This window comes from Pogoniulus pusillus, chromosome 19 (assembly GCF_015220805.1).
Source record: "Pogoniulus pusillus isolate bPogPus1 chromosome 19, bPogPus1.pri, whole genome shotgun sequence".
Taxonomy (NCBI): domain Eukaryota; kingdom Metazoa; phylum Chordata; class Aves; order Piciformes; family Lybiidae; genus Pogoniulus; species Pogoniulus pusillus.
The window spans coordinates 15,666,199-15,951,460 of record NC_087282.1 but is presented as its reverse complement, the minus strand read 5'-3'; the positions used below and the strand labels follow the sequence as shown (position 1 = coordinate 15,951,460).

The 285,262-nt window shown below is 40.4% G+C and overlaps 2 long non-coding RNA genes across 2 annotated transcripts; both read right to left on the bottom strand.

Annotated features, from left to right (window-relative positions):
- Positions 1-47,529: 47,529 nt before the first annotated feature.
- Positions 47,530-200,354, bottom strand: LOC135183702 (uncharacterized). Its single transcript, XR_010305667.1, has 3 exons — positions 199,370-200,354; positions 85,121-85,280; positions 47,530-47,878 (listed from the first exon to the last, which is right to left on the bottom strand). It is a non-coding gene; the product is annotated as an uncharacterized LOC135183702 (long non-coding RNA).
- A 45,222-nt stretch (positions 200,355-245,576) lies between these two features.
- On the bottom strand, positions 245,577-260,371 carry LOC135183701 (uncharacterized). The gene is made up of 3 exons (XR_010305666.1): positions 260,118-260,371; positions 259,565-259,759; positions 245,577-245,686 (listed from the first exon to the last, which is right to left on the bottom strand). It is a non-coding gene; the product is annotated as an uncharacterized LOC135183701 (long non-coding RNA).
- Positions 260,372-285,262: the final 24,891 nt, after the last annotated feature.

The following is a 285,262-nucleotide window of genomic DNA, read 5'->3' as shown; positions in this document are numbered from 1 at the left end:
CTCAAATTCTACACAGAAAGCTTAGGGAACAAAGTGGCTGTACCACTCAGGTACAATCTATGATGACAATCTCTGTTGTATTAAAGGGAAGACTAATAGTATTAGAAGTGGTCAACTCAAGAACTGAAGCATTAAGAAATACCAGAGGTTGGCACTTTTAGCTCAGTTCACCCCTCCTGGGACATATAACAATATATTATGATTTAAACTTGCTTAGTTTATCATTTGCTGTTCCAGAAAGGCTATTTCCCCAGTGAGATCATGAAATAAATGTGGGATCAGCAAAAGTTATCTACCAAACTAACAAATATTTTGTGGACCAAGGGGTTGATTTTTTTTTTTTGTTTATTTTTCAGAAGGCATATCCCAACATTTTTGAGAGTGCTGAAAGGCACACATTTGATAAAGATGACATTTGGTAGAGGTGACATCTCTCCTCCACAGAATGCAGGAAACCATTTCACAGATACGTACTTATTTAACACAACTCAAGTTGTAGTGTGTCATGAATCCATTCCCAATAATGGTTGAAATATTTTTTGTTAAATACTCCTAAAATGGAATTCTGCAAGTGCAACAAATATCCCTTCAAAATAATGTCAGTGTGCTTTATGTAAAGCTGTCAGACTGAAAACAGGATCTTTAAGTGAAAAGCAATAGATGCCCTTGACTGTGAACATGCTACCTAGCTCAAGTCTTTTCTTCTCTCCTTTAACAACTGTAAACACTTCCTTTATAAATTAGAAATACTGATCAGGTAATGAGCATTTTCTCCTAGGAATCAGATGGGTGAATACAGTCCCCATTTAATTTACAGAGAGCTAGATGCACATGTTTGAAGGCAATCTGTGCATGGAGGCACTGACGCCTCTGGTTGCCAACAGAGCTGCTGCCCACCACAGTGACACAGCATCATAGCATAGTCTTTGACCTGGTTCTTCTTGATTCTCAATTCAGCAGAAGCCTTGCAGAGGGGCAGACAGGCTTCAGTGCAATGTGCAGTCTTAACACAACATCACACTGGCTATGCAGGCCAATCACATGCAAGCATTTAGAGCCTGTTCCTGGTAAACTCTCCAGGGCATGGAGTTTCCAGGCAAATCCAGGATGCAAACGAGGCAGCAGCAGCACACTATGCTACCTGCTTATCCCTTTTATCAATATCCACCTGAGACTAGCGGGGCTTTGGACATAGATTAGCCAATCAGAATGGCACTTTTCCAAGCTTGAGCATATTAGGTGAAGCCAGGGCTTTCGTTTTCCCCCAGCATAGAAGGAGAGGGAGCAGGGAAAGATGCCTGGGCAAGCCAGGGCATGGATAAGCCCAATTTTGGCCTATCAGGCCTACCACGACAGTAACTTACAGCAAGCAAGCAAGCATATCCAGAAGGGTATCTGATATGCCAGATGCCAGTCAATTGAAGCACTGGTACTAAGAAGCCTAATTAGCGATTTATATTACATAGTGCCTACAACATATTTAATGCCTTGGAGCATAACTACTTGAAGTACTATTAGGAGCAGCTACAGAAATCATTATGCCTCATGTGAGCAAAAATTAAAACATCTAAATGAATTAATACCAAAATCAGAGATGGGTACTGCCCCCAGATCAGCCTGATACTTGTGTATTTAATAACAGTATAGCTGGGAGAAATATTTGCTTAAGAGGCAACGTAAAGCAGGAGAGATGCTCTCACAATTATGGGGTGACAAGGCTGTAACGCTGTGACATTTACACTTCATATAAATCAGTTCCTCTGATGGCCCTGAACTGTAAAAGCGTCACTCAGCCAAACCACTGCCCTCAAAGTACCACCGCTTCCCAGAATAATTACAAGTGTGCAACTGAACCCTCGTGTCACCACCTAAAGAGTCATTCGGTCAGAAAGCAAAAGAAGTACTTGGGAAACTTGCTGGTTTCCAAAGGAAAACCCCACAGAAGCTATGGTTTAAACATTATTCTACCCTTCAAATAGACTCCTAAAGCAGAAAACATTCACCAAGTCTCATCTGTTCTGTGCATAGTTTTCACAAACCTCACTTACCTACTCAGTTTTATCACAGTTTCCTGAGAATTTAACTTAAATTCTTAATACCCATTCAGTTATCCAGTCTCCAAAGTACTTCACGTTAATAATCAATCCTGTCTTAAAGATGGTGAAGTGTTGAGGCTACCTTCTGGGCTGGTGAAAATAAAGGACCCCGTCATCTCCCGGAGAACTGTGTTCCACAGCCTTCTGTAGCCCAGAGACCTGAATTAGTATGTCCACATTGATGAAGGGAGTTCATTAGATGGGCTCTGCTGAATCGTGATGGGGAAATTTAAGATGTTACTGGCCTTGTCTGCTTGCCTGACTCCACCTGATAAGTGGCAGCACTTTGAATTCATAGTCCCTTGTATGAGCTGTTATTCACTTCTGCCTAGCCTGCGAAGTGGGTGACATGTGCAGCTGCAAGATTACATAGGGAGCAGAGGACTGTGACTCCCTGGCTTACCCTCAGGTTTATGGGCAGAGATCATCTGTAACAACATTCTGCACTATCACACATTGTCCTGGAGCATCCCATGAAGTAAATTCTAACCAGGCAAAACCAGTTAGAGGTTTGGTAGACACCATAGTCTCATTTCTGTAATATTAATAGATAAGTCAGAACAAAATGTTTTCCATTACTCTAGCAAGTCATCCGATGTATTGTTATTTATAAGAGGAAACTTGAATGTCATAAACAAAAAGTCAGAGCAATTAATTACAAATCTTTGCAATCCTGTAGATGGTCACTGAGTACTTTCGAGGTAGAAAGAAATGTGAAACGACAGGCTGCAGAGAGTGGCCTGGCCTTGCCAGGGTACATAACCATGCATAAAGGTGGATAGAAAGCAAAAGAAAAGTTCAACAAGAGTGTATAAATGTGTAACAGCTATGCTAAAACAAAGCAGACATTTCATTAAAATCCCCACCTGTTTACCTTTTTTTAAACACAAATGAACAAATGAAATGCAATATTAAATAGAGAGACCTAGTAACAGAGGAGGCCAAGATGCCAGGCTGGTAACAAGGTATTTTACTCAGGCCAAAAAGCAGGATCTCCACTTTGCATTACCATCATCTCATTATTCTTGTTACTTATCATTTATAATCACAACCATAACTTAGGCAACATTTATAGCATTCCTAAATCAAAGGGTTCTTCACCCGTCAAAGATAGATGTTTCAAGATCTAGTAAATATGCATCCCAAAGTCAAACCAATTTCAACAGAAATCTTTCCATTTATTAAAGCAGTCCTGAATTAGACCTTTGGAAATCAAGCTCACACACACAACTGAACAGACCTTCATGTGCACTGTCTTCTACCAAGCACTCAGAGTAATTCCTATTAATTCTCCTTTAATAACAAGCTGGTGGTAGAGGTGCTGATACTAATTGCTGAGCATTGCTTTGCTAAAATCAATCTTTAGCACTGACCACAATACATGAGTTAGGCTTTTATATAAAATTCATACTTAAAATAGCTATGCATCTTTCTAATGTGTCATTTGACATTTGTTATTACTTGGCTGTGGACTGGCTTTGAATATTTTATGAAATATTTATGGCAGATGGGGATATGGGATTCATAAGAGCAAGGCACACACAATATGCTGAAGATTAGTGACAATTACCACAAGGGTAAAATCGCTATAATCAACCATCACTTTCTTATGAAAAAATTCAGACTTAATTGGTGGCAGGTGGATATTTCCACCATTTTTAAACTGCATTTTGTTGGGATCAATTTACATATTTTCCTTCTTTTTTTGTAAGATTCAGTGAAATTCTGTTTAAATGTGAACTTTGGCTAATTAGCTCCTGGTAAACAGAGAAATACTACATTCTCTTTTAAGAAGTATTTTGCCATTTTCTTTTTTATTCTAAATAATTTGTCAGAAGAAGAAAATAATAATGATGTGCACCACATCCAGCTAATGTGCAATACATTGTGAGCAGGTAAGTGGAATTTAAGGGGAAAAAAAAAAAGGTTGTTTTTTTGCCCTTGCCTGAATGTGGATTGAATTAAAAATCTTTCATTAAAAAATATTGCAAAAATTCCATAAATAAAAAACAATGTTTAAGGATTGGTCCCTTGTAATTCTCTCAGTGATTGACAAGATCCCATTTTAGAGGCAGAAACACAGAGTTAGGAGACATCAGTTGTTACTGCACTCAGTGCCTCCAAAGGCAGCTGTGCTTGAGACTTGTCTAGGTACATTCTCTGTTGGTTAGTTGTTGATATGTAAAATCACACCCTTTCCTGGATGAGCACCAGCAACCGCCCATGCAATGGCTGCAGGTTGCCCAAGTCCAGCACCTTGAACTTTTATTTAGCATGGAAGAAATAGTTAGGCAGGTATTTGGCAAAAAGATTTTTCAGACTGAAGGGAAATTCCCCCGCTTTTATTTGTGCAAGGCTGGAGACAACATACGCACTTTGAAGAGATTTTGCTTCTAGATTTATATATGCTGCTAGTGCAGAGGCAGTGAAAATAAGTCAAAATCTGCTCTCATGTGCATTGCTCCACCATCCACTGATGCTGTAATATTTAATGAAGAGCTGGAGTTTGCCCTGCATAGCAAATCGGTAGTTACAATCATGAAGTAAGACTTTCAAGGGAGAGCTGTGGCTGAAGGACCACCAAATACAAGACTTCGATCAGGGCTAAAACTATTCACTTTCAGAAAAGTTTGGCTAGGACTTCCTGAAATGGCTTACAGTTTCAGCTTGTGCCACTTCTAAGGGGACAAAATAAATAACACAGTGACAAGACAACTAGTGTATAATTGCAATAACATAATTAAAGTATCACCTAACTGAGAAGGCACACTGCTGGTTTGACCTGGAATTAGTACTCTCATGGAGGCTTACACTGTTATTTTCATTGCTGTACCCTTTTCCCTGCTGGAAGATTAGCATTTCTAAGACTACATTTATTTATAGGTATCAAATATTTATTCACTTATTGAAAAGATTCCAAGCTTTTCAATACCAAGCTTCCCTTACCCACCAAAGCAGTGTTTCTCATGCAAATGCTTGTACCTCTATGACTTTGCTCTCTTGAAATCTCGAGGGGTTAGGTGCTTTGAAGTCTAATGGAATTATGGTATAAACACTGCAACGTACTCTGCATAATAACATCCTATCTTAAGGCATTTTCTTGTCTTTTTCTAGGAGCAGACCTAAACAGCTCTCTCAAGAAAAAAAAAAAGTCTATATATATTTAAGCAGATAATAGAGTTCTTTTGGAGACTTGAGCTCTCCAAGTGTATACATACAATTTCCATTAGCATTTAAAGGAATGTGAAGCAAGAAGATATCTCTGAGCCCGTTTCTTTGGCTGTTTTGAATCTCTTGGCTGCAGAAATGTTAATGTTTTTATGTATTACCTCCATCTGCTTCAATCCTGTTAAATTTAGGTGTGCTATTTATAAATAGGAATATGTTTGAGTTAGTGTATGTTTCGCCTGTTGTTTAGGCACCATTCATTTTCTTCCAGAAAGCACAGCTGTCGTTGCTTCCATTAGCAAAGGGTATTTTTTTACTCACTTTTTGAATTATAATATTGATTTTTTTTTTTCTTTTCCCCAGCACTGCTGTTTGGTATAGTGTATTGTTAAATCACTCAACAAGTTCAAACCCTTGAAAATGGGGTTTGTAATGGAAGTGCTGGCACACCCTTAACTACATCGTCATGAGCTGTGACACTGCACTGAATGGATTGAGCCACACTGACCCCCTGCAGAATTGAAGGCCCAAGTGCCTTGAAATATATTTTCAGCAGCATGGTTATGTGGTGATACACTGCTTGGATTCAAAATAAATTCTATGAAATCCAAATGAGCTGTTGGAACGGATAACTACAGCGGAGGTGCTAGAAATGTCTCACAAATCAATCATCCCAGGTGTGAACAGAATTTTCAGGTTGGTTTCCTACATATTTTATTTTTGTGGATTTCTTTGAAGTTGAAATCTCTTTCTATTTGTAACATCATTGCCCTTGAGTCTTTCTTCTCTTCTAAATATTCACTCATTCCCCGTAATCCCTTTATTCCGTTCTATTTTCCAGCCATACCTCCCTTGATATGCTTTTCAAAAGCATATTGAACTGAGGCCCATCTGGATGCACATTTTGCTTTTAGCTTTGTCACCATTTACCTCCCACAGATGGACAGTTACCTGGAGTCTCTCTGGATCTTGCTCAACCAGCATTTAGGACGAAAACACCCTCGTGGAAGTGAAAGTTACAGTGGGTTTTCAGCTACTCTCAGGCCATGCTCACAAAAAAAGCATTCGCCTGAGCAGACAGAGCAAATTAGCTGATTGCTGCCCTGCTCAGTACAAAACCCACACTAAAATAATAACTTAATGTGCTTATTCCTTCAGAAGAACCCATTTCTGTAGGTCTCATTCTCGGAGTAATATCTGAGTATTTCTGGTGTAATTATATTTTCTTTAATAAGCACCATAGCAGAGTGCCTTTCTATGGAAGATATATAGCCAATATCATACACACTTGCTGAGACCTCTTCGTAAGTACAAAAAATGCAATCTATGAAGCCTCAGAGGCATTCTGGCTTCACTAATACTCATATATTAGAACAAATAAATGTGGAGGGTTGGATTATAGCCAATGGAAATATCGCATTGGCCTGTGGTTTCCTTTTGAACGGTTAAATATTGTACCAAAATACTTTTAGTGCTGCTATTTAGGGGGAAAGCATGATGGGAAAAACAGAAAAAAAAATATATGTTTAGTAGGCTGTGCAGAAGGTTGCGAGAGAGGTATCCCTGCTCTTCAGTGCATTCCCTTCCCCACTGCAGGGCACTCCGAAAATCTTGATGGGAGGGCATGCAGATGAAAAGTGTCTGGCCTGTGTGGTCACACGGAGGGAGGTGTGTTGCAGCCATGAGTGGATGGGGGTCAGCCCAGAGACTCTCTTGTGCAGTGCCAGACAGATGGCCCATTCTCTCCTCTGCTTTCTCCCATTGCTGTTTGAGCTGCCCTACACCCACCAATGGATCAAGACGGGCTGGGGTATCCTGACCCCAAGATACCAGGTAGAACAGTTGTGTGGCTTTTCACATAGGCTGACTAGAAAAGCCCCATCCTCGACTGCTCACCCTATGCTGGAAAGGAGAGAGTTAAAAGCACAGCTATATGCAGTTCTGTTTTGCTTTTCAAATGCTAGATTCTAAGATACTCATTAAAAGCTGAATTCAGCCAGTGTCCTTGAGACAGTTAATGAGATATGCTAATTTAAAATAAATAGGTCTGGTATGAATTCTTGATAAGAAAACATCTGCTAGGATCTGTTGCTCACTTTCAAGGGAGGTAGCTGGGTCTGAAGACAGCAAGATGAGATAAGGAATATGCAACCATCTTGACGGCAACGGTTTAAAAGAACTGATCCTTTTTCAAGTTAGCCCTGGAAGACATTTCCTCCATCTGACTTCTTTTGGATGCAGAGACTAAGAGGTAGGCCTGGGGCCAGAAAGCCAGTAAGAGAATCAAAAGAGGAGCCTAGCAGCCATCAAAGCCATCTGAGAGAAAAGAAGTACTGAGACACTACATTCTCCCCAAGCAGCTTTAAGATATCTGGCAAAAAGAATGGATTTTGCCTGAAAGTCACCACTAGGAGGAACTGAAAGTAACCATCACCTGCAATAACTGCAAAACATTGAACACTATTTCCCACCTGCACAGCACAGTGTGAGGTTGCAGCCAGTGTGTTCCTCCTCAGACCAGCCATTACTTCCTCTGACTTTGACAGGTGAAGCATAATCACTTCAAAATACAGATGGACATGTAGACTTAAGATCTACTAGGGTTGCTTTTTGTCTCAGTCACAGTAACATGCTACCACATTTATATATAGATATCCTTGTACCACCCCTTATAAATAGTAGCTTGGATCATTCCTTGTAGAAGTCACAGAGCAGTGAAAGGTGTTAGAAGAAATCATGCTATCCTTTGTAGCTAGTTAGCTGTCCTGTGAACAGAGGAGATCATCTCTTTTTAACTCCAGAGGACCACATTTTGCAGTCCACCACAGGAGCAAAGCACCTTGCTACAAACAATTCATGTCTCTGGCTACGGGTTACAATAACGCTTTTACTCTACTGTTGAGGGATTTTGAGCTTTACAGTCGTGTAATTTCACATGCTACAGAATTTTCTACAAGTTTAGAGAGATGAAATATTCGAGATTCTGGATACTGGTCTCTCTAAAATTTCAGATCCATCCATTTGAGATCTTTTTATTTACGTCTACACACCACAGTATAATTGTACAGAATACTCTCAGGCAATATCAAAAGCTATTGGGTACTTAATTCCTTGTACTTAATAAAATGAAATTAGGACTTGAATTCACTTTCATAGCACCATTCCATTCCAGATGCACAAATGCAGACAAAAGTGGCCTGAGTTCAACACTGCCTCTGCTCCTGAGGTCATTCAAGAAGAGAAGTTGCTATCTCAGAAGCATTATTTGCATTCACCAGCATGAGTTAGACTGAGGTTGTCTTCTGTGTGCTGGGATCAAAGCACGTATGGAAGATCCTATTGCATTTTGACATTTCCACACCTCTGGCTTTTGGCTTTAGGAGAGGAAAAAAGTAAACGGTCTGCATTTGCAGGTCTGATCTCATCCTTCAGAAATTCCATCTATAAAATACTGATGCCTTTGAAAATGACCTGACAGGGTGTTTAGGAAATGTGACAGTACCTGTCTATACATAGTGCCTCAGTGCTGCCTTTCTTCTGTAGTAAGAGTATGTCTGTACAGATTCACATCCCTCAATTTCAGGTTTAATAATAGTAGTCAGTTCTTAATTTCAGTTTCTCTCTCATAAAATCCAACTAATCAAGAAGCTAAAACAGATCATTTGACATAAAATATCTGTTCTTCTCCCTCCATTAATGTAACAATTACATTATATACATATATTTTCTCTAAAATATCTTGTTAAGGTACAGTAATTCCTTTTATTATATGATCACAATAACATAATTCATGGCTATTATTGTCAGATAGATCATCTTTGCTTATCCTATTTTTCTGTCATCTTCCTGAGCTGCTTTGTTCAGTACCATGTACATGTACAGTCAGCATCACGTTGAGTCACTTAGCAAGTGAATCAGATATTTTTATAGTCCAGACTTTTACGGTTGTGCTGAGAGCTTGAAGCTCAGAGTTACCTCAGCCTCAAATTCACTTTACTTTTGCCTCTAACATAGAGTTTGACCCCTGGGTTTATATGTGACCATAAGCTGAGAGTTTTCTGACAAACAGTATGCACCAATGTACACTTGGTTAGTTGTAATTATGAAAGATGATTGCCTCCTTCTCAGTTATAGCTTGCTGCTGCAGATGGCTGCTGAACTTCATGTATAAATGATCTATACCAATATAGCAAGTTCTGTTACCCTGAATATTTTGTTCAAATTGTGTAAATATTCAGTATATGGAATTTAAGTAGAAATTATCCAAAATATTCTATATTATTAACGACCAGCAAAGCTGCAATGCTAATTCAAAACTCCTACCTATGCATCATGTAAAATGGAGGTATCTGAAGATATTGCACTTGCATTTGCCTAGAAGTGAATTTGCAGCTGGGGCCAGATTTCAACTTAACAGGTAGAAGCAAAGTTGTTATTAAACCACTTGCCTTTCCTTAAACAAGTCAGAGCCATATCTCTAGCTGGTGTAAATCAGTAAAACTTCAGAAGCTTCACTGTATGCAACACTTACAGATGTACAGAGACTCTAGTCCTAAGTCATCTCAGTTTGAACTTTACTGCGTAAGGGACAACAAAAATCAACTTACATTATGATTGCTGAGTAATTCAGCAGAGAAGGGAAATCTAGACTGCACTACTCTTTATATTGCATAAATTGCTTTCTGTGTCTTTAATGAAATGGGCTAACGGTCAGTCATTAACATGTTTATATATTTAGCAACTACTCTATTTTATAATCCAAAGATTCACTTTGAGGAATATCCTTATCATAATTCCCTTTACTAATTTACTTAATTCAGTGGTTCCACTTGCACTTTCAGCTATGTCATATGAGTACCAATGAAGCACACCACAAAATCCTTGCTTTTCTGATACCTGTTCCTTGCTTGATCATCTTTAGGAACATGCTGCTCACTCTTGTAAAGACCCTTAATAGGCTGCATGCACCATACGGGGAGCCAGCTAGGGTGCTCTTCATAAAGCATGCCAGTGATAAAGGTGAAGACTAGCTGATTGGCAGCATTCAGGGAAGCTGAGTCTTTTACTGTCCTGCTCTTGTGACTTAATCTTTGGTCATGACAGTTAGTAAATATTAATACTGCCTGAAAAACTCAGCAGAGATTGGAGCTCCATTGCTGTTCAGACAAAATAAGAGATAAAACTGCTTTAGAAGGGTTTGCATCCAAGTAGGCTGCATTTGGATAGGGAAAGGGGGGAAAGAACGTGAGACACAAGCAAGTGTCTGGTGTGTGAGGAACCAGGGAAGCATGCAGAAAAATCTGTGGTCAAGTAAAGAGCTGGATCCTAATACCCTGAATCACAAGCATAACACTCCCATTTCTCTCCAGTTCCTTTCCAAACAGCAAGGGGTTTAGAAATCAGTTCAGGTTGCTCTGCAGAGTGAACGTGCTGAACTCAGAAGCCAAGCCAGATCTTTCCACTTTATTCCTAAGTTACTGATTTGGAATCGCTAAGGCTTGCAGATACCTGCATCACATAGATATTTGGACAATCCTGCTAGAGCCTGTACTGTCATAATAAACTGACATATCTGTGTACATTTTCCTTTTTGCCACAATCAGTCAATCAGAGAACTGGTGCCTTGCCACAGACAGAAATAATCCATTGACACTGCCTGACTGCAATATATTAAAATTTAAATCACCTTCTGGTCTGTGTATGAACCATATTAACTGATCCTAAACAGAGGAAAAATGGTACAACAAAATTCAGAGGATGGTAAATCACTGATGTTCTTCCATATTTCATAAAGAAAAGACTGGATAAATGTCTGAAGTTACTTGCCAAATGTTTATAAATGCTGATATTTTAAAAAGAAGATCAGTACAGTATTCCAGGTTAAGAAGACATTCCTCTGACATTTCATTTGGCATCTTTAAACCACAGCCTGGGTGGAAATCAATTTGCAGTAACTATGAACTGCTATTTAATTTGGGGGCATGCACAGCTTAATTGAGAACGTATGTTAAAAGTCGACAAGTCACATCCAGTAACTTAAGTTCCCCATGGCAAGCCCAGGATAATCCAAGGATCAATCTGTAGCACCTTTGTTTCAGTAATTAAGTGTACAGTACCAGTGAAGACTAATTTTGTTCGCATAGTGAGCTTCTGCAACAGAAAGCTGTGTGAGTCCTTACACTGAGATACAGGTGTGAATTAATTTCTGTGATGGCCCAAGAGAGATTCTGCTGATTTCTGTTACTTTGTCAGACACTGTCATGTCTGAAATACAGTGCATGCGTAAGTACATAAATATTATTCTTCTCCAATTGCCTGGGTCCTTTCCATTCTGATAATTTCAATAACTTTGTATGGAATAGGAAATCAGTTCCCAGTTGTTTTGTTTAAACATATCAGTTTAAGTAGAGAAAATTGAGAACTGTGTATTTGTGGAACTTCTATTAGTTTATCTATTTGGGATGATTTGGGGGTTTTGTACAGCAAACCACACTAAAATGGATTTTATAGCTCTCATGAAATAATAGCCATTATTTCATTGCAGAGCATCTCAACTTCATTTTTTCAAACTTGTAGCTCTTCTTTTCCCTGTTCCCACCATGGTCAAACACTTAATCCCGAATCCTAGTTCTTTCAAACAGACCATTTTGTGTAAGGCTTAAGAATTCTCCATTATGGTGTTTTCTTTTTTTCCTTTTATATCTATTGTTGGCCTGACATTTCTAAGCTGAGCCCACCTGAAAGTTCACAGTATAATGTCCCTGGCCTTTTAAGAAAGCAATGAAAACTTAGTTTGCCTGACGTTTTTGAAATGTGTTTAAAATTATCAGTGCTGGCTTTAGTCTGGGGCAGATAATGCCTTCAGGAGATTGCTAAGGCTATGGGACAATCCCCAGTAAAGCTTTCTTGTTACATTGAAGGAAAGACTATTTAGAAAAGAAGCTTCAGATTACTTGCATTTGTGTTTAGTTCTCTGGATCCTATTAAATTTGTTTTGTAAAAAAAAAAAAAAAAAAAAAAAAAACCCCAAAACCAAACAAAAAAACCCCAAGATTCATAAACAAGGTCCAAAGGCAAACTTTGCTTTTGCAATGGGCAGGATGGCAGAACATGTCAGGTGTTTTCCTGGAAGTTTTTCCAACTCAACCAACATTTTCCCCCAATCATATTCATGCTCTTCCATGTGCTCACTGTATTTTCAAAGTACTTTCTGTGAATATAGCTTAGACATTTGCTTATAATTAGCAGCTTTCTTGGTGTTCCATGGGAGTGTCTTGATGCATCTCTACCTCTCACACATGGTGTGCATCCTAGGGTTAAAGGGAAATTGCTAAAAGCTGGAAGGACATCAGCTGTGTTGGCTTCATTACTACAGGATTTCTTTTCAAAGTTAACAACCCACCAAAAGGAAAGGAAAAGATCATGGTTTGAACCCTGCCAGATGGAATATGGAGACAGCTCAGGAGAACTTGCCAAAGAAGTATTTGTATGCATGCATGTAGGTGCATAAACCCTTTATAAAGTTAAGCAATCTCTTGAAATTCCTCCACTTCGAGAAGCTTCAAAGCAAATACATTTCCTTTCATTTGCCAACACCAAGAAAAAGTTATCACCATATACATTCATATGCACACTAGTTTCATCCATCTACTTGCACATGCTGTTTTCTGAAAATCTAATGCATTTTTCTGCTTCTGAATTACAGAGAGATGATCCTACTTATGCCATATGCATTCACACCTGTAACTACCCAAAGAGGGCACAGGCCAATTTTTTTATGTCCATACACTAGCTTCAAACCTTCCACTTTTACTAATTGTTTGGTTTTGGTAGTTTGTCGGTGAGTCATATGACATTAGTTCCATTTTAATTGTGTCAATAAAACATTTTAGAATAGCAGAATATGGAACAAAAAGTATCTCATTCTCACACAGATATTAATTTCTGAATGATTAGGTAACTCATTGCACAAATATTAATGAAGAGGGGATCAAATACTCTGGGTCCTATCATGGATACACAGCAAAACCTCAGTTGGAGGTAATCTGCATAACTCCAGTAGCTTGTACAAAGCTTACACAAGCTAAGAGGATCTGAACTTTGCTTCTTGTGTCTCCGTTGTATTCTCCCTTTGTCATGGCCTTTTTACCTTGCATAAATATATGTTAATTAACTTTAATTAAGATAATTGCATTATAATCATTCTACTCACATAATGGTATTAAAAAGATTCAGTTCCTTTAGGTTTTTGCTAATGAAGCTAGCTCACAAACAGAGCAAAGTAACATTGCCAGGTCTGACATCAAAATCTCTTTTTTTGGAGCAATATTTAGAAATATGCTCATGCTCTGAATGTGCATGAAGGTCAGAATCTCAAATTATTCAAAAACTGAAATACAGCTAAGTATATGCCTAATAAAATGGTGAAATGAGAAACATAATAAATGTGCATTAGAACAGGCAATAATCAGATGAAAAAATGGTGAAGGGCTTTTTTGATTACATTTTGTCTAACACCAGTAACAGCCTTCTTTAATCTTGTTTATCATAGAATAGTTTAGGTTGGAAAAGACTTTTAAGATCATCAAGTCCGGCCATTAACAGTTATAGAGGGGTAATTAATTAATGTGAGATGGTATTTTCATATTAATATTGAGTATTAATTTTGATATTCAAAACTCTCACCACCTCCAATCACTAATTTTAATAATAATAGGTTCTTCACATGGTCATGGAAACTTTATACAGATTATAACATATTACCTAGAAATAAATAGCAAAAATAGAAACATTAATTGAACTTGATTGAACTGGAAGATAAGGTTCTTGCAGACAATATATCGCTTGTAGTCAATACAGCACTTGTCCACTAGATGGACACAAGGAGCACCATTCTGCTTATGGCAGAATGCAATGGTGAATTACAAGAGGCTTTAAGTATTTACTCACAAAACTAACTCCCATCTTGCAGGGCTAGCTACACAGAATTCTGCTTTCAGGGAATTCTGTTACTGCCTTATCAGCAATTGAGACTTCCAATTCTTCTCAGGCTTCACAAAGTGCTAGGAAAAGGAGACAGACAACATCTGGCCTTATCTTGGCTTCTCTGGATGATCTGTGTATATCCAGGACTTCCTGCCTTGGCAGGAGACTTTCATGTGTAGGCAGGATGCCTTGCAATGTGCAGTTTCAGCACGATGTCACACTGGCTATGCAGGCTGATCACATGGAAGTCCTCTAAAGACTGTATCTGGTAAACTCAAAGCAGTGTAGTTTCCAGGTTTCTTTATGGCAGAGCTAGCTTATAGCTTAGCATAGCATGGCAGCAGGCAACAGCAGCACTAACCCATGTACCTCAGCATCACATTCACATATATTTTAAATATCTCTAGGGATGATGACTTCACCACTTTCCCAGGCAGGACAACTATTCTGATGAAGAATTTTTTCCTGATTTGGTCATAGATGTATAAATAAACTGATTTTAATGGGAGGGGGGAGAGGAGAAGGAGGGATAAGAGTCCAGTTCAACAATGTTCCGGCCCAGCTGCCAATTCACAGACTGCAGGAGAAACCCCTGGTTTCTGAAAGATTTGCTTTAAACAGTCTGAGTGGTCAGGAGGCAATGCTAAGCCATCATTGGACAGTGTTCTCTAGGGCTGTTGGAAATCGGTTTGGACTTTATTACAGAGAGCCATTGTGCTTTTTCTCCAGAAAATAATTTCATAGCTATGTCATTATGCTGTAGTTGGTACCCCACCAACTGAATTAAATAGGAGAGTTTTAAAAGCTGGCTGTTCTGGATCAGGATTACCTGCTAGCAAGAAAATTCCTGGCTGTTGGGTTAGAGGAGTTTTGGAGCTGTTAAAATAAGCCTTTGCAAGAACCATTCACCTGCTAGTGACTTCCATTGCTATTTATGTCGTTAAATAGTGCAGTGATCCTGTGTTACAAAAGGGGTCCTGCACTGTACTGCAATTCTGCTCGGTGCTTACTCAGTTTATATCCCCTCTTACGCTCTCAGATATGGATTAACTAGACTCACGGATGTTTCTGCAGAACACAGCTTCAGCAAAACCAGCAGTGAATTAATCATTGCAGCAATATAATGTACCTTGGCACAACTGTACTTGAGCATTGCATTCTTGTGCTATAGCTAAGGCCTGTCAGCAATTTCATTATCAAGTTCTATTTTTAGCTATTTGTAACTTTTACAAAAATAATAAAAGCATTTACAGGGCAGGCTTAATCTGTACACATTTTTTTTCTGGTTGGGAAACAGAATGATACACATTCTATGGCCGTACAAGCAGTTTCTTCATCTGCATAGAAAATCTGCTGACCTGTGTTTTCTTATTTTTTGCTTTTATTTACCATTAGTTTCAAATGCATTCTACTAAAGCTGCAATTTTATTGCAAAAATTTCAGAATGACCCTGTAGTACGAACGTAGAATGATCTTACACATGGACTCTGTAAAGCTGCAAGCTCACAAAGTGCATTACTCACAGTGATAGAGGTGATATTAAGATGATGACTATTGGTGATTTTCCCCTAGACTTCACAGGAGAGGTACAGAACATGACAGCCTTAAGAACTATTAAGAAAAGTTTTGTTGTGCCTATAAATAAGAAGGATCTGATTCCTCTCTACAAAACTATAATGTAAATCTAGAGTAAGCCTTGGAAGACCATTGAAGATTTTAGTCTCTAAACTGATTAAGAACCACACTTCCTATTTGCTTTTTAGGCAAAATAATTAAGTGAGAATGTCATTCACTGTCATGAATTGCATCTATGGAAATCCAAAATAACTTTGTGGATCTCGGCGCACCACAGTTGACTCACCTGGTTGTAACACACAGCATAGTTTGGCCTCTCCACCTTGAAAATGTAGAAGTATTTTTCATCTGATGGTAGAAATTGTGAAACAAAAACCAACTCATGACTTGTGCACCTAAGCACAATTCATCTATATATTATTCTCTAAACAAAGGCTTGGTTTTAAAGGTGGCAATTACAGGTAATTGCATCTCTAATAGTGATATGTAGCTCAATTACAATGCCCTTCCCTGAGAACAGAAAAACATGGAATAGCTTACTTTTTATTTATTTGCTAATGTATTTGGTTTTATTTGTTTTGGGTGGGTTTTTTTTGGGGGGGAGGATTGTTGCTGTTGGGGTTTGTTTGTTTGTTTTGGAGGGAGCAGGTGCTTGGGTTTTTTTAGCTTTCTGCACCTGCTTATACTGAGTCCATAATGGCCTGTTCTAATGCAACACCGATGGGAATGCTTATTAATGCTGACTTAATTATGGAATGTCCCAAAGTTCATTATAAATGTAAGACACTAGGATAATTACATTAAATGTTAAATACTGAATTTATGCCTGATAATATCCAAATATGCAAAATCTGTTCATGATCAGAAGTTCCTCACACAAAATGTTCACATTTTTAGGCAAGTATTTGTTATCAGAGCAACCGCCAAGCCTAGGTCACCTCCTCAAATGAGTTTGGTCAGTGGCACAGCTTTAGCTGCAGCCTGCTCTCAGGTCTGTATAAAAGCCACTGTAAAAAGGAAACTTTTCAACAATAACAGCAGCATGTTAACAGTAGGAAACCTGCAGCAGCCTCAATTTGTGCTAAAGCATCTCTTCTGATTAGTTACTGGCTAGGAGCTCCAAAGTATTTTTCCAGTTTAGCAAAGCTTTTTGTATTGAACACTCTTTCTGTTATTGCTGTACAAACAAGGGTAAGTTTGTCTCACCAATTTATTTCTTAGATTTTTGCAACCATGTTTATCAGGGAAAACATGCACACCTTTGCTGTTTGGCTTTCTTACAGCTGCTCCTCTCCCTACAGCACATAACAAGATGGACTGCAGTAGGCGATGAGAGAGGTAAGATCTGGTCGGTGTCAGCAGGTTGATGCTTGAAGCAAAATTGTAATTTAGATTTCTCCACTGCCCTCACACTCCCATTATACACTGGATGCTTTGTGATCTTGTTAGAGTGCTTGTTTGCCACAGAGCCAGTGAGGCTGTGGGAAAAATCTAGGGAACTGGCTCAAAACCAAACAAGTTTTGTGTTGCATTACAAGATCCCTCTATGCCTCCTTACCAAGCTTCTATTTCAGCATCTTCCTTATGGTACCCTTTACCCCCAAGATAGCTCAAAGGATGCAAAGCAGGAAGCACACAGCTAACCATGCCAGTGAAGAGGCTTCACTGTTCAAACACAAGGCAGGCAACAGTCACCTGACTGAAGCATCAAAAGATATTACAAGAGTCAGTGATAGACATGTCAAGGGCTGCAATGGCAGGATTAAACTGTTAATATTTACTCTTGGCTATTTTCGGCAGGTTAGACTGAGGACTCCAGAGGAAGCCATCTTCCCCAACACCACCAGGGACAACTAAAGCATTTATCTAAATACTAACACAGGGTTCTGGGGGTGAGCAGTCAGGCCACGTGCACCAGCCCCAAAGAATATCTAAATTGAAACTTCGGTTCCTATCATCTCCAGTGCAGGAGCTGCCCCAGCTATGGCATCAGCAGTGGCCTGATAAGCAGCTAACAAAAAGCAGTCATGCTGGTGCTACTAGATCTGAGTTTTGTCCCAGCCTAGGACATAGAGGATCCAAAGGAGCAGCACCCTCATTTGGCTTTGGCAGGGTTCAGCAGCCTCAGTCCAGATGGCATTCATGGATTGTTTTTCCTTCTGTGGCAACAACTAAAACAGTCATATAATTTTGAAAGCATGTTAAAGGAAATTGCTAAATCCATGTGCCTAGATAGGCAAAATGTCACTTTGAGGACAGTTGCATATGGAGACAACTTCCACGTTACTGTTGAAGGAGGCTGTGTGAAAGCCACAGTTGCAGGAACTGATTACAGCCTAGTGCTGGCAAGCTGGGCTATCCTGTCACTTTGTGGAGAATGAAGATTTGTATGACTGTATTTTAACTAGGGAAAGGATGAGCAGGCACCCACTGTGTTGGCATCTCTGTACATTTTCAGGACTTTTTTCACCTCCATAACTAATGCAGACTCTAATTCAGTGTTCTCACATTTTCATCAAAGCAGTGCTTTACACTACAGAGCAACATGGAGCGGTCAGGAAAATATCCTAACAGGAAAATGGCAACTCTTTTGTCTGATGGAGAAACTTAATTTTCCATGCCTTTTACTTTATTCATGCCCAGAGATGGAATCAGTTTTAATATACCACAATTAAAAATCTATCTTCACTCTAAAACATATGAGATATATAAGCTATATCATATATACATGTGCTTATATCTACATCACTCTGTTTACTGCCATGAATTAATTCCTTTCTGAAACCATTGTTTAGTTTCTATCGCACAGTAACCCAGTGGAAATCAGTTCTGTAATTTAATTACCTGTTGCAAAGAACAGGCCCTCCTTGTAAAAATTGTTGCCTAACATTTTCACTGGGAAATTTATTTCTTCAAGTTGAGAAATAAAGCCTAAAATCTCCACAAACAATTCACAACTCATAATTCACTTCCTCGTCTTGGTGATCATTCTGTAGGCTCATGTTAGATTCTTACTGAAGTTTTCCAACTCAGAAAGCTCTTAGCCCAGTTAGTGTTTTCAACACAGGTGACATTTCATTTCTGTGGTCATTCTCATGCCCTTCTTGCCATCTTTTCTGGGTCTCCTACAGCCTTGTGGAGATAGCATAAGCAGAATTGTACATAATACACATATTCACCACTGACTGATGCAGCAGTATGACAATACACGCTGGCTTTTCTATTTGTCTCAGAAACAGCAACCAAATTATTCCAAATAGAAAAGAATTGTTGTGATTATCATAAAGTTTCTTTATTTGTTTCATTTTTCTCCTCTGTGGCTATAGGTTTGATTGTCAGATTCACCAACTGAACAAGAGGACTTGATGAGAATGTCAAAAAATCATTTTTGTCACTGCTGTGCAGTGGAAGAAAAACATTTGTGGTTTCCACAGCTTTGAGACTGGTGTGGAAAAAAAATTCCCACCAGGAAATCCCTTCAGGGACCATAAGGAAATCTTTGGCTTTGCCCAAAATTGCCTGCAGGGTTGCAGTCTGTGCTGCTTGTGCCTAGCTCAAGGGAAGATGACATGCATCAGTTTTCAGTACTGTCAATATGGCATTTTCCATCACCACAATCTATTTAAAAACCCAGAACAAATAAGCTGTAATTTTTTTTCCACAACATGGACAAAAAGTAGCTCTAAGTATTGGAGCAGACCTATTGACATGAAGAGATGCTGTTGCCTATCTACCACAGCTAATGTAACCAGCTCCCTTTATTCAGCTACTGGCCTGACACAATTCTGCTCTTGCTGTAGTTGTCTGCTGGTGGTGAAAAAAAAATAGACACACTGACACATGCATATATAGATATATTAATATTTTAAAACTCTTCTAAAAGGTCAGCATTAGCCCCTCACTGGTCATGAAGAACTCATTATCAGGTTCTCATCTCTTAGAGCATTCCACCACCTGTCTGACTTACAGTCAGAAAGAAGTCTGCTGCCTGGGTAGAGTTTTCCAGAATATTAATGATCTTCATAGTCCACACTACACTGTATTCCTAACTTCTCAAGGAGCAGGCAGACATAGACATTTCTCACTTAGCCATTTCTTTCACAACATCCAACAGTCCCCACAGGTGCAGAGGTGTCACATTCAGCAGGGCAAGCCAAGGGCAGTGCTGCTACAGCCCTGGCAGTTCAACAAAAACTGCCTGCTCCTGGGCTCGGGAGGCAGCATCAGGAGGAGGGACAGTTAATTATTTCAGACGGATGCTGCTGGAGTTGAAGAAGCAACTTTGCCCATCCAGAGAAATGAGATGGATGTGGCTGAGGCACACACTGCATGGCAGTGATGTCCCTGCATCACCAAGTTCATCTCTGTCACAAGAACTGCCATGGGGCAAATGGCTGAGCCAACAATGGAGAGCAGCCTGAAAAATGGTTTTCTTCTCACTCCACTCTATGAAGGAAATACAGGACAAATACTTTCGTTTGCAGCAAAGTGTCTTCACAGAAGACATCAAGATAAGAGCAGTAGTCTCCAAGGAGGACCCATCACAGGGACAAGATCCAGTGTTATCAGCAGTAATAAATGAAGGTAAAAAAACATAAGTTGCAATAAGTATATTCAGAATTCATGCATTAAAAGAATACAGACTGTTAATTCAGACTGACAGCATCAAGGCAGTACCATCTACTTCTCTACTTCTCTTTCTGAATGAAAAATATCAGAAATGGTACATCTGGGTTTGAATTTTAACTACAGAACTGCACAAATTTCAGATGGCTGTGTTTTAAAATCTCCAGAAAATACTCCTCATACTTGTTTGTCATGTTCGAGCCTAATGTGAGTTGAATAGGAGGAGATGCCAACTAATATATTCATTGTAACAGAGAGAGCAGGTTGAAGATAGATATTATACAATGATAATACGTGATAGAGATTATAACAAGAGAATTATAGAGAAGAGATATAGAGTGGGAAGGGGGGAATGGTATATTCAAGTCAAAGATCATTTGTTAACCCCACAGAAAATATTACTATATTCTGCTCTACCACAGAGCAGTAATAGCAACACATTGACCTAAGTTCTTTACTAGAGTTTCACAGTTCATTAATAATATCACAAAACTTGAAAAGGATTCTTTTTCCCAGTATGAGAGGAAAATTAGTTCCTTTGCTGCACTCTATCACAGTACCTCTCTGATGCATCATTTTACATTTACTTCTCCTTCGCTCTCACACCCCCGGGGCAAGCAAGTACAGGTGAGTTTGGCAGATATTCACACTACTTCATAAGAGGGAAATAATCATGATCAAATTCCTCACTCTCCCAGGTTTTTTGTTTTGTTTTTTCACATAGCTTTACTACTAATGATAATTGCACCATCTGAAAGAAGCAGATTTCCCTCACCCGCCCTCTCATTTCTAGGAACCAGAATCACACTCTCTCTTTACCCCTAGAGTTAATCCCCTGGAGATGGGAAAGGTTTTCAGTTGTGGTTTTCGACTCCATGTAAGATTTGAACAATGACTGGTGAGTTAGATTTGACAGGTGTTAAAATATCTTGGAGCAGGCCAAACATTCATATTGATTAATACACAGACAGAGGTTTTTAGAATGGATTGCCTTTCACTAAGTGTTTTAGAAGGAAATGGGGGAAATGCACTACATTATCAATTTCTTTCTAAACCATCCTCATGTACTTTATTCCATGTTCATCTAGCTTAACTACCGAGCTGTCACAAACCAGAAAAGAGTGAAGAACGTATTTATATGCTTGGTTAGAAGACTGAATCTTGCTGTTTATCGCAGCTCTTTATTCTTAACATAATTAGGCAGAAAAAACAGCTTATGTAAAGCTTAATAAATTCCTGGGACAGTCCTAATTTACTGACAAACATTTTTCTAGAAGCATAGTTTATAGAACTGTCTTTACAAAATCAAGAACCTTCAAATTTGCAATGATCCCCATCCCTGTGCCTCATCGCTACAGTTAAATAGTATTAATAAATAAAAGCCAAATAGATTCATCTTGTAATCCAAATGCCTGATTTGGTGTTTTATACCTTATTTGCGACACGGTTTTCAGTGAAATGGATCAGTATACAGAGGATGAGAGAGAAGATCTCTTCAGGATGTGAAGCTCAAATTAATTTATCACAAATGCATCAAGACTACATTCAATTCACAGTAGGGCCTGATCCTTCTGCTGGAGGATGCATCACAGCTGAAAAGATGAAGCTGAACAGTATTGGAGTAAGTGTTTTGATTCCATGTAGAATTAGTCCATAGCTTACTTTCACAGTTTGAATCATTGAATCATAGAATGGTTTAGGTCGGAAAGGACCTCAAGGATCATCCAGTTCCAAACTCCTGCCATAGATAGGGACACCTCCCACTAGAACAGGTCACTCAAAGCCTCATCCAACCTGGCCTTGAACACCTCCAGGAAGGGAGCAGCCGCAACCTCCCTGGGCAACCTGTTCCAGTGTCTCACCACCCTCACTGTCAAGAACCCTTTCCTAACATTTAGTTTGAATCTCCCCTCTGTCAATTTAAACCAATTACTCCTTGTTCTGTCATTACAAGACCCTGTAAATAGTCCCTTCCCAGCCTTCCTGTAGGTTCCCTTCAGATACCGGAAGGCCACTATAAGGTCACCTCGAAGCCTCTTCTTCTCTAGGCTGGAGAGCCCCAACTCTTGCAGCCTGTCCTCACAGCAGAGGTGCTCCAGCCCTCTGAGCATCTTTGTGGCCCTCCTCTGGACTCATTCTAATAGTGCAATGTCCTTCTTGTATTGGGGGCTCCAGAACTCTACACAGTACTCCAGGAGGGGTCTCAGGAGAGCAGAGTAAAGAGGGAGAATCCCCTCCCTTGCCCTGCTGGCCATGCTGCTTTTGATGCAGCCCAGGACACCATTGCTGTCTGGGCTGCACGAGCACACTGATGGCTCACATTGAGCTTTTCATCAACCCAGAACCCCAGGTCCTTTTCCTCAGCCCTTCCTTGTTGGTGAGGAGTAGGTTCAGCATAGCACCTTTTCTTGTGGATTCCTCTACTACTTGGAAGAGGAAGTTGTCATCAGTGCATTCCAGGAACCTCTTGGATTGCTGATGTTCTGCTGTATTGTCCTTCCAACAGATGTCAGGGTGGTTGAAGTCCCCTGTGAGGGCCAGGGCCTGTGATCATGAAGCTTCTCCTATTTGTTTATAAAGGGCCTCATCTGCTTCGCCTTTATTGGAGCTGACTTACTGATTTCATCCCTGATCTTTGGGAACTCTTTTCTCAGTCTGTACTCCAATCCTAGGGTCAGGTCCAACTGTCTGTGCTCAGGCACCTCTGTAGCTATCAACCTATCTCTACCCCTCATGTCACCACTACCACGTGATGATTTCCTGTCGGCAGCTACTACCCAAAGGGGATCTGGCTCATCTCTGCAAGACTTTGACTGTGTTATTTTGTCCCCAGCATGGTTCAGGGCAGCAGGTTGAAAGTCCTTACTAGTACCCCATTGCTCCCACACTGGTGTGTTCTCCCACATGTTGCCACATGGAAGCCCCCTCCCTCTTCACACCCCGTTTAAAGCCCTGTCAACTAGCCCTGCCATGTTCTCCGCAAAGACATTCTTCCCTCTTTGAGAAAGGTGTCTCTTGTTTGGTGTCAACAACCCTGGTGCTGTATAGATCATACCATTGTCAAAGAACCCAAATTTATGGTGGTGACACCATCCACAGAGCCATGTATTAAAAGACTGTATGTGGCTGCTTAATCCAACGTCTCTGCCATCACTTGGAATAATAGAAGGGAAGATTATTTGTACCCCTGAGTCTTGTACCACTCATCCCAAGGCCCTGAAGTCCTTTTTGATTGTTCTGAGACAAGCAGTCATTATTTCTTCTCCTCCTACATGGAATGCAGATATATAGACTAAAATCTAAGATATTTACATTTCTCTAAAGACCAAACTTCTAGAATTTCAGGGCTGTTACCATGCAATAACAACAGAACCATAGCCACCTTCTTCATCAAATGCTGCATATTCAGTTCTAAGAAAATACAGATCCTCTCCCCTTAAGTGCCAGCACTTACCTGTAATGTAATAGCCAATCTCTATCTGAATTGCTAATACAAAATGCATGTGCATTGCATGGCATACAAAAAGATGGAGAGTTATCACCAGACAAAACACCTGCTGAGGTTTTTTTCAGTTTTGGAATTCTACATGCCTGTGTCAAAGGTGTCCAGCAGCCAGCAGAAGGTCTTCTCTCAAACTCACTGAGGCCAACAAAAAGACCTGTTTAATCTGCACTGCATCTCTGATGTGGCCATCACTATCTGGTGGAAAATATCTTCCTCCCTCAAGGAGAATTGGACTTTTCCCTGCTCGGATAAGCACAGCTGAAGGTTTTCCCTTCCATTCAAAGGCAAAGCAGAAGCACCAAATTGTAACTTACTTCAGTACTGTGCATTTCTAATGCCTATTTCAACTATCTCTCAGCACACTTTATGGAACAACTCTGTCCTTAGTTTCATGACTAATAAATCCAAAACTTTTCCTATATTTCATTTTTTTCCTTTTAAATCTGATAATGAGTTCTTATTATATTTTAAGAACCTTTTCTAACTCAAATTAGAGGTTTACACTATCAAGTCATGCATAATAAGCTGAATGATTCTAAAATTTAAAGAGTACTAATTAATTTTTATCTCAGAAGCAATAAGAAGTAAAAATAGGCTTATTTGAGGAAAACAGTACCATTTCAGATGCCCTAAACTTTGTTTTTATTATGAGGACCTTTCTCTTTTCAGAGCTGATTGAAGCAATATATTGTTATGCACTTACACCACCATCTTCATTAATGTGTGGATGTATGAGAGTTACCATACAGTCCCTGCAACAAAACACTACCTGGTTTGGGTTTTTTTTCCCTAATAATGTTATGCATAAAGTTGTTAAATCATTAAATATTTGGCTACCTACTTTTTATGCCTGCACACAACTCAAGAACTTTTACGACCTAAGGGAGATATCAGTAAGGACTCCTGGCTGGACTTCTATTTTACTTGCATGTGAAGATGAGAAGAAAAATTCTGGTCCTATTTATGCTGATTTAAGACTTGAGAAATAAAAATTTTCAGTTCTATGACTCTAGGTGTACATTACCATAGTACACTCATTTTTCCTTTTTACCAGTAAAGGGGCTAATACTGGACTTCAAATGAACTCAATACCCGAGCTTCAGCTCTATTAAACAGAAAGTTATAACAAAGCCTTTAAAAAAATAGAGGATAAAAGGATAATTCAGTGAGTATTCACACCACACTAACATTTATCTTATTCACCTGTGTTTTAAAGAACAGACTTCACTTTGGAATACAAAGACTTTTCCTGTTTGTAATGTTTTTTTGTTGTTGACGTTGTTTTTATTTCCTTATATATTCAGTGCATTTAGTTTTCCAGATAAACATTAAATGAATGCACTGTTGGTTTTTTTTTCATAAATCCTTCACTTATTTTTACATTAGTCAAAGTTATGATGCTCTTAGCACAATTTGTGGTAATTTTGTTAATACTAAGCTTTACTGCATTACCCTGTAGGTCTTCTGACAAGTCTGAGGAGCCATTTGTGCAATTTCATCTAGGATTCTCAAAAATAGAATATAAAAACACTTTCAACTTTGAAATAAAAAGAAACAATATAAATTGATTACAAACAAATAAATAAGAAGTTAGCCTACTCAAGGCATAGCAAAATTATTGGTTCAGGGGTGACTTCATTGCTGTCTACAGCTACAAGAAGGGAGGTTGTAGCCTGGTGGGGGTTGATCTCTTTTGCCAGGCAACCAGCAACAGAACAAGGGGACACAGTCTCAAGTTGTGCCAGGGGAAGTATAGGCTGGATGTTAGGAGGAAGTTCTTGAAGAGGGAGTGATTTGCCATTGGAATGGGCTGCCCAGGGAGGTGGTGGACTCACTGTCCCTGGAGGTGTTCAAGAAAAGACTGGATGAGGCATTTAGTGCCATGATCTAGATGGCTGGATAGGGCTGAGTAATAGGTTGGACTGGATGATCTTGGAGGTCTCTTCCACCCTGGTTGATTCTATGATTCTATGATGTGTTCTAGGCTCTGCACAGGGCACCAAGGGCATCAAGGACCTTGCAATGCAGAGCATCACCAGCAGCAGAGACATGGGGGATGAATAATTCAAAATTGAGGACAGACAAATCTTCCAGAAGATTTGAGTTCATTAGGAGAACACTACTTGGACTACTATACAAATCAGGCTCCAACTATCTCTTCCACAGGCTGGGCTGTCTGTTCACAACATGCATCAGGGCTCCCCCAGCCATGGCTGGAAAGGTAAACCAAAGCCCATGAGAACATTTTCACTGACGTCCTGTTACAAGAAGAGATGCTCAAGTAGATTAAGTCATCCATACCTTACTGAGCTGATGGTTATTCAAATATTTTTACTACATCATACAGCTACAGAATCATTTTGATTGGAAAGGTCCTTTAAGATCATCAAGTACGACCATTAACCCAGAACTATCAGGACACCAATAAACCACGTCCCTAAGCACCACCTCTGCATGGCTTTTAGACAGAAATACTTGTATTTTAACAATGAACAATCAGATCAATGAAGTTCACTTCTAACTTTTAAAAAATGTCCTTTCTTCAAAGTGATCATCTGAGATTGTACATTGTAACACCAGCAAAACAACTGTGATCATTTTAACTTCACAAACTGAAATGCACAAACACCTGCCTTTGTGCTAATGATCTTGGCATTTGGAACTCATGGTGAATGGCTGTAGGCTATTAGACAGGCCCAGCAAAACAGTATCTGCAGTTTCCACTTGCATGTTTGTAATTCACTGAAGGTATCTCATTTTCCCAACTGGGTCCAAGTATGACAGTCATGATAAATAACTTTCCATTGCTGGTACATTTACTTCTCTGGAAAAGAAGTTGGGAAATAGGACTGGGGTTCTTACATGAATAGGAAAGAGAATGTTGTGCACCCAGGGGGTGGGAGATGGACAAGAGAGAGAGAAACAGTTTTATAAATTTACTACAAAACTTCCAGTGGGTGATGTAAAGGTGAGATTACAAACAGTAGAAGATTCAGAAAGTCCCTACAGCACTCTCTCCGTTTTAAAAGAGTACTTTTTCTTAATAGAAAAGTCTGAAAATGTTTATCTCTGGTTTATTTTCTCATGCATCTCTGTTTGTCCCCAGACAGATCTGTGTTCAGTCAGATCACAGTAAACCTTTGCCTTGGTAGATGACAACTCCTTGCTTTACAACCACACAAGTCAAGATTGCCTGATCTTAAGAAGAAGGAAAATCTTTACTTTTTTTTCCCCTATCAACAGTTTATTTCAGGACTACAATATCACTTTTTTTGGTGGTGCTGCTGTTTTTCATTCTTTCATATTTTCTCCTAGAATAATCTGCCTTTATCTCAAGACTACACTGATATCTCAGAGAAATCACTTGCACTGAAGAGTAGCTGTCCTAGGCCCTTGGCTACTCTTCACCAGTAGATGCATGATCTCATAACCAGGCATTATCAGAAAGCCAGCTTTCACTAGGCTGTCCTGATATTTCACCATTAAAAAACTCTAGACAGGTTATTACCCATAGTCAGGGCTCTCTGCTCCCTGCTCTATTTTGTTGATGTTCATTCTGTATTTCTATACATTCCCCCTGAGCATTGAACTGGAAAATAAAACTGAAGCTATTATTCCTTTCTATAAAAATAAAAATCTCACATGCTGAGCACTCATCCAGCCTTCATAACTCTCTTTTGGCTTTTCCACATTGTGTGATTGGGTGCAAGAAAACAGCTCAATTATCTATTGGACATGGGCACTAATGAGGCCCAGTGCACTCTGAGCTAATTGGAAGGAGAAGCCCAACATTTTAATGGTTGCAGTCTTAATACAGCTAGTAACCAGGGTGGCAGCAAAGTTAGTCAGTGCCACTCTTTCTATGATTCCCATTTTGCCCATTCTGGCATGTAAATTCTTCCTGGTTGTAACTTGGGGCTGACTGCCCTGATAATGAGTGTGATTTCTCTAGGTTAGATGTTTATGGAAATGTCATGCCACCATCTGCAAGATGTGGTCCCTGCAATGACCCTCCTTCTGAGCAAAATTGTTCATTCTGAGGGATCTGTAAACAGAAAGACTATAACTCAGTTATGATACTCCAAATTGTCCTGGTCACACAGAGCTCCTAGAGTAATTGTTGCCATGTCCTGTTTGATTTTTCTTGTAACTCTCAGAGCAATGCAATTAGTGGTGATACGAACATTAATTGACCCAACCACTGAATCAGAAAGGCATCCCCTGGAGAAGGACTATGAGAGTGACAACCCTGGAGGAAAAACTGACACTTCTAGTTTGTGTTTCCACAAGCAGGTAAGCAAACGGATGAAAATTGGACTGTGTCACCAAGTGTAGACATCCCATTAACAAGCCCCAGGGAAATATTTTCTAGGACCATCAGCAAGTGTGTTTTATGTGGCAAGCAAGCTGTCATTCTGGTGAATTGATGGTTTTCATGCATAGTCAGGAAGATCCCTCATTTACACACTGCCAGACTGTATCTCATTCCCAGATGTGCTTTATTAACTACAGAAACACAACTGGCAACTATTCTGCTCCAGAGAAAGATTTCTATTCCTTCACTGAGGTATAGTGCCTGTTGTTTATATGAAAAGAGAATGTTAATATCCTGTGTAGTTTCCAAAGGTTGGTAATTATGACATTTTCTAGCTTAACTTGTCAAGAAGGAGAAAGCTTGAAAAAACCCAGCCAAACCAACTTATCATTCTCTCCAGACTGCTCATATTCCATGTGCACTATGAAATAAGAACTAATGAAAAGTAATTATGTATAAATGCAAACAGATGAACAAAACTAAGTTAAAGGTGTGACAATGCCACACCATCCCTTGTCTGGGAAAGGAGACAGATCCAGGGAAAATCCTCAGGAATGATCAGGAATGGACACAACACCAAGCATGGGGGCAAAGACCATAACTATGCTCATTCACTTCACCTTCCTCTCCTGTAGCAGAGGACACATGCAAGCTCTGAAACCCAAAGCTTCTGTCACCATGGGAAACTAGGCAAAGAAAACCCCTGGGAAGAGAGGCTGGGGCTGTCAGGTATCAGCCAGAGCCAGGTATTATTTTCCACACGTACACAGACAGAGGAGTTTCTCCTCCAGACAGGGGTGGCCAAAGCAGCAGCTGCTATGGTTTAAGTACAGTGACCATAGTATAAACAATGGTCGGCTGCCAAGTCATATTTGCAATGATCTGTCAGCTTGAAGTAGTGCTCTAGGCCAAAGGTAGGACAGGGGACTCCCCAGACTGCAATTCATATGCATGTCAGTCCCCACTTATTCCCGGTCTTTTAGACCTAAACCAGAGTATTTAAAAGGAAGGATTCACTGCATGTCTTTGTAGAGGCAATGCAGGAAAAAGCAGAAGACATGCCCTTTTTCAGTGGTGTTTCAGAGCTCAGTCCATCTGACACATCTGCTCAGCTTCAGCCAACTGGACAGGGAAAGGAAAGCTTCTATTTTCACATCAGTCCTATTAAAATCCCACTTAATTATGCCAGGACTTGAGTGCAGCATGCTTATTCAATACAGGGTTGTTTTTGATCCACCTATGAGGAAGGTGAGATCGAGTTCAAAAGCACTCTCCTTAGCACTCATAGTTACTTTAAAGAACTGATGCCTTAGACCCAAAGGGTAGAGTCATTTAGCTCTTTTCCTGGCAACCAAATGCAATTATTAAATTAAATTATTGCAGTGGTGGGAATTCAGTCGTGGAGTTTATGGAATCAGAAGTGCAGTAATGCAAAGAAAGCAAAATCCAATCTTGTAAAGGCAGTTTCTCATCCCCTGTATTTCCTTTAGCTGTTATCATCACTAGGTTGCAATTCTCTCTAACTTTTTCTGCATGTCACTCTCTTGTATTAGCACCCTGGGGTATTTTCAATACCTGATTTATAAAGGCAATGATATTATAACAGTAATTTATAGTAAAACACCTAGCTATTGGTCTGAAGATGGCCATGTGTGGAACAGCAAATATTGCTGACAGGCTTTCCTCATTTACACCTTTTCCTCCCTCACGCCCCACCTATGAATGAATCTATGAGTTTTTCCCTTACATCTCCACTGCCTGATGTACTCAGTTGCATGTGAGTTTTTACACTGCTCAGGGGACAGAGAATCTAAATTGCAATGTATCAAAAGCACCTGGCTTTAGTAATACAGCATAGCAGCAAACAAACACAGCTCCACTGTTAAATTCTATTTGGACCACAAGACTGTACCAAATTGCAGTGTTGACTTCTTTTTATAGTCACAACGTTCTCTTAATAACCAACTCTTAATAATATAGAACTTCTTTAAACATATATATATATATATATGTCTGTATATATATATATATATACACACCCCTCAGATAAGAGGGTCTGAGGATCTCTATGTTTTTCTCTGAAATCTGTGCTTTAACATACCTCTCACAGCTGTCCCAGACTGCAAACTTCCAGATCTCTGCTAAGGGGACTCTACCTCACTATCCCCGTGTTTTAAGTAGTACAGCTGGGAGAGGAACATGACAGTCCGAAGGACAAGCCCTCATCAAATAAAGCAAGCTCTCTTCAAGGTCATCAGGTCTGCTAACCAAAATCTGTCTTACTGAAGACATGAAACAATAAAATACAATTTAAGAGAAGTAAAAAATGTTACTAGCATGTTACCTTCTCCCCAGCTGATTTTCTTTTATCTGGCAGTTCTCAAAATGTGAGTGTAGGAAAGTCACAGTGACTGAGACAAAGGTCAGTTCCCTGATAATCCCAATGTAATCCAATTTGGAGAAGCCCTGGGAGCAATGCTGTGCACCACAGCCGGTCATCACCCTCCAAAAGCTGCACATTAGTCAGGAATGGACAGTTCTTATTATTACCCGACCTGCCCTTGGTGACAAGGAAGAAAATGGGCTGAAAGGAGCACTAACTCGGGAACCTTCCCCTCATAGAAAACTGGAACACAGAGCAACAGGAAACCCAGGTTTGTGTTATTACCCAATGTGCCTCTTCAGAAATTAAAAGGAAAACAGAACCTTTTGATTTCTAAGGGCAAGTCTTTAATAGTAAACTGCAAATCCTTAAGAATCTCTGAATCAAGTCTCATAAACACTTCTCTGCCCAAACAGATTCCCTTGTAAAGTCACTTACAAGGCCAGGCAACAGTCACCCTCCAGCTCAGCAGAAACCTTGCAAAAATTATTAGCTCACTACACCCACATGACATCAAAACCGTTCACAGATTCCACTGGCAAAATTATTTTAGTGGTCACAACAAATGATTGCTCCTAACCCATCTCTAAAAAAAAAAGCCTCAGTCCACATAGCTGTGGCTTCCCAGGTGGCAACATCAGTCATTTCAAGCCTTCAGTCTCTGCAAAGTGCAATTAACTATCATGCTGCAAATTTCTGTGGAAGTTCAGGCCTTTTAGGTCTTGTCTGTGGTTTTGTTCAGAGCTTCTCATACAATTTTTGTTTCCAAGGCAGCCTTGTCCAGCGGCACTGGCTCCTGTGACAGACCCTGTTTGTCTTTCTGCCAGCTCTCAGTTCAACTCCCATCACCAAGCTCCTTCCTCAGGTCAGCAGCCATTTGACTTCTGCTTCCCTTTCTTTTCTCCCCTCCAAGACTGCTCTTTCAGAATTACACCCAGTTGTGCTCTTCCAACATGTGGTCAGGAATGAAGCCAGAAAACCCTCTTCTCACATTTTTTAGCTCCACTTGCAGAGTGACCCAATGGTAGGAGTTTTTTCCCATGCCACCCTCAGCATATGGCAGAGCAGACATGACCTGCCACAGTGAACAACTGTGCTTTCCTGCCCATTATGTCTCCACAAGTACATTACAGGAGGCTTTATCTGTCACTCTCTACAGATTGTTTGAAGCATTTGAACACGCTTCCACTGTCACACTGCAAATGGGGGGAGTTTTTATGATCTAATATCTCTCTTGTAATTAGGCAATTTGGAGAATTGGACATTCCTATCACCACGATCCAGAGGGATTAATAGGGGTTTAGCAGTGGGAGCTTCAAACAAAACCATTCACAGTGGGAAGCAGAGGTCTGGGGCAATCTGCTATGGCCCACATTCCAGCTCAGGATTCGGTGGGACTTCAGCAAGACCCTGATTGCTTCTAGTTTCTGCCCACTGCACTGGAGGAGACAAACAATAGTTCTTTCCCACTGCCATGTGCATAGTGCAGAGTACTTTTCATGACACTCCTGAGAGGGCACAGAGGAAGGCACAGCCCAGGCAGCAAGTGCTTTTCTCCCCCCTCATCAGTGAAAGGAAGTGGGGGCAGTTGGACTTCGGCACTTCTACCAACCAGTCACCCTCTGACTGTGGGGGAACACACAGAACAGATCCCCTTCTCTCATCAACTTTGCCATTGCCCTGTCCTTTCCATATATGGAGTACATCTACCACCTGAAACTGCCCTTTCTCTTAGATATTCACACTATCAGCTTTAGGCATCTACTTTAGCAGGCTAATTTAAGAGCCTAGGTCTGTCTCATTGGGTACAAGTTGTAATTAAATTACATTTTCTATGCTATATTAAACTCTTTCAGTAAAAAAAAAACCCTCATTGAAAAATCAAGAAACAAGTCCCTAGGGCTATCATTATCCATCTGTTTTCCTGCAACTTTAGGCAACTGCAAAGAATTTAAAAATATTTTTTATAGGATCCCTCTTTCTCTCATGCTATTCATGACAAGCACCAAATTATCTGCCTTCTTGGAGAACACAAGTGTCACAGCATACTATGTTAGCAAGCAACCAAATGTCCCCATGCAACAATAATGGGAGCATCTTACAGACATACTATGGGGAGAAGATGGTTATCGCTATAAATAGGCAGGTGAGAAAACAGTTTCCAGCTGATGTACAATTTAAAATAAACAAAATCAAAACCATTCCAGAAAGTCTAGGAGATGAAAGCAGGAAGGTTCAGTTTTCAGGTCAGTCAGTAGGAAAATAAGGGGCTTTTCTAGCATCTAGGTGGATTTTCACACAAGCACAATATCTGGGCTTCTTTAATTGAAAATTGTCTGGAATTGAGTTGGAGCAACTTACTCCATTTGCAGAGAAATGTATAAAGCACCTTATCATTGCTCAAGAAGGTGGAAGGCTGGAGAGGGAGCAAGTTAACAGGTTTTAGGAAGTTTAAGAATAGGTTAAATTATCTAAATACCCATAGTGTTTCTCTTCATCAAATACATAGGCAGCCCCATACAGACAGGCTGGCTACTCAAAGCTAGGCAGCAGCAACATTCCCTTTCAGAAGCAGCCCAAAGCTCATCAAGAGCAAAGAAACCACCACACTGAGAGTGGAGCAGGAGGTTTGTAGTAGCAAACTCAAAGGACTGAAACAACCAGAACTGGGTCAGTGACATCTGAGCAAAAAACTGCTAAGCCTGAAAATGCTTCCATTTGTTCAGTGCCAAGCACAGAGGAGTCCAGATGTTTAAATTCAATTCTTTAGACAATGAAGATGACAGCAGCTACAATCCTGCAAAGTTTCTTTCAACTTTCAACACTACACACATGGATGTTTAAAAAAAAGAAAGAAACTGTGCCTCATTTTCTATTATGCTTTACAGTTACACTCACTCACCTCCCAGCAGCAGCTGCCTCTCAGAGATGCATTATAGCAGATTTTTCATGACACTGCTCGGGGTAGTGAGTCATCATTAATCTTTGCTTTTTGGTTGCTTAGCTTTCAGCCCAAACTTAAGTCAATACAGGTCATTTGTTTCATGAATATACAAGTATATCAAAATTAAGATTTGAAGAGCATTCATTTGACATTATTATACTAAAAGTTTTACCATTTAGCTCCAAACACAAGTGGGCAGACAAGTTATAAATAGACTCTTAAATGTTCCTACCAGCTGAGGTTAATCAAAAATCGTGGCAGGTAAGCCACTACCTTTTGGCTCAGGGTGTAAAAGCTGTCTAGTTATTTGAAAGATAATGCCGTCTTCACATGTCTTCCCCATCTCTTTGCTGAACACCTCTCCAAGGGGTGTGCAGTGACATGAGAGCACACAGAACCTGTTAAACTTCCCTTGCACGACTTTCTGGGTTTAACTGAAGCCTAAAAAGGCTTATAAAAGCATTGGAGTTGCTGCCACCTATAGACAAGTGTTAAACAGAAACATGCCCTTGTTACTGGGAAAATGGAATTATACACAAACTGACATGAAGTTATCTTTATAATTCCCAGGTAAATGTATTGTTTATCCCTCCGTTCTTACTGCTAGGTGCTAATGAGACACCCTGAACGTCTCTGGCACAACCGAGAATCTGCTGAAAACATCCAGCACCTCACATACTGGTCCTTGTGTTGTCAGAGAGAGTGGGAATAAAAACTAGTTTTGTTAACACAATGGTTACACTGCTTAGCAAGAGCAACTCAAAAAGAAAATGAATTAACATGTTTCAGCTCTCACAAATAACTACATATGGATTAACCCTTGATTTAGGTTTAAAAAATGTCCAACTTGCTGTCTAAGGACGTGGCAAGACGATGTAGCATTCTTTGATGGACTCACAGTACATTTTACCTCCCAGAAAAAATAAAAATCAACTAGCCTCATATAATAAGGTAATGGTTGTGTCCTTTTTTTCCCTGGGATATTATACCTGTGTCATCTAAACAAGAGCAGAATGTAGCCATTTACAAGATGATATAAGTGCAACTCTCAATATTATTGCAATACAGTAGTAGAATAAATGTCACTGTAATTTCCACTGCTGATAGTTCTGTAATGTGAACAGTGATGAATGAGTATCTGCTTCATATAAATCATTGTAGGATTACCTGGAATCACTAAATCCAACCTCTTCTAAGATTTTTTCAACCTTTTTTTTCCTCTTCAGTATGTGTTAGGGAGTCAGAAGGTCAAAATTCTCAGTGATTGCTGATCTTGACTCCTAATGTTTTTACAGATGCTGAGTATATAAAATTCCATCCAGGTTCAGGGGACATGGGGCCACTACCATGCCTGTAAAAACAAAATCTGAAATCTCTAAAGCAGGGCACCCAAGATCCCAAACTTCACAAAACAGAGGCCATGTTAAAAAAAAAAAAAACCAAACAACCAAAAACATCCTCATTCTTCTGCCCTAGAACAGGGAATTGGCAGATAGTGTGACATATTTGCTAAGACACTAACATACAGTTAGTTCACAGCTACGAGTTAGTTTCTCAGATCTGAACAAAAGAATAGGTCTTAAAAAATAATAACAATAATTGTGAGAGATGAAAAGATGACTTTAAACACGCTGTAGACAAGATTTCTTTGTGGCAGTTTTAAAGGTTCAAGAAATCACAGTCTTCCAAGCTGTTTGAAGAACACTGAAGAGGAAAGGAAATCCTGAATTGTTTCATCTTCCAGTCCTTCTGAAATGGAGATGCACTCATCTGTGAATAGCCTCGCCTTCCTCTCATTGCTGGAAACATGCCTAGCCTGTGACTTAATTCTGGAATAGCAAGGCAAATGTAAAAAGCTTGTCTGTGCTTGTAACAATAAAGATCTTAAGTCTAAGTACAAAACTTAGAGCTGGAAAATTAACAGCTGCTCTGAGAGTAGATGGCAAGGGTTAAATACTTCTAAAATCATAAAGGGAAAGAGTAAAAGGAGTACCCCTGGATCCTGAAAGCTAGAAGTGCTCTATTGCCCCTACAGGTGAAATGTATTTTACCCTCATGTTTTTTTGCCTGTCATAAGCTGCTCCCATGAGGGTCTGAACCTTCCCAGGGCCATTTCCATCTAAGTAAAACACCGATTCTCCAAGGACCACACCACACATATGACAAATGGCCATACCTAGTGGCCCTAAAACTCACCTCCCACACCAGGGTGAGGCTCATCCAAACCCCACACCTTTGCAGTGCATTTCCATGCAAGTCTCTTTACTTTGGAAAGCCCTAGAGGTATATTAATAATTACACAGAGCATCAGTAAATGCATCATGTTGCTTAGAGAGCCTTGAATTGTTTCAGCAGCTAGAAATTTACCTTTTTTATGAACGTACATCTAGTTTCCTCTGAATTCACTCCTTCATTTTCCTGTAGACAATCATCTCCTATCCACAGTTAAGACAGAGTTAATTCTGTTATCAATACACTAACCATACACACATGTCTGAGTCACTAACAGCACCATATGCCCAGTTTGTGAGAACTAGCACCTTCACTTAACGTAATACCAGAGGCATCTTCTTTAGAAAATCTTTAGTCATTTTAGGACATCGGCACCCATCTCATCATTCATCTACTATTTTAAGCATCAGGCATGTTCTCCAGTTCCTCCTTACTTCAGTTTCACTGGTAAAACAGTTGGAATTAAGTTTTTTAGGAAGCCACAACATAAAAAATGTATTATTTGTTAGCAGAAGGCACCTGTCATGTGCAAGTGTATGCCTAAGACTTTTTTTTGCTGCAAATCAATAAAAAAATTGCTTGAAAAACTTCTTTAATGCTTATTACTTTGTGTGCAGTTTTTCTGCTGTGACATATCTAGCTAGTTTCAGCAGCCTTTGAACTACTGAAGTTTTGAACATCCATCGGCTCAAAACTGTTGATGATCTGCTTGATATAAACATTGATGTGTTCACCGTGGGAACCAAAAGGAGACTATGCAGCTGAGCTTCCTATTCATGAAGGCAATATAGCAGAAAATTTTCCAGATGTGGAGTTCAAACCCTTATACTTTTGCTCAGTCTAGTCTCCTGTTGATTTAAAAAGCAGATTCATCTTTTTAGCAAACAGAAAATGAGGCTGTAATTGTGGAATACATGCTTTAACTACCAAGCAGCTAGCACTGGCCAAGCAAAGTCAAAACAAATTAGAAAATAATTAAATGAAAAAAAATTTTTTTTACATAATAATGTTCATACTAGTTATTTTATAATAATGCACAGATATCTGCATTGGTAAAGGTGGGATTATATGCAGTTTGTAATTGTAGCTAAAAACAGTAAGTGGTTTTATTGTGGTGTGTTGGTTGGCTTATTCTCAAATAAAGCAAAGTTACAGCTAAAGTGAATTAATAAAACAGCCACCAGCACCTCTTCCTCAACTTCCATTATTAAGGCTGCACACTATGTTAAAAGTACTAAGCACCCCTGTATTTTGCTGCACAATGATACCTTTGCAGAAAAAGCAGGGGCTAAACAGCTCACACCCGGCAGGTACAGAGGTCCTATGACAGGGTTAAAGCATATTGGTTGGCAAAACCAGAGTGGTGAGGGGAGCTGCAGGTAGATGCAAAACATTTTATTAGTCCCATATGTCTGTCCTCAGAGCTGCTGTCACAAAGTAAGAGAGATGCAGCAAGAAAAATGAATGAGACTAGGGACCTGTGATTACGTGAATTCACTTGTATGATTTATCAACACAGCTACTGAAGAGGTATTTCTAGCAACTTTAGCACAAAGTGGATGCTTTACTCAAATGTCCTGTATGTAAAGGCATGTACGTGCAGGAGAATCACAGGGTTCAGCACAGGAGAGAAGCAAATGCAGTTCTGGTCCTTAGGATTGCACAGGCCTGGGGAACGCGTGGTTCATCTATGCCTTGGGGCTGTTAAGAGTGTACAAATGAAAATACAACCCAAAAACGATCTAACTTTGTTTTTAAATGCCACTTGATCTCTCTGTGATGTTTCTAACATTGTGAGTGCAACATGAGATTTTCTTTCTCATGAACAAGGTAAGACTTGCTCAAGTTGCACCTAAAATCTCACACATAGCTAATGAGACAATCGATTCATAGCTTCTAGAATAGCTCTGTAAATGTGTTGTGTTCTCCTTTTTTTTTTCTCCCAAGACATTTTCATGTTAATTCATGTCAGTGAGGAGCACCTTGAATCAGAGCCACCTACACCTATGTAATCCCTGTTTGGCAAGCCAGAGGAAATGTTTCAGTGCTAATGGGCTCCAAATTTTGTGAATTAAATAACATAGCCCTTAATTTATTTTCCTTTTTCTTAGAGTGTAATTGCATCTAATTGTACATTTTGAGCAGATATACACATAATCACATCGTTATGACATGTAATTACCTAATTGTGATGTATAATTAAGTAAATAGCAGAAGAAATTGTGCAGAACTTTAATAAATTGGTTAAAAAGAAGTTAATCTTTGCTGCAGCTGACAGAAGAAGGCATTTTCACCTCTAATGATCATAATCAATTTAACATTTTCTACCCTAATTAGTGGGCACTCTGCAGGCATGTCCAGAATACGCACATTGAAGCAAAACACTGGGTGATGACATCTGTGACTTATTGTGTGTATTTGTTATATGCAAAGACAAACATCTTTAATATAGAGTTTAATGACCAGTTGCTATGGAAAATGTAATATCAGGGGAATCCATGCAATGGCATATATTAAACAGATTCTGTTGATTACCTTAAAAAATCATTAAAATAGAGCTTTTTAAAAACAGCATGGCTCAAAGCATAATAATGCACATATGTATGTTTAGTTACTTATCATTGTTACCTCTATTTTAAGGGAGAGAAAGATCACAGGTCCCACTGCAGCTAAGTTATCCCCTCAGTAAATACTTTGCTTGCACTTTAGGCATTGATAGGGCTAAGCCCATCAAAGTCAGATGAAGGTTTGCCATCATATTGGGGAAATCTGTGAATGCAGTACCTAAAGTGCCAAAACTAATGGCTTAACTAATTCCATTAGGAGCTTCTGCTTCTGGTATCATCCCTGACACTATTTGGTGCAGTAGCACAATTGCTGGACTCAACAAAGTTTTCTCTTCAGGAATAACTACCAGTTAAGAAGTTGTTCTTCTATGGAAGAAGAGTTCACCTTGGCAATGGATCTGTTATTTGTTGTCATAGTTGAGGTTTTTTTGTTGTCCTGGGGAAAAAAATTCTTTATTACCCCATAATATATTACATTTATATATACCCTGGGAGACTGGCACACATCTCCCTCGATGCTCACATCTATGGAAAGGTTATTTCCCCTAGTACTAGCAAACATCAAAACACACAAGTCTCTTTCACACTGTATAGAACTGAATTGACAGGATACTTATGAAACAGATTAAAAACAAGCAAACAAATGACTGGTAAAATGTAAGACAGGTTCTTAGGACACCAAAAAGGCTTTTTCCATGTTTTGTTTTGTTTTTTCCTCCCTGGCATACAACACAGTTGTGACCAGTATGCTAGATTAGAGGCTGGCAACATTCTGAAGATGGTCTGCAAGACTGCAGTTACCTTAGAAAATATGCAATGACATCAAGACAAGCTGTGTAATACAGTAGTCATTTCTAAAGAGGATTTTCAACATACAGTTCATTAGTCACACAAATGCACCTTCTAGTAACTCCTTTCTATTTTGCCCTGTTAATATTAACAGTGACTTTAGGAAGAGCTGATTCATATCCAGACTCTCAGAGCTTTTTACTCCTGAAGGCAACAAAACCCCACATTGGCCAGAAAATAAATGTTTAAGCATTACTCTCAATAAACAGCATATCTCATTCAGTCAATATTTTGGGAAGAGCAACACATGTTGAACACTGAAGCAGCAATTTAGAAGATTGCTGTAAACAGAGGAGATAGACACACAACATTTGACAGCAAATACATGAGAGGACATTTGACAAATACAAAGCACTTTTCAAGTCATAAAAACAATAAAGTTACTTCTCCCTACATTAAAAAAAAGTCACTGACAAACAAAACCCACCAAAGCCCGACCAAACCCTGAAAACAGATTCTTTGTTTTCTTTAACAAGGCGAGTTTAACTTAGAGGAGAAAATCAGTATATGCCATATACATTCTGCAGCTATCTTAACACAAACTGACACCCTCAGCAGACAGTATGTAATGTAAGTTGTTGGCAAACTGTCTGAACACTGGAATAGAGAAAGAAAGAAAAGAATCTGGGGTGACAGTAAGAACATTACAACCAACCAAAACACAGGCTAAAACCCATGCTTGCTTTTGCAGTTTCCATTTATCAAAACCTGACACCTTCTCTGTCACACCAATATCCCAGGAAAATCAGAATCATGGAATTATAGAATATCAAGGGCTGGAAAGGACCTCAAAAGATCATCCAGTCCAACCTCCCTGCCAGACCAGGATCTCCTATACTAGATTACACAGGAACACATGCAGGAGGGGTTTGAATATCTCCAGAGAAGGAGACTCTGCAACCCCCCTGGGCAGCCTGTTCCAGTGTTCTGTCACCCTCACAGTATAATAATTCCTCCTCATGTTTAAATGAAACTTCCACCCATTGCCCCTTGTCCTGCCATCGGGCATCACCGAGCAGAGCCTGACTTCATCCTCCTGGCACTCACTCTTTACATATTTATAAACACTGATGAGATCACCTCTCAGTCTTCTCTTCTCCAAGCAGCAGAGCCCCAGCTCCCTCAGTCTCTCCTCATAAAAGAGATGTTCCATTCCCTTAATCATCTTTGTGGCTCTGCGCTGAACACTCTCAAGCAAATAAAAAAAAATTAGCACTTCAAACATCTTCACTCACACCATCAAGCACAACTTCTACCCACAGCAACTCTTCATCAAATGTCTTTTTCTTTTATTTTTTTCTTTAATGGTATTACCTCAAACTAGATTGTACTTGCAAAGAGAAAAAACCAAATACACATACATAACCCAGAAAACAGAAGATGGTAACATATCAATGAGGTGCCATTAGAATTGAGCTATCACTTCTAATAGACCCAGATCATTATCAATATCTTCAGAGCGATTAGAGAAAGAAATTGGCAAGTGCAGATCAGACACATATCCATTTTACCAAAAAAAAAAAAAAAATATATATATATATATGGGGGAGGGAAAATATGCATATTCTGCAAAGAGACTTTCTAGCTGGGCTTTGGGAGAGAAAAGCTTAAAGCATTTATACAGGCAATCAGACATTTTCTAGACACTGGGCTAACTGGTCTTTTGTTTAATAGAACACTTTCAAAGACTGGAATTAATCCAGATTTGTTGGTTTAATAAAGAAGAGAATCCAGTTCACTGATTTAATGCATTAGATTTACTGCTATGTTCTGGCCACGTGAAGAGCTGTAAATTGGATTTAGTGAATGCAAGCAACTCAATAAATGCCAGAAAGCAGACAAGATACCAGTAAATCCACACCAAAACATTAAAAATCTCTGCAAAGTATCTTAACCAAAAGGCAGCAACCTTGATTTTCCACATCATGTAATTTTTGTCTATTTTCCACCCTCCCAGGTGTAAATAGTATTAGATTCAAAAGTTCTACTTAACACTAGCTTTTCAGGTAGGTAGGTAAGACTACACCAGCTGAGAAGCCTGTCCATGCTTATTTGCCGCCTCAGAAGAAAATGATCCCCTTCAGCAGCTCAGAGCAGAGGGCAGACAGGAGGAACAGGGTAAAGAAGTAACACAGAACATAAAGGAAATTGCTGGAAGACAGCAAATGAGGACTGCAGAAAGAAGTGGGGATTCAAAAAGGGAAGAGAGAGGTGAATATGAAACAGGCATCTGTCATTACCCCAGCTGGTGTTTCAGCAGCTTCGCAGGCCTTTCACTTTCATCCCTCATACACCATGATCTTAACCTCGGAACCAGCACCATTTGAAAGAACTAAACTTATTATTATTGGCAGTGCTGTTATCACCACCTTTTGCCTTGTTTTTTTTTTTTTTTTTTTTTTTTTTTTTTTTTTTTTTTTGTGGCACATCTTGGTTCCAAAGGACAACAACGTGGCTCTTTCTGTGCAGCCCCATGGACACCAGCACCAGCTGCACATCCCCCACAAGGACACAAAGCCCACTTCTCCATTCCCACACCAGACCCCTCTCTATCCCTTAAATCACCTCTGTTAGCATGCATACTTTTGCGTAATGTATTTTGATTCATCCTTGCCAAGAGCTCTGTTAAAAGAATGCCTGCCCTGTGGAGAATGTCGTCCCATCTCATTCTTTCCTTCTCTTTCTCCACAAAGAATCAGACACAGTTGAGATCTATCACCACCCTATCATTAATTTAACAGAAGTGTATTTTTGATCACCCATGATACAGAATTTTACAGGAAGGTATGAAATGTGTTGCAAAAATATATGGAGTGCTGTAAAATTTCCCATCTAACGCTGTATTAAACTGGTTTAAGTATACATATTCGAAGCCCCTGCAGACAGCTTTTAAGGCAAACAACTTTAGGAGCTTGTTGTGTGATACTTTCTTTGTAAATGCAGCTTTCCCCCACATACTCAGCTTCTACTTGTGCCCCCAGAGCACAAAGACACACAGTCCACCAACAATCTCTGTCCACTCAGTCCTTTCCTTTTTTAAGGTGCACGACTTCACTGCAACAACCCCTAAAGTCACTTTTACAGTATCACAGTATCACCACGGTTGGAAGAGACCTCATAGATCATCAAGTCCAACTCTTTACCACAGAGCTCAAGGCTAGACCATGGCACCAAGTGCCACGTCCAATCCTGCCTTGAACAGCTCCAGGGACGGCGACTCCACCACCTCCCCGGGCAGCCCATTCCAGTGTCCAATGACTCTCTCAGTGAAGAAGTGGCAACTTCCTGTTCTTCTGCAATCCCTATAGATCAAAGGCATGGCAACAGGGAAACTTGCTAAAATTCAAAAAATCACCTGCATAAATTGCCATGTCCTCAGTTCTGAGGCCAATCACAAATAGTCTCACAAGTTTTCCTGGTGTGACTTCCTAAATCTACAAGGAGTTTGGCCCTCTGAGTTTTCCCATGCACATACACAAATCAAATTCACATGTATAAAACTAACCTATCAATTGCGTCCCTTAACTATATGTTTCATATGATAAAATCTCTGTTCTTATCAGTGACAGCAAATGGACATTTTTTTTTTTTTGTGAGGATTTCTAAACACAATTAATCCAGGTTTAGACAGTTACATAAACCTCTGGATTCAGGCAGAAAATCCAGACAAAAATAAACCATATTTTTCTTGCCCTGAGGTCATACAGTCCTTCAAGAGTGCTCAGGATGCTGCTCTGAATGTTCATTTTTCTTTCTCTCTTTACCTTAGGCCACCTTTTCTTGTCCCACAGTTGAAAGAACTAGCTAAGAAAGTATGTTTGGACTCTTTTATCATCTCTGAATTTCTGTGCACTGCTCTCCAAGTTTTCTTAATCCTTTCTTAAAGACCAATATTGTTTCCATAGAAGCAGCTGTGTGACTGAACACCAAGCATTTTTGCTGCCTACGAAGAACCTTTCCAGGATCCAACAGTTCATGGTATAAACTGGGATTATTGGCTCTGTAGAATCATGGAATCGTTAAGGTTTGAAAAAAATCTCTAAGATCACCAATCCAGCCAGCAACCCAACACTACCATGACCAGTAAACCATGTCCTAAAGTGCCATGTATACATGGTTTTTTAAAATACCTTCAGGGACAGTAACTCCACCATCTCTTTGGGCAATCTGTTCCAATTCCTGATCAGTTCCTTCAGCAAAGAAATTTTTCCTAATATCCAATCTAAACCTCCCCTGGTGCAACTTTTCCTTTTGCCCTTTCCCTAGTTACTTGAGTGAGGAGACCAACATCCACCTCACTCCCATCTCCTTTCAGGTAGTTGTAGAAAGCAATAAGCTCTCTCCTCAGCCTTCTCTTCTCCAAACTAATCAATCCTCATTCTCTCAGCCACTTCTCATAAGACTTGTTCTCCAGACTCTTTACTAGATTTGCTGCCTTTTGTAATGAGACTTTCCAAGTCATCAAAAGAGATTCACAAGGAGAAGCACATTTACTGCTGAATAAAACACAAATATATTTTGCAAATTACTGAAATTGTTTTTAAAAGGGTTAAATCTTCCTCCTTCACTCACATATGCCATGAAATGTGTTTACTAGCAATCCTGCTTTTTCTCTTAAGTTTCACCAAGGATGTTACTAAAGATGAAAAAAAAACATTAAAGTCTTAAGTCCTGAACCCTGAAGGTAAAGCAGACTGCTAACAAAAACCCAGTTCCAACTGAAAATGCCACTCCAGTTCCACTTTCAGTAAGGAGAGCATGCCTTTGATAACTGTTAGAAACCCAGTAATCATGGTGAAAGTTGGGGATCCAGCTTAGGCTACAAATAACTAATTTTTAAAGATGAGTAAAACAATTTCATATTGTTTACACTTGAAAAAAATACCCAGAAGTATCTCAGTTGTTCACTTTCTCTCTCTTGTTCAAGGTGTGTCAAGTGCAGTGTCGGGTGAGAACTGCAGAAGGGATCAATGCAGCCAGGCTGGTGAATAAGCACATCCACTGCTCACGTGCTCCATCACCACATTTACGAGGAAAATTTCATAACATCTGTATTCTTAAAACCTTATTAGGTATTCAGGACATGAGCTGGAATAAAATGATACTGTGCACTAATTAGGAGATCATTTACAAGTCCCAGACCTCTTTTCTCTCCAGTGACTCTTGGCAAACACAGATACCAGCCAGACTTCTTTTTCTGTGCTTCTACCCTTTATCTAACTTTGCCTTTCATGGGTTCAGCAATGTTTTGTTAATAGTGTCAAATTAGTAGAAAACCTGAGGTATAGAAATTTGACAATGATATAGCTGTCATGATGGTTCTACTTTTTTGCTTGTACCTACTCAGGCATAATTAGAATCAAATATCTACCTCTCAGCATTTCTCTTGGGTTCATCCAACTCTGAAAGCTCTGAGGCCATTAAGGCATATCAATTAGTAATGATTTTTTTTCAGCCCCCAGCAGCCACTGAAGCATACATTAAAGGTGATATCTGCAGTCAAAAATTTAATGTGCACAATTGAGAATATCTACTTTGATTAAGAGAATATTATCAGGGAAACTCATTTGCTTGAAGTTTTATATCAGGGCTATTAAAAACACTTTATTTGCTGAACAAATGTCCAATGAACACTCCCATATCTGTTAAGTAATATTAATTGCACACAGGTTTGGAAAACACAAGAATCATTAAAGGATAAATGAGGCTGTGCAATAGCCCAGAAGAGTTAATGTTATCACTTTCCACGGCACTTTTACAACCTTCTTAGTAAGACCATTTTTAACTGAGTCATCATGGCCTAAAGTTACTTTCATTTTTTTAGTATATCCATCCAATTGAGTAGATGTCACAGAGGGAGCTCATTACAAGCACCAGAATTAGAGGGCTGTCACATTCCTCGTTGCTAGGTTAAATCCATTCAGTCAGGACTGTTTGGAAAAGCAATCCTTTTCATGTTCATAGTCATTTCCAAGCCTGAGAGGTCACCTACCTCTTCTTTCAAATGCAACTCAAAAAATTAGTTACTCAAAGATCAGACTGCAAAGCAAATGTAATTAACAGTACAGACACATTTAGTATTAAGAGTGGCACTGGAGCAGAAAAAATCCTATATGCAGAAAGCAGGGATAGATATGCACTCCTTTCTAAACTGGTTTACAAATTGGGTTAGCTGCCTTAAAATCTGTACTGGTAATTCAAGATGTCTCAGTAAGTAATGGACTGAGAAAATGGTTCAGGCAATCCTGGCATCCATAAACCTTTTTCTGATAAACACAAATACAAAAAATATCTAATCTAAGATCACCACAAGTAGTAGAAAGGTTACCACAAGCTTTGAATCACACTTTGTGAGAGATAGAATTAAATATAAGAACAGAGGAAAACAGAATAAAACCACTGAGGTTGCCTCACAGTGAAGCTGGAAATTTTTTGCGTGCAATTGGAAATCTACCCTATATTTGCTGTTCAGTGGCTGTGTTCATGTTTTACTGTAGGTCTTGGCATGGCTCATCCTGGTGCATTTCTCAGCATATTAGTGGCAGTTACAACAGAAGGCTTCCTGAAAACAGGAACAGAAACCAAAGCCCTTAAAGGCTGGTGAACTTCCTTTATATTATGGCTTTGCAGGGTCTGTGAAGAGCTAATTCACTGAATTCAAAACTTCTGGACAATGTATTTTGGCTTTTCTACCTATATTTACTTAAACACGCATGGAAAATATCACAAAGTGATGAAATGCCGGGAGCAGAGCAAAATTACATGAAATTCTGGTAGTCAGCAAGCATGAGCCATGCTATGAAGACATAGATGCAATTGAATTTACCACTCCTTTGAGTGGCAGAGGCTCTGACTCCTCCTTAAATGATGTGACCTGTAATGATTTTTTTAATGCAAGCATGAGATTCGTTTCCAAGTTTTTATCCTACTGTTATGTCTGTAAAATTGTTTCCACTTGAATGTACTTGACATCAGTCATAAGTCATGAAACACTATGGAAATGCCATTCGCTTTTACCCTCAGCTGCTAAGAACCTTCTTGCAGTGTAGCTGACCTGATAACCACTTGAAACATTCACATAATGCTTTAATTATCTGTATAATCGCCCAACAAATCTGGCACCAGGTTTCTCAGCAGGAGTTTGCAGATTCCTTCTCAGATAGTTAATGCACTACTTACATGAGTCTTAAGGCTCAGTCTGCACACAAATCACATACCTGGCATGACTTTTTCAAATCAGGCTTAATTTCTTTTTTGTGTTTGTTTTCTTTTGGATATAAATAGCAGCTCTGGGGCAAATACATATAGTTTTCTATTCATGCACAAGTTTCTATACTAATGGAGATAATTTTTCTCTCCATATGGAAATCCATTTCAGCAGTTGTACTTGGTTTGGCCGAGATGGAATTAATTTTACAACACGTCAATGTTCTGGCCACTGCCGAGCAGTGCTCACACAGCATCAAGGCTGTGCTTTTCCAACATTTCCCTCCCAACAATAGGCTGAGGGATGGGTAAGACATTGGGAGGAGACACATCCAGGCCAGCTGATCCAAACCAGCCAAATGGGTATTCCATACTGTATGACATCAGTTCAGATGTAAAAGCCAAGTGAAAGATGGAAGTGTGGGGGCATTTATTGAAGCCATTTGTCCTCTGGAGCAATAGCTATGTGTATTGAAGCCTGCTTCAATACAGAGGGACATTATCTGCTGATGGGAAGTAGAGAACAGTATTTTTGTTTGCTTTTGCTTCCATGCATGGCCTTTGCTTTTGTTCTTGTCCTATTAAAGTGCTTCTACCTTGACTCACAGATCTCTTGTTTTATTTTCCCTCTCCCTTCTCCATTTAAGGGGAGTGACATCTGGCCCCCAGCCAGGGTCAAACCACCACATCAGTCAAGATATACAAGAAAGATGCCTTCGAGTATATGGCACCTCCCCACTTTCACCACTTTTCCCCTCCTGCTCAGTCACCACAGTCCTTCCTTCACTCTAAGCATGCCTGGCCAGCAGTGCCTGGCACACTTTTTGCCCCTCTTCTCCAGGAGTCACACGTTTAAACTCAAGGAATACTATGGAGTAGTGCCATAAGATGCAGAATTAAAGCACAGGTGGAAAACAGGTTTACAGCTTGAATTTTACAAGCCAGGATTTTTGGAAATTCTAAACTAAAATGAAATAAAACTTCAACAACCCCCTTTCTACTTCATTGTATTGCTTACACTTTGACATTAAAGTTTAATTCAAATCATGAGAAAAATATTTCCAAAACAGAGAAGAAATAGATTACAGTCAAAATGTCAATCTATCTGGCCTTATCTACACACATATGCATGCAAGACATATCTACCACCCAGGCGACAGTCTACACATTCACATTCCCTTTTGCAGCTATCAGCCAGGTTTGACCTTTGGTTCAGACCTGAAATCTCCCAACCTATTTGTTCTATCTTAAGAAGAGCAGCTTCTTCAAGGAAAAAGATGATAATGTATCTGCAAGGGCTGACTCTTTGTGCAGCTGGAAGGAGGAAGTGCCAGCAAAACAAATTGCTCCTGTTCAAACCCATCAATTCAAAACAAGCATCTGGAAAACTTGACAAGAATACTCAGATGACCCTTGTGTTCTGACACCTGGAAAAGAGAAAGCATTCTCCATGAGGGGAGAAGTGAGCTCAAACTTTTTGCCTAGAGAAACACATAGAACTGTTTGAAACATTTTGCTTCAAAGCGCATTAAATTAAATTTGCAGAGGAAAGTATGATTCGTGCAGGTAGCTATGCATATGCTTCAAATTTGTTCTCAACACCACCAGAAGCAGGCCATGGAGACAAGGAGGCTGCAAATTCCATTCTCTCATGAACATCTATTGCTGTTACAGAGCATTCCCTCCCTTATGAGATGATCTTTAGTCCCTCCTGAACTCATCACATCAGCTTTGTTGCCCTTCTCTGGACACATTCCAGCATCTCAACATCTCTCTTGAATTGAGGAGCCCTGAACTGGACACAGTACTCAAGGTGTGTCCTGACCAGTGCTGAGTACAGGGGAAGAATAACCTCCCTTGTCCTACTGGCCACACTGTTCCTGATACAGGCCACCTGGGCACACTGCTGCCTCATCTTTAGCCTACTATCTACCAGTACTCCCAGGTACCCTTCTTCCTGGCTGCTCTCCAGCTACTCTGTCCCCAGCCTGTAGCACTGCTTGGGGTTGTTGTGGCCAAAGTGTCGAACCCTGTACTTGGCCTTGTTAAATCTCATCCCATTGGCCTCTGCCCACCCATCCAGCCTGTCTAAGTCCCTATGCAGGGCTCTCCTACCCTCCAACAGATCAACACCTGCTCCTAGCTTGGTGTCATCTGCAAACTTACTGATGCTGGAATCAATCCCCTCATCCAGATCATCAATAAAGATGTTGACCAGGACTGGGCCCAGCACTGATCCTTGGGGATCAATGAATTCTCCCCACTTAGAGTTTCCTGACTTTTGACTCTGCAGATGAGGCATCTGTCTACCTCATTGACATATCTTAAGCTTGTTCAAAACCACTTCTAGAATCCCAGAGTCCAAATACTTTTGCTTCTGCACTGCTGCCCCACAGACTCCTCTTACTACTCTGGACCCAGACTGGTCCACAAGTCTGGTTGTTACTGTACATGAAGGATGTGTGAAACAGTCCAGTTTACACATATCCTGAACTGCTCTGCAGGAGGAAATAAAGGGAAATTGAGCAACCAGATCCATGCTCCCACTCGGCTCAGGAGTGCTGTTCTTCAGATCTCTTCCTGGGAAAATCATTCTGAACTTGTCTTCTTACTAGAAGATACTCATACAATTAATGTTTTGGTCTCAGTTTATTCTTTTAGATAAAACTTGATAATTGCCCCACATTTTCTTACTGAGGTAGGTGAAAAGACCACCCTCTAGAAAGCACAGCTCTACTTAAATATTTAAACCCTGCCACAAATCCCAAGTCCTCCTCAAGGTGGAGGTGGTCAAAAATCTTGCATTTATCTAAAAATGCCTTGGAAAAATATTTTCAAATGTTTGGTCTGGTGTGTTGCAAAATCAAAGGCATAAGCCTCACTACTTTGCAGGCATCTGTACAGCAGAAATAGCAAGGTTTCTCTAAATTACTTGTGCTTTATCAAGGAAGAAAAAAAGAAAAAGAAAGGCTTCAAATTGGTTGTGATCAAAAGTAACTGTGTTTGGAAACACTCAATAATGCATTCGGTGTTGAAAACAGCAAAGAACTGACAGTTCACATATAGCAGCAAACACTGGACCTTATTTTTTGTGTCACAAGAAAAATTAACCAAGTTATATTAGAAAATGGGTCACAACAGGATTTGTGATAAACACTATACACAATATCAGCTGCTTGTACAGAGCACACACACAGCTGACACACACAGAGTTTGCTGGCTTACGCCTTACTTCTGCTATTCTAAATTGATTTACAGCCCCATGTGAGACTCACAGAAGAGCCCTAGGCAACTCTATCCTGCTCACAGACTATTTGCAACACTATGAATTTCTCAATTTGCCCGTTTAAAAACATTTTCCCTTTTCCTTCCTTTCAATAACAGATTTCTGGAGGGAGTAGGGCGAGAGAGATGAGAAGAGAGATTTAATGGTTACATAACTTGAGACACAAACAAGTATATCACCTTCTCCTACTCCTGATCCTAGACAAACTGCTATGTGTCTGGGGGAATCATTGCTGCCCACTCACCTGCCCTAATAAATGCCGATATCTGTGACCAGCATCAGCATCCTGACCACATGAGCATGATGTCACAAACACAAGCGTGAAATGAATCACTAACTTTAATGTGACTTCAATTAGAAAAAAATATCTGCTTTTATTAAGCCAGAAGAGTTATAAAACCAGGCAATTTGTGTTTATACACATGGGAAAAGCCTCAAAAGTGAGGCAAGATTGGTATATAAAGGAGTTGTTTATTAACTCACCCCCAGCACAGCATTCTGACACATGTGGATAATTATCCATCTTCCAGTCAAGAAATTAGGTGCAGAAAACTGGCACAGGAGGCCCCAAGGTGGCGCAGGAAATTAGAAACAGAACAAGAACCAGAATTTGCTATTCTCTTCCTAATAAGCCACATTGCTCCCCTTCATCACTGCTTTTATTTTACTTCTCTAATGGGAAAATGGCTATGGAGGACTTTTTCCACCAGGCAATGAGCATCTGGAGACCAAGTACTAAATTCACAATCATTTGTTCTCCAATATGCTTTGCTGTTGTTACATAACAGAAGCTCAGAGCTGACTGTGGTCCTGTATCTGCCTGCTTCTCTTCCTTTTAGGCACTAATTTTAGACCACCTGATGAAATGGGCATGAACCTCTACTCCTCCTCAGAGCGTTGGCTGGACTGGTGAGTATTACAAATATGTATTTATTTTATTGTTTCCTCTTGACATTCTGAACATTACTCCTTCATTTCCACTTTCCACAAATAAGAGTTGATGAGATGTGACAAGGGATTAATACTGGTAGCAAATATTCATTTTGCTAAGATCATTTGCAAGACTTGGTGGCAAGCGCAACAAAAGACACTGTTCTCCACTGCTGCCCCATTCTCAGCTGCTGGCTGTCTCACACCACCCTGCAGAGATGCCACACAAGCTGCTTGAACTACCATTCTTTCAAACAAAACCAAAATACCTTTCCTTTTCCTTCTTCCTCAAAGATTGATTCATTTCTTTAGTCCATAGTCTGATTCACCACAGACACAAAATTAACAAAGTGTCACATATTACTTTTGACAGTAAAACTTCACAGCATACTATCAACTTCCATCCCAGCTCTGCAAACCCAACTTGTGCTAATTGCTTTGACAGGTTAGGCACAAAAGAGCAACTGATGAAGTCCATCTGCTGAGGACGGCATAATTTTGGAAGCAGGGACCTGCAGCATCCAGCCTGGGGCATGTCCCACCTATATCACACCATGCAGCCACTGAGTCACCTGCCCACCAAGTACTACCATTTGAATTACCTTCAGATTGCATTAGTAGCCTCTAAAACACTCTCTTGCTCTTCCATTAAAGAACCCCTTCTGTCTGTCTACAAAACAACCCTTTGATACAGAAAGAAGTAACAAATCAGATGCAACTGCCAATTTTCCCTTTGCAGTTAGTCATGTGAGAAAGACACCGATGGTTAAGATGAAAAGCCTTTTTTCTGTGAGTCATAAATTTTGAATAAAAAACTGCAATATTTCAGGACTGTGGGGTTTGGGAACAAAATTACAGTTAATCATAACATCGTGGAATAATTTATGGTGGAAGAGACCTGTGGAGGTTGTCTTGTGCAACCCCAAGGCAGGCCAACTTTTACCAGTCTGGTCAAACCTTACTCAGAGCCTTTTCACACAGCTTTCCAAAACATCTGGTCTAGTTTGCACATTTTTTTTCATTACAAATTACTTTTTCTACAGAACACATGCAATAGCAAATTGAAAAGTAGACCTATAGAGGCTACTTGAAAGGCTAAAGACTCTTATCACAATGTCTAATTTGAAAACATTATCAATATGGTAAGTTTAGGAGGTTTTATAATTTATTGTATATAATATATATTTTATATATAACATATATTATATATTTTATTATTATTCAATCAGAATAAAGCATATGCAAATATTCCAGAAGATTCATTGCTCAAGAAATATCAGAAATAATTTGGATCTGGAGAGAAAATAAGCAGACAAGAGGACAGAATCTGATACTTTTACCTTGAAGCTGAAGTTATGTTACTTCATGGGAAGTTACTTCTTCTTCATGGGAAGAATTTGCAACAGTGCATTCAAGATCTAACTTTTTCTTACTAATAAAAAAATAACTATGCATGGTAGCATTGACTTATCATCTAACTTTAGGCAAAGCTGTCTTTCAGTATCCCATGAGCTTTCCTTGATGAGGGTAAATCTTTTTCTTTCCTGATATATTTTTTTCTCATTATGACATTCATAAGGAAATAAATCACTTCTGCAAGCAATAGTCACCCTAAAGCTCTACCAGCACACTCACATGCACAGACTGGTCCATCATGGGTAGGGAAACTCTAGTAAGAGCTGCAGTTGGCCCTGGAGCCACAGACCATCTGCCAGGCTTAACCTGGACGGCGTTAAGACACTAGCATGGGTTGCTGTAGTGTAGGTCCTCACTGTAGAGGTCACACAGCAGCTGATGCCTTGCCCTAGGCACAGCCCTTCCTTGCTGCTCCACTACAGCCATTCTTGGGAAGGCAATCCAAACCTAAAACTGCTCCCCAGTCTTTCAGTAATAGTTGTTACATAGGTGAAAGTGGTTTATTTTTAACACATAGCTGCATTTGTATTACATAACAATCCCCATCTCCAATTATTTTTGTTGCAGCCACCACAAAAGCTGTTCTTGCTTTTCCTATCAATTAGACAAAGCAGGAGCTGTGTGCATCACATGCCTGTCCATACATTTCAAAGAGAGTAACTGAAGGGTAATTACGAAGTATCAGGTCACAAGGAAAGAGACTTGCCCTGGCCCAGTGCTGCACATGCACAGCACAGCCCTTTAGCAGCAGGAGGAGCTTACATGCAATAAGCCAAGGACTGCAAATCACTGAATGTCAGGGGCTGGAAGGACTCCTGGAAATCTCCTAGTCTAATCCCCCTGCTAGAGTAGGTTCACCGAGAGCATGTTGCACAGGATAACATCTAGGCAGGTTTTGAATAACTTTGGAGATGGAGACTCTGCCACTTCTCTGCAAGCCTGTTCCAGTGCTGTGGTACCCTCAAAGTCAGGAAGTTCCTCCTCACATTTAGAAGGAACTTCTTATGTTCAAGTTTGTGCCCATTACCTCTTGTCCTGCCACTGGGGACCACTGAAAAAAAGCCTGGCCCCATCCTCCTAACACCTACCCCCCTTCAGTATTTATAAGCATTGATAAGATCCTTCTATCTCCACTTCTCCAGGCTACAAATCCCCAAGTCTCTCAGCCTTTCCTCATAATATAATTGTATAAGACAATGGTAAGAGTAAGGCAATGAACAGGAATTAGTGACAGCACCCCCACATTTCTCTGCACACTCCTCCCTCCTCCAAATGACACTAGAGGAATCACGATTTTTGGAAGAGCCCAAATGCCATGAGAGTCCAAGTGGAAAAAGAACACCTTTGGGAAAAAACCTCTTCATCCTTCTGTGCCTCAGTTTCTCATTTGTAAACTTGGGATACAACTGTTTCCCTTCTCTGGTTGGTAAACGCAGACAGAATTCTTTGGGCAAGAATTGTCTCTGGCAATACCTACTTACAATGCCTACATCTGAGACCCGGTGTAGATTGTGACCTCCAAGCATTTATTGTATTTACAAAATAAAAGAAAAATTATGGGGAGGGAAGGAGGAGGGAGGAAAGCTTTTTAGAATATAAGAAAGAAGTCAAATCCAACTAATTACCAAGAGCTTCCCACTAGGCTGACAGACTCCCACCGTGGACATACTCAGTGGTTGTTCTTTATTTCTGAGCTTTACTTTAATCCCTCCTCATTTCTCTTGTTTCATTTCCAGTCAGTTCAGGATCCTAATGTTTTTTGCCAACTTATTTTTAATGGGATTGTTAGCATCCAGGAAGCCTTGTCAAATAATCATTATACAACTACTTTTCAGGGACCCCTGCGGTTGCTTCCACTTGCTGTGCATTCCCCCTCTCCTTCTCCCCCCCCCCCCCCCCCCCCCCCCATTAGCAGGGGAGGTATTCTTCTCACTGAGAAAGTGTCAAATTAAAAATCCAGATCTTTGACCCTCTCCTGTGTGTTCATCCGAAGGTGTACCTGCTCTGGCTGGCTGGTGGTCCTTTTACATTATTACTTCGTCTTTGGCAATTCACATTTATACATTAGCCAATAAAAAGGCATTTGTAAAGCTTTTCTTGAGTAATAAATTGAAGACTGTCAGGTTCAGAAGAATCATAAACCTGCTGCTCTTCCTCAGCCAAGTGGAAGAAAGGCGTTTTTTCAAACGAGGCTTTTAGCCATTTCTAATTAAGGACATCTCACCAATTGCTCACCACCCACAGATTAGCCCTTTCAATGGCTATTGCTTTTCAGAAATGCTGAACAATATGTGTGTTGCTGAATCTCAGAGCTTTGCTCGTCTCTGCTGAAGATGCTGCTTCACCTGCAGTATCTTCCTATTTTGGTATTTAATGCCATGAAGTTTACACCACAGCCATTTGCTTTTCACCTAGTTTCCCAGTATTTCCAGTTTTCTATATGAAGGAAAAAAATCAGCGTTGCTTCCTATATATTTTTTTTATGGCCAGAAATTTCAAGGGGCCCAAATCCTTTTAAACTGAGGTGTAAAAATATAGAGCTTGACCAATGCTTCAAAAGAGCTTAGGTCCCAGAAGGTGCCATTGGAGGCTGGCAAACTATGGTGGAATATGGGTTTTGAGGTATTCAGCAAGTTCGTGAGTTATTTTTCTCTCAGCAGCTGGACCCACATTTACTATCACAGGTAGCTTTGCATGAGAGAGAGATTTTGGCAAATGGGTCATATGCATTGCCATCTGGCACAGAACTTCCTCAAGTGGAACTTCTCTTTCCTATCTGGTGCATCAGAAAGGAGAGTTCCAAGGTCTCTGGCTGCTACTTACTGAAATAGTGATCCCCAATCCAGGTGTTTTACCCTTTTTGAAACCGTTGTGAGATTTGTTGTTCTGGTTTCAAAATAACACTAAGGAAAATCACCTGATTCGCAGCAGTAACATGAAATCTCTAGAAGTTTCAAGAAGAAATCCAGGAAATCAAGAATGTAGAGCCAAAGTCTACCCTTCCAGTAACTGCCCTCCCGCTAGCCCTGTCCCATTAAAGAAGGCAGTTTCCAGAGCTGTTATTTTGAACATGTTTTAACTTTTCCGAGTTTCTTATTTCAGTGGGGAAGGCATGTTAGATTCCTGACTCTGGATACCTTTTGTGAATCAACTGAAAACTGTGGCAGCATACAATTGCCTGTTTGTTTTGTTGGGGTTTGTTGTTGTTGATTGGTTAGTTTGTCAGGGTTTTTTTAATCTTCTTAGGCCTACTTAACTGGAAAACAAACAAACAAAGACAAACAAGCAAACAAAAACAGCATGAATGTGTTACTTCATGTATTTGGTGTGGTGCTTTTACAGGGACTCAGGGAGAATCTGCTTCTTCCCCGAGACAGTAAATATGTTGGCAGACACCCATTTTTGGCACTGTACTAGTTGCATTTTTCTGGCAGAGTCAAATGTTGATGAGAACAACATAACAATCTGCTTGAAGACAGTTGTCCTTTACAAAGAGGATAAATCCATCATGGAAAGGGTCAACAGCCATGTTTTAGAAAGGAAATGTGTTGGTTTTCCCTCATGGCCCAACCCAGGCAGAATTAAATTAAGTCTACATACAGCTGTTCTACCTTCAAAGCAGCTGAACCATCTTGAGACCAATTTAAGGTGGGAACCTGGCTAAGTCACAAAAACACCTTTGTGTGCCTGGTTGTTCCTAGCAGGTCACATTACTGTACATGCAAATGGAATTATTTATATTCACATCAGGTTTCAAATAATTAGAGATTTACCTTGATTTTTCAGCATTCAAAATCTGAGAAACCAAGATTCCTCCAAGCTTGCTACAGGAAGGAAGGTCTGCTTGCATTTTGTAGCCCTAGGTAGCGCACGCTGCCTTATGCCAGGGCTTCCACTGAATTATGTGCCTTATCAGTCCAGCAGAGGTGCAGATAACTATGCTCAGAGGAGAATGTGTATAGTCTACTTCAAGGACATGTTTCAAGGTGTATTTGTGGGTAATGGCAATATAAAATAATGCACAGAATTATACTCTTGACAAACTTCACCTCTTTTTGTATTGGTGAGTTGCTTGTGAACCACCCTGATTACTATGAATTTACTTTGTTCATATATAGTTCCCAATTAGTTTCAATGAATAATTTTAGCTGTAAACAATTGATAGCTATGAATGTTTGCCATTCATTACTGATGTGGTAAGACTGGTCACTAGGGGTATATGTTATTGTTTCTGCATTTTTATTGGACAACTGTTTTAAAGATGAGAATAATGAATCTTAATATTAACAGAGTGAAGAATACTGAATCCAAGTGACAATTGTCAAACAAAAAAGACAAAAACATTTCTGTTCACATTCTTGACTTGGAGATGGCAGATTCCAAGAATTTACATGTTGTAATTAGTACAGCCTTGCAAACAACAAAAAAAAATGTTGTTCATAAAAGTATTCTCAAACCACTATCTTTAAGTACTGTTTAAAAATATATAGTGCCAGACATCATACAGCAGTCTTTTAAGTGTGGCAGCTCTTGTTTTAAATGCTACTAAAACTTATGTAGAAAGCAGAATTTGGTAATAGTTCTGAGTACCTAGAAATGCACTAATGAGTCTTTGAAGAAATAGCTCTTTGTGACTGTTTATTACAACAACTTCACAAGAGGATTGCCATCTTGCATAATTTAGCAACAACGCTGTTAAACCTTGTGAAGCAAGCAAGTGAAAATACTTAAAGGATTTTTTTATACATAGTGTCTATGTTAACACTGTTAGGAATTAAAACTGTAACAAGTAAACTATCTGTTAAGGATATCCATGTTCCACGATTCAGTTGCAGAAGCCATGGTACAGATCTTGGAACTATGACTAGTTTTTATTTGATTTAGACCTTCTTGATGTAACCATGTCAGCCTGTTGAACCTGATTTTGTGTGTTCTCCTTTTACATGGAGTGTTTCTGTCAATGAGCTATGCTAAAGAATGAGCTTCATGAAGAACTCTACACTAGACATCAAGATGTAAATCAAGCACTCAAAAACTGGAAATGCCACTGATCCTACTATTTTATTCCTCACTAAAGCTTCCTGTCCAATCTGCCTGTTTTGTCAAAGAGCTTAAACCAGAAATAGGATGTGTCTGGTAACATGAAACATAGAAAGCCAATGACATTTATAATCACCCAGCACCATCAGCTCAGCTAACTTGTGCCAAAAGATGCTAGTCTGTGTGTAACAATGGGAAATGTGCACTGTAAAGAGGATGTCAGCATTGATGCTACCTTGACCAGAACATGGGTTACCAGATGAATTTTTAATCTGAGAATTACAAGCAAAATGCAGCCATAAAATACAAAATTCCAGCTAAATTTAAGAGAAGCAGTGAAGAGAACACCTAGAGGACATCTTATCAATGCTTATAAATATCTAAAGAGCAGGTGTCAGTAGAATGAGGCCAGTCTCTTTTCAGTAGTGCCAAGTGGTAGGACAAGGGCAACAGGCACAAATGGGAACCCAGGAAGTCCTTTCACTTTGAGAATGATGGAGTATATAGAACAGACTGCCCAGAAAAGTTGTGGAGACTTTCAAAACCCACATGGACATTGTGCTTCTGGACAGCCTGCTCTGAGTGACCCTGCTTTAGCATGGGGATTGGAATAGATTATCCCCAGAGGCCACTTTCATCTTCCACAATTCTGTGGCTCAGCTTCTGAGTGGCTAAACGAATGTGAAAGCAGCAACTTAAGAGTAGTCAAGATGGATGAAAATAACTATTTCAGTTAAATGATACCACCTTCACCACTCAAATTATGACCTAAAGTCAAGCTTTAAAACCAGACAACTCTGCAGTAGATAGGCTGTTCTGTTAAACAAGAACTTGAAAAAAAATGCTAATATGCTTTAAATGCAAAGAACATCAAATCATAGTAGGAGGACAACAAGAGAAGATTTTAATAGAATTTCTGAAAAAATATAGAGGGAAGAGTTGGTGAATGAAGGGCATCATTAGGAATTAGGTGTAATTCCAAACATTTTTTAATTAAACACACTACAGTCCAACAAACTGAACAAGGACCCCAGGAGTTCACTTGCTGGACATGCAGCTGGGATTTGCCCTAACACTAGGACAAGTACCACATAATAAGTCAAGAGAAGATTAGACATTTTCAGCAGATATCCATGTGGGAAACCTGACAAACAGGGCCCAGTGCCACACACTGAAGAAAATCAAAACTGAACATCTGTTCATTAACTGATTTCTGTCCATCATGTGCACTGAATAAGACTGGAGTTCAGTGTCAACATAGGAAATGCTTATTTAATTAAAATCTCATCATCAGAGGCACAGCATTGCACAAGCACCCCTGACTGTCTCTTAGGGAAAGAAAAAAAAATATATATATATAGTATAAAACCAGTAAAATCCTTTTCATATACTTATGTACACAGTTCTTATACACAAAGCCTTGTGCTGTAATAGGAGATCTGAGCTGGGAAAGAACCAAAAATGAATTTTCACAAAGTTTGAATGTTGCAACCTTCACCAGCAAAAAGCTTAATTTTACATCTTTCTATAAAACCATCCATGTCACTGATTTCATCTAAAAGGTAAGATTAGGTAATACAAGGATAAAGTAAAGCTTTGATGTTTAGACTTTAGGTCTGGTTGCCACAAGCACTGTAAATTGGTTCTTCAATAGAAAAAGGTGAATACAGACAATGGATTCATCCCTGAACAAGATGGGTAAACTCAAAGGTACCAATGTAAATGTACTTTGGCCATGTGAGGCAGATGGGCTATAGAAGAGTAGGACTTGTCATACAATAACAATCACAGATGCACCCTAATCAGCACTACACTTTAAACTTTTATCTCAAAGGCAACAAATGCATAAGCTGTGTTTGATTGCAATGAACATCCCTTGAGTTTATCACGTCCTAAAACTTGTTTCAAGGTTCTTCTGGAAAGGTTAAAATAAAATGGCATGCAGTGACTGCCTTGACATCCTTCAGGAAGGAAAAAAAATCAATAACAGGTATGATGAAGGGTCAAAAAATAAATGGATCCACTACTGGGCTAACCTGGAGGGTTTAAATCAAACTGACTATGTTTCATAAACAGTGAAGTCTCTGTCATCCCTGTATTTTACATGAACCTAGTTAATTACACTGCTGCTGAGAGCAAAGTGCTAATTACATCCTGGCAGAAAACCTAGGCATTACAGGATTGACACTGTGCATATTTCCTCTGGGCAATTTACCTTGAGGGTGCTGTAATCTAAACCTATGGCATTCCTGCCCTCCCAGTCCCTGTGTCTTTTCTTCCAGAGTGATGGGCATTCCTGATCAATTATGTGCTGTACAGACATTCCAAATGACCAGGAAGACTGAAAACTCATTGTCTGTAAGAGTGAAGAAATGGGGAACCGGGATGGATGAGGATAGAGGGTAAAAGAAGGAAAGGGAAAGTCTGCTGTCAAATGTGTGGGCAAGCTGATTTGCCTCTGATGAACTATTACTTGTCTTGCAGATGTGGCTGCTGTCAGTTCCTGGGCCATGAACACCCTTCTGAAAGCCTTAACCTTCACACTGGGCATACACACCTGTAAGATGCATGGTATACAGTTTAGATTTTAAATACACTCAGATGGCAAATTTCATTCCAGGGCTTCATCCTACCTTATATTGACATTTCATTGACAAGTTCTTTTTTACTGGTTGATGCTTGAATTACATTAGGGGGAAAAAATAAAAATAGGGTTACCCAAGGTGTTCCACACTTGCCAACACTTGTACTGAGAGGGAAAATTGCTAGGGATTGTCTTTTCCCTCATTTTCTACTGAGCAAATTCCTCTATGCTCCTGTGCACAGGGATAATTGTTTATACACTAAAGAAAAAGTTGTTTGCAGGGGCCCTAATTAATGGCAAATAGTACTGGATATCAATGAGTCCATCTTCCCAGAGCTCAGATACCAGCAGTAAGACTTCCCTGCAAGAGCACAAAGCTGACAAAAAGCCTGTTCCTTTTGCAGCTCACTGTTTTTCCAAACAAACATGTAGTCATCAGATGTAATTGTTTACCAAATTTGATACTTTCATATAGTGTCATTCTGGAGCTTGAATAAGCACAAATAAGCCAGAATTGTAGCACAGAGAGGAGAAAAGACATTGCTTACAGAATTCAAACAAACTTTCATTGTGCTTCATGTTCTTTCTGAAACACTGTGGCCTGGCTGTGCTTTCTGTACTTTATTAGCACCATCTAAGGGAAGAAAATGGGAATCACCCAAAGCAGTGTACAGTCTGTAAACAACTGTGAAGTCTTTTCACTGTATCGGAGATCTATGTCAGAATATTACAACTAAAGAGAAACAAAACCCCACATATTTTAGTTTTCAGGTGACTTAGAAAAAATACTGGTTAAACTAATGAGTTATAATGCAACTTTCCAAGTGTGGCTTTCAATTTGAGCTTAATACTCATGCAGAAATAAGAAACAGTGACTTCCTCCACTAACATTTAGTTTCACAATCATGGAAAAGGTGTGGGATGCAATGGCTTACAAAATACTGAAGCTATTTAAAACAGATTACAATTTATTTATTATAAAAAACCTCAATATGCACTTTGCTATAAGGCCAGAGTAATTGTTAACACCTATCCAAAATGAAAACTAAAGGCTTGATTTAATCATCATGACTTTGGTATTACAAGGAATCACCTAAAAAATGAACTTGGAAGTCTTGCACAGCTCAGTGCTTGGTTGTAGCTGTAGAAATTACCATCTGGCCATTCACTGGGGCATTTGTTGTCTATCCTTAGATCTCTAACCGAGATACTAAAGCTAGGGCTTATATACTTCACTAGTTGAGAGAGTGCTTCCATTTCAGAAGGGAGCATGTTGGATGATTTCTGTGAGGTACCAAAACCTTAAGAAGCCCTTGCCTGGGTCAGTGCAGTAAAGGAAACTTCCCACTGCCCTGACTGGCCCTGCTGGGGCAAGTGGATTCATGAATCTTCCTACAATCTTCCCTAATGAAATAAACTATTTCCATATTCATTGATAAAACTATCAGAATGTAACTCACGCTGGCATCTGAGCCATTTGCTAAATAAAGGGACAGCAAAACACACAGTGAATAATAGTAATCTACATGAAGGGAAAGAATAGGTTCTTCAACAAAAATAATAATAAAATTAGATACAATGACAAAAGAGGAAAGCCAGAGAAATTCAAGTCAGAAATATGGCACAGATCTAACAAAGATGACAACCAACCACTCGAGTAGAATCATAGAATCACAGAATGGTTTAGATTGGAAGAGACCTCAGAAATCATCCAGTTCCAACCCTTCGCCATAGGCAGGGACACCTCCCACTAGAACAGGTCGCTCAAGGCCTCATCCAACCTGGCCTTGAACAACCTCCAGGGAGGGAGCATCCGCAGCCTCCCTGGGCAACCTGTTCCAGTGTCTCACCACCCTCATCACCTGTACTTAATCACATTTTATGCTGGGACCTCCACCATGTTCATTTATAAAGCAGAACATGACATCATTCCAAAAGCTCTACTCTGCTTCAATTAAGAACTAATTAATCTAAGTCCTTTCTTCTATGTTATAAAGAAGATCAGGCTTAGAAATCACAATGATGAAAAATAAATCAAATTCCACTGACCTAGACTGTGAAAAATTTGCCAAATCTCTCTCTTGTTCAAATGTTTACATTTCCACATGTTAAGTACTTGTTTGGTATTTACTTCCTACAAAAGTCTGACTGAGCTACATGTAACTGTAAAAACTTTATCCATAAATAATGTTCCATTGCTTACATGACAATTTTTCCTGTTTTCCCAAAGAGAACATTCAGAAATGAATTTCCTTTTCCAGGAAAACTTGCTTCACATGTTCATTCTAAACTTTTCAGACTAGGTATCATAGCAAGCATTCTTTCCCAGTGGATTTGCCACAGCAAATAGAGAAAAACATAGCTGTGAATGTAGCTTGACTGAATTAATTTAGAAGTATAAACTTTTGTCACAGATTCTACAGAAACAGGCTCAGTGCAGTTTACAGGCTAATTCAGCATGTAAAGGAAGAGAATGCAGAAGCTTTCACAGTTAGTCACAAAACCAAGACCTGAGGAGATGTCTATCAAAGCATCACATTCAATATTTTGCTGCAAACCAAACCATTAATTTACTTGCTTTCATTTTAGCTATCCCTACAAACAGGTGTGGATTGGAAAGAGACAGCACGTAAACAAAATGAAAACAAACTCACACAAAACCAACACAAGAAAAAAGGAGCTGATTTGACATGACAATTCAAGTCACCTTCAGAAACTATTTTCACCTGCCACAGCAAGTGAGGACACAGTAATAGAGTCTGGCTTCACTCTTGCAACAATGCACACTCAGGGTTTGTTTCCAAACCTCTTTCACTCTGCATTTTTTCCTGACTTGAAAAGGAGAAGAATAATGATTATGAAGGAGAAATAGTTCAATATATTAGTAATGGTTTATTAATTTTTTAACTTTTCTAAGGCTTAAGTTCATGTCCATGCACCATATTAAACTGTGCATGGATATGAACTTAAGCCTTAGAAAAGTTAAAAGACAAAGACTTCATCCCACCTTGCTGGGAGCTTCTTGGGGTATACATGAAGAGAGCAGATAAGCTGAGACCAATTTCTAGGGGATGCCACTATCAGACACAGTTTTCCAGCACAAATGAGAATACATTAATTACTATTTCTATGCATTAAACCTATTTGATGCTCTACCTCAGACAGCACATGAAGGAATGTCTCGATACCCTTTACCTGCATTGCCCCTGTAAAGTGATCGTTACTTGGCTCAAGGTTTTCCTGAAGATAAGACAAATGTTTTTGTCACCACATTTGTTGTCTGAATAACTTTTACTGAAGTCCATTTACAGAACCAGGATTTCAGCCACCTTTGCACAGTTTAACATGCGAATCCATTATTTCATCTCCTTTGCCCAAACCAAAGTCTCTGAAAGACCACAGTGGGCCAGAGGTCTTTCAGTACACAGCTTTTGGGTTGTAAATTCACACACATAGCACAACACAATAATAATACAGAGCAAAACATGCTAATGCATGGGGCTGCCACCTTTCCTAAGTATTGGCTTGGTAACTACTGCCAATATTGTCAGAGTCCAGCACAAAGATAAGATGCAGGGCTCCTGTAGGACTGTTTGCCATTGCAGACAAGCAAATCACTCTGCTAGAATAAGTGATCAATAACCCTCTTAGGTAGCTAAATCCTACTGATTCTGTTACCTTTGCTGAAGGAAAAAGAAGCTACTATGTGATATATAGAAGCTAATACAGTGAAACTGGAAATAACATACTAGGAATTCTAAACAATACAGCCCTTTTGTGTCCATGCAGGATCTAGTTCATTACTAGAGCATATACCTGCTCAAGATGCTTCACTCTACACAGTGTATGTGATGTTCTTCAATCTACCAAAACCTACATATTGCACTTCCTTTGGGGAACAGCTTTTGTATTAATACCTACTTGCAAATTACTAAGAACATTGCTAGTGCTATAAAAATAATAAACTATAGTAATAACAGTAAGTTGTACTTGTGAATAGATCAAAGCTCCATCAACCTAAGTTTGTGCCAAAGCAGATTCCATTTCCACTGGAAAAAAAAAAGTAAGATGCTTCTCTACAGTGGGTTGCAGTGAACTTTTATAAACTATTTGATATCTATCAAAATAATGTTCAAGAGTTGCATTGACATCAAATCCTCAGGTTGCTCCAAAAGCACATTAGCTTTATTACTTTAGATTAGTTTCACAGTACATTTCAGCTAACAATTTTGCAACCCACATAGCAAACCACATTGTTTCATGTATTCCCAGATTTATAAAGCCATGTGTGATAGCTTGGGTGTTCCCCGCTCCCCCACACTTTGTAAAATCACCCAGACTAGACTCAGCCAGCTCTGGAAATTGAATGAAGCTTATATTTGCAGCTTAGCACAATACACAAGCAGATATTTACAGTATATACAGTTATATACAGAAATATACAAGGTAAAAGGTAATACAGAAATGCAACAGCCCTCCCAGAAACCTGAGTCCCCAGGAGGGGCTCCCAACCACCCTTCCACCTTCTCCCACCCCCCTCTACCTTACCCCAGACGTTGCCTTGTGCCCGAGGAAGATTGGAGGGTCAGCCACGGGGGGTTAGGAAGCAGGTGGATTAACCAGAGAGATGGCAGGTTAGAGAGACAGATGCAGCCCACAGCCCAGACAGAGAGTGCCTCCCTTATCTATGCTTAGATTCTTGCTCTTATACATCTCAGCAAGCCTATGAGAGAAGTAGACATCACCACTGTTTCCCTTTCACAGCCTGTAATCTAGTTCTTCTCACCAAAATATTCTAGCTAGCTTCAAACTAGCACACCATGCTCTCCTGTACACCAACACAGCTCAAGTGAAGTTAATGTATCTTTGCTCATTTATGCCCAAGCATAAAGATTATTGAGAAATTATGTCCACATCCAAGTCAATGACAATTTCCAAACATTTCAGAGCCAGGTTTTAGCCTCCAAGTTTTAGAATTCCTTATTACTTCTCTGCAGCATCTCCTTTTTTTATAACCAGAGGATCTGCTTCATCCAGCTAGCTTTATACATCCAATGTTCAAAAATATAGATAGATAGATAGATAGATAGATAGATAGATAGATAGATAGATAGATAGATAGATAGATACACACATACAGAAATAAAAGGGGCTACCCCAGGGTGTTTCAATAACTCTTTCCCTCTCTCACAGACTAACTCTGCTGTTGACTACACTGAGGAGACTTGAGTCAGTGAGGTAAGATGAATGTTAGAAATAGTGTATTAAGGTAAAAACTGTGTCTGAAGCACAACTCAAAACAAGTAGTTTAACTTCTGTAAGCAAAGCTGAAAACACAGTTGCACAAAAATGGAGAGTTTGGCAATGAGAAATTAGACATTAAGAGCTCCTTTATCCTTCTTGCCAGTTCCACACACAGCAGTGCTGGTAGTGGTTCATGGGGCTGAGCTGCAGAAGGGACATCCTTGCTCTCACTGGAAGAATAAGTCTCATTCAGCAGGAAGATTTATTTAGGCAAGAGCGTGATATTATAGATTTCATTACTCGAAGGAGGACATTTGTAGGGTATACACAGTGGCTAGGGTATTTGAATAAACAGTGAGAACACCACAAAAGGAATGTGCACCAGCCTATGAGTACAAATAATAGTTTACTTCTGGCATAGGAGCACCTGTATAGCCCTCAAAGCCTAGATTTTCTCTTTGATTTCTTATCTAGGTACTTTTAAAAATACTGACAAGTACCCAAGATCCTCTCTCCAGAAAGCAGAACTGTGGAAGCCTGTTTTATCACCCCAACCCTAGTGCATGCAAGTCACATACTTGTGTTTTATGCAGTTGCTGCAAGTTTCTCCATCAGACTATAGAAGTGAGTCTTAAAGTAGTGCTCAGGAGATACAGCCACACAATTTCAAATCCTATTATTTGTTGACAGGATTTATAAAAGTTCCTGCCTTGCACTGGTCTGAAATTTAGGCAAATCATTTATTTCCTCACTTCCTCAAGCATCAAACAATAGCCCTTAGCTATGCAGCCATACATGTTGTTGCCTTGTTCTACTTTAATTCTGCAACATTTAGTCATCTTTGGAAGGGACTCTGCTGTCACTTCATATTATTTTTGAAGCCACTCTATTCATTCCCTGTTCTACTCTTCCTCCTTTTCACTCCAGTGTGTGTCACAAGAATGCTGACATGAGCATGTTTCATTAAAGCAGTTGTCTCCAGAGAGGTGACACGGCTTTAGAGCAGATCATGCCTTAGATCTTTTCAGATTCTCCTAATTACAAGCCTTCACAGGACTGCACTGTCTTCTCCTGACCATTTAAAACAGATCTGTTTGGCAAGGACTCCTAGAAGTTACTTGGTTCATCCCAAAGCAGTACACGCTATGTATAAACCACTTTTAAGAGGTGTTTATTTAAGCCATTCTTAAAGTCCAGCAATAACTTCTCTAGGCAAGCATAGAACTTAACTACACTTACTATTAGAAAAGTTTTCTGAGGTGTAATCTGAGTACCACTGGCTTGCAGGCATACTTATAAACTTAGAGTTTACTGCATCTGTTCACAGCCCAGTGAGCATAAGAAGTATTTTTCTCTTTGTGAAACTTGTCTACATATTCAAGATGTTGCAAACTCTCAGTTTCTTCTTTCCTACACTGAACTACACTAGTTCTTCTAGTGTATAACATTCTGTAAGCAAGAAAACAACAACCAGGAAAACATCTTGTCACTCTCAACTAGACTCCCTGGTTGAGATCTATTACTTGGTTTAGAAAACTGCAGTAAGGCTCCCACAGCACCACAGAAGATGGAATGTCAACTCATATTTAGCTTGTGATGGAAGTCCTGTAGGCTTGATCAGCTAATTATTGCCTAATTATTCCCTGTTTAAACATTGCACGTTTGGACATTTTCATCCAAAGTGTACTTTTCCACAAGTATTTAAAAACCTGACCTTATCAATTGTCAGTTCCCAAATTTATCAAGAATTCTGATCCTTCTCTGCAAAGCCTCTGCAGTCCCTTTTAGTTAGCATAACCTACAAAATCTATAAAATAAACACAGTTGCAGCAGCCAGGACCTTGATGAAAATGTAAAAAGTGAACCAGACCAACAGCTAGATTTCACTTAATATATGTCCTTGACATGGCTTGGTTATTGACACCAGTGACTTATTTCAGTACAGTTTTCAACCAGCTATGGATACGCACTACAGTGATTTTGCATGGAAAACATTGCCTTTCTGCTTCAGGAATGGCATGTTGGGGTATGCTGCTTACCTCTTGTATCCATCTGACCACAATGCAGGACATTCATTTATCATGATGAGCAACATTGTACATATTTAAGACTGACTCTTTCTTCCTGCAGTTTGCCTAACACAAATTCAGCCCACCTGACTATCATGAACCTTCTGGAGCATATTTTCCTATCCTGAGGTCATCTCTAGATTTTTATTTCAAACAGTTTCATGTTTAGAGCACAAAATACAGAACCCACATCCTGAGACTCTACCAGGTCACAAAGCATCTTCTCCCCATCTTTTAAAAGGACTTGCAAAAGAAGTCTCACTTGACTGCTTTCAGTGGACCTATTTTAAACACAAGGCATAAGCAGCTGTCCATCCACTTCCACCTCCACTTCCACCGCAGCCAGTTGTAATTTCTGTCACAAGAATTCTAAAACATTTGACAGGAACAACTGGGTTTTGCCAGGATGGAGAGAGCAAAGTTACTTGCAAACCATAGCCTCTGGAGTTTTGCCACAGAACTAGCACACTGCAGATCACAAAGCAGAGTGCTCGGGACAACACAGGGCTTAAAACTTTTACGGACTTTGGGGTATTTCCTGGGAACATCCACCAGTGCTCTTCAGGAATATTACACAAACTTGGAAGAAAAATCACATCTGTTCCAGGAGGCTATATAGTAATATCTACGAAAAGGGAAGGAGAAATCAGTCACCTCACCCCATTTAGTGACAAAAATCATCACTAGAGAAAGTACATCAAACCCCCTACAGGGAGCCTGTCACAACATTTCTCCATCCAGCTGATTCACACAAATATTTGAGTACTCTATTTCCCCTTCCAAATAGCAAGATCCTACAAAGCAGGAGCCTAAAAAGAGCGGCACAGAGTAGACAGCAGCTTTTGTCACCTTCTAAGGAAATCCTTTTCTCTTGTATACTGTCAGTTCTGGCAGAAAAACCGCCATGCAGCATCTCAGCTTTTCCTGATTCACTGTTTAACACTGCAGTCATTGTCTCAGATATTCTCCATCTCTCCCACAGATACTGACAGGAAAGGATAAGAATCTTCCAAAAGTCATACTCTGTACATCTTGATACATCCACCTTATTCTCTTACATGGTTTAGCATCATCTTTACTCTCTGAGGCCATTCCTTTTCAGGTTTCTTGTGTTCCTCTGTCCTCAAAATGCTCTAAACAGGCTTTAACAAAGATGAAAACTGCAGTCTCTGAAACGAAATTATTTCCCTCAAAAATAATATTTCTTTAATATGCAGTCCCTCATGGTCAGCACTTGCCACTGAGGAGTCTACTTGTGCTTTGCAGCACTGGCACCCTTGGTGACAGCAGCAATTTATCCCTAGAAGTTCTTTTCTCTCCATATTCTGGAATTCTGCATTTCTATGTCATGAGAGGTCTTTCTTATTTGTGGGTCACATTGTCATTCGGTCCAGAGACTTCAAAGTCTTTTCTTGCCTCATATTTTGTTACTCCAATGCTCAGAAGATACAAATCACTGCCGCTGCATAGATGTTAATAATATTTTTTCCACAGTTTTCTTCTGCTAGTATGAGAATATAGATAGTGTTTCATTGGTTCAGAGCTCAATTCTCAGTTTCCTGAAATCTGTAGTCAAAAGCAGCCAATAGTAGATTTTAAAATATACAGAAAATGGATTCATTAAAATATCAAGACAAGTTCTTTCAAAGCATGCTTCCTACTAAACACACTTTTTTTTTTCCCCTCATTGCAGTCCTACCTCTCACTGAACTCCCACTGTGCATTACACCCACTTCTTCATAGCTGTTTCTTCCTGTCCCACTCTTGATTCTGATCTTGCTGGTGAGGAAGGAGGCAGCCTTTATTCAGTCCAGCCTGTCTCAGCAGGTGGCTTCTTTACTACAGCCATCTGTGTGCTGTACCACAGCCAGCCAATCCTTTTTTTCAGTGACGCATATGACTCTTATTGTGAACCCACATCCTTGGGAGTTAGCTGTAATTGCACACTGACTGGTGGGCATGGACCACAGGCATGGCTTTCAGGTTCCTGTTCATCTTAATCCATGTGTTCCTGGTAGACATTCATATTCACCAGTCTCACAAAAGATGGCTCCATAACCCACAAAGAATATTTCTGCATCCTCATCATCTGCAGAAGATTTTTACAGTTCAGAATGCAGAAAACTTGAGGCCACCCTGGAAGCTACACATGTAAAGTAATGGGACCCTGATAAGAGCACTGGATTACATGTTTTGGCAACTAGGGAGGACAAAATGATACAAAGACAGAGGAGAGGAGGAGGAGACAATGGAGCATATTAAATTAAGACATGTTCATCCTTCAAATTCAGCTTGCCTGAACTAATCAGGATCTTTCTCTTCATTTTTATTTATTTTGCAAAAATCCATTTCATTTGCATCTGATGCAAATTAATAAAGAATGAGTAGCTTGGGTTCCAGTACAGGAACTGCTGAATAGTTGCTTTGGTCATTAGCAGACTCCATCTTCAAATACATATGATTGAAGTCTCTGACCCTTGAAAGATCTGTCTCTATTCCTGAGATTCCTACACAGTTATTCCTGAATCATCTTCAGTGGTATTCCAAGGATGGTTAGAGAAGCATGGTAAAAAGACTCTGCACCAAGCTAAACTGCTATATTGAAGTGCACACAAATGCTGCACTGCAGATAGCCCCAATATATTTCTCTAACTACAAGCAAGGTACTCAAGAAGCAGATAAGGGCCAGGAGAAAAGATAGAGAAAAGTTCAAGGAAGTCCTCCATTCAGAAACCTGTGTGAACTGCAGCTGGGAGAGAGGACGGGAGGGGAGGCAATAGATGAGTTTACTTGCAAGAAGAACATTGATCAAATTTTGTCAAAACATGTACTTTACATGAAGCTTTCCTTCACTGCTAGGAAGAAAGCTTCATGTGCTACTGGCACAAGTTTCCCAAGCAGTTTTGCTAGGAGTAATTTTAGTCCTCTGAAGTCTGGCTGGTTTGATTCATTTCCCCACAAATGCATTGATAGGGTTTTATTCCTGACACATAATGGGCAGGTTTGTGCATTTGGGAGAGGTTTGCAATGAGGTGAGAGGCAAGACTCACCCATCTAGCTCAGTATTGGCTAACCACAGCATAAAGCACATGCTTGTACCATGTTCAGAAGGCCTTCTCCTAGCTCTAGGTCTTGGGAACTTAATTGCAAGGTCTTTCAATGACTCAGTACAAGCAGGTCAGCAGAAGAGTCTGATGAAGATAACTGAAGTTTCGAGGAATTTTTTTGCTGTTCAGTAGGGTTCAACAGACTACCATCTGTCCCTGAAGAACATTGTCAGATTCCTCTCCTGTATTTTCTCATTTGTTTTCTCAAGGTCTTTGTGACTCCTGACTTATCTAAGCAATAAGCTAATAGTCAAAACAAAATCTTTTTACACAGTTTATAGCTTTTCTACCTGATTCTCCCATAGTCTTACAGTAGAAGCAAAGTCAACAAAATAAACTTCTTTTTCTCCCTCCAACTGAGTTGCTAGATTTTTTTTTTCCTCATTAACACTGTATAATGCATCCTTGATTTGCAGCCTCACTGTGCCTGGAGAATTAGGGTTGTTTGGTTTTTGTTTTTTTTTACTACAATTATAAAGTATATTTTAAAGGTAAAACATGGGCATTTAACCTGTCAAAAACAAAGTTCAAGGCTGCTGCATCCTGTATTTCTGCCATCAAAGATAACAGTCCTGATCCTGCAGTTCTTTTACTCAAGGAAATCTCTCAAGTTTAAATGGGAATTTTGAGTAAGCAAGGATTCATGGTGAAATACAGCTTCAAATCCCTGCTATCCTGTCCAAGGGCACAATAAATTGTACTCACATCGGGAGTCTAACAAAGATAAAGGGAAAGGAATCCTCCCCTCAGTCTGGCACACCAGTGCTGCTAATGAGTTTTAAGGGTTACAGAAGCAGCCAAAGCACCTCAACATCCTCTAAGGGAGACTGTTTCAGTGGGAGCAAAACTAAAACAGAATTACACACTGTCAAAATCCCCATCTCTTACGTACACTGCTAAATATTAACTTGGTGTCAGTCACAATCTATTGTAGCTCACTCTCTCCAGAGAGGAAATCTCAATTACAATACTGAGTTGCTGACAACAAACGAAGCATCAGAGGGCACATCCAGCACAGCAGTCTTGATTCCAGTCAGTTTCAGTAGTTTTCCTCATTTGTGGGCTTTTCTTTTCTGAATACTCAGTGTCACCAAAATCTAAGCCAGATGGTATTTTTCAGGGCACAAGCTCTGTCAGCTATAATGTTATTTATCTTGGTCTAAAAGTGCAACAAACCAACATTAACTCAACTAAGGGAGCTCTTTTTCCATTCCTGGACATCTCTCTTCCATTCACATACAACCACCAGACAATCTTTTTTTCATTTTTCCTATGATCTAAGGCACATTAGGATTTGTTTAAAAGTGGTGAATTTGGCACACTCAAAACTAGACCTTACATTTCCAGCACTGATAGTCTAGGTCATTAAATGATCCAGCAGTGAAATTTTTCTGTCCAGTTTCCATTCTCTAAGTTACTCTTTATAATCCAATTACACAGTTAACAAATGTCCTGGTTTATTATAGAGTCAATTGCTGCAATTACCATATATTCACCATCTCTGGTGTCTCTACATGTATCATATCTTACTATTAACAACAGGCTATGTAATGAAAGCAGAAACTCAGAAAGGAAAACAGCAGCGTAAATTAGCTGTAAGGCAAATGGAGAGAGAAGGAAAGCAGTTATGAAAATGTCCTAAAAGTCTCTTTTATAAAGAGAACATGCAAATATTATACCATAATATACCTGCAGATAATTGCATTTAGAATTTCTCCCCCATATTGAGTTGCTGAAGAGACAAACACCCCTGGACTTCAGACTCCATGTAGTCTAGCAGAAATACCACCTACACTTTTATTTCTTGATTATTTTTTTTTAAGAGAGAGAGAGAGAAAGGAAGAGCAGGACAAACAGCAGGTAACAAGGGAATATTTGGCACGTATGCAAAATTATTCTTGGCAGATCTGCCATAAGATTGCTGAGGGAACTTAATTTCTCTATCTGGATAGGCATTTTATTAAGTATGTCTAACATATGAAACAGAACAAGTAGTGGTGATGGAGCATTGCTTTGTCCCAAGTTAAATTTTATGGTGGATAGCATTCAGAATGAGGAAACAGCTCAATTAAACCAGAAAGGAAGGGAATCACTTCAGAAGTGGCAAGAAACACACTCTCTTTCTACATGTGATGAGCCAGATAACAATGAAGAAATACCATTTTCTACATGGTCTGGGTGTGCTTCTATCACACAAAATAATAAATGCATCTGCCTCACACCACAAACTTCTTTTGCATACCTGCATGGAAAGCTGATCTTAATATTGGGATGAGAACTTTAAACACACAGCAGCACTAGAAAAGTAATACAGAAAAATTCTTTGTAGGTACCTTCAGGACACAAAACTCTTTTCAGAAGAATTATTTTTTCATTAAGTACATGTACTTAAAGATAAGAGTAAACAATTCAAACTGAAGTATCTGCCATACCATGACAGGAGGAACCTTCTCTTCACACACATGTCCTTCTTCTGCATACCCCAGAAAAGGCAGCCTCCTTTCCCTTTTAGCTGCCTGGGCAAGTGCAGCCTAAGCTGTCCCGAGTTCCTTGGGCAGGACACATCTCCTATATTGTTAGTGAGCACAGGAGAGTGTAGCAATCAGGGAGCAAAGCAAAAGCAACACCTTGCCATCCTCATTAAGAAAGCTGAAGCCCATGTGAATTCAGGCCATGACCAGAGTTCATTCACTTCAGTCCCTGGGAATGCAGACTCCCACACACAGCAAATCACACCATTCCCAAACCTATTTCAAAGTTTACTCTCATCCTAATTTAATTAATCAAAAATACATCATCTTGGTGTGCCACAAAGGTAGCCAAGGGAGGAGGCCCAAGCTGCCTTTTCTCTTTCTTTGGTTGAAGCTTAAGAAAAAGAAAGCAGCGTTTAAGAACAATCACTGTGTTTCCCTCTGCTTCCAAATATTACTTTCCACTCCTAGATCACAGCGAGTCATCTGGATGAGCACCTTATCACTAGCCAACAGGGGGAATTCAGTGTTTGCATTTATATTTGCATTTATATGGCATTTTCATACACTATATCTCAAACCACTGACAGAGCAATGAATCACAGACCTGGGGAGTGGTGACTACATGCATCACGGCAGCAGCATCACACAAGTGCTACAGCTGGAAACGCTTCGGGTGCTAATTAATCTTGGCTGCTACTAATTCACAGTGAGAAGAGCCCAGCCTGACAGACTTGGCTCTGCCTCACAGTTTGGAGGGGAGTGCAGAGACAGCATTTTAAAAATTTGCTTTGGGAATGTCTGACAGAGCATTTCACTGAGAGGACAGGACCAGCACAGAGCTCTCAAAAGGCAGCATGTGTCATAGATGCTTGACTAAAATACTGTAGCATACAGTTCAAGTAATTTTTTCTCTTATTTAGGTACACAAACCGTGCATGTCTGAACTATTTTGGAACTTGGAAGATAAGTTCACTTAGTATGAAAGCATACTAAAAAATCACTGAATATGTCCAGGAGGAAAAAGGTGTGTGTGTGTCCCAAAAAAAATAGCACCACAAAAAGCCCACTCCAAAGCTACTCAGCTTTCAAATCATACCAAAAAGTATGTAGATTTCAGTCTGCTTGGAGTCTGGCTCTGGCTATTTGCAAAATCTGGACGTGGCTTGGATAACAAGGGCATCAGACCACAGCCTGTGGTTCTTATCCTTTTTAATTTGAGATTCAGGGCTCATGGCAGTTCACATGCAAGACAAATACAAGCAGGAAGATCTGGCACGCTGTAGAGACCAACCCAGTGATCATGAAACTAATCATGTAGCCGCTTAGGATGTGCATATCAGTTTGCTTCCACAGAAACTGACACTGCCAGGGCCACTAAAACTGCCCTGCACTGCTAGTAGGGAGTAATTGCTGTATCAAGGACAGATTTAGAATTCCTGCAGGACAGCCCCTTTTATGAGACACCTTCTGTGTCCCATGCAAAAGAATGCCACATCAGGACCTTAAATAATTCATGTTTCTTATTCTTCATCAGCCTTCTCACTCTGTCCCCTTCATGCCAGCAAACTCAGTTGTACTGCCAAAGCTGCAGACTGCTCTGATTAATCGCTCTCATTATAAGCTCATTTTTTAAATTTCCCTTCATTTTAATGCAGAACTTTTCTCTGGAACCTGAACTGTAATAAGTAAAAAGCAGTAATAAGTATGAAAAGAGGGCCCAGTGGCTGGCAAGAAGTGACTGTTTGACCAAAGGGAGAAAAATGAGATGGCAGTGCCTCAGAAGAGAGAAGCTAATGATGAGTAATCACAACCAAAGTGACCTGTTCAGAGAAGCCTGCAGACATGGCTAAAGGCTGCTGCACTCACAAGAGGAACCACTAGTACCATACAACACATGAATAAACTCTGCAGGCCCTGTTCTGCCTCAGGTGCTGCTGGAGAGGTCAGAGTAAGGACAGGGACTTAACATTAGATGACAGGAGAGGCAAGTGTCTCTGAAGAATGGCACCTTTCCAGGAGGATTTTCTTTGAGATAAGTGAAAAGTAGATAAAACTCCAAGCAATTCTCAGAGGTGAATCAGAGGACTTGCTGTGGACTTACCATAAACATGGAAAAACAGTAGATATCAGTCTCTCTTCACTTGAATGCTGACAAATATGAGCTTCAGAACAGAATGAACTCAAATGTAAAGTTGAAAATTTAGGGGAACAAAACCACATTTTTTCTGAATGGGTGAATTGTTGAAGTGACTGAATAAAGCCATCCCAGACTATTATTCAAATGCACTACTAGTAAAAAGGTGCATGAATAGCGTTCTTTATGGATTGTTTTCTACAAGTTCAATACTAAAGAAAGGAGTATTTTCCTACATTAGTCTCAGATGCATAGGCTTAAACCTCTATCACTGATTTACCTGTACTGTGGCATAACTTATTTTACCTTGCCTTGCCAGATTCTGGAGTCATCCTGTTGCTATTTTGGGTGTGTTCAAGATTTCTGTCACCCAAATTAAAGGTTCTTAGGAACCATTCTTTATTATGGAAAAGAAAGGATGAAGTCTATCTACCTAGTGCTTGAATAACCTTAGCAAGATGAGAACCAGCAGAAACAAAGTATTGCTGCAAATTTCTGAATACATGGAGGCAGATCAGGGAGAAGTTTCTGATTTTCCCAAACCCACTCCTGCGCCATCACTGGCAGACACAATTCCGAGCAGCCATCATGGACTATCGGCAAAATACAGCTCCTGCACTGACAAAAATGGACTTAGAAAAAAATATAACAGATGCAAAACCACAGGTCCTGACTCTAGTTCCACTTTCCGTTGTTTTTAAAGACAAGATGTAAGTTTTATATTCTTCCTGTTCCAGCAAAAAAGCAATGACAGTTTATAACACATGCCACAAAATTATGCTAAGTTAAAATACAGGAGCACCTAATACAACATCATTTTGCAGTTAAGTACTTACTGGACTCTAACTTCAGAACTCAGGGATATTTTGCAGTACTTAAATGATACAGCATTCCTTTGATTAGTGAAATGAATAATTAGCTGAATGCTCAACAAATAGCATTGACCTTCTGTGCCACTAAATGCTTGGTTAGAAGCTATTTAGGGATGCTCAGCTAATAACCACTTCAGCTCTGTGTTCAGCCCTTGATAGGTCATATTGCCTGGCATTTCTCAGCTGCCCTGCTGAGAAATGTTTGTAAAATGCCTGGGAAATAACACAGACCCAGCTCATATGATCAAAAGAAGAGGCTGCTATTGAAAAACAAGATAACGTACCAACTCTTCTTTGTGATCATGCTCTGTGTTTCCCAGTCCTTTTTTTTTTTCCAATTAAAATTAATTCTTCAAGATTCACAGCCCAGAAATCCCACACTGCCTGACATGTTAGGCTGTGGTTCCGTTCAGAGACAGATGCAACTCCTTCAGAAAGCCCACTCTGACACAGTCAAATACATCTTGTCAAAGTCCAGCTAATCACCAACCTGCACTTAATCACATCAGCTCTTTCAGCTAACATCAGATAGAACTACATTTGGGGATTCTTGGAAAGTTCAATACAACCCAGTATTCAAATAACCCAGATCACAGCTTCTTCCTCAACTTGATGCTGTTTTCTAAAATATGTCATTACTCCTTATAAATAATGTCACCATCTGACATAATAAACTTGCTGAGAACTCACACACTTTCTACAAGTTGCCCGGGTAAAGACTGATGTAAAACTTCTATTTGCAGTCTGAGTATAATGTGAGAAACACCACAGTGTTATAAAGATAGAGCAAGCAATGCACCTGGTTTTCTGATGCTGGATTTTGGACAAGAGTACTCCAGAAATTATCTACTCGTGCATAAAATCCATAAAAGCTGCACTGTTGACAAAGTTTAAACTTAAAAAGCATCTTGATTAATTAGGTAAAATTAGTGACCTAATTATTTATTTTGTCTGATCTAAAAGTATTACTGTCAGTTGATGAAGTTGTTTTCAGAACAGAAGACAAACTGAACACGAGGTTCATCAAAGCTCAGACTACCATCACACTTCTACAAGCATCATTCAGTCCAAGCTTCCATATTGCTACATCATTCAGAGTCACCTTGACCCAAATGTCTACTATTACTTTACTGCACTGGTCTCCCTGATTTCCAGAACCACGTATGAGTGGAGGATATTTTCATTAAACATTTAAACCAAGTAACTTCATTTTCTGGTCAGTCATAGAATGGTTTATTATGGCTGTGAGATGAAGGTAAGATTGCTCAGAAAGCACCTAGAGTGAATGAGAACAATCTCTTGCTCTCCTGGTAAGTACACTACTGCTTTACCTACACAGTGTATGGCCACTTTTGAAGGAAAGGGAACCAAGAATCCCTACAGTCTCTCTACAGGAGTCTCTTGAGGTACCCAGGGGTGATGTACAGCTCAGAGAGCTGTGCAAAGGCAATCTGCTGAGTTCAGTGGACATCAGGAGTGGCAGTTGGCCTGTGTTGTGCAGGGCAAACAACTGTTTCTAACTCCAGCTGCTACCCTGCTTTCCTGTTTGTGGGGGTACTGTAAATCAGTAAGGAAATAAGCGTGGGCTTTCTGGCTTTATAGCACTTTAACTCTGCTTTCCAGTAGTCCTGCTAACCAATCATCAGGAGACATGATAGACAAGCCCTCATATGCTCTCATTAAAAACTTCATATGATTTTAACAATATTTAATGGAGAAAATACATTTTAAATATGTAGCTATTTTCAATTTATTCTCTTCTTCAAAGTTTGCATGTTTTAAATGTGATTTTCCACTTCTGGGGATTATTATTTAAACCAAGTGTTATTAAATAATATTAAGTCTGTTCTTTTGCAAAGAAAATAATTGAAGTCACACCAGGTATAAAAAGAAGAGGATGAGTGATCTGACCTTTTAATTAAATGATTAACACTAGTCAGCAGCAACGTAGTGAAATGACAAAGGAAAAGTGACCTTTTTATGTCTTCAGTAAGAATGGAAAACATCAGCATTTAAATCTTTTCAAATCCTAAGCCACAGAACCACCCACCTCAAAGATCATTCATAACAACCTTCCAAGTTCAGCAGTACCCAGACATGTACATTATAGATATGGAATGGCTACTCTGGTCAGCACATGGGAAAAATAGCTGTTCTCAAAATTGGCCAAGAGAAAAAAGGTCAAACTGTCATATTTTGCTAGTATTTATCTTAAAGCCTGCTAAATCTATTCCTCTGAAATAGATGGACTCTGCATCAATGACTCTCTGTCAAAGCCATTAAGTAGGTGACCAAAATGTTCAGATATACACCAAACTACTCAGTGAAGCAACAAATACTTAACACTGAGGTGAAAGACAGATTGTAGGGCTCTCTTGTCTAGCTTTAACTCCACAGCTAAAAAAAAATAAAGGTAGAAAATTAAAAAAGAAAAAGAAAAATAAGACAGAGAGAGATAGAAAAGGGGAGGTCAACACAAACAAAATGAAACTTGGTGTAGACAAGGAAAGTGAAATGTCCTCTTTTTTTAGAGGCTTGCCTTTCTGTATTTCAAAGTAGAGCTTTCAAATTGAATTAATTCCAGCTAGAACAAAAGGTGAAGATCTTCACATTATCTTAACCCAAGGAATTTACAGGTTCTGAGTGTTTACACCCTCTATGAAGCAGAGATAAAAGAAAATTGAAACTTACAGATTTTTTTTTCTGGCTTTGAGGGTTACTCCTTAAATAAACTATATAAACTCCAAGCACACAATGACACTCAAGTACCTGTGGTATGTAACAAATAGCTCTGAGATGTGTACTGCAAAATCTACAGTTTGTTTCTACGATTTGCTTGTAAACCAAGTAGGTGGCAAGAGTATATCACATGGTGAGCTGCAGTTTTATAGAGATACTCTGATCCAGTCATATTCTTTCTAAAGAGCAGATCTAATCTAATGTCTGGAGTTTAGTTTTACACCATTTTTTATGACTAAGTCCAAGACTATAAGTTCTGATAGTATTTCTGGACACCCACACAGTTCTGAAAGAAGTCTAAACCATACTTCTATTTTCTTTCATAATACCAGCCCTCCTAGCTGAGATCAAGGGCAGCACCAATTCAATACCAGAGATATCTTCTCCCAGAGGACTATGCTCTGTACCAAAAGAGAAGGGGACTCAATGGTTTTGAAACTACTCCATCACGTCTTATTAATATCCAAGTCATTAAAATGCATGACCTTGTGATGGAACTTCTTTAAACTCATTTTATGTTGCTGGCTTTTAGCTGTAGATGGTTTGTACTCCTGTGTTTATTTTTTATCATCAATTGTTCAATTCCTTATCACATAACAGTGATATATCTACCTTCTCAAAAATAAATACCAGTTAAAAAGCATAACTACAGTAAGCAATATGCCCATATATATTTTCATAATACCTCATGGGCTACATTTCATGGTTTGTTTGCTTATCTGTTTTTCTAACAACAGAGAAATAACTTTTGCTTCATTAGAATAATTTCAAATGTAGGAAAACATATACAGGAAAAAAAATCATTTCTTTTTATTTCTTTTAAATCATACTCTTAGAAGTCTGCAGCATATACTCAGTTGTATGTCTTCACAACAAAATTCACCTGAACACAAAAGTGAAATGAGCTGTGCAGCACTTCCATATCAAAAGAAATCAGTAGAAGCTCTTCTTAGTGAGCTCTGCTACATCTGACTTGGAGCTTAATTTTCACTGCACAAATGTACAGACACTTTACACGGGCACAGCATTTCCAACCAGCATAACACCCAATGCATTGATATTTTGCCTCTTTTTTGTTTGTTTTTTGGTTGGTTGGTTTGGTTTAGTTTTGTTATTTCCATCTAGAGACAAAAAAGGCTCAAAAAAATAAACTACATGAACAAAAATGCAGAAAGCTTAGTCTCTATAGAGGCAGACACTGAAGCATCAGACACATAACAAATCTTTTCCTGAGTGAGTTCACATTCAGACATTTTGTTTCTCAACTATTAGACCAGTTTGGAAAAAAAGGTTTTTAAGTCTACACTTCTTTCCTAAGACTAATTTCCAATCTGTTGCTTTGAGAACTGGATCAAGATGACAGCTGCTTGCCAGTGCCAACAAGTTATTGGCTTTTGTGGACTTTTTTTGACCTCTGCAACAGTAATACATGAAAAAGAAAGAAAATAAACTTACCTCTTAATTTCTAACTTATCAGGGTTTCGCTAGCTAACCATGAAGTGAAAGAAATTACATGCACTTTCCCACATTTGTTTCTCATCTTTGCAAATCCCAGTGGCTCCACAGTCTCAAATGTGAGATAATCTGTAGATCAATGAGGGCGGATGTAAAACTCTTGCTAAGCCATGTTTTCCCAGTTGGGGGTAAATTCACTTGCCTGTATGTAAAATTTCCTAATTAGAAATGTCAAGTCTCTGTTAAAAGCTTCTAGAAATTGATGCTGAGCTCTACAAAAAGTTAACTATTCAATTGCTGGGTCTTATCTGACTAGTCAGGAGAAATGAACAAGTTCATTAAAGCAGAAGCAATGACAAAGCCTTGAAAAGATGAATATGGCATAAGGCCAGGATCACGGCCATGCCATTCATGTTACTCTCTTTTTAACTGAGGAATTATCATCATTATAAAACCTGATGCCTGGAATCTGAAATTTAGAATGCCTTTAAATCAGTAGAGAGAAATTCAAGATATGATAGTCATACTCAGCTTCTTCAAAGAACAAGTAAATTGAGATTTGCATTCTAAAGCTGAAATTAAATAGGATAGAGAGAGAAAATGCTAACAAGACCCTATCAAGGTGCTCAATAAGATATTTTGTTAACTACATGTCAGAATGTGGAACTTGCCAGTACAAGTTATGTTATGAATTGATCGTGTAATTGCCATCAATATCTGACCTAATAATAATGAAATAGTCTGAAGTTTGGACAACTTTAGCTCTCTCCAGTAGACATCAAAAGCAGAAGAAATCTCAGAAACCAAAACCAACCCCCTTCTCCCATACTGCTGCTAGCCTAGTTTTTAACAGCCAAGAAATATAGCAAGAATCTTATTTCTGCTTTTTTATCTAAAGATCATTGCCAAAATTTCTCCAAACAATATAATACCAGAAGTTACCTGTGCTTTTTTGTGTATCTGAGCTTTCACATAGAGTATCAGTAATTGTTCTCCCAGCTTAGGCTGGTAACTATGAAATAAGCCATATTTCACTCCCACTTGCAGAGCTTCAGTTATTGTTATGATTAGGTGGTGAATAAGTACAGGGCTTCAGGCCTCGAGTGCTATTCTATCCTTATGAACAATCAAACAGCTATACTGTGTTCTCTGCGCAATGGCTGGAAAGCCAAACCTGTGCTCATACTTTTTCTTCCCATAAGAAGGAAAAATTATGAAGAGAAAAAAGAAGTTTAAAAGCTTTTCCCTTTTTTTCCCCCCTCTTTAGGTGAAATAACAGGCTAAAATGTCATATCTCTACCGCAGTGTGAAATGGCTTTCAAATAATGGGAAGACATGAAAGTGCATGCCACAAATGATAAGTAGAATGTTTCCCAGGAAGACAGCAGTTTCATTACAGGAAGCAAAAAATAAACACATCTGTGAAAAGCAAATAGATTTGGACTGTAAACAAGGGTCCAAAGGATTGTTCAAGGGCTCAGGATTTGACTCTTGTGCTCATATACCACAAATATCCTTTTGTTCTGTTCCATTCTACCTGTACCTAATAGCCACTTAGTGGGCTTCAAAGACAAGTAACAGAATAATTGAAAGAGGAAATAAAATGGGTTAAGTCAGCAGTGAAATTTCCATTTAGCAAAAAAGGCTACTAAAAGCTGCTTAGCCTGTCCTTAGGAGACTAAAAGTTAGATGGACTCCAGTGACAGTAATTAAGATTAAGGAAGACTTCTTTTTGCATCATTGTCAGAGTAAGCTGTAGTTACAATAGAAAAATAAAAAAGTGTAGGCAATTCTTTCTTCAGAGTGTGTAATCAGCACCTGGCATGGTCACCTGTGAGAAAGGCAAGAGGTTGCTGATGGTGCCTTCAGCAACAGTCACAAATTCACAGGAGGAGCAGGTAGTCACGAATCAGTTCTAGGGGACAGGTGATCACCACAGGAGCTGGGAGAGGAAATCCTCCCAAGAACACTGTATAATAACCTCTGAAGCACCAGGATCAGATGTCTGCCACAGCTGGATATTGATGGTGATACTGTTTATGTCATTTCTCCTGTTTAGATTACTGGATCTTCCCCTAGTCCCAAACGCTAAATAATCAGAAGAGGAAAGGCTTTGTGCTGAGAGCTAAAAAGCCAATGAGTCCAGTAAATTATAGGTTTGCCTGCAAGGAATAAATTATTTCTGAGAAGGATAGAATCGTGATTTGATCCCTTTCTTTTCTGGGAGTTGAGTGCTTGCAAATCACAGGATCACAGGATGTCAGGGGTTGGAAAGGACTCAAAGAGATCATCAAGTCCAAACTCCCTGCCAGAGCAGGACCATACAATCTAGCTCAGATCACACAGGAATGCATCCAGATAGGCCTCTCTGGAGAGCCTGTTCCAGTGTTCTGTGACTTAAGTACAGAAGTTCCCCCTCATGTTGAGGTAGAACCTCTTGTACTGCAGCTTACATCCATTGCTCCTTGTCCTATCCCTGGCAGCAAGTGAGCAGAGCCTGTCTCTCCCCTTCTGAGCCCCAGCCCTCAGATATTTATAGACATTTATTAAATCCTCTCTCAGTCTTCTGCTCTCCATATTAAAAAACCTCAGGTCCCTCAGCCTCTCCTCATAAGGCAGTGTACCAGTCCCCTAATCATCCTTGAAGCCCTCTGTTGAACCTTCTCCAGCAGATTCCTGTCCCTCTTAAACTGGGCAGCCCAAAACTGAATGCAGTACTCAAATGCTTCACTCCAGCCCAACACACAGCCAAGAGGCTCAGCAGCCTCAGCCATGCTGCCCTAGCACAGCTCCAGTGTGGCCATCTGGTGCAGCAGCGGGCAGAAAGCTTAGCAGATGTCCAGCCTTTTGGGGTTCTTAGATATCAAAATGCTCAGTGTCCGGCAGAATCAAATCAGCATATCATAGATAGTTACTTGGTGGTGGACACAATCTGTTGCTCTGACTAGTGGCTGAAAGAGCTACCAGGGCCACCCCACCATGGATGAGCTAATAGATTTGAGTATGAGACTCTTGGGTGTCTCTGCTGGCATGAAGCTGTCTGTAATAGGCATCAAAATTGTTAGTCACTGTCATGGGGAGCCTGCTGTAATTAGCTGCTGAGTGAACACATGCCCAAGCACTGACTGGATTAGATAAATAGGGAGGGGATGCAAATGAGGATAGTAAAACCAAAGCCCTAATAGGTGACAGTTAAGGATGCATCGATTTCATCCTACACATTTTTGAGGCTATTTGACAAGAAACCTAAAGTTGGCTGCTGTTTCTCAGTTTAAAATCAGTTGAAACCAATGAAAGACTTCACACCAGCATCATTAGGACAAAAAACAACACTAACTAAAAAAGCCCTTCTTCGCACTCCTTTATCTCAAAACAAATCTCTCCCTTCTCACTGGTTAAAAGTAGTCACGACCTATTGAGACAAGCCATTGTGACACACAAGAGGAAAGGCCACATTGTCGAAAACCAGCTCTGATATGCTTAAGCTAAGGAAAAATGCAATTCAGGAAACTAATTCTCATTTCTCACTGACTATGGTTTTCACAGATTTTAATTAGATATCTATCATTCTCATAATCACAACTGTAATTACAGAGAGTTATGAAATGCTGGAATTGGTTCTTTGCTATTCAAAGTTAAAAAAAAATAAAATAAAAAGACACAGAGGCAGATTTTTAGAAACTTCAAGTTCCTGTCCTGACAGAAACTATTTGCTATTTCAGACCATTGGAAGTCCTAACCCAAAGTCAGCTGTGATTGACTTTCATTTGTACCAATCAGAATTTGGGTTGACATTTTGTTATTGCAAGAATTAATCCTACACAACGAACTCTTTCCTCAACACATACACCCCCACAATTTGCCTGCAGGTACATATTGCAGTTGCTTCCCATCACTGAAATACTGTGACGTGAAATGTGTTACCCAGAATGTGTAGTAGACAGTAGAACATAACACAGACCACAATCACTTGCTAAACACCAATAAATTCACCAGAGAAGAAAAGGTGCAGGTGTGAGAGGGACTGTGTCCTCTGTGCTAAAATAACTTGTTTAGACTGGATTTTATAACAAGCAGAAGACAAACTCATTTACAGAGAGATTCCTCACAGTTTCCAGTGTACTGCATCATATGCTAAACATTTCCAGCAGCAATATGGACTCATCCTTATTTCACCTAAATCCATCCTATGGAAGCAAACCACACTAGCAGCTTCACATAAAGGCATAGAACTAATAGTATATGTAGTATCCCCATTAAATGCTTTAAATAATGGCATTAATGAATGTATCCTGCCCTCCTACTGCCACACAGATGCGAAGAACATTCTGCAAAAGAGCACAATAAGCCCTTTAAAGTGCAAAGGGAATTTTACATTATAAGGCAAAGAAACAGCTAATCATTCTGGGAGTATGGAAGTGGCACAGCTCTTTTGATTTTTATATAACTGTTGTGCTATTAAATAGAGTAACAGCCCTAAGTAAAATAATGAAGGTCCTTTCAAGGGTCCACATATTTTGCTTTTCTGCTGGGAAAAATAAAAAATTTAAAACATGTTTGACAGTAATAATTAGGAAGTGGAATTTGACCAGGGAGTCGAAAGTCCCAGGATCACTGCTCTCTGAATTTTGATTTGTTTCTAGCAAGTGGAACCTAGGAAAGATTTTTATTTGTTACCATGCTATTCCATACCAGTCATTTACTCCCAGGATCAGTGTTACGAGGCTGAGTTATGCCGTATTCTTTTTTGCCCTTTACCTACACAGCTCAGGAGTCACCAGAGGTGGTTTTCCCTCTTTCATCAAAACTGCAAAGATTCAATCCTGTGACCTGAAAACTCTAAGCAAATCTAATCTGAAAATTCAAATTTCTCCAGAACAAGGACTAAGTAACTTTGAAATATTAATTCCTCTAACAGGAAGCTTATTCCTATACCAAATATAAAAGATTAAGTGTGATTCAGCACTGCAGAAACCAAGTGCAAAGTGACTCTTCAGCCCTGAAATTCAACTGCTTTAGTGAATTTTCATCACTGTACATTATTTGTTGCACTGAGAAGCCTTAGTTATTAAGCAGCCCACTGCTGCTGCTGTGGCAACAGTAAGAGGAGGGATCACTCAAACACACAGACCCCACTGTCAGGAGATAAGATTATCTTCATATTTATGCAAATGTGACCAATTCTGAATATAATTATCCTAATAAACACAGACTAGAAAATAAGAAAATACCATAGATTATGGTGTGTGTGGCACTATTGGGAAAGTTATTATAGCTTCAGGTCAGCATTAATACTGCTTTAGGAAATAACACACTTACTTCATCCGATGCTGTGTAGGGAAAGTGAGGAGCTCCCACAGTCCAAAGACGTTTATTTGTTTCTGTTCTTCAATTCATCTGAGCTCTGGGAATACATGTTGAAGACTTGAGGTCAATACTAAATACTGTCTAGGTCAACTGTACAAGTGCAACACTGTTCCTGAAAAGAGAAAATAAACAAATGCTTTTCTTAAAGCAGCCTCTGGGCTTTTATTTTTATTCCCGTTCCTAAGGGAGCATGACTAAGCAGATATTATTTAATAAGTTTTTTAATTATTTGTCTAGCAAAGTATTACTTAGCTTACATTTCATAACTTTTTTTGACATAATGCATTAGAAAGAAAACATTATTCATATTTATTATTTAACCACAGTTCTGTAGCTCACACTTCCTCTAAACAAATGCATATTTTGGCTGCAGCTTTCTATAGTCTTACTTTTGTCTGGCACTGTGATGTGGAGCAAATAGATTGAGAGATGCAGCAATACACATAACCTTTAGCTTAGCTGTTATCACAAGGAAAACAGTTACTGTTGCTATGGTTGTTTGGTCAAACTGTCATTCCATATCAACATTGTTAGTATTTACACTTGATAAAAAGATATCTTAAAAAAAGAAGGGGGAAAGCAAAACAAAATGCTCTGTAAAAGGCAACCCAGCTCTCATCTTTTAAATATCTGCTGTGCTAATGCAAGCCTATATGTCTATCATTTAAATCATAAAAGACTTCAAATAAGGGTAAAGATAACTGCAAAATAATGAAAAATCAAACATCCACCTGTATTTTATCTGATTACAGTGATGTTTAAATTTTTACTTGTGAACCACTCATAAGATGTTTTCAAGGTCAAGAAAACACTGGGATGATTTTCAAGTACATCTAAACTGCATTAAATCTCTGTGCTATATGCTCTACAACCTAAAACCGATCCCGTATGAGACTATTATTTCTCAGCATCTTGTTAGTCCTGCTTTGCACATAACCTTGTGAACTGCTTAGCTTTCTGAATAACTACCTTCAGCCCTAAAGGTGAACCATCAGCTTTTATGATTAGACTTGGAAATTTAAATTAAACTTTGTTTCAGACACAGCTGTACACAGCAAGTGTTTGAAAGTATTCCTTCAAGGTAAGTTTTCAGACAGTTCAACAGTCTAAACAGTGAAATACGTGAGTCAAAACAAAATTAAAGCCGTCCTGCCACAAACCCATTCACCTGAGCTCAGATACAAGCACTTTTTATTCACAGATTTCATAGCAGTGGAGGCACCACCCCCACCCCCAGCAAGGGCCAAGGAGGATTACATAAGGAACAAGGCTTCCATTAAGCATAAACACAGTACAGACCACTAACACATACTGACAGGATGCTTTTTGCTGCTCTCTCCTCCATTATCCATTTTTCACAGAAGCCAAGCTCTGGTTATTCATCTCTGCTATGAGGGCAGTGAAGGCCCAGCACAGCACTGGGATCTCTCCTCCCAGAACACTCCCTCTGGAGCTTTACCAGCTGCACATGTTGTCATCACATATTGTGCTTCCTTTCATTGCACAAGGTCTCAAAAAAATGCCATCAGTCCTAAATCTCCCTTTTTGCTTGGAAACCAAAACCTCCCAGGTGCCACCAGGTGCACTCGTGTCTGCGGTGCAAAGTGCAGGGATCCCCTGTGGACATTCATCCTAGAAATATCACCCATCACTATGAAGGCTGCTGCTAAAGGTAGGCACATACTCTGTGGGTAAATAAGACAGAAAACTTCCGTGCTTAGCAGAAGCCTGCCCAGATGAGAAACTGTTGCACTCCCATCTTCAGCAGAATTTTGCTTAATGCCATCTAAACACTGCTCACAAGAGACCAAGGGTGTAATGATAGCACACAGCTCAGAGACCATATCATCATGGTCCAAGTCTCCTGAGCACTTCTCCGTACTCACAGGAAATGTACTGCTGTACTCTGTTCATCCAGCTACATATGCAGCAAGACACAAAAGCTTTCTAGAGGAGTCTATTTTCTTAAAACTTCATTTGCTCTGCTGTCTTCAGGAAATAGGATGCCTGCTTACACCCTTCCAGGTATAATGGAGCCAATATTTTATCTGTTGGTTTCATGTGAAAGGGTGAGAAAGGTTGTTTTATTCTATCTTGATGATAAGGGACACAAGTGGTGCATACAGACCACTGGTTTGTGTCTCCTGCTACAGACAAACAAGTAGTACACAAGTAAATAAAAGTGAGTTTATTTGAAAACGGTGAGAAACTTTGTTTTCTGGTGTTTTAAGACAGAGTCTTCTCCTTTTACATAAGCAAAACTAGTAGTTTGTTCCAATACCTTCCTAAAAATTCATCCCAAAATGTTGGCTTAGGAGCAGTGGGCTCCCACATCAGATGTAACAGATACTGCTTTGCCCTGCACACTCCTGCAACCCAGCACACAGGTGAAGATAGATTAATGTACAGCCCAGCAATACTGAAATACAAAAAATGAAACTATCATTAAAAAGATTGAGGTTGAAAACTACAGCCTACCAGCTTGCCAGCACACAAAGCTGCTCAAGAACTCAACATTTTGCTAGAGTCTTTTCTGGCTGTGTCCTAAGGCTTCAGATTTTATTGTGGACAACTCTCAGTCTTAATTACTACAGCACTTAAGTTGTCAGTTGCATGTTTTGGAAAGTTAAGAGAAAAGCAGATGCTGACAGTTAAAGATGTCTCTGAAGAAGTGAAGGGTAGACCATAATAGATCCTCTGGAAGCAATAACAGCACAGTGTATTAAAACATATATAGAATAATCACTTATATCAGCAGGGTAGGCAAGACTGCTGCTTGCTCTGATATTAATGTATTTTTGGAGTTACTGTTCCTGAACTCAGCATACTAATTTGCTTTTTACAGTGATTAGACCCCATTGGGAGAGGAAAGGGTGTGAGATTGACCACCTATCCAATGAGCAGTATTTCCACCAATTCATTATCAGACACTTGGCAAAAACATTCTTTCTCTCTCACACTTGCAGTGCCTCTTAAGAACTCAGGAAAATTAGATGTTAAAGATTAAATTAATCTGAAATGTGAAAGGAAGGAAGTCCAAGCAAATACCTATTTATAATGCTCTTGTGGATGTTGCATAGACATATTCATCTGGCAAAGGACAGAAACAAGCATTTTGTTCTCTCTCTCTTTGATACAAACTTGAGGCTCTACAGAAGAACAAAAAGCTACTTCAGCTCTCATGAAATCTCAAAACAATTTCCAGCAAGAAGAGAAGTGTTGCTGTAATACAACATAATAAAACCCAAGTACAATATGTTGTGCAGCTTAAACTATCCCTCTAATTCTACCTGAGCTTTCCTCCAAGCGTCTGCAGGTGTAACAAACTCCCTTAGAAGGTAAATAGGTGTATGTCTGGAGTAAATCATGAGGGGCAGAAAGGTATCTGAGCACACTAGTTTCCTTTTTGAGCTCTAAAATCAAAGCAATTACAGATCACTTGCTAAGCCAGAAGCCAGCAAAGAAGCTAAGTTGTCACTGCAGCAACAGGAGGGAAATAAATTAGAGAAGACAACAAAATAAGAAATGGAAACATAAGAACAATTATCCTTCTGGGGCATTACATATTCAAACAAGGATGAGAAATTACAAAAGCTAAGTCAGCACTAGTGTGTTAAGCTATTAAAGTTGCAACATAGCACGGAATGAGAGCAGAGATAGGCATGAATTTGAAGGGGAAAAAACGCTGAAGCACAAGGGGAATTGTAGCATCAGGAGGGATGAGGATGAGCTCAGAGCAGTCTGACAGTGCTGTACCATACATGGGTACAGTTACTTAACAATGAAATGTTATTAATAAAAAATGGTTGGAGAACAAGGAGAATGGCCATCCTTCAACTTAAGCAGGATCTTGTTCCAACTCTGTCTGAATATGTCAGTTTTTAGGGGAGTTATCTAATGTAAATAAATGATAAGCTTTTTTACAGCTCCTCCATTAACTCAGCAGAACATGAACTCGCTCTGATCCAAAGCTGTGTGACTGCAGAGCCCTCTGCCCAAGCAGGCTGCACAGCTTCAGCTTGGGTTCAGGACTGGCACAGCACAAGCTGGAGTTTATGAGCACTGCACAGCACAGACCTCCCCCAGCTCCTCTTACTCATCATTTGCTTTGTTTTGGTTTTCACTGCTCAGCCAGGCACGTGTTTCCACCACAGGCCAAGCAGCTGTGAAGCACTTTGTGGCACTGCACCTGCACCTTGTACAGCAGCCAGGTGAGTTAAACAGCAGGTGCTCACTGCCCTGGAGATCTTCAAGAGAATATTAACAAGACTTTGGTATAAAATGCAATAGCTTGTTCACTTCAACAACAGACACTTTCTAGTCTATCCCCTTAAGTGAAGAACTTTGTCAGCAAACACCAAACCCTCAGTCCTGGGGCTGCTAACTGGTGGTTGTAGCACTGTGTTTTCTATTGAGTTTCTGATCTAGTTGAGGATGTCCCTGATGACATCTGTGCAGAGGCTCTTATTTTACTGAAACTGAAGTGCCAAACTTCACTTCAGCAAAATCTAATGGCAAATGTTAGACTGCAAAGAATTGTTCAAGGTGGAAGAGCTCACATTGATTTGTGCATAACGATTAAAAGAAAAGTCCTACTTCACTTCACCTGGCAGAGCTTCAGTAGTGTCCAAGGCACAGATGCCAAATAAGCCCACATACAGGAGAGGAGTCGACCCGTCAGTTACAGTGACTTTAGGATTTAGCTACCAGAATACAGAAGGGATCATATAGAGAGGTATTTCTAAATTTAGGAAGGCACACATCTTTTGCATCTTGGTTTACCCACGATGCAGAAAAAGAAGAATAACAATGTAAATGAGAACAAAGTCCATGTAATCCAGAATTTGGCTTATAATGTCTAAAAGTGTGATTTTTGTTAGATGCTTTCTCACTAGATACAGAATGTGAAAACTGAAATTGTTAAGGCCAAAGTACAACTGAAAAACTGTTAACTAAGGTGGAATTAATCCACAGGCAGTGGTACTGGTGATTTTACATCACATGATGGTGGAACACAAACCAATGTTTTTGTAAAGGGTGTTTTTCCATTGAAACATGCTGGGTTTTGGTGCGGCTTCAAGAACATCTTATTTGGTGTAACAAGCCTAAATGAAACCTTATCCCTCAGAAAAAAATGTACCTCTTCTTTCAGCAGTAGAACCAGACCAGATCATAAAGCATAATTATCACTTTACCCTTCAGTTATCAAAGCAGAAGTCCCCCCTGAAAGAGAGAAGAATTTTGGAAGACATCAACACTCTTTTATCCAGAATAACTTTTCTGCCTAAATCTCTCATCTGGCAGAACTAGTAGGAGCTTTTTTATTTTATTATATCAGGACAGTAAGGGCCAAGAGAGACTCTGAACAAATTCTTAAGACAGCTCCTGGTCAACACGCAAAGCAGATTTCAAGGAGACCTTCATCTCAACCCTCCACAGTAGGAAGTTGAGAGATGAGGGAGACATGTGCACAGATGGAAAGTAAGCAGAAAGATTTGTATCACTCAGCCTTTCCCTGGCTTTGACCTTCCTTCACACTTGAGGGAAAGGAAAAAAAAAAAAAAAAAAAGAGAGAGAGAAAGAAAGAAAAAAAGAGAGATAACCAACAGTCAGACAGGCAGCTGGACTTACATTCCTGTAAGTAAAACCTGTGGATGGGAGATATCAAGCCTTCCCTAGACCTGGGCCTCTGTTTCTCTCCTGGTTTCTCAGATGCAGTGATGTGCAGCTGCGTCTGTCATGAGGCATTATGTTATGTCAGCAATGTAATGCAATAAGAGATACAACTGGTTCTGGCACATAAAAAACCGACAAATCACTCTGGAGAATTTGAAGAGACAGTTTTCTGGAGGAGCGCAGGTGCAGAAGCCTGGATTTAACAAAAGTTCTTTCAAATGCAGGAAGTAAACAATAATAAAGGGCATTTTATCCTAAGTAGATTTTAGAAATTAAGTTTCCTATCCAAATGTTTTGCTACAGCTGCAAGCCACAGATTCAAAAAATGACAAACAAGATCTCTTTCAAACTCCACATGAAGTGAATGGCATAGAGTGAAAGCGACTGAGAATTTCGTGCCCATTAGGATCTCACAACTTGATTTTAATCAGGAACTGAGTGCAGACTAAGAAATTGCCCAGTCTGTACATTGAATAATCTTTTGCTAGAAGTCCAACCATCTCACGTGTCTGGAGTTGTATCCTCACATTAGTATTAGCAGTTACAAGGACCTAGTCAAAGCTTCCTGGCCTGAAACTCAGGTGATGAGAACCTTCAAATGCTAGAGCAAGAGCAGCAGGCCTTAAGCTACAGCAGAGGAGAAGTTTCTTCTGCTTTCATGCATGGGATGGCCTTGAAGAGTCTCCCTTCCATTTACATACCTTCCACTGAACCTAGTGGGAGCTAATCATCAGGAGCAGGAAAATAGAGAAACGTCAATGATAAGAAGAAAAATAAGAGCAAACTCCTCTTCACATTAAAAAGGAAACAAACAAAACTAAAACAAACAAAACCCACCAACAAACCAAACCAAATAGACAACTGGCATGAAATGGTGAGTGCCACTTTTACCCAACACCTCACATCCATTTAAGGTATGATTTTTGTACCTCAGTGTAGCCTGGCTCACTGATGTTTTGCCAGTACTAGGCATAATCTTTTGAAATCAAATTACATGTGTGCAAGACAAATTATATTTTTGGCTTTACACTCAACAAAACTGCTCATTTTGCCTTTTTTTTTAAGGAAAAAAAAAGCCAAGAGAGGGAAATTATATGTCAAAACCAACTTCTCAGAGACGTAGATAACTCCAGACACAAGGGACATCTCAGCTCACAGGGCGGATACATATTATCAGATACATACATGACAGTTTTCATTCTTACAAAGTTACTATTGTCATGTAATGTTGTTTGGAAATAGCCTACCATCACAGTACACTTACAGCACACACTGGCAACCAAAAAGCTTTTTTCCAGAGATGCATGGTTCAAATCGGCTCACTGTATTTCCCCAGCATGTAAAACACCCAGCTCAGGAAACAAGGATTTAGAAATGTCAAGTAGGGCTGTGTTATCAAAGAAGATTGAAATATGTTATTTACATATAAGGCTGGAAGTCAGCTATCAGTTAAATTTGAAACTAAATTCCAGAATTGGGTTTGTTTTTTCTTCTCTTTCCCTCTATAAAGCATCTAATAGAGTATCTGAGAAACCTCTCAGCAGTGCTGTAGCCTCAGCCAGTGTTTCTAGAGCTTTCTGAATGGGAGAAATAGCATGGCTTAAAATAAGGAATCCATAGATCTAACAAGGATTTCTTTTTCCACTCACTGGCACACCAATTTAATTAAGATACCAAACCAATTAATAAGCCCTGCTAATAAAACACACTATCTATTAGCATATTAAGCTAAAGCAATTTCTCCCTGTGACTATTTATGAGAGTAGTTATTCACTTAGTAACCACTTACATAGTAACAGCACTTAAAAAATACCATTATTTGAGGACTAAGCAGGTAGGAAATTAAATCCTGTGTTTTTACATTACAACAGTTTTTAAAATATATATCCAGTGAGAATGAAAAGCCAGGGAGAAATTCCTGTAAATAAGAGTAAAAAGTAGATGTATCCCCATGTTTGCTAAAGCCACTTAAGTCAGCCATATCCACACATGTTTAACTAAACTTTCTGCCACCTTGGTGTCCATGCAGACTGTCACAGATACTGAAGATATCGGAGTCACAACAGTAACAGGCAATGTTAACACTAAGGTCACTTTTAAGCCAGTTAAGTTTTCTCATTGTAATTACAAAATCCTAGTATATTAAAAAGAGTTAATGAGCAAGTCCCATGCTTCAAGCAGGGGAACATAGGGCACCAGTGCCAGCTTCACCCGCCTGGGACATTTCCAGTAGCAACGAGCCAAGTAAAGATGGTTGCCAAGTGCATTTTGCATCCACCCATGTGACAGAATTTTGCAAATCTCCCTGAAGGAAAGTATCATTATTCAGGAAATGCTCTCTCCCAAGTGGCAAATGCAATTTCATTCATCATCTTCTGTTAATTGCTGTCTCCCACCATCTCGTTCCACTTAAGCAAGCAAAAGGAAGTTTTCTGGGATGAGGCCCACCACCATTAGGAAACAGATTCAATTAGACCATTTATTCTTCACTCTCATTTGCAGCAATTTCTGCTTTTTATTCACACTGAATCTGATCTCATGGCAGAAATATACATCATGTCCAAAGGAAGCTGCTGCAGGATGCTCCCAAATTTGTCCCAGTCATTACATGAGAGAGAGGAAGGTCTGAATAAAGATGCAGAGAAGGAAGAAGCATCAGAAACAAAACTCCAACATCATAACTGCAGTATACCTAAAGTATGCTGTTGGACTAAATGATCTTCTACACCTCTTCTAACCAGATATATTCTAGGCTCATAAAAAGCAGCAGAAAGCCTTCCAAATGATGGAAGGCTGTGCAGAGAAGGATATAGAGTCTCCTTCTATGAAGACTTTCAAACCTGCCTGGATGTGATCCCATGCAACCTCATCTAAGCAAACCTGCTTTAGTAGTGGAGTTAGACTAGATGATACCCAGAAGTCTCTTCCTACCTCTGCTATTCTGTGATTTTTGGACCATAAAAAAATGTAGGGTTTCCAGAAGTTTCTGGGCTCCTCAGTGAATTTCGTTCAACTTTTATCCAAACTAAAAATGCTGCAACATATTCAACATTCCTTGGGAATTAATGAATAAGCCAAGAGGAAACCAAAGTCCACAGATTAATGAGAGTGAGTCAGGAGTATTCAAGAGGTTTACATGAAGTCCCACCCAAACAGGCTGTGGACATCCAAGCTGTCACCTAAACTTCCAGTTATGAGGGGCTAAAAGAGGCCTGAGAAAAACACAAATTGTACATGTGACACAGGAAAATCATTTTTACAAGAAAAAAAAAAACTCATTCAAATATTTCTTACTATATTTCCATGTACAAAGAAATTAATAGCTACAGAACCACATACAAGCGGGCAGAAACATCATGGATGACATTAGCTTATCTGTGGATAAATAAATAAAAAAAAAACCTGCTGGCACCTGGCAATTAACTTGTTGATTCACCTGCAGTGGTCAATCTCATTTTTTGCTAAAGATGAAATATTCAGATAACGTACTTTCCAAAGCTGGAGGAAAAAAGAAACTCAAACAAACAAATAGCTACCCAAAAATAAAACAGACAATATCATACCCTGGAAAAGACTCACCAATGGATCTCTTAAACTAATTCACATCATCATTCAGATAGCATTTTAATCATCAAGGATGGCTTCTTCACAGTGGCTTGAGTTCCATAAATCAAAACCTGTGTTAATTAGAATAGTTTCCCAGCAATCCCTTGTACATATAGCTATGACTTCAGCTAAAATAAATTGTCAGAATAAAAGCGTACATCAAACCTGACAATGGCACAAATAAAAGACATGATTTGTGAAAAACTTAATTTTCATCACTTCTGTTGATGCTGTTTCTGTTCAATTTTTCATTAGAGACTCCACCACTGCTGATCTCCCTAAGGCAAAGCTTACATGAGTGTGATCCTGAGCTTGCAGAACCTGGTGCAATCAGAAGACTGCTGCTTTTAAATAGCTCCAGCAGAGCGTGTGTTGGACTATTTTCACAGCAAGTGACAGGATGAGAGGAAATGGCCTCAGGTTGTGCTAGGGGAGGTTTAGGTTGGAAATCAGGGAAAATGTCATCACCAAAAGGGTCATCGAGCCTTGGAACAGGCTGCTCAGAGAAGTGGCAGAGTCGCTGTTCCTGGAGGTGTTTAAAAGACATGTAGATGTGGTGCTGAAGGATGTGGTTTAGTGGTAACCTAGCATTGTTAGCTTTACAGTTGGAATCAATGGTCATAAAGGTCTTTTCCAACCTAAACAACTCCATGGTTCCATGTATTAGCAATAGCAAACTGCTGGAATCTCACTAAAATTCCACTCAACTTCAAACAAACTAATCAGGAAACTTCTGACTCTTGTTTCTCTATTTGAAGGATCATAGTGGTAAACATTGTAAAAGGGAGGGCTACCAGGTCAGCTCTGCCACATCAAAGTGACTCTGAGGCTTTCGGACCACTTTCAATACCTGTGCCAGCTCTCACATTGCCAGTGCTTCATGCCACCTTGGGCCTCTCTGCCCTAATATTTGGTGTACTTCAGCCAACAAAATGCTTCCACTGCCACCTCCTGCTCCCCATGGAATGGCACTATGGGACTGTCGTGGAACGCAGTTTCACGGCAGAGTTATGGGGAAATACGCGAGGCGTTGACTATTTTATCAGTGATTTATTGCAAAGAATGCGAATTCCCTCTTCCCGAAACTACACCACCACTGTGAATTCTTTTGATTGAGGTCGAAATAACATTTCAGAGAATGGCAAATTAAAGAGTCTATGATGTTTAAAGAGAGTTCTTTTGAGTCTCTGAGGTTTGAGTTAACAGTTCGTCAGCTACTCACAGTCTGTAGCTTGGTAGGGAGTCCCTTTCTCCCGGTGAGGGTCCAGGCATGCAGGCTTCCTGCCTCTGCGACTCGGGGTGTCCGCCCGAGGCGAGGCTAGATCGGCAAGCAGTTTGTTGTTGTTAGAAGTCCGGGAAAAAAAAAACAGAAAGGCTGGAAAAACCCAGAAGGACAAGAGGCAGACCCCGAAGGCTAGGGCAAGGGCGCAAGGGCCTCAATCCTGGCCTGTCCACCATTTTATAATGTTCCAAAATAGGACTAGCCCACAATTCGGACCACTTTTACGTTGTTCACATACATTGGTAAAAAACAGTAATCAACTTACACAATTGGATAACATTATCTAAACAATATAAAGACCACTCCTCAGGCCAGCCCACCTGCAGGTGTTGGGCAGGCCTGAGAAAGTCGTTTCTACTAACCAAAACAATACCCTTGTTGTCTGGAAAGCAAGACCAAGTGAAAGGAAAACATGGCCAGTGTTTACCTTTCACTTACCCTAGGGAGAAATCTTCCCATGGGACTGAAAGATTGTTTTGGTTTTTTCGATGCTTCTGGCTTTTAATGTGAGGCACTAGAAACTACACAATATAGCAAAACTTAGAGAGCTTTTGCTACTCTCCATGACAGGGACTCACAGCATTTACAATTCCTACAGCATCCATAAGTGCTCACAAAAAACCTACACAATTGTTTTCTGTGAAACTACCTATTTCTCTGGGACTTGAAAGTGTTAACACTGTTTCAATGAAGCTGTGCACCCACAGCTACCTTTTTTGGTTCTTCACAATGTCAAAATCCCTCTTTCTAAGGTAAATGAAATTAAAGAGCTCAGTGGTGCAAATATTAATCTTCTATACTATAAATATTTTGATACTAACCAAAATGCTGTCAGATTCCTAAAGCAGCTTAGAATACATAACCAAATCTCTAATTCCTCTCCTCATTTTTCATGATCCCTTGCAGTTTTCATGGTGCCTTTCATGCTGAACTCTGTTGTAACACTTAGAGGTCCCTAGAAATACACTAGGATTCCAGACTTATATGACTTTGGCTGTACTTGCCCTTTTAACCCCAGGGAAAATGGCAGTGGACCCATATCATACAAAAACTGTGTAAGGTTTTTTCTTTTCCCTTAGGTAAAGTACACTCATTCAACAACACATTTCCTAGCTTGCCTAAGCTCGGCCTCACATTGAGTGTAAAAACTCCAGTCTGCAAGGAATACATGTAACAGGTAAACAAGTCAAGCAAGGTCACAAAGCCCAAATGGATTATAAATAAAACCTCAGGTCAGTGCCTCAGGGGGCTGCTGAAATCAGGTTTGCTTCATATACTTAGGCCAACAGAAGATTTGTTGCAGAAGTACTTCAGCTTTTACCAAAAAATATATTTCTGTGGAGTCTCTAATCTACATTTCAGTCACCCCATCCCAGACAAACGTGTCATTGTAAAATACAATGTATCCTATAAATCATTCTCCCCTCTATTTCTCCTCTTGCCAGCATAATAACTGCCAAGATAACAGTATTTGTCTGAAGAAAGTTATCCCTGATATATACTAGAGTAAGAAAGAGGACAATCACTCCAAATTATTTACTTAGGAATTAAAAAATTAGGAATCTGGACCATTTAAATCTGGGATTTACATCTGCTATAGAGATAAATGAATGTACAGATGTGTTGAGCCTAGATAATTATTAGAAACTGATGTGACCTATGGTCCTATCAGTGTAACACAGCAGGTCCTCCTTCTGTGGGCAGAGGAGAAGCTGAGAAAGCTGTGACTGTAAGCCAGAGTAGTATAGGGTACAATTGGGTATCTCCTCCCCTAGCATTCAAAAGAACTTTTTTTGTTTTGTTTTTCCTGAAAGAGATCAGTTCTCTAATAAGACTGAGTTATACACATCTCATTTACTGGAAGAAAACATGCAAAGAGTGGTTTATGGGAAGGGAAGCATATAAGAAAGGCTAAATTGAATCTTGAATAACTGTTGGAACTAAGGATTCTTTGTTTGGTTTTGACATGTTTTTCCTCTTCTCTCTTGAAAAGCACATTACACTGGAGGAGCTGCTGATGAATTTTTGACATTATGTCTGGATTCCGTTGGGTTTATTTAAAGGTACTCTGTAACACAGTCTCCAAACTTTATTTTGTAATAGCATGATAGCTCAAATATTCCAGGAATCGTGTGCAAAATTAGCCAACTTCATGTACAGTCTGAAACATCCTCCAGTCATCAATACACAACTGCTCAACACAGGCAGCTTTGTCAGAAGAGTTGTTGAGAGTAAACCAACAGGTAGTGTCACCAACTTGTATAAATTCTGGAATTCCAGTCATCAAGGGATGACTCAAAGTCTGGCATGGAAATACTTCCAGCATTTTTGGTGGGATTTTGTAAAACAAGCCTCAGCCTCCATTTGCAGGGCTGGAAGAATTTAAAGATTGTACTGAAGCTGATCAAAGTGGGAGGGAAATTTTTCAAATGTTTTTTTTTAAATCTATCTTTTGAGAATTTTTTCAAAAAATAACAATGGAAAGATCACCCAGTTCTGCTCCATACAAACTAGGATGTAAAGGAGAGATATAGTCACTGGCCAAGGAATCATAGAATGGCAGGAGTTAGAAGGGACCGCCAGAGACCTTCAAGTCCAACCCCCCTGCCAAAGCACAATCACCTAGGTCAGGCCCCACAGGAATGCATCCAGGTAGGGTTTGAAAGTCTCTAGAGAAGGACACTCCACAACCTCCCTGGGAAGCCTGTTCCAGTGCTCCAGCACCCTATCAGTAAAGAAGTTTTTCCTTATGTTGGAACAATCAAAAACTGTATTTATTGGGATCCGCATCCACAGATCCTACTTCCCACGGTTTGCAACAAAGCAGGTTTTGGCCTTAGGTTCCAACAATTTCCAGAACTCCCAACAAATTCTTCCCTGTGTGTTTCTACTCAAGGCACAATGCAGGGACTATCAATTATGAATGTGCTGGTAAACTCTGGAAGGAAGAAAAACAGCCAAGATACTGGGAATCATTTAGAGAAAACAATGAACTCAAACAAAGCCTTTAGCAATTTGTTTCATATCGTACCTTGACAGAGTTTTTAGTTTAATAATTCTTATGGAATTATGGCTCAGGGAGATGCTGCAGAATAAGCTGTGGCATGAACAGATGAAAGCACCTACATGCCATCTCCAGGTGCATGCTCTTACCCCAACACACCATGGGGTAAACATGACATAGGTGATACATCTTTCCTAGAGCTACTATTTTAGTGCTCTTCATTTACTTTGCATTCACAACGAGCTAAAAGGCTGCACACAAACAGCTGCTCTGAGTTCTCACAAATTCACACCTACCTTCTCCTGCAGTAATGTAATCATTTGCCCACTTACCTGAAAGTAACACAGTTATATGTCAAATTTTACTAACAGGATCATGGCAGGTGTCACTTTAATTTGGAATTATGGTAGCGAGTTCTTCATCATAATTTTGTTAATCATATTTGCAAAGTGTTAGCATTGAAGAGGCTAAAAGGGACTATTTCTCAGGGAATATCTGCAGGGCTGTGTAGGCAGCATGCTATGCTTTTGTGTGTGCCGCTCCTGTGCCTTTTCCTATGCCCATGCTGTTGTTACACACAATCATAATAATAGGCTAAAACACTTTTTAAATGCAAAGTTAAAGTGGCATTAGTGAAGACACTGGGAGCTGGCATAGCAAATATTCTTTAAAATACGTTGTGGTTTTCTCCCTTCCTAAACCTGAAAGGTAAGGTTGTTGGTAAGTTTCTGAAAGGTTTTTCCCCTGCAGTAGCACAGCCCTTTAAAGAGGCTGGTAAAATGCTGTGGCCGGAAGACATGCAGGGCATACATTAACATAGTTTGATTACTTCTGTTTTCCAATGTAAATGTGGTCTGCTCAGCATCTGATACAGGTTATGACAGTAGCAGTTAGTAAACATCATTGACATTCAGTTCTCTGATCTGAAGCTTTACAATGTCTCTGATTCTGTAGATTTTTATTGGGGTAATATTCATCATGTGAACAGGAAACTACCTCAAAATACAGTAGATTCTGCTCCTTGGGAATGTGGCCATAATTTTCCCAGGGCTCAAATCTTTGACAGTGGGTGACAGGTGCCCTGGCAGTTGCAGCATAGCACTGATCATCTGTACACATGTGTGCCTATCTCCCGCTCCTTCTTCTCTTGATAGGGGAGATTCAAATTGAGCTCAGCAACACTGCCATCCCATCAACCACTTCTCTGAGAAGGATGTGGCAAGCCACAGCATATCTACTGGAAATAAAAGTGAACTGCTGGTAGCAGAAATATCCTGGGCTGGAAATCCCACTCTGCATACATACATCCAGTGCTCCTACTCTCAGCAGTTTTCTTTCCAGACAGGAAATTTTTAGCTTCATGCTACCTGTCTTCTTGAGTACTCTCATGTTAACTTCTGCCCTGTGACAAGCACACCATTCCTGGTTGCTGGTATACAGACAGGCAGCTGCAAGCCTCATCCTCACTGGCTGAGCCCTTACCACACTCCCCTGGAATGGAGCTCCCCTGTTTGAAGTCCAAAGCAGTGAGACTTCGTATTTATGATTTAGCTCTACCTTGATTCACCCAATGGCTCCTGTCTCTCTAAATAATAATTAAAAAAAAAAAAAAAAAAAAAAACCACAGAGGGAAACAGGAACTGTAGCCTAACTCTAATTTATCCTATTTTGAGAACAAGTGAGTTACTAGCAAACATTGGAACCACACTAACAGTGCCACTTTGCCTCACGCTATCTAGTGCACTGTTCATTCCTAGCTTGTGGTCTTGATGGCACATGGACATTAAAACAGTCAATACATTATCTCTTAATGTTCAACAGCTTCAACCAGAGTGTTCTAGGATTCATCAGTAGCAATCGAGCAGTTAATACATCCACATCCAATTTCTTGATGACCAGATTCTCACGCAGTGTACATTTCTCCTCACTGATAAGAAACTGCCCTTTTCATCCCCCCAGGTAATGCACAACCACTCTCTGCCAATCAATAACTCAGTGCTCTTTTGACATTCTTTTGAATCTATATAGTCAATTAAGGTATGTATGTATATCCAAAATCTATGCTTATTAAGCCTGGATTACAGAGATCTTTCCTTGCTCAGTCAGAAAAACCATGCAAAATATGAATACTCAGACAAAGAAAACTGCTCTAGTTCCTGTGTATTTATTTGGCTCGAGATCTGCCATAGAAGAAAGGAGTGTCATTACTTGAACACCAGGCCTTAAGTGATAGATTCCAAGTGCATCATTTTTGGAGCCATTAAAGGTTATCAGGCCTATATGGTTGCTAAGATACCATGAATCATGAACGAAAATATAAGATAATGGTAGGCAGACAGTGTGATGTTTATCAGAGTATGTTCTCTGCATCTTTCTTAATAGCATCATGATTAGGATCATTTTCAAGAGTTCCCATCTATTTTCCAGGTACGTGCAAGAATGCAACTGCATTAAGTTGGCAAATGTTGCTTATAATTCATATTTTGCCATGAGTAAATGAATTTGTGGAAGTCAATTGCTAGAGCAGAATTTATTAGTAAGACTGTGTGTCGGTGCACCAGGCTTCTCTCCTGGCTATTAAATAGTATCTTCAGACTTGGAATAAAATCATCCTTTATTGATTTCAAGTATATTCTGTGATAACACAGATTGTGCTTTCAAAGAGTTTTTAAATTAAATTTGTAGCTGAGGTAATTGCTGTTGCAAAATTATGCAACTGAAGCAAAGCTTTATGCTGCACCTTTCTTGATATTATAATTTAACTGCCTCTTTTCTAAATCATAAAAGTATGAGATGCCAGATTAGGGTAAAGTGTTAGGATATTGCTGAATTATTTCATGTTTTATTTGTGGAAGTAGCCTCTGAGAAGCAAAGAATGAATCTGTAGTGCAATAAGCAGTGGTCACACAATCCCCCACAGAGTCCTTTCCAGGTTCTCTCTTCCACCACTTTCAAGTGGTGAAGTCCAAGATGGGATAAGGAATACAAATCAGCCACTCTCTCTGACTTGCTGCCCCAGTAAAAAACACTTAAACAGATGTAATTCCTGCACCAGTGGACAGGAATAGCTAAACAAATGTAATAGGTGCTTCCCATCTGCTCTGCAGGAAACTGACAAGCTTGAGGACAAGACCCCCAGAACAGTCTTGCAGCTGGCTTCACTGGATTACAAAGTACTGAACAGAAATTTTCTGGCTAAAAACTGACACTTCCTCAAAAGAAATTCTTCTCAACTGAACTGATTTTACATCACAAACAATAAAGCACCATTTTGAACATATATTTTTTCTTTTTATTAAATAAATAATAAGGATGTAAAAATTCTAGATATTCTGACTTCAGAGATGGAGAAATTGGCCTGCTGTCTTGGCAAAGCACTTCAGTTGGTGTAATATCAACCAACCAAAAGCCATAGATCATGTGTAGACATAATAATCACATTTAAGTTCAGAAGAGGTCTTACTTTTGAAAGGAGTATTGAAGCTCTATTATTGGGACACACTACCACAGCACTACATCTTCAAGTGTTCCAAGACAGGCATACAACAGAAGCCAGACAAAAGCTTTCTAGGTGGATTTCACTTGTCCAAGCTTTCAAATAAAACATCTTTTCATTCTGCACTTAAGACACATTTTAATATGACTTATGAGCTACTTTTCCCATGACAAAACGAAATGCATCTTTGGTGAGAAAAGAAGCTGGAAACACACAGCAGAAGCACAAAGCGGGAGATCTAGGTGACATTATACTATGACAATGAACCTGCATCTTCTTCACAATTGAAACTGAACCCCTCACAAGAGAGGACTAGTGACATCTTCTTGGAACTATCCCCTGTGTTAGTGTGTGGTTATTGCACTAGCCTGCAGTTCTGACTTGAAGCAAGGTTTCCCTGCCCTTTACAAAAACCACAAACAATTGCCTTGTAATCTAACTCTTTCAAGAGTGCTGGACATTCAGACATTCATTTGAAAAACAGAAGATCAGTAGATGAGCCTAAGAGAGACCCACTCACAATAAAGGGGCAGTAATATTTCTATTTTCCCTGGCACCCTCAAAGATGAATACCCATTGACATCTGAGTACTGTAACTTTTTAAAAAGTAAATGAGCCTTGAAGATTATCTGTCAGCTAAAATGTATCCAAGAGCTTGCTTTGCAATGTTTCTTTTTTTAAAGAATGTTTGTTTTAACATTATTGTTGCAACCAGCCAAAGAAAAATGTAGAGCCATCATAAAAAAATATGAGTAGATACCCAGTTGTTAGAGCTGGTTTAGGAACAATCATAGGAGTGATGGACTGTGTGACCCAGGAGAGGTTCCTTCCAACCCTAATGATTCTCAAAATTGATTTTCTTTTGCAACTCACTTTCAGTTAGTGCTTTAGAAAAAAAATAAAAAGGGTTAGATCAATGCTAGCTTCAATGACATAGCCATTTCAGTTCCTGCAGCATTTTCCCACTGTGGCTATCTCTTTATTTTCGTATTTGTATGAAGACTATTCTCTGTTCCTGGCTGTAAACGAAAATAAGGGGTTGGGCTCCTACTCTGCCAACTACAGAGATGAATGTAACATTAATACAAATTAGTTAGCAGATAAAATTCTGAGTAAACCTCTCAGAGAGTGAGTGTGTAGTTATTCTGTCCACAGTTCAGAAGAAGTGATGTTCGCATTCATTATCATTCTTGCTAAACAGAGACCCTTCCAGGCAGAAGCTAGAAGAAAATTGGACAGAAATGTGACTATATCTCCAAAAAGATGTATTCTGTAAGTTTAATATTGCAGGATATCAAGCCAGTTCTGTACTAACTGCCAAATTCTAGCAGAATCCTAAAGACAAATTTCCAGAGCTTCCTCACTTTCAGTCAGCAGTCAAAAGGAGGACAGCATTGTACTCCTGCTTTCTTCCCTTTTCAGCCCACTGACATAACAGTCTGAGCCTCGATAAGAGAAGAAAAATAACCCCAAAGTATCCCCTGCCTTTCTAATGAAGGGCAACAAAGTTGATGAAAGGTCTACAGGACAAGTCTTATGAGGAGCAGCTGAGGGAACTGGAATTGTTCAGTCTGGAGAAAAGGAGGCTGAGGGAAGACCTTCTAACTCTCTACAACTACCTGAAAAGTAGTTGCAGTGAAGTGGGAGCTGCTCTCTTCTCTCAAGTATTAAGTGATAGAAAAAGAGGATATGTTGCCCTAGGGGAGGTTTGCATTGGAAAAATTATTTCCCCAAAGGGTTGTCAAGCCCTGGATCAGGTTGCCCAAGGAAGTGGTGGAGTCACCATCCGCTGTAGAGACTTTTAAGACATGTAGATGTGGTGGTGTGGGACACAGATTAGTGGTGGACTTAGTTGTGCTGGTTTAACAGTTTCACTCAATGATCTTAAAATGATCTAACCTAAACTATTCTATGATTCTAAATGCCACTGGGTTTGGTTTTTTACACTTTATACTGCCTAAGTATAACTATCCATATGGATGGCTGCATTATGGCTGGAGAGCACTAAAGAGCAACTGTGGCCTGCAGATCAGAAAAAAAAACTACTTTAATGGATGCTGGGAATAACTCTGTTCACTGAGTCAAGAAGGTTTGATAAGATGTAGAGACTAGCACAAACTGATGATGAATGCCTCTCAGATGACCACAGTGAATATAGAATAGTTTATGGGCATCATAAGAGTTCCCTTTTGAAACAGCTGCCAGTAAAATAACTGCAGAACAAGAGGCCCAGATATTTCTCAAGGAGCCAAGACAGTTAGAGGTATAAAGCCTGTTTAAATGCAGCAATTAAGACGTCAGAACACTAATGGTTTTACTGCACCACATAGTGGCCTTCTCCAAATTACTTCTCAAAGCCACATAGATTGTGCAAAGAACAGCCTCATTTTAGTCTCTTTGTTTATAAAAAAAGGAATTGCAAGGTGAAAAAGGAAAAACAGAAAGGTGTAATATCAAAATGTTCAATTAGGCTGAATGCTCAATAGTGCAACAATAATTTGCAAGATTTGTGAGTTTCTATTTTGGAGCACAGAGGATGCTTGGAAGCAGTGGGAGTTGAAGAGGGTAGAGGGATAGGAGCTACTCCAAGTGTTCTCGTGGACTGTCATGACTTCCTAACCCAACTATGGTCTCATGTGGAGGCAGGCAGTTTGCCGCTCAAGCTGCACACTATACCTTTAATGTGCTGCTTTGCTGCATAGACAGTCAAGACCTTATGTTGAAGCAGGAACCATTACAAACTGACAGAACAGATGCATCCACTTTGATGTATTCATCCCTGGGAATGCTGTCCTGCTGTTTCATTTGTCCTAGATGCTTTGTACCTCATTGGAGGCAAGACTTAAATTTGAAAATCCAAGCAGCTGGAGGCAGACCTCTCCCTGGCAAGCCCCGTGGAAATCTCCCTCACGCAGAGTTAGCCGCAGTCAGTCTCCCCCTGTATTTGTCATGTATCATATTTTTGCATTTCTCACTCTAAATGTTATCCATACCAATGAGAATGTAAAAGCAAGCAGCAGAGACAAAATCTGCCATGCCTGCACAGCAGCAAGGCCAGTTATGCCTCAACTGGTCTCTAAAGCTGTTTAGACTAAATGTTAGTACTATCTTTAGCTTTGGCTTTTCACATGTTAATACACCTCTTCAGCCCTGTCCAGAACCCTTAGCACTGATCTAACCTCTGGCAGGTAAGGGCAAGGTTGTCGTCCTTTCTGTCGCTCACACAGCCTGTGAGCAATTGCCTCATAATTTTGCTCTTCGGGGTTGTCCCCATTTCAGTGCTAATGCTGAAAATTACCACGAGAAAGTTCTCTAATACTTGCCTGGTCTAACTCACCTATCTGCACCCCATTCATAAGGCCAGCCCATGAAATTCTTCTATCTTGTACTTGCCCAACACAATTTCATTCACCTTGTGCCTATCCAATCCAATATTGCTGAACTAAGACTTGCAGTATTTTGCTTTTCATGTGACATTTTCATTCTGCTTTCCAGATTTGTTATCACCAAACATTTGAACTGGTTTAAAGTTCCTTGCTCATTGTAGGACATTTGCATAAATTTATGGCTTTATGCACTGCCCTAAATCCACGCAAAGTCTCCACCTTATGTCATTTCCCCTAGCATGCTGCCTTTTTTATCACATACATCTCCTGTATCTTTTTGGCTTTGTTGCCCTCCATTTTTTTTTTAATTTTGGAGTTTTTTCTATTAATTCCCAGAAAGTTTCCATTGATTCAGCTGATCAGGATAGGTATTACTTCCAGCTTAATTTGCCACAGTAAAGGCCTGAGCTTGACTGACAGGTCACAAGCCTTGTCTTGTGTTATATAAAGCCATTTTTCCTTGATGTATATGAAGAGTTCTCTCTCCTCTTCTCCTACTCTCCCATAACTCCTGCCACTTCTTGGATTTCCATCAACTCATTATGTGGAAATGTATGTAATGCAATTTAAAGAGATGCCCTACTCTGTTCCTGTTGCATAGGTTGTTTTCCAGACAGGCAAATGCTAGATGACACATGCATGGAAGCAGCAAGTATACATAAAGTATTGCTACTTCACATATTAATCATTTTCTTGCTCCAGAACACACTGTATTTCCAAAATTGCTCCTGATACAGAAGGCTGCTGACAGAAATTCGTGTTGTTTTGTCAGTCTCACAGCTCCTACAAACTGTTCTTCCTAAGTAGCGGACACAAACACGCTAAGAGTGCAGTCACTGAACTACCAAGTACCAATCTCTGCAGTGCACAATTCAAAGAAATTTACAGTAGATCACAGAAAAACAGACATCTCCTTAGACTTCTGCTCTGCATTTTACTTAGGAATCACCCTTCTTGTATCCTGTGGTTTCCCATCCTCCTCACCTCTGTCCAAATAAACCATTTTTTCCCTTCATATACCCTGTTAAAAGAAAATTTCACTAACAGTACACTGTCTAGACATAGTAATTAAACAAAACAAACAAAAGCTGCATACCCATCAAATCTTGTCTTTCCAAAATGTTATAAAAACATCAGGTCCTGTCCCCAGGAGATAAAGGCAGCAAAGCATCAGAAAGATCGGTATAACTAGACTGCTCTACACAGTCCCCTAAATGAATGCACACAAAACTCCAGTGAAAGACAAAGGACAGAGTTTCTTGTGAGTTGCCTAAATCTATTTGGTATGCTTGCCTAAGAAATCAGGGTCCCTGAGGCATCCAAATATGAACAGTAAATCAGAAGTACTAAATTTACTGTTCTAGTTTGGGGGTCAAAACTCAGCTTCTAGAGCAGTTTGTCTTCCAAAGAGGAAAATTTTGTCCTTCTAAGATTTTTCACTGTTCTGGACAGAGATTGACTGATGTACTGTTTGCATCTCACAGTCAAAATCAATGTTGTGAGACACAAGAGCTTTATTCCGATATTCATGCATCAGCTCTCAAATTATAGAGGAGGAGCCACAATTTGACCCCTTCACTTTCAGTATCTGGTTGATGACCATTTTACAAAATTATGTTTCCATTTTCCCTGTTTACAAGATTGCTAACCCATAAGAAACAGTTTTCAAATTATGAGATACTGAATGCACAGATTAACCTCATCACATTCACAATATGTTTTAACCACAGAGGTTTTCATGCCCTGTTTCATTTATTATTATTATTACTATTACTATTATTATTATTATTATTATTATTATTATTATTATTGTAAACTTTTAAAAAAATTAAAATATTAAATTTATCTTTCCTTACATGATAGGAGATAACAACCAGAATAACCCTGTCACTCTCGTTCCACATCTGGAATATCATACATTGTCAGTTTCATTGTGTTCAGTGCTCACATACGATTTCACTAGCAAAAGCTCACCAAGAAAGATAACAATGCTAAACATTTTGCATTCATTTCTCTTCATCATAACAGACAAGATTTCAATCTGATACAGGCACCTGAAAGCTCCAGTGCAGCTGCACAAAGCTGAGTTCCAAAGAAGCATCTTCATTAATGATACAGAAACACATAGTGTCTTACTGCCTCCACATCTGGGGCTGCTTTTGAGAGGGTCTATAATGTTCACAGTTAGGAAGCTACAAATTTGTGCACTGCATCTGGGAGCAAATGTGCAAAGCTTGCTCCTGCACCCATGGAAGTGTTATGGTACATTTCCCATTGGCTTCAGTGTCATTAGACACATGCTACTAGCAACACTGTCCATGCTCCAAAATGTCTTTTCAAATGAGTATGGTATCACAAATCTCGTAGACTGAAATGAGAATTTCTGTTCTCTTGAGTGCTCCCAAAGTCTTTAGAAATCAAGCATTTCTGAGGCTGACTCAAAGAAACTGAGGTCTACAGGCTGGAGCAGAGCAGAGCAGAGGTAGAAGCACTTAAGAACACCAGTTTTGAAGAAACTATTTTGATTTCAAGTGCAATCAACACCAACTAGGTGAAAGAATGATGAAAGGACATGGAGAATCCTTGGCCTGGACCTTTATGGAGAAGCAGTGGCAAAGCAGTGGCAAAGGCCAGAAAATGAAGAACTGTGACACAGAAATGGAGGAAGCATTGCAAATGAAGTCTGTGCTCCTCTATTCATATGAAGAGTATATGACAGGAAATTTCAAGAAGTCCCCAAAGTAAGAAGGGCAGGTAAAACTGCAAGGCCAGTATGTGGTGCTTGCAGCCAGTTCAGCCAACAGAATTAAAACAGAGGTGGTCTGTTAGCTTAATACATTTTAAAAATGAAGTACTTCCAAGCGAGTGTTCTCTCTTCTTCATACTTTGCTCAGCATAATGAAGACAAATGCGTTTGTGCCCCTGTATGTGCCCCTGTACCTAGGGCAAACAAGGTGGCTGAATCCAGTGGGGAGAAAACAAAAATCCTATTGTCAATATATTTTTTCTTTCTCAGTGCTTAATGATTACTGTTCAGGGTATTTAAGGCTCAAGTTTTGCACTGACTTCTTTAGGACTGATGACAGGCTTGAAGCTAAACACACGTTTGGATGCTTTGGCACAGCAGAGGCAACAAGCACAGCACAGCAGAAGATTAAATCTCAGCTATAGTCACTACAGCCTTCGCGTTGCTTTATTACTAATTTTTGCACATATGTCTGTGATCAGTTACAGGGCTCTGGCATATGGTGAGTGCACCTGCTAAGTTAGCCAGGGCTATTGCCTCAGACAGCAATGGACACTTACAGCAGGATCTGCCAGGGTATAAATAAGGGATTATGATGTCCCTCATGCTGTAGTGCTTTGCATTCCCCAAGCAAACACAGCAGCATGGCACTGTAATAATCTCAGATAAACAGGCTAAAACGTCTTATAAGTGAGCTACAGAATAGATTCATCAGTCTCCCACAGTGAAATAAATTTCTTATTAATTATTGAAAATTCAAATTGATAAAGTACATTCTCAGGTTATTGGTGCTCATTTGCATGATTTGGGGTGGAATACTAACAGGTCATTTATACACCCACACTCACATTTTCATCTATAAAATTATATGTATTTCACAAGAAACTGGCAACTGCATCTTTGAGAGGGAACCATAAAGTTCAACTGGTCTTTGTTACAGTGCTTAGCAATGGCATTCACACTGTTCCTTTAGCAACAAAATCCCTAACCTGTACTCTCTGCATTTCCCACTTACATTCTCCCACTATCCAATTAACGTCCCCTTAAGCTGCTCACCTACAGAGCCTTTTATTCCCAGGCCTCTGCAAAACAGCTTTAATCCCTCTGCTACACACACCTCATTGCAGGGCTTACATTGTTGTAGTTCTTGATGTTTTTCAAGTTCAAACTGCCTCTCCAGAACATTTTACAGTGTCTATAAAGAGGTTATTCTGCACCAGATCCTTTAGGACCTACCTGTACACTAGATTCTCTAGATCATAACTGCAGTGGGGCTTTTAAAGCACCTCTTTATACAAAGACAGAGCTATTCATTGTGTTTATTCCTCTGTGTTTCAACAGACTTGTTCTGGCATTGGCCTCTTCCACCAGACTGGAAATACTGTGACAGCAGCACTGTGACTGCTCGTACGACGACCTCTGTAACAGAGCTTTTTAGGACAAAGAAGCTCAAGCTCAGATGTCAGAGACTTCATGGCATTCAATATACCAACTCTAAATTTGTTTCCCAAAAATACATTTTGAGTTGTATCCACAACTACAAAATGGAGATTTCTGTAGGAATTCACAGTCTGCTTGTATTTCACTCTGCAGAAAACTCAGAAATAAACTAATTCAGGCATAAACTCCAAAAAGATAGCATCTAAGATTTAAATACAATTAAATCCAACTGCTAAATCTCATCTTCAGTTTGGATTTGAATCCCATTTTTTTGGAGTGTTCTGGCTATCCATATCATTTCATATTGTTGCATGTAAAACCAAACCATCAGTCACAAGAAAAACAATTTCATATTTTAACTTTATCCAGCTCTGTTTATTTCTGTAAGGGTATTGACCGTCTGGCTAACACCACTGAAATAATTAACACAGTGTCATTTTTTTCTTCAGTGTTTTTTCCATAATTCCCTGTACACTCTAGGATTTCTTTTAAGCAAGATTTTTTTTTACTTACTCTTCAACTAAACTAGTCCTCCTGCTTACACCTAAGTACACAGAATATACAAATCTAATGACTTATTTCAAACTCAGGCTTCCAAAGCTCCCCTGTCTTAGTACTGCTAGCAATTTTTGTCTATGGAAGACTGGAAGATTCTCCAGAGCATATTGCCATCAACATCTGCCAGAGACACTGCACAAAATTAGTCAAGGCAACTTCAATAATGCACAGAAGATGAAGCTGAATAGTGAAGAATTATGATCTTTTTTCTCAATGCAGTTTTTGTAGGTATTCTTTGTTGTTGGGTTTTTTTTTCCCTCCAACCTATTTTATGCCAATAAATAGTGTAGGGATCAAATAAATATGTAATACACTTTTTACATGAAATACAGTTCATTTCTAACAACTCAATTAGAAATTACATTGTAATTTCAGGTGGGAAAGGTGGAAGCCAGGGCTAACAGTCACACAAGCTGCCCCCTCTCCAGGCCACTGAACACTAGCAGCTACATTTCATATTGAGCTCTTTTCATGCCACCAGAGTTAATGTTGCTTTACAGCTAACAGGCTTTTCCTGGAACAACTCAGGATGTGATCACATAACTGGGTCTTGGCCTTTTGGTTACATAATGCTTTTGTGATCAATAGCACAGAAATTAATGTGTTTATCATATCAGAGCATTTTAAAACTTTCACACACGGTCACTAACTACCTCAGATGCCTGTGATACTGCATTGCAAAGTGCTGGTCCAGTGCTTTCAAAACTCTGCACAGGGATAAGTTAAATTAGGCAGTTTGAAAAATCAAACCCAACTAATTTCTTCTGTTCTCCTCAGGTTGTTAATCTTCATGGGACAAATTATCACTGGCAGCTCAGCAGTGTGGCACTGATGGACTGGGGAGACAACAAAGCCACTGTGCCTTAACTGAAAGGAGAATTTGCCTCCTATCTTCTGCCCTTCTTCCCTGAAATTTCACCTAATTTCCCTTGGGGGTTTGATGTAAATTATTAGAATTTATGATTTCTCACTTTTTTTTTCCTTAGAATTATCCACTCAAACTCACTTGGACTCCAGTTTGACAAAGTAATTTTGCAAGCTTTCAATTGTATTTATTTGCATTCTTCTATTATCTGACATTCCATTCTATATTGGAATACCAGAACTATTCTAATAATGTTTACAGCCTTACACATTACATAGGGTCTTGGTTGGTGTAACAGGCAAAATACTAGTATTAAACTAAAAGGCTGTTAGCTGAGTTCAGGGACAGAGAGGAGAGGCTCATGATGAAAATGTGAACTTTCATCATGAATGCAAGAGCAATACAGAAAGTTGATTTTTATCTTGATAAAAATGAAAATTTAAAATCTAATTAGAAACACAATACTAAAACCCTGTTTAATTTTCCCAGGCAAAAAATATGCTCTTTTCAGTGTGATGTGCTGTATGCACAAATTACCTTCCCTTCAGGTCACATTTGCTTTTGCCTGAAAGCTGAAGAGGAAAAATACACAAACCGTTTTCTTTAACCTACAGCAGTACAGCCAAAGGCACTGATGAGGTCACAACAGTATGTAATATATGATCAGAAAAGAAAATGTTGCCATATGTTGCTTTTCCCTTGCTGTACTGAGTTCTTTGGAAAAAGATCAACAATAGTTGCAGCTAAATCGCATCATATTTTTCTGTTATCAAATGGGGTTAAAAAGTCATGTAAATAAATATACATGAACTAAACAGAAACAGCTGGAAAGTTCCCAAAAGGGACCTCTAAAAACCTCCAAATTGGACAGACCATGGTAGATCAAGGAATCATTATTAAGATTAAAGGCTTACACCAAACCTGCTGTGAAACTCAATCTGCTGGATTGTAAACGTTGATGGCATAAAACAGAAAGGACTAAATGGTGGTATTTGTTAATTCCTAAAGAGAAAGGTGACAAGAGAAGAGACTACATTTTCTACACTCCCAGTGTGCATGAGGCTATTTGCTCAGATAAAGAACTCTGCATACCTGCTATGAAAATTAAGCATCTCAACCAAGCTTTCTCTTCTATTGATTTTCTTGCAGTGGGGGAAATTAAAAAACAAACAAACAAACAAACAAAAACCCAGCATCATCAGTGCTTTTGGCTTCTTCAAAAGGCTTTACAGGATCACAGGACGTTAGGGGCTGGAAAGGACCTCCAGAAATCATCGAGTCCAACCCTTCTGATAGAGCAGGACCATAATCTAGTGCAGAGTTTAGATTAATTTCATTTCACAGAAACACACTGCAGTGGTGACTGGACTTAAATTTAAACTCTAAACATGGGTGCCTTTTCACCTTGATAAGTTGACCTATGCTGTTCCATCTTGCATTTGATGGGATTATGCTGCTGTGTCTAACAAATAACTAAGATAACAGCTGTCTGAGCCTGCAAATATTACTCTGGTTCACCATCCTTGTGGGATATCTGCTCCCTGAATTGTATTTCTAAACTAAGTTAGAGAAACGTTCTTCAAGTCCCCTGCAAAAGAGGCTCAGTGTCTCTCCCGCAGGGATATTTTAAGTGTGTTTACACCACAGCCTATTTCCCTGCACAGATTGTCACCCTCTAACTCACTCAGTGCTTCCAATCTATGATCTGTTACCAGCCAAAAAGTCCACGTTTAAAAATCTCAAAGATCTCTCTTGAATGTTCTGTAGCTCCCTTCATTTGAAAGTCAATCTCTCATCCTCAAAGAAGCAGCATGTCTGTAATTAATTGTACTAGTTGAGAGATTTACAGGGGAAGAGTTCCCTCCACAGACAGGACAAGTGGAATTTATGTATATTTGGAAAAATATTTAGACTTCTGTCATGGCTTTGCCATCTGCATTTTTTGGCACTCATACTCCTCAGGAAAAGACCTATGTAGGTAGTACAAGTTAGGTCACAGCAACATTGATCCTCTGGAAATGATGGAAAAACGTCAAAGCTGTCGTAAAGGGGCAGCAAGGCACCTTGGTGAGTTGATTGGTGACTATTGTTTCAGTGAATAAACCAATGTATTTCCTTACTCTTGACAGACCTCCTCATTAAGTTTTCATGGAAGATCTGCATTATTAAAATCCCTGTTCTCTCCTGGGGAACGGAGGTAGAGGCATCTTGGGTGATGCTGTGGTGCTCGTTCAACAAAAAATCGCACTATAGAGGCTATTTTTAAAAGATTACTTAGCAATGGAGCAGGTGACCTGCTTTTTCAGGATGAAGCAAATTCTTACTAATTGGAGAGATAAAAGCAACGATTTACGTATGGGTAGAAAGGAGACAGTTACAATAGAAGCAAACCTTGCTTTTCTGTCATGCCTTGCTTACTAAAGTGCTCAGAAAACAAGAACAAAGTCCATTAAGAGTGCTTCAGTTAGTGTCTTAGGGTTGGCAACTTCCTTTATGATCAAAGTGTAGCATGTAGGAAGAAAAATACAAGAAACCAAATGTAGAAAAATATTCATTAACTTCTGTTTAGGCTGCACCCTGAACCCTGACTCCTTCCTACAAAACATCTATCTGGTATTAGCCTTCTTCCAGATAAACAGGCAAGGTAGTTAAAAGTGACATGCCAAGGAAACTTTTAACTCCTGAGCACATCATCACGGCAGACACAACATTTTCCCTGGAGAGTGCAAATTACTCTAGGACTGGTGGGTCTCTGTGGCATACAAAGAGCAATACTCTCTACCCCGCATGCAGAGTGATTTTTCCTTTGCATTATAAAGACCTTTTTATATTTTGGAAGTACCTAACAAAGTAGCTCTGCAGGAGGTCGCCTATGTTAGTCTTCATTAAAGGAGACAGATCTATAGATTAAGCCAAACAAAATGGTAGCATTTCTGCCTTAGCCTGAAGCTCTCTCTTTGCACTCCTTAGCTTTAAGGGGAAGCACTGGAATTAAAAGTAAAGTTGTCACTATATCAAGAAATGAAATTTCGAACAAAATTTTGAAATCTCTGGAAGCTATTTACTGCAAGAGATTGAGGGAAATCATCACAGATGCAGTGGCAGCAGGTACCTGAGTGCTTCTCGGCAGTCACTGCTCCTTTAGCAGCTCCCTTGAGTCTCAAGCAGATAAGAGCCAGTGGCCTCCTCTCTTATCTGCAGAAAAATGACCCATTTCCTTCGACCAGTTCCAACAGACACAAAGTCACCTTGCTTATGGCTCACCTCTTAGCTGAAATCTCTGGCAACACCAACCCTGTATTACTGAAAATTAGCTGGTGTGGGTATTTCGCTTAGTATCTTACTAAAGAAATGTTGGGAGGAGGTCTCAGTTTATATAAGCAGGGTTTTGTTACCCTTCCTGTTTTGGAAACAGTTTTACTGAGAGCTTATAGTAAATTCATAAAACTTCAGTTCTGTTTATGCTTGTGAGGAAGATCCCCATAGCAGAGTCCTGTTGCAGTGTGCAGGGAAAGGAGGAAGCCTGAGGAAAAAGGAAAATACTTCCATAACTGAAGAATTAGGACTGTCTGTAAGAACCATAAAGCACAGAAGCTTGACACAATAAAATCAGAGAATATTTTTGCTTTCAAAATGGGAAGTTATTACAGTCTGCAATCAGAAAGAAGATGAAAGCTGCACCAACAAAGTGCCAAACTCACACTTGAGAAACTATAGAACTAAGTGCCTATTAAAAAGCTAGAAATCAGGCAGAGAAACATGCAAGGCACAAGGTTAAGTATCATCAAAGAGAAGGATTGAAAGAAGGTCAATAACTGCTCGGACAGGAAAGGAAGATGAATAGAAAATTGTTCTGGACCACCTCAAACCCCTGCTTGGCAGAAAGGTATTGATGGGATTTGAAGTGACCAAGAAAAATGTGAAAGATGTGTCCTCATTTCTCTCACAAAGTGAACAGTGGGGGGAAAAAAATTAAAAGGGAGAGAGTGAAAAGAAAGAAAAGACAAAGTCAGGGAAACCTCCTAGCAAGCTCCTTGGATTTGCTTAGGACAAAGGACAGACTCTAGATCCCACAGTGTAAAACAGTGCCTTGCTAAACCATTTCAGAATAGTGCTCTACATATTTACGTAATACAAGTCATTGCCTAACTACTTGATGAGGAATCACAGAACGGCTTAGGCTGGAAGGGACCTCAAAAATCATCCAGTTCCAACTCCCTGCATTAGGCAGGGACACCTCCCACAGAACAGGTCACTCAAAGGCTCATCCAACTTGGCCCTGAACACCTCCAGGGAGGGAGCAGCCACAACCTCCCTGGGCAACCTGTTGCAGTGTCTCACCGCCCTCACTGTAAAGAACCCTTTCCTAACAACTAGTTTGAATGTCCCCTCTTCCTTTAAACCCATTACCCCTCATCCTGTCATTATAAAACTCTGTAAGTAGCCCCTCCCCAGCCTTTCTGTAGGCTCCCTTCAGATACTGAAAGGCTACTACAAGGTTTCCTCAAAGCCTTCTCTTCTCTAGGCTGAAGAGCCCCAACTCTTGTAGCCTGTCCTCATAGCAAAGGTGCTCCAGCCCTCTGAGCATCTTCATGGCCCTCCTCTGGACTCGCTCTAATAGCTCAATGTCCTTCTTCTGTTGGAGGCTCCAGAACTGTACACAGTACTCCAGGTGGAGTCTGACGAGAGTAAAGAGGGAGAACCCCCTCGCTTGCCCTGCTGGCCATGTTGCTCTTGCTGCAGCCCAGGACTGCTGTCTGGGCTGCATGTGCACACTGCCAGCTCATGTTGAGCTTTTCAGCAACCCAGACTCCCAGGTCCTTCGCCTCAGGGCTGCTCTCAGCCATTTGCAACCAAGCCTGTATTTGTGCTTGGGATTGTGCTGACCCAGGTGCAGGACCTTATACTTGGCCTTGTTGAATTTCATGAGGTCAGCCTGGGCACACCTCTCCAGCCTATCCATGTCCCTCTGGATGGCATCTCTACCCTCTATCAAGTTGACTGTGCCACACAGCTTGGTGTCGTCTGCAAATTTGCTGAGGGTGCACTCAATTCCTCTGTCCACAGAAGAAGGAGCAAACCCTTCTTTTTATTTTAACCATATAGAAACAGGTTCTACTTTTGACAGAAAAATAACTAGTTTGAAAACCTTTGAAAATCCCTGTAGGTTATCCTGCCTACCCAGACAAGATCCAGAACAGCAGGTATCTTGAACACAGCAATAGTCTCTCCAAGAAAACCAAAGTAAAGACTACACTTTAAAAACTGCTTATGAAAAGTACAGGAAGAAAGTTGCCCTGGGAAGAATAAATCTGGAGGTTCTCAGAGAAGCATTGCTTCTGGTACAGGCTGCTCATGGAAATTTTGAGAGGTCCCTTTATTCCCTCCTGCTTCAGGTTTATCAGTCACACAGCAGGGGTCACAAGGTCAGTGAGAATTTGCTTAGGTGCAAACAGTTTGGAGCTGTGCTTATTTGGTAAGCATGGTCCTTACTGCAATGAATCTCTGATGCAGCTTCTGAGCATCACTTTGCTAGAAATAAATATTAATCCTTTGTGGTTTCAGCTCATTTTTCCAGCAGGAGCAAATACCTTTTCAACAAGTGATGGTAATTTACTGGAATAGGAGTGGGGGTAATTCCCAGTTGTATTTGAGTCATTCCAGATATAGGAAATGGGCAAGAAATAAAACTTTCCTACATCCAGAATCCTTGAGCAGGACTGGGGGTGTGGGCCCAGCCAGGGTACAAAGTCAGGATCAGAGCCACCAGGCACAGAGAACAAGGGAAGAGCATCCCTGGGCCAGGGAAGAGTTGGCCAGTCACACTGAGCTCAGCAGGACCTGCAGGTCTGCCAGGAGATGACTGAGAGAGGAGGGATCTACAATTCCTTCCCATGCAGGTCTCATCGCTTTTTGCTTCTACACCCTAACACCAATTTGTTCACTGATTAAATGTCTTCAGCAAATCTGGGGGTAAAGATGTCTGAACTGTGACAACCATCACAAAGGTTCAGCCCTGCCCTGCATCCCCCTGGAAGAGTCACGTGACTAATAAAGAGTTAAAAAAGTCATTTCTTGCATATCAGTGTGCTAAACCAGGACAGAATTCATGGGCAAAGATGCAATGGAGCATGAGGCAGCTCAGAGCCCCTGCCCCATCTATTATCTGTAGGCAACAGGAAGATAGAGCCTATAATTTTTCTATATAACATCTCAGACTCTACATATTGAAAGAAGAGGGTTAGACAAGATCAAGGAGAGTCACAGCTATAAAAGCTTGAGCAACTGGCTAGAAGAACATCTGACTTGTGCAATCATAAGTAAAGCAGACACCAGCAGGTGACAACATGTCCCCAGCTCTTAGAAAACTGAGTATTAAACAGTGTTTTGGGGAAGGACTTAACCTGTGACAAAATCCCATTTTCTCTGGGTTTCTTCCCAGCAGAGATGACAGTTTTCAGACAAGCTGAAGCACATGAAAGAGACTTTGTAAAAATCTTGTTCTCCATCACAGAAGTAATTGTGATGAATTCTCAATCAGGATAACTACAACCTGCATGATGAATTTAAGGAGGTGAAATTAGAGGATGGTAGGAAGACAACAACTGTTGGAAAGGAGCATAAGAAATGATGGATGAGACCTAGGAAACAAATGGATAGACTGTCAAACATACAAACTGACAGCACAACGGGAAATTGATGGCAGCTGTTTCAGCCAGAGCCCAGACCTACCACGCTGCCTTAAAGCATCATTAACTTTAGTATAAAAGCTATGTGCTACAGAGATTTTATTAGGCAGAATCACAGGTGTTTAAGAACTTGATGAAGTATTTTCTTGACACAAGTGTTCTTGTTGCATACACAGATGCTGTGAGGGCCTCATGTGTACACCAGAGTGACCCACTATGTTTGACATGCTGAATGCATCTGGGGCACTCCAGAGAATGGCTTGCTTAGCCAAACAAGAAAATCATCTCTAGTTAGGTAAAAATACAAATATCGGAAACGGTGCCTTCTGGAAGGTGTAGGAAGGCAGGCAGGAGAAGTGGTGCTGTGTCTCATGCTTGCTGCATAACATTCGAGTCAGTGACCTAGTTTGCCACTGACATCTCTATCACTCCTGGTCCTCCTGGCTGTACCTGCACAGGGTGTGCAGGTGTGGAAAACTATGTCACAGTGGTTTACACTCAGGTCTCTCTTTTGTATCAGGATACCAACATACAAGAGAGCAGAAAAGCTTCTTCATTACACATTCAGGAATGTTTCCTTTAGCATTACTTCAACTTCAGTTTAGTTAAAATAAATGAATGGTTGACTAGTCCAGAGAATACAAACCCAAGTTTTGAAGCAAAAATGTAAGGTGCTATATTGGGTGTAGCAAACATTTTGGTAGCAGGGGACTACAGGAATGGCTTCTGTGAGAAAGACCAGTGTCCAGTAGAGCCAGTGCTAGCCAGCTCCCAGAGGTACCCAGCACTGGCTAGTGCTGAGCCCATGAACAACAGTGTTAGCACCTCTACAGTATTTCAGAAGAGGGAGAAGTTGCTGCACAACAGCAGCCAGGAGAGAGGAGTGACCTCCAGGAGGAGGTGTAGACACCAAGGTCGATGAAGGAGGGGGAGGAGGTGCTCCAGGTAATAGAGTAGAGATTTCCCTGCAGTTCACGGTAAAGACTACAGTCAGGCAGACTGTCTTCCTTTGAACCCATGAAGAGAGTGACTCGTGCTGGAACAGGTTTGCTGGCAAGACTTGAGACCCTGGAGGGGATCCATGTTGGAGCAGTCTGTTTCTGAAGAACTATACTCCATGGAAGAGTTCAGGAAGAACTTTATCTCACATGAAGGACTCCCAGTGGAAAAGTTCAAGAAGCACTGTATCCTATAGGAAGGACCCTACGCTGGAGCAGGGGAAGAGTGTGAGGAGCCCTCTTCCTGAGGAGAAAGGAAGAGCAGAGGTGTGTGATGAACTGACTGACTACAATCCCCATTCTCTGTCCCACTGTGCTGATGGAGGGGCAGAAGTAGAGAAAATCAGTAGTGAAGTTAAGCCCAAGAAGAAAGGAGAAGTGAGAGGAAGGTGTTTTAAAATCTGTTTTTATTTCTCATTACTCTAAATGATTGGTAACAATTTTCTTTGCCTGTAATGGTAACTGGTGAATTATCTCCCTCTCCCTATCTACTCATAAGTTTTTCATTATATTTTTTCCTCTCCTCTGTCCAGATGAAGAAGGGGAGTGACAGAGCGCTTCGGTAGGACCCTGACATCAAGCCAGGGTCAACCTACCACAACTGTACAGCACTGTTTGAGAAGAAATGGAGTTCTACTTGCTTTGTCAGTAATTTCTTCAGCTATTTTTTATAATATCCCAGGAAGCTTTTAAAGGACATTCAACAAAAAGGTCAGTTGGAAGTGTTTGCAAAGATTAGGGGAGATCAGGATGCGTTTACTGTGCACTATCTGCCACATGCTCAATTTGCTGTCATGGGGGAAGAAAACAGCAGAATTAATCCTCACAGAGGAAATTAGGATGATATTGTGCTGGGTCACGTTCCTGGATTATAAGATTTCCACCAGTCAATCCTGAGCTATTGCTCTGCAAATACTCAGCCACCTAATTTGATAGATACTCTAAAATTTTTAAAAGAAAATTACAATAAGAAATTACTTTGTTTCAGAATAAACATTCCATAAAAAAACAAGAGGCATTTAGCTTGACACCAGTGAATGCCCATACCTTTATTAGAGCAGACTGATGCTCAAAGTAGGTCTCCATCATTCTGTCTCTATTATCCCTCCTTTTTTTTCCACACAGTTAGCATGAATTACTTGGGCTGGGAGGGCAGCCAGGCTTGGTTTGTGTTGCTCACACACTCATCTGTATCCTCAAGGTAAAGCAAGATGTGGATTAAGGTGCCAAGAGATAGAAAAACCCTTTTCTTTGTCATAGACCTCCTGTTACCCCACAGAACAGTAAGCCTCAGCCAGGTGCTTCTCTACAAGTTTCACTCTGAAGTGTTTTACCTTAACCATTTTGCACAAATTCTTGAGAGAACGCAAGCACATGTGCTAGAGATGTAACAGTTACACAGCTCAGAGTATCAAAACACACAGAGATTAAAGATAGAATTTGACTTTCCGCTTTCAAGGTGACCTCAGCACCTAATAGTGAGATTTCTAAGTCACCCACACAGGTAAAGGTGTCTGCACTTGCATACTGGTCATGGGAACATGACCTCTCTAGGCACTTTTAGATTCCCTCACATAGCTCTTAAAAGAGAGGTCAATAGAACAGAAGCATTTTAAAAAGGACCTGTTTGGAGCGTGGGAAACAGGCAAATCCTCTGAGTGCTATTACCATGTCAGATACTGCAAATTAATGGAAATCCTCTCTCTCCTGTGGCAGAAGCATAGGGAGCTTGGCTCACTTGATGGGATGCTTCAAACCAAAAGACAGACAATAAACTCATGGGAATCATGCATGTGTGAAGTGTGCATTGGAGTCAGGGGATGATCTGTGCTGTTGTGCAAATTTTTCACATCCTTTCTAGCTCCTCCCTTCATATTTGGAAATTCAGCCCTCCTTGGCATATCAGAATTAGTCATTAACAGTATGTCATATCCCAAAGGTCCAGAACACTCAACAGCCAGGTCATGCTGGGATGACCCATCAAGCCTGAATGAGTCTAAGAAGAACTGAGTGTCAGGGCCATCTGTTAACACTTCTCACCTGCATATTCTGAAATGCTCAGACATCTTACTAGCAATTAAACCCAACTTAACCGATTGCTTTTTAATGTATCAGGTGAGATCGTTCAGCAACACAGAAACAGGAAAGATCTTTTGGCCTGCTACAAACAAAAGGAACAAGAGAAGCCAAGGCAAATTAAATCCTCCCAAGCTGACACAGTCCAGGTGCACCACTCACTGTCAGTCTGTAAACAACCTGAGGCTGGAAGCAAGAAATAATGTTTAAGAATAGAATTCTCCAGTTTCTAATAAACTCTAAAAAGTCTCTCACAAACTCAAGCCTTTTTCCCAAAAAAAACCATTTTATACTACTAACATAGCTAGGAATGAGGTCTCATTGTGCAAGGCAGTGTGCAAACAGAAGAGAAAAATGGCATTTGCCCGAGGGAGATTGGGCTGCATTTAGAGAAAACAGATGGCAAACGAAGGAACTGAGGCGCAGAGGCAGCCGATGGCTCACGGAGCAGCTATGCAGCTCAGAAGTCAAACATCTCAAATATTTGCCTGGTGACCACAGTGCTTCAGATTTCATTACTTCCTCAAGTCCTCGTCCTGTCTGCAAAGTGACATGCAAATGCCTGTAGGACTGCAGTGGGTTATATTTTCCCTTCCACAGATCTGTAAAATTCCTTACATTCTGGAAACTCAGGCAATTTGACCAAACTCCTACTCTAAGTGAAACCCACAGATGTAGAGTGAAAGCAGGCCTAAATCCTTTTAAACAGTTAAAGGTTACATGAAACTCAAGCAAAATGCCCAGAGAAAATGTATCTTATGTCAAAATACTCAAATTGGTCACACTGATTTAACTCTTCATATTCCTGCAGTACAAGCAGAACCTACTTTTGGGTTCAGACTGCAATCTCCTAATGATGCTTACAAAAGAAACCTAACTGCCTTTGATGGGGTTATTCACATCAGCAGCAGCTCAATGGCATAAAGGGTTCATTCTTCCTTTTCAGTAGGGCTCTGCTCTGTTACGCATGTTTCTCTTGGTCATTTGTGATATATGCAATATTATTGTGCATCTAGGCATAACATAATCAGTTCTACTCCACTGTGGTCAGTTCAGTTCATAGCTCCAACCCAGTAAAACACACCTGCATTCATTTTAGTGGAAATCCTCTGTGGTCAAGTGTCCTGCTTTGATTTTTTAAGGTTTGTGAAAGAGTTAAATGTTGATTTTAGCATCTCAGTGTCCTTCCCATCAGAGAATTGTATTTCCACAAACCATTATGGCAAATTTTACTAATGCTTGCCTATGGGGATATCTGGGTAATAGCACCATCTGACTCTTATCATAATTTGATTCAAACTCGTCTTGCTTTTACATTTTATTTCTTTTTGCCATTCTGGCTTGTAACAGTCAACAGCAGGCTGAAATTTTACCTAAATGAGAGCATTTTTGCTCAGTGAAAGAACATTACTCTGTGCCATTTGCTTAATAGTTCACATTACTGTGTAGGGAGCATTGCATCCTTAGGCCAAGTTCCTGGTACCCAGCTTGTTTAAAAGTTTCAAGGGCAACATAACAGCAGTTTCTGCATGGGAAAAAACTCTCATTGTCTGGGCAAAATTAGGCTTTCTCAGGTAGACAAGAAGTCGGAAAAAATCAGCTGCACTTATGCATGGGCAGAGGTAAATAGAAAAAGGCAAGCCACACAGTTGCCAGGTTTCCCAATGAAAAGGACCTGTACTAATACTGTGCTTATACTGCTAGTATTACCAAAATGTAAGAGATGGACTTTGACACCTTTGTGCTGTGTTTTCTGCAAGAGCGTTCAATAGCGTTAGTGCCTTAAAATAAAAAATAACAATCATTTTAAAAGAACATGTTGAATTGCAAGGAAGGGGAGAAAACTACTGAACAGAGGAGCTGAGTCTAAAGTGGATCGATATTGTGGTGACAAGAGAGACAAACTATTAGCTTACTGAAGTGCAATCCAAATCAAAGGAGACCTGACTGCTGAAGTAGGTGGGCTTGACTCTTCATGCTTTCTAGTTGCAAAGAGCTGCACAGAGACAGGAGTCTGCACTGAAGGCCAAGACAGCACAGCACTGAGTGTCTTTGCTCTGATGGGAGGAAAGGCAAAGAAAGCCAGGTGACAGGTTCATGCTCCCTGTGTAGTAGAGTGCATATTTAAGCACAAGATGCCAAAATACTGCAGAATTTCCCCTGTTTCCAGGACTATACTGCAGTGGATAAAACCACCAGTAACATCAATAGCTGAGCTGTGGTCAATGAATGTTTATGCTTCCTCCGTGCTCACCACATTTGAAGATTGCTTAATCACACTGAAGCTGCTAGCACATTGTCTGTGAAAATAAGACTGGTTGCCTTGTCCATACAATGTTATGAGACACCAGCGACCACTTCACACAGCAGGAGGGGTATGATGACACAGTACAAATGTACTACATCACGATTGCAACTTGGAAGAAAAGAACCTTGCCTACCTTTCCTCAGGCTCTTAACTCCTTCCCTACAGCCAAGAAATCATACTCATCTGTGTCAAAAGCAAAAATTTCCTGGAGCAGGAAAAGTGGCCTTGATCAGGCTAGAAAAGAGTTCAGATTCAGATGAAAAGACACAATATAAAAAGCAACAACCATAAAAAAAGAGTATGAGTTCTACTGCCAAGAACATAGAGTGGGTGTTGGTCTCCTCTCCATAGTAACAAGTGATATGATGAGAGGAAATGGCCTCAAGTTGCACCAGAGGAGTTTTAAATTGGATATTAAAAGAAACTTCTTCACTGCAAGGGTTCTCAAACACTGGAATAGGCTCCCCAGGGAGGTGGTTGAATCCCTATCCTGGAGGTGCTTAAAAGACACAGATGTGATGCTAACTGACATGGCTCATCACCATACTTGGAAAAGTTAGATAATTGTTAGATTCAATGATCTTTAAAAGTCTTTTCCAAACTAAATGATTCTCAGTTTATATTTGCTATTTTGAAATCAGAGTTTGCTGGTGAGATGATATGCTCACTGGTGTGACCTAGAGCATGATCTGTAAGGTACTTGATGCACCAAGGAAAACATCTCTGATCCATGCCCAAGAACCAGGGTCATTTCAAGCAGCTGGAAGGACTTCTACTGTGCTTGAGAGGGGATGTGTGGCATGAACATTGGAATGTTCAGACTTGTAAATTACAGGATTAATGGTTGCTAACCATCTTTTCATCCTGAGGAGAATATTGCATTTAACAAGTGAAACACACCAACTGGGAAGCTACTACACAGAACCTGTTTGTACTAATACCACAGAGTAGTAAATAAATTTAAAAAAAAAAAAAAAAAAGTCTGAATTTCAAAGCATATAAAAGGAGTAGCATAAAAAAGGACAAACTGGAGTTTAAAATTACACCACCAGATCCACACAAAAAAAAACCCACACACACAAAAAAAAACTTTCTGCACTTCCAACTTCCTTTCTCCTAATAGTTGATCTTATTTTTTCCCTTGAAAAGGCTCAAAGAACATATTTAACAGAATTTGATAAATATCCTAAATAACATGAGGAAGACATTAGTTGGCTGATTTGGGTTGATATTGATCCAGAAAGCAAGATATTATTATTTTAGACTACTACAAAGTATTTCAGTGGCTTTTGCTGAAATTATTACAGAAATTGTTTTTATTAATACACATCTGTCTGTACTTCTAAGCAGGTGACAGAAGTTTTATTTTCAGCTTTAAAATCCAGAGTCCCTTAGTTGCTAGGAAACCAGCAAATCTAATTCCTGTGTCTCTTATAACACAAAAATATAACTATATACTGAATCACTCATAGAAATTCACACTATGTATTTTTCAACTGCCTTTGTCAGTGGTTTGAAGTTTTCTTTTGATTCATTTGGGCTAAAGAAAAGGCACATCAATGACAAAGGTATTAGTAAATACGCTAACAGAAAAATAAAGGGGAAGGGGGGAAATCTTTTATTGGAATCTCTCATTTATCTCATTGCTGGAATAAGAAATGGCTGAGCAGCAAGTTATAAGGTCTTGAAATTTACTTCTAATATGGATGCGCAGATTTATCTTTAATATTTCATTACTGTGACTGTTGATCATTTCTGGTTCAAAGATGTCTTTGTAGACAATCAATCTGGTGTCTTTATGAGAAACATTATTCACAAACATATGTAAAAGATCTGTGCTTTCATTACAGCATAACCAGCTAGCCATCTATCTATGTATGCCCATCTGACCTCGCAATTACTGTCTTATCTATATGATACATTGCAACAGTTATTAATTCTACTTTCCTAGACTTTCATTCTTTGGCTTGGAAAGTCTACTAGGAAGATTAACAGATTTCCATTAACAACAATTATCAGTGATGCAATCGAAGCCTGAATTAACAATTTAGCCAAAAAAACCAGTATTTTGTCTGTGGGCATAAACAAATTCTGGGAAACTCAAAGAAATGTTGCTATAGGAAAGATGCAGCGGTGGTTGTTGTGGAAGACCAATATAGGGCTGATACACGTCCTGGCTTGTCCAGACATGGTCTCCTGCTCCCCTTCCCCCTCATCTCAAGTGAGGAGCAGCAGGAAAGAAGACAAAAAGGCTTGGAGACACACAGTCTGCTTTGGTGCTAAATGTACACTTGTTGGTGCATGGCCTGTCTTTTCCCACATAAGGGTAAAGCAAACCCCTGGTTTCACCCATTATGGTCAGTTTTGGCAAAGTGCCTTCCTGATTGGTGAATCTTTGTGACCAAATGGAGCCATCACCTTTGGGCAATTAATAAATATGACCTAAATTGCAAGCAGTGTGCTCTCTGCTTTTGCTTCATCGTGCTCTGTTGTGTTCTGCTCTGACTCATTGTGCTCTGTTGCCATGCTCCAGACCAGCCTGGCTATGATGCATCAAGCTTGTCCACCTGGAAACTTTGCCATGCCTCAGTTTACTAGAGAAAAGCATTACATGACTTCATGCTGTAAACAAGCATTAGCCACCAGCAAGACATCTTGTCTGCCTGCACAACATCCACCCTGGAAAGAACCAAGACCAGGTCAGAGACTGTGTTAACCACCAGCATACTGCTAGAGTCCCCGGGAAACCTCCAAAGGCTCTAATAGCTACCATATCACTGACAGCAATCCCTCTGAGTGTTTGGGTACTATCTGAGATGGTAATGCAGCCCTGGAAATCCAGAGATACTAGCTTGTGAGTAAATATTCTAAAAAGCATCATTGTAATTAAAGTTCTCCTTTGGTAACTGTAATGCTATTTGCCTTCCACTTCAGCAGAAAGGATCCTCTCGAGTCCCCCTAGCGGGCAAGCAGCATATTGACCTCAATATTCTCTCCAGTTTACATTGGCTTGCTAGTTTTTTCTTAATTGTTCCAAATTGCCTGTTTCCCTGTGTGCAAATACCCACAACCAAGCATTCAAACCTTGTAAATATATTTTCTGGCAAGATTTAATATTAATGAATATTTATCACCCTTTATTAATTTTCATCTGGGCATCAATAATAATTTCAAGATTAACAAATATTTGTATTAATTTTGAATTAATTATAACAGCAGTATACCTGTTTGTAAGAGAAAGAAAAATTCAGCAATAACTAAATATAAAAACAATATCCTCTGCACTAGCCATCTCATATTTTCTCAATGCACATCAACAAAAACAATGTTGAGGTAAGTTAGGACAGTCAGACTCTTCCCTTTTTCTAGAGTTCTCAAAGCTCCAAAAGCCACTGTTTTCTGTCTGTTTTTTCTCAGGGCAGCACAGCCAACACACGTGGGCAGGTGCCAGCTGATCATCCTCTCCAATAAACCTTGGCAACAGCAGCCCAGCCAAGTGCAAACAACCAGACACAGTCACTGCATGTCATCACTGCTTCTTCCCCTGCCTCCAGCAGCACCCCAGAGGGAGGAAATGTCCCTTCTTACAACAAACAAACAAACAAACAAACATACAAAAAAGAGAGGGAGATAGAGATCAGATTGCACAGACTACTTTTCTTCTGCAGATTCTGACTCTACTAGGAGGCAGCCATGTTAACGCTGCCAGCTGCTGCCACAGGTGATGTGGCAGAGCTGGAGGGAAGGCTCTCAGCCCTTCATGATATGCTGTAAAAGAGCTGTTGCAATTACTTGTGAGAGAATTGTTTTTCTCTTTGCCCCTAACAAAATAGATAGGAAATGACACACAATAAACTGCATTAAAATGCTTAGATAGAAAAATCACATAGCTAAGCTTAGGACATGGCAGACTTTTATGCTGCCATATGGTCTTTACTTTGTCCTTCCAGAATTATTACTTGTTTTTCTAATGCCATGGTCTGAAATACTTCTCAAAACGCTGGCCTTTGAGCAAGATGAGAGCTCAATGTCAGAACATAAGTGCTGGGGGAAATCCAGCATGCATAGAATTAAGATTGCACAAAGAACTAAACACTAAGATTTTCCCAGTTTTCCAATTCTTGACCTTGTAATTGAGAGTCATCTTTTTAATGTGTAAGTGTAATGACATCTGCATATACACTGATGGTATTAGACATATCTCAAATACACAGACAAATGCTGGTTTTTGAAACCCTTTGCCCACAGAAGTAATCCTAAGAGAAGCATCCTACTACAAAGATGGAACTGTGCCCTAAAAGCACACTTTGTACTTTTAAACAGAAAACTTTCATGACTGAAAGTATCAGTTAGCAGAATAGCATCTTCCCTTCACACTCTGCAGTTGCTCACCACAGTTCTTAAACACACTTCCAAGAAAGTTCTAGAGAGAACTCTCCCATAAATAGAGATGGAAAAGAGACTGTTTACATTAAGAAAAATTACTAAGGGAGGACATGGCGAAAGGAATGTAAATCTGATATGGTACTAGGGGCTTGCAGTCTACCTAGGCTGAGAACAAAAAGCTGCATCACAAGCTGCACATTCTCCAATGCATGCTCTGCTACAGCTGTACAGCATAAGAAATTGTATCAGTTCTGTGAGCTGCCATTTCAGCACTAATATCTGAGAGACACATTCCCCAAAACACTAGAATATTACAGTATGTATCCATCAGACCTTCCCTTATTCCACCAACTCTAGAACTCCATCACTCTTGTCTGGATGTGCAGCACAAAGAAAGTCACATCTGAACTGAAAACAGGATGAAAAAGAACATCCAGAGGATGGAATCATAGAATCATAGAATCATAGAATCAACCAGGTTGGAAGAGACCTCCAAGATCACCCAGTCCAACCTACCACACAGCCCTATCCAATCAACTAGACCATGGCACTCAGTGTCTCATCCAGGCTTTTCTTGAACACCTCCAGGGATGGTGACTCCACCACCTCCCTGGGCAGCCCATTCCAAAGGCAAATCACTCTCTCTGGCAAGAACTTCCTTCTAACATCCAGCCTATATTTCCCCTGGCATAACTTGAGACTATGTCCCCTTGTTTTGTTGCTGGTTGCCTGGGAGAAGAGACCAACCCCCACCTGGCTACAGCCTCCCTTCAGGTAGTTGTAGACAGCAATGAGGTCACCCCTGAGTCTCCTCTTCTCCAGGCTAAGCAACCCCAGCCCCCTCAGCCTCTCCTCATAGGGCTGTGTTCCAGGCCTCTCACCAGCCTCATCGCTGTTCTCTGGACACGTTCCAGTACCTCATCATCTCTCTTGAATTGAGGAGCCCAGAACTGGACACAGCACTCCAGGTGTGGCCTGACCAGTGCTGAGTACAAGGAGAATAACCTCCCTTGTCCTATTTGCCACACTGTTCCTGATACAGGCTAGGATGCAATTGGCTCTCCTGGCCACATGTGCACACTGTTCACCCTACTATCTACCAGTAACCCCAGATCTCTTTCTGCCTGGCTGCTCTCCAGCCACTCTGTCCCCAGCCTATAGTGCTGTTTGGGGTTGTGGTAGCCAAAGTGTAGAACCCTGCACTTGATCTTCTTCAGTTTCATCCCACTGACCTCTGCCCACCCATCCAGTCTGTCTATGTCCCTCTGCAGGGCTCTCCTACCCTCCAACAGATCAACACCTGCACCTAGCTTGGTGTCATCTGCAAACTTACTGATGCTGGACTCAATCCCCTCATCCAGATCATCAATAAAGATATTGAACAGGACTAGGCCCAGGACTGATCCCTGTCAGACACCACTAGTGACTGGCTGCCAACTGGTAGGGTCACATAACAGCTGAGATATAAAGTTGTCCTTCACACACTCTAGGAACCTTCTAGACTGCCTCTTCTCTGCAGTGTTAAAGTCCCAGCAGGTGTCTGGCGTGCTAAAGTCACCCACAAGAACAAGGGCAGGTGATCTTGAGGCAGCCTCCAGCTGCTTAAAGAATAATTAATCAACCTCTTCTTCCTGGTTGGGTGGTCCATAACAGACTCAAACCTGGCCAATCAAAAGCAAAAGGACTCAGAATATACAATCAAGTGTTGATTTGTAAAATTATTACTATAATTTAAATACAGTGAGAGAATAAAACACAGAATTAAACCTGAGCTATCTTTCATTAAGCTGCTTTCATTCTCTAATCACCTGATGTTGCTCTTTATCAAAGAATTTAATTAAAAATAATTTGCAGACTATGATTTGGAATGATATGCATTTTAAGTAGTTGGTATGATCTAAATTCAAAATGCAACAAAGCACATGCAGAGGGTAAGAAGAATGGATGTCAGAGAATCATAGAATGGTTTAGGCTGGAAGGGACCTCAAAGATTATCCAGCTCCAACCCCCTGTCATAGGCAGGGACAGCTCCCACTAGAACAGGTCACTCAAAGCCTCATCCAACCTGGCCCTGAACACCTCCAGGGAGGGAGCAGCCACAACCTCCCTAGGCAACCTGTTGCAGTGCCTCACACTCTCACTGTAAAGAACCCTTTCCTAACAACTAGTTTGAATCTCCCCTCTTCCAGTTTAAACCCATTACCCCTCATCCTGTCACTACAAGACCTTGTAAATAATCACTCCTCAGAATAAGAGGAAAAGAAAAAGACGAGAAGCTCTGTTCTTTTATTTGGATAGAACAGCCTGAAAGAGAACTATTGACAAGTCACTGGAGAAAATGCAGCTTATTGGAGTCCACTCTCAATATAAGGCAGGTAAATCACCTGCAGGTAGACTTCAGAAGCAACTCAAAGAGGAAAAGATTTGGATCATACACAGTTCCTTTGATTATTTTTTTTTATCATTATGAAAATTCAGGTTTGAAAGAAAAATTGCAAAAAAAAGTATTTATTTAATTGTCATATTAGTGTAGGTTTCCTATCAATATTAAAAAACGAGAGTATGAAGCTCCAAAATCAACAATTTATGCTCTTTTTAATGTACAAATTTTACAGAGCATTTAAAAAAAAAAAGGTAACCACACTATTGCTACCTCTCTAGGTCAGAGTAGCATGTCCAGGTCTTTAGGAATAAGCATCTCTGGGGAGGATACTCCAAACTACCTAAACAGTTCATTTTAAAATAATCTTAGGTGTAATTACACACGTCAGGCTCTGAGCTTGAATTTAAGCTCTGAACATAGTAAAAATTAGTCTAGTAGCCTCAGCAGCTGTTTCTTCCCTTCCATAGGTAACATTTGGTGGCTAATATACAAAGGTACAAAAATGAGGTCTAATGAGCTATACTTTTGCATAAAAACGTTGTGACAAGATCACTGAGGCTATCTGTGACATGCCAGAACTGTAACACAGCACATTACATTGTCCTTCCTTCAGAGGGCTAAACTTCTCACCAAAAAAACCCAGTCCAGCATAAAATGTCAGTGAATGTTCAGCAGGAATAGGTAGTAGCCAGATCTGCATATTACACCAGCACAGCAGACAATGTCTTGGTCCAAGCTGACATAACTACCCCACAAATCAATTTCACAGATTTATTCTAGCTAAGGACCTCTACCAAATGCAAAAGAAAATTAATACTGTTATAAGCTTAAAGAACATACTTGCTACCAGTGCCTTTTCACCACATCCTCATGGAAAAGAACAGCTTCAGAAGTTCCTATATTCCCAGAAATCAATCAATTTTGTTCATCTGAGATAATGAGACCTTCCTACACCACATCTTCTGAAAGGGGACAGAGGAGGGGAAGAGAAAACCAAGCAGAACAATAAAATAAGAAGATCTCAAAACTAGAGCTCTGAGTTTAAAAACTTAATCTCTTTCTAAAATAATAGTTCCTTTGGCACCACTAGAGGACACAAAGGTCAAGAGTATTTATTTGGAAGTTTTCTTGTATATATGACATCTGAACAAAAAGGCTTGTATGGACCTTACAGAGGAGTATTGGAGTTTATCCACTGAGAAGAAATAATCCTTTTTTCCCCTAAATATTTCATTTGGCACCAGGTCTTATTTTATTCACAAAGCAGTGCTTTAGCTAAATTATGCAATATAGAGAAAAGCAGCCTAAGATCATGGGTTTATTATAACAGAAATCTTATTCTCTGTGAGTTGAACTAATTAACTGTTAGAAGTTCAAGATTAAATACACACTTTTTCATGCTGTGAAAAAAAAATAACATTTTTAATACATTTTGTATTTTATATCTCTAGCCATAAAGAAAAGGGAAGCTCTCAATGGCTTTACAAAATGTGTTTCATACCTCTGGCACTGTCAATAATGACAAACAACTAATCTTTGCTCAATAAATGTGTCTTTTCTAAGAGCACTTCCTTTTACAATTTCTAACATAGAACCTGTGAGAAAGGAACATAACAGATTAGATGAGTGCAACTTGACCTCATATTGAAAAACAGATTACTGCTCTCCTATATTATAGAGAATATAAAATCAGTGATTTCTATGTGGAACAGCTCACAAATATTAGTAACGATTTCTTGCAGAAGAAATTGGGAAGACAATTAAATGTCCCCTTTGGTCTGAAATAATGCCAAGAACATTACATGCTTTCCCCTCTCCAAATGCAAAGGTGACTTGCAACCTAAAGTGTCTCAGCAGGAAATTGACAAAAAAATATTTAAAATGGGAATTTGCTACCTGGACACATGTATACCTTTCCATCATAATTAATAATCATAGTTTTATTATGGCCCATGTAGCAGCTAATCAATAGGCTTAGATACTTGCACAGTCAACAATAGTGGCTGTGTGCTCGCATAATGACCACTGTTAAAACTTGAGGCTGTTCAGGCCAATGCACTTACTATCTATAGACCAAAGTCATCAGAGAAACATGCATTTACACTCCATACATCACTCCTAACATTTGTTCAGGTTCGGGCTGAACAGTCCAGAGCACAGGGCAGAAGGGCAAAATAGTAACAGGAAGGATAAAAAATAAAAGGCAGGGTGAGTAGGAATTAAGATTACCGGAAATTTGGAGCTCAGGACTGCAACTGTACTACTTCTGTTCTGAATTATCTCAGAAGAGTTATCTCATACTCCCTCAGAAGAAACAAACTACAAAATAATCCTGCTTCTCTCAGAATGAGCTGCTACAGACCCATAAAAGCTAATTTTTCCCACTCCAGTTTTCACAGCATATTTCATTTACTCCGTTCTACTCAGTAAAAAAAATAATCACTAAGAATCTAGTGTTAAAAAAAGAAAAAAAGAAAGTGGAGTTGAGGTTCTTCAGAAGATACTCTTTACTGTGCCCATGATTCAATCGTTACTCTCTTCTTTTGTGAGATTTCTGCCTAAAGAAGCACTCATCATGTTTCTTGCTCTCTCACTTCCTCCACTGCTCTTTTCATCTGACCATCTTTCTACCTGAACTGTCCTTTCTCCACCCTCATTCTTTCTAATCTATGGCTTGCTTCACCCACTCCATTACAATTAGCCTTTGACTATTTCTCACACAGTGCCCAAAAGCACTTAGCTCCAATTTTGTTTACTCTTCCATCCTCTTCATTCATAACCTTTTTTGTATTATCAAAAAATATTATTCAAGTGAGTGCCTCTTGCAATTCTAGCAAGTTTTGCATCTCTGGGAAGATATTGCCACAATATTGATTCTATTGAAGGAATCTTATTGCACTGGACAATTCCAAGAAATTCATAAAGTCCATGACTACTTCAGACCTGGCCATCTCAAGGGAAGCCAGTGCAGCACAAACATCTACTATACCAGGTCTCAGTAACGGAGAGGTAATTAATGTAAAATTATAGTTTTCAAAAATTAATAGTTTATTAATTTTTATATTCATAACTCTTGCTACCTCCACCACTAATTTGAATAATAATTGGTTCTTTGCATGGTCATGGAAACACTATACAGAGAAATGACTAGATCTAGAAACAAATAGCAAAAATATATAAACATTAATTGAACTGGAAGAGAAGGTTCCTGCAGTCAACACACCATTTGTGGTCAATATACTACTTGTCGACTAGATGGACTCAGGAAACTCCTTTCTGTTTATGGCAGAAGGCAATGGTGAATTGCAAGAGGCTTTATTTACTCACAAAACTATCTCCTGACTTGTGGGACTAGCTGTAGCTTCAGACAGTACCCAAATGCTTTCAGGGAATTCTGTTACTATCTTGTCAGCTGCTGAGGCTTTTGGTTCTTCACAGACTTCACAGACTGGGGAAAGGAGACAATCTCTGACCTGGACCCAGCTTCCTGGATGATCTGTGTACCCAGGACTTCCTGTCTCTCTTGGCAGGAGACTTTCAGGTGTAGGCAGGATGTCTTGCAATGTGCAGTCATAGCACAGATGTCACACTGGCTATGCAGGCCAATCGCGTGGAGGCATTTAGAGCCTGTTCCTGGCAAACTCGAAGCAGGAAATTTACAGGCACTTCAGGATACAACAAGGAAGTGAGCAATGGCAGCAGGCATGAATGCAATGGCAGAGCACATTGTGTTTACCTGCTTATTTCTTGTTACCAATGTAGCCTGAGACTAATGGGCTTTTGGACACAGAATAGCCAATGAAAATGACAGTTATCCAAGCTTGACCATATTGGGTGAAAACATAGGCTTGCTTTACCCAAATCTGGGAAAAACACAGGCCTTGAACAAGGCAGGCACAAGCTAAGCGTGTGTGTACCTTGTTTCCCACAGATGCAAACAAGTCTGGGCAGGCCAGAGTCCTTAGACTCAGTGGCTCCAGGTTCTTTGCTCTCTTTCCCACAGTTGCATCTCCCCCAAAACAGAAGAAGGAAGAGCAGAAAAAAGTGTCTGGGTAAGCCAAGACATGTATAAGCCTATTTTGGCCTATTCTGGCCTACCACGACAGTCACCTACTCCAGCAGCCAAAGAAAATCCAAAAATCTTCTTCATACCTCTACCCCTGGCAAGGCACTTAACTCACAGCTGTATGTCCACAGTCACTGTCTCTTTTTTTAACTTTTCCTTTTCCTGCACTAGACACCGAGTTTTCCAGGCTGGAAATATCCAGAGTTTCTCACTTATTTAGAAAGACATCTCTGGTTTTCAGTAGGATGGGTATGGGAATTAAATCAATTGAGATACATTTTGCTTTAGTTTTACCACTCGATTAAGCACAAACTAACCTTCATTTCAGTAATGAGTGACACAGCTTGCTTTTTTATACACCAGGGAAATTTCTGTGCTCTAAATACTTTTTCTCCTCTATAGAGAATCAGAACAAGAGTAACAATCCTTCCAGCAACCTGGAAAGGGTTGCTGTGAAGGAAGCTCCACCTTCTCCAGGGGCAGAGTGGAAGGGTTACCTGTGCCCATCAGTGCTCTGGAAAATTTCATAGGGAATGCATTGTAACTGGTGCAGATACAAGGAGCCTTTACATTTCTGATTGCTGCCTCCCATAGCTACAGCACTGGGAATAGGTGGACACATGTTTCTAGACTTTGAGTCCACAGAGCAATAACACCAAGAATCTTACTTCTCCAGGTTCCTTTCAGAGAAAAGCACAACACTCAGCATGTCAGACCTTCCCTAAAGAATCTCCTTGCTGAGTTACAGAAGATCCTTACAAACACAAACACACATGCTGTCGCCTGTAAATCACCTATGTCAAGTTGGGAGGAACAGGAAACACACAATCAATGGCAAGAAAGGCAAATGCTACACTTTTATTGACTTCACCTTTACTGGAATTCAGACTGTCAGTCTGAGAGGTACTTTTACTTCTTTAGTGCAACGATTGCAATGCAGGATTCTCTTTAAAGCAATCAGCTTAACAGCTGCACAGGAGGTGCTGTGTATAAATTATTGCACTGCTAAGAAACAGAGATAAAGGTAATGGAGAAAGCGATGATATCTTTTCAGAGTAAGCAGTATTTGAAAACAACCTGAGAGCTCAAAAAAAGGTGACAAGGTGCCTCATGGACTACTATTGCTTTTGGTAACATGCAAGGATACATTAGAGGTCCTGGCTCCCCAGTGATGGTTTCTGAGGTGTATTCAGTTTTACACAAGCCAGCAGATAAAAACACAGGTGCCAGATCTACTCCTGGATTCTGAGTACACCACATATCCTCTCCATCATCTTTGCTAAGCAATGTGTCACATACATATGTGAGGTCCCAGGCTGTAAGGAGGGCTGATATGCTAGAGTAGTTACAGATGCATGGACAGCCTAGCATCTCCCCAAATTACATTTCTCTGTTGAAGTAGAAGCATTAAAAAAAAACACACCACCAAAAAACAACACAGTACAGAGTGAAAACACAGCAATCAGGTACACTTGCACTGCACTACCTATCTTAAGTCCTGGACCAGCACCAAGAAGAAATATAATTTTATTACCTTTTTAATTTTACACTCACTATTTAATCCATTTAATGAGATTTCACCCAGTCATTTCTACATCTCTAAAGGAGGTCAGACTAGATGATCGTGGTGATGCCTTCTGGCCTACAAATCTAGGGAATCACTGGGCCATTATAGCCTCTCCAAAATATGCAATTAAAAAGTACTTATAACACCAGCAGCTGCCTGAGATTCAAAAAGCCTCACAGGCTTATCTGGTTCAGGGAACCACAGGAGAAGAAAACAAACTGTTGAAACTTCCATAGGTTTCCAAAACTTCTAACAATACAGGCACAAGCTTCACACTTGAGGTGACAAGATGATTCCTAGACTATCATCTCCTATACCCCTAACACCACGAGTCTTAAAAAAAAAAAAAAAAAAAGAAAGAAAAAAAGATAGATCAGTAAATTATTTGAATAACTTCTAAGCTGCAAGGCTTACAAAAAGCTGTTTTTGAAGAGGAAATGTTTGTCCATGCTGGAAACAGAAATTGGGCTGAATTAATTGGTGGTAGTGGTAGCTATAAAATTCTACTTTTTAAGGACTTGCTGCAATTGCTATATGGCTGAAAGCTGTTGCCTATTGGATGCCTAATGGTACACAGGAAGACTACCGAAGCACCATTAGTAGTGTGCTTTAACATTCAGCCCCAGATTCAGAGGCATGGAGAACTATATGCACTGAGGAACGAGAATGATGAAAAAGAACAGGAATTAATTCATTTTCTCAAAGAAGTTAAGAAAAATGCACAGCCTGTGTATTTTGGCCCATTACCTGGTTGCAGCTGTTTGTACCAGTTTCAGAAGAGAACATGAACACATGCTGAATTAGAGACTTCAGTTGGGTGTCATTTCCCAGGTCAGAACCATAAGAAAACTTTGCAGACATTTAGATGTGACAAAGTTATCACAATCTTCTCAAAAACACATAAACCAGATTAATCTTAGAGCTACTCTCTGCCTTCCACCCTTCCCTTTCCCTCATGAAGAACACTTTACATTCCACTTCAGCTGTTTTCTAATGAAGTAAGGAAGACAGCTTTCTAAAAAACCAATGAGTGAATTTTTCTGATTACCTTCCATCTCCAATTAAAAAGAAACCCAAACACAAATAAATAAACCACAGAAAGCAACAAAAAATAAAGCTGTCTGTACAAAATCAAATAGCAGTTGAAGAGGGAGTTATGCTTTAATAAAATGTGTACCAGGTTTGCAACAGAAAACGGAAACTGAAGGCACAGCTCCTTTTCACTAGGGTATTAGATTTTAAATGTGCCCAAATAAAAGGCCATCTCATTTATTGGTGCCATTTACTAGCAAAGTATTTCTATAGCCCAGGCACCAGCACCTTTAATTCTTCTTGGTGATGTCCATTGTTTTTAAAATTAAGTTTTTTATGCAGTTTGCTTTTGCAAATGACAGTTTCACAGAACTCTTTGTGCTCTAGAGGAGCTGAAGCATGCACAGTAAGTACTACACATTAAATAGCTCTCTTCATACCTCTCTATTATAGATGTTCAGTAGGTGTAGGCTTAAGAACACATACTGTTTAAAGACAGGGTAAAAATGCCTTACCAGAGGCAGCACTATTAAAAAGAAAGAACCTGCACTATTTACCATATGTTAAGATCAGTAATACATTAAAAGCCATCAAGAACAAATTACATTCAGCTCACATTGTTTTCAATGTGGTTTTTTACTTTCTCTTTTTTACTGTCTTGATCCATATAAACAATGGACCAACGACGGAGAGAAAATGGTTTCTTGGGAGACATGGGTATAATGCCCATTATATGCTGTTGATTCCCAGTGTGTAGAGGGTGGTTTTATTCAGGAAACTGCTGCAATGCTGAAGTTCACTGCAATCCATTTTCTGTGAGTTGCTATAGCCAAGTAAAATGAGAAAGTTTATTCCAAGTCCTTTTATAAAAAGAACTAAGCAGAAACCACCCTTCACTCAATTACATATGCCAGAGTTTAGGTTTAGACACACCTGCACTAACTTACCAACAGGGGCAGAAATTTTGCTCTCAGTCTCACAACCTGAATTCACTTTTCACGTAACTTGAAGGGTTTGGTTTCTTTTGCAGACATCATTCAAAATCTTAGATCTAAACTCCCCCACAAACAGGGATTACTTGCTTCTCAGACTACTGCTCTTACACTCAGTGTAAACTGAGAAAGAAGAAACCTCTTCCCTGGAACTGTGTTTTTCCAAACATCTCATTTTAGAGAGTTCAATTAATGCTTCTAATGGGAACAACCTCAATTGAGCAATGCCAGTAAAAATCCAAATGAGCAGTCTGACTGTAAGAACACAAAGCATAACTCTAAAAAGCCACTGCAACACAATTTAAGCTGTATTCAAGTGTTTCAAGCTTAACACAAAGCTCACTGCGCTTATCAACTGGATTTCTACCAGATCTACTCCCAGTGCTTTAGTAATGTTTCACACTGAATAGAAATCCTTGCTGATTTGGTATTTTATTTAAACCAAACAGGACACTTAGTTTTCTGGCTAGAGAAAAGGACATTTGGAAGTACCCGCATATACAGAGAAGGCAAGATTTTCCTGTAGGTCAGCAGAGCTGTGTCCTCTCCATTAACACTGCATGCACATTATAAATCCTCCCCACTTCCATACCAGGGAAACACCACTGCAGTGCCACAATGTGCCTGACTCCCACTGCCAGAAACATGTATTTTTCACATATTAATGATACAATTATATATATATATATATATATTTTTAAGTACTGAGGCAACTTGCCCTTCTTCAGGAGCACCTTTGTTTTTCTGGTCTAACTCCTTGAATCTTGAAGTTTAACATCTGAAGGACTGTTCTATACTGAAGTCACACCAAGAAAAAGTAATTTTTGTTTACACTGCAAGTCAGTAGCACACCTCCACATTTTAAAAGAGCAGCCAGCCGGTGTCCTGTGAGAGTACCCTCAACCTTCCACAATAGCATCATCATGACAGAAGCCTTTCTGTGACACCTAGTATTGGCAATTCTTTTTTTTAATTAGCAAAGATTTTTGAAACTTCCACAATAAACTGGCTTTTTGGACACTGCATCCCATCCAGGAGTTGACTGAAAACATACTACAGGGACTTAGGCTCACAATCTGAGAAGTACAACTAGGGAAAGTGTCCTTCACAACTGTATGAAGTCAGATACAGGAGTCACAGGGTTCCTCTTATTCTTAAAGTCCAAGTACTTGAGATCAAGACCTGCCTCTTCAGACTCAAATGCTTTAAAAAAGCCACATTGACAGGAATATAATTGAATTACTGCTTTTGTGGATTATTCACTCTGTGCATTTACTTCCCTCAATCATGGAGTAATGTTATTGGGAAAATTGTATATATTATATATTGCAGGTTCTTAAAGTAACTTTAGTCTTCATCTTAACAGGCTGGACCCAATTCTTAACTCATTGTTTGCAGATTTCCTCCTTTAAAATACCACTAAAAATTACTTCGCAATCAGGCCACTTAGTTGTAACATGACCATTTGTTTGCATGGCATGCTTTAATGAATCATTAATATATCTTGTGGGTACTTTAAGTAATCTGTCCTTTAGTGTGGTACTTCACAATACACCCCAGGCTTAATGGCCCATTAAAAAGATGCCCTGTTGAATCATGTGGTTTAATTGATGCATTTTTGCTGCTTTGATACTATTTTCAGGAAATTTGTTTTTGTTTTCAGCAAAGAAGGGCAGCATTAGATTGAAAATGAGCTCAAAAGGCCATCTATTAGATGTAAATGTGGGTGTTCTCCTTATGATTTTTTTCTAATCCTCCCAGTGTTCAAGATTATGGCACATTTAGATTTAAATTACCAGATTGGTTGATCACAGCAGGAAACAGAGTAAGCACATTATTTCTATTTTGACAGAACAATGGAAGATTTTTATACATTTCATTAAGCAGAACTACTTAAAGAAAAAAAAAAAAGAGTCCCACTGTATAGCACCATCTTTTACTCATGAATATCCTGTTGAAAATCCAATTAGGATTTTCAGAAGGAAGAGTAGTCCTGCAGTTAAACTCCATTGCCGTAGCAGACATCGTAAGTATGAAATGAAGCTCCAACATTTACATTTTTCTGTGAACAACTTTTGTAGTGCCAAAAGTGTGTTGTAACTTTAAATTAGGATTTTTTTTCTTTTTTTTTTTTTTAAATTCATGCAGATAAAAATGGAAGTACATAAATAAGCTTCATAACAACTCCGAAAGCATTAGCCTGTCTGCAAGGGGTCAGAAAAAATGCTGCTGAGTGGACTTTTCCCTATACTGCAATGGCAGATTGTTACTGACTGAAACAATACATTGTGAGGTGGTTTTTGGTGTTTTTTTTCATGAGAAGCCTATCAATTCCTGTTAAATGTAGCATTATAACTGATCAGTGTGTAAATTAAATCCCAAATGGGTTGGTCACTCGTTGACACTAGAAGCTGCTCAGGTAAAACCAATTCTTTCTCTGCAAATCTGCATTAGAGTCTCGGCTTTTCACATATGTTGAATCTGAAAGTGATGTACAACGAAAGCAAACACACTGACTGGTCACATATGACACATCTCATTCCATGAATGAAAAAAAAAAGTCAAAGCTAGTTGCAACTAATTTGAAGGTGGCCAGTTTTCCAGACACAGAAAAAGTTTCAGCAACTGTTTTCAAAATTCTGCTCTTTTTTTTCTTTCTCAAATTTAAGGCAATGCTTTTGTTACCACTCAGATTTAAGAAACAGCAAGAAGTGTATTTCAGAAAACATTTACTGCAAGAGAGGAGTTTTCCCTAGGGAAATCTGTCTCTTGAGGAGGTACAAGCGAGCAGACAGATTGAGTGCCATGGCATTTTAATTTAGCCCACTAAGGGGTAAATCTCCTGAAAATCACATAACAAAAAAATATGCAAATTGCTAAGGCAAAGACAGACAAGACAGGCAACCGCAGATACATAAAACACAGTAGTATAAGGGCACAGACAGTGACTTGGCCTTGTCTTCCTTTCCATTTTTCTCCTCATTCATTCCCATTGAGAAAATAAGAATGAAACTAAATTTAATTATGAGGGCATTACCTCAGGCTCAGCCTTCATTCCCTCTGTTGATGCAGACTGCCTGGACAAGTCATAAGCTCCCACTCTACCTTGCTCTCCACCCTAAAAAATTTGTTATCCCATCTCCTTCTTCACAGATGTCAGATGTTCCAGTACTGCAGCAATATGGATCATAACTGTAGTAATCAGTGGGGCTTAACATAGCTGGAAATCTTTGTTCATTATCTACCTGCATCTTCTAATGCTTTCAAAGGTGATACTTTCTTATGGCTGAAACATAGCATGGAGTTTAAGCATAAACTAGGACACCATTTATAAACCACAGCCAAAATGTGTTTCCAGCTGTGCAAAGATGGACCAAACTACTGTCAGCAATGCAATACAAAACTAATAAAAACAACTCACCCCTAAATCACACTGGGCAGATATGATACCATTGTATGATGTCTGCATTAACTAGAAAAAAAAAGTCCTAAAAGTGCAATTATTTTGACAATGATGCCCATCAAATTACACAAGTGTCACAGAATCCTGGCCATTTTGGGCTATTTGGCACAGCAGAGAGGCTTGCTAAAGAGAAGATTTGGGTTTGATGGATATAATCATGCTGTACATTAGAAATAAGAGACGAAGCAGCTTGGAGTATCTAGTCTGATCTACTGGACATGGTATGAACAGCAGCTGGAGTACAGCACCAGCAGCACATCTCCCAGTCCAACTATATTGCAAAATAAAGTAGTCTCTTTGCTCTCCAGGACTGTTCTGTGAAGCAAATCAAAGCACACAGTAACTGGATACTATGGGGAGACTCATTTCGGAAGCCAGATCCTGATCTGAACTACAGCTTTACTGCAGATTCATCATTGTAACATATAAAAATACTTTCACTGTGGCAAAAGCCAACCTGGGAACTTCACTCTGTGCAAAGCATTATGAATAGCTTCCAACCAGTGCAATAATACGCTACAGTTTGAATGCCAGGAGCAGGGCTGCAGGTGAGCTCTAATATGAAAAGCTAAGAAGCCCCAGATGCCAGTAGCCCATCTGGCACATGACAGAGAAATGAATTAACATCGTGGTGTCCTCCTGCAATGGCACTGTTCATATCTTTTTAGTATACCAGAGAACAACAAATGATAGGTCTTGTGAGGCAACTAAAATGGTAATCAAATGGACATTCACGATCATCGAATCAAATGATCGATGGCCACTCCAATTTTAGGTAGTTTAATAGCAGACTTTATATGACTCCTAACAAAAAAATGAGAGCAAGGATAAAAGTAGGGCAAGAGTGCAGCAGGGATCAATGGCCAGAATTGGGTTTTGTAACACCTGTGGTTATGAAAGCTCAGAAAACCCAGGCTCAAGGCCATTCAGGTAGCTGTAAAGCCAGAAAATGCCTCACCACAGTGGGTTGTGATGAAAACATAAACTTGTGTCACAACAAAGTTAACTGATGTCTCTTCAGCCTTGCTATTCTTCCCCAATCCCCTCATGTCACTTGCAAGCATGCACAGCTGGGTGCTACAGTCAGTGTCTACTGAGGTCATCAATGGTCTCAGGAAGTACCTTACCTACCACAGCCTGGTACCTGCTTTGAAAAAATTAAACCAACACTCATTGCTGAATGCCACGCCTGTGATCACCTGCTGCACTAGGAAAGCCTTGTGTCCCTCTTCTACAATCCAGATTCATTATTCTAGTGGAGAAATAGGAATGTTTGAGCAGTATGTATTGTACCCAGTAGGTGCAGAGCATGCACGTCCCCAAATTCAGACTATTAAATAACAAAACCCCTACACTTTGTTAAACAGCTTCAGATAATTAAGCACACACAGAATACTGAATTAAAGGCACTAGACCTAAAATATCCTGGTTTCCTCTGCCCTCCTGTTTCTCATTACTATGCTGAAAGATAAAGGATAACAGTCTATGACACAAAGCCAAAGAGGAAATAACATACAGCAGTTATATTCAACAGGCAGATGAAAAATTGATACAATAAGAAAAATACACTGTTGCATGAGCCTGTTCCTCTCCTGAGGGATAAAATAGGACTCTGAATCACTTCTACCAGCACCTAAGGCCACGACAGACTAAGCAGCTACCTTTTGCAACTGCAAAAGCATGGAAAGATCCACAGCTGCTCCACAGTCATCACCCTCTACATTATGTGAGACCCAAGACACCCCATACCTAGTGACCTGCCATGAATGAACTGGACCATGGCATGTTTTCCATCTCAGTTTTTCCACCAGTGAATCCCAAATGCTTTCCCCTCCTTCTCCTATGAGAGAGGAACTATCAACTTTAGCTGTCCAGAGGTGATTTGAAAACATAAATTCAATTTATATTTTTATCATTGCAACTCACAGAAGTATCTCTCTGCTCCAACATACTCTGTTCGAATTAAAATCTTGTCAGAGATATCTAGTCATTATTTTAAGCTTAACATAGCAAGACTTCTCAAATCTTTTTCTCTTTCCTAGTCACTGCTGCAATCCATAATCTGGGAAAACTACAACTCAGATCCTTTCTCTGTTCCCAAATTCAGCTTACATGTAAATCCTACAGATGCTCTTTACATAACAAATTCTAGTAAGGCTTTTCTTATCAGATCACATTGCAAAAGTTCTCTCCAGGCTCCCAACACCTTTTGTCTTTATTTAAAAAAAAAAAAAAAAAGTTTCCAGGTTTGACAAATTCAATTTTTGCACTGCACCACATCCATTTGTAATACTTGTGAAAAGCTTATTTGACTGTCTTGTTACTTTGAACACATTGGCTGTCTTATCTTTCCTCTTTTGCCTCCTTCTTTTATGTTGTATCAAACAAAAAGCATCTTCACTTTCTAAGCTCTTCCTCACCTGTCCCTGCCTTATCATCTCTTGTTCTGCACTGTGAAGCAGGCTGTCACTTCTCTTCAACCAGTGACTCCTGCCTTCAGCACCAACTTGTTACAAAACCACAAAAGCAGTGCCATCCTCTCTGCCATTGTGTCCTTCGTGATAGGAAGCAACCAATTTTGAACATCTCCAGACTTACTTATTACAGTCTCTCAACTCCCTCCACAAAGATTTCCTTGCTGTTTCACATAGGGCATGACTGACCTTGGACAGTTGTATGGTGAGACCTAGTATGCCATCTACTGTCATCACACTGTTTATTTATGTTCCTCTGTCTTTGAAAAGCCCTTTTGTCTCATCTTACAGAATTGTCTGTTCAGTGTGCACAGCACACCACTACTCTTTATATCCCATGGCTGGGTTTCTGGCCACTGTGAGAACACAAATAACAGTGACCAAAACTGCTGTCATGTCTCTGTACCTGGCTGCTGCTCACTGAATAACCTCTTGGAAACTGAGCTCCAGTTCCGCACTGCTTGCACAGATCAAGGTGTATATATCTGAGCATGCTGCGTGCTTACTAGTGCAGTAAAAGTGCTTGTAATTTCCTGGGTTAGTGCTAAGGGTTTGAAGGATTTTCAGATCATCGAGTATTGACAAGAAAAGCTTTTATGCTGGAGAAATATGAAACTGCACAGGACTTGGGCTTCCTTTAAGAAACACAGGAGCCACAAGATTTCATTTCATGTCATGAGTCTTTTACTTTTAAAGGTCAGAAATCTGTGCCAAAAGGCACTTCTTGGCCCTAGCAACTATTTCCAGAGGAACAGACTTCATTCTAAAGTTGAAGATCTCTATGTCTTGAAGGATCAGTTCTTCAGAACTCTCCATATCCCATCCTTTGCAAGTTATAGATGCTCAGGTAGTTTATTATATTTACACTGCACCATTCAGATGGAATTCTATCATTGAAAAACTAAATATATCTATAATAAATGCTGATCTTGGTTATCAGGACTGAACATGAGACCAAGTTTTGCATCTTGAAACAAAGAATAATAGTCATGTGTGGGAACTGGTGAAGAAACAGCATATAAGGCACTGGCACCCCAAGAGCAGATAAAAAGAATAAAGGAGTTTGGATAGACCAGAGAAAGCAGAGAGGAAGGGAAATGCTATTAGAAAGGTGCAAGACAGTTCCAAATATTGAAAAGGTAAATCCTTGGAGTACTTCAATTTTTCCTTCCCAAGAAAACACAAAATGAACCAGAATCCTGGTTCATAAATCTGTGTTAAAAATGCTTGACCTAATATACTGAGCTTTGATCTGCTCACATCAACTTTCATCTTCAACTAATCATTGTGCTCTGGGGTGGGTGGCAGCAGGACAGGTATATCTTTCTAAAACCTATTGGACAGTAACTAATTTTAAAGATTGGTTTGCAGTTTGCAACGACATGGTTCTTGTATATGCTCTGTATAAATCAGTACAGTCTCACATGCTACACTGAACAAATCAATAAATCACTTACAAGTAACACTTTCAGACCCTTTATTATCAAGTGCCCTTTGAAACACTTCCTGCCCCTTTCACATAATATTTCCTATCTTCACTAGTTACTAGAAAGATATTTTATCATTTAACTGTTTGTCACATGGGACACATTTTATACTTAACTGCCTAGTTATTACAAGATTTACCAGACTTCTGGAAGACATTTTTTCCTTGACCTCGATACCCTTGAAATTCTGGTAAAATCAGGACAAATTCTGGCTTACAGAAATGTCACCTCACAACTAGATCAAGTCTGAAAGAGTCAGCAAAATAGCATGATATTGGTTCAATAACTCTAAACAAAGACACCTCCTAGTTTTCAGTGAAAGCAGTTTATAGCAAACTCTTTGCAACCAAAGAACACATGGAGGATTATTTATCTTACTCATTGGTGAATTAACTTTGGAAAGCAAAATATTTGCTTACAGTGAACAAAAAAAAAGTGGATTTCATCAAATATGTAGTCAACAAACTCAATCAGATATAATCAAGAAAGCACCTTTGGTATAGGCGGTATATAAGTTGAAATGATTTTGAAATGCAAAAGGATTCACAGGATCACAGGATGTTAGGGGTTGGAAGGGACACAAAGAGATCATCGAGTCCAAGCCCCCTGCCAGAGCAGGACCATACAATTTAGCTCAGGTCACAGAGGAATGTATCCAGACAGGCCCTGAAAGTCTCCAGAGAAGGAGATTCCACAACCTCTCTGGGGAGTCCATTCCAGTGCAATGTAACCCTTACAGTAAAGAAGTTTCCCCATGTGTTTAGGCGGAACCTCCTGTGCTGCAGCTTACATCCATTGCTCCTTGTCCTACCACAGGGAGCAAATGAGCAGAGCCTGTCCCCCCACTCCTGACCCCCAGCCCTCAGATATTCATTTATTAAATCCCCTCTCAGTCTTGTCTTCTCCAGATTAAAAAGCCTCAGGTCCCTCAGCCTCTCCTCATAAGGCAGTGTTCCTGTCCCCTAATAATCCTCTTAGCCCTCCGCTGGACTCTCTCGAGCAGACCCCTGTCACTCTTAAACTGGGGAGCCCAAAACATAGCTATTCATTGCAATTGCTTCTCTTCATAAAAGCAAAGCCTCTGCCTCACTTCCTATTTCACTTGGATAATGCAGAAATGTTGTGGTTTTTTTCTTTTAGGAGGCTAGGAATGTAATTGTCACCAGTGCAAACAGCATGCAAATCATCACCCTTTCCAAAAGATCAACAGACAAATTCAAGTTAGCTGCATACAAAACCTGCTCTGCATCTTTTTGCTAACAGTACCAAGTTGAGAATTTTCAGACATATCTATCTGAGCCCTTCACTCAGAAGCAGCAAAAATAATTTCTCCTAAGCACTCACGTAAGCTGTAAGTATTTATATTCCTGGTGTTCAAGAACTGTAGTTCTAGTCTTTGAGGTTAGCCAGCATTAAATCACAGAATCACAGTTATAGACTTCTGCTCAGTAAAGAGGGTAAACATGTTGAGATACCTAAATGAAAGTGGTGATCTTATCTAAAAAGCTCAGCCATACTAGAAACTTCTCTTAAGAGAACTTCTTTGTACTGCAACAACCACCTCCCATGGATGCTGGGGAACGAGCAGAGGGAAACTAGGAAACTCATGCAAAAGGAAATGTATCTGCTTTAGATATCCTTCATTCTGAGTCTTTCCACACACTCATTTTCACATTGTACTTCCACTCAGCCCAAATTTGGGTTCATATCAGTCTGGCTCAGCATATCTGGGACAGCAGAACTAGAGCTGCCCAGGTCATTCTCCTGCACCTACCTAGCAGGAGTAATGGGTAGTATTTGCTTTGAAAATATGAGAAAAGGAAATATAAAACCACAACAAGCAATATAACAAATCCATATTCCCCATATCTGCACATAATTCTAGACAAATTCCAGAACTTCCAATCACCTATCTCAAAGGACAATGTGTTTGAAAAGCAACATTAGCAGGTCCTTCCAGTCTGCTTTTTTCACGCAGCCAGTAAAGAGCATCCCATGCACCTGTGCACTCCAAATTACACAGACCATTACAGAAGGGAAGGGATTTCCATCACACTCAGCAGCAAGGACTGGATGATGGATTTTGCTACAAACTTTAAACTTTTAGCAGAATCTAGAGTAAAAAAATCTGAGCTAAGACTGCTTTCAGGAGAAAGCATGCTATATTCCCTGTTGTAGACATGAAAGGCTGGATTTCTACAGCTAATGTAAGATCTGCTTTTGTCCTTACACTACCTGGGAATTCAGTACAAAGCTATATGAAATTTAAAATAGTCATGTATTTGATCTAGTATTTCAGAAACAGCAGTAGCCATACGTTCCAAACCAAAACACATCACAAACTTAAAGTAAAATCTAGACATGTTCAATGTATGTTTATCAAAATGATTAGAGTTTTCACCATTCCCAAATAGTGTGAATTAAAATATTTGGATAAATGCTCAGGGCTTTGGTTGGAACCGTTCACCAACACCTTTGTAACCTGGCCAAACTTCATTTCTGTGATGTAATCAATAACCTTCTGTAATAAGAAAGCTTTACAGAACCCATAGATATCTCTTTATGTTATGTAAGAGTCTGTATTTTTCTAATGTGCCTCTTGATGAACTAGAGTGTGCTGGGATGTGAAAAAGGCATTAATGAGAATGAAGATGTAAGAAATAATGTTAACTAGGCCTTTTCATTACAACTGAAGATAACTGTACATGTGTAAAATGGGTACATAAAGTTTTATAACATATTGCCTGCTCAGAAACTCTAACATTTATAATACATTTCCATTACTGTTTGCTGTAAATTGTCTATGTCTTTTACATTAAAAATAAATGGTTTCAGCCAGACAGCAAAAAAGATTTTATTACAAGCAATTGTAGTTGACAGTAGAAAACACAAAAATGTCTGTAACACTGAGCTTAAAGCAGAAAAGAAAGATGCAGCTTTATAGAGCTGATCACTAGAGAGTGAACCCCAAGCTGGTTTCCATCCCATTAATGCTTTGTCCTGATTTTTGGGATTATTGCTCCACATTACTTTTGGAGAAACACTACCCTTTGTCCTTCTCCCTCACCAAAGAGCTGGACCAGTCAGTAGCAGTTTGTCAATAGCAACAACTGTAATCCTCCATAATCAATGGCCACATGCAGCACAAAAGGCTGATAAGAGTTTTACTGGCTTTTATTTTATTAGTAGGCAAGAGGGCAAGAACCTGACAGTACTTCCTGGAGCTCTTGTTAGTGTGTGAGCAAGCAGTCTAGAAGCCAGCATGCCCCTGCTTTGCTGATGAACCCTTTTCAAACAGTGAAAGCAGAGTAAAAAGAGCTAGCAGAGGCATCAGCCCTTGCCTGCCGAATCTTCTCCATATCACATGAAGCCTGCGCAGTATAGCCAAGTGGACTGACCAGGTCTGTGGGCCAGATCATTTATGAACAAGGAAGGAAAGTAACTTACCCTCTCTGTGTTGTTGACAAAAAAGTGTGTGTAAAAGCTACAGCATGTATTGCTCACTCAAGCCCCCTCTAGTTAAGCTGAGGAGCAATGGTGCATGGTGTGCCACCTCTCATTACTTCACCATATCAGTCACTTGAAAGCAAGTAGAAGAGTGGCACGCTGCCAAAGGAAGATAAATAATTGATGCTAACATAAAGAACATATAGCAGCACTCATGTCAACAGGGAACAACTAAAGCAAGATTTCAACAGCAAATATGCTCTTGTAATCTCCTTTCATCTTTTGTGCTCCCTCATGGGTGTAACCCAGTTTTATCACAACTCCGTGAACTGGCAGTGAGGTGAGAAATCTGCAGCATAGCTTTCTGGGAAGACAGCACAAATCTGATTCAATTCTAGGTGGTTTTATTTATTATAAGGTAAAAAAAATGCTTTCAAGAGAGGTCAATGATCAAACCTCTGCCAAAAATGCAAAGCAGCCAGGTTTACAGAACACAAAGTGGCTTATTAGTACTAACTTCAGGTTGCTGTGACATGCCATTGTGGACCTCAATTCAGAGAGGACCTAAAAGATCTCATGAGTAGGATAAACAGGTAATAGAGAGATGTGCAAGGAGTGATACAGTCCCAGAGCAGTTTTGACATATTTGCAGATTAGTAAAAATGTCTGACTGCTGGAGATCAGGAGAGAAAAAACATATTTTCCCTGTAACTTGGTATTTGGTCATTGCCACAGGTAGTGGCATGCTCCTGTCTGGTCCCATCTATCTGTTCTTAATTGTATCTCTAAAAAGGAATAATGTTTTAAGTACTACTCAAAAACTTTTTCTCCCCGCTACCAAGTAGGATAAAAGCTAGTGTAATAATTTATTCAGTCACCTGACCCAAGAGCTCCTATTCCAAATAGAAGCTTAGAATCTTTATTCCACAGCAGTCCTGCCATTCAGTAATGAAATACTGTGTGAAATATGTGAAGGGGAAAAGAATCATCTCTCCATGTTCTGCAGAAATCATAGAGGGTCTGTAAGGTTTTTTCATTATTCATCTGTTAGCTGGTTAAATGCTCATCATGTGACCCCAATTCTGCAAGCATCACCCTGGTAAAGTCTCCATGGAAATTGAAGTCATCTCATGTCACATCATGCCTTTTACCTTGCTGCTGGCACACTTCCCTATTGAATAGAGTTAAGTGTTTCATGGCTGTTACCATCTTCGCTGTTTGACTGACAATTAAAAGAGCGGTCTGTAATTGACTTATATTGGATTGCACTCTGCTGTGCAAAGACAAACAAAGCCTCGCTAACTAACAGTTGAAAGAAATTAGTTTGCTCAGCTGTCTACCAGTTTCAGGAATAAAAGTCCTTCACACTTCATGCAGGAGAACAGTGGAACTAGGTTGCGTGTCTGCAGCAATTCAGTGCTCAGTGCCTGGAAAACTTCTACAGATGCATATAAAAGGTAAAATGGGAATGACACAAATTTAGAGCCCAAGAGATGAGAGCAATTTGTTGTCAAATAATCTATTCCTGCTCAAAAGTCTTAGGTGGAGCACTGAGGAAAGCCTTTGATTCCTGTATCATACAACACCTCTGCCTAAGCTGAGCATTAAGCAAGTAGCATGCCCCAGGGTGCCCTGTGGGCTGCCAGGTATTCCCTTTGCTCAGCTGCAAGGACAGGTTCCTCTGCTTTGTCACCTCCCAATTCCTATAGCTCTTGGTCCTAATCTCAGTGACCTGAACCACGCACCGATCCGCCTTGTTCCCTGCCAAGTAGCACAGAGCATCACTGCTGTCCATGGGACCAGGCTATTAATCTGAGGTGCAGTCCTGCACCCTGATATACTTTGAAGGTAAATACATTCCTTTAGTTAACAAGAAACTGCCATCCATACACCTTCACCCACTGCAGGCACTGTCTGTCTCTAGCAGGTGCCTCATCATAAATGCCTATAAATTCGGTAGTGGCAATTCTTTTGCTAACGGTAGCTAAATTTTTCTTCATGCACCATTCAGAGTAGGAAACATTGAGACTGGGTAAACAAATACTAATACTACATCAAAATCTCTCATCACAGCAGCTGCATGTGCACGTGCTCTTTGACACTGGATTTGATGTCAGGTGTGTGATGGCACCAGATGCATACACAACTCTGAAATAATGTCCAAAATTGCAAATTCTAGCAGTGAGGCAGAAAGAGCATGTATGTGTGTGTACAACTGACACCTCTGTGAATTTCACTCCTAGATGAGTAATGCAAATGATGCAACCATAAAATATTCTTTTGGTACCACTTTTTAGCATTCATAGTGTGCTCATGTCGTCTAAAAACAATTTAGACTGAACAAAAACTAGCGCTGCTTTTACTGATTCTGATATTGAATTCTTTTTCTCTCTGCTATCCCTTCCATGAATACACAGTGAGTCAATCTGGTATGTCTTGATGGTTGAATAAGCTCTTTGATTTCTGAATTATTTCAAGATTAACTGAATTTGAAATGTGTGCTGCATGCAATGTCTTGCTGGCACAAAAAAAGATGAGCTTTGTTATTGACAGAGAAAAGTTGCAAAGCCCCATTTTTCATTACTACTCTCAACTGCTGAACTTGTGTTCTTGTCAGACTGCTGGCTGCCATGACAGCAGGGGCCACCAGGTTGAAAAGTTCAATTTCCAATATTCTCTCCTGACCTGCCTGAATTTCAGAGAGTAGCAAAGCAGGTTTTTTTCAGCATGATAAAAAAAAAAATCTGCTTTATAAATAATAGAGTGGGCACTGCATTTTGCTGCTTGAAAGCTGTATAATGCCATGAATGCACCACACCACCTGAAAAATGTGTTTTTATCAGTATAGCATCACAAGAAGTTACCAGAGTTTCTACAAGTTCTCCCCTGTTGGTGCTCGCCCAGAAAATCCACGTACTGAAACCAGAGGACCTCAAAAAATGACAGGCACCAGCAAATGCATTATTATTCAGCCTGAGCTTCACAAGCTCAGAGCTCTGATGAAACAGTGAATACGACTCAGAAACTATGGGCTGTGATATGAGAGTGTGAAGTAAAGCTGCATAAAGCTTGGGAGTGTTGTATTTCTTGAGAAGCGTAAATCAGGGGACAGTTTTAGTGAGCCCACAAGTGTAGGAATCTGAGGAAAACTAGCTTTTACTCCTCATCTGTTTGTTACTGCCTCCCAATCCTTAAGCATTCTGTGCATAGAAAATATATTTGTAGATCTCTTACCACTTCTGTAGCGCTTCACACCCTCTCCCTTTCTTAGTCTTCAATTCTCTTTATCACTTCCGAGACTCCTCTCATCTTTCTTCTTACCGGCTGCCTACTTTCTTTCAATTCCCCATTTCTCGCTCCCTCCTTCATCCCTCCTGTCTTCTTTTTAGCTTGTATTCCTGGCAGTGAGGCTGAAAGTCTCATAAGACCTGTAGAATAATTTTCCTTTACTAATTACACAGAATGTTAGAGGTTGGAAGGGATCTTAAAAGATCATCTAGTCTGCCAGAACAGAATCTCCTAGAGCTAGTCACACACTAATGGATCCAGGTGAGTTTTGAATGTCTCCTGTGAAGGCGTCTCCACAGCCTCTCTGGACAGCACATTCCAGTGGACTGTCAGCCTCACAGTGAAAAAATTTTTCTTTGTGTTAGTATAGAACCTCCTGTGCTTCAGCTTGCAGCTGCTGCCATTTTTAAAAACCAGAGTGGCATTTGCATTCCTCTAGTCATCAGGCACCTCTCCTGTTCCCCATGATTTAACTGAGGTGATGGAGAGTGGCCAAGGCCCCTCAGCACCCACAGGTGCATCCCATAATGCATTTATGAATGTCCATAACTATTTCTCGGAGGCACCCTGAAAGGTGAGGCAGGCAGACAGCACTTGCCTCCTGCCACAGACATGAGCTTGCCTCCACTCACCTCTTCCATTTGGTCTTTGGCCTTCCACCTGACCAGGGCAGGACAGAGGGGCCCCTTGACGCTGGGTGCTGTCTGGTGGGTGCTCCCGTTTCTGTTACAGGGAGGACATAGCCTGGCCCCACAAGTCTATTGCCTTTTCACACTCCCTTATAGACCTCAGCCACTGGCCTCACAGCAAATAGCTGGTGTCTCTGCAGTCTGCCATTGCAAGTGAAAGACTTTGGCATTCCCTGCAGCCAGGGACCTGGACACCTGCCTGTTTAGGTGGGACTAGTTTCTGTGTCACCACACTTTGAGGAGAGCTTTTGCCCGGGTTTGAGCCACCGCTGCTCCCGTGTCAAGCAGAGGATTGCCGCGGCACGCCCGGGTGACTCACCATCCTGTTCCACCCCGGTCAGTGCGCGAAGACCTCCAACCCTGCCTTCCCGCAGCGTTTAGTAGCCCGCTGAGGCTGCGGCTCTGCCCACGCCTGCCTGCCTCTCCCGCCAGGGTGGGATCCCACCAGCACAAATGCAAGCTGCTTTAAAAGCCGGGAAGAGAGCGCTGGTCCCACAGAGCATGGCCCCATCCATTTCCAGAAAATCTCTGGTGCTACAGTAAAAGCAGCATTGTTAATATCACATTTCACTAGCTTGTCTGATGGCTGGTGTAATTGAAATAAATTATGAATCCCATATGTGCCATACTAACAGAAAGCAATAAAACACAATATTTATGAATAAAGATAGCAATTATCTGATTAAATCAGACAGTAATGTTATTCTACCAGAGGACTCTTCATCTCACATTATAATCAATACTGACTATGAGAGCCAAGGAAAGACTCTTGCCATTACTGTAAGAAGGTCCTCTAGATTTTAAAAGGCAGTGGAAGATTTTCTGTAGAAAGTAGAAATCTGCCAAATTATAACTAACACTTTGAAGCAATGTATTTAGCTTTTGAGTTAGAAAGTCTTGGATATTAAGCCAGATTTTGACATCACTGACACAGTATCAAGCTGATGTAATTGTATTGACATCAGTATTGTTAACCAAGATTGATGCCAGCATGACTGGGAGCAAAATCTCAATCTCTTATTAAAAGGGTGGGGTTTTTAAAAGACTGAAAGAACTTAATAAGGCACTCAGGATATTTCTGTAACTCTTTTTGTAGGTGGTAATTTTCTAGAGGTGAAGCACACAAGCTTGATTAAAAGATGATCCAGAATGTATGACTATTTCTGGAACAGCTATTTCAGTCATAAAAGGCAAAATTTATCCTCATGAAACATAACACTTTGTGCCTCAGCTCCAAGTCTATACTAGGGGACAGGTCAGACCAAGATTTTTCAGAAACAGTAGGTAATTCTGACACCTCAAGTTTGTGCCTCTTCTGTTAAGGTTTATCCCATTTAAAGGTGTATCCATCAGATGTATCCCATTTAAAGGTGTTTTACATGGACTACTTCAAGCAGTAATTGTGCTCTTAAGGTAAGAGATAAATATTGAGTAATATAAAATCGAGTAAGTTACAGAAATGACTTTCACCTTGACACCAAATTTTTAATCTGTATTAAGCATGGTTTTCTTGATCAAAGGAAAAATAATCATAATTCTAAGACAAAAATATTCTTATCAAAGGTGGTTTCTCATTATTCTGTGTAGGAGGAAGGAAAATGCAGTCATGGACCACTTCAGTGATTTCCCCATATGGCCCTGGTACATAAATGCACCTAATCAGTAATGAGACATCTAGTTCAACTTCAAAATACCCCAGAACCATAAAATAAAATTAATAGAGGCAGTATCAAGTCCTGTATCACAGAGGCACAGAATGACACTGGTCATACTTGCCTAGGCTAATGTTCTCAACATTTCTCAAGGAACAGGAGACAAGGAACAGGTTCCTAAATCAAACAGCACAATTCAGGGCTTGCAGTTGTTTTGGAAATGGAAAAGGGCTAGGAAGGAAGGGAAAGAGAAGGCAAGTTTCTCAGAGGCAAATGTGTGGAACTTCAAGAGAGCCTTAATCTAACAGTATCTTTTTTGCAGCCATTTAAAAAATACTTCATAGATGTCATAATATAAACCAGGAAACAAGCAGCTGCCACTGTATGGGCAGCTGTAGCAGGAAAAGAGATCCCAAGGAATTGTGTCAAGGTAGTGACACTGCAGTCTGAGTCAGAAACTGAGGATACTGACCCTTGGTAAATTCTTACTCCACTACTTTTTGGAAGCATGCTCTTCACTTCTCACACTATCTTTTTTTTTTTTTTTTTTCCTAGTTTACAGCCACCATCATAAGCTCAACTCCATGCTTAGCATTTTTTCATTAGTTTTATTCTTCTCTCTGAAATCAAGGGCACTTTTAGATAATGAGATTCATGAATGTCCCCTACTATAAATTCAGGACAAGTGTTTTGACCCTGTGCAGGAACCTATGATGCAGCTGGCCACAGCCTAAATAGAGGCAGAGCTATGAAAATTTTTCCCAGCAACTTTGAAAACCCTGGAAAAGTTCCCTGACCTCCTGCTCCATTACTTGCAAGTAACAAGCTCAGCCAAAGTTCTCTGACATCTTTTGGAGTTTGCAATTCTTTCAAATAACCTTTTACTAAGTTCGGTGTGAACCTACCCAGATTTACAGCTTTAGGATTAAATCCCTCAAACCTCAATGGGCTCTGTGTAAAAATGAGGTGAAACCACAATGGCTTTGAGTTCTGCTTACAATTTCAGGCTGGCTTTGAACTCAATGCACAAAGAAAAATGCACTTAAAGCTCAAGCAAGTAGTCTTTTGAAATCCTGCTCTCTTGGAGGTGAGGTAGACTGGCCACCTCTGCACATTATCAGGAGCTTTCTTCTGTGGTACAAGGTCAAAAGGAGGCAAAACGCATTCTTGCTCTTCTGACTAATAATTTCCATGTCCCAGATTTAAATACATGTCCATCTTCTTTGATCAGTTTTCCTAGCCAAGCTCAAAGTTTTACCTCTAAGAAATTTTCACTTTCTGCAGCCTGATGCCAAAAATAAATTATTGTGAGGTCTTGCAGGCAGTAAGACTCTCTCCACTTTTGAGATTTGCTACCTCTTCCTTTTTTAACAGCCTATAATATATGATATATTTAAGGAACACACTGATCAAGTAATTCATATTCTATGTGCCTCCTTCCTTGCTCCTCAGCACCTTTGTGTTGTAACAGGCTCTACCTTGTCTTCAGATTAGGTTTCACATTAAACAGTCCAGCATTTAAAAATTCACCTCTCAGCAGATATCTACAAGCAAAGCTTATACTATAGGCTCTAAGACTTCTTTTCTTTTATAGAATATACAAAATAGAAGTATTTCTGCTGGTTCTTTTCTACTTCCACTAAAATTCCAAATACAGCACAGATCACTTCCTCTGTGATGCATTGCTGTGTGATCTGTGCTAGATTGTGTGGTCCTGCTCTGGCAGGGGGGTTGGACTTGATGTCTCTTCCAACCCCTAATATCCTTTGATAGCATGTATTGATTTAATCTGTCATTGGTGACTTACTGACCCTGATATTTTAACTTAAGCATATTTTTCCCTCTCTCTCTCTCTCAATAAAGTGAACCCAAATCAAAATAAAGGGGAAGGGGGTAATCTTTTCTCATACATATTGTCATTCTAGCCTGTAATGAGCTTCATTATTATTCTAAGATTTTCATATCCTGATACATTCTCCAGATCAGTTCACAGTCCAGAACATGTAGATCAAACTGCAAAAATAACAAATTAGGAATGTATGTAGCTCATGATTGCAAATGATGTCATTAAAGTAGCCAGCTATTGTTATACAGAAAATAACAGGCAGTAGTTTCATTACTATCTTTACAGACTACACTGATGTACATAAAATACCTAATAGGCATTTGATGCTTCATTGCAGAAAAAATAAGAAAACAAGTTCACACTCTTGTACCAAATTTGCATTCTCCAAACTAACTAACACTAACTCAACCTTTCTTAAAATACTACCATATTCCATGAGCTAGTATTGAACGCTTCCTTTCTTGAATTTCCACATAAAAATTGATCAGTTTGAAAGTCTTTTTTCGTTGTGGGGGTTTTGGTTGGTTGGCTGGGTTTTTGTTTGTTGGGGTTTTGTTTGTTTGTTTGTTTTTGTTTTTTACTTTTGCTTTAACTATCAACTATGAATACAAACTGGAAACTGAAAATGAAGTGGTATTTCTACCTTGCTTTACAAAAATCACTGACAACAAGTAAGTATTGATCAATCAATAACACAGAATTATTACTTAACTCGTGGTTTCAGTACGTGAAGTAGAAAAGAATTCACCTCCCTCTCCCAAAGCATATTGAGTTTGCAATGTTAAGATTACCCAAGTGCAAAGTCTACAGATGTCTTGAAGATAAATATATAAGACCTAACCTAATATCCTTAAATCAGTTACACATTTCCCACTGACATTGATAGCTTAGGATGAGGGATCACAGAGCAAAGATTTGTTTTGAAGTCACACTTTAGATGTAAACACTTTAGATGTAAGATTCTCAAACTCTATGAAAAATTAAACTCTATGCAATCACTTTTTTTTAATAGTTTATAGATTATCTTTTTAGCAGCAAATTAACTAAGAAGATTTAATAATTTAACATCATGTTGGGCCATGAGCAAGATTCTGCATTTGCACATAAATAGAAATGTGCAAAATATGACCCTGCGTTTGCCAAGAACATTTCCTTGTTCCAACATAGCTGTGCTTTCTCTAGATACGCTAATTGTTCCATTTGGCAAAGATAAGTTTTCCAAATTAACTTTACTGACCCTTGCTCCCTCCACCAGCTTCATAATTCTCATCACTACCTTCTCAATAATGTTTGTTTATTCCAGCTTCTTTCCAGCAAACACTTTCCATCAAACATCTGTCTGAAGATATGTACTAGCTGGAGGGTATAAACAATGTGTTCACCCTCCTCGCAATTTCTCACTGCCAGTCTTTTCAACACTGAGACTGTCTGGCAGCCATGCAGGCTGTATACTCTGGAGGCTCTCTGCAAACACAGTTGTGCTTTCCATACCCCCTCTGGTGTTTAAGGCACAGCCTAATGTCTTTCTGTCCCACTTAGGTCAAAGCTAAGCCTTGTCAGGATGGAGGTGGGCAGTTAATGGACTAAAATTTGCTCCCGTCCAAAGAAACTTTACTGTTTCCTGGAACAGATACACTGTTACTGCCAACATGAACATTGTTTATATGGAAGGCTTAGAACAGTGAAGCAGCAAGAAGTCAGATCACAAGAGAGTAAAAAAGACATTATTAATAACTATAAAATGCTACACATATTAAGTGTTCACTGGCAGTGAAGTACACTCTTCCATTTGTACTCTCTCCTTTTCCATTTTTTTCTGTCAGATAAGGAAAGAGGTGTATCCAGCCAGAATCAAGCACCTGATTTCAATTTTCAGGACACTTGATGGTCCATACTACACCTTAACACTGGTTACAAGAATTTATTTGGATCCAAGAGCATTTTGCTTACTAAGACTGTTTAAATCAGTGACAGCTGGTGACAAAAGAGAAACATTGTCTTCAGTCCTCCTGCAGAGGAGCTATGATGTGTCAGGTAAGACACATGTGTCAGTTAAGTCTGATTTAGTATCTGGTGAGCTTTCTAATACGCCTGATACTGGGGCCACTGCATGGTGAATGCAGATTCCATGTACTTCTGTCAACTGAAAGTTGAAAACGTGTGAACTTAAGCCAAGAAAGCCTGTTTCTCTTTGAGAGCTTCTGGCTCTCAATGAAAGCTGTCCTAGAGCAGTCCAAACTATAAAGTTTGGTCAGGTTGACATGGTTTAGCCAGTCAGACAGGCATAGCAAAATGTGCAGAAAGACCATTAGGCATTAATGAAGATATGTACTCCAACATCTTTCTTACCAAATCAAAGCTTTAAATGAAAGAAAAGAAAAGCACTGTGCAAAAAGAGGTGGAAAGATCGGGGAAAGGGTTTGAGAAGGCTCTCTCTTTACAATCCCACCACAGGTATACAATAGCAACTGTTATTGTGAAGGTCAGGAAACTGTAACAAGACAGCATCAAAGCTGGGAAAGAAGCGAAGACACAGCTAATAACAGCAAGCACAGGTAAACAGTGGTACAAAAGTGCCATCTACACTTATAACTAAGGACAGCACTTAACGAATGCATTAACATTCTCATGCAATAAGCTCATACACTCATAGCATTAGAGCACTTTAACATGTCTTGAGGAGCCTGTTATAGGGGGACAGGTAGTGGTTCAGAAATTAAATCAAATACATTCTGTGATCACATTTATTTTTATCTGATCCTCCACTTCCTCATTTTTTTTATCAGCTCAAAAAAATAACATAAATATGTCCTTCAAACATATCAATTTGTCAAGTTCAGATTTTGAAATGCATATAAATTTTACACCCATGTGGAATATTTTTACAGTCACATAAAAATGTATTCTGCCAGTGTTTTTCCAATATGTCATCTATAAAGTTTTGTTTAGACTTTTATATATATATACATATTAATGCATATGTATGTGTATATATATATATATATATATATATATATATATATATATATATATATACATATATGTGTGTGTGTAAAATATAGCAGGCTAAAGCTGTTTTTTTTTTTTTTCTGGGTGAGCTTTTCATCTTAGTCATATGAAGTTTGTCCTCAGCATCATTCAGCTCACATGAGATATAATGTCTTCTGAATGAAGAGAACAGTGATCATGTGATCATTCAATTGGATTCTAACACTAAACTTAGGAAAGGTTGTTCTGCACAGTCTTCTCTGAGCAGGCAAAACTCAGGGTCTGCAGGCTTCATGGAGGACATGGCTACCTGCCTGCCTGCTCCATCTTGTGATGCAGACACTGAAGGCTGGGTAAGGGTTCCAAATAGATGTAGCATCCTTATCATTTTCACAAACCAAAGATCCACAAACATACCACAGGGTAACAGCCAGCAGATAAAATACAAGGAGGCAGCTGCACCTGATTTTAGTTTGGGGCAGGGGGGCTCATTTGATTGTAGAGTACAGAAAAATCACCTGTAAGGGCATTCTGATTATTACTGTAGGAGAAAACAATAACACAGATATACCCATTTTCTTCTCAAACTAAGTATCTGTCACATCCTGCTTGGTGGTTCTTATTCCATCACAGTTCTATTTGATAAGTGAGAGATACGTTATGAAAAGCAATTTCAAAGGCTGTACAGTACCACACTCATCTTTCCAAATGTTGTTTTTAATGGGTTCTGCACACTGTAGTGTCCTGGGTCTTGTATTAAATAACCACGGAACATCACTGTGATACAGCTTCAAAGATCAGCTAACACTGATCTGATTATACAATCCAGGACAAAAAAAGCTTTTATGCTTCCTCTGGGTCATGGATGTGTGGTCTGCTTTGCTTTGCTGTTGTGTACTTTGTACTCCTGTCTGTTTACTACCACCAGGATAGCAATTGCAAAGAATCTGCATGGTAGGTAACTTGGCAACACTACAAGCCAGCAAAAACTACCCTTGTGGTACAATTTGCCTTGAGCTGGGCAGATGCATTTGAATTTAGGGCTAGAATAGAGCCGGTTCTACATGTCTCCATTGACTCTACACATGGAGAGTCATTTATTAGCTCCTGCAGAGGCCACCTAACTCCCAGCCTGCTCCAGGAACTTTTTGTCATCCGTAAGCATTCAAACTCCTGCTTATTTCCTTCCCTTGTACTTGTACTCACACTGACACTTGACATGTCAGAATAGAAAGCTTGTCTTTGTCCACAGAATAAGTACATGAGCTGATATATAGAAAAAGTCACCAAGACAGAAAATATAAACCTTTTTCACTTCATTTTGTTGTGACTGGTCATGCATTAATATCCATCTTTGGCTCAATTAAAAGCAGGATTGTTCACTTTCGGGGACACTCAGAAAAAGCCCATGGCAGGCATTAAAACATTGAGCCATGTCCTGCATTTATGTATTATATAAACGTAGTAAACCACCAAAGGCAGGACTGGAAAGAATGTCTTTTGCTAGAGGGTGATACAATGTGTTGGTCAGCCAGGATGCTGGTATCTCAGCAGAGTCTGAGTCAAGCCTCAGCTCAGATCTGTGAACAGTCTACTACCAGTCAGTCCTTTCAAACTCTGAATTAGCAAGCAGAATGAAAATTATCTCATCAGTCTACTAGTACCTGAAACAGATAGCCAGCCAGCTTAGGAGCATCTGTCCTCATTAACTGAAAGCACACTGATAACTTCCAGACTTCACAATTCCTATAGGTCTTCAATATTAAAGCATGCCTTTCACATCCATGTCCCATTCCTAAACATTTTCAGATCTGACTTTTAGAACTGCAGTATGATTTTACTCAGGCAGGTCTTGTGCTACTTCACATGTGTGTTCTGTGAAAAAGTCTTTATGTATTAATATCTAATCACAATCCGACTCATGTGCATAAAACAAAAAACCCAATTTGATGCCTACTTTTAATGATCCTCTATGGAGATACTATAAATCCAAACTATAACTCTCGAAAGAGGGCTTCCAAGCCTAAAGTTAGACACATTTTATAAACAGTTCCAAAAAGATGTAATTCTGCCCCTTATTCCTGCTCTGAAGTAACACAAGACAACTCACTTTTTCTTTTCTTCCCCTCCAAGATTATTTTTTTCCCACAACTGAGTTCCAGGTATCAGACAACACTAGTGCTAGAGCAAGGAAGTAGCAGGCATGAGTAAACATTACAGTAATTTAGCTACATTACCAAGTTGGATAACTAAAACTCAAGAGAAAAGTACTTTGAATTAGAACAAAATCAGGCTCATCATAGGCCTTTCAAGCACAGACTCCATGTACTAGTAGCAACTTGAGAGAAAAAAATGTTTGTAGCTCATTTCCACCAACATTACTTTGACAGCATGTTTATACGGTCTTTTACCAGCATGAAGTTCACCTGCTTTCCTTGCTGTAACTTTTGAGGCTGTTACAGCATATAAATAATAATTAACTTCTGAAAGCACAGGCTTACAAATGGCATTGTTTGATTTGCAATACATTTCACTCCATTTTTCTTCCATGTAGAGAAGTCTTAAGAAGAATGCTGACAAACAAGCAGCATAAGGTCTGTGTATTATTAAAATTTAAAACACATGCTGCATACACAGAATGTCAAAAGAATATGTTAATCAAGTACAAGTATGCCAGCTTGATCAGCTCTTAGCTGTGACGGTGCAAAGCTGGGGAAGTTGCCAATAGCTGAGTTACTCCATCTCCTTGTAACTACAGAGGATTTATCCAAACACATTAAAGAAACTACAGACGTTTACAAAAACTCACGTCTCTCATATTCTAGTGGATTCATACTGATAATTCTGAAAGCAATGCAAAACCCTTGAATATTTATTTCTGCAGGATGTTGCCAGAACTAGGACATTCAACCTGTAACCCCAGGCTATGAAGCGGTAGAGAGGACAAACTTTTTGACTCTCCACATAGAGCATACCAAAAGATGTCCAGAGCAGCCTTCAAAACATCTGGGCTTTATATACTGCTTCCTTTCCCTCAGAAACCAAATCATACATTGTATGCAGCCTTTTGCACACAATGAAACCCAGTGGCAGATGTACCACCTGGTTTTCGCTTTGGTCAAAATGATTTTACAATCTCTCACAGATAATAAATCCCTAAATCAGAAGAGAAAAGAAATATTAAAAGTTAGAGGGTCAATTCTGTTAATATCTCATCCTTCTCCTCTGTTGCTTTCCCAGAAAATAGGAATTAAAGTACATATTAATTTCTAAGGACTGGATTCCTACTTAAAGACAGCTCCTTTCACCTACAACAATTAAGAATGTGGATTGTTCTTTCCAACCTGAATTCTGTTTCTTCCATTCAAGAAAAAAGCAAGTTCTAGCTTTGCATTTCATTGCCATATTTCTATCATCATTTGCCTGCAGATAAAGAACAATCTTGCTTTATAAAGTGAGAACAGAAGAGAGTTTTTCCTAGCTGTAAAATTACTTTTTAAAAAACAGAAACCAACAGATGATTACAAATACCATCCATTGGTTTGAGTGGTGGGTTGTTTGCTCACCTTTTCCAGTAAACCAACAACGACATACAAAATCCAAAGGAATGACAAAGGAAAGAGATTTAGACCCAAATTATAACTGGTTGATGTCATTACCATGCAGCAGCAGAGCTATGTGCCACAAATGTTATTCCCTTTGATAACAGTTTATAGCAGAAAGTCACAAATGTGATGGCATGTGCGGTGCTTCAGCCACAGACACGTGTCACAGGCAATTCTCTTTACTGCACATTCATTCTGAGAGTAAATGAAAATGGATAGAATAGTATTTTTGTACAAATACTCTGGGGAAATCTTGCTCTGCTGAAGTTGGGCATGTTCTGTGCCATCTAACAGCAGAACCCGTTTAAATGCATAAATTCACTGCAGAAATAGTGGTTTGGGGATGCTTTTGGGTGGGTTTTTGTTTGTTTGTTTGGGCTTGTTTTGGGTTTTCCCCTCAAAAGAAGGATGAATAAAGAGCAGAAATGCATCATGCAGGTAGATCACTGTCCTTTTGTATTTCTTTACTTTGAATTTACAATGTGATTCTTAATTTGGCACTTAGACCTCTTAATCAAATTTTCCTATTGCAAGTGCTAATTTTTACAGATTTCATGGATTTTTTTTGTTAAGTTTTGAAGGATTTTCCTGTTAGATTGATTTGCTGTGCAAAAACTGGTTTTGCTGGTAGCTACTCTTTTTACAGTTCCTTTAAGCAGACTCCATTGAGTTACTGCTTGTAGCCTTGAGCTCCAGTATGGGTTGGGAAAAGATGCACAAAGAGGCAAGGAGGATGCTGGAAAAAAATGTGATGAGCCTGTTTTACTTCATAAATCATTTTCAGATCTCAAACATCTTCCTCTGTTAAAAGAAACCCCACACAAAAGGAAGCATAAAAACTTCAGTGATTGAGGCCTTAAATGAATGTGAATTTCAACAGTTTACTGATAGCACCGGAAGCAGGACATCTCAGGTAGCACAGAGCTCAGTGCATCTGCTGAAACACTGAATTTATGAGTTCAGCTATTTTTTAACACTGAAGGAGCTGGTGTTCAAGTATTACCTCTACATTTCTTTAAATAGTGTCACTTTCCTTAGGACTGTAAATGCTTCTTCTATTTGCATAACTGCCAGCAAATTCTTTTTACCAATAAACCCCATTGTCAATGTCAGATTGATATTACTTTTAATAAAAGCTTTAAAAAACAAACACAATTCACTCATCAACAGTTCTCAATCAATACATCCAAAATTTATATTCAGAAGACAACTTTGCTTTGCTTTTAAACAAATAATTTCATCATAACCTACTTCTCAGTAAAAGTGCAATAAGTTTTCACATTATATTACAGGAGCAATGGCTATTCAGTTCTAAATAATGGCTTCTTTGCTAGACAAGTCAATGGAAATTGATTTGTTTCAGCCTCCTGTGCTCGCACACACAAAGCCTGCGTACAACAACCCTATTGACTTCTGCAAACAGTATTCAACCTTGCGTCCTCAAGGACTCATGGCAAAATTTTTAAATCATTCCCCTCCTGCATTGTACCCTTTCTGAACCAAGACTGGATTTAAATGTCAGTCTCCAGCAATAATACTATAAAGAGAAAATTGGTCACCAAATTGAAAATCTACTTTATATTGAAACATACAGGCCAGGATTGGATACAAGAAGCAAGAAAATTAAGATGTATTGAACTGCAAAATGAAAAGCATTGACTGTACATAGGGCAAAGGAAATGAGCTCCAGCACCCTATCTACACAAGAGAGTTTTGGCATGCAAGCCACCCTATGGGCTAGCCAGGCTGTCTGCCATAAAGCTCCCATCTGCACACAAAGTGTTCTGCATGGCAGACAGGCTCTTTCAAGTCCTGTGTGTGCTGAGTATTTTCTCTCTCCTATAAACAAGAACATTTAAAAACAATTAAAATAAAGATTAGGGATATTAGCATGGTAGAAGCATTAAGTGCAGTATCAAGACAAGAGACCATATGGTCCATCAAAATCTCTGTTCATAAGCCCTGGAAATACAAATCAACCATTTTCCCATGCTTTTAATCCTTCCTTTCTTATTTAAATCTGATTATCAACTTTAACCCAACATATCCCAATGAAACACATTACTGTTGCCACATTTTATATTTCTAGCACTGCTGTAGACCAAAGCAATCATGAAAAGTACCTATCAGCCTTCAAGGCTGATGCTTGACCTTAGGTGTTTTGGTTAGTTACCATTTCGCACAACTTGCCGATCCCAGATCATCTTACTCCTTTTTTTTTGTTGTTGTTGTTGTTTTTTAATATCTAAAGGGTAAGAGATCATCTTTGGCACCTGACAGGCTCCAATGACCGGGGCTTTGTTAACATCATTCCAATATTTTCCACTTACATTTCACGCAATGCCAAGTGTCTAGTGACATCCTGTAGTTACATTGTTGCATTAAGCTTCAGAGTTATATATATGATAAAAACCTTGGAAGTGGACACCTGAATATGTTTTGTGTTGGCTAATCCTCTTCCAAGATGTATAAACAGGTGACTTGCTGCTGCTGTATCTCCTATTATATCAGTGTAAAGACTGCATTATTTACTAGTTCATTGAACTAAGTGACCTAACAGAAATCTGAAATCCTGCTCTACTCTTTAGGTTTCTTTGATGGGTTTTCTTTTAAGAGCAACATAGGAATTGACATGTATATGCACATAGCACCATGTGCCATTGGCCAGGTCTCTATCATATGTAAGAACAGGTTATAGCAAGAAACAAATGGCTGATCATAGAACTTTGTTTTAGTTGATAACAAGATGAGGAATTTAATTTCAACTTTCATACACTAACACGTATAATCCTGCAGGGAGAGGATACCTTCTGGGTCACCTCAGCTGAAGGCTGGGCCTTCAGAAACACTTATGACCCAATATGTGAATCAGAAATATTTTGATTGTACAGAGATGTTTTCACTCATGCTCTGAGGACTGATCTGAAACTACTGCAACAGACAAAAACGTCCATAGCTTAGTCAGCAGTGCTCCAAGTATAACTGACAAATCTGTGAAGCCAACAAAGATTATTTTGATACAGGACTAAATTTCCCTCCTCCTTTCTTCCCCTAGTCTGTTTTTTAAATACTTGCACATGAACTCCCTGACCCTGAGCAAAGATAACATAACAGAGAAAGACTTAACTAAGCACTTCTCTTGTAAGAATCTCTTCAAGGCTTTAAATCTCAGCTCACCCTAGCTTTGGACAAGAAGTGAATCCACAGACACTGAACACTTTGGAGTACATGTAACAGTGATTCCTCTTGCATCATCGCTGAATGATGTTTTGAGATAGTCCTTGGTTTCTTTTACTCAATTCAAACCAGTCCTGGTTTATTTCACAACTGAGCCTGTACTCAACTGAAATAATGATGAAGTCCAGCCCAGAGAGAAAATGGCATATTTTATCTTCTCCTTTCTGATAGCTAGGGTACAATTTTAATAGACCAAATTACCAGTATTACCAGTATATTCAGTAAATGTGAATGCTCATGTAGTGAGGGGGGAGGAAAAAGTAAAAGAAAGTAAAAGAAATAAAAGTATTTCCACTTTAGCTCATGATTCTTTTCATCTCAAGGTTCTGCAGGACCCTTTACTTTCCATGGTAATACCATAAGTAGCCAGTAGTGACTCCAGGTCAAATCCCTGAAACGTGATTTGAACACTGGTTTCAAGTTTGCTTTCTTCTTCAGACCAGTGAATGTCAGTTGAGATGTTTCTCTTCTTACAAACACACTTTTTATATCCTCACTTAAGATATATTAGCATTTTATCTCTCTTTACGAGTACCTACTGCTGTGTTCTAAAACTTACTTCTTCCTCCAGGTTACAGAATAATAAGCATTCATTTGTTTCTTGTAAATGGCCTTACAATTATTTAAAAGTACTCTTTCCATTTTCTGATCTAACCTCACCTTTCTCTTCTGTCAATTACTTCTTGATTGCTTCATTAAAACAAGAATTATCTCCTTTTGACTGACATCACCTGAAGCAATATGCTCATCAACTGGAAACAAGTTAGAAAATAAAAGACTTGACTGTAAACCACCAATGTAACAAAAATCTTTCAGATATCAGGAACTATTTCCAGCTCTGAGACAAATTAGTGAGTGAAAGAATTTGAAGAGACCTGTCAACAGTTTTCTGGTGTCTATGTTTAATAAGAAAATAGGAAGATGTGACAGCAATAGCTGAATATAAAAGAAAAATTAAGGAGTTGTTTATTAAGGATATAAAATTTCTCCATTGGTATAACATTAGTGCAGGCATCAGAAACAAAGGAAAATCATGCACAGTAAAGTGAAATACTGAGAAGTGAATGCATTCACATTAAAAGTTACTAGAAGGTTCTGAATCAACAAAGAAATATTGGAGCAGCAATTTTTCTTTTCTTCCCTTTCAAATCTAGAGCTTTGTCAGCTTAAGTAAGAAACTGTAAGGCATACACTTGTAATAGCAGGAGATTAGACATGGACATGGTGATCAAGAAGATCTTTAGCAGCCCAGTGTTTATATGAAGGAAAGATGTTCAGTGTAAACCTGGGTGTTTTATAGCCATACAAGATTATCCTATTTGGTGTGGAGTATTTGCAAGAAGAAACAGACTAGGAAAAATAAAAGCCATACATTTGTAAGGATGAAAGCCTTCTGCTCAGGGGGAAATGAATGCTGAATACTTTTGGAAGAAAGTAAGAGAGAGAGGGGAAGAGACTGGAGAGAGAGAGTTATTCCCAAGCATTAGATGTGATTCTGAGCACTCCAGCTCTGACAGAGATGGTGGTAGTCAGTTCTGAGAGAGCCAGGGCATGGTTTGCTCTGCCACAAATGAGGTTTCAGAAGGATCCTTGACAAGACTGGACCCCTTCTGAAAACACAAACCAGCTCCCAAAGGCACTTACTAAACTGTATCATAGACAGTATTCATGCTAATTCATCAGCATCACTCTTTCATCAGTGCAGCTAAGAGAAGCTTAAGAAAAGCAAAAAAACAGAACCATAGCTCAAAAGTCCTTGCTACCTGTCTTTGGAAAGTCCTGGGGAAAACAAACAAACACAAAACAAAACAAAAAACATCAACAACCACAAGCTCTCAGCTGTGCTGTTTCACAAATTGTCCCAAAAAAAAAAAAAAGGTGAAGAGTGAAAAATATTGATCTTACTGAATCATCAAGCTACCATTAACTTCTATGGCACAAATCTCAACCCAGGAATCACAGCAGAGGCAGTGAAATAGCACAAGATGGACATGGCAGAAGCACAGATGCTGAAGCCAGGTCTTTCACCCACAAGGTATTGTCACTATCACATATACAACATCAGGAAGAATGTAAGTAAATAGAATTATTTAACACTATTTTTTTATATATATATTTGGATGTTTGAGTTGGGTTTGGTTTTGTTTTCTGTTGAAAGTTTAGAGGAATAATCTCTTGTCTACAATAACTTCAGTACTTGTAAGCTTTAGCAAAGGCTTTCTCTAAAGTCTCAACGTGTTGAGACAACATGTTTCATGTAAACATCAGTTTTAATTAATAAATTAAATCTTCAGTCCCTTAGTTGGCAGAAGAAAGACTGATGCAATTGTAAGTAAAAGGATCTCAGTGTAAAAAATAAGTCTGAAAAAAACCCACTTTTAGAAAAATAGGAAAATTTATATTTGGTTATGCAGAGCAGACTCTGCCTGAAAGCTTTTCCTGGATAACACTGTGCCAAGCTCAGAGAGTAAGCACACAGTGCTGGTGGGACATAGCAAGAAAGAAATCACATTCATGTGTATGAAACCAGGCAGAATGGGTGAACAGAAGTTAATTAACACCATAAATATTTACAAGATCAATGATGAAACTTAAAACTGCAACTGACAATAGCTAGCAGGAAAATTCTTAATACTCAGATATACCTAAGCATAATACTCATCCCCTTTTTCCACAGTGAAAGACAACCACCTATTCTCCAAATAAATTGTAACCACGATGGCACATACTGAGCAGTGTGAACCTTTGCAAGAAGGCAAAGCATCTTTGTGGCAGCAGCTGCTCCCAGCCATCATGCTGCTAATTAGTTAAAATTTGGTGTCAGGATTCATGGTAAGCAACAATGGAGATACATCTTGGTCCTAGGAAATGAAAACTAATTTGTGGAAATGTTATTTGTCTCATTCTTCAAGGTATTTTGGCACTGTAACATGAAAAAGTGCCTAGATATTTCACACTGGTAATGCCCCGCTCTTCAGGGGCGGATAATTGCATGCTAATGTTCAAGTGCTCATAAGGAATACAAGTTATTTTGGCCAGTCAGAACCTAAACACTACCATTCATGCTTCCAACAGCTAGTAAACATATATGCAACTCATTCCTCTAAACACATCAACCCTTATGCCTAGTGAATGCATTTAAGATGCCACCATGCTTGATTATCTCACACCCTAGAATTCTCATTTAGATGAATGCAATATGAACTCCCCAGTTAATGCTGGGCTAGTAATGAAAGGGTTAAATGCCCAAGCACTAAGAAAGAGAAACAAAATATTTTGTTTCCTCTGCTTTGTCAGTTTTATAATTTAACATTTACCATTAATTAATTACTGGAGATCCCTGTTAGTATTCTTAACATTTAGACTAAAAGTTCAGCATAAACTCAGGGTGACTGTTTACAGTGCTCCCTGAGCAAGTAGTCTTACTGCCTGGAAGTAGCCATGAATGTTCAAAGCACAGGGCAAGTATAATCTTGAAATGAAACACAAAGTTCCAAAAATATCCCCATGATCTATGCATGTAGCTGTGGTGTCTGACAAATTCAATTAAATCTGTCATACATCATTCCTACAACATTATTGATAGAGACATAGTGGTATTGAATTTTAATTATTCAGCTAGTATTGATCTCCCAATAATCTGCTGAAAATCATCTCAGGTTGTCAGTACCCCTAGGAGACAACTATTATCTAATTATAAATCAGGCTGTGTCATTTGATAAAAGGTTAGGGCTTTCTTCTTACACAGCTCTGCAGTCAGATTCTCATGTATAAATCAGAGTGACATGATTGTCTGCAAATGCTAATTATTTTCTTCCCATTGAGCATCTATTCCATTACCATGATGGACTTACAAAAGTGAGCTCTTAGTGCATTTAGCAAATTCCCAGAGACACAGCAACAATTAAGGAACTGGGATTCCAGATTTTTATTCTATATTGACCTTGAGCAAGCAACTGTAACACTCTCAGGGTCTCCATTTCCCCTAGGGAGAAGAGTGGGACAATATTTGCAGTGCCCATTCTTGTTAAATGCTTTGACATTCTCAGAGGAAAGCTGCTGAACAGCAGCAAATTTCCCTTTTCAGCGGTTACACAAAGAGGCAGGCTAGTAATCCTGCCGAGTGCTCTCCTCCTCTTTCAAAAATGTTAGTTTTCCTCTGCACCCCACTGCTGCCATCAGGGAACTGGGTGGCAGACACTCTCAATCTGTTTTCTTTTTCTCCTCTCAGAGTCTGACTTATCAAACCACAGGAGCACACATCTGCTTGTAGTTACAAGTGATGATGGAGAGAGAGATGGCACCGCAGTGCCAGGGGCACACAAATACCCCACACCTATGTACAACACACACCCAGGTTTCCTGAGGCAGCTCCTGTTTGACCATGCGGGATTCCTTGCCTCCACTCAGTTCATTTGCTATCTTCTGCTTTGTGGGTGGCAAATAGACCTGTTTTCACATGACTTGTAAAGACAGAAACAGGATGCCTTCCTGTCGTCTCTTTGCTGCCCATTCTCGTGCCTCAGAATGTCAGAAAGCCTGTTCTTAAGGGTAAGCAGCATTTTCACAAGTTAACTCCAGAGCCTCTGGCAGGGAGGCACTGACAAATGACAATAGCTATGATGTACTGCTGGTGTAACAAGAGCACCCCTATGTTAGAGGGCATTAAACAGCCCTGAAATAACCACTGAGGGACATCTCAAGCAGTCCCTTATCCACTTCTTCATTTTTTTATTATTTAGAAAACACTTCCTGCATCCAGAGATCTTTTATTAAGTCTTGTAATTTGGGCCTACAGGAGGAAACATGCATTCTCAAATCACAGACAGTCCTAGTAACCAGCTTTTTCTTTAATGACAACTGCCTCTTGGCTTAAGTACCCTCTGCTGACCAACAGCTGCAGCACTATCATGCAGGCAGAGAAGTGCCAGCCTATTTACTGCTTCAGAGATCATAACCAGCTTCTTGAGCTCCACTGAGAGACCCAAGGGCAGCCACTGCAGCTCCCCAAGTAAGGTAATCAGAGGAAATCTTTACACACAATCCGATAGCATGTGACAGACGGTTTCCCTGCAGGGTACATTTATGTATAAGGAAAGAGGGTGATAAAAGTGCCTGATCATTGCTCCCTAAAATACAATGACTTAAACAACTGCAATGATGGTCTGTAATAAATGCACCATTCAGTGCCATTTTGGGACTCCCTTTTTTCCCCACACATGCCTTGAACTTTATGATACAGAAATAAGGATAAAATAAATGATCAGCAACAAATGGCCTAAACTGAGAACATGAAATCTGAAAGGGGAGGTTAAATATTTAGAAAACTGTAAATGTCCTCTTTTAGATTTGAATTTTACCTGATTTTAAAATGTCACTATTAAGTCAAGGACAATTTAAAGACTACAGAATTTTTTCAGCTGAAACAAGGGACATTTTTGGAAATCAGGTTCAAATAAGAAACAGACACATGAAAGCTATCACTTGGCACTCATTGCACTCTGCAAGCTCTGAGTGGTCTGTGGGACTCACTTTATTTTGTCAGCAGACATGTTTACACTTGTATGGGAGACCTCCAAAATTGTTGCATTTTCTGCAGCTAATGGATTTCAGAGATCCACAGGGAGGTTGACTACAGTCCTGCATTGCCTAGCACTGCCAGGTCTTTCAGAAAAGATCATTATTAGCAACAAATGTATGCTATTAGATTATCACCTAACCTGCACATCTTTGCAGGGGTGAGGGACTGCTGAGGCCCTCTGGTATATGCTACTGCTAGAGACTTCCAATAATAGCATAGGTTTTAAAGTCTTTGAAGGACTGATTTCTAGTTTGAAAGGAGAATCTGACGGAATAACCCAAAGGCTTCCTTTTATTTCATTTCACAGAAAGCAAAAATGTGAGGTAGCATTAAAAGCTCCTCTAGCTAACCTTCACAAATCCACTCTTAGCAAGTCTAGGTGAAGTCTGCACTGTGTTCGCTCCCAAGTGAGCAATTCACTCTTCTTTTAATTACCCCAAAAGTCTCCTACACAATGCTGCACAACAACTCACTACAAATAAGAGTGGGAAGTCTGCAGTGCAGTTCATTTAAGCTACCACACTTTTCTCAGAAACTTTTCAAACCTGAGCCATCTTGGTTCTTTTTAAATACTTCATTGTATGACTCCTCACTATCTTTACAGGTTCATGCTTTATTCAGTCCTTGTTTTATACCACATCATTCTCTGTGACCACTTCTTTTCCATAATTAACCTTGTGTTCATAGCCACAGTGTTTTTTCTTACTCTGAATGTAACTTCTCCTTTTGCTTCCTTTTTATACCATGCTGTGCTGTGCCAAAAACTTCATGAACAAATAAATAGACTGGGAAACGGGCAGTCTCAGCAGGGTGTACAGTTGTCTGTAGTTACTCTATCAACACAAAGCCAAAATGAACTTTTGGAAAGTATCTAAAAGAAAATAATGCCAAAAAATACCAAGCTCACCATACATAATTTCCTCCTGTTCTGCCTGCAGAAATATTTGTCTTTCTCATCATGTCCAAGCCCACCTGTTACTCCAGATTAGACGTGCACACTCCTCACCACAGATTCACAGACTGTAGGTGTTGATGCAGAAAAGCATGATTCCCTTCCCTGCATGGCAATCCAAATACCATGGATCTGATCTAAAAGGAAAGATGAGATTTCTCCCAGTCTGCAACTGGGAGAACTGGTCTCATGCCTAGAAACAAGGTAAAAATTGTTTGACAAAACACAGAAGAAAACTTACCTGTTAATTTCAAGACAAATGGAGAGCGGTAAAGAAAAATATACTTTAAACAGTCCCAGGGGTTCTGAAAACATGAGAACTTTTGCAGTTTGAAACAGCTACATACTTAAAGGCTTAAGTTATCCCAGACTACATTTCACAGCAGTATAAAAATCTGTAATGCTAGCTCACAGGTGCACAGAAAATCTGCATCTAACAAAAGGTAAAAATAAAAGAGACATTAAAGAAGGACTGTGAAGCATTTGCCAACTTTCCCAGGGAGACCATGCATCAAATCCTCTAGTATGCACAAACATGGTATCAGATCCATGCAACATGTAGCATATTCTCATCATTTAGACATTGGCGTTGTTTCACACGTCTAATTTTCTTTTTTTTCCCTTAAACTTAAGCTGCTATTCAGTCATATGTATTTTAAACTCTTTGATTATAACAATGTATTTCAATATTCTGTGAAGTGCAGTTGTTAATTATTTAGAGAGCAACAAAACAAACAATAGAGATTTCCAAACAGCATATGATAAAGTTAAATAACAAATAGGACACTGCCACTGCTTCTGGGTCCTGCTGTATAACATTAGCTTGTGTACTCTCCCTAAACATGTTGCTGCTACATATCAGTGCATCTTTATACCCACCTGACTTCCTATGGTATGTGATATAATCACTTCAAAACTGCAAAGGTCTTAGCAGAAGTTATTGAATAAAGCACTAGACGAGGTAGAGCAGAAAAGCAAAATGACCCACACTGGCCTTAAGCTGCAGACCTCTAAAACTGCCCATAAAAAACCTTTATCTCTTTTTTTATAATTTTCCCTTGAAGACTTCACCATTGTGGTCAAGAAGATAAACTGAAAATAAAATCAGATGTTTCAACAAAACAACCTTAATATTATAGCGATTAAAAGGAAATAACCAAAAACCTGATTTCCAGTGAAATAAAACTTTGATAGGTGTAGCAATGCATTTTTAAACAAACACATATCTGAATTCTTCTCAAATCTCATGTTTGTCAGTAGATTATACACTTTTTTTTTTTTCAGCTAATACCTGTACAATCAAGTGATCTGATTCCTGCTGTACACACTGAATGAATAGTAAGATCCAGGGTGGGGGGTAGGGGAGAAAGAGAAAAAAGAAGAAAAAAAAAAAAAACAAAAACACAAAAAAAACCCACCCACAAAGCCTCACCCAAAACTAAACAACAAAGTTAATTAGGCAATCTAAGTAGCTTTCTGGTGTCCTTGTTGCCTTGTTGATAGTTGTCCTTGTTCCCTAAGAATTACCAAGAAGAGATGAAGGCCCATAATGAGAGGCAGAAATATGAAAGCTGCAGTTGGACAGTACTTGCCTCTGCCACTTTCTGCTGGGCATACAGGGAACATTAACTATCCGGAGCTATAGATCCATCACATTTTAAATACTGAATTAAAAATTACTTGTTTTCTGACAAACAGAACAGGTCCATGAACCCATTCCTCTGTGCAGAATGATGGCCAGCTCTCATGCACCACCACAGCCACACAGACAGAGTTGCAGGGGAAGATGCAACAGAATCAGTAATACGTGCAAGATTTAAAGGAGATGATCGGGGCAGAGCCCCAAGCCCTTGGTGTTAATCCCTGGATAATCCACTGCTTTGAACAGAAGAAAAAAGCAATACTGGCTGACCAATTTGTCCCCATTTACTGCACAGCTGTGAAGAGGTGGAGAACATTTGTTATTTATACCACTGATGAACTAGCCTCATCATCCATGATGCAATACTTCTCTGCTTGCCTCAGAAAGAAAAAGGCTGCTCTCATGCTCAAATCATGTCTGTTATTACTAATGAAAGATGCCCAAGTAGCATGCAGATGCGGGAATGTACTCTGGATCTTCAGTGTCACAGAGGCTCAGAGAAAACCCACCAAATAAGACAAAGATTATTTCAGAAATATAAACATGTTTAGGGATATCCCACCATTATGGAGCAGGTTTCGAGGCACCACCACTGTTACTAAGAACACGGCCTTAAGCAAGGACTTTATGAATTTTCATAGAGCAAACCAAGGCCCTATTTGTGCAGTGAGCAAAATTTCATGGCAAAATTCACCAAGCATAAAATTGCTTTCTGCTCTGTTTATCTAGAGGAAGAGTGGACTAAAATGTATTGAAATCCAGGTTCTTCCCAGACAGTTCTACAGATTCCTCAAGGCTTGCACAATGATACCACCTGCTCTAAACTATGCTGTAATTTCCATTCTACATCTAGAACTGTGTTCAACAGCTCCAAGCTACAGTCCATAAAAGTGAACACCAAAAATAAAAATTCTCCACCTATCAAATGCAAGGATTGCTTCCTGAATTACAACCACTTTTCTTCAGCTTCTTGTCCTGGCATTAGTGGGTCGGCACAAGGAAAGCACCAGGCTCCAACTTTATTCATAAGCTGCTGGCTGAAACCTCTGTGAGAGTTCATACTTCCTTTGTACTTCCCACACCATCTGCCACAAGACTGATATTGACCTATAACAGATCAGGCAAAAAAATGGAAATATAATAAGGCAGGTAAACAAGACTTCTGGTCTGGGTTATACCAGCCTGTTGTGAACTTTGACTGATCTTCAGAGCGTAACTTGATATTTCCTAACTCAAATTATTGTATGAACTGTGGGGCTGCATTTCACCCTGCCAATAATCACAGCTGCTGCTGAGAGGTTCTCCAGGATGACTCTGTGTACCACCAGATGCCCCAGTCCTGCTACACCTGCCCATTCTTCTCTAATGCCTCAAGTATATTTTCAGAACTCCTTGGGTCTCTTTTACTGCTAAAACCACATACATCATTCAGTGCATTGAGATGATTTTATTTACTGTCTTATATTCAAAGATCCTTCCACCACAGGACAGGATAAAAAAAAGCACAAAAAGCAACAACCTCAATCAGCCAAGGATGGACAAGGACAGCACAGCCTTGATTGTGCTCAAGTGATATTTTATGGCACAGGACAGGAAATGGAAGGGGCTCTATTTCAGACATAATGATAATTTGCACCAGTTGACCAAGGTGCTTGCTGTAAAATTACTTATTTCTGTCTCTGGAAATATTTATCTATAAATAACATCTATGTGGTTTGTAGGGGTTTTTTCCCCTCTTGATATCTTATGCTGCTATTACACTCACTTGACCCATTCATCTACCACAGCTGACCTGTGAAAGAACTTCTGTAGCAACCCCATCTTTTCTCTCTTTTCCTCATAGGTCCACACCAAACTGTAACATGGTAAAATAGCTCTATCACTCAACCTACAGATGCAGCCAGAGATCCAGTTGCTCTGAATCTTCCAGGATTACTTTGCTCAATCTGTTTCATTCTAAGGGTGAAGAATGAATGCTTTGTATTTGCCTTTTTTTTTTCTTTTCTTTCTACCCTTTTTATGTTGAAGAAAAAAAAAGCCACATCCATTCCAATTATTACTACTATCTAAAGCCTTTTCTATAACAAGGCATATAGACAGCTAAACATGAACAAACTAATCAGCTTTTACTGCCTGATAAAGTGCCACACTTATCGTGTTCCCTGATCAGCTGAGCTTATTAGTTCACTGCATATGACAGTCACAAATTTGCATCTATTATCCCCTGTCTGGAGATTTAAAAGCTTCCTGTTTGCAAAGATTATCCATCAATGGAAGCAATTCTTAAGGGAGAGAAAAGAATATGTTAGTTCCGTGCAAGCTTTGCTAGGCAGGCTTGTTGGATTTATCTTCTTAATCTGCTACATTGACTGAAACCACTGCAGCTGTTCTAATCCAAGTATCACAGAGGTGACTGGCAATGTATTAGTAATAATTGCAAAAAAAACACTTTTCTGAATCCTTAAGAACATAAATGACCCAGAATTACTTTTTCTTTGGTTTACCAATAGTTCATTATGTGCTCATAAAATCAGGTCAGTACCTGAGCAGATGTGAAGTACCTTTGGACAGTACATTGGCAGTTTACAAAACTGCTGCACCCTGCCCTGCCATTTCCATGTCATGGAGGGAGGAAGTAGAGATGGCATGATGGGGCTGGCTCTCTCTCTGCCACAGATCATGGGAAGCCAAGAAGCTCTACCTTACTTATATACCTCTTGAAGGGAGCAACTAGGGAATTTTTTTATCCTTAATTTGACGTATTAGAGGAATGCAATAAAGTTAAAAGATCCTCTTTATAGAGCTGACTAGAGCTTCTTGCTCTCTGACTCCTCCCCTTGGAGTGAGGAAGCTCACATCATCTTTGCTATTCCATTGTAGTGAGGGGCTCCAGCGCATCAGTGTTTCAGTAAAGCGATCTGTCCTCTCTCTTCAAATGAGTTACCATTTTTGGCTTTGCTATGTCAATTAACTGGTCTTTGTCATGTCCTAATTTGTAAAGTGTTCTTGGGAGGTTTCTTCCTCCACAATTTAGTTGTCTCATATCTTTTGGAATGCTTGTAAAGGATTCACACTTTCTTTACAATACTGCATCCAACAAGGTCTCCTCTTCAGCAATCCACAAGTCTAAACTCTAAGACACTCTTCATCCCAAATGTACCATTTATCATACTTAATTTAATTTTCAAGTGATTCTGGGTACAACTCTACTCACCAGCCATAGGCCTGTGTGGTGACAAACTCCACTGCACAGAAAGTAACCAGCGCAAGCATGTACTTTTTCTGTACTAATGCACAGATATGCAGCCAGCCTCCAAAAGCAAATTACAGATGATCTTTATCTATTCACATATTCCATGCAGGGGAGGGCACAACTGGAAAGCAGAGCCAAATAGTTTATCATGGAAGCATCAGGGCTAACTCACGTGGGGTTCAATGTTGATTCAATCTGGTTTCATTTTATTTCCTTGACAGTGACAGCCTCCTTTCATTCTCATTACTACCTTCATCCAGAAGAGTGATGAAAAAAGGCTGATACTTATTCCAGCCATGAATCAGCAATCAGAATACGGTACATGAACATTCAGGATGGCATCTTCCCTAAAGAAATTAATTGTGGCTAGCTTGCTTGGCCTTCTGCCACTTTATACTGCTGCATAACAATCTCTGCATGGCACTTCTATCTGCCATGCTGCTCCTCCAAATGAGCAGAGATAGTTGATGTAATTGTGCTCTCTAACAAGTAGAAAAAAGGGGAATTAGCTGCCTTTTACTATCTGCTCAGGTCAGCTAATCCACAGGGTGGCCAGGCAAGTTGCAAAGAGAATGTCATATAGAAATCACATCAAACAGACAGAAGGGAGAGTCCATTATCAGTGCTTGTACAAGCTGCCTCCAAATCTGGAATATGAAGCTGGAGTGAGGAAGAGGGACAACAGCAGCCAGAAGACTGGTGGGTATATGAGCAACCCTTCCATAGGCCTACAGCAATGGAAATGAAAGCTGAACAATTAAATTAATTCCATAATCGATCTGCTCTGAAAAAATATAACTGCAGATTGAAAGTGTCAAAAAAAAAAAAAATGAAAACTGACTATGTAATTCTCATCTGTATTTGCCAAGTGTATAAAACGGATGGTCCCTTTCTCTAATTCCCTTCCATATTTACAAGCAGATATGCCTAATCGGAGTCACACTTGAGGAAAATAATGTACAGACTGCTAAGCTCAACCTTAAGGTGATATCTTTCAATAAACATGTTATAACATCTAGTGATGTTTATTCAGGCACTGCTGAATAAAGACATCTGGTTGGGCTAACACTGCTCCTCCCTCATTTATTCCTGTTGCACAAATACTTGGCTAATCATCACTAAACCAAATCCAAAGCTGTTGCAATCACAATGTACCTCGGTATGGTGGCTAGCAACCACCAGGATTTCTGAGAGAAGCGTGAGTTCTCCATAATGGGCTTTTTGATAACCAGCAACAAAAAGTAAGACAGCAGAAACATCCAGTTAATTCTCAGTGATCATACACGTCAAGATGTGTGACAAATGAAAGCATATGGAGAAAGCAGTAACAGCTTCATTGCAATAAGCAGTACTTTCACGCTTTGCAAGACAGCCATTTGCCAAATGCTTCTGTCATTCATAAAGGCAGAGCCATGTAACAGGTGGAAGAAGAGAAATGTTAACTCCATTACACAAGTATAGCTGAGTGGACCAGCAATTTGTGCAATAAAATATCTTAATTAGTTATAATATTGTTCAGTCAACTGACTTGTGCAGTTCAAGCACTGCCTTTCTTCACCACAAGGGATTTAGACTCATGAAAAAATTACTGTGATTTTTCTAGAAAATATCTTCTATTTCTAAATTACACAAGCAAACCAAGACGAATCAGAGCTGCCAGATATTGCTATTTTATATGAAAGCTATGAAACATACCATATGAAGTAGCTACTCTCTATTTGTGGACTCTAAAAGAGAAGATGGGAAAACATAATTCTCCTCGTGCACAGATCTAAACAGTAGCTAGAAGCCTAGTATCTCACCCTCTGCTCCAACACTTTATTTTTCACATTGTGCTGCCCCTTGAGACTAAGCAACTAAATATTTATAAGGGAAGAGCAAATAAGTATTTAGAAGAGAACATTAAGTAAGAAAAAAAAGATAGAAACAGACAAAAATCTTTACAAATTGGAAAGAAACCATCCCTGCTGTTAAACAGTCTGTAACCAAGGGTACCATGCTGTTCTCCCAGGTCTTTTTCACCCAAACTTCTTAATTCCAGGGGGTATTGAGCTTTACAGGTTTAATTCAGTCTATGAAAGTAACAAAAGATAAGCTGTTCATTGAGACCATTTCACTTTATGGCTCTGCAATGAGACTTGAGTCAAGTTCTGCCCTGGAGAAGAGGCATTCCAATCTCTTTTGATGACAAAAATACAGCAAGAAGCAAGTCCTGATTTAATTGCGTCTATTTAAATTACTGCAAAATAAACTGCTTTCCCAGGAGCTTCGTGAAGTAAAACTGAAGTCAAAACTATTTTTTATTCAAGTAAACAAACTGGAAGAGTAGATAATCTCATTAATGACAAGCACTGAAAATTGCTGAAAGAATAATTCCAAGAGTTGCAAACATGACATACTGTAGAATATGGAGCAGCAGCTGATTAGCAGTCCCATAGTTATTGTCTAATGGTGTGTAATTAGTGGTTTCTTAAAGAAAACACACATGGCATTTCTTCAAACTAACCATGGGTTCTCTATGCTAAAGAGACAGGGCTTCACTCTTATCTCAGACATAGTGCGGTCCCTGGATGCACCCTTTCTTATGGCTGTGTTCTCAAATAACCACATTTTGACACCACAGGCTCATTCTCATAAAACTCTTTCAGAACGTCACAGAAATCAGTCTTTTTAACATCACCCTCATTATCTTTTAGTAAAAAGGAATGCATAATGCCAAGAGTATATTTGCCAAGGAAGCTGTTTTTTTTAATATTTGCACAGCTTTTGCAGCAAATCTCCTTCACTGTTTCTTCTGAATTTTCATATCAGAGAAAGAAAAGACAAGTATTTCAGTAGCATACAAATGGAGCAAACAATACCAGCACCAAAGGAGTGAGGAATAAGAAAGAAACTTGAAAATACACATACGCATAGAATTATAGCATGGTTTGGGTTGGAAGTCACCTCCAAACGTTATCTAGTCCAATGTCCCTGCAGTGATCAAGGACATCTTCCACTAGATCAGAGATCTGTCATGCCTGACCTGGAATATCTCAGGGCATGGTGCCTCAACTACCTCATTGGGCAACGTGTTCCAGTGTTCCACCACCCTCATGGTAAAGAACTTGTCCTTCACATTCAATCTAAATCTACTCTAATCTAAAACCATTGCCAGTCTGAACAACCCCAGTTCCCTCAGCCTGTCCCTGTTAGAGAGGTGTTTCAGCCGCCCCCGATCATGTTCATGGCCCTGCTCTGGATCAGGTCTGTGTCCTCCTTGTGTTAAGAGCTCCAGAGCTGGACACACTACTCCAGATGGGGTCTGAAGAATACAGAGAGAATAGAAACCAACTTTTTTAATAATGGAAAGCTATAATTTCACACAATCATGGAATTTATTAGAGTTAGAATGGATCAGCAAACTGTAAGATGCCCTATGGCTAAACATCAGCAAAAAAGCAATAACAGTATACACTTCTCTGGTGAAGATCTTAACTCAATGTCCTGAAAGTTCAGAGAGTTACAGCATGAAGTGAACTTAGGCCTGCATCTCAAAGTCACCTTACTATTCACCTTACTAACTAGGTCAGTTAATCAATAAAATTTTTTTTTTCCATGCCAACACGAGTTTTTGCATGAATGTTGGAAATGCCACCATGCATCCTACTGCCTACAACCAATAGAAGGTGCACATGTGTATCTGTGGCTAGCTATTTCTCCCCACAACACATTTCTTTGTGCAGCAGCCTCCACAATGAGATACTCCAAAACAAAGGAATTACTACTTTCCAAATTCAAAGACAAATATTTCAAATGGCATGAAGCATGCATTTTGAGAACAGTCACGGAATGAAAAAGCATTTCACCTCAGAAAATCCCAGAGATAATGATATTGGGAAGTGACCCAGATCTGAAGAAACTTGGCAATGAAACATGTTCAGGTCACATCTTTTTTTCATACCCATACCTCACAAGACATATTCTCCATGTCACCCAAATATTTGTGAGAAGGAAAAACACTAAGGCTCAAAAACTTCTACGTGTCCTGCCTTGACATATTTGCTGTTGCTTTATCATTTAGAAGTGTCAAATCATCCATTTCCAACTAATTCCAGAAACAGCCATGAGAAAGGACTCAAAGGGAAACTGTTCACAGAGAGAAGCAAGCAGCTCTGCTGAGCAAGCTTTGCTGGGGTAGAGCTGAGATTACACCTGTGGTCTGTCCCCTCTTCCAAAGCCTTTCCTGCAAAGCAGTGACACTATTCTTGCCATCTCAGTGAAGGAGGCAAGCAGAGGTTCTCAGGGACAGAAAATTCTTTTTTCTTGTATGCCTGCATGGCCATTCAGAATGAGAGACTGATCACAAAAGTTTCATGCAGATAAACAAGAAAGTCAGTTCAAATTATTTTCTTAGGTAGACATCAGAACAGAAGTGAAAATACCAAAGCTATGGGAGAACAGAGCTGAGAGATAGAAATGGTAGAATTGGATAGCTTGGATTTATCTTTTACACATTCTTTCTGCAATCTGTGTTACCAACTTTTCTGTTGAGATATACCAGAATTTTGCATATTGTCAGGTATTTGAAAAAGCAAAACATGTCAAAGTACATAACACCATATTCTATCTAGCAGAAGACTTTATTCTTCTGGCAGAAATATGTCAATTTTTTTAACTTACATTGTATGTGCAACAACTGAATAAATGTCTAAACTGAACTTTCTCTTCACACAGAAAATACTCTTAAAATCATCTGCAGAAGTGATGAAGTTACAGACAAAGACTGCAGTAAGAGATAGGCACATGAGCAACTACCAAGGTCTCATGTGATGCAAGAGGCATTTCAGCTTTTTCTCTGTAAGGCCCCAGATTATAACAGTTGGCCATGATGCAGAGACTTCATCCTGCAGCAGCAAGGGCTGCTGGGCAAGACACACACGCCTGAAATCCTGCTAGGTCACCATTTTTTTTCAGCTATCTCCTTGGAAAACCTTCTCACAATTTGCCTCTACAAATCAGAAGCAAAGTTAAAAGGAAAAGAGGCTGCTGTTAATGACATGATCCGTAGACAATTGTGCTGGGCACAGAGTGACTGTTACTGAGGCTATTCTGGCTGTAGCCAGGAGCGTTGTAGACTATGGCCAGAAAGTATTGCAAAAATAAATTTTCTTTTGTGCCATCTTGTGGAAGAGACTACTACAGATTAAACTACTACCCTTTTTAAAGACAGGGCTTCAATAAAGTCTTCTTAAAGCACTTCACACACACACAGCCTCCTGCCTTCAGTGTTCTAGCAAGATTTCTGGACCCAGAATTTGCAAGAAGGTAAAGCATCAAAATGTAGAAGTAGAAAACAAATTGCTCTACAGTATAGCTCACCTCACTGGTGACCCAGGAAGCTCATTATAATTCTAAAGATTTCCCTTTTGACTCCAGGCTGGTTCCTTACAAGCACAGCCACAAATGAATTTGTAGCTAGAATCAGGTACTGCAACCTCATGCATTGAGGTCTTGGTGTAGGACTCTGAATCCTGCCCTTATTTCCAAGTTGCCTGTAGAGTGCCCAGGGAGCAAAACCAGGGCAGCATTAATTTTGCAACAGAAAGTTTTCATTCAGTATGTATTTGGCATGTACCAAGAGTGCACGAGAAGTCACCGACAGGAGAACACCTACTTCAGAGACTCATTTCACTTAGAAGTAAGCTGGGATCACACTATCACAGCTCTATAAAGGCACAGACACTCTGAGCTGAAGCAGAGCTCTTCGTGCTGGAAAACAAAATAAAGACGAGTCAACTGCTAGACTTTATCTATCGTCAGTGTTGGGTGACAGATATACTAGCTTTCGGGATCACTATTTTGGATGGGCTACACAAATCCTCACGAAGCACCTATCCTCATCTAGGGCTCAGGTCTCAATTCATTCTCTATTAAAGAGAGTGGATAGAATTTTCCTGGTTCGTGGGAGGCTGTGGGAATGGTGCTAAGATATTGAAACAGCATCAGTCATAAGAACTTGTGAAATCCTGGAATCTAACAAATTGAATATTAGTGTGAAAAAAGGTTGTGTTGGCTTAGCTTTAGAGTATCCTACTAGTTGAAATTATTTCTGCTTTACAATGTTAAAATATCTCTCTGCAGCAGTATATAAATTTTAAGACTAATTATATTTAATGACTATTTCCTCCAAGATGTAATACAACTAATATTACTCTAATTATCCATTATTACTGTAACAGTGTTCAAAAATGACAGTATACAAAAGCCACCAACCACTCACTCAGCAAACAAAAACTCTTTTCTCGTTGGGCAATGGCTTTCATTATTTCACTCTTCATGCGGTAAATTACTGCTATTGCCTCGTTCTTCACACTATCTTCTGCAGAATAAAAGATCGGAATAAACACTGAGTTAATCAGGATTAACATTTCTTTCTCTGAGTTGCTGCCACTCTGTTTTGGCCAAATCAGCTGGCCCTATCTACCCTTCCAGGCTCCGCTCATGGATTTATTCTCCCTGTGCTGTACCTGAGTCAGTGGGAGAGGTTGTAAAGCAGGCTCCTGAGCACTGAACGAAGAGACACTTCCTGCCTATGCAGCAAAAGATGCTGATGGAAAGATCTCACCGAGCAGCTTGAGCGCTGTTTGCAGCAGAGCCACAGGTGCTCTCGATCAACAGCAGGCAACGAGGCAGCAGGAGATGCTCTGTTAGGACCGGGGGACTTGAATCCTGCTTTTATCACAGGATTAGATGCTACAGCCACGATGGGCCAGCTGGTTTTTATAGAGAAAAAAGAGGCAAAATAGCACCCCTCTAGGAATACACTTAGCATGACAAGCTCATTTATCCCCAGTAGTTGTTTACCACTCTGTACCTTTCCTGCAGCAAGTGGGAGAAAAGACAGGATTTGAATGTGAAATGGCTTAAACACAGCAGTGGAAATGGTGGGGGATGTGGTACAGACTCCATCACCAGATCTACTGCAATACTTTTGGAGGCTTTTGGCAGCTTATTTCTCTCCTGCACCTCTGCAACACCTTACAAAAAAAAAAAATGGAAACTGCAGGTACTGGTATACTAAGCTAATAATCATAGAGTCATAGAATGTCAGAAGCTGGAAGAGACCTTGAAAGATTTGAGCAGCTTGTTCCAGTGTTCTGTCACCCCCACAGTGAAAAAAAATTCCTCCTCATGTTTAAATGAATCTTCCTATGCCCCAGCTTCCACCCATTGCCCCTTGTCCTGCCACCAGGCATCACCATGAAGAGCCTGGCTCCATCCTCCTGGCACTCACCCTTTACACATTTATAAACATTGATGAGATCACCTCTCAGTCTCCTCTTCTCCAAGCTAAAGAACCCCAGCTCCCTCAGTCTCCCCTCTTAAGAGAGATGTTCATTCCCTTAGTCATCTTTGTGGCTCTGCACTGAACATTCTCAAGCAATTCTATGTTCCTCTTGAGCATAGCAGTCCTGAGGCAGCAGGTATTTGACATCCCTGACTCCAGAGAGCCTCCCAAAGTCCCTACTTACTAATTGTAGGCATTTTTGCATTTCTTTAATACAATGAATTAACGTAAATCTGCACCTTTATTTCTAAATCAAATGTGCTTTCTGGTATCAAGCAAGGACTGACTATGTTGGAAGAGGGAGCACACATCCTTCACCTGGCAGAACCAGCCATATTTGAGAAGTATTCATTGTCACTGCAGCCCCAGAGTTGTATGGGAGCCATCAATAAACACTATATTTACTGTTATTTTAGTAAATCTGTGTTGATGACACAAAGTGAAAGAAAATTGTTCAGTTTGGGCTTATCAGAAACTGCTCAGGAAGCTAAAAGCAGCTCCCACTATGGCAGCTAAACCAGGGCCAATGGCCAGGTGGGAGCCCACAGAGGGAAGCATATTTCCTCTGGAAGCAGAGGCTCCAAGCCTGAGAAATGTCCCCATGCTTATTCTTATGGCTAGAGATCCTCTCAAGCCCATTTTCACCTCAAGATATCTTCTTCTTCTCTGGCCTGTTCTTTGAGAAGTACCTAAAACTCTCAGGGAGATGAAATGAGGAACGTCTTCTGGAAGTGATGCATTGCATTTGTCTATAATGTAGATATGCATACATATATGTATTTGTATAGTTTTTCCATATATATATTTGAGTTATTGTGAGATCATTGCCCTTAAGAATAACACTGAGAGGCACAGAGGTTTCACCTTGCAAGAAATCATATCTTGAGGAGCTGGATTTATAGAGCTGTTTTATTTTCACTAAGTTTCACACATGTTTCATAAAGCAGAACATGGTGTCATGTATTGCTAGTGTAGCATCTTTTATACCAAAAAGATTACAAAAATGCTTCACTGCCAATTACAGCTAACCAGTCTCATTGAAAGGCAACAGAGCTAATGCTGGACTCACACAAGACCAGAAGTTCATGGGTAGATGAAAGATCTCAAAGCTCAAATACTTTTCCTGGACAGAATTCCTATTATCTTCCTTCTAAGCATATTCTTCCCAGAAAGAGGGACATGAAAGCTGAAATGCTCAACAAAGATGGCTTGAAAGGAAAACTGTGAGCCAACCTGGCTCAGGAAAAACGTGTAATGAAGCCTATCCATGCAGAGCACACAGGCAAAAAAAAAATAGTGGAATTTTCTCCCTCAGAGTCTTCAAAATGGCAAATATGGACCAGAACAATGAACATGGTTGAAGATATAGGATAAGAGAAATTGTCTAGGGCAACACAGCAGGGAGATTTTTAAATGAGCAGGATGATTTATATTTCAGTTTGAAAAAGAAAGGATATGACTGTCCTCAGCCTAGTGCAGAAATATTTTTATTGCTTGACTTTTAGATGAACTTATCAAGCTAGTGTTTGGACAGTAAGAATACAGTACAGAAATTTACCAGTATGTCTGCAGTGTGTCTGGCAGGGACTTGAAGCTTCTCTATTCCAAGCCTCAGGCAATAAGGTCCTAGGTGACGTGTTTCTGTGTTGAAGCAGCAAATATCCATTGGATTTACACAGTTCACAATGTTCATGGGCTGACTTCAAAATCCATGAAGTATAGATGGCACCAAGACCTTTTTCCCCCTAAAGAATGGGTTATTCTTCCCCTTTTAAAAGAGGTTCCTGCCTTAGAAAATATATAATGTTTTGAACTCTAAGCTTTAATTGGAGAGATAAAGAAACGTAGCTTCTTTTGTTAAAAGGGAAGGTTGTATTGAATGTGTGACAATGTAACTGCTTCCAGGACAACCCCCATAGATGCTCCTGCAAGGAGCTCTGGAGAAGGAAGATAAAGAGCTTGCTCTTCACAAACACTGCTTTTGTCCATCTCTGCACTTTTGTGATTCATGTCTCACCGATTTCAGCAGGAAGCAAAAAACCTTAAATGCAAATAATACTTCTCATCCAGTTTTATCAAGGGCACCATTTGGATTTGCTAAATCCAAATGAGTCGATTCTTTGATACTGACAATACTGAGGAAAGGAGGAGATGTTTGTGTGGAAACCAGTGAGCAACAATGAGCCTTTGGAGCAAGACTACTTTAGTTCTCACAAGAGCTGCTGCTAAGAGTTAAAGTAGATACTTTGACATTTAATAGAGTCCCCTGCAAAAATATGCCAATCAAAATGCTGTGCCTTGCATCTGAGAGATGCCCTTGTCCAGCACAGAGAGCAGTGTAAACAGCACAATTCAGTTCTCTTCCTTAGCACACAGTGAACAGCAAGCAAGCCCTAAAACACGGACAAACAATCCCAGCGAGCAGCGTAATTAGGTCTGCTCCAGAGCACCTGTAGGCAAATAAAGACAAAGAAAATGCAAGCGTCTATCTCCCTGTCTGGGAAGAAGAGAACACAGGATTTAGCAAAGTCCGTCCCTAGAGTGCTGATACAGAAGGATGAAATGACTCACACCGCAGGAAAATGTAAACAAGCAAAAAGGGATGACAAAAATCCTACATTTAATACTATAGCCTAAGTTTCCTTGACTGTACACTTCAGACTAGATTTTCAAAGGCAAGTATATAAAAGAACAAATAATTATATTGTCAATGCAACCTGGAAAACTATATCTGAAAAACGATGCAGTGAGGGTCTGGCTGAGGACAAACTTGGAAGCACAGCCTCCAAGGGATGTGTTTTTTTCATGATGAGCATAAAACACAGTTTTTGGTTATGTGCTTAGAACTGTGTGGAATCAAGTAAGAGCAAAAAGCATTTCTTTGGTGTTGGCCTTGTTGTTGACATTGCAAGACTGATCACTGACAATCTGGATGTTTAAAAATAAGATTAACTTGGACAAAATTCCTGATCTTCCCCCCTTTCCAAGGTGATTGCTGGTTCTCCATCTTCCCTGTAGACAGCCCATAGTAACTGAAGACACTCTGAGTTTTACAAAAATATTATTTTTTTCCTAAGTAAAATACTCAGTTTTTAAAAATGTAGTTAACTTAAGGATTCAGGTTTTCAGACTTAGGCACTCTGCTTCAAAGCACTTTTGGATGTGATGGCATTTGCTGTTTCACAATACAAAAAGGAGCTTCTAACAGCTGCTGTGACAAGCTCTGGGCAAAGTTTAGTGTCCCAGGGTGCGATTGGGACCCAGTAGTAAACCAGTGTAACTATTCCCAAAAACATTGCTTCTTACAGTGACAGCTCTTCCCATCCCTGTCTGCTTAGCAGTCTTCATTCAGAGGAGGAACCCTTCTGGTTAGGTAGTCCTTGAACCCCAAATGATGGGCTAGAGCAGAAGATATTTCCAGCTGACCTAAACTGCTCCATAAATTGAATTGTGCTTACAGCAGCAGCACAGCAGCACATATCATTCTGCCTTACAAAGAAAATATCTCTCCAAATCCACAGCACTGTTTAATTCTCACATTTTAATTTCACTATTATTCACATTTCCACCTAGCCTTGTAATTATTTACTGCAAAGAAAAATCACAACTATCAAGCCCCTCAAATACAAACAGACTTGCTTTGATTTCCCTGAATAAGGATCGTCCAATCTGCTGCAATGCTGCACAAAATAAATCAGTAACCTCTTAAAACAGCAAAAGATATTTAATGAATCAAAGATGATACTGTATTACCTAAGTAAAGATTAAAAGAACTAAACTGTTCCTTTAAAACAAAATTTGAAATTTTTACAGAGCCCATGAAAGCAAAAAAAGCCATACACGAAGGAAATATAATTATCCCAACCACAAAAATACAAATGTTATTGGTAGAAAACAGCTGGGCTTTGTGAAAGAACATCACCAAATGAAAGCAAGAGAAGCAAAAAGTGGATGAAAGGAAGAAAGGATGAGAGAGATGAAAGCAAAGATGAGAGCCGTGTGAGAAAACAGGAGGGTCATTTCCTTTATCCAGACTTCCTAAATTCACTGTTCAGAAACAAAGGCAGTGACTGTTCTTCACAAAATTGTCTCCAAGGACTCTATAGCCCATTTGATGATATTTTTAAAAAGTAGTTTGAAGAAAAAGAAAACTATATTCTTTAAAGTCACTCAGCAGTAGTTCTGCATCTGGGGATTTCTGTTCAATTTTTTTCTGCTCTAGTTATTTCATTACAATCATAGGATTTATTACATGGTAATTCCCTGGGCTCTTATAAATCTATTTGGTGGGGTTGGTTGTGATTTTTTTTCATCTTATGATTCCAGTCTGGCAACAAATTTTCCATATAAAATTTAATCTATTGTATCTCACTTTTGTATAATCAGATCATTAAAATGCATTGCTAATATGTAAATCCAAGCTAACCTCGTTACCATAATTATGCTCCATAATTATTGAATAAACAAGCATTTTAGAGTTTCTGAAGTCTGCTGAGAATGCTTTTCCAGTTTGGGAGTGGCTTTAATTATGTGCTCCCTAATCATTATTATAAACCTTTGTGTCAGTGCTGTTATGTGACTGTTTTAAAAGCTGCTCCTAATTTGACTGGCAAGGACCAAAGGTTCATGTGATGAGAACACATGAGACAGCATCCTTCAATCACAGACTGACCACCATGCTTCACATTAATTAGTATTATTGTTTAATTTATAGACAGGGCTTTGCTCAGAGGCCTTCATGTACTTTAAGGAATTATAAGCAATGAGTCAATTCTGCCTTTTCCTCTAGAAGGAGAATTAGTGAGAGAATGCCTCTGTGTGTGACACTCAGTTGACTGAATGTAAAGTATGCTGATAAAAGACAACACAGCTTTTACCAGCTTTTACATCTGCCCTGCACAGATGCCCAGTGAAACACCTTTCAAATGTGCTTCCAACAGACTGTTTTTCTCTGTACTTTTTCCTTTTGTTTGGTGTTTGGGTTGTGTGTGTGGGGTGTTTATGTGGGGATTTGGGTTTTGGGGGAGCTGTTTTGTTTGTTGGTTTGGTTTTCATTGTTGGCATTTTTTTTTAATATATCCCTTAATGAGGCATAGGGTAAACATCAGATCCCCAGCCAATACAAGTAGCTCCATGGAAGCTAATAAACTTTTGCCAGTGTATGGAAGATTCAGCCCATTACCTTTTGAAAGCATAATGAGCAGAACCCTGCTGATGTCTTCAACCCAGTTTTATCTTTAATAAGCAGCACATCGGTCATAGACTACCACTGTCACATCCTGACCTAAACAGAAAGTGGAAAGTTAGTGTCTTTGCAGGCCCCAGGAAATGATATCCACAGTCTGTGATAGATCTGACCTTTGAACGAATGACTCATATATGATCAATAAGGTCTTGGCAACATTTGAGAGTCCTTGACCCAGAGCAACAAAAACCAAAATGCCCATGATATTGACCTTTTCTCTTCCTACATGAGATTTTGTGTAGGAGACTTAATTAAAGCTTGTCAAAGGATAGGAAGGGTCAATAATATTGATCCATACAAATTTTCAGGGTGAAAATTAAAAAAGAAAGTGTTTGATCTATATATTAGAAAAATCTAATATAAACAGTGTAGGAGGCATACAAATTAACCTGCTTACCAATGCCACCACTATATTTCTTCAAAGGGCAACACAAAACACAAAGCATATGGTGGCAAGAGCCTTTCAACTCAAAAAATCCACAGACAAACTAAAAGGGAAACAACAAAAAGAAAAAAAAAAACAATGACAAAAGAGACTGCTTTAATACTTTTTATAGAATTCCAAGGCTCATCTGATTTTCTTATAACAAAGAGAAGAAAGAAACTGAAAATGCCCCATCTCTCACAGGGTAATAATAATGCCCCTCGACAGCCTGTCCTCTACAAATTCAGCCTCTCAGGTCTCTTTCCCTGGAAACTGAACTAGAAAGGAAGCTCAAATTAGATTTAGGCAGTGATGAACATTACCATTTTGGTGAGCTGAAGCTTGTCAAGCTCTCTTATACTTTAGGTGAACATCACATTACCTGACCATGGGACAAAGATCTGATGTGAAATTACACTTCACTGTGCATTTATAGGACAGACAGACTGTTTTATCTTAAGTGGGGGGAAAAAAGATCAGACCTTTATGGAAAAGAAAAAAGATTATTCATGTTCACTGACAATAGCATCACCTTATAGGCAAAGACCAGCATTTTTCTTTTCTGTGTAAGAATTTTGTGTCCTGCACAACAGTATTTTTAGAGAGCATTAGAAAGAAAAGTGACAGAACTAAACCTTAGTGAAATAAATCATTTGCTCAAAAGGAGTTCAAGATGCAGAATAAAATTAAATTTGAGTGGTACAAGAAATGTATATTCAGAGCAACACATTAACCACACTGGAAATTAACCACACAGAGCTGGTTTGGACACATGAAATAAGTCTCAAGCTAAATTCAAATCTCAATTTATCCTATTAAATCCTGAATCCATCCTTTCCTAAAGAGAAAATTTCAGTGCAGAGAAGTCAGTAGAAAAGAAAAAATCCATACTCTTTTTTCAGTAGGAAAATCTCAGCACAATGACAGGCTTAGAGCCCACACCAAGAATGACACTGACTAATAACAATAATGCTTTTCATTTCTGCAGGGCTTTTCAGTAGAGAATCTGGAAGTACTTTTGAGTATCCATTTATTAAACTTCAGTAATGAAATGATACATGTGTGCACGTTTTCTGGATTTAAAAAAAAAGGCACATAAAGACCTGGGGTCAGATCCCTATCTCTGTGTGTGTGCATGTGTGAAAAAGGCAAAACAGCAAAGTAGTTTCAGGTCTTTCTTTCAAGACTGTTCTTCCTCCTTTGTCTGCAACATGGCTTAAGTAACACCCATATTGCATAGGAGAGAGCAGGTTTGGCCCCACGCTTCCTCAGGTGAGCCAAACTCACATCACCTGCCACCTCACCAAGCCTGTGACCCCCTGAACAGCACAGGCATATCACATGGTGATATACATCTTAGAAAGAAAGCAGAACCCCCACAGTGCAAAATATCTGAGCCTAAGTGGCACACAGAAAACCAGCAGTAGCAGACCTGAAAACGCAGCAGTGATCCCTTGCCCACCCACGGTACAGCGGTTCATGGTGCTGTGCTGCACTCAGCTGAGAGCAAAGAGAAGCAGCAAAGAAGTGGAGAGGGAGAGCAGGGCTTACTTTCCCTTTGGGAGTGGGAACTTAGACCCCTGCAGAGCTGCCTGTTGTCTTGGGAGGATTTCCTGAAACTGAAGCACTGAAATCATTCAGCTAAAAACACACAAGCCAATAAACCAACAAAAACTTGTGTCATTTAGAAGATGTTAATTTTAGCTTGAGTCATTACATTCTCCAGCTATCCCTCTCTTCAGATAACAGAGAAAGAAGCCAACAGCAGCAGAGAAACAGCAACCAGTGACCAGCAGAGGAAGGGCATCTCCTACACCACCTTCACCATAGAACTGATGTAGACCCTCACCCTGGTACCCAAACTTCATTGCTTCAATGCATCACGGTACCTACTAGGCCAATTTCACAGGAATCTCAAATCAAGCCTATAAGGCTGTCAGAAATGGCCATACCACTCTCATGGCTCTGTCCTGGCATGCACCACATGATCACTGACCTGACTGAAATGGTTTTTGGGTTTGTTTGTTTTGTATTGAGATCCTGAGGCAGATCCAGAGAAGGACACTGAAAATGGTGAAGGAGGAGAACAGCTCTTGAGAGGCATATCTCTCAAGACACTGGGGTTGTTTAGTCTGGAGAAAAGGAGGCTTGGCGGAGACCTTATTGCTCTCTACAACTATCTGAAAGGAGTTTGTAGCAAGATTTGGGGCAGTCTCCTCTTCCTAGTAAGAAGGGACAGGATGAGAGGAAATGGCCTCAGGTTGTACCAAGGGAGGTTTAAGTTGAATATTAGAAGAAACTTCTTGACTGAGTTATCAAACACTGGAATAGGCTCACCAGCGAGGTGGTTGAATCCTCATCCCTAAAAGTGTTCAAAAGACAGAGAGATGTGCTTAGCACCAGACTTGGTAAAGTTAGATTATAGGTGGAATTGATGACCTTAATGATCTTTGCCAACAAAAACTATTCTGTGATTCTAATTGTTGCTTAGTGTTGTAGGTTTACATTTCAGCTCTGTGTGTGAGCTGATTGGGCTATGCAGCCCTATGAATGCTAGAGCCAGGGAAGCAGCAGAAATCACCAACAATAGCAGATGTGGCTTGACTGCCTCAGGTGTGGGCTCAAGCATGCAGGCCACTCCTGACCTGTCTAGGTACTGCTCAAACCAACCAGCTAGAAATTGGCAGAGAGCCTTCCTACATTGGGATATTGATTTGTTTGCTCCTCTGCTCACAGAGCTTGTAGGATCTTACTTATCTCCAAAACACCATTCCCATGTCACAACCAGATCATACAGCCTATATGTGTAACAGCTTTTGTCACAGATAAGAAACAGGCACGCAGGCAAACATCCCATATGCTTCACTTTAAGGGAACACTGGTGCTGATATATCACTAAACCCAGCTGTTTTCTTGAACTACAAATTTTGTTATTAGGTGCAGATACACCCAGGCACTAAAGCAAGATGGGGCACGCTTTCACCTTTCTTAGCCAGAAGAGCAAAAGAACAGAAGTCTGCCTGGGCAAGGGCACTGTACCATAGCACCTCCTGCCACTACTGTCTCTCCTGAAGTCTTCACTTGTGACCAAAAGGACAGAGAGAGGAAGGAAAGGAGCTGCATGACACATCGTGACACCATCTCTCAGCCTTTCTAACATCCCTCCTTTGACTTCCCAAGCAGATTTCACAAACTCCATACATACTGTGAAGCACACAGCTGAGAAATGTGATCTAGCCTTGTCTTTTCTTCTGCCTTCAACTCAGGATGAAATGTGCTCCTCATATTGGATATTTACTGACTGACCCTAGGATGACACACGCAGTGGAACCTTCCCATTGGCCTGGGGAGCCTCAAATTCCATTTAAACCTCTCTGTTTCATTGTCAATTTCTTTCAGCTGATAGCAGATTCTTTTTTGGGGGGGGGAGAAAAAAAGACATAAAAATTAAAAGATTGAGGTGACCTCTCTGTCCCAGAATTCCTCACCTTCTTCCTCTGTGCATCTCCTAAGTAGCTTTTCAGTGCAGAAGAGCAGTTACTGCACTCTGCACGTGCTTGTAATTCTTAACTTCAAAGGAGGAGCTGCAAACCCCTCTTTCTGAAGCAGCACTAAAACAGTTAATTACACTAAGCTAGTTAATAGCCTTTCATCATCAAGGACTGGTTCTTCTGTACAGACAGGGACAGAATCCATTTATTTTTTTATGTATACCCTTTTATTTATCTCACTCCTACCAGCTGTATGATAATTTATTCTCTGTCACTGTTCTTAACTCATGAGTTCATTTGAAGTGTGATAGCAGTGGAAATACATTAGCAGGTTCAGAGAATAAAACCTTTCTGGAAATGGAATCCAGCACTTTATTTTTACAAATACAGAATTTACACATTTGCACTTGGCTTAATTAATTAAACCCATACGGGAATTACCCGAGCCATACAGTATGGCACAATATATGTGCTGATACCTAATTAGCATCAATTGAGGCAGAATAAAAATGCCAGAAAACTGCCTCAATGTAAGAGGTATGTTGGGATCAGCCAAGGAGTGAGCAAAGCAGTCCCAGGATGAGAGTAGGTGTTGAGGAATTTCGTCTCAAGCTAAGACTGCTGCAGCCAGAAGGAATGGACTCCATCTTCCATCTATTCCTGCTTGCACACCCCATCTTCCCCACTACGTCACATGGGGCTCACTTAGTTCATTGATTCAGCTAAAGGCTGAACAAGTATAGATAGGTTAGTTCAGCAGTGCTGGAAATGACTGGTGGAGGAAGGAGACCTGGGACCATTTTGGAAGAGCCTGAGCAGCTCACATAATTGAATCATCAAAAAATCCCAGATTGCCTTAAGCTATAATTTGCTGAGATAGCAGAAAACTGTCTGGGAATCTTTTCTCCTCCAGAGCCATACTACTTCACATGCACTGACCCAGGGAAGGCCTTTCCAAGGATATGCTGAGCTCCTCAGAGTTTCCATGAACTCCCAAAGCATTTGGCTCCTTGCTAGTTTTTGCCATGCAGTTATCTTGCCATCACTAACCCACATCAGCAGCACTTCTGCACAACGCAAGAGCAACTGTTTATTAGTAAGTGAGTTTGCTAAAGAATTTGCCCCTAATCCTGCTTGCGAGTTCAGCAAGGACACTGACAGAGTGCTTAACACTCAGCAGTGCCTGTGCCATGGTCCCCTACACAGCCCTGGCCAGAACCCAGCAGCACAGCTCAGTCATGGGATCACAGCTGCTGCTCCACTGACAAAGGATCAGCTGCTCACTGCTTCAGGAGATTAAAAACTCTCAGTGAAATAGATTGGAGGGGTGAGTTCCTCTGATTTGGGTTCATTTTTTCATTTTCTTTTTTTTTTTCCCAATTTTTTCCACTCTCCATTTTCCCTAGCATCTTCTATGTAATTAAGAGCAGTTAGAAGAGAATTATCCAGGGAAAAGCTATCAAATTCTTGGGTAAAACAGTCACTTGGCAGAACTGATGCCAGATCTTTGCACAAAACATCATCTGTTCTTTGCAAATGGCCTTTCAGAGACTGGCAGCTGGGAGAAAACAGCCACGGAGATGGCACACAGCTCCTGTGCAGCAGTGATTGGAGGGACAATCTGATACCGAACTGCCAACCTGAAAACACATCACGCCTCTCCCCTGAGGCAGTAGTCTGGCTGCAAGGAAGCCTCCAATATATGCAAAGAAGCAATGTAAAACGGAAGAGGAAAAAGTTAGGAAAAGACATACACACCCACAATCCATTGTAACAATCATTATTATTGATTTCTGCTGCTGTCTTTAAGGGAGGCATTTATTACAGGAACCAATTCTTAATAAAATTAGAAAGAAACATACATGCTTTCCCATAAACACACTGGAGACAATTGCCCATCACTATTCGTTTATCGCAGCTCTCTAGATTCAAGCACAATCTGGAAATAACATTTCAATATCAACACTGCTTTTAAGCAAGAAAGAAATCCTTTAAAAATTCTAGTTACTCAATTCTTTGTCAAGTCAGAACAGTTTTCACTGGTTACAGCGAGTAGAAAGATTCTGCCTCCACCAGGAAACATTATCTGCACAGCTAATATCTCTAGTCAATATTTCTGTAAAGAAATAGAACCACACAACACATAAAAAGATTTATCTTCATGCTTCCTTGTCACACCCTTTCTCATATACTGTTCATTTGACAAAGTATTTAAAAGTCAGATGTTTCTCCATTTTAAAGTGACTGCTCTACTAATCACCCTCCTTTAGCTCCAATTTTCTCCATCTATTTAAATGAAATAGACACAAATCACAGAATTGGTTACACAGGGCATAAAAGTGAATGTGAAACATAGACAGAAGTTATTCTTTTCCAGGTAATGTCAGTAGAGCTCATTAATGGACTTCCAAACCTGGAAAACATCTGCCACAACTCTAACCCAGAAAGAAGGCGACATGTATGACCTGGAATCTTTCACAGGGGATTTTAGCTACACCTCACTCAAAGTGCCTTCACACTTTGGACAAGACAAAATTTTCAGATTCAGTTATTACACAGTTCAGCATCATGGCTGTCCTCAAAAACACCAGAAAGCTTTTTTAGATCAGCACTGTGTACCAGGTAGAAGACCAAAATGCAAAAGCATTGTGTTTGATTTATTCCAAGATCAGGCTCCAGGGGCTTTTCAGGTTAAAGAGGTGACTTCTGAAGTTCTGTTTGTATACAATAGAAAATTGCTGCACTTTGGTATAATTCTTGCTTCTCCAAAATGCAATGCCACTATACAGAGCTGGTGTTAACATGAAAGTCAGGCTGTAGCACAGGCCCATCAAGCATAGTACAGTACACACCAGTTTAAATACCATTACAGAACACCTCTAAGGAATTTAATAAAACGTAATAGGCCTTTTAAAACCAACATTTTAGAGAAGGAATGCTTTTCTATTAACTAGTACCATACAGTTAAAAAATTTCAAAGCAATCTCAAACTCTATTAAATTCCATCATTTGTTGGAATCACTTCCATGAAACCCTTTTTAAACCCAGAGTCAGGCAAAAAACTTATTCAAGTACCTAACTTTAAACATATAACTTGTACCATCCCAGTGGCACAGAGCACTTCAGCATGTGTCAACTTTAAACACTTAAAGCTCACTTGTATCAATGCACCTCAGAATTGCAAGGCCTTTCACCATGGGTCCTTTTCTTTCCAAGCACTTGGGCTATAATTATACTTTCACAGTGATACAGTCATACTGCTCCCTCCCCAAAGAAAACAGAAGTCCTCGTAGGTGTTATGTGGAAGATACTGTGAACCCGATGGAGGCTGCTGCAGGTTCTAGTTCAGCCCTGGCTAGAACTGTCAGAGAGGATGGGTTTGTGCCTGAGCAAATGAGTAATGGTTGCTCTCTGCCGCTGCCCAGCATGGTCTGTTTCAAGCCTTGGCAACACCACGTTAGCCATTTACTTTACCAAGGTACTCACACTGCAACAGGATCTGTCTATGTTCAACTCTCTGCATATAGAATAGATAAACCACAGCAACAAAAATTAATCCCAATTTAGGAGGCAACAGCAAAGCTCCTAACTTCTCAGAACATTAGTGTGTGGGGTTTTGTTTCATTCCTTCACAAAAGCAGTCTCTGCCTTGAAGAGCTTGGTAGTGCAAATTAAGCTGTCTCAAATCAGCAAGCAGTCCAGGTTCCAGATTTGCTTGCTTTGTAATACAGTGGTTTTGTACAGCTAAGACTGCAAAACCCAGGCTCTTCCGCATGTGCTATTGTAGAATTTAGGGAAGGGGAAGGGGAAAGTGCATCTAGATACGTCCACAGCACAGCTCTGGGCTGAAGCAGGACAAGCTTGAAGCAAGGTTGCCAGCAGTCCCCATGCAAAGTTCTAGTAAAGTGGACTTCCACGTAGCTTAAATCATAACAGTCACACGTGTACCAGTGAACACACAGTGCTCTGTTATACTGTTAGCTTTCTTCTCTCAGTAGTTCAACTTATTTGCTTCTGTGAAGAACTACAGCATGTCCTCATGGGCAGCAAGACACAGAGTGAAGGAAGCTGCTAGCAAATCAATCCTTAAGTGATTTGTTTCCAAGTGGCAGATACCAAGCAGGCAGCATATATATATATATCATTTGGAAACAGCCTTAATAAAGATAAATTCAGAGTGTAAGCATCTAAGAAACAGCTTCAGCTGCAGACACATGCCAAAGCTCACTTCACTGTGTAATTAGACACGTGTGCTTCAGCTGGGGTTTAATATGGATGATGTTTGCTTTCAGTTATGAATATTACAACCAGATCTCTAAAACTAGAGGTTGTCCAAGCCAAACAATGTGAAATCCTTCCGAGTTAGGTGCTGGGTTGTTTTTTTTTTCAACATCAGTAATCAACAGACACTACAAATCAAAGCATACTCTCTGAGACAGTAATGAACATACATGTTCTATCTGAATAGAGGTATTTTAAAATCTTGTGTAAGTACACATGCCATTCTGAATCCTGCAGAAGACTGAGCAAACGACTCATTCAGGACAATAAGAGCATTGCTTTAAAAGTATTTCTTCTCTTTAGAATCTGAGCACTATAAAGCAGGGAGGTGACAGACAAGGAAAGGAAAAAGCAGAACACAGTTTCTTTTTTGTTTAAAAAATAGACTAAGACTCCATTTGTCTATGCCTAGATAGCCACCCATCATAAAATCATCTATTATTTACTACAATTTTAAACATTTTTCTGTGCTGCACAGTATAGTTTCTCTATTTCTTTGAGTCTAACCTAAAGCCAACCTCATCTTCTTGCACAGATGATCTTTCTTTTAAGTCAGTGGAAGCTGCAGGAGCACTTGAGTAGCAGAAATGAGGCTGAGCTACTCAAAGGGATTTAGATACACATGTTCCATCCAAATGAATGAAATGTAAACCTCCTGTGTGCCTGAAAATCTCAATTACTCTGCTGAACTTAATTCAGTGATAAAAGCTCCCCTTATTCTGCTGTCCAATAGTATTTTTATGCAGACCTGTGCTCTGCGGCTGTGCTTGTGAGCTTTGTAAAATGCAGCTACAACAAACCTGAGGCTAATGTCAAGTTCCAACTATAAATAACTCTATCCCGCCAACTGACCATCCACCACTCTTGCCCCACATAGGTAACGTGCACCAGGCTCTTTGCTTGAGTACTCTGCCATAAGTCAGGAGTAACCTTTCTGAAGCCAGAGGAACTATATGGAACAAACCCAGTTCAAGTGCAAAGAGAAACATCTCCAAAAAAAGACTGGGAGGGAGTGTCCAAGCTGTGATTTCTCACCGAATCTTGAACCCACTGCTTCACTGAAGGCAATAATCTGCCTTAATATCTATCCTCTCAACAGTGAGGTTAGAAAAGCCTTTCTAAAGAGGCCATTTGCAAAAGCAAGGATGCCAGTCTGCTGGAAAGGAGCATAGAAATAACCAGTGTCACTCTCCCATTCACTCATAGTTCCTACCAGTATCAACACGGCTGCCCAAATGAAACACAGAGCTACACTACACCAGGTACTTACTCTCTGCAGAGCTTTCATCCACTGATGCTGGTGATAGACCCATCTGCTACATAAACTGGAAGCCATATTAACATCAGATAAGACTTCTTAGAAGTAAAAAGGCTTGAAAATATGGTTTAAAACATTTTTTTAAACCAAAAAGAAGCTTCTTGCTGGGGTCTTTTGTTCTTGTGCACTTGCTCCAACCCCTTTTCAACTGAGAAATCATGAGGATCAGTACACCCCATGCTGTTATCTCTGTGTGTCAATCATTAGTTTCACCGAAGTTTCAGAACAGAGAGTACAAATGAGCTGCCTAAAGTCACAGTGGAATTTGACTGAAGACCTCCATCTGATTGTCCATGTGAGGAATAGAGTTTAAAGACTGTAACAGGATGGGTAATTTGCAGTTTTGAATGATTAGATGTCATCTGACAGCTTTTTAGCTTTCCTTGATGCATCTGTGCTAGACAAGTGTGGTAACACAGGTTAGATAACTTAAGCTAAATATCTCAAGGTACAACTCTAGTGAAAAGGAGTTTTTTTTTCAAAATCCTTTTATTTCCCCCCCCCCTTTTTTTTTCCCAGATAAACAAGTCAACATTGAAACTCTGTGGCCTTTATCTTCATTTGATATTTTCAGAAATTACCTTGCCCTCACTAGGCAAGAGTTGTGGAATGCCAGGGGTGACACAAAGCAAGAATTGCAATGCTTTAAAGAAAGAGTTTTAAAAGTCAGCTTTTGCAAAGTATTACAAAACAGTCTTCCCTGTCACTAGGGCTGAAACTTCAGAATGGTAATCACCACCTGGCATGCTCCATCAACACTTATAAAACCGACAAAATGAGGCTGCACTTTCCATTTCAGCAGCAGAACAGTAGGAAAGGAATGCATCCATGTGCTAATGTAGGCAGACACATGGAAAGAGAAAGATGTGAAGTAGCTCAGAGGGCATTATATAATAATTGCTGGCGAGCACTGGCTTTTTAACAGCAATGGCTTTAGAAATTGGGCAGCAACCCATTAGCCTGCAGGTGCTGAGTGGAGAATAAATTGCTTATCTGTCCCTGCTGCTCATTCTCAGGAGAGATGCTGTGTCATGTCATTCGAGTTGCTGATCTCTTCAGATGAGTTTTTCCAACGATAGTATTTTATTGCCAAAAGTGTTGGTTTACTAATAAGGAAACATGGCTCCTCTGGATTGATATTTCTATATGCTGAGCACGTAGATTACCCTTGGGTAGTCACAAGTAGGAGCCATTTTCTAATTAATTAATCTACACACCTCCTCTTTCGGCTACATCTGTATACATCAGTACTGACATCAAATTGTCTGTTAACTTCATCAGAAGTATTTCCTTTCCCAGAATTTCCCAGGGGCTGTATCAATACCTGCTTCCCTAAATAAAAGTGGCAGGTGGATGTAAAGTGAGTATCAACTGACTTCCCCTGTTCAGCATAACTCCAGTGCAGCCAACAGTTCAAAACTGTTATTAAAAGGTCAGAGATTCTTCCAATTGACAAGGCACGAAGTCCAGGTGACACTCATCCAGAAGTGCTAATGGAAATGGAAACAGAAATTGGAAAGCCTGTAGGAGACATTTTGACAAGCTCAGCTGAGTAAAGATCCCTGATGGCAGACAAAGGAATAACATAAACCAATATTTCAAAAGGACCTAAAACCAAACAGAGAAACAGACAGATATAGATACAAACATTTACAGATGGGTATTCAGGATCATGTTGAGAATTATGTTCAAGATTCAGGGCTTTAAAAAGCCAGACTTCTCCAATTTGATACTGCAAGCAAGTGATACAGATTCAAGAAAACATGTCTCCTTTCACCATCTCGCTACTTCTTACAACTATGCCTTTGTTTCTTTAGTGGAAGAAAAACCTCTTAAAAGGATCACCTTTAATGAAAAGGGGTTGAAAAGGAATTCTGACAGCATCACACATCAGGCATTGATGTTGTTCCTTATATATTATTGTATCCAGAAAATCCTCCAAGTACTCAGCCAGAGAAAATTCCCTGACTCAAAATCAATACTAAAGTCCTTCATCCTGCCAGTAATTGTTGTTTGCATGCAAAGCTGCTGCATATACCTTCACTGGGAGAAAAACATTAGTTTATGAGTTTCCTCATATCGGCAGAACAAACAAAGAATGTCTGCTCTTAGCACTTTTGTGCAAGGGTGGATTGGGAGGAGGCAGTAATGGCCACAGATCTTCCATCTGAACCTGGAGAGCCGTGAAAGTCATGCAAAGCAGTGCTTTCAGTTTCTTCAGTAAGCTGCAAATCTCTAGATCACAGCTGCCTGCATAAATTGTGTCAACTCCCTGACACACAATTTCTTATGTATGTGCCCAATATATGCAGTTCCTGAGAGGATGCCCTGTTATCTTAGGGGGAACACTGAGGTGTCAGAACTAGAGGGCAGAATGGAAATCATCCCAAATATCTATTCAAAGACAAGTTCTTCCGACAAAATGAATCAAATTGAAACAAAGAGGTGAAACATGTACAGCTTCTCTGACCTGCCTAGACTGTGGCATTTTGGGAAAACTGGCCAGGAAGTACAGTAATTTACATAACTGTGTCATACTGAAAGGATCCTGGTATAGGAAGGCCATGCTAATCAAAGTGAACATATGCAAAAGACACCAACTCTTCATCTACTTCATATCTACTTGCTCTTTTTTGTAGGAATACTATTCCTACAAAATAGGAAGCATTCAGGCCACCCAACCTATTCCTCCCCCAGCCCCACCGTGCTCTTCCTTTGAAATCAACTGACTTCAATTTAGAGGACAGACAGCGAAAATACAAAGCACTGAATTCCACAGATCATATGTATTCCAAAACTTCACAGGATGGCTGCACTCTATGCGGAAATTGCAGTCTGTCCTCTGTAACATTTTCACCTGAGCTGTAAGGTTTGTTGGCTTTGCAGCTGGCCAGATAGATAGTAGGGGGTATTTGATCACCTCTGTTTGAAAGATCAAATTCCACCTTTTGTTCCCCCGGGACTGCAGGGCCATTTTAAGCTGAATTTTCTAGCCAGCCTTTCTGCAGAACCATGTAATTTCCACCAGTACCTTTAATGCCAGTGTTTTTAATCCCTTCTAGAAATTCAATGAAAGGGAAATTAGCAGGAAGTGAAAGTATCTGGATAAATAAAGGAGAATATCCCAATGGCAAAGCCTGAATCAATTAGTGTGCCTGCATATGTTGTATTAATATAGTCCTGACTATTAAAAATGGACCTCTGTCTCACAGTGGTGGAATCAGAGTTTAAGACCCCTCTCAAAATCATGGTATCCTCTGTGTTAAATAACTTTGTGCTGATGTGCTCTGGAAATGCAGCAACAATCTCTGCTCTTTGCTCAGCCTGTCCATTGCCAAAAGTAGGCTGGTATGAAAAGTACCTTTCACCTTTGAATCAAACGACCTTGGTTTGATGACACACTTTCTGCCACCACAGAGCTCTGTCCTGCCCTTACCCTAATAAATCTCAATTTCATCCAGACTGGTCCTTAGCACACAAGTGTCAGTCTCAGTCATGCCTCAGTAGCAATTCTATCCATTTCTCACATCCTGCCAGCTCACACACAGACTCCTCTCAGCTCCCCACTTCCCCCTGTAGTAGGGTATCCCGATCTGGGCAGCAATGCTTGCCTCAGCAGAGCAGCATGAGAACCATGGCTATTGCCCAGCCAGGTGCTTCCATGGCAGAAGACAAATCACGGTGTGGGTGGGCAGACAGAGAAGGAGACATGGAGCCAGGAAACTCTCAGCTGGTGTGCTGATAGTGCTAAACTTTCCTGACAAGTTCACATCCCCAGATGGACTTTTTTTTTTTTTTTTAATTACTCTTGAATTTCCCATGGCTTGAGTGGTAAGGCGTTAATGGCAGTTGTTTAATTAATTAATACTCCAAGGAAGCAGAAGTCCTGCCATGCTCTGAACTGCATTTAGATGTGTTGACCCCACTCCAGTCAGACAGCAGAACTGAGCAAGAGCCCAGTGGACTTCACACAGCCTGCTTGGAACAGATAGACACAGATGAGCTCAGGAAGGCAGCACTTATGTAGGGTTACCAGCAGCTGCAGAGTGCACATTTCCCTGCATGTGCCAGTTAGATCAACATTCACAACTGTACTTTAAACAATGCTGATTTAAACCTGTGTTAGGCATTTCAGAGACCTGTAAGACCTTTGTAAAGAAGAGAAACTGCTATGGCCTCCCCAGAAATAATCTTTATCAAAGATGTGTTAAGGCAGGCACATACACCAACAAATCTATCTAGTAACTACCTCTGTGCCACACACTGCAGTCAGAAAACTCTGAGGAATGGGAGTAGCAACACTGAATAACAAATATCAACAGCAGCTCTACAGCAGCTGCTCTTGTTAGCTGTCAGGAAGGTAGAGAGCAGCAGAGGAGCAGTGCCCCACAACAGAATACGGAGTAATGCCATCCAAAGGGAGCACTGCTCCACTCTGGAACTACAGTGTGGTTTTGAACTGTTCTTTGCTGCAGTGACACAATCCCACTATGAAGTGGTGCTTCACGTAATTAAGTCAAAACTGAGAGTACCATGCATATTAATGAGCACCCTAATGAGCATTAATTTTTTTATGTCTCTCGTTAACAAGAATTATAAACTATGACAAATTTCTGTTTGACTGAATGCCAAAATTTGGATGAGTGGTGGTTTAAAATTGTAAATCTGAATGATTCCCCCAGGGAACAGAGCACCACACATAAATACTCTGAAAGCTTGCAACATCAAAGAGGAAATACATATGCCACAACAAGCTATCTTCCACTGCCCTGCTACATATGTCAGTCAAAAAGTACTTGCATCATTCAAATAGAAGCTTTTTAGATTCCAGGAATAAAAATGAAGTACTCTCACATGGTAAGAATTAATTATTTTGCTCTTACTGAAAGCAATGAATGTGCTTTAATATGGAGAGCTGTGCACGAGCAGAGGTGTGCTCACCCCTTTGAGTTCTGTTTGTGCAAACACATGGACTCCTAGTGCAAGTCTGACAAACACTAAACATGCAGGCTGATACCTATTAGCATGAACAAATTAAATGTCTTTAAAAGAAAAACATCTCTAAAAAGGAAAAAACAGTCTGGCTCATGCAAAGGAATGACAAGAGCTAGAGGACAGCAAAGCAGTATGTATATTCCATGTAGATATTCCTCTGCTAATTGTTACAGGGGCTTCCTCAGGCTTCAACTGCTTGACTCAAGCAATGAGCTGTGTGGCTCCATCACCCAGGAGATCCTCTAAACACGTTCCTGATACATCTAAGCCATCATTGCATTTTATTCATTTATAGATAATCAAAGTAGTTTGGGTGGGTTGGTTTTTTAAAATTCCTACCTTGCCTGTGTTCTAATTCTACCACAATCAAGCAGTGTTTTGAAGAGATAAACATAACATGCCAAGGGAGACTCATCTGTACTTCTCACTCCTCACTGGTTCAGATGGAACAAACTAGCAGTGCAAGATCTGCATTTGTAATTACGTACAAAGAACATGGCAAGAAAGGAGAGGAAAGCTGCACAGACAAGGCAGTTTGCCCTGCTGGGGTTTCACTAAAAGCCTCTACCAGTTTTCCACAACACTACACTTCACCCATCTAACCATTAAGGGTGAGATCCCCATCCAAAAGGGAAACAAAATGAGTGCCAGACTGGTACTTATGTCATAATACATGTAACTAAAATTGAACTCTTATAAAATGTGACTTTCCAACGTTTGGTTTTTCTTCTTCAGAGTATTTCAAGTTAGCCTCTTTTAATGAAGTTTTCCCCTCTTTTTTCCCCCCTAGCATTTTCCTCTAAGCTTCACTACAATCAGCAGTGGCATTTTGCTTTGTCAAAACGTGGCACACAACAACAGAATGCACCTATTTTAATGAAGCCTGAAAATTACCTTGTTTTTCCAGCAGAAACTCAGCGGTGTTGATATATTTCCCCATCCCCCAAAAAAGGCACCATGGCTTTCAAAACACTGCTCTCCGTGAGAAAGCAGCGGATCAGTCCATCATAGATGGACCTCACAGCAGCAAAATCACAGAGGCTGGGGGTCATTTCGTCCTGAAGCAGACATGCCGAAAGGGTCGCACAAGCTGCCTCTGGAAGGGCCTGTTCCCCTCTGTGGCGTCCAGAGAGACCGGAGGGCTGCACAAGGCGGGTAAAATGAACGCCGCCAAGGCCACAGCCCTGGCCGGTTTACCTCTGTTCTCTGACAAGGAAATGGCGACAGCTACTAACCTCTAGGTTCCATGCTGAGGCGCTGGCAGCAGGGCTGCAGGACCCTCTGAAGGCAGTTGAGGGACTGCCCCACACTGGATGCAGCCAGTTCTGTCTGGTTCCAGCTGGTTCCAGCTACCCCACCACAGGCGAGCCCCTCTCACTAGCGACACCTAGAGGCCAGTGTGTTTGGGAAAGGGCACAACGCTGCTGGGACACAGCCAGCTCTGTCTGGTTCCAGCTGGTTCCAGCTACCCCACCACAGGCGAGCCCCTCTCACTAGCGACACCTAGAGGCCAGTGTGTCTGGGAAAGGGCACAACGCTGCTGGGACACAGCCAGCTCTGTCTGGTTCCAGCCGGTTCCAGCCACCCCACCACAGGCGAGCCCCTCTCACTAGCGACACCTAGAGGCCAGTGTGTTTGGGAAAGGGCACAACGCTGCTGGGACACAGCCAGCTCTGTCTGGTTCCAGCCGGTTCCAGCCACCCCACCAGAGGCGAGCCCCTCCCACTAGCGACACCTAGAGGCCAGTGTGTTTGGGAAAGGGCACAACGCTGCTGGGACACAGCCAGCTCTGTCTGATTCCAGCCGGTTCCAGCCACCCCACCAGAGGCGAGCCCCTCCCACTAGCGACACCTAGAGGCCAGTGTGTTTGGGAAAGGGCACAACGCTGCCGGGAAGCAAGAGGCGGGGAGTCAAGGAACAGCCCCAGACACAGAGGGAAAAGGCTTCATGGAGGACTCCTGTTCAGCTGGTGTTCTGACAGGAACGAAGGGCATGGACAGTGTGGAGGAGTGAGCAAGCGGCTGTGCGGAGCCCTGCTGACCCACCTCCCCACAACGATCTGGCAAACCCTGCATTTACTGCTCCTCTGTGTTACAATTGCTGGTGCCTGATGCCCCACAAGAGCCTTTGCCTATGCAATTACTTGATTTAGTTGATATTCCTTTGGCCATACTTGAACAGATTCACTCCCTCTACTGCTTTCACCACAGTTAATAAATTAGATTTTAAAACCCTCCACTACTATCCTCTTTTTATGTATCAGCCCATCCCAAATTGCTAGCTGATTTTCTCTGTGATTGCTGACACTCCACACAGCAGTAATAACTCTGACACTCACACCAAACCAACCTGGATGTTTTCTACCTGCTGAGCATCTTACAGTCCTGTCTCTCCAGCTGGGGAGGTGAAAATAATGTTGGCTTTTTCAAGTGATCCTTCACAAATTTTCATTACTTCTTTTCAGTTCACTTTCTATTGGTCTGCCTTTGATTTCTACTTTGATGTTGTTTCCAATAATCAGAATAAGAAATTCTGCTTTTTACTGACATCTTTCAAAACTGTCTTCCAATTCTGACAGTTTCAGCATCCCAAGAGGACAACATAAAAAGACTTTCCATTAATATTTACACTGTAGGATCTCAGTGCAAAGAAAATGGATTAAGTTACAACCAGTGTTCAGGTTAAGAAGTGCATTGGATTTGTGTTGCGAGGTGTTGGTAGCAGAGGGGCTACAGGAGTTTCTAATGAGAAGATGGCAGAAACTTCCTTCATGTCTGATAAAGCCAGTGTTGGCTACAAGACAGACATGCCCCTGACCAAGGCTGAGCCCACCAGCGATTGTGGTAGCACATCTTTAAGAAGGGGGTGGGGGGGAAGTCCTATACAACTGCAGCTGAAAGCAGTAAGGCTATCTGAGAGAAGCAACTCTGCAGACACCAAGGTCAGCAAAAGACGAGAGGGAGGAGGTGCTCCAAGTGACAAAGCAGAGATTCCCCTGCAGCCTCTGATGAAGACCACAATGAAGCAGGCTGCCCCCCTGCCACCCACAGAGGTTCACGGTGGAACAGATATCCACCTGCAGCCTGTGGTGGATCCCTCACCAGAGTGGGTGGCTGCCTGAAGAAGACTGTGACCCTGTGGGAAGGCAGCTCTAGAGCATACCTTTGGCAGAACCTGTGACCTTGTGAAAAGCAGCACACACCAGAGCAGGATTTCTGGCAGGACTTTGACTACATGGAGGGCCCATGCTGGGGCAGTTTGTGAAGAAATATAGATTGTGAGAAGGACACACGGAGGTGTTCACAGAGGACTGTCTTCATGGGAGGATCCCATGCTGGAGCAGAGGAAGAGTGTGAGGAAGGAGGAGTGGCAGAGACAATGTGTGATGAGCTGACTGCTAGCTCTGCTCCACTTCTGCCTGTGCCACTCAGGGTGGGTAGGTAGAGAAATCAGAAGTGAAGTTGAGCCTGGGGGGAAGGGAGAGGTGAGGGGAAAGTGTTTTGATATTTGAGTTTATTTCTCATTATCCTACACTGATTTGATTGGTGATAAACTAATATCCCCAAGTTGGGTCTGTTTTTCTGTGTTTATCTCAACCCATCGACCTTTAGTTGTATTTTCTCTGTTCTGCTGAGTAGGGGAGTGATAAAGCAGCTCTGGTGGGCACCTGGCATTTAGCCAGGGTTGACTCACCCTAGGATGGTAATTTGTAATTGGAAAGTAGTAACATTCTTGGTTTTCTGTCGAAGTGAATGATAACTGACAGCAGGATTTTCTAAATATCTTCCACATTATGGAGTATTATGGGGGAGTTGGGCTGGTCTTTCTTTGGAGCTGTGGGAAAACTGGATTTAACTAGATTAAATGGTAAAACCAACACATACTGAGATAAAAGGAAGCACTTGGCCCAAGGGAATAATGATGCTTTGTCACTCACTGTACTCCACCCTGGAATCTGTCCTAAATAAGCTCACACAGTGGTTATTAACCCAAGCAGTCTGGATAACAGTGAGGAATGCTCCTTTCAGTAATCTCCCTTCTGCACTTCTGAAAAGGATGGGGAGGGAAAAATATTAGGAACTACAGAAATTCAAACTGGCATGGAAATATGCTTTTTAATAAGTAACTGACAATGAACATTTTCTAATTGTTGTGTCTTTTACCCAGTGATTTCATAGAAACATGGATAGTTTTCAGAAAAATCATTGTGTGCCCCCAGAAGAGTCTCTCCTGTTCAAATGAGTGAAAACAGAACTGGTGCACCCAGCAGCAGATGTCTGGTTCATCTGATCAAAGTGTGGTTCGCTAACCATTTAAAGTATGAGAGTGTGTTTGTTGAAAGAGGAATCAGTATCCTCCACCAGGAACAAACTTCCTTCAAGATCCAAGGAAATTCCCCAAACCACCATGCAAACATCAAAATATCACCTGTGCAAAAATGGATGTTCTTATCTTAACAGACCTGTGCTGTTTGCAAGAGCTCAGATGACCTACACCTTTGTCAGCATGTGTAGGAATCCAGCTCTGAGCGTGCTGAAATTCATCAGTTCACACATACTGGGGATTAGGGGCAGCTTGAAGAATAAATTCAAGAAACCAAACCTGCACTTCACACAGGCTCACATCCAGACATGAACAGACACGAAAACAGCCTGGCTGCTAGACTAGGTCTCTGCTTCACACTCCTGCCCTCCAAGAATGCAAAAACAGTGAGGGCACCAGGACAGACAATATTTCCTGTCACTCCATACTTCAAAATAAATTGCTGTCTGTCAGAGCACGCCAGAGCATGGGGCACACATCCTGCCCACCCCTGCAGAGAGAAAAGGGGCAAGCTGACCCATGTGACCTTTCCCCAGGGGAACAGCTCCACAGGATGATGCTAGGAAGGGTGATGTAGGAGCTGCAAGGAAACACAGGGTAATGACAGGGATCACCAGTGCCTCGAGAGAGGAAGGCAGCCTGTTCCCCTTGCCAAGCAGCCTCCTGCAGGAGTTAGCAGCAAGAGCACAGGTGCAAAGTCATCATGAGCCAGAAGCATGAGATGCCCTGTTGTCCTTTTCCCCACAGCAAGGAAAAGCAGTGGTCCTTTTCCTCTCTCACCTTCCCAAAAAGCTCTCAGGTTTGCCGTAGCTCAATGCCAATGAGCAACAAGGTTACAGGCAGCGTTGGCACTGCTATGGATCAAAGTCTCTTTTGCTGTCTAGAAATGAAAGATTTACTGGTGCATTCCTCACTCTGAGAATATTCCCACTGAAATCTGCCACCAGGCTCCTAAGGCAAGGAGAATGGGATCCATGTCAAAAGCCATTGTCATTCTCAGCTTGTTGCACTTAAATACATGTTTATGGGCAACAGCAGAGATTTGCTCTCACTGTAGTTACTGGCAAGACACAAATAAACTTTAATGAATACTGCCACAGCCCAGGTCAATAGATAAATGATTCTGTTATTTAACGTAGCTCTCAGAGTAATTTCTAAAAGTAGAAACTCACATTTTATACCTCCTTATTCACTAACATAAGCTACAGTGAAATTTAGCTTGGCATTGACTAGATTTCATGAGCTACAGGGATAAACGCCATTCATTTTCTGCTGATAAAATGTTATTTGAACTCATTTTATTGTCTCTTTCTGCTTTGAAAGATCTTGAGTTCATTTTTCCCCTTGCTACTCCCTATCTGCACTACAGGCTACACAAAATCAAAGCTAGGCAGTAGAATATTCCTTTATTGAAGAGTTGCCTTTGTTGTCTGTTGATAAACTGGCAGTCTGCAGGGTACTGCTCCATGCAGCCTGTTCCACAAAACCAGCTCCACAAGCTGCTGCAGCATCACTGCCATGATTTATCACAACTGGATTGCAAGGAATGCTCCCAGACTTGCATCCACTCCATTGTTTCCAAACAGTAAGATGGATCTACTCTAAAGTGACATTATTAAGGTTTTCTGGACCAAATAATATACTTTTACTTGAACAGTTTTACACACGGGGGGGGAGGAAAAACATTTTAACAGCTACAATATTCTGCTTTAAGATTTGTGACCAAGCAGTTGGGCGAGTACATGAGACCACTGGGAACCAACCCAAAACTGATTTATCTAGTTTTGCTTGGCAAGCTGAATGACAAGGTGAAAATTTAAACAACCAATTATGTTTTGAAAATAGTTGCCTCAAATACTTGCCTTTCAAAACCAGTTCTCTCATCCCATGATGGAGACCAGAATTAAGAAAGAACAGTGCCCCTCCATCTTGGCAGACAATGAAGATGAAGCCAGCTCTCTCACAGAAATCTCAAAAAAAAAAAAAAAGGTATAAATTCTGTCTTCCTCCTGATGAGCAGGATTATGCTAAGTAGAGGAGAATGCAATTTGCACACCTGTCAACCTAATGCTATATGGAAAATATTAGTTAAGAGTAAGAAATTATTGTAGGGGAAAGAGCACAGGACAGTGAAGGTGAAGAGAAGGAAATAGGATAGTTTTGTAATAATAATCCTTACAGCTTTGCTTATTTTTGATATATTTATTCATGAGACAGGCTACCAGTAAGTGTGTGCTAATGAAAAATCATTAGGTGATGATATCAGGTTAGGAGACCTGATCAATACACAAGGGAGGAATGGGATATCACACAAGAAGATCTACAAGATCAAATCTGAGCATCAAGCATTTAAGAAGCACAAGGATTTTGCTGTTAGGTGGAAACCCTAAAGATTGAGGATACAGAAACAGCCAGTACATTGCTGGTGTGTAGCATCTAGCTCTAGCGAGGACTTGGATTTACTAATGCAGCTCTCCAAGCATGGGAGAAAATTCAAGGCTTTGGTTGTTGTCTTTAAACTTGTCATTAAAGAAAATCTCTTGAAGTGAAATGTTGTTTTCACTTGCAAAATTAAAGGGCATATATTGACCAAAAACCGATTAAAGACAAAAACTGGGTGGTGGGGAGTGTGGGGTGGTGAAATATAGAAAAGCAAAGATTCTGGAACAATCTGTAAACAATGGAAACAGCAGAAAAGGAGGTAGTCTGAGTTTAATGTATTTGTGAATGGGAATATTTCATATGACAAGAGCAGAATTATAACTTCTTGCACTGATACCCTTCTGGACAATGCTCTGGGAAGTCCTCTCCAGCCCAGCACTCCTGTGCTTCAGTGACAGAAGTCACCTTGAGCTGGATGATGCTGCAGGATTAAGGCATAAGGGAATTCATCATATTTAATATTAAAGACTTTACTTTGACACAATTTCAATTGACTACAACAAATCAAAGCAAACTCTGCAATAAATGTCTTCATAATGCCTTGTGCTGTAGCTGTACTTTGAAAGTCCAAAATCAATAAAACCAAAATGGTGACATATGTTTGCATTATTTGGAAAGCTAAATGCATGCAAGGGATCTGTCACTGCAGGATTAATAGAGTACAAGATGTTCTGTTTGTTGGGCATCTGATTGTCTGTCTCATAATATGAATTTTGAAATAGCTAGGGATTTCTGCTAGTGCAATTGCGGGTTTATGCTGAATTTCACATTAACAATAAATCATTCTGTATGTATAGTTCTCTTTTTCAATTTACTGCAACATAACTTTATCAATCCACATAGGGAATAGGGCCATACACATAATGAGTAGAAATCTGATAATAAAATATTAAGTAAGACAATGAAAGAAAAACATTTAAAATATTAATACTAAGGCTCTAAAGTACCCCTCATTGCCATTCAGCCTATGTTTGCTGTGCATATACCTCTTACATGCGGGTGGAGTGACAGCAGGAAAGTGCCAGGTACCTTCCTCTAATGACTGGAAAATAATCTATTTTAAATTAAGAAATCCTTTTAAGGATGATGTAAATGAAAATAAGATGCACTCCATTGTGAGTTGAAAGACATTAGTTTTACTCTAGTTGCTAATGTTACATTTGACCAAGTACTAATTCACTACATTAGGATCTTTTCCACATCCCAAATAATTCAAAAAATGAACTTGAATATATTTGTGAAGACTGGTCCTTGGCTGCTTTGGTGGCTGTCCTAACAAAGCAGAGAAGAACCGCTGGCACAGCAAGGTCGTGTGGTGCTGGATGGCTGCAGAGCCAGCACTAAGCCTGTACTTAAGCATTCCCTTGAATTCAAATACTCCTTTTCAGCAGACATTGTAGCTCATGCTTAAATCTAAGCACATGCTGACACGCGATTGACAGCATTGGGAGCTCTTCACATACCTATGTACTTATTCAAAATCAGGGCACATACTTTTGCCCTCGTCTTTTTGGTATCTTCTGTAGGATCAGATACTGAGGGCCCTGGAGTTAATTCAGTTTTGGATTCACTTTGTAAATACATCTACATTCAAAGCCTATAGGCTGGACTGTTTCAAGATCAAATGTTTTGGTATTCCAAACAAAATACATCTCTCCCATCCCATGTGTCATGTAAATAGGCTCATGAATTGAGTAATTCTCCTCAGCTAACTGGGATCATATTTACTTAACTGATATGAACAGACAAAGGAAAATATAACACTTGCTCAACGTGTGCAAAATTTATGGTATGTAGCTAACATAATGTGTTTAACAATTTTATCCAAGTTTCAATCTAGGACAAAACAAATATGTTCACACAATCCCACACCATATTACAGCAGTCGTATTCAGTAAGTGATTTAAAGCTTTCCTTCCTCATTAAATACACTGTACACATACAGGTTTTTCCTTTTTAAATAATAATATGCAAAAATTCCAGAGCTGTTAACAATTTAATAAGCTGTTTAAACAAGAGAACTCTTTGAAATGCTTGATCTGTGCCTATGCCTTCTGAGCATCATGCAATAATTTATCGTAGTAACAAATTGCTTGTCAGCTGGGCAAAAAACACTTGCTCTGCAATTACCTCCATTCTGAAAAGTCTCTGTACGAATTTTATGCCAAAAAAGTACAAGATACACATGAAATCAGACCAAATACATTTTAAATTGAGAAAATGTTAATTGGCCTTACCTATGTCATTAGGACTTGTGGAGAACTCAATGGAAAATCTATCCTACTAGAACAGGCTGCCCAGGAGATTGTGGAGTCTCCCTCTTTGGAGATATTCATAACCCACCTGGATGTGTTCCTGTGTGATCTGGTAGAGGTGATCCTGCTCTGGCAGGGGGATTGGACTAGATGATCTTTTGAGGTCCCTTCCAGCTCCTGACATCTGTGATTCTGTGGTAGATCAGAGGGCAGTAGTGTCTAACTTTTATTTGCAATAACATAAACAGTCAACACCAATGATGTCCCACTAGAACATACCAGACTTGACAACATAAAGTTAACTGCAGGACACTGTTCATGTTATTTTATGTTTTCAAAAGGTCATCATGTATATTCACCTGTAATTAGTGTGCTGTTTACCTCAACATCCACCAGTTTCATCTCCAGCGTCGGCTCAATTTTTGCCAAAGGAGGGTCAAACAGTAATGAGATTGACCTTCAGCATCACAGAGCCATTTTATTTCTCCCCTATTTGGGCTGTAGTTTGCTATACATGTGTCTTGGGAAAAGGGCACATGAGCAGAGATAGCACGACAATATGTTTCCCTGTGACACACCAAGGTGAAACAGCAGCTGAGCAGCTAAGGGCTGTCCTTTTTCTTGCTTGGATATTATGCAAGGAACAGAGGCACAGAAGATTCTGTCTCTGACTCCTGTCTGAATTCAGTTATGCTTTGTCCCATAAGATTAAATTAATGGTGGATGCAGCTGCTGGCAGTCCATCAAATGAACTATCACATACATGGCACTTGGGGAGAAGCTTTAGTGGTGAACTTGGCTGTGCTAGGTTAACAGTTTAACTCAATTATCTTAAAGATTTTTTTTCTGAGCTAAATAATTCTGTGATGATATATACAGAAGAGAGGATTCGCCAACAAAAACTTCTGGGTGGCAGTTTTCTCCTTGCTGCCTTCTCTCAGTAACCTATAGCCATGTAACACAGTCTGTGGTCTGCAGTCAGTAAAAATAGCCTGCTGAGAATACGAGTGTTTTGAGAGAACATAGTGACTAAAGACATACACAGAGCTATAATCTCACACTCTGCTCTAGCTAGTATCAGGGCATAGCCACTGCATCAAACAAATCACTGAGAATGCCAGCTGTGGCATTGAGATTCTGAGCTTGGGAGAAGAGCAGCACTTCTGAAATTTGACCAACAACCTAACTACCTCCATTTGCCTTTATTACCCCACATAACCATTCAAGGTGTTTGCCCTTCAGCTCTGCCTCACTTTTACAGGTAGCCCTTTTACAGCTTCTATTATACCACATAGTATTTAGTCAATAGAGGAAAAATCTTACTGCATTTGAAAGTGTAATACCAATCTCTGAGCGATCCTTACAATTCCAGCTGACAGGCAGCCATTACCGTTTTACATCAAGATTTGTATTGTGGCTTTGTTGCATTTCTAATTAATCACTGACACAGTGCTAAGGAGAAATAGAACTAAGCTAAAATGTGACCCCATGGATTTCAACATCCAACTCCCACTGTGATCACTGAAACATGCTATGGAAATTTCTGAGAAGAGTGCAGCAACCTCATCCAAATTCAATGACCTCGATACACTGCACTCACAACTTAATAATTCAATCCGAGTTATATTTGCTGCAATAGTTCATAAAACTTTGTTTTATAAGCATAAAATTTAGCTACTTTTAACTGCAGGGCAATATCAGTGCTTGTCGGGACTTGCTGGTCTCTGAATACCCACACTGGCACTTCACAATGCTGAGGCATTACATCTTGTTCCCAGAGTCACATTGTTTTGTTTTATGTTCCTGGAGTATAAGAATGCAACACAATTGACCTGTCACAGCAAAGAAATTGGAAAACAACTTGGTTTTTGAAAATGCAGGTTTAGGAAGAACCTACACGTCTCCAAGCCTGTACCTTTGTACGAGCTATGCCTGCTGTTTGAGATGGATTTGCAAGGTGAGTTTGACATTTTGTGAACACCCCCAACCAAGCACCATGAGTTATTTCATTCATTTCACATCCAAGATCCTACAGCTTTTCAAACATTTAAAGTATGTAAACTTGAAATAACAGGGCTCTGAACTCTCATTCCCTGTCAATTAAATTGCAGAACTACTTCAGAAATTAAAAGTTTTAGAGATCTAAAAACATTCACTCTTCAGTAAGACAGCCATCCTAAGCAAAGTGGCATCTGCCACCAAAGTTAGTGAAATGAGGGGAAGAGAAGTAATTCTTGTAGTAGACATTGAAGTTAATATGGCTAGTTGAATTGACAGCAATGAACAATGGTGGCAACAGCGTTTGTAAGATTGCTGCGGTAAGCTAGAAGTTGGGAAGATAAACTTCGGCTAGATGGCAACAGGAGAACTTCTACCATGCAGTGGGCAGGTTTCCAGACCCATGTGTTAACAGTTCTTTAAGATACACTACTGGGGCCACATTTTAATCTTAAAGGTTTTAGCCCTGGGAAAAATGAGAGCAGAAGTCCAACACTGCGTTCAGACAATGCTAATACTTCTAGTGATATGATCCTAAGATATAATTAGAGATGTGGAGTCATATAAACACATTCTTTCTAACCTACATCCTGCAGGGTTCAATAGAGTATTCTGGACTTGGTTACCATAATGGACAATCAATTCTGGACAATTTACCATAATGCCAGTGGGTGAACTGCACAGAGATCAAGTGAAGAATCTATAGCAGATGAAACTTACGTGGAAAAGACTGCCTGTCATTAGAGACTTGAGCACTTTTTCCAACAAGATCAACTTGATTCAAAGCACTGCTGAAAAAAATGAAAAAGGTTTGGCTTTATGAAGTTGAAGATTTACCCAGGTTGTAAGAAATTATCTTTTCAGTGTTTTGAACTCTTTGGAAAGATCTCTGAAGACAATGTGGTGCTTAACAGAGATGTTTGTTCTAAGTTATCACTTAGAGTTTTGCTCTAATTTCATTGTAGTTGATTCACAGCATTTCTGAACATCACAAACCAGGTTTTCACAGCACAGTGTGCCACAACCTCTAGTTAATATCAATGAGATAAATGTAAGCCTCAAAAAACACTCACCATTCTGCAAGATTAGGACAACTTGACAAAGCGAGCACTGAAATAAGACCTGTAGCACTTAGCACTGCAGCTGTGTGTTCCGTGCTGTTTGTATGCCTCGCTGAATCCCAACCACAAACTTCATTAAATATGATTCCCTACAGAGGAGAATGAGTATGCATCTTACCTGCATACATTATAATTCTGCAGCCAGCTGAGGATGTACATTTCCTGAAGAAGCAAGGAGGAGAACTCCAGCTGGGTTGGGATGGTAAAGCAAAATCAAGAGAGACAAAAGCACAAAGTACTGCATCACTAATGCAGTGACATCCACTAAACAGATTGAAATGGGCTAGAAAAACAAACAGAATTTTGAAAGCACAGTGTGGAGCTATGGATCTAGGCTTTTATATAAGAATTATATCATACAAAGGAAATAAACCATCATTTGACTTACATTACTCACCATGCCATCCATTACAGTGGTGCTGTCAAGCAAGTTAGGACAGATTTAGCCCCATGCAAGTTGTCTTCCAAATGTGAGTTCATAAATTATGAGATTCTGTCCCCTTTTGAACACTCAAGTGGCACTGAAGTGGATATTTGTGCCTCATAGTCTCACTCTTCTACCAATACGCAGAAATGGGAATCCTCAGGCACCCACATTTACAAATTAAGCAAACATTATTCTGTAACAAATGACTACATAGTTGGAAATTATTTTAAAGCAATCTGGGAAAAAAAAGCCTACAGGGTCTCTACAGATCTGTTACAAAACAAAACCAACATTAAACCACAAAACAATGAGAAAAAAATAACATCATTTCCCATATGCTCAATGTGCATAATGGATATACAGCCCTTTAGGTAGCAATAGTAATAAAGAAAAGTCATCTGGGTCAAATGGCATATTTCCCTTTACTATTAGCATTGTTTAAACTAGACTTAAGGTGTATACAGTGCCCTGAAAACAAATAAAACCTGTCAGTTGCCTTCCCTGGAAAATATGCTCTGAAGTAGAAGAATCAGTGTGTAACTTCTAAGGTTTTGCAGTGAAGCAAAGTGTCACAACACAAAACATATTTCAAACACTTTGGCTATGAAGTGAGAGGCTAATTTAAATTTTTCTCATTTTATTACAAAGTCTGGGTTCATATGGGTACCTCCACTAGCACAGCTGAAGCTGTGAACAGAAAATCTCTAATTCTACCAAGCAAACATAAAACACAAAGAAGCCCCATAAACCAAAAGAAACCTCAGATCTCATTTGTTGGGCGCCGACAGCATGGTAAGTACCTCAGAGGAGCTCGTGTGGAGCGGGATGGAGTTTCAAATGCAAGATGACTCTCAGATGATCCCCTATTATTAAATTAACACAAAGTATTTTATTAAGCACATGTTAGTTAATGCTACAAAAAGGGTCAGATCCTGCCTGGGCTTTAATTAGGGTATTGGCTGTCTCCTACCTGTGAACAAGACCTGCCACACTCATGCTTTTAGGGAGTTTCTAAACTCCCTAGTGTGGCAGGCCAAGGTCTAGCCAGGGAGATCAAAGCAAGAATTGGTACAGGTGTATTAACAGTAAAAAGAAGACTATGGAAGGCGTGGGCTTCCTCAGAATGGAAACAGGTGAAATGGTCACAAGTGGTATGGAGAAGGATGAGGTTCTCAATGACGACTTTACCTCAGTTTTCACTGCAAAGGCCTCCAGCCACACTCCTGGAGTCATGGAAGACAATGACAGGGACTGGGAGGAAGAATTTCCCATCATAAGTGAAGATCAGGATTGCGACCACCTGAAGAACATGAAAGTGTTCAAGTCCATGGAACCCAATGTGATACAACCACGGGTGGTGAGAGAACTGGGAGATGAGGTTGCTAAACCCCTCTCTATTATATTCCAAAAGTCATGTCAGTCTGGTGAATCCTCACTGACTGGAAGAGGGGAAACATTATCCCCATTTTCAAAAAGGGTAAGAAGGAAGAACCAGAGAACTACAGTCCAGTCAGTCTCACCTCTGTGCCTGGTAAGATCATGGAGCAGATCCTCCTGGAGGCACTACTGAGACAGGAGAATAGTGAAGAGGTGATTTGGTACAGTCAGCATGGCTTCACCAAGGGCAAATCCTGCCTGACAAACCTGGTGGCCTTCTATGAAAAGGTCACAACATTAATCATGTCATTTACCTGGGCCTGAGCAAAGCCTTCGTCACCGTCCCGCACCACATCCTGGTCTGCAAGCTGGTGAAACATGGGTTTGATGGGTGGACCAATAGATGGATAAAGAATTGCCTTGATGGCCACACCCAAAGGGTGGATGTCAATGGCTCCATGTCCCAGTGGAGGCCAGTGACAAGTGGAGTCCTTTGGGGATCAGTCCTGGGACCAGTCTTGTTTAACATCTTTCTTGGCAACATGGACAGTGGCATTGAGTGCACCCTGAGCAAGTTTGCCAACACCAAGCTGTGTGGTGTGGCTGACACACTGGAGGGAAGGGATGACATCCAGAGGGACCTTGCAGGCTGGAAAGGTGGCCCAAAGCCCACCTCATGAAGTTCAACAAGACCAAATGCAAGGTCCTGCATCTGGGTCAAGGCAGCCCCAAGCACAAGTATAGGCTGGGCAGTGACTGGCTTGAGAGCAGCCCTGAGGAGAGGGACTTGGGGGTGCTGATGGACAAGAAGCTCAATATGAGCCATCAGTGTGCTCTTGCAGCCCAGAAAGCCAACCAGATCCTGGGCTGCATCAAAAGAAGTGTGGCCAGCAGGTCGAGGGAAGTGATCCTCTCCCTCTACTCTACATTGGTGAGACCCCATCTGGAGTACTACATCCAGCTCTGGAGCCCCTGTTACAGGAGGAATATAGATGTGCTGGAACATACCCAGTAAATGGCCACATGGATGATCATAGGGCTGGAGCTCCTGTCCTATGAGAACAGACTGAAGGAGTTAGGGCTGTTCAGTCTGGAGAGGAGAAGGCTCCAAGGTGACCTTATTGTGGCCTTCCAGTGTCTTAAGGGGGCCTACAAGATAGCTGGGGAGGGACTTTTTAAGACATCAGATAGTGATAGGACTAGGGAAAATGGAACAAAGCTAGAAATGGGTAGATTCAGACTGGATGTTAGGAAGAAGTTCTTCACCATGAGGGTGGTGAGACCCTGGAACAGGTTGCCCAGGGAGGTGGTGGAAGCTTCATCCCTGGAGGTGTTTAAGGCCAGGCTGAATGAGGCTCTAGACAGCCTTATCTAGTGTGAGGTATCCTTGCTCATGGCAGGGGGGTTGCAAGTAGATGACCCTTGTGGTCCCTTCCAACCCTGACTGATTCTATGATTCTATAATGACCTTGAGCTGCTCCTCAGCCAAGCCTGGAACGACCAACTCCAAGAGAGTTTTCCCACACACACCTGGTGCACACCCGAAAGAATCCTGGTGCTCAAGGGCATGACAACAAGACACAGAGCCTTTTTGACACAGAGAGACCAGATGACAGCAGTGGGTTTAGAGGGCTGGAGACCTCTGCAGGTGTTATGTTTTGAAATTAGAGGTATATGCAAGGGTACTTATGTGCTCAGATATCAGGTGAGGCTTCACTGATGCAATAAAGCTGTTGCAAGCTGGTAAATCATAAACCCTTTAGTAAAACAATCAAATAAATGATAAAGCTAAAATAAGATTAAAAAAGCCAAAATCTCCATCTGTCATGGAAAATATCTGATGAACTTTCAAATATACAAAAACTAAAGCCCCAGGGCATGGCAAGCTGTAAGGGAAATCCAGAATGGACAGAAGTGTGGTAGCTTTACAGTAAGCAAAAAGAGACATGGACTGCTAGGGAGAAAGTCTGGTGGAATTACAAGTACAGCATTCCTTTTTAGATCTGTGTGAAGTATGTGTATAGTGTAAAGATGCATACACATGCATAAATATATAAACCCCATGTGACATGCTAAAACACTCCTATTCTGGGATGCATGCATTTTTTTTCAATGTCTCCCAACTGCAAACCCTGACAATACCTTCTAGGTGAAATAAGATGCTCTAATAATCAAATTTACGAGACCAAACAAACTAGAATATAAACCTAATAGCACATGGCAATGGTAGTTAATAGGTTTCCATCAATGGCAAAAAGAATGGGTACAGAAATAGTCACAGCATTTAACTGAACACCATAGATCATAGAAACATCCACAAAAGAGCCAAATGCAACCACCCAATATTATGCTCCCATGTCAAATCAAAACCTCATTTTTTCCACAGAGGTTTGTTACAGAGTACCCTTAGCATGACTCAGAAAACTCACTTATCACTTTCATTGCCTTTGCTAGAGCTGAAATGACAACAAGAAAAGCATTTCCCTCAGGTTATTTTATGCAGCCTTTCTTAAATGTAATGAAGCTCACCTCCACAGTTAAGGAAATGTGGAAGCATTCACCTAGTGAGCAGTGTGTACAACTGCTAAAAGCTGGACCATCAGCCTGAAAGACGTGTGTGCACTTGGCAACTAAATGGGCAGGATTAAGGCCTCTATTGGGATCCCTCCTCTTCTGATTGTGGTGACACTGAAGTACTCAGACTGAAGTCTGAGTGAAGTTACTTTACTACAAAACTACTTGGCAGCCACCATACCAGCTTTCACTTCAATGGCACAGTGAATTTTCATTTGGTCCTCGAGCTGGGCAGCCCCAGGTGTAACACAGACTCCTTGGGCACATACTGTAATTCAGCGTGGTTCCCTTAATCTCCTGCTCCACAGATTTACACCAGCACAGGAGCTCATGCTGTGTACCTATTTTTCCTACCTCTTCGGTATTAAAACACTATGCACAAAGGAATAATTTACATTTACAGAAGTGTGATACATAAAAAGTAATTAAAACATTAAATCTTTCCAGATAAATGTGATGTACACAATTAGACTCAGTATTTAGTAGAGGGGGAAAAATCCCCTCAGTTTATTCATGCTGGAGAAGATCACCTTTCAGATCTTCTAACTGATTTATATGATATCCATCTTGTTATGATGCTCTGCCCAGCAGCCTGTGTTAAGCAGTCCACACTACTGAAAACATTACCTCCACCATGCTTATGGATGTTGATTTTATTTGTCTCAGTAATTTCTTCAGTGCTGTGTGTATGCCTGGTACCCAGTATTTCAGCTCAGATTTATACAATACCTCTGCTCGTTCCTACATGCAAGTGTATTTCTCTGAATTGGATTTCTGAATATAATGCAAGAACATTTTGCTTACAAAAAAGCTTGTTTATTGGCAACATAAAACTGTCAGTTGTTTATGCCCCACTTGTAAATACCAGGCCCCATTAACATAAACTTGCCAAATGGAGGGCGGGGGGAGACTGGGCTATTTGGCTATTTTCCTTGCAATTCTTCTATAGGAGATCAAAAGAATAAATAAAAATCAAGCATGACAGGAAGAGTTATTGTTCCTTCTTTTTAGTCACTCCTGGCTCCAAAGAGGAGACACATGGCCTGGAGGACATAAGTGTGCACAGCCATGGCCAAAGTCCCCTTATTTACTGCCTTGAGTCCCAGCCACATTTGCCAGCTTGACTTCACAGGAGAATGTGTTGGCTCATCTTGTGAAAATATATTGTCAGGCTATATATTTTAAATGCTGTCTAGTCTCCTTGTAAGAGTCAAGACCTAATCAATCCTTTATGCTATAACCAGGTGTAAGTCATAAAGGGGCTGTTATTACAACATTTTATAGAGTGAGGTGCTTAGATACTCTAGCGGGAGAGAGGTCTATAAACAGCCCACTGTGCCCACATGGTTGAAGCTACCTGTGTCATGATTTCCACCTACTGCTCACCTTTAAGTATTTTCAGTTACTCACAGCCCACTGGTTTCAAATGCTAACTTATATCTGCTGTTGGTTTATAAAAACAAAGCTCTCCAGACACAGAAAGATCCAGATAAGACTTACCAAGATATTCCAGCTTGAAAGCCGAAGCTCACTGTTGGCATGCCATAGTGCTGAATTTCACTTTGCACTCCCCTTTTGGAGAAACAAAGATGGGAGTTAGAGTAGAACGACAAAGAAACCTTGACAGACTGTGCAATGTGTAAAAGGTCAGACTCTTAAAGTGAAAAGCTGAAGCAACAATGAAATACAGCCACTCAAAATGTGTAGGCCTCCTTGTTAAATTACCAAAATGCCAAGACAGCAAGTGAATCCAACCTAAATTTGTATTAGCATTTGTGAATTCATCCTTATTACAGATTTCAGACCACTTTTTTCTAGTTCAGCTTAAATCAGTGGAGCATAATTTCAAATGAGAAGGCCCATATAGCTTTACATAAACTCATTTACTCACAAGTCAAACAAATGCAGTAAGCTGTTGCAAAGAGTTAAACCCTCGAGAAGTATATGCAATTGTGCTTAGCGTGGTACATGATTTGTTTCCCCACTCACTCCCTGCACTGCAGAATCCCACCTAAGCATGCTTTAGCGTTGGTTAGAAATTGGGTGTCCTAATTATATTTCTTGTAACACTTCAGATTTTGAAAGTCCTTCCCTGTCAAATTCTGAACAGGCCCATGATCTCTGCCTGCCAGGAAGAAGATGCAAGCCAATAGTGACCAAGGTGCAAGCCAATAGAGTAACAATGTTCGCAGCTTAGCACTGCTCACCTCAGCTGCCCTGCACATCCACCGAACCACACAGCCCATAGGAATGACTTCAACTACTGCCTAAACAGTCATTCCAGAAGGTTCTGGGTTTTAAATCTTAGTAAATGGAATTTATAAGCACATCTTCCTTCTGCAGCTAGCGCCCAAGCTGCCCACTTCAGATTTCCCACTGTAGCCTGTGCTCTTCTCACCCAGTTCCATCAAGTCACTCTGTGAAGTCTCACAGAGCAAGCCCAGCCTTTGGTGGTTCCTCGCTCTGCTGTTTTTGTCACAGGTGATTCTGCTTGCTAGGTAATTTGTCATAGTCGTAATTCAAACGATTCAGTCCCCACCCACACAAACCGACACAAATTCAAGGCGAGACAAGACACCAGGTATCCAGAGTGCTATTACTATTATCTAGATAAAATAGCAGGGACACACATTCTGCTTGTCACAATTAAGGTGATAAATGCCTGTTGCTTTGAGGCTTGTTTGAAAGTCAATTATGCAGATTATTTCTAGAATACAGACAGATGGTCTTTTCCCCCATATGAGACAATCAAGTTGAACTTTGATATGTGCATAAAAATACTGCAATTTTTCAAGCTCCAATGGGGCCATTTTATCACAGATAACCCAAACACGATATGGATTTTTGTATTTGCCTCTTTTCAATTAACACAGCCTATCTTCCTCTTTATTCAGATTTTTTTTTTCAATGGAAGCTTTGCTATGTTTCATCTTGAAGCCAAATATTGATCTTTCAGTTTAGTCTTCAGGTTTTGATTAACGCAGAAGGTTGCCAAGCGAGTGGCTTTTTGTTTGTTTTCTGTTAATTCTTTTTTTATTATTCACTTGCTGCAGTAAATCTTGCTTTTATTGTCCAGGCACTGAAAAGAAAAAATAGATTGTTTTGAGCACTTAAATAATTTACTACGCAGAGCTTTTTGGAAAGACTGATGCAATGTTGACCTTCATTTTTCCCCCTTCTCCTGTTGACAATAGAATGGTTTTGATTGACTTGAAAGGGGAAAAAAGGAAGAAGATTGATTTTGACATGTTAATCATGGTTTAATGCAACAAAAGCTTTAGAAAATGAGTGTTTAGTAAAGCATGTTTTTTAACGAAAGAAAAATAAGCTGTTGCAAGTACAAGAATTATTATAAATGTTTTTTTCCTGTCATTTTCATTCCCTATCAGGCCACATTTCATGCTCCTATTTAAAATCTGCATTTTCTAAGGTTTTTTCCCCACAAATGTTCTGACTGCCTGAATTCCTCTTCATCAGTTCCATAATAGGCTTGCTAAGAAATAAGAATGAATGGAAAACCTCTGACAAATACAGAAGAGAATAGTCTAAAGCATACCATAGGAAACAAAGATCCTGTAAAGACTTTTTAAATCATCATGGGCAAACAACATTGGTTCTCAGGGAAACAGTCAAGTCAAAGACCTATCTCCAGCTCAATCTAGTCCAGAGACAACACCAATTTAAAAATTTGGCTCCAAATCAATAAAATGTTGTGTAAAGCTGCTAATAAATATTCAGCTTTTCTCCTGAGTGTGTACTACTTCATTTTCACTCCAATGGAATATAACACCAGCAGGTGCTCAGGGGTCCAGTAATTCACATGCTACCATGCACCACCCAGACACACATATACTAGCTCCATGTGCTAAAGATAATATTTGCCTTCTCTTAGAATACAAGTTAAATTAGACCTCTAGCTCAATAAGGTTCTGATCCACCAAATATTTAATATCATTCAATAGTGAAGGCAGAAGGTCTTCTTAACTGTTCTGGACTAGAGCCTAAACTAGATTTCCACATAGAACACATGTCTCAAATGTCAAGCTGCACCCAAAGTCAACACTGTCCTTATGGACTACTTTGGTTGGTTCAGGAAGTTGTATTTTTTACATTAAATTATATTTTTAAGACAGTAAAATCCCTCTTCTAGTCATCACCTACTCACATTACAAACAGGAAAATGCCTGAAGAAACAACTGTCTTAGATCTTTCAATTATCAACTCTTATTATCTGCATTCTACCCAGATGGTGCTGAGAATTTTCCTTGCATTATTAATATTATGAATGCATGGTAAGCACAGTTGTGTTGTAGGACTACTTATTTGCTCCTGACAAAAAGATGTGCACATGTGGTGAGGTCTCTGAAAAGATGGAGGCAGCTAAACAAAACCAGGTGATACCAAATTTGGACAGTTTACACGCAGAAAGAACGTGAAGCCTGAAAAACTCACCTGGTCTGTAAACCTGTACAAGAAAGAACACCTCATTTTAATGAAACACTATTCATAGCAAGTAATTGCCAATTCAGCATTGCATAGAGGACATCTACGTGGCCTTAACTTCTCCAGGGAAGATGCCTACAATTGGCTGCCTACTACAATCTCACTCACTGCAGATATAATTGTATGTGAAGTATTTCTTAAATTTAAAAATGAAGGACAAAACTTCATAGTGTGGAACACATCATATGAAACTGGACCAAGTGCCAATATGTATACATTGATAAGTCTCACTAAAGGAAATTAATTTACTTTGGTCAACCGAAGACCTCAACTTGAACACCATTTTTGGTCTGTATCCAAAACAGTGTGTCCAGTAGGAGTAGGGAAGTGATTATGCCCCTCTACTCAGCACTGATGAGGCCCCAGCTTGAGTATTGTGGTCAGTTTTGGATGTCACAGTATAAGAGAGGCATCAAGGTGCTGGACTGGGTCCAGAGAAGGCCAACACAGCCTAAAGAACAAGTCTTATAAGGAGTGACTGAGAAACCTGGAATTGTTTAGCTGGAAGAAGAAAAGGATGAGGAGACTTTATCATTCTCTACAACTATCTGAAAGGAGGTTGTAGTGAGAGAAGTGTTGGTCTCCTCTCCCACTGCCAAGTGTTAGAATGAGAGGAAATGGCTTTAAATTGCATCAAGTTAGGTTTAGATTGGATGTTAGGAAAAATGTCTTTAGTGAAAAAGTGATCAGGCACTGGAACAGGTTGCCCAGGAGAGGTGGCTGAGCCACCATCCCTGGAAGTATTTGAAAAATTTGTAGACATGGCACTTCAGGACAATGTTTAGCAGTCATGCTGGCAATAGGTTGACAGTTAAAATGGATGATATTAGAGGTCTCTTCCAGCCTTAAAGATCCTATACATATCATGCACAAGCGTGAGTGTGACACCTGCTCCTTTGTAAAGAGTTAACCCTCCTGGGGGAGTAGTCTTGACCCTCACCCCAGCTCCTCTGGACTCCTCCCCGGGGGTGGGTCTGAACCCTACTCCAGGTGTAGTGGTTAGCCCACTCCCACATCCTGTCTAGCCCCCTCTGAAAACAGAGGAACTGCCTGTTTCATTCTCTCTTGCTCTGCCTTTCTGCCTGCCAGCACCACCCTCCTGTTCCTGCTGTGCTTCTGTTTTACATGTGGCCATCCTTCCACAAGGTGGACAAACCCATTGCCATCAATTTGGTTCTATATATATGTGTGTGTGTATATTGTATCTTGGATTTTTTTTCCTTCCCTATACCTCTTCATAACTCACTCACCTCAAATACCTTTTATTGTTAAAGTTTTCTCTTTTAAGTTTCATATTAAAGTGAGACTATTTATTTGGCTGTGTTTTACCTTTTGCTTTCTACATCTAATTCCTTTCTTTGAAAAAGGGGGGAGAAGGAAAGGTATCCTATAATTGTTATTACTTATAGATATAGACATTTGAGTCTCTGGGAAATTTAAACTAGAACCAAGACATCCTTGTATTCACAACTTCCACAACTTACACCACCTACTGCATGGAAAATGCTAGGAAAGTGAACACAAGAACGTTCAACTTGTAAGTGGAAAAGCACATTGTAGTGCCTGAGTAATTCTCAACAGAACATGGGAGGATGAGCACAAACTAACAGAGAAAGAACATAGAAGATGACAAATGAAACTTTTTCAGCTTATTTTTAAAAGCACATTGTAGGCAGGAGATGCTGCTAGTGACAAGCATTTTTAGTAAACCAAATTCATTATCATCAAGTAAAGGAATCAAAAAATTGTTGAACCTTGCACACCCTTAAAGCTACTTGTGCTGTTTTCAATTGCATGTAAGCTTACAAGGACAAATGAGACCTTTGAAACGAACAATTTCATTTTTTAAGGGTGTCCTTGAAAGACTACAGCCGTATACAAATGAGTTACACAACACTAAAGAAAGCCAGGTAAATAACAAAAAACTCAGGGTGAATGTCAGCAGTTGAAAACACACATGCAACAACTGCAAAATAAATTACTATAGTCAAAACCACTTCTCAGACTCAAGAGCTCATACAGTAGTCTCTAAAGGTCGACACTGGTCAGTCATATTGGAGGATAAGTCAAAGAATATGAAATACAATGTTCAAATAGTTTCTTTGCAATGGGGTCCTTATTAGAAAAGTAACCTCTTTTCTATCATATCATTACTCTGCAAAGTGAAAAAAATACATTTAAACTAATTAATTCCATTTCATCTTAAAAAAACCACACACACACACAAAAAAAAATACCACCAAAGCCACAATTAAAAAACCTAGAAAGAACTGGATAAAGATGCTAATTTCACTGACAGTTTTGCAGCACTCCTCCAGAGAGAGCAAACAGTCATAACTCCAAAATTACATCGTAACCACAGGCCATTTTATCACGTGAAAAGTACCAAGTGATGATAATTTCTCCACTGACTTTAATTAAGCTTCTTGAAGCCTCTCTCACACACTCTCCTTCCTGCTCTCTTTGTTATTAAAAAAAAAAAAAAAAGTGGAGTTACCCCCCAGGTGAATTTTGCCAAATGCTCATAGTTCCAGTGTCAGAACCATGTCTTGCATAATGGAAAGTTTACATGGAAAGTCAAGGTTTTGATGAATGTCACACTTGAAAGCCAATTAAGTGGGCTGAAAGGAAGACACAATTTCCCATTGTCTAATTGCCTCGCAGCACCTTCAAGGTAATAAATTTGTCACATTGAATTATTAATGAGAAACGAATATTTGACTTGCAGCCTTGAATAGAAAGTAGTTCATTATCAGTTGGCATTGTTCCTTCCAAATAAAGAGAGGGGCACGATGGGAGTTAAGGAAAAGGTGTCAGAGAAAGATGTTCCTCTCATCACTGTCTCACATACTGGATGCAGCTTTTGGTTTAACATAAAAATTTCAATAAGGGGGGGAAATGGTGGTGCATCTAATTCCTTATTCTCTTTGGCCTTTGCAGCCTGACAAATAAACTTCCATCTGGATTCCCCCAAACGCTCACTCACCCTATCACTTCAAACACAAAGGTTGTAAAAATTTTTAAATTGGCTACATAAAAATACAAGGAACACAATAAAGCAGAGGCCAGTTTTAGGTTTATGTGGCTCTTAAAGGCTTTCTGCCTTATCTCCTCTCCAAAGCACTGCTCATACACGTTAGGGGGAGACAGGTAGATCAGTGTATTTATTCTTATTCTGCAGTTGTTGAAGCAAAACAATGCACTTGAAAAGCATTCATCTCAGCACAGGAGACCCTTACAATGGTGAAGGACTCTGCTATGCACTCTATTTACAATGAAAGAAGTTGAAACAAAATGAAATTTAGATCCTTGGTTTAGGGTTAGATCTGTATCTGAAAATGGAATTATGAAATAGAGTTCACGTGGGCATAGCTTGGCCTTCTTGGCACTCCAGATTCTGGCTGTGTAATGCCTGGGATGTGCTGGGTATGAGCACACTAAGGCAGACACAGAGGTAAGGAAACAGAACGATCCTTTAGAATCGCTGTCAGTCAGTAGGGCTCCACATCCTTCTCCTACATGGCATTACAATGCCCTTGGCAAGGCTACACATCTGTGCGAGTAGCTTGTAAACACTGTTGCTTCACACTGCATGGGGTGGGTAACACAACAGCAGTGTTCTCCAGCATTTGCTAAACGTAGAAAGAAAAATGCAAAAAAAAAAAAGAAAAGGCGGAAATCATGAGCCACCAAAAATGACTTCCAAAAGAAAGTCAGAAGAGTATAAAATTATGCTTGATCCTGGGCATAATTATGAATCTTGTTTTCTCTTTCCAGCTCTTCAGACTGAACATGTTAAAGAATAGCCAGAACAACATAAGCCACCCATTCCTGGTACTGGTTCTCCAAGAAGAGTTTTGATCTTGTTTACTCCCTGGATGGTATGACTGGAAGAAGCACTACAGGTTAATGCAACCCACATTTATCACTTTGTCTTTTTGAAAGATATCATTAACTGAGAGAATTCCTTTCTTTCAGAAGGTACCTGAGGGAAAGAAGAGAAAGGAAAGACAGATGCTCTGTATTCTTGCCATAAAGAATTATAAGAGGGCATAAGGCATGGTGACACATGGTGGCCAAGAACTTGCACATATTCTACCATCACTTGAAAGTTTTCAATTCCACAAGAGAAACCTAAAATCATTGATTTGAACCTCAGAGCTCCAGTTCACAAATCCAGGAGGATTTGTTCATAACCCTGGGATAAAGCCCTTTACTTTATGAAGTCAAGATCTATAAAAGTAGCTTCTTTGGTACCTTACTGCTGCAGAAGTCAAATGGTCCACCAAAAGTGTCTTTAAAAGACACTCATCTTCACTTTATAGTATGATTCTCCTGGAATTATTCAGAAGCAGGATTAAAACATGCCTAACAGCTGTTTCCATAAACAGGTAATCTCAGCCCACAGTTATCAACTCTCACAGAGTGCAGAGGGTTGACATGCTGCTTCTCACTTAAATCATAACCACTCACTCCCAAAAGAATTCCTAGTAATAGTGCAGAGCTTGTATCACTCCAGTCTGAACACAGCAACTATGCTTTGGGGAATGAAAGCAGAAAGGAGAGGGGACAAGACCCTGGGGACTTAGAAATGCAGGACAGCTGGTGGCTGCTGGGAGCAAACACCTGAGAGCCTGTACCCAGCTTTGCTGCTGTTATCTTACGGTATCAGTCACTGCCTTCATGACACACCAGCACATCCATCATGTGCACATAAGAGCAATGGAGAAAGCAAATGCTAGCTACAGATCTCACAATGAAGCAGCTTTGGACATTAGCGCTGCTGTTTGCATGGGGCTTGGCTGCAGTCATATGTAAAGAACAAATCCTCTTCTTGGGCAGAAGCTAAAGTGCTGTTGAGACTCTTTTGAGGTGTAACATTTGCCAGAGAGGCTTGCCAATCTGAAGAAGTGTTTGAAGGGCCTATTCCAATTCCTAGTGTGAACCCTTAGCAAGAAATCTCTCAGATGCCAGCATTTCTAGTCCTTTATCAGAACTCTGTGGAGATGAAACTGCCCTGAGGGCTTCAGCAGCTTTAATTTTGCAGTGAATTTGACTTGGTGCCTTTCATGCATGTACCAATAAGACCTGTAGTAGAAATCTTAGAAGTTAATGAACGAGATAGGGAGATTTGGGCACATAATTACTACAGCAACATGTGCACTTTCTTAGACTACACCACGAGACCTTCTATTAGGCATGCTGCAGTAAACCAAATAAATCACAGGTCACAAAACACAGCACTAAATCCTGCCCATATTAAATTGTGAATTAATTAATAAAACTGGTATGGTATTCACATTTCAAATACACTAATAACATCAGAAAAAAATTCTGATTACAAGTGCATCCAAGCCAGTCTCTGTAGTGTTTCATCATCTATTCTCAATGTGAAGCCTTGCTTTTTCCAGCAGGGCCAGACATACGAATGCTTTTAGATACATAAATGTGCAGCAGGCACTTCCTAGGGCTTTGCAAAAGTTCCTTGCTTGGGTAATTTCCTAATTCCATTGATACCTGTTAGTGAATAATCACAGCACTTAAATTCCACTCTACAAAAGCCCACCAAAATGGGCACATTCATCTAATTAAGTTTTTGTAGACCCACAAACAGCACTATTTAAATGGCTTATTGGCAACTTGATTTTTCATCTCTCAGTTCCACTTCCATTCAGGGTCAATCCAACAAACAACAAAACATCTAACAGTTGGACTGTTAGTATCTTAAGATCTTTAAAAAATGAAGCAATTCCATTAAAAAGAAAACCATGTAGCCCTTACTGCTACTGCACGTGTCCTCTTCAAGGAACTGTGGCCAGACCTCATACTTCCACTGTACCTTGTGAAAAGAAAAGCACAGGTCACCAAAACCTTCCAGACCAGAATCTTTCATTAGTGCTGAAACAACAGCAAGAAAATTAATTCACTCCTATAAAATCTGACAATACAATAACAAAATATGTTGAGATACTGGAAGGGTGACAAAGCTGGTGAGAAGCCTGGAACACAGCCCTATGAGGAGAGGAGGAGGGAGCTGGAGTTGTTTAGTCTGGAGAAGAAGAGGCTCAGGGGTGATCTCATTGCTGTCTACAACTGCCTGAAGCCAGGTGGGGGTCAGTCTCTTCTCCCAGGCAACCGACAAGAGAACAAGGGGACACAGTCTCAAGTTATGCCAGGGGAAATACAGGCTGGATGTTCGGAGGAAGCTCTTGACAGAGAGAGTGATTTGCCATTGGAATGGGCTGCCCAGGGAGGTGGTGGAGGCACCATCCCTGGACGTATTCAAGAAAAGACTGGATGAGGCACTTAGTGCCATGGTCTAGTTGATTGGACAGGGCTGGGTGCTAGGTTGGACTGAATGATCCTGGAGGTCTCTTTCAGCTTGGTTGATTCTATGAAAATACTCATTAGTATTCCTGATTTACAGGGCAAGCCAAGCTTTTAGTCATCCTTGTCTTAATAATCTGCTACTACAAATAGTGAACAGTTTTCATCCTGTTTCAGAGGAAAGCATGAACTACAGCTGAAGTTAAGATCAAGTTTTCATTACACTTGCCATAGAATTTATTTTTCTGTTGCTTTTTATGTTGGTCAGTGGTAGTAGTTCTGTATCCTCCCCAGAAACTGGGATGCAGCAATTAAATATCCTACATTAGACAGGGATAGTGCTCAATCCTGTGCTTGTGCTCAGCACAGTGATTCCCAACATACCACCAAGCTGCTCTTAAAGAGCAGCCGACATCTCCTGGCAACCTAGGAAAAATGTCCTATTTTGAAACAATTTTGCCTCTGCGTGCTGCATGTTCTGTTTTTCCTTTCCCCTCACTCTTCATTACTAACAACATTTGCATGAAAAATAGCATCTTCCTTCTTTAAAAGGTTCACCCACTCTTGCTGCTGCTATTTTTTTTTTCTCTGCACTTGAACTCATAATCCTCTCTTTGTGTAGCTACAGTGGGATGCTGTGAAAATGACTGTCGTGTGGGCAAAGAGAAGAAAATGTAGCTGCCTGATGAGTTCTCAGGAGGAAGGCTGAGCACCAGTGTTTCCTCTGGTAATCAGTGCTGAAACCAAATGGGCAGCTGCCAACATCTAAAAGTTTCCTACCCTCAGAAGCAGTTCTCAGACTGTCAGTGTTCATGGCTGTGTCTGGCTGGAATTTCTGCCCGTGTGCAGCACATCCTTCTCCACACCATCACACCTAACCCACAGTAAGACAACCTCTGCCTCTTCTTCCCAGCAGTGCACTCACAGGGATGACACAAATCACCAGAGTCTCTGGAGACACCACCCCTGAATCAGACACAATTGGGTACCACCATAGTGTGAAAAACAACCAGTGCAACACCTTTTCTCCAGCATCCTTGCTCGACTTCACTCAGGAGACTGTTGCAATAAGCATATTTCTAGCATGTTGCTTCTATTCTCAATAAGTGGTTGACCATTGCCTCTAGCCCCTTTCCCCTCTGTGCCATGGGTTATCTAGTACCTGTGCAAACACCTTTTTCCCATACTGACCCTAACTTTTCTAAGGCACCACCTGCAAAACCATGCCAGAGTCCCACACACTCTTCTCAGCCCCTTTCTAACTCCTCATTGACAATGAAGAGCCTCCCAACAAGCAAGTCATTACAATCCACTCAGCTGATATCACTCTGTGCTTCTCCTGTGCTGTTAGAACTGCCTCTCTCAGCTCCTTCTTGTTCTTAACAGTGTCTTCTTTAGGGTAATCTCCTTCTTCCTCCTGCGATTCTGGTGCAAGAATAATGCCCCAGCTTGCTCTGGCACCAGAAAGAGTGCACATAAATAATAAGCAGGAGCAAAATGTGAAAAGCATAGGCATATGCTCGTTTCACTCATCTCCCACTGGTTTTGCTGGCCTTTAATCCCTAAACATCAAGCCAAAGAATGAAATCACGTCTATGGTGAAATAAGATCTATAGGGCTCAGTCCTACCATTTTTCTTTGTGTAAAACTAATACACAAAAACATCTCTAGTGTAGAGCTGGAGCATTTAACTTCCAAGGGAGAATATTATTTCTGCAAGAATGCAGCTGAGGAAATTTACCCCAGCATAGAGGGAGCAAGAACCACCTACGTGCAGGAAAAAATTTCCCAGCCTAATGTAAGTGCTGCAAAGACCTTGTGCCAGCCCTCATCAGAGGCTGAATTTCTCTCAGCAAGCCCATTCCAACGTGAAGATACAAAGCCTGTTGCTATCAAAGTGCCTGCTCCAGAGCATCACTGCAGCTATCAAACTGCTATTTGCTACTTTTCTTTTCCAGGATGCAATTACTCACATTGCATTGTGGCTCCAGAATAAAGTGGGAGGTGGTTAAATTCAACGTGAGCTACTGCCCACTCAAAAGACACCCTTGTCAGTCTTGTTGTGCTTTTGTTTTCTTAGGAGCTAGCTGCTGACTACTATGTTTTCTGTCCCTCCCATCTTCTTAGGAGGATTACTATAATCGTTTGATTATGCCTTTCCATGCAGTGGACAAAAACATCAATCATTTTAACCAAATGTTTTGGGAAGTTAAGTTTAGCTTTCAAGCAGGAGCTATTTCCATGAAATATGTTATTATTCATAATGGTTTTAAACAGAATCTGTCCCTTCCAACCCCTAACACTCTGTGATCCTGTTTTCTCTGAATGCCTAAACACAAGTTGAGAGCTCTTTCATTTTCTGGTGTTCACTCACTTCATTTTTCTTATACACGTGGTGGGCTATATTCCTCCAAGCAGCCCTGTGAAATATGCGGGATCTGTATACACTGTCTCCTCAAAAGCAGTAATACATGAAAGCAGCAAAGGCAGAGGGGAGAGGACAGCAGTCTGAAAGCCAGCCACCAGAGAAAGGTAAAATACTGCACAGAGAGAGAAGAAAATTGGAGAAACCCATAGGTGTGAACTTCTCTGTGTGAAGTAATTATGCCTGTGAATTAACAAAGCAATAAAGCAATCATGTGCCTAAGAGATGAACTGTGCCTTTGTCTCTTAAGGTGAGGAGTAATTTCTGTAGCCATAAAAGTGCCATCAATGCAGTGATGATGGATGTGAAGAGATCTTGTGCCATAGGCATCCAGTTAAGCCACACCATCTTATTTTGCTCCACAAACTATTTTGCAGCTGGAAAGGTAGAGGCTGTGACCCAACATAAGTCACTCAGCAGGTGGATATGGGTACAAAGGTAAGCAGCAGATACACAAAAGAGGCAGAGAAGCATCACATTCATCACAGCCTGGTGAGCATCATCACCTCCTGGAACTCAAACTCTACTTGCTTTACCAAAACCAGCCTCAGTGAGGGCAGATGAGACTCCAGCTCTGCCCATCCCTTCCTACTAAAGTTTCCTCTCACCGTTGTTTAAATGCAGTAAAGACAAAGGCAGAAAAGATACGTTGAGGAAAATCAATGTTTTTAAGATGAAACATCAATGTAATTCAAACAGCCTGAGTCAACTGCCTATAGTAAATTAAGTTTAAAATTTTAACAAACTGTCATGTAAAACTGGTGGTGTCTGACAAATTGGATTATGATAGCAATACATCACTCACAAAAGTATTATTGATAGTGACAGGAAGATATTGAATTTAAATTATTCATTTTTATTGATTAAACGGTATGTCTTCACCAAGAATGGGGTAAAACATCTGACAAACATTCAAGATTCATATTTTAGCTCCTGGAATAAATGTCTGTCAATCCACTTGTGCTGGGCTTTTGTGTAGTCTCCTGTGGTGGATCAAGTCAGTGGTAAAACTTCACACGTGAAGATCTATTCACCCACAATTCTTACAGCAAACACCGAGCTGCAAAACACACTTTCACCTTCCACAGACTGTTCTTAAAGCTGTTTCTGTGAAGATTCATAGGCTGGCATTTACCTATGAGTAGCTGCCTTCCCCCACCCTGCAATTCAGGGCAGGCGTCTGACACAAGGAGGGGCACCTCAGCTCTACATCAGCAACAGGGTACCATCCCTTGCCACTCATTCCGTCAGTCCAGCACTAGTAAGGAGATTTCAGTTGAAGACTGGACCTTCAAGTCGTTTGACAAAGCCAGTCTGAACTTCATTCTCTGCCAGCAGCAGTGAGATTCCAAACAAAATGAAAGGAGTAATTGCTTTCTGAGCTGAAAGACTGATCCAAGCCACAGAGAGAATACTGACCCTAAGCAGCTCCAACACATGTACACCAAGAAGAAAAATAATCAGGGAACAGAAAGGCATGTCAGCTTCAATAACCAACATGCACTTCCTCCCCTCAGACTATTACCTGGGAAAAGTCCTGGGGATTGTTATTTCATTTAAGCTTCCTAGTTTCCACAGCCAGCTTCTGTCTGGAGGTTTTCACTAGGATGGCACTGAACCTCATGCATACAATAGGAAAAGACATCTATGCTGGCAAAGAAGGTGGAAGTAACAGGAGAAATTCACCCAGCCCAAAATCAATCAGCAGCCTTAGAGGAGCCTCTTACACCCAAATAGGTACTTTTTATATTTTTTCAGACTTTCAGCTATAGTAGATTTCACATGCCCATAAAATCCCAAGCTTTGCCCTGCTCTATGTAAGAAAGGGCATGTGAGGCTAAGAGCCTGGATACATACATGCTGTTACTGTTCTTGCTTATCTGCACAGTCTTAACAACTGCAGGAAAGTACACCAACACACACTTGTATGTGGGTGACTGTCACACTGAAGGATGTTTCAGATGAAGAAGTGGCGTGTGCAGTCTTTAGTTGCCTGCAGGAACTCATTCTCCCATCAAAGCATAGGGAATGAAGCCACCTTTTCACATATATGTTCTGGGTGACCTCCTCATGTAAGCACCGTTAACATGTACATGAATAAATGGCAAATAAGACTTGCATCATCATAATGCATTTTCTGGGGATTTGTAGGAGAATTTGAAGTTCTATTGCCTTTTGTCTATGTCCCAACATACTAACACAATGCTACAATGGCACAATTTGGGCTAAATAATCTTACTTGGCTGTATGGGACTTTTTTGTCTTTAAGACAGGAGATTTGAGTCCTCATAGCTTGAACACACACTGTTACCAACAATGCTCTCATAAGATTAGCCAGCCTGCAAAAATAAGTTCTATTATTATTCCAGACTGTCAACATTTGCATTTAAGTTGTAACAAAGAGCTTGCACTTTCACACATCTAGGATCTCAAGCTATCATCAGTATGAGCTTTTTGATAAGCCAACACATGAGACTGCTCTCCACATGCTGCATGTGGTGGAGCCCAGGACACAATTAATCCATTAGCTGGTCCCAGGACATGTAGCCCAAGGTGGCCAAAACAAGTCTGGGAGATCAGTTTTACCATTAGCCAGTGGTTCCTCCTGTGTTCAATGTTGATACTTAATTTTATCTTCCAAAGGAAGGCACTCACTCTTGTTTTGAATTGTCAAGAGGGAGTGGAAATGCAGTGCTACAGCTATGTGTCAATGAAATGTTTCATTGGAGCATTAATACAGGAGCAGCACAGTTCATTCTTTTCCCTCATCTGCAGAACAAGACAGAAGTAAGTAAGATTACATTAAAGAAAAGCTCCACAAAGTTAACAAACTTGTTTAGATACTAGGCTGATGTAGGAGGGGTGGTGTTCAGAAAAAAAAAAAAATCTCTTCACTTGCCTCCAGTTGACATTTTTATTTCATTTACATGAAGAAAAATTGTCTTTTGGTATAAGAAAGTTCAGACTACTACCTGGATTATTTCTCTCTACTTGAAATAAAAAGGAATTTGTTTCATACACTTGACCTCTGGTAAACTACTACACAATAAATCCTTTTCATTTCCCTCTCCCTGCTGAATGTGTATTTGGGCCAGTGTAAATACAGCACCTTTCAATAGCTCTGGGAAACTTCAACAAGAGATCATGGAAAATTAGTTTGTTCCTAGCATTACTGTGCCCTTGTTTAAAAGCCTTCTGTGATTCATCAGAAAAACACATCAAATAAAAAACCTCAATGTTTAAATGATTCACAGCCACTTTACCAATAAAATAATGAATCCAAGATGTTTCCATACCTCTTAACACCTTAACATCCAAAATGCCCCCTTGTTAAAAGTCCTGGTTTTGACACATTTTAGCTATTTAACACAAAGGCTTTCAGCCATAAAATCAAGTGGAACTTCACAGCCCTAATCCTCTACCAGTATTTCACAGCTCATCCCCTTCACACTAAATACACAGTGGAAACCTATAGGAGATCAATCCCCAGAGGTCTACAACACTGGAATAAAACCAATAAGAACTGAGGCAAGACTTCTGGATACCTACTTAAATCCAGAGCCTAAATCCTTTTAGTTTGTGGGGACAGATGGACAAAAGCTGGGCCCCTCTCATTTCCAGTCACTGCAGACTCGTGTTAGTGAAACTCTCCTTTTAGCAAGAACTCATCACACACACTACTGAGTTATACCATCATGTTGGTCATGGTCATTAAAAATGGTTCAGGAAACCTGAGAATGGGCACAGTTTTCTGCTAACAGGTGAATAAGAGAGTCTGCAACACTCAAGAGGGCTGAGCAATAATCACAAGATCTGGCAGGAAATTTCAGAAGTTGCATCCCATTCCTTCAACTGAAAGAAAGCTCCTTTTGATTTCCACAGCAATGCGTTTCCAGGCATCTCTGAATGTCTAATTTTCAGCAAACAAATGTGAAAAATAAGCTAATCATCTTGATAACCTCTCTTTTGTCTCCTACCTAACCCAGAACTGCCTTGTGCCAAGTCTCACATGCTCACATAGGAGAATAAAATCAGTAATCCCTTCCTCTGCAAGATTGTTTTGCTACCTGCTTTTGACCATTTCCTGAATCTTTGTATTTCTGTGAAAACCAACACATTTCAGGGAAGAAACTATAAGAATAGCCTTAACAATTTTAGATTAACTTTCTTAATTATTCAACAAACTCTTCTCTTGTTTAGCTTTACTGCTCCACACATCTGTCCTATTATTCAGTAATCAATGCTAAAAATAAAATCAGCTCTTGAGTTTCTCAGAAATTAAGTCCTATGCAGACAACCACAACTAAAAATCCATGAAGTTGCTGGGTGCAGCTCTCAAATACAGATATGTCCATCTGAAAACACCCATGTACTGCAGCTGTGGTAAGCATGTCTCTAACTACATCATCATACATAGCAATTCTGAAAAGACAGACTTCACTCTAAATTCAGGCAAGTGAATAAGGTAACATTGACCATGGTTATTCCTGTGCCACTCCTCTTATGCACTATATGCTGTGCAGGCTCTGCAGTGTCACAGTCTAGGCAGTTGTGTTCTAAATCAAGACACAAAAACCACAGAATATGACTTTGAAGTGCAAACATCTAGGACCAAGGCTATGCAGTTTCTAAGACCAGCTTTCTGTGTTCTTTTAATCACTCTACCTTGCACCTCAGGTTTTGCCAGTGTCATCTGTTATTTTTTCAGTTCTTTTTCCCCAGTGATAAAAGACTTCCCATCAAACAGAGCTATTTCCTAGACAGCAGCAGATGCTCTGTCTTGCACTATGTGCTTTCTGCAAAGTCACTGAGAGCTGCAGGTCTCTGTGCCAACTGGGGCTTTACCTCACTGCAGAGCCCAGCGCTGCAGTAACACAGTGTAGCTCAGCTCGAGCAGAGACCCAGCACTGTCATTTTGGAGTCAGGAAAACTGCCGGTAGGCAAAGCCAGTACTGACCTCTCCCAGTGGAGACCAGACTCATCATGTCTCCCGCAGAGTTTTAAAGCAGAACAGCTGATGCTCACAGAGCTTGCACAGGGTGCAAGTGAAGGAGACAGCTGCCGGGGTGCTGCCTGTAGAAAAGGACCACCTGTTTGCTTTGCATTTGCCAGAAGAGACTGAGATGGATTGTTTCAAATCTGTACAGCCTACTGCTCTGGGAGAAGATGTGCAGGGTTGGTACAGGGGACAGCTCTGCTACAGCCACTCTATCCCAGCCCTTCGAACCCTTCTCAGCAGGGTCTTGTTCAACTTTTCTGTGCCAGCTCTACATCATTTGTTTTACTTTTCTCTTTCTCCTTTCTTTCAAAGTTGTGGTCCCTTCCACAGGAAGCTGAAAACAAAAGAGGGGAATAGGGAAGAACACTACTTCTGCTGGACATGAAGGGTCAGAGGCAGGGGAATGCAAAGCTTAATTGCTGCAAGTCTCAGAAGCAGACAAGCAAAGAAAAGGGACCGCCACTGTATGGAGAAGAGAGACTTCCTACCCAAGCCCTGCAAATAAAACAATCTCCCCCATAGCACCCTACTCTTTTGGCCTCAAGTTGCATCAGGACAAGTTTAGGTTGGATATTAGGAAGAACATCTTTCCTGAAAGGGCTGTCAAGCCCTGGAACAGGCTGCCCAGGGAATTGGTGGAGTTGGCATCCCTGGAGGAATTTATCACCAGAAGCAGATGTCTTGCCAGCCTTCAGTGTCTGTGCCAGCAGCTGTGCTTCAGCAAGCAGACAGTGTCCTCCCTGTGCCTGCAGCAGAGTTAGTAGCAGCTATGTCTGCACATGAAGGGGCTGGATTTACCAGTGCACAAAACTGGGCAATAGGGCTTGCTTTATTTACCTTTCATCCTTGACACTTGTGCTACAGACAATGTACTTCTCCTCTAAGGTAAAAGCAACATGAAATTCAAATTGCCATAAGCAGCCTGAACTAATGAAGTTGCAAGATCTGTCATGCCAAACAGAAAAGGAGAGACAGGCACCCACAGTTTCACCCCAACCGTGCTGACCCCACAACACACCTTTAAAACAGCTGCCATGTTCAGTTCTGTGCCCGGCACAGAAAAAGGGAGAAGATCAAACTGTTCTCCTGCTGACACTGGTGCTGTCGTAACTTTTCAGTCCAACAGTACTGCCTTTAGGGCTTCACATTCAACTGTGAACAAAAACACCAAGGAAGCCTTGTAGTTTAGAGCAAGAGAGAAGTGGCTTTGTCCAAGTACAAACAAAACTCAGTCTTCTCTAGTGTTGTCATCACATGTAGAGTTTTGGCATTCATTAGCACTGGGGAAGTGCAATAAATTGTTTAATTGTTTTGGAAGATACAAATTCTGGAGCTGCCTCTTGCTTTTTCACAAGAATGATGTGGAATTGCTCAATTGCACACAACGCTAAAGACAGGGGAATAGCAAGCACTGCTAAGAAAACTAAATGACAGCTCCTCCACTTGCAACAAATTCCCAGTGCTGATGGATCTACTCAGGAATTTTAGCCAAAAGTTACTTGCAAATAATGTTTATTTCTGAGGTTGTAATGCCCACCATAATTTCTCTTAATTATTTCTGACACATTCCATATCAGTTGTGGACCCAAATAACGCTGGGAAATGAACTCTTGAGTCTTCTTTAAAGGAAATGTGCCAAGGAATATAATTAAATGCTGCACATTTATATTAGAGCATCAAGGCATCTGAAGTAATCAACACAGGGCATGCAATGACATGGTGGGAATAATATTCATATAAACACTTATGAGGGACAAGGGCATCCTTAGGCAGATTTCACTTCCTCTCTAGTGTTCTTGTCAAAACAACACAGGGAGGTCCTAAACTTCCAATAAGATTAACAGTCAGATAGAAAGTCAGTCTCAGCATGGCTTGCATGAGAAACTTATAAAAAGAAACAGATAAATAACTATCTTTCCAAGGAACTCTTACCCCAAAATATCTGTCAACAGAGAGGTGTACAAAAGGCTCAGCTGGCCCAGAACAGGAACGAAATGCCAACCCTTATTCATTCTTTCCCCTAGATTCTGCCCACGCTCCTTACAACACAATGGCAATATATGGGGTTTTCTGAGCTGTACAAGGATTCTCTTAATTTGATCAGTAGCTTCAGGTAGGAGCATCCATGACATACTTCATAAAGTTAATGAAATCTGCCCACCAGAAAGGCTGAGAAATTGTTGTCCTTCAGCTGTGTCATATTTACTCTCCAGGGTTATTTCCTTTTCAAAGCAGCACGTGGGCAGGAATAGCTTTTCTTCTTGTGGCAGGAGCAGGTACAAACTTATACTTTGTGGACAAATTTATAACCAAAAGATAGGAATGGGAAATTTACTCTTGCAGGCTTCAAATCCACTGAGTTCCTGCCTGCTCCTACGGGTCTCTCAATCTAATGATCTGCCCCCACGGGCCAGGCTGGGTGGGACATAAAGATCCAGGCTAGAAAAATAAAGTGAAATAAAAGGCTGCTGCAAAGATACCGTTACTCCCCTGAACAGGTCTCACGTTTCACTAGAGCTTAACACCAGCTGGGCAGCTTCTTTTAAAGTCCATCCCTCCCCACAGACAGCGGTGGGAAGCTGTCCGGACAGAGGGCAAGCCCCTAAACCAGACTCTCTCATGTTCATTTGAATTCAGACTGTTCAGTCTGACTGGCTTATCTCCCTGCGTTATCTGCAGCCTGCAAACATCTCCACAGGCAGATTTGTATGCGCATAGATGTCTGGGGAGTAGTTGTTAGTCAGACACATTTGAATGAAAACAAGGCAGTATTACGCACAGATCAGAGACTCTGCAGCTCATCAGCACCTATTAGTGCTAAGGAGGAAAGTGCAGACAGACACACAGACAAGGTACTCCATCAGGACAAGGGTGCTGCAGTGCCACAGCTACACAACCACAGCAGAGAGTACCACGCTGCGGTGAGACAAGATGAATTGGAGCAGATCAAAGAGGGCTCTAACATCAACGCAGCCATTGTATCTCCAGTGACAGACAGCTGCCACGCAGGAACAGCTGTTTAATAAGCATCATGGCACAGCCTCATTAAAAATACACCTTTTTTGTTCTTAAAAAATCCTTTTTATTTTGAAACGTCAATCTTGCTGAAGAAATGACTCTCATGAAACCCTGCAGAGCGTTCTAGTGGTCTGCTAGCAGGGCTGCAGTGTCAGTACTAGCATGTTCTGAACAGTCAGAGGAAATTCTTTATTCATCCATTCGCAGGCTTAAATAGGTTTCTACAAATAATCTCATCAAGTAACAAATGATTTGTAAAGAGGCATTAACTAATGAAAATGAAAAGGGCTAAATTCAGAGAATGTTATGAATTGGTCTGATAGCACTTGATGACACTCAACAAGCAAATTGGCCACATTAAGAATGGATGAGGTCACTGTCAAAGCAGAAGATCTGGCAGAAGAGAGACTGTTGAGAACTCTTCCAATTTTCATGATTAACTTGATAATTTGCTGGCCAGATCAAATCAAATCCATAAATGGAAGCCCTGACATGATTAAAATGGCCATGAAAAGGTTAAGGACTGATTAATTGTCTTACAATTCAACATGAGATTTAAGAGAAAGGTGTCACAGATGAAAGATGAGCAGTAGGAGATAGATAGAGTAAGGGTAGGCTGGCCTTTTAATCAATATATTAGGCCCTGAAGACAAGGACTTGGCACAGACATGAATGTGACACACTATCTTTCTGAGAAGAGAAGACCCTCAAGGACCCTCCATATCCACACTTCTATTAACATCTATCTTTTTCATCTGGTTCTACATCTGCAATATGCAGGAGGAAACTACTTATCTACCTTTCCAGTGTGTTAGGGGAATTATCAAACGCAAACCACCGTGCAATTTTCAGGTAGGAGAAGGCCATAAACATCTCCGAAGTACAGGCATCAGGCAAAAGAAAATGAGAGATGTTAGCATTTTTAATTTATTGACTAGCAGGGAATGCTATCATGGGTGTCTGACTGCAGATGGAATAGCTGCTTCAATTCACTGGTGTAACTGTCAGCACCGAATCCATGCAGAGCGAAAAATGTGGCACCTTTCAGCCAAACTTAATAGGAATATCAATGGGTTGAAACAGAATTGCAGTCAGGTCTGCAATTGAAACATCTAGGTGCTTAGGAAATTTTACTTATTGTGATAACACAGCCAGTGTGATATGAACCAGTAAGTCACCAAAGTCGTCATTGTTTAGAAGATAATTTGCGAATCTATAGCTCTGCAGTTGTTTGGAAGTATGTCATGGGTTTCTTTCTTTTTAATACACTTGACAGACAATATTTTGTGTAGGCTCAGAGGAACTCCACATTCATTTCAGACTCATTATTCTAAATAAATGATAAACCTTTGTGCCGCTTAGTTATCTAATAAGCAAGAGTGTGCATTACAAAATAAAGGCCAGGTTGGCTCTTTGACATGCCAAGAATTGTTTCCTCTCTCATTTTAAGTAAAAGTTTGCATATGAATTATGGAAATCTTTAGAGGCATACCTGGAAATCAAAGCAATACTTTTTTTTCCTTCTGCAGAAGATCTTGTTATGAAGAAGTCACTTCAAATCAGGAGGGACACAAAAGGTAGTGTGCTAGTTTGAAGCTAGCTAGAATGTTTTGGTGAGAAGATCTAGATCTTAGGCTGTGAAAGGAAAACAGTGGTGATGTCTACTCCCCTCAGAGTCTTGCTGAAGAAGAAAGGAAAACATTAGATAACACTCTCGCCATTTTGACTCACTCTCGGGCTGGGCACTGACTGAGCTGCATCTCCCTAACCTCACCTTCCATTCACCTTTGCTTCTTAACCTCTTGGCTGAACCACTATTCTTCTTTAGGACTGGGGTAAGGTTGAGAGGGGCAGAGGGAAGGTGCAGGGGTGGTTGAGAGCCCCTCCTGGGGACTCAGGTTTCTGGGAGGGTAGTTGTGCTTCTGTATTACTTTTACCTTGTATATTTCTGTATATAACTGTATATACTGTAAATATCTGCTTGTATATTGTGCTAGCTGTAAATAAATAGCTTCATTTGTATTCCCAAAGCCAGCTGAGACTAGTCTGGGTGACTTCTAAAGTATAGGGGGGGCAGGGAACACCCAAACCATCACAGGTAGTAAGGCTGACAGAACACAAAAGAAATCGCTTACATCTAACCTTCCATCCTTACCACAGAACCAACTAGAACATAATCATTCCTGACCTACCTTGGCCTACATATATGCTAACCACTTCAGCTCAGCTTGTTGAATTGAAGCACTGAGAAGTCTTGTGTCAGGTTCTGAAAGCACTAGCTAAAAGAACAAAAAAAAACAAACCACAAGTTTTTTGACTTCTTTCACTTTCTACTTTTGTTGCTGAATCCTGAATGTTTCTGAAACTTTCTGAAATATGATTTATTTTTCAACAGAAATTGTTAGATGCTGGAACTTAAAAAAGATACTCTTCTTCCAAGTGCTGGCATTACTTATTTAATTTCCCATAGACAGGGTGGAGGGAATAATAATCTACTGCCCTTTAACCTCCTAGTGCCCCAAAACTCAGACAAATGCTGCCCTTTGCATAGTGTTCAGCTGGATTTTGCTGGAGCAGGCTAAGAAAAGGTGCCTCCTGGAAATGGGCCTCTGAGCATTCCACAGCATCCCTCATTCCCCTGCCCCTTCCTGGCAGCCGATTCATGGTTTTGTTCTTCCCTTTACTACCAGGGACTGTACTGGTTTTACTTTCCTCGTTCCCTCCTGTCCTTCCACCTCTTTTAAGCACACTGATCCAGCAGGTATTTATCTGGTCCTTTGCTCCATCTGCCGCTCAAATACTAAACAAGGAAAAACCCAGAGCCCCCAAGCTAAAGCAAAAATGCTATTTAGTGTATGCTGCAATCACCAAACTGAAATAAAAGCAACATGTTGAAATAAAAGCAAGGTGTTTTGCAGAGGATTTCAAGTATTTGAGATTTAGCTTCACTTTCCTTTGGACACAAAAACAAAGACTCCACAAATTCAAAAACAAACAAAGAAACAAAAAATTCCTTATGAGAAAGAGGGAATCTCTTCCATTTTGGGGACACACACACACCCTGAACAAACATACAGCATCTGTGTGCTTGCATGGCAGTCTCACGTGGGCTCAGCCCATGAAACACAGTGAAGATTTCAGGCATCCAAACCATGCAGCACCAGATCATCTGATGGAAATGCAGTTTTGAAGTACAGCGAAATATCTGAGGTCAGCTCAGCAAGTTAAACGTTTACTTGGAAATCTGTGAGCACTTCATTTTTACCATGTCCCAGTTTTACAGACTTTCCTTCATTCTATGCCTAATTATATTTTAAAATCATTCTTACTTTCTCTCCTGTTTGGACACACTTATTTTCTCTCTTGATTTGCAGAATGGAACAGAGGAGCAGAGCAGGACAGCTTCAGTCCAGTCTTCCTGAAGAAAATCTTGCAGATGTTGCTTTGGTCTTCGGAGGAAAAAGCTCTGTACATTTACCACTTTTCTATTTAACAGGAGCACACAACATGGATTCATTTTAAGCCACTTTTTTGTGCACATATGCTTCTCCTGCAGGAAAAGCTATAAAAGTTTAGTCACAGCCTCATGCATCACTGGCCTGATCCATCTTACACTGAAATCAGTGGGAATATCTCCACAAAACAGGAGCCACGCACCCAACAGTTCTCCTCTAAACAGGCTAAAAATAACAGATACCTTGTATGAAACTGGATATAAACAGAAACCAGACAATACATCGCTGTAAAAAATAACAGCAAGAGAAGAAAATGCGGATTCAAGTCAAGCTCCACATTTATAAACTACAGAGGTAAAAGATCTAGCAGCTGTGCAGAAACAAATGGGTGTGATTGACTGCTTTGTTCCATTTGCAGATAAACTTTGCGATTGCAGCTTCAGCTAAATAATAATGCAGGGATACTTAGCTGTGAGCACAAAGGGAACAATAAACCGGCAAAACACCAAAGTTACAATGCACAATAGAAGATGGAAGCTGCTGCAGCAGGGCTTTGCCTCCTTCACTTGGCAGTGCTGTGAAATTGGCATAATGATGTAGAAAATAATGAATACATAACTAGAACTATGTCAGAATAATCAAGGAGGGAAAAGCCATGGGTTTGCTATCAGTCTCTCTCACTACTAATTGCTGATTTTGATAGCTTTGCGTTTCTTAGCAGGCAGCACAGGGAAGGGGAGAGGGAAATGTTTTATTCAGTTCTCAGTAAATGTACTGCAGCTTTGTACTGACACGGCTCTCTCAGGACAAAAGCACTCCACTGTGCCATCAAGAAACTGAACTTGTAGTCCTGCCTTGTCTAAAAAAAAAAAGCAAAAAGGCATGTGAGATGCCCCTTCTCTCAGTCAAATGACACATTAGCTGCTGTCACTGTTGTCAGGTTTGAGTTACAACGATAACATTACAGCTAGTACAGCCTGCAGTCAAACCAAGCAGCATCAGAGGGAGCCTGCCACAAAGGTGCAGTCACAACCTGATCTGCCTAGTGAGAGGAATAATGTTTTTTGCAAGAGATACTTCCCAACAAGCAGTGATCCTAGGAAACTGCCCTGAGAAACACCTGTCTCTTTCTGACCTGGCATCTTTTTATTCTACAGGTACAATAAATCAACCTTCACATTCACAGCTGATAGCAGTATTTTTCCTCATCACACTGAGATCATACCAGGCTTTCTCTGTCATACTCAGCCCATAACAAGCCATATCCATCATGATATGTTTTGACACAGTCTCTTGTGGGAGGTTTCCACCTCCTCATGCTGCAACCCAGCTTTGCCCATATGGCTGAAATGCGTGAGAGCTGCAATAGAGAAATTAGCACGTGGCATAGAATATTGCCCTCACAAGGCTTTATTTCTGCCCAAATAAAGCCTAGCTTTGTCCCAACAGGATTATTATCCTGCCAAGCTATTATTGTTGTGAATAGTCTCAATTGAAGACAAACCATTTTAGTTTTCATAGCATCATACAACTGCACAGTCAGAAAAGACCTTAAGACCATCGAGTCCAACCACAATCTAACATCTCCATGTACATGATGGTTAGATCAGATCCCTAAGCAGCTCGTCCAAACATATTTTAAATACCTTCAGGGAAGGCAACTCCATCATTTCCCTGGGCAGCCTGTTTCAGAGTCTGATGACCCTTTTGGTTAAGAAATGTTTCCTAATATCTAATCTAAACCTCCCCTGGTGCAGCATGCAATTTTCTGCACTTTCTACCAGTTCTTCTAGACTGTTCAAACCAACATGAATAGGTCTTCGATTTCTTCCCCTTCTGACAGGAGATGCACCATATCATGTTTGTTTGCCAACAAACCTGAGCTTGCACTTGGGTTTCTGTGCCCCTGGCAAACAGCTGCCCATGTTCCATTACGGAGCCTATGGGTACACTGAATAGGCAGGGACCAACCTCACCTCTCAGCATCAAAATGAGCTGCAACAGCAACAGCATCTCATCAGAGAAGCTGTCCCACCAAAGCTCATTAAGGGAAAACAAGAAGTGCTGGGAAAGGAGCTTGTCATCATTAATAATGTCAGACCCTTTTCTGCCTTGTCTTTTCATGTTAAAAATTTTTCAGAATAACAGGAAGGAGACACACCTGACAGGTCCTGTAGTACCTTTGATATCCTGATCAAACTCAGCACCTACTGCTTTATCTCTAGAGTAAATGATCTTTGGAGCTCACACACACATCATGTATTAGCATATGTAGCTTTTTAATGTCTATTTAATATGTATGATTCTGTTTAGTTCTGGATGGATACACAGCTCCCTACACCTCATCCTGTTTTGATATCCAAGGAGATTCCCAGGCAAATTGCTCCGTGGCTGGCCTCAAGGATGGTACTTTTCTGCACTGCAATGACTCTGAACAGCGACTCAGCCTACCAAAGCATGAGGTGACTCCTGCTAGCCAGTTACACAGGCAGTTTCTTTTTCCTTTTCCCTTCCAACAGATAAATTAACAAGCATATAAATCAGAGAAGTTTTCTTTTGAATGTACTGACAGAACATCCACACACCGTGGCAAGAATTTATATTTGGGTAACTGTCTCAGGAGCTTCAAGATGCTTTGTCTCTCTCAAAAATGAGGTTCCCAGTGGATACCGAAATGGTTAGAGTCATGTACAACTCACCCCTAAACACAGCTCTCTGTGTTATTTCCCCAGCTCACATCTCCAGGGCATCCTGAGAAGTACCAAGCTCCTGAAGGGTTTGCCAGTGTGCCTCCTACCTTTAAGACTTTTACCCCAGACTCCCTCTGGGCCACGACCTCTCTCATAATGACTGGATGTGAAAGTATGAGGACCTGCTGCATGTGCCACACCAGCTGCAAACACCAGACTGAAGGGCTGGCTGGAAACATGCCTAGACCAGCCTGCAGCATGTTTCTGAGGTCTTCAGGGAAAATGTGACACACTTGTGTTAGCACTTCTATCAGGTGCCACTAGCTGTGGAGACAACAGCCACCTTCCCTCACTGGGACACCTAAACTCATCCTGACACACTGCTGCACATCCCACTGCTCTACAGACTTCAGCTGCTGCGCAAAGTACTAAAGAGAATGTTGTCATATTCCCAGTACTTGTGCTGCAGATGTAAGGAAAGGTGGAAATAGGACTTCCTTGTTTTAGTAAGCACACCTAGCAGCCTTGAAAGGTGCCTGCCCAACAGGCTGCAGCACCCATCCCTCTACAGAGTATGTGTAGTTCAGTATTTACAAGATGTCTTTGCAGCTTCAGCAGGTGGTGTCTGCTCCCACCAGACACTTGCAAGAGATGTAGCTACTGATTTTCTAGCGCAGTAGCCTGACTTAGACCAAGTTTCACTAAGTCACCAGAGGCCACACATTTCCTCAACTTCGCTACTGCAGCTATTAAAATGTGCTACCTAAGGTGATGTTTTCCCTTGATGCAGAGATTTTCAAAGGGAACTCATCCGAAATCTCCTCCCAAATCCAAACCAGCACCAGGCACACTAACAAGGCTTAATTCAAAACCTAAGAGCTGCCTATGGCATTCCTCAGGAGCTGGCAGCCCCAGCTGCCCCGCACACTCCTGTCCTCCAGCCATCTCGCCTCTGTTGCTCTTTAACTACCAAGAGGTCGTTATTTCAGATGCTAAATCTCCAGAAGTCTCAAACACAGCAAAATTGTCTCCCCATCTTGCTTATATTACAAAACAAATTAGAGATATTGAAGTCAAGTGTGCTAATCCTGTAATTATCATGGTAATAATGAGGCAGTTTAACGATCTTGCTAATTGTCTGTTCAGTGAGACTGGATCAGAAAACATTCCTTACCCCATCCACCCTTTTAGTTCTGCTTAAATCAGATGTGCTCTGTAAGTGAAGAGTTGTAATCACGTTTCACCACCCTATCACCAAGCTACTGCTTAAAAATAGCTGCAGGTCTACCCAAAGGCCAAGTACTACATTGTAAGCAAAGCCTATGTGCCACAGCCAGTAGTTGTCCAGCTATATATTAATTCAGACAAGACTGCCAGAGGAAGTAAAAAGAGAAATAATGTATCTCCACAAGGACTAAAATTTTGCTTACAGATTGCTTGCTAAGACTCTTCAAATTATCAGCTGCAATAAGCTACCTGCAAGATCTATTTGCCCTATTGGCCCTAATAAACTCCCTCTTGTGTTTAGTCTCTTCAGCTGCAAAGCTCCATCCAGGTACTGCCCCAGAAAACACCTGCAATGCCCCAGGAAATTTCCAACTCAAACTGGCACTCACCCTTGGAGTAATTCAGGAAGCCCTACGTGGCTCAGACACTCATCAAAATGATCTTGAAAAACTAAAATAATGAAGAACTAGTACACAAATAAGGTATTATTAGCTCCTGCAAAGAATATACTTCCAGCACATCAGCTTCTCTGCAGGAGTTTTCACACATACACTAATCCTGAAGTAGGCTGAAAGTCATTTACAGCACCAAAACTGTGATTTACCCCATTTTTGCTATGGAAGAGCTGAAACAGACATGTTTTCTCTGCCAGTGCTTCTTCAAAGCCCCACACCTCATCTCTGTGGCACTCTCGGTTACAAAAGGGTAAACTAAGTATAACTATAACAGGGAAAATTTACCAAGCAGCTCAATGTGGAATTCCCATTCAGAGGCTGACATCTGTGTTCCCCACAGAAATGACTGCACGAGAAGTGAAAAAGAGTGAAACATGTCTGTGCACTTATCCAAATAAACACCTCTGAGCTACTGAGGCAAGTGGCAGAACTTCCTCCTGCTACAGCCATCTCTCTGAGGAGGAGGAATCTCTACGTGGCACACCAAAGCAAAGGTGGCCCTGTCACCAAACCTGGTAACTACAACACTATGAGCAGCCATCCAAAGCCCAGAGACCAGATTAAAATTGAGGTTAAACAAGTGAAGCTCCACCGGCCAGAAAACAGAGTGATTTACATCAGGCTAGGACCCAGCCAACTCTGCATCATGCTACATAGGCATACATGCCAACAGAACAGGCTAAAGCATCCACCAATGCACAGAAGAGACAAAAATCAGCAGCTATCTCTTACTGCAACCATATTGTAACGCTTAGTACCTACCAGAAATTGTTTCAAATACATTTGATACGCTACAGAAGTAATGAATAGCAATTAGAATTAATCATTGCAAATTTCAGTGCAATTAACAGCAGTCTTTAGCATGCCAATTATTTATGAACACAGAAGTGATGTACTGGATCAGCCCAAAGATTTAGCTAACCCACTCTCCCATTTCCAATAACCGACAGCAGCAAATGCCTAGCAATGTGCACGCAAGAGCAAGGCAGCATCACATGACACTTTCCTGGACTATTCCTCCAGTCTCCAACTACTCAGAGCTCAGGAATTTCCCAAGTCAGACACCTTCCAGACATTCAATAAGCCAAAGCAGGTCTCTCAGCAGAATAGCCTTTGAATCTGCACAAGCTGTGACTCCTGTCCGAAGATGCCTCAGGACAAAAAGATAAGGACCTTTTTTTAAGCAGAGTCTGTTGCAACAGGACAAGGGTTGATGGTTCTAAGCTAAAAAAGGAGATTTAGACTCACCTAAGAAATGTTTACAATTGGTGTGGTGAGGCACTGGTCCACATTGACCAGAGAGATGGTAGATGCCTCATCCCTTGTAGAATCATAGAATCAACCAGGTTAGAAGAGACCTCAAAGATCATCCAGTCCAACCTATCCCCCAGCCCTATAAATATTAGACAGTTTCTGCTGACCATAGAAGGCACTAGCTGTTGACCACAGAAGGCACCAGCTCAGGTTTGGGGCTCTAAACCACCTAATCTAGTTAAAGATGTCTCAGTTCACTGCAGGAGGGTTGGACTAGATGACCTTTAAATGTCCCTTCCAACCCAAACCATTCTGACTTATCACCACTGACACAGCTGCACATCTGAGCAGCTGTCACCCAGCAGCACCCACACTTTCTGCTTTTGCTCTGCAGAACATCACTGCCTGTGCCTCAAAAGCCAAACCACAGAGGTTACAGGATTTTCTGATGTAGCACTATTTCCTTACTTTTCTGAGACACAATTCTTCCCTCAGCATCACAGCATGATCATGAAACAATAGAGGACTGGAACACTGCATTCACCAAGAGCTGAGTGTGGACAGTTTGCAGGAAAAAAGGACTCACAAGCGAGACTACTTTCACAATAGCCAGATAATGAAACTACCACAATTTAATGGCTTCCCATAGCTTTAAAGAAATACTTTTCACTGCAATGTTTGGCCATGAGTGCCAAAGGATACAACCAAGAGACAGCTTTTTGATACTCACTGGATTTCATTAAACTGACTAACAGAGATTAAAAAATTAAGTAACAAGCTTATTGCGACTCAAGTTCTCTTCCAAGTTCTCTCAGCTCTTCTATGAAACTGTATTATCTCTTCCCAGAAACCTTCCTTCACTGAGCAGTACATAAAGCAAGAACAGCAGGAAGCAGGTCAGCTAAGTGCCTCGTGAAAGGCCATCAGTTCTGCTCCTTGTCTCACAGTGAGCAGAGAAAGGATGGAGCATATATGTCAGGCAACACCCAGGAATGAACATATATTTACCAGCAACGGGGGGAAATATTCCCTTGAGGGCAACAGGAAAAATCAAGTAGTGCAATCTATTAAATGAGTCTGTGTCTTATCATGTTTCAGACAGAGTGGAAACAGTGGAGTGAAAGCAGTAGGTGGAATCACTGGCGAGATGAGAAAAAAGCTCATCCATAGGGAGATGGGTAAAAAACCCAAGGGGATGAGGCTGAGCTCATTTGCCGCACACCCCTGACAGCAGAGACACAGGGGGTCAAATTGCAGTTCACTCAAGTCAAAGGAAAGTTATTGAATAACTTTAGACAGGTTTTGACTTCAACTCCAAAAGCCCTTCCCACTCAGCTGTGCAGCATTCCCCTTGCAGATCGGCCATTGTACCTGAAGAAGGTAGCCTAGTGTGAAATGTAAAATAAAATACATATTGATTTCCAGACTCACATTACAGCAGGGAAAGCACGTCAGAGGATATTTTGTTGTTGGGGGGGAGGCAGGGTTTGGTCTTGTCCTTTTTTTTTTTTTAACAATTTTACAAGAACCACAGCTCCAAAACAAGCTGCTGCATGCCAAGTGGCAGACTCAATATTACATTTAATATATAACAATTGTTTCTCTTTGTGCCTTCGAAATTATAAGCTTCTTGATTACAAAGCCCCAGCCTCAGAAAAACTCCAATTAAGAAGTATGTTGCTGCCAGTCAGAGAAGAGCAGCAGCTGGATTGTTATCAGCATTGCATGATCTGCATCAATATATCAGCACTGCAAATTGATTTGTGTATCAGAGATATGCAACTGCTGGAGCCAGTAGCAGTTGGGCTCTTCTCCCTAATTACAAGCAAAAAGAAGGGAGCAAATTGCCTCAGGCTGTACCAGAGGAGGTGTAGGTTGGACATTAAGAATGATTTCTTCCCCAATCAGGCTGTACCAGAGGAGGTGTAGGTTGGACATTAAGAATGATTTCTTCCCCAAAAAGGTGGTCAAGCCCAGGCCAGTGACAGAGTCAATTCCTGAAGAGGTTTCAAAGTCATGAAACATGCAATGCTGACCTGGCAATGTTGAGACAATGACATGGGAGGTCTTTTGCAACCTTTATGATCCTACATTTCTAAATACCCCGTTTGTTCTCTTGAACCATTTTAGCTTGCTTATTAACTCAGTACCTTTCAAAACATCTCAAAAGCAAAATCTAACCAGCTGCCCTCATGTTTTTCAGTAACTGCTGAATTATTTCCCAGAACAGAAATGCTGGATACATTAAATCACCAGGAGACTTTTTTCACTCTAAATGTGATCTCTTTGCAGGGTGGTTGAACTAAATGACCTTTAAAGAGTCCACAAATCTCAGATATTTGGGGCCAAATACAGCAGAAATTGCTAGCTATTCCTAAGCTTTAATGTGCCTCCAAACAGTGTCTTTATCAAAATCAGCAACTGGTGAAAAGTCTGGGGTAAAAACTTTGCAAAGCTGAATTGAAGTCAAACCAAATATTTATTATGAGATTGTTCTGCAGCCCCCCTCAACCTCCTCCCTGGCTTTCCCCAGTAAACCACTTGGGTTCCCCACATACTGCACCAGGCCAGATCTCAACAGCATAGATCAGAGTACACAGCTGTGTTTATGAGAAAGAGAAAGTAATAAAGGAGAAATTATGAGTAGAAATTGAATCTGCAAGATGAATTCTCAGCAATAGATTAACATATGCTGCATTTGCAACAACAACAAAACAACACCACTTTAACTCTAGCTTATATTAAAGATTGAAATTGCTGAGTTTTCCTCAATGTTCTGCATGCCTTGTCGTATTGTAAGCCCGCATATTTCATTAGCTGCATATATCCATATCTCTCTAATAACTTTCAAACTCCTGGACTCCTGTCATTTGGACACATATTTGAAGAGACGCTTGAGACTTACAAAAGAAAGGGGGGAAAATCCCCCAAAAACAATACTAAAAGCAATGTGCTTTCCCTTCTGTTGTCAGTGGAAACTTTCCTTTAAGCTGCATAATTGAAAAGCAATGCAGTAGCAGAAAATATTACATGAGATGACGAACATTTCAGTGACAGACTCACAGCCCTCAACCCAAAACATAATGCATTGTTTAGCACAGATAATTGCAGGCTTTCCATCCCATTGTAATCCTTTTGTTGCTTTTTAAACAAACTTTCTGTCCTGATTTTAGAGACAAGAAATAAGAAAAAATCATTTGCATTCTCTTCTGAAGAATATTCATTATCTGGGGTAAGAGAGAGAATAAACTGGAGCTTCTGCAGCATACACTGCCCTGCCCACAGTAGCGACCCTTTGCAAGATAAGAGACAAGCCCATGACCCATCACAATACAATTTCTTCCTTTAGCTTCTAGGAAGCTGTAACTAAGCTCTAAGCTTCTCTGTTTATACACCTTTGCTTTGAATTAATTTTCTTCCTTATTTTAATATTTTCCTACAAAGTCAAACCTTTTTTTTTTTTTTTTGCAAACCAGGCTGCCAGGAGGTGATTCTGTTGCAGATCTATCCCCTAGAACAAAAACCAATTTAAATGGCATTTTTTTTTAGATTAAGAGGCAGCATTTTCTGGTAAGATTTTTTTTTCCTCCTGTCTGGACTGCTCTGAAGAGCAGTCAGTCTGAATAACATCTGAACTGTAGAAAAATCTATCAGAAGGTCACAAACGTAATTTTGACACCAGTCTTAAAGCCTAATTCAGCCAAAGACATTCAAGGGAGAAACCAAACACCAAAACCACTTAATGGTGAATAGCCAGAGAGATTTTTAGCAACCCAAAGGCAGGAGTGCAGCTAATTTCATGGACATCAATGTTGATGACTATTCTTACTTTCATTTTTACCACAGCAATGATACTCATAAGAAGAATTTAGTATCTAAGTGCAGTATCAGAGACACAAGCAATAAAACAAGTGAAGGGAAGGAAGGTGGTAGAGGGCTGCACTGTGTGCATGTTAGTTGCCAGATGATCACCGAGGTGGTGGCTGATGTTAGAGCCATGATGATACCTGAGGAAGAAAATGTCAGAAAATAAGCATAAACCATGAGCAAGAAGTTGCCACAGTAGACAATCCAGACCCCAGTACTGAGAAGCAGACAAGTGAGCAATGCCTCAGCAACATGGAAAATACCCAGGTCTTGCCAAGGCAGCAGTTGCAGTGGGGTCTCAAGGGCTGGTCAGTCTCAGGGCATCTTCTGAGGAGAAGCTGAAGGACCTGGATCAAGGGGCCAGGTCATCTGCTGCCAACTTCCCCACTCTGTGCACTTCCTTCACTCACCCAGAAGGCAGAAGGTTTGCCAATTATGAAGCAGCCATTCCTATGAATGCTTGCTAATTGCTAGTGATGGTTTTCAGTCAGGACAAAAGCTCAAAAGATCTGCATTCCTCATGACAGAATTAACCAGGAAAAAAGTAGCAGTCTGTAGCAGTCACAAGTGTGTGGTTTGATGCCAGCCGTGGTCTAATGGCCATAGTGGTGTTAGGTCAGTGGCTGGACTCAGTGATGTTTGAGATCTTTTCCAACCAAAACAATTCTATGATTCTAAGACTGTGTTCACTTAGTCATACATAAGCTTTGTCTCCTGTGGTATCTTCCCAACAGGTAAAAGAGGCAATCCACAGAAATATGTGATCTCTCTTAAGAAGATAGAAATTAACATACAAGATCTTGTTCCTTATGCAATTATCCACACCCTGAGGATTTCCACGTGTGACTGATACAAATAACCTCATGAAAGTCAGTTGGACTGCTAATGCTCACCTGCTACTGCTGAATTCAAGCTGACTGCTTAGCATCACTTGATATCAGCTTCCCCTTAGTGTGGCCCAGTTTGAACTTTGCAAGTATGCTTAATGAAAACTCAGCTGCCCTCCAAGGAGGCACTCCTGCGCTGGCTTAGCTACATTTGCAAATAGAAGGAACAGCTAACACAGAAAAACTTGTGCAACATCAGCTCGGTTTGCCAACAGCACTCAGATCTTGCTCTTTCAAGGTACCTTCTATAACAAGATTCTCAAAGCAGTTTTTAGAACACTTGGTTCAATTAGCATCTGCTAGCTACAATGCAACACAGGCATGATACAGTCTAGCAGCTCTGAAGATTCAGTAAGACAATACAGATAACCATCCTCGGTGTTAAATGAAGAACACAGGGTTTTCAAACTACAGACACCTGTTATTTGCTCTCAGAGAACTAACAGCAAACTACCAGAAACAAGAAACGCCATTCTCATCAGTTGGTTTCAATTTAATACCATCAGCAAAGCAGACAAAACAAACTGTGGTAAGATTTCACTGTCCCAAAGTCCAGCGGGGAAGAAAGCCAGGCAATACAGCAAAACCTGGATCCAATCTTAACTTGCCCAAGGTGTAGGGATATTTGAAGGACAGCTCAGAGGAAGAGAGAGGACATTAAGTGGCTCAGCCACTGATGTGACACTAAGTAGGACAGTGCAAGGTCTAAAGTGAATTGTAATACAGTCTTGGTCTCCACAGAAATTGCAGAAGTAGAAGGATAAAACTCAAACCTTTGTGCTTCAAAGGCATGAAACTCCTGCTGCTGAAATGAAAGTGGGACAGTCCTGGAGCTCTTAGCAGTACCTGATCCAGCAAATTTTTCAAAAGACAGAAAAGCATAGAAAACAGGACCACAGAAGCACAAGAGGGTTTGAAGTCCCAGCTTTACAGAATTCAATATTAATCAAGTTAAGGTTGAGCTTGCTATTAGAGAGTATTGCTTTCAAGTTGTTTCCAGTAGTTTATTTATTAATTTGGGGCTTTTTTAACATTTTATGTACAAAATGAGAAATTGATTTTAGAGTTCTGAACCATACTGTGTCCTACTTTACTAACCACCTCCACCGAGCTACACATAGGCAAAACTTATGTGCTCTCCAGACTGAAGCCATTAGTTGAAAATGTCCACTATGCTTTTATCAATAAACACCAATAGTGCACTCTGCATTCCTGACAAAAAGATTGTCTATAATTCTAACTTGCATCCTTCTGCCCGTGACCCCTAGGGAACAGTCCTGCCACCAGTAACACCATCACACAGAGCAGCCCTGTCTGTAAGCCTTTCCTTAGGGCTTACTGTGCATCAGAGACAAGCAGACACTGCCCTCTGACACCTACAGTCTCACACACTCGACAATTCCCGAAAAGGAGTCTGAATTATCACTCACACATTTGTATGGCTGAAATAACAAGACGAGCAGGGTCACGAACCAACCATTCCAGCTTCTCCCTTATTATGAATGGGTTGCAAACATTTCTACTTGCTGTATCAGGATGAATTTGGAAGTCATGAGTGAGCAAAGTAATTCCCACTGCAGATGGATAAACCCTCCCTTCTCTATCTGTTGCAGCTGTAAGAAGATGTATGTGGAGAAATAAAGTTGATCAAGGTGGAATAATATTTAGAACAGGATGTCAGCTTCAGCCACAAGTAGATTTGCTTGTGGAAGCAGCTGTTCCATCCACTAGAGTTTCCTAATAAAGTGTTATGAAGATTGACACCTTGGAAGTAATTAAGTATCAGGTATTTTTAGGAAATGACTGCAGCAATAACAGGAGACATGCTCATTTTCAGAATGAGGAATTATCTGTAGCTCCCATTTCTGTGCTCCTTTCAATAATTCCACATAGTTTTCACACCAATGATTACTTTTGATTACTCCAGCTTTTCAACTTCCCAAACAAACTAATAAGACTGAACAAACTGTTTGTAGCCTGGGGGGAACCCCACTGCTTTAACTTTAGCAGGTTATATGGAACGTTCTGGGGAAAGGAGCATGCAGAAGGCAGGACGACACTGCACTGATGAACAGCAGGAGATCCACATGGAAAGCAAACACCTTTAAGTCAAGACCCTGTGTACAAGGTCAGGAAAAACAGCGCAGCTAGAAAAGTAGCCATAGAATAATAGAGTTAAGAACTGTTTTGGTTGAAAAAGACCTTTAAGATCAAGTCCAACCATTATCTAAGTCCACCAAGTCTGGTGTTAAACCACATCCCTCAGCACCACATAAGATAGTGGTTTCTTGTTAACAGGCATGCTCACACATTTGTTAGGATACTCAGACATTGTAAGAAAATTTTCCCTCCTCTTCACAGTCAATTAGTGCCAACGGCTCTTGGACCACCATCCAAACCAAGCTCCCCATCTTTTCCCCTCCACCAACTTCTCTTGGATTTCAGACTAGCTCTTCCTGGATATCCATTCACCCAGCTGCATTTACAGGATGAGCCATCAAGCAAACCAGCCTTCACCCATACTTATTTTCACCAACAGCAACCAGCAGCAATCTTAGAGAATCATTAAAACTGGAAATGAACTCTAAGATCATCCAGTCCAACTATTAACCCAACACTGTCAGGCCCACTAAACCATATCCCAAAATGCCATGTCTACAAGTGTTTTGAACATCTCCACACCTCCCTGGGCAGCCTCTTCTAATCTCTTTTGGAGCCATGTGATTACAACTGCACACAGAGCCAAATTCAGGCTCCTGCTACTTCCAAACAGCATTTCAACTGGAAAAGAACACAGACCCCAAGCCTCACAGAGACACATTTGTTATTTTTGCTATAAACTGCCTGGCTAAATAACAACAGGCTTTCTGTTGGGTGATTGCAATAGGATCTCAAAAAATGCATGGGGAGGTCACTTTAGGAAAGTTTAGCTGTGGTCACACTGCAGAGGAGTGTCTATCCTGAAGTTATTTTTAAGAGAAGAGTGACCAAGAAAGACTTCAGTGCTGACCCCCTTCCTGCCTGGTGTCTCAAGTCCAGAAGTTATCCTAACAGTAGCATCCTGCATCCACCACTCAAAGGAAGGGTTCCAGAGCCACCAGGTTAGGAAATGCCATCATTTGGACCCTGCCAGAACAAGAGTAGCTGCACCCAGAGAAACTGCCCTGCCATTTTAAAAAACATTACTGAGAATTAGGAAGCAAATTAAATTTAAAAAAAAAAAATACTACTACTCATCACTTGGACAAGACATCCAAAGCTTTAAAAAGGCTACTAAATGGAAAAGAAAAAAAAAAATCTAAGGAAAAAAAAACAGTCTGGTTTTAAAAGTACCTGAGAGTGGCTTTGGTCTTTGTATTTTCAGTAAAATCTGGAGGTTTGTTTTGTATTATAAATGTCAAGTTATAAATACACTTTGAACTGAAGACACATTTTTTAACTTTTCAAAATAGAAAATTCACTAAAACTAAGCTTTTCCCCTTAACAACAGCCCTGGCTTTGACAGAAAAATGTCACCATGAAACATACCCATGAGCTCCATTCTGAATTGTGGGGGCTGTAGTGACAGGATATTCCAAATCCAGGCTTCTCAAAACATTTCCCCACCTGGAACTCCCAGACATTCTTTTTCAGGAGCATGGTCAGCTCATTAATGTCGTTTACAGGATTCTCAGCTGCTGTCCTTCTCAGCTCAGACTCCTTTTCATGCAAAGATGGCACTATCTGTGTTTGAGATAGATAGATATAGTTAGATGAATTCCCACTTTGTCTTCATTTCCTCCCATCATGCCAAAGAGAAAGATCTAGCCTATGCACTCCCTCTGCCCGGCCCCATTAACATTTGGTTACAATAGGCACCAAAGGAGAGGGGAACAGCTCCTCATTTATTTTAAAGCGTTTCCTGGTTTGCTTTGAAAATGCACCATCTGTGCTTCCACCAGAACATGTTAATGAAACGCACTTCTTGATATTTTTAAGGCACAAAAGTGATTCTAAACACACCAGCTGCAGCTGTGAGTGGGCTCACACTCATGGGAAGCTGGAGTGGGGTGAGATGGTGACAGCATAACCAGCTACCAACCTTCTGCCAGGAACAGCTCATCTCCATGGCTGCCAGGAGCTTTCTAGAGAAGGTAGTGCAAAACACACCAGCAACATCCAGTCTCTCTTCCAATTAGGACATAATGAGGCCAAGGAGATTTTAGTATCCACGGATTTCAAGTAATGGTTGGATTCAAGCAGCTGGAATTGAGACATGCTCTCACAGATGGTTCTTTTGTTTGTTTTAACCAGCAGACTTTGGGATAAACATTTCTTCAGGATCCCAAGGCTCTAATAAAGTTGCATTTCCCTCCAGCTCTTTTTTATTTGCATTGCTACATGAGGTACCTTGACACCTGCAAGACAAGACAGAAGGGCTTACAAAGAGGATCAAAGTGCAGGATTAGGGCACAAGTTGACTCTTCAGATAAACATACAAAACCTGCAACTAAACTGTGCTTTGGAGAGGAATTTGAAATTTTATTAAATCTCTGTTTGGTGCTTTCTGCCAGTGTGTACTCTAGACAGAAATCCAAGATTTTTATCCTGCTTAAACAAGCAGCAGCAGAGGTAGTTAAATTCCAGACAAATTCCCTCCGATGGAAGTCTCGAAGGCACATCTCTGCAGGAGATAACCCAGATTACTTTGACAAAGCAGTGGATTAACTTCTTCCTCAAATGGTAATGCTGTTAAAAATAACAGCATTTGAAAACACTAAGCCAAGTGACACTGTCTTGGCTAGCGAAAGCCCATGAGTGTTGTGCAAATACTATTCTTATTAAATAGTAATATCTCTGTCTGCTCAGAAATTACTTTCTTCTGGGGGGGGGCAGAGAAGGAAGGAAGGAAGCAAAGGAGGGGGAGGAAGGGAGAGTGGGACAAAGACTTTATCATACTGTTGTATTTTGCTTAAGCAATGATTGTGTCTCTAGAGAGATGAAAATCTGAACCTAATGTCATCAGCCTGCTTTCTCCTGAGGAACAGTGCCATGAACCCCAGTGTTCTTTACCCACGAGCTGAAGTGGTACCAGTCATCATGGGGAAAAGGTTATTAATGTTTTGTGTCCAGACTGAAAATAAACTCTGAAAAAGGAAAGTGCAGGATGCTGTACACAAAGTTTTATTCCACACTTGAAACAAACCTACTATAAATGGGGAAAAAAACCAAAAAACACAACACCTTGAATTATGCCTAGAAAGGCTTTGATCATATGTGGTAGAGCATACAGAAATTTCTTATTAGGCTGCTATGGCATTGTTCCATTTGTTAAATTATTTTATGTTAGTGAGAATGATTAGGTTTCTTCTGCAGTTATTGGGACCCGAAAGGCACCTTTATTTACCTCATTTATCATGTACAGCAGCATTCAGCTGAAGTGTAGAGGTAAACAATTTTAAACAGCAATACTCTTGCTAGCACACAGTCATCTTGACCACAGGAGCTTTGGAAAAATGCAGATTTAAACTGTTCACATTACTGTTTTATCTGCATTTCAGCCTGAATTACTCACTTATCACCAAGCTCAGCAATAAAGAAACAGGGAGGGAAGATATTAAATATTTATGCCTACAGTACCTTACAACTTTTCATGGAAATATTAATTGTAAAACAAAAGCACAACTGTTCCAGCTAGCAGGAGTGGGAAAGGCAATACTTAATGCCAACCTGACAGTGCCATGGCCAATTTAGATGGGGGCACTTAAATAACTGTTAGTCCAAATTAAATTTAAAGAAGAAAATACTTTGAAAATATATTGAAAGTACTTGTCAGTCGCTCTGAAATGAGAATGTGCTAGAACTCTTAACTTGTTTGTGTGTTAGAGGGAAAAAAACACACTAGAGACAAAACTCTCTACCTTGACTCCCCAGTGTTACGCTGAATTACTGTCACAGTTTGTCTCAAAATTCAGCTCCAACGATATCTATGTGGTGCAGGCTGCACACCAAATGTCTGGGTGCACAATATCCAGGTCAAAGAGCATGGGAATGGTCTCCTGCTGTGCCCTAGGCAGGACAAGGGGTATCCAGCACAGACCTCCACTTGCTCTCTTGGTAGATGCTGGCTGGAAACAGAAAAACATCTAAGGGGCTGACATGTCTGTGGAACTCAGCAGTAGCACAGCCAGGAGTCCCTTGCATGGTCAACCTTGTGGATAGATTAACAATCGAAAACAAGAACCTTGTAGGTGATGATGTTAGAGGCTACCAACCTCACTGGTGCCCTGCAATACTTCACTGCTGCTACTGCATTTACTGTTGGTTTATCCAGTGCTGGCACCAAAGTTTATTTGGGTACCAACAAGCAACCTGACTCACCAGAGGCCAGTGCTGGTGCCCACAAGCCACCAGCAAAACATCACTCAGACACTTTCAAGTGTCAGCAGTATTTAGCACTGAAAATAGATTTTTGGTTACTAATGAGTAAACATTACAGAAAACGCTAAAAACTAGTTAAATAGCCTTCAGCATTCCATTAGCTTCTTTGGGACATACATCAGAGAGTTTGTTCTGTGACAAGGAATATGAACTCGGGGGTGCTGGGTCATTCTTTGGAAACTATTACATACAGATTTAGGCTTAGGAAACATCAGCACTCCAGACAGAAACCAAAGTCACACACAATGCCTATGCTGTCAGAGAGATTTTTGTAAACTATCACTTCACAATGACTTGTGTGCCCAGGAAAGAGAGGCAGCAGAGACAAGGGTAATGGGAAGAAAGCATAAGGAAATGTAAATGCATCCTGAGTGATCACCAACAGCTACTCAGAGGCTTTTTCAGATTTGCTAAAGAGGACTTAAACAATGCAAGGGCAAAAGAGAAAACGTCTGCCTCCCACTGTTCAGCTCCTGCCATGCTTAATAAAATGGAATTTTATGCATTCTTTTTAAATAAAAAAGTGCATCCAAAATAAATGAGTCCTTTCATTAAGTCCCACTAATGGAAACAACCTACACAAGTCCATGTTTGACCAGCTGCTCACATTAGGAAAGGTAGTAGCAGACTGCCAGGTAGCACACTCCTTATTCCCTAGTTTTCATCCCTGACTTTGTCAGCTGTAAAATCTCCAGACTTCACCCCAGTTTCACAAAAGGAACAGCAGAGACCCAAAGGCTGGGGGTGCAGTTTTGGAGTCACTGCCCATCAGCCAGCCTGTCTCCTGCAGTAAGATGCTTAAAGGATAAGATAGCAAGGTTGTAACTGTAATACAGGGGTTTTCATCAACCCCATCCTCCAGTGACAAAATAAAAGCAGAGAAAGGACTACTTAAAACCAGTGATCCATTGTCTATGACTGCTCCTGTTAAAGAACATGTGCAGCAGGGAGAAGCAATTGTCTTTCTAGATACACTTTTCTGGTACTTTGGAATGAGATTTCTTTATGATCATGTAGAGTATTCCAAACAATTAGCCCCATCTAACCATTCTGTATGTCCAACTGTTTATCCTTCAATGAGAATTTTGACCTTCATTGTCAAGTTTCACTTGAATAACAGAAAGGACCTGAACCCAAATGGCTGCTAAGTGACAGACTGCCAGCTTCATCACAGAAAGAGGGTACCACAGACACTGCCTTGCAGACATCACAAAATTTAGACTTTAGAGACATCCAAACTGCAGGAAAAAGTCTTCAACACTGCATACACCTAGGAGAAATTCAAGCACAGAATACAAATGCACAGAAAACAAGGCTTTGTGAATACTACTGCTTATGGAAAATATGAGTTACAGCAGGGAAAGCCCAATTTTAGACTTGGCTAAGAAGTCCCCAAGTGTTTTGCCAATTTGGTCTTGGTTTGGGGTAGATCTAAACGAGCTATGCCATGAGAAAGACATCCCCCAACATAAAGGCATGAGGTTGCTGGATTACAATAGATCAGCACACACACAAATACAGGCAAGTATCTTCTAGTGCCAGCCAGGTCCAAGGCTTTGTGGCAGACTTGAAAGTAGGGAGCAGAAGGAAACAGCAAATTAACTCCTCGTGATTCTTTACAGCCTGGCATGTGCACACAGACATACTGACATGTCAGCCCAAGCCTCCACAGCCTGGCCTAGGAACAATGGTCATAACAAGGCAGATCCTGCTTTGTACCGGCCACAGTGGGGACTGCAGCTCTTCATCATGCCATTTCCTTAAGGGTGGTCTGTTCCATCAGAGAGTGTCTTTTACAGTAAGTCACAATTGTTTTTTACAATAAATACAAGCTTAGTACAACCTGAAAGAAATAAAGCCAGTCTTTGCTGAAAGAGCTTGTTATAAAGACAATCTGTGCCAATGACGACGGGATGAAGGGAGAAATGCAACTAAAATGGGTTAAAGTGAAGAATCAAATAGTTGGCATAAATGAAGTGCAAGCTTTACTTCATAGAGACTAAATTATTAATTACTCCTGAAGAAAGCCCTGTGTTTACCTCACATATGTTCAATGCCTTAACAACGGCGACCACCAGTGCTGCCTTACAACAGCACAGCACACACTTAGCTGGAGCTCAGCCTTATTGCATTACAGTGAATTTTAAATACTGCTGCTCCTCAAAAGCAATGATATGGGGTCAAGAACATAATACTCCTTGCAGAGAAATCTAATTCCAAAGCTGGGAAAGTCTCTTCCCACCCCAAAATGGCTTTAGGTATTGAAATGAATCCAGTATTACAGCTCAGCTTTGGTCAAAGCAAAAATTCTGACAGATTTATTACTACCTTATCAAGTCACTTCATGGTTTCAAAAAATACATATATTCTTCTAAAATCCATTTATCCAGACAGAATTCAATAGTTACATGAAATATGCTCATTTAATTGAAATTTGCTCCTAACATGTGACTCCAGGTCTCTCTCCATCTGCAGCACCCCACTGCCATATGCGTCCTTTTATCCCTGCCACCCATCTTCCACATTCACAGGTCCACTTAAAACCATGTTCAGGTACTTTCCTTTAAGCCTTTACATTCTAAGAAAATTGCTTTTTAACTTGGGTCAGCTTCAATTTTAACTTTACTTTTTAGGAAATGTTTTTAATCTGCAGCAGCCCTGCATTTATGTACCTCATTTTATGCTACTACTCTTGGAGAAATGAAGGAAGTAGCCAAGGCTTCATGGCCCTGGAGCAGCTAAATATGTCCACCAAATGTGCTGTGAGGCTTACAGAGGGGTCAGTGCAAGTCGGCTGTCATTTAAGCTCAGGTCCTGCTCAGCCTCCAGCACAAAGCACAAATACTGCTTGGTAAAGCTGAATATTAAGATGTGCTATCCAGCACGTGCATGTTCAGAAGATTATTGGACCAGTTACTATCTCAAAGCACTTTGGTTATCCAAACATGCTGATTAATGAAGAAAGCTAAAAGCCCTTCCAAGAGCTAGGGACAGCCCTGGAGAAGGAGCAGAAATCACCACTCAGCTAAAAGCTTTCAGTCACACTAGTACACATCCAAAATAACTTTTCCAAATCAGGGCACCTCGCAGCAAGCTGACGAGATGCCATGGGAGGCTCAGGTGATGTGAACATCATCTTCCTTCAGTCACAGGCAAGGTGGCCAGTCTGATTTAGAGTATGCTGTCCCTGCCAGTGGCAGGGGTTTGGATCTAGATGATCCTTGTGGTCCCTTCCAACCCTGACTGATTCTATGATTCTATGACATGACAGCTCTGGGAGCACTCACAGACAACACAGGGAGAAGAGAAAGGTCTGGCAGAAGGGAAACCAGGAGAACTGAAGAGATCTGAAGTTTCCAGTCACTGTAATTACTGCACATCTCAGCTCATTAGCTTACTTCAGAGGTTTGCCGTGAGATGCATTAGTATCTACAATATGCTTCTTGGCAAGAGGTATAGTAAGACCATTACATAGAGATTAGTGCTTGATTTGGAGTAGCTAGTTGCTGTCCCCACTCCTCTTAGTGCAATGCACCAGAAGTGACTGTGTCCACCTTTTAGCAGAATATATTGAACATGGATTGCTCTGCTAGAGACAGAGAAGAAAGGAGTCCAGAAGTAGGAACAGGGGAACAGCTGCGGCTCCCAGTCAAAGCTTCTAACTGTAATATACTTCCAATAAACATCTCATATCAGGACCCAACAGACAGCACTCCTCTTTGGTTCAGATTCATAACCAGCAGATATTTATCACAAAGAAATAACAGAATAAGCAGAGATACAAATAAAACCCTGGCCTTGCATATAAATGAATAGTCCAAACCTAAACCAAAGCTTTTATTAGAAGCACATTCTGAAAGTTGTATGAAGGGTTGAACACAACTGATTCAAGGATGTAGGCTACAGATTGAACTTCTAGAAGTTAACTAAGAAGCTTTTTAAATATATATCGTGCTGGTTACAGTGCCCACAGTATATTACTCATGTAGAGGAGCTGATGCTTCATATTTCTTTTTGTCCACTTCCAATCACATTACCAAGTGCATTTATCTGAAGGACATTACTTTAATGAAGTCATTTATGCCCTTAAAAATTAATATGTCAGAGCAGTTAAAGTCTAGTGACTGTAACAAAACCAAATAATGTATAATGGAGGAATGTAATGAGAAAAAAATACAGCCTCAAGTCAAGGTGAAATAGCTAACCTCAGGAAAAAAGTGAGAGGGAAAAGGAAAGCCAACACAAATTATATGTCCCCTTGACATACCATAAAGGATATCATTACATTGTCATCCCCCCACTGTATGCAGTTGTGAATTGAGATTTTTAACTACCACTATACAATACACTGGAGGCATCAGGTTTATATTCATTTGAGAGATAAAAATGATCTTCTTGTGGTCCAGAAACACTTGACATAAGAGAAGTCTCTTTAGCACCAGAGCCTCAGAGTCATGACTAAAACAGACCTTTTTGTAGTAAAGGGTGTCATGCACTTTCAATACACAGTGAAGAGCTGATGAAACATTCACTCTTCCTATCCTTTAAGCTAAGTCATACAAAATCTGCACATGAAAACCCTACTACGTCTCTTTCTTGCCATGAAGTTTTCTTCACTGAATGCCATCATTTGAAGAATTACTAACAGAAATAGAATTAGTCCCCTGTGAAATGAAGTGTTCACCTTCAGAGCTGAGGCTCCTCCCTGCAAGCTCCAGTAGACACACTACCTATGAATTCATTGTCCTCCTTGAATAATGGAAGGAGACTCCCAGCTAAATATGCAGGATATCCAAGGACATGAAAGAGTAGAAATCTGATTTCCTCATATCTATCATCCTCCTCCCCACTCCCAAACTGCTGCAGAGAAAGATCATAGAATCACAGAATACAGTCATATAACGTGCTGGGTTGGAAGGGACCTGTTGAGGTCATCTAGTCCAACCCCCATGCAGCAGGGCCAACCCCAACTAGATCATGTCTCCTGGAACCCAAGCATTAGTCTAACATCACAGCTGCTCTCTTAAGCTACTGCACACACAGGGGTTTTCTTCATTGTTAGCTGCAATGTTTCCAGACAAGAGCACAGACACCTGTCTACAGAACCCATCACAGATACTTGTGTGTTCTTCCTGCCTATGGAATTTACTGGTCAATTTGCTTCCCCTTAGCAGTCTCAGAATGTCACCAAACTCGGCTAACATACCTCCAGACAATCATAAGGTAAAGAAAGGTAATTTAATTTGTGATTGCATAAACCAGTCACAGAAGCTGCCCAAGAAGCCTGAGTTCTCATTTCTTTCATAGCAGATCTTTAATTATATGATAATTACTTACAGCTTGCAGCTCAGCTTCTACTTTTATGAAATATAAATTGCACTTCACTCAAAAGTGCAGGATGAGCATTTAAAAGGCTTCATTAAGTAGGTTTTAAGATTTTCCTGACGACTTTCTTGAAGTTATGGAATGGAAAGCAGATGTACCTGTAAACTGAAACTTGCTTCACAGAAGAACAAAGTAGAATTGCTAATGTAATACCAGGAGGGATGAGTCTTTACAAGCAAAAAAAAAAATTAACTTTTAACAAATACATTTTTTTTCAAATAACAAACAAAATATTTCTGTCAAGCAGCATGATAAAAGGCACAAGGAGGGAAGAAATAGCATTGCTAGCTCACATAGAAATAAGACTACTCTGAATTTCTAGTTCTTGGAGATCTGAGGTTGTGTCAAACTCATGCTGTCATTAAAGCAGGTGGACCAAGAAAATTCAACTCATTTGTAGCTTCCCAAAAGCCTAGAAAACAGTAATTACAAAACCAGAAAGATAAAGACAAGAAAAATAACTTTGCTCGAACTTATGTATTGCAACTCTCTGGCAGTTTTACCTCCCTCTGGATTAGGAGCCATTAGGAGAGGGCTGTGATGGTACTTCTGCAAGCTTGGACCTAGGAAAAGGTACAAAGGACGAAAAAGAAAAACAAACCCAACTTCAAAGGCAGAAGTCCTGGCTGCTACAGAACATTGTGTAGCTGCTACTGTTACCTAGTGACCATACCAATACCACAGTGCTGGTGCCAGGGCATGATCTGCTGCAGATCCCAAAGGAAACCATTACTCGGGCAGGCAGAGTAATCTTCTGCTGGAAGGCTGTGGCTCTGTGTCCCAGGCAGAAGCTGAGAAAGGTGCTAAGATGTGGACTACATTTTGAACCTCCAGCAGGTAGAGTTTTTTATTTTAATTTAGCCCATGGGTATGTCCACACTATTCACTACATCTGGATTCATTAAACAATAATATACCGAATGAGATCATGAAACTAAACATCCACAGGCTGGCTGTAAATTCTGGGGAAAAGCTGTTCCTAGAGAAAAGAAAATGCACAGAACTGCACAAATCCTGAGATTGCATCAGGGTGCCACAGGAACAGTAATCAAGCACAGCTATTAAAATTTGTCAGTTCCAAAACTGGAATTAAAAAAAAATATATAAACCCAGAAGTCTAAGTTTAAGCCACCTTTTGAAGGAAAAGCACTAAGATATTTGTTAGGAATGGAAGTTAGTACAAAGTGAAAACTGAAGAATCTGTAAAATTCACTAGCAAAGTCCAGCCCACAATGAGCTGAATTTTAGTCCTCTGCAGTAACAGTCACACCAGCACCTGCAAGCCTAAACCTGGCCTCTACCTTGTCCCAGCTCAAGACAAAGGCAACAGTAAAAAATTCCATTCTAGCAGCTTAGTTGCTTCCACCAGTTAGAACAGTCAATCCCAAATGCCTGCAGTCATAGAGCTCCTCACTTAACTGAACCACACTCTGGCATTAAATGTCACTGTCAGTGGCACTAGGCACAGGAAAATAAATTTGCATAGGAATTATCATTTAGTGCATGCCCCTCCCTGTAATGTCGATGGTCTCCCAGTGACTTTTGCAGGAGCTTTTAATTGATTTGTTTGGAAGCGTATCTAGATAGTGCAATTGTTCAGCTGAGACACCAGAGCAAAACCAGACCGCTGGCTTCAGCTGACTTGGGAGATCTATAAATACATATGTGATTTCATGGCAGCCAAGTGTGTTAGGCAGTTCTGAGATGTTAAACTTAATATTTAATACACTTTCAAAGCAGTTCTGTGCTTTTGTGTATACTGTTTTAAAGACTGAACAAGTGCTTAAAACATATTGTCCAGCATCTCGCTCTCTCCAGCAGGCCTGAAGGTTGAGCTCAAGCGAGTCTATTGCAGAGAAGTACTGTGCAGCTGCTGTCAGCAAATCCCTAAGGTGGTGCCACGGGGGAGAAGACAAATTCTCTCTCAGGCAGAGGAACACTGGGGACTTGCCTAGACAAGAAGCCAGTCTGATCTGAAAGCATAAATTGAAAGGCCTGGTTACACTGAATTAAGTTCCTGTATGGATGCTCTCACTCAGAATTAATTCAGTTAGTTTACTAAAGTTTATTAATTTCCAATGGAAAATAAGGTTTACTGAAATTTTAGTAATTGAAACTCTGAGGTTAAAAAAAATCTACCCAGAATTTGACCATTTGGTTTAAAAGCTGCTTTGGAGTAATTTTCTCAAGGACTCCCACCAAGAGCAGCATTTGCAGACTGGTGGTGTCTTTCCAGAGACTGCTGTACTGAGACTCACATCAGGGTGAGCTCTGTGCAACAAGTGAGTTTAGTTTACTGTCTCTGTCCTTCCTCTGAGCATGACAAACTCCAAAGAGACACTTCTAAAGGCAGCTGTGGGCAAGCAGCCTCCCAGATGCCAAACTCTACACATAGGCTGGGAGTGGTGCTTCTAACTCACTGTCCTTTGGAGTCAGCCACGATCCAGTGGAAAAGAGAGCCAACACCCCACAGCAAGGTGTGCCTTGTCTAGAGCAAGCAAAGAAGTTCATTTTTATTTCATATAGTTTACAAAAGGGCATAAAATGCCATGCCATTTCATTCTGAACAGCTTCTTCCATTATCTGCTGCAGCATGTAGCCCTTAGCAGCTAAATAACAGCAGGAAATTAAGGAGCATACAGGAAAGAAAGGAGTTGTATTTCCAGGTGAGACATGAAGTGAATCAAGAGACAGGGAGAGGCTGCTTTTTCTAGGATTGAACGTATCTTCTGTTCCTTTAATCACACCAGATCAGTTTGCTGGGGCCAGGCCCTCCAGTACCCTCCTATTGATCAGTAATATTTCAAGCTGTGGAGATCAGCTTAATGCTGAAACAAAAGCTACCTGCTGGGCTGCAGCATATCAACATTTAAAAATGTTAGGCAAGCACAAAGCTCCACTGAAGGATGGTGGCCTGTGGGCTGCTTAGCAGCAGAGTGCTATTGTGAGACTCAACATGCTTTTGGCTGCACACACTGCCCTAAAAAGGAACAAGGACCTGCACAGAGCCCCACACCTCTGAGCACTCCCTGAGGATAGCAGCAAGGCTGAGCAGTGGTGCCTGGTGCAGCCACAACCACATCAAGGTCCAAGCTAAATCCTAAGAAAAATCAATGTCATGGGCAAGCACCTCTCCAAAACCACATTTTACTTTACTGGAAAAGTACTCAAGTACTTTCCCCTCTAGACTGTATGTATTGTCCTCAACCAGTATCACATCACCCTTTGCTTATATTTTCCTTTTACAGCTGCTTTTTTAGAACTTCTTATGCCCAGAGAGGGAAGAGGTGAGGCAATGAACAGGAGGACACCACTGCCTTCTCTGTCTTGGTTTCTCTGCACTCTTCCTGTTTCCATCACAGCCCATGACTATACAACAAAACTTCCTTCACCAGAAGGATCACTAAATGAACCGTTTTGACTACAGTGGGAGGGTGAGGAGGTCTTATCACACAACCCCACTAAAATAAAAGATTTCTCTTGATCTCTGGTGCTGCAGTTCTGTTAAATCTGGCTGAAATTTTGCATCTGCACCAACTGAACAATTTAGACTGTAGGAGATAAAGTTCAGTTCTGTAATTCAGACAAAACTTCTGAAGAGCAGAATTCTGTTTTCCAGACTATGCTTCTAACTTTTTATCAGTTTGAGGCATTTTTAAGTCCTTGCAGGACTTAACACCACACCACTCCCAGAAAGTTGTGGCAGAGCTCAGATAACATCTGCAACCAGGCAGGTGCACTTTGTGCTCCACTGAAGAATGTCCCATTTTTCATAGCTGGATACTGCTGTGGAACCTCATTAGAAACCAAATTACTACCTGCATCAGGTTTACACTAATGTATTGACATCTACAGCACTTGTTAAATGAACCGTAAATCCAATACACTGAAGTCATTTTCAACTGAATCAAATCAGGTTTCAGTCAAAAGAATTACAACTGTTATATACTTAATGCCTGGCACTTTCCTGGTGGCTCCAGCTAGATCATTTCAGACACAGAGAGAAAATTGTAAACCTATGGAACAGTGTAAGCTAAATTGGACACACTCCAAGCATACTAAACACAGTGCTAGGAGTTTAAGGCTGATAATTGGCTTTAATTGACTAGTTGGTAAAGCTGTCCAGGCATCCATAGACATGCTCCTTACTCATCTGTTTTCTCTTTAGTTAATTTATACTTTCTTATTATGAACCACGTTGTTTGCATTTCCCAGAATCTTTGCTCTTTAAATCTTTAACTCTCTGCTGCCCTCAGAAGTAATGGCTTCAAGAGAATGTGGTCCCAGCTGCAGTACCTGAGGAATGCACAGCCTTCCTCAGAGCACTTCAGTCTCCACAGGAATCAATATGCCTTCCAGGCCTTGGGATGCAAATTCACCCTCCGATGTCTCTTCTTCTCTCAGCCATGACTGGTCTTCTTTTAATACTGATCTAGAAAACCTTGACCCATGTGTGAGGACCACATTAACCCCTTATAAAGTTCTGACCCTGGGGATGTGATTTCTCAGTAAATCCAGTACTACCATCCAGTGACTGGCTGTGGCCACTTACACAGTACAAAAAGGGATGCCACCAGAACGAACAAAGCCAGTTTCTCTCTGCCTCACTCTTCCAGCCTACCTCCACAGCCTGTTCAAACAAAGACATCTGAAAGACCTAATTCCAATGGAGTACAGCTATGAATCTGATCTAGCTCCTCCAGCCAGATTTCCCTCCACCCTCAGACAGACACTTTCCCCAAGTGGCCTTAGTTCTGCTTAATTCATTTCCCAGAAACAGAAGACAGCAAAATGGCAGTTAAAAAGGAAATATATATAAGCTAGCTCCTCTACCAGCATAAAACTATCCTGGCACCAGTGAATTACACTGACATTTGGTGTCTGAAGGACCAGCTCCTGACCAAGAGTTTATAGCAATTAAATTCATTTATTAGACGACCCCAAACAACCTTCACTGGTTTCTTGCTGTCTGTAAGTCCCAGACAGATGACCTGTGCAGGTACTCCTCCTCCCCTTTGCCTGGAGTAGTGGTGTCTTCGTGACATTATCCAGCAATAAAGAGATGCCCCTTGAAAGAAGTAGCCACACAAAAGAATAAAAGACCACATTGAATTTATGCAACCTGGAAGAAGTTCTGCTGGTGAGCCAGTAATCAGCTGGTGACCTATTATGCAACCAAAAGAACTCAGTAGAAAGGATGGAAACCACTGTCACAGACCTGAACTGTCCAGAGAGCTAAGGATGTCCAGCTGGACAGTGCTCTCATGCCTCTGGCCCCTTTTCATCCCCATTTACCTTTTCCACAGTGCCTGTGTTGGCTTTGGCAGCCCACTGTGCTGTTCCTAGAGGATTCTAGCAGAAAATCATCCTGACAGTGTATTCAAGGACAGTTTGAGATACATCTCTGACACATTTATAGGCTGATGGTGAAAGTGTGGATCACCCAGACAGTGCATCCTATTCCCCTGTTGCTCAAATGCTGGATCTGCCTCAAGAGTGAAGCCCCTGACATTCCCAAATGAGACTAACAGCAAGTAGTTGGCCACTTCCTGGAGCTGCCCAAAATCTAGATCACAGGGGCAGGTCTTCAGCCAGAAAAGCTTACAGAACTAAGGAGAAAGCAGTGAGCCACTCGCTCAGTACATTTGCTGTCAAGGGCAGGGTCATTGACTCACTGCGGAAAACCATGGAAAATGCTACTATGTTTAAGTAAAACCAGAGGTCCAAGCAGACTAACAACAGTTAGAATGAAAGATCACACTCACCTTGAAACAGATCTGTTTTCAACTGCTGCTTTCCTTTGATTCTCAAATTCTTTTTTATCCCACTCAGTTTTCCAGCCCTTTGTTAGCTTCTTTCTCCCCCGCAGACACACATCATGCACACATGTTTTACAATTATGTAACTCCTTTGTTACATCCCTGGACTCCTCAAGGTTTGCAGCAATGTCCATCAGGAGACAAATGGGAATAACATGCCACTGGACAAGTGGCATCTTTTCAAAAAGGTGGTACATGGGAAGCCTGTGTTGTCCTCACCACATTGGAGATCAGTCCATAGTCAACACTCCTGCACTTTATCTGTGTTGACCTTACACCTACTCCAAAATTAAGAGAGCAGATGTTGATTTACCAGCTGTAAGACTGCTCAACACCCTGCAGAACCAGTTACAGTGGGGTATCAAACTGGATGCTGTATGGGGAAGCAAGACTTCAGTGGGATAACCAGCACTGTGGCTAATGCAGAAGTAACCAAATGGAGATCTGTTACTAAATACATAAACTGCTACGGCAAGAGAAAACAAAGTCTGGAATTTCCCTGTAGCCAAGTCTGTAACCCATGAACATGAACCTGCCCCATACATTCTTCAATGACTACAATGGCCTTCACTTTACAGGTCACAAATAAGTTGCAAAGCAAGTGGGGAACACAGTTCAAAGGAAGCCTGCTCCACTGGGTGAGAGGCAAGAGTTTCAAACTATGTATCAATAAAAGGGCAATACCAATAAACTGAGATTCTGATCCAGTTACAGGAGCTCAGAGAGCAGGGAGGGGTTATACAAGCCTTTAAAAACTAGCTGCAGTCCTAAACCCAGAATCCAGTCTTAAAATGAGTTGTACAGGAAACATATGACATTCTAGTAAGAGGTGAGAAAGGCTGTTTTGGTGCAGAGTTCTCCAAATATAATACAGCATACAAGCAAACAAGCTGGTTAATGCCATCCTGGTTGAGTCAGAACAGTTTTCTTGTAGCACAGTGTCCGTGCCCAATCGTGCTGCAAACCAGCCAGAGCCAACATATTAAGACACATAATCAATGCAGAAGGATCAAAACACCTTTCTCAAACAGCTCTGACTGAGGTTTCTGCTTGTTGAATTAGCTGGTATGCCTCAATTTATTATTTTTGATGACAGTCTTTTGTCTTCACCCGAACTAATTATGCCAAAATCAATGGTAATGGTAGATTTGGCATTGATTATCTATGTAGATGCTCTCAACTCAAACTGTTGGTTTCACATGCAAAGAATTCCCTTGGCTATCTCCTGCCAGAACATTGACACACGAGTATTTTAACTAATTCTTTTATGCACACATCATCACCAGCATTTGATATCAACTACAGGAATACAAACAGCTTCTCAGTCCTATATTGTCCAGAGACATCAGAAGATGAGATCCCTTGGCAATGAGCTGCCAACCAATGTTCTCAAAAGTGCAATGCAACCAGACTGTGTCCACAAAATCAGTTCCACAGCCACAATACCAGACAAGGTGCTGAAAAACATTATCTGTGGATTTTTACCAGTATAAGGCCAAATTTATTGATGTGTATGCATTTACCTTACTGGAGCACCAGCATATCAGAAAAGATGAAAACAGTTAGACTTTTTTTTCAGCTTAATAAATGACTTCTGCAGTTTTGCAGCTCTTTCTCCAAGTCTTTCTTGTCCTGAAAAGGAATACTCCATTCTGAAAGAGAAATAAAGCTCATAGTGATAAAGATGACAGCTGGTTCCACCTGCTGGCATAACAACCATGAACTCTCAACAACATGGAAATGTGAGTGGCAGTTGTGGGCATAACTGTTTTCTGTCTGTTCCACTTCTAAACTACAAAGAAAAGGCGGCAAAACCACCACAGGACAAAAAATCTGACTAAGGGAAGCAAAAGGCCCCTAGACTATTAGAGGAAATTACTGTTGTCCACTTTGATACTCATATGAAACTCCCCTGGGTCAGAAGTACCACTTGGCTTTTCACAGAGAAAAGCAGAAGCAAATAGATGCAAAAAAAAGTTTCCCCAACATTTGAAAGCCAGTGTGTAAAAACAGACTCAAATCATCCTCCTGCTTTTGAAAATCGTGTTTGCATCTGAGACAAACAGGATTAGTCTCAGTGACAGTTTAATTTGCTTTTTCATACAGAAGAAGTGCTCTGCAGGATGAGCACAAACACTCTGCAGACTCCAGAGCATTGCAGCAGCACATTTCACCTCCAGGTCACTAGTTGAAATCCCATCTGGAAGTAGGGACTAAAAATTGTTTCATGTCTAATAGCTCTTCAGTGGTCCATGTCAGATGAGCTGGGTAGTTGTGCCTTCACTCCATGTAACACTATTGAGCACTGAGGCCAAGGACTGGGCAACTGTAGTGAGCAGCTAACTCCCATGCTTCCTGAGAGCTTCCTTTCCATAAAACAAAGTCTGCTCTTGAGCTGGCTGTAACACAGTTGTTCAGTAACAAAACACAGGATTTCATGGCAGTCAGGCTTATCAGCTCATTATTGTCACCAGATTTTTTTTTTTCCCCTAAGTGAATGTTCAAGGCAGTGTTTATAACCACACAGCACCCATTATAACCCAAAATCTGACCTGGCAGTGAACAGGCTGCACTTTTTTAGAAGTTTATCCTTTTCTCCTACTTCCAGGCACTTGGGTTTCTGTATAGAAATATCTGTTGTCTCAGATCTTTGGAAATGGAAGTTCTGGAGCATTTCCAGATGTACCAGATGAAGCATATCACACTGGGAAAGGTCAGCTGTGGGCAGATGGAAATAAGCAATAAGCCATTTTTCCCTTATGCAGTCCCACACCACCAGTAACACTGCCTAGAGACCTTCTCCTCTACCTGGTATGCATATTAAGTTATTTTTCTTCCTGTGAGATAACACACTTAATGTATTTTAAAGGCAGAAGGCTACTTGAAGCTTTCCAGACAGGAAAACTGCTTTTAAGGCCAAGACTTCAACACTTTGTCTTAGGAAGAAGACTAACGGTCTCACAATGGCTTCTCTGAGGGGTTCATCAGGATCCCACCATTAAAAAAGCATTGCAGCAGCCACTCAGAACAGCTGTGCAGAGCGTGGTGCTCTGAGGGGAAGGTAAGGTGCTGGAGAGAGATTGCTGCTCAGTGCAGTGCCCAGCTTGAAGACCTCCTTAAACCCAGGTTGCAGATACCAACACGATCTTCAAAGAGCTAAGAGCTGTTCTGAGGCTGTCCTGATCATCATCTCCTACAAAGTGCTTCCTTCCAGGATAGCTCCAGACATATCTCGTCCCTGAAGCTACGCACATGTAAGAGGGCAAGAGAAAGGCAATGTTTTGCCTGCGATGAGGAAGTTAAAAATTGTCTCAGATGTTTGCCAGATCTTGCTGTAATGCTATAGAAAACTGACAGCAGGTAGGGGAAAGGCTTTTGTCCCAGCTACCCACCCATAACAACTTAGAGCACCTGATTTGGAGACATTAACCTGCACACACAAAATGTGACAGTTCTTATTATTCACTGTAAACATGTCACAAGCATGGAAATATGCCCTGCAAGGCTACTGAGGCTGGTATTGAAATTATAAACAGCCCATTAAACATAAGCAGTAAATACTCCAGAGCACTGTAGATCTTGGTCAGTTAAAAAAGCTCTGGACAGCTTTTAAACCTGGAAAAAAATACCTGGCTTCATCTAAATCCCCTTCTTGCAATGCAACCTAACTCTGCAATGCAGGGAATTGAGAGGAAAAAAAACCAGGTAAAATCCATACAAGGGCAGCAAATACACCAGCACTGCAATATCTGCTGGTTTCCAGAGCAAACATGTCAGCATGAAAAACAGGCTCCAATAAAAAGACAAGAGAGGGATGGCACATGGGCAGCAGATACAAGCACACATCCTTGTTCAGAACAAAGGTGTTTCTAAGTCAACTCAGGGAGCTGAAACACTGAACAGAAGGCTCCACTAGTGGAAACTGGTGGTTTTGCACTGGAACACAGGCCTATATAGGAGACAGAAACAAAGGAAGCAGTGAGACAACGAGAAAGGAGAGGCAAAAGCCCAACAGACAAAGAAATAGCATCAAGTGATCCTGAGTAAGGAGCCAGAAACAGAGGAAGAACTTTTAGAGAGCTTCTGGGCTGCCAGAAGGCAGCTCAACACAAGCTACAAAACTCTGTATTCTTTGTTCCACCATGTACTTTCCATTTGAATGGATATAAACACATTGGACTTGGATTTCTTCTGCTATTAAAAAGAATAACAACATTGCTTATGTCTCATAGGTATTGTGCTCAGGATAGGTGCAAACCAGAGCTGCAATTCTGCTATGAATGCAAACAGCACATTTGATCCCTCCTGTGCATATCCCCAGCACTAAGAAGGAGGTGATGGATCTCTAGACAGTCATAGCTATCACACAAAGCTCCAGAAAAAGCAGAAATATGGGTCTTTAATTGGGTCGTGTCTGTGCCTCCACATTATGCCAAATGCTTCAGACCTATGTTCAGCTTTAAGGGCAGGCACACTCCAGCCCTTTCCATTTTCATTCATGGCTTTTATTTTCCAGCCACAAAAAAGCTACCTTGCCTTACAATTTATTTCTTTAGAATAATTATTTTACTATCACAGAAGCAATAATGAAAGAGTCCACAAGTCTTGAATAGCACATCAAGCCTAGAAGATCAGGAGAAACACTCTGCAGCCTGTGCACAGTGTAACAGTGCACAGCTGGCACTGCCAGAATACTGCTAGGGCACTTGATGCTGGTGCAAGGATCAGCATGGCCAGCCCAAACCCAGCTGTTCTCATCGATCCCATTTTAATTTTAACAACAACATTACAGAATCTAAGACTTCATAGATGTATGCACTGTTTTTAACTCTTGCCTAACTAGTGAAAAGATAGTTGACTTGGCTTTTAAGCTGAGTAATAGGCTTCAATTCCAGCCTATGAGAACGACCTCTAGTGGAGTAACCAAGGTATAACAGTCTGGGCTGCTTCAGGCTGACTTAAGCACACCTTGGATTTCGTGAGGTTGGGATCTATGTAGAATCTGCCACACAGACACGGGAAATCAATGTTCCCTTTTAGTGCTCCCCACCTGATAGAAACAGCTTCTCTAAGGATTTGCTATCCAGTGCATAGGGATATTTTTGCTAATAAGAGAAGGCACAAACATGCAATGCAGCTGCCCCTGGATAACCAGTCCACAAACCAGTGCAGAGATGCCAGGACAGGATGGGGACAGGACTGTACCTTACTATCACAGAAGAAATACCTGATCTTTGTAAGGCCAAAACTCAGCTGCACCTCACAGTAATTTACACTGATATCAAGGACAGCAACCACATGCTTCTTCCTCTACCAAAGACCACAAAACCTTATTTACTCCCCTGATTGTGTTAGCCAATATGAAACAAAGTAATTTTTAATAAAGTGTGCCATGGCAGAGAAAAATTGATACAATCACAGAGCCGGTATAATAGGATTTAATTCTGCTTCAGATGTGCTAGTTTTAATAAAAAAGGATTGAGCAAATCTAAAATAAATTACACTGAAAGGTCAGGCTTATTGCTTGTACAGTTATGTTAACTCTTCCACAGACATTTTTACAGACTGTATTTATGAGACCTCCTGATTTTCAGAAGAGGTATAAAATACCTCTGCAATTTTCCCATTATTTGCAGCAGTGTTTCCTCTCTGAGTGTCATTCCTCAGCACTTCAGTACAGAGGTCTTTAACCAACATTTATAAAAAGTGATGAGTTATTTATGTGGCAGTTTGTGTTAAATTAGTGAAACGAATTCCCAATGGAAAGTTAAACCCAACCAGGGGAAAAAAAAATGTTGAGGGATGATGATTCCCATTTGTGTGCCAGTGACACTCATGATTTCTTATTCATTAATCATTGCACCAGCATATCATTTATTCAATAAGGAGCAAACCAATTACTTCTTTTATATCTAGCTAAGGCCCTGATACTGTGAACTCCTCGGAACAGATACAGATTGCTAAGAAATGTAAACACTGAATCTCATTGCAGAACTCTCATTAATATTAGAGCAGTACACAGAGACCCTACCCAAGATTGTAGCCCACCTCAGTGCTACCACAACAGAGATAAATATCCCCACATACACAGCATCGACAGACCTTGGCAGAGGAGAGAAAAAGCAGAGTCTGCAGAGGCAGTAACTTGTTGCAGTAAAAGAGAGATAGAAATGTACAGCAGTGTCCCACTCTGCTGTTCAAAGGACCACACTGCTGCCCTCCAGCCTTGCCTGGGCACAAAAGCCACACAAATCCTGCAGGCACAACCAAGGACCTTGCTAGCACTCCAACAAGTTGCCATTACACTGATTTCTGTCTTTCCAAGCTTTGTGCCATGGCTGCACAAGTCTATCACATCTGAACACAAATGCTCTTTGTTCTGTATGTACTTTTCCAGCTCAGGTGTGTGCGAGCCCTCCCACCTGAAAAAGAGAACTATCAGCTCTACATCAATTTTCAGGTTCTATCTAGGCACAACGAGTTCAGTTGTCCACAACCACCACTAGAGAAAATCTGCTGTATTTGACTGAAAGAACTATTAGAAAGAACAGAAAATCCAATGTATTGTTGGTATCTGTATGTATCAAGGAATCTAAGTCCAAGTTCGTCACCACTGAGTGTCAGCAAAGTAGGCTGGACTGTGCCATCCTACCTAAAAGTAAGATTAAGTTCTGGGTACACTGTGGAGTTCTACTCAGTGCTCAAGTCAGTTAAGAGTAGTTTCAGCGGCAGGAGACCACATGCAACCACCAGCAGCAGTTACAGGATAATAAAGACCTTTCACAGTGGCTAAGGACTTTTCCCCAAAGCATTGTGGGTTTTAAGAATCACTTTAACTCCAAACCACTGCTTTTTTATTTCATTCTCATGAAATAAACAAGAAAAGATCGCCAGCCACAGCTCTCAAAGAGCAGGGGAGATAACTGCACAGCACAAAATTCAACCAGCAATCCGACTGCCCCGTAACTAGGAACATAAGCAGCTCGTTTGACATTAAAAAGGCACAGCTTTGTGCTCTAGGCTACAACAATCCTGTTTCCATGGGTTGGCAGAGGAGATTCTGCAAAAACACACATATCAAAGAGCTGCACAGGCATAAACATCAGCTTCTTTGAGTAGTTTGAATCATATGAATATGCAAAATGAAGACATCCTGGGAACACCTGTGAAGCCCCTTGACAAGCTCCAATTAATTTTATCAACATTTCTGCTTTTGACAGCAAAAAAAGTGTTGAGGTAGAGTGGTGTCTAGAGTACTAAAGTCTGTGTTCTACAGATACAAATGAACAGAACACATCCATTAGAAAAGCAGTGTCTGTGTACAGAACTTCTTCGTTTTTAGGGTCGTTTTTAAAACACAGTCAAGGAACAAGCCAAGTTCCCAGCCAAGCGCAATAGACACTGCACAAAAGGAGCAAAAGACACCCCCAGCCACAAAACAGTAGAGATGAAGCGAGTCAAGTGGTACCAAAGAGCCTTCAAGAGAAGGCCAACAGTCACTTCAGAAAGGCCAACCAAGTAAACAGATAAAGGTCATAATTGTGGTGCAGTCAAACTGCAGAAGAAATAAACTTTAAGAAACTGATACAAGAAAAATTAATAGTCATCAAAAGACCACTCTCACGTGACTAGGGAACTGCAAGAGGACACTGTCTTCAGTTATCCACTTCAAAAATATGCCAAACTCCTGTATAACAAACTCCTCAACTTTGCTTCAACAAGTAAAACATCTACCAAACTTTTAGACATTCATTCACATGCTTTTTCTTCTGATACCACTGACTCTTTGACAGCCTATCTGTGTCTATTTCTATCCATATAAGACAGAGACACAAACTAGTCTTTGCATGGGCCTTACCAGGTACAACCTGCAATGACTGATACTGCTGTGATTGATGTGAATCCTTTAATCTCCAACAGGAATATGGTCCCCATCTGACAAAACAGACTCTTCTTTTGTCTTTTATTTTAATAGGTTTCCTGCCAGCTGGGCTCTGCCTTCATTTGATCAAGAGCACCATGTCCTTGATCAGCTCTTCTTGGTTGTTTCATTTCTTTTTCACCTTCTATATTTAAGAGAAAATAGGTCATGTGGACTTTAGGCCACTTGAACACCACCATACAAAATTTCCTGAAGAGCTTTGTACCTCAGAAAATAGCCATACAGAAGATGCTATTTACTAATTCATTTTTTCTACCCAAAACTCAGTAGCACTGTGGTCCTGTTTCCAGGGAATTATTGCCTAGAACCCCTCTCTTTGCCTCTGCTCCTAGCATTAAGGTCAGCCTCAAACAATTTGCACACAAAGGCTCACAGGGCTCTACAAATCATACAAAAATAAATATTGGGCACCATGCAGCAAATCATCTGACAAAGAACTACAGGAATTGGTATCAAAACAGACTCAGCAACACCCTGCTTTAGGTAGTGCCTGACTCCAGAGAGTCCAGTAGATGCATTTAGTACATATATTATCAGAGAAGCAGAGCCAACACTGTTAATTTTAAACACAAAGCAGCTATGGTAGTTGGTCAGAACAGAAGGACCATACAGTGAGAGGTAGATCTGCAGCAGGAAAACAAAGAAAACAGCCACTGCACAGAATATCACAAACCATCTCACAACAATCTAATCAATGCCTGTGTTCTACCTCCTGCCAGAGATTGTCTCCTCATAAAACCATTATACCTCTCTCCCCAGTTCAGATCAATTCTGTTATTTAAATGACCATTAGCAGAAGAGCAGAGACTCTGCCACAGTGATACTTTGTATCAGAAAGAATAGATTATGCAGCCATATGCTGGGTTTCATTGGGTTTGCCCCATTTTTTTTTGTTCAAACACCAAGCCACTACTTGTAAGGATGCATTGAAGAAAATAGCCATGCTCATCCACTGGCACATGAGGATCATCCTTTCCACCTCTCTCCAACATGATCAGCAAAACACTATCTTCACTTCAGAGTAAGGTCACAGATCACAGAGTGATGAGAGCTGGAAGGGATCTCCAGAGATCTAGTCTAATCCCCCACTCAAGCAGGGTCACCCGGAGCAGGTTGTCCAGGATCACAATGTCTGAAGCAGGTTTGGAAATTCTCCAGAGGAGACTCCACAACATTTAGGGCATCCTGGCACAGCACTCATACAAAAGCTTTCCCTTAAGTGAAACTTCCTGTGAAATCTCAATGGCTCACCTTCAACTGTCTCCACTGCTACTTGACTTTCCTAGTCTTAATGCTATGGCACTTCAAGGAGCTGTGTAAACAGTCATTCCCTTCAGCCAATATCAAGTTGAGATATCATTGTCCATGATATCCAAGATAAGTGAGAGCCTGAAACCAGCTCTGAAGTACTGAGTCAGTACAGCGTGGCCATGGCTGTACCATCACCTGTAACTGAGCAAATCTACACAAAAGGTAAAAAAACACAACCAAAAGGATTGGATACAAGCTAAGTTCTCATTTTCCAACCTGATCAGATGGGCATCAGGACCTGTGATCAGACAGATCTTCAGATTTCTAGATAAACTTCTAAAATAGGACACCTGTCAGGCAACACTCTAAGAAAATCCCATTAGCATCATCAAAATTTCAGCAGAGTTTTCTTGTTTCAGCCTGTGCCTTAGGTTCACAACAAAACACCCTGCAGCTCAATAAATGTTGACATGTTTTCATGTTATGAAAACAAAGACAAAAACTCACTTTTTTACCTCATGCATCCCAAATCAATAATTGTACCTATTAATCAAAGACATAAATTCAAAATGTTAATTTCCATGCAGTACTGTAACCTAATAAGAAGGCAACAACTGAATTTGTTGAAATCAATTTTCCTTTTGCCTCAAACAGAAAATCTTTGGGCCCATAGAATAATAAGATGCAGTACATAGGACAGTTAATTACCAATGAGTATCATGAAAAAGCTAAAATTAAATTTCTTTTTGAATATAGTAAGAAAATGTTGAGTTGCCAGAACTGATATTTAAGCAAAAGAAATTTCTACTGCCTCTTCCATCTGTGCATTCAAGCAACAAAGAATCTTAGAATGATTTAGGTTGGAAGGGACCTTGAAGATCATCTAGTTCCAATCCCCCTGCCATAGGCAAGGACACCTCCCATGAATCATGAAAAGGTGAATTCCAGCCTCCAAAAATCACTTTATAATGTAAACAAGTAAAAATATTTCAGAGATCTGTACCTACAGAAGCTATGAAGTGATGCTGAAATATTTTCTTTTGAAAAGGCAGCATTGATTTACTTATTTTGAATCCTAGCAACACCATTTTATAAGTAAGTTACTGAAGCAGAACCACATAGCACAAGGGGATGCTACTTTTTGTGGTGCAGAAGGGGCTGCCCCCAAGCACCAGTGGAGTGCATGTGGATATTGAGTCAGCAGAGTTCTTGCAGCCTGGCTCTGAGCTGCTCGAGTGCCACAGTGTGGCCTGATAAGCCAAACATGGGCTCATCCATGCCCTGGCCTGCTCAGACATGTTCCCCTGCTCTCCCTCCTTCTGTGCTGGGGGAAGCAACTGTGGGAGGGGAGGGTGAAAGCCCCAGCTTCACTACACGGAGAATCTTGGCAAAGTGCCATTCTGATTGGCTAATCCAATGCCCTCTTAGTCTTGGGCTGGATATTGATAAATGGGGTCAGCAGGTAGCACAGGGTGCTGCTGCTGCTTCCTCATCTGCATCCTGAGTTTGCCTGGAGTGCTTACCAGAAACAGGCTCTAAATGCCTGCACATGACCAGCCTGCATAGCCAGCGTGACATTGTGCTGAGATTGCACAACGCACTGCATCCTGCCTGCCCCCTGCAAGTCTCCTACCAAGACAGGAAGTCCTGGAGATACACAGATCATCCAGAAGACCAGGTCAGAGACTCCCACCTTCCTGAGAAAAGAGCCTGGGGAACTCCAGCAGTAACCTCTCCACCTGCTTTGGGTACTGTCTGATTTATACTCTGCGAGTAAACACTTAAAAGCCTCTTCCAGTATAATATTTGCATTTGCAACTTTAAGAAAGAAGTGATCTACTTTTGCCTGTTCCCTGCATGTATACATTTCCAAACTGTGTGTTTTGAACCTTGTGGGTAAGTGTTCTGGCAAGTTTTAATGCTAATAAACAGTTTTCATAGTTATTAACAATCATCAACTGGATATCAAAATTAATACATAATATTAATTTTGCATAACCCACCACACACAGCAGCTAAAAAATTATGAGGCCTTTTAAATTGAACATAATGCAAGTTTTTATAGAAGAATCTACTCAAAAATCACCTCTCACAATTACTATCCAGCCAGACAAGAACTTTGCAGGTACATTTACTAAGGACTGGCAAACAGAGGACAGCTGGATTGTAGCTGGATCCAAGCAATTGCAGACAGAGCTTCAGCACTGCCACTCCACATGGAAAGGAAGCAGATCTATCCTCAGATCTCTCTCCCTCAGATCCACCACTGACACCTGGGTTCTGAACAGGCAGAGTCAGGAGAGCACTGCAAACAGGGAAAGCAAGAAGGGAAAAGTCAAATGCTGCCTTCAGAGCTATGCCAAATCCCAAGGTTCACGTACAGCTCCACTGGCAGAAAGTTACAGTGGC